A 243793-nucleotide genomic window follows, 5' to 3' on the forward strand; every position below is an offset into this window, starting at 1 on the left:
TCCTTCAGTTCTACTGAGGTCCTTTGTATCCCAGTTCCATTTAATCACTACAGATTAATTTTTACAAAGGAATATTTGCTCAAAGATATGTTAACAAATATACAAAAATCTCCCAACATGTGGAAAACATAACCCCCATTCCTCAAAGCACCTCAGTGTCTGAGGAGTGGAAGAGAATTAGGTTCATAACTCAGCCCAGCTCTTACATAACACAGTCCTCATTCCAAGTCCTTCTTGAGCGCAAGTCCCAGGCACTGGGACTTTCCTACCAGGCTGGTTGGCTACAATATTCTACCTGGAATCCTGGTTCCAAGGTCAACATGACTTGAAGTCTTGGGCCAGTAGGGATTCCACATGCATCTGATATTTAGGACAAACAAAATAGATTAGATGCCTTCCCATTTCAATTCATAATGATGCTCTGGGTAAGCTGTGTGTAATCCTCACCCTCTAGACACAGCAAGAGAGAATGTACAACAGAAAGTGTTTTCTCACTACGCAGCCAATTGCATAAGGCTACTCTCACCTATGAGTTAGAGGAACACTGAAAAGCAGGGTACACATTTAAGGTGATCTGGACATGTTCCAAGGCCCTGTCACACAGGAAATGGCTATGGCTTAATAATCATACATTGAATGGGATGTTACTTAGGTAGAAGCTCAAGAAACACTTCGCTCTTGAATTTGAAGTAAAAATAGGCAAAGCCAGTAGACACAACTCAGCTGAATGTTTGCTAATGTTCCACTGACTTGGCCCCCTAGAGCAAGGGTTCTTAGACTTTTTAAATGTAATGGACCCATTTGACAGTCTTGTAAAGTCTATGGACTTCCTCTTAAAATTACATTTTTAAGTACATAAAAATTTTAAAACATAGGATTATAAGGGAAATCAATTATATTGTAATAAAGACGCAATTTTTTTTTTTAAAAACCCTTCCAAGTTCATGGATCTACTGAAATCTATCCATGGGCCCCAGGTTAAGAATCCTTACCTTAGAACAAAGCTCTTGTGGCCTAAAATAATATAGCTTATCATAGACAAAACCCTGAAAAATTATGGATTTGCTTAAAGAAAGAAAAACAGTTAAGGGTTTTGTAGTGAGAGTAAGTTCTGTTACCATAATGAGTTAATTTGTCAGCTAAGTATAACTGTTTCCATTTTGTTTTAAGCCTCCATTTTGTGACTGAGATGTTTTGAGCAAATTGTTTTTCTCTAAGTTATTCTTCAAAAAGAAGATAAGCACCTGTGTGTATTACATAGTAAACTATATCTATATGGGTATATTATAAAATAACTGATAACAATATATGGACTCTCAGATAAGACAGGCTATTATTGAAAATGCATTATAACAAATGTATCAGTAATTTTGAAATAAACCAGCAATCAAATTATGTGCTAAACAACAACAAGGAATACTCATAGCTGAAAGTATTAAAAATGTACCTGAGGCCCTGCCACCATCCTGTCCTAGGTCAAGACTTGGGCTGATTCCTGCATTCCTCCACAAAGGAGACTCAAACAGCCCCTACTGATTTAAGGGCAGGGCTAACTGATGGACTAAATGCCTGGCTAGGAAGGAGATAGAAGGTCTCCGGCTGAGCAGAAAGGGAAGGTTTTTGAGGAGAGAAAGAAAAGAGCCAATCAGAATTGATAAAATGTCCCAGTGGTGATTTGTTTGTATACTTTGATTAATAAAGTTTGATTGTATACATTAAGAAGTGTTTGTTTCCATCTACGAGTTAGCATACATAATATTAAATAGACTATGCATATGAGAGCACCACAGGTTTTTCCTTAGTATGATTGATACTGGGTGTGAGGAATCTTTGCCTTAAGACATGGCAGAGCCCACTCTTCCTCTAACAGAAAAGAGGACGCACTCAGCTGAAGACTGTAGTTGAAGAGAAAAATTGGAGGCAAAGAAAGGCAAAAGGTGCCATAGCTTCAACCCAGTAAACCCACACCTGGCAGCAACGAAGAGACCAAGAGAATACTCTTCAGCAGGATCCTCACTAGACCACCACTGGAGGACACACCTGGCGGAGGTGACACACCATGTCAGACCATCATGGAGCAGGCAGGCTCTGTGGGAACAGTATGATATTACCAGACCACTTCAGTGCCTTGAAGGGTTGTAGGTGTGAGTTGGCCCTCCATACATGCTCTCTGAGCACTCATGAATGCCCATGTGTGTTTCCCTAGTCTATCCAGTAATAACATATGCAGGTATAGGAGAATGTTCCCCAGGTTTATGGGTGAAATATATTTTTTGCTATACTACTTCATTAAATGCCTTTGATTTGAACTAATTGTGTCCTCTGTTTGACTAGTAAAAATAAACACAGTGTCATTAGCAATGGTCTTGAATGAATACAGACTCACAGAGTGTATTAAACCTAGGGTAACCTATCTGAGAGAACCCATGTGCAACTTGGGTGGGGGGAGACCACAAGTGCTACATTTATGTAAAAATGATTGCCAAAATTCAAATGAAAACACCACCAAAGGACAATTGAACCCAAATTTAAAACAATGGCCAATACTGATCCCAGAAGATAGATTAGGAAGTACATCTCCCTTAGCAGGAAGTGAGTGCAGAACATTAGATATACAATCAGACATAATCTTGGGGTTGGTTGGTTTTGATTAACTTTTCTTTGTGATACAGGAAGATGTCATTGGGGAGAGTAAAATCAAGAAATGTCTGCTATGTAAAAAACAGAAAGAGTTAATGTGTGTGTATACATATATTGGCGTTTATATAGATAGATAGATAGATAGATAGATAGATAGATAGATAGATAGATAGATAGATATAGATATATATTAGGTTTTATATATTAGGTATATATTATATATTATACAATATATTATAAAATGCATATCATATATATATGTGTGTGTATGTGTGTGTGTATATATATATATGCACATATATATATATATATATATATATATATATATATATATATATATATATATATATATATATATATACACATTAGGTTGAGGGAGTCCTTGTCTTCATGAAACATGGATTTTAGAAAGGGAGAATGACACCTACACAGAAAACTTTAATATGCTTTAGTATGAAAGAAGCAACATGGCATAGTGAAGAGAGGACCCATCTCGGATTCAGGAAGACCTGACATAGCAGTGTATCATGAGTGAGTCCCTTTTAACTCTCTCGATGCCTGGAGGTAACTCTCTAAGACAATAAGTTATAGATGAGTTGCTGATCTGCTTTGGTCCATGGAGTTTCCACACCAGGAATACCCCATGTTGATGAAATCACACATCAAAACTAAAAAAGGGGTTTTTTTTCCCCAAAATAACTGTCATAAAAATGTGATATTTCAAAATGTCATGTAGTATCTAAGGAAGAAAAGCTCATTTCCATCAGGTGGGACAAGGAAAATGTTCGTGAATAATGTGACATTTGAGCTGGTTTTTAAAAGATTGGCAAGAATTTAAGAAGTGAAAAGGGAAAGCAGGATAATCCAAGCATGGGGAGCGATGTGAATAAAGAAGTGAGAGAGCACAGGGAGTATTGGGGAACAGAGAATAGTCGTTGGAAAGACATGGCATGATCAAGCTACAGCTGGAAGGGTCCAATCCCTTTTTTGTATAGATGAGAAAACTTAGACTAAGGAAGATTAAGAGACTAGCCCCAGTCACATGGGTAGTGATTCCCATGGGCAGTGTTTGAACTCCAATGGTGCTCTTTCAATGGTGTCACAATGAAATGTAAAGTATATTGAGCTGAGTAATGGGTGAAAACAATTAGAAAAGGAGTGTGGTGCCAGACTGTAGAGACCCTTGAATAACACGCAAAAGAAATTGAATTTTACTTAGTAATAGGAAACCACTGATAGATTTTTTTCAACAGAAGTGAGAAATGATAAAATCTATGAATATGAAAGATGATTTTCAGATGTGGAAAAGATAGCAGTAGAAAGATAGGTTAGGAATCTATTGTCATAGTCAACATGAGTAATAATGGGAAAAGGGTATATAGATATGAGACATATTATGGATAAGACATGCATACATATAACTTTAATATGCTTTAGAAAATAATAACATACATTGAAGAGGTTAAAAGGAAAAGCCAGATGGATACTAAAAAGGGAAGAATCACTTTCAGGCGATCGTATTAGGGAAGGTGTTGTGGAAGAAATAGAATTTGAATTGAACCTTAGAGGAGAGTCAAAATGGCACAATATGTCAGGAACTCAACTGAACTCTCCTAAATTCATCTACAAACAACTATGAAATAATGTTTCATAACAAATTCTGGAGTAGTAGAACCAAGAAAAAGATGGGGTGAAACAATTTTCCAGTCAAGATAACTTGTTAGGTCAGTGAAAAAGGGCTTTCTCCTTTTCTCACTTTGGTAAAGGGGGAACTCAATCCAATCTGTCTGTCATCTTCATTTCATTTTACTCCTCTTCACATACTCTACTTTCCAACCAAACTTAACTAGTAGTCCTTTAGTTGCTTGCCATCTGCTGACTCCATATATTCACCTAACCCATTCCTAATGTTGAGAAAGTCTTCCTTCCTCATCTCTATCTGGTAAAATCCTTCTTCTCCCTCAACATTCATTTCTGTTATCACCTCCACTAGGAGAGTTTTCTGGATCTCTCCTTCCCTTCCTCAAATTGTCCTAAAGTTCTCTTCTCTCCCCCTACCCCCATTTCTCCTTTGATCCCATTTCATGGCACTTTGTATTGTATGTACCAATCTGTGTATGTACTATCATCTTTCATTTTGGTACCCCCTACCTAGCACTTTTTAAATACCCATCGAATGTGAAGTAGGGGAAGAAGGGAGAGGAAAAAGCATTCCATATCAGGCAAGGGAATAGGTATTAGTAGAAAATAATATAAATGTGATTTTTTTTTTTTCCTTTTTGGTCCAAAACTAAAATTAATTCTTACCTTTATAAGTTTAGGAGATGATACTACTTTAACACTGTAATGAGGTTGAGTTTTGCTTTTTTGTTTATTTGGTTTTTTATAGTTAAAAAAGCAATTCTTCCAACCCAAGGGGATCTTTACAGATCTCTTTCAGTTCTAGAGTTGTTCCACCATATAATTTTATAAAGACAATTGCCATTTCATGTTACAGTTTTACTACACTATGGCAAATACAGGTGGAAAAAATTGTCACTCGGGTAAAAACAACTGAAAAAAATAGCTAGATAAGAGAGGTAGTTTAGGGACACAGAAAATTTTTCAAAAGGAGATTAGATAATGTGCAAAAAGATTAGATATAAAGTACAGGACTATGAAACAATAAAGCGTAACAGGGTATTTAATGTTAGGTTTGGTTAACAAGAGTTTCTGTCTTATATGGTTTACATCATCATACTCAGAGTTCTTTGACTGATTATTTCTGAATTTTTTAACAAATTCAAAAAATAAAACTCTTTTAGGATAATTGCTCTACATTTTAACAGATGTATTTTTCACATATCTTGTCAAATATTATATATCTGATCTTTAAGCTTATTGTGATTTTTTTCCTTTTCCTACTCCCCTTAATTTTTTCCTTTCTTCCCACTTCTAGCTTTCTCTTTAGCCCTTCCTTCTCTTAACTTTCTATTTCCTAATGTTTTCAAATTAAATGCCCTGAAGAAGAAGACAGAGTAGAAAGATACACATATGCTAGCTCCTAACCCACCACCCATAAAATACCTGTAAAGAAGAACTCCCAACAAATTCTGGAGCAGCAGAAGCCACAGAACAATGGAGTGGAAGAGATTTCTGTCCCAGAGAGACCTGAAAAACTGACGCAAAACGTCTGGCACACATCAGACCCAGAGCAGAGCCCAGCCCTGCCTTGGCTGAGGGGCACCAAGAGAAGCAGATCTGAGCAGGCTTCAGGGATGGAATCTCCAGTGGCAGTGCAGGTCTCTCCACCCACAGGTGGCAAAAGTCAGTGAGAGAGTCTCTTTGACTGGCCAAGAGGGGAGCGGGGTGTCCCCATGACTCAGGCCCCCTAGGGAGGCAGCAGCAGACAGGGGCTCCCAAAGAAGGCAGGAGCTCAGATCCATTGTTGGAGGTCTCCACATAAACCCCCTGAGGGAACTGAGCCCCATGTGGCGGCCCTGCCCCCACCTGAACACCTGAATTTAATCTCACACTGAATAGCAGCCCCGCCTCCACCCAAAGCCCTGAGGCTGGCAAGCAGCATTTGAATCTCAGACCCCAAGCCTGGCTGGGTGGATCTGGAGGTGTGGTGGGTGTGGAGAGGAAACTCATAAGTCAGGTAACTGGCTGGGAAAATGCCCAGAAAAAGGAAAAAAAATAAGACCATAGAAGGTTACTTTCTTGTTGAACAGATATCCCCTCCCATCCTTTCAGATGAGGAAGAACAATGCTTACCATCAGGGAGAGACATAGAAGTCAAGGCTTCTGTATCCCAAACATGCAAAATAAATATTCAATGGGCTCAGGCCATGGAAAAGCTCAAAAAAGGATTTTGAAAATCGAGTTAGAGAGATGGAGGAAAAACTGGGAAGAGAAATGAGAGAGATGCAAGAAAAGCATGAAAAGCAGGTAAACACCTTGCTAAAAGAAACCCAAAAAAATGCTGAAGAAAATAACACCTTGAAAAATAGGCTAACTCAACTGGCAAAAGAGGTTCAAAAAGCCAATGAGGAGAAGAATGCTATCAAAAGCAGAATTAGCCAAATGGAAAAGGAAGTTAAAAAGCTCACTGAAGAAAATAGTTCTTTCAAAATTAGATTGGAACAGATGGAGGGTAATGACTTGATGAGAAACCAAGAAATCACAAAACAAAACCAAAAGAATGAAAAAATGGAAGATAATGTGAAATATCTCATTGGAAAAACAACTGACCTAGAAAATAGATCCAGGAGAGACAATTTAAAAATTGTGGGACTACCTGAAAGCCATGATCAAAAAAAGAGCCTAGACATCATCTTTCATGAAATTATCAAGGAAAACTACCCTGAGATTCTAGAACCAGAGGGCAAAATAAGTATTCAAGGAATCCACCAATCACCACCTGAAAGAGATCCAAAAAGAGAAACTCCTAGAAAATGCCCTGAAAAAATGGGAAAATTAAACTACCTCCCTTCTTTGCAGAAGTAAAGAACAATGCATGTGGAGTGTTTGCAGATGTTATCAGACTCAGTAGATATGGGAGTTTTGCTAACCCACTTTATTCTCTATCTTTTCTATTCTTTGTTATAGGGGATGGTTCATTGCATAAGGGAAAAGGGAAACGTTTGGAAATAAATGTAATACAAAAACTGAAAGATCCCAATAACATTTTAAGAAAAAATGTTACAATTATGATCATAACTATTTGAAGGATGCTACCACTGACTTTACCAGAACCCAAACAGCTCCCTAACCAACCAGTCTTATAATCCAGCACCTTCCCCTCCTGTCTGGTCCAAAATTAGTACCAAACCATTAGTGTGATTGTTCAGAATGAAAAGAAGATAAAGGAGAAAATAGAGTCACATTGATTCTGAGGCAAGGCTAGTGATTATGAAAACCACAGGATAGCAGTGGGTGGAAAGGATGATCCTCTCTGGGTGACTGTGGAGGGGGAGTGGGGGGAGGAAGAGAGAGAGAGAGGATAAGAGAGAAAGAGAGAGAGAGAGGGGAATCAGTAATAAGGTGAAAGACCAGGCCAGAATGGTTATGGGAGCATCAGAGAGTAAAAGGGAGAGAAGCCTCCCCTTTATAGAACTACAGGCAGCCACACATAGGAATCTATGGCTCTCTGGAGAGGAGGAACCTTGCTCTCCCAGAATCAGCAGCAATATAGTGGCAAGAAGTCCTTGTGTCATGCTTAGAACTGCAAGAACCGGAACTGGCAGCCATGGATGGAGTGGTTAATTTACGATTTCAAAGACTCTAATATCCCAAGTTCCTAACATTAAAAAAAAAAATCATTATTTTCTGAATAGATTCTTTTTTAATTAATTAATTTTATTTATTTTCAGTGTTCTACAATAACTACCATGTAACTTTGATTATTATTTTCCCCTTCCTCCCCCCTCCCTCCCTGAGACAGCATACAATTTTGTATAGATTCTACACATACATTCCTATTAAATATATTTTCACTATAGTCATGCTGTGTTGAAGAATTAAAATGAGTGGGAGAAATCATCTAACAAACCAAAACTCAATACACACACACACACACACACACACACACACACACACGATCTGCTACAATCTGTGATTGAATTCTATAGTTCTTCCTCTGAATGTGGAAGGCATTTTGCCTTAGAAGACCATTGAGGATTTTTTCTTAAGTCCTTGCATTGAAATGAAGTTTCAAGTCTACCAGAAAAAACTCTCACACACGGTGGTCATTGCTGTGCACAAAGTTCTCCTGGTTCTGTTCCTTTCACTCAGCATCAGATCATATAAGTCTTTCCAGGCCTCTCTGAAGTCTTCCTGTTCATCATTTCTTATAGCTCAATAGTACTCCATTACATTCATATACCATAATTTATTCAGCCATTCTCCAATTGATGGGCATCTCATTGATTTCCAGTTCTTGACCACCACAAAGAGAGCTGCTATAAATATTTTTGTACATGTGGGACCCTTTCTCATTTTTATGATTTCTTAGGGATACAGTCCTAGAAGTGATATTGCTGGGTCAAAGGGTATGCACGTTTTTGTAGCCTTTTGGGCATAGTTCCGAATTGCTCTCCAGAATAGTTGGATCAGCTCACAGCTCCACCAACCATGTATTAGTGTTCCAACTCTTCCATATCCTCCCCAATATTTATCATCTTCCTGTTCTGTCACATCTGCCAATCTGATAGGTGTGATGTGGTACCTCAGAGTTGTTTTGATTTGCATCTCTCTAATCAATAGTGATTTAGAGAATTTTTTCATATGACTATAGATATCTTTAATTTCTTCCTCTGAAAATTGCCTGTTCATATCCTTTGACCATTTATCACTTGGGGAACAAATAGATGATTTCTCATAGACTGTTTCCAGAGTCAAAAAGATTTATCTCAACATGGTCTATAAAAGGTATTCTGGTAATAATCAAACCCCTGGATCTGTTTCATGAAACAAACCAAATCCACATCTCTCTGTAGCCTCTCACTTCTCTACAATTCTCTTCAGTTCTCCCCAGTCACCTTCTCCAACTGCAGTATTTTTATTGAGGGCTAAACCCAAGGGTGTAGCCTATGAATCAACAAAGGGTCCCAGAGCAGGAAAACCTCATACCTTGTCAAAAGTCATTAACTTTGTCAATGGGATTTCATGCCTCATCAAGGGGAGCCTAGATTCCACTGGAGAGTGCAAGGTGTCTTCAGTGGTATACTCTTTACAATTCATAGGCATCCTCAAAATGAACATTATTTGTTCTTGATTTGGGATTTTATGCTTAGACCAGTCCCTTGTGCCACTCCTTGCACCACAGTCCTGTGGTTAGATTGGCTTTGTGATTGTTCAGTTGTTTCAGTCATGTCTGACTCTTTGTGACCCCATTTGGAGTTTTCTTGGCAAAGATACTAGAATGGTCTGCCATTTTCTTCCCCAGAATCTCATTTTACAAATGAGAAAATTGAGGCAAACAGGATTAAGTGACTTGTCCAGCATCATACAGCTAGTAAGTGTTTGAAATCAGATTTGAACTCACAAAGGGGAGTGTTCATGACTCCAGGCTGGGAACTCTACCCACTGTGCCACCTAGCTGCCCTAGATTGGTTTGGGTTGTATCTTCCTACTGTATGGGTGTTCCTGCCACTGTGGATTCTTCAAAATCCCACTGTCTTCAAAGGACAAAAAGGGAATTAAATAAGACAAACACAGGGCTCTGGGTGTAGTTTTTCAGTTTTGTTGGGCTTAAGAGTGAAGAAAAGGAAGAAAAAGAAATATAATAGTGAAAAACAAGAAGGAGGAGAAACTTCTTTACAGAAATGGGGTAGATAAGAACAATATAAAAACTTGGAGGAAGGAGTTGGCAGAATGAACACTCATGATCTCCTTCTTAGGAAAATGAAATAAAGGCTTAAACACATGAGGAAACACAAATAGAAACTTTTTTTTCAAAGAATTTGACATCAAAATATATTAACTCAGGAGAGGAAAAGGGAAAGATAAAAAGGGAATATAAGAAGGAAAGTAGGTCCAGAGAAGGAAGAGTTACAACCAAAACAAAATTCAGTCCTAGAGGGCTGATCATAAAGAGAGTATTAACAAGAAAGAAATCATAAGAACCGAAGTTCTTGATCAGGGGTTGGTTAAGTGAAGTGGGGCAGAGAATTCAGAATACAACCCTTAGGGACATTGATCAATTTCCTTTTCTTTCTATATCCCCTTCTTCTTTGTGGCCAACTAGGGACAACCATACAAACCACATATAATTAGTCTCAGATACAAATATCCAAGTTATACAATATATCTGCCATGGATGCATTCAGTAGTTTCTGTGATGCTCAGCTGAAGAATGGTAGTTATTTCTGCTCAGGGGTTGCTGGAGATTTGTCTTGCATGGCCTGAGCCCACTGAATATTTATTTTGGATGTTTGGGATACAGAAGCCTTGACTTCTGTGTCTTTCCCTGATGGTAAGCATTGTTCTTCCTCATCAGAAAGGAAGGGAGGAGATATCTGTTCACCAAGAAAGTAACCTTCTATGGTCTTATTTTTTTTCCCTTTTCTGGGCATTTTCCCAGCCAGTTACTTGACTTCTGAGTTTCCTCTCCACACCCACCACACCTCCAGATCCACCCAGCCAGGCTTGGGGTTTGAGATTCAAATATAGCTTCCCAGCCTCGGGGCTTTGGGTGGAGGCGGGGCTACTATTCAGTGTGAGATTAAGTTCAGTTGCTCAGATGGGGACAGGGCTGCCACAAGGGGCTCAGTTCCCTCAGGGGGTTTATGTGGAGACCTCTAACAATGGATCTGAGCTCCTGCCTTCTTTGGGAGCCCCTGTCTGCTGCTGCCTCCCTAGGGGGCCTGAGTTATGGGGACACCCCACTCCCCTCTTGGCCAGCCAAAGAGACTCTCTCACTGACCTTTGCCACCTGTGGGTGGAAGGACCTGCGTGGCCACTGGAGATTCCATCCCTGAAGCCTGCTCAGATCTGTTCCTCTTGGTGCCCCTCAGCCAACACAGGGTTGGGCTGTGCTCTGGGTCCAGGTCACAAAGGACCTTTTGTGTCAGTTTTTCAGGTCTCTCTGGGACAGAAATCTCTTCCACTCCATTGTTCTGTGGCTTCTGCTGCTCCAGAATTTGTTGGGAGTTCTTCTTTATAGGTATTTTATGGGTGGTGGGTTAGGAGTTAGCATGTGTGTATCTTTCTACTCTGCCATCTTGTCTCCTCCCCGAAAAATTTCCTCTCACCTCTACAATATTCCAGCCAAGTTTAGTGACCTTTATATTTCCACAAATCCAATCAAAGTTATTCATACACAAATTTTGCTGTAAGGTATCTAAGATACAAGGTTATTATAATTATATTATAGATACTTCCTCCAAGCTTGGAATAGGTCTTAATTTAATAGGCTTCCTCTAGTCAACTAAATGATTCTAGTACTGATCATCAAAACCTTTCTGGTCATAGTCTCAATCAGACAATGCAGTATCTCACTTTTCAGCATTTGTCCTTTTCTAAGAGGAGAAAAAGTGCTTCTAGGTTTCACAACAAACTGAATGCTAAGCATGGAGTCAGAAGGATCTGAGTTCAAATGTGACCTCAGACACTTACTAGCTGTGTGACCCTGGGTAAGTCACTTAACCAGGTTTGCCTCCATTCCTCATCTGCAAAATGAGCTAGAGAAGAAAATGGCAAACCACTCCAACATCTTTGCCAAGAATACCTCAAATAGGGGCGGAGCCAAGATGGTGAATAGAAAGACACACATATGCTAACTCTCTCCCCACAGCCCATAAAATACCTGTAAAGAAAGACTCTCAACAAATTCTAGAGCAGCAGAAGTCACAGAACAACAGAGTGGAGGTGATATCAAGTCCAGGGTGACCTGAAAGGCTGACAGAAAACATCTGTCAAACTGGACATGGAGTGGAGCCCAGCCCAGCCTTGGCCACTTGGTGGCTTTCGGAGGATGGGAGCAGACCCCAGCGGTGGAATCTCCAGTTGAAGTTGCAGTAGTTCACAGATCCCTCAACCCACAGGTGCCAAAGGTCAGTGACAGGGTTTTTTCAACTGACCAGGAAGGGAGAAGGGCCTTCCCTTATCTCTGGCCTTAGGCAGCAACTGCAGAGGCCACATTGGGCAGGTGGCAGCAGTTCCCACAGCAGCCCCTGCAGTAGCCCACATCCATTGTTGGATCGTAAAACCCCTGAGGACTCTGAGCAGCTCATTCTTACTTCAGCCCTGTGTAGAGGCCCTGGGCCAGCTGATCTTTATCTCACACTGAATGGCAACCCTGCCCATGCAGCTTGTCTGAATCTCAGTCCCCAGTGCTAGTTCAGCAGAACTGGAGCCCAGGTGGTTATGAAGAGGAAACTGCTAAGATTCTGGGCAAAAAAATCTCTTTTTGCTCCCAGACCACCGTACATGCTTGATTGTGCCACCTTGGAGGAACTGAGATCTTACAGATCTCTAGAGTATACTCTTCTCTTGACAAAGGACCCAAAAGTCAAGTAATTGGCTGGGGAAATGCCCAGAAAAGGGAAAAAAATAAGACCACAGAAGGTTACTTTCCTGGTGAACAGATATATTCTCCCAACCTTTCAGATGAGAAAGCACAATGCTTACCATCAAGGAAAGACATAAAAGTCAAGGCTTCTGTATCCCAAACATCCAGAATAAATATTCAATGGGCTCAGGCCATGGAAGAGCTCAAAAAGGATTTTGAAAATCAAGTTAGAGAGGTGGAGGAAAAACTGAGAAGAGAAATGAGAGAAATGCAAGAAAAGCATGAAAAGCAAGTCAACACATTGCTAAAGGAGACCCCAAAAAATGCTGAAGAAAATAACACCTTGAAAAATAGGCTAACTCAATTGGCAAAAGAGGTTCAAAAAGCCGATGAGGAGAAGAATGCTTTCAAAAGCAGAATTAGACAAATGGAAAAGGAGGTTCAAAAGCTCACTGAAGAAAATAGCTCTTTAAAAATTAGAATGAAACAGATGAAGGCTAATGACTTTATGAAAAATGAAGAAATCATAAAACAAAACCAAAGGAGTGAAAAAATGGAAGATAATGTGAAATATTTCATTGGAAAAACAACTGACCTGGAAAATAGATCCAAGAGAGACAATTTAAAAATTATGGGACTACCTGAAAGCCATGATTAAAAAAAGAGCCTACACATCATCTTTCATGAAATTATCAAAGAAAACTGCCCTGATATTCTAGAAACAGGGGGCAAAAAAATTTTTGAAAGAATCCACTGATCACCTCCTGAAAGAGATCCAAAAAAGAAACTCCTAGGAACATTGTGGCCAAATTCCAGAGTTCCCAGGTCAAGGAGAAAATATTGCAAGCAGCTAGAAGAAACAATTTAAGTATTGTGGAAATACAATCAGGATAACACAATATCTAGCAGCTTCTACATTAAGGGATAGAAGGTCATGGAATAGGATATTCCAGAAGTCAAAGGAACTAGGACTAAAACCAAGAATCACCTACCCAGCAAAACTGAGTATAATACTTCAGGGGGGAAAATGATCTTTGAATGAAATAGAGGACTTTCAAGCATTCTTGATGAAAAGACCAGAGCTGAAAAGAAAATTTGACTTTCAAACACAAGAATCAAGAGAAGCATGAAAAGGTAAACAGCAAAGAGAAATCATAAGGGACTTACTAAAGTTGAACTGTTTACATTCCTACATGGAAAGACAATTTTTGTAACTCTTGAAACTTTTTTCAGTATCTGATAGTTGGTGGGATTACACACATAGACATACACACACACACATACACACACACATACACAGAGCACAGGGTGAGTCGAATAGGATGGGATCATATCTTTAAAAAATGAATTAAGGGGTGAGAGAGAAATGTATTGGGAGGAGAAAGGGAGAAATGGAATGGGGCAAATTATCTCTCATAAAAGAGGCAAGTAAAAGATTTTTCAGTGGAGGGATAAAAGGGGGAGGTGAGAGAAAAAACATGAAGCTTACTCTCATCACATTCTACTAAAGGAAGGAATAAAATGCACACTCATTTTGGTATGAAAATCCATTTTATAATACAGGAAAGTGGGGGAGAAGGGGATAATCAGGGTGGGGTGGATGATGGAAGGGAGGGCAATGGGAAGAGGGAGCAATTAGAAGTCAGCACTCTTGGGGAAGGATAGTGTCAAGAGAGAGAGTAGAAGAGGTGGGGGGGGGATAGGATGGAGGGAAATATAGTTGGTCTTGCAAAGCACGACTGTTATGGAAGTCATTTGCAAAACTACATAGATATGGCCTATATTGAATTTCTAGCCTTCCCAGTGGGGATGGGTGGGCAGGGAGGGAGGAAGAGAAGTTGGAACTCAAAGTTTTAGGAACAACTGTTGAGTACTGTTCTTGCATACAACTAGGAAATAAGAAATACAGGTAATGGGGTATAGAAATTTATCTTGACCTATAGGACAAAAGAGAAGATAGGGATAAGGGAAGGGAGGGATGTTAGAAGGAAGGGCAGATTGGTGATAGGGGTAATTAGAATGCTTGGTGTTTGGGGGTGGGAGGAGGGGAGAGATGGGGAGAAAATTTGGAACTCAAAATTTTGTGGAAATGAATGTTGAAAACTTAAATAAATAAATAAATAAATAAGAAAGCAGGGATAATAAAAAGGATGGTAGATGGGGGAAGAGGTAATCAGAAGCAAACACTTTGGTAGAGGGACAAGTCCAAGGAGAGACTAGAATAAATGGAGGATAGGACAGGATAGAGGGAAATATATTTAGTCTTTCACAGTATCACTGTTATGGAGATGTTTTGCATGACCACACATTTCTTGCCTTCTCAATGAGGGTGGTTGGGGAGGGAGGAAGGGAGGGAATGTGGAGCTTAAAGCTTTAAAAATGAATATTAGAGACTGTTTTTACATGAAACTAGGAAATAAGATGTATAAGCAATGGGGTATAGAAATCTACTTTACCCTACAGGAAAATAGAAGGGAAGGGGATGGGGGATGGAGGTGGTAAAAGGGAAGGCAGATTGGAGGGAAGGGTAATCAGAATTCACACTGTCCTGAGGTGGGAGTAGGGGGGGAAATGGAGAGAAAATTTGAAATTCAAAATTTTGTGGAAGTGAATGTTGAAAACTGAAAATAAATTTATATTAACCCCCCCCAAAAAAATAAAAAGAAATTTATGAGTTAGAAAAAAAAACCCAAATGGAATCAGGGAGCATCAGACACAACCAAAACAACTCAACAACAACATTAGGGGGGGAGTCTCCCCATCACAAAAATTCAGTCTTTCTCTGATATTAAGAATTTAAACTGAAATCTCTTCATATAATATGAAGGAAGCATAAATTTCTAGACTGGAATACCCAGGGGAAAAAGCAGAGATTGCTGTTATCTTCAAATATACCCAAAAAAAATTTCTATTAATTAAACCAATTTTTTTAATATTCATATTCAGGGCTCAGTTTCTACAAAAAAAAAAAAACACAATATATTCACATCATTCTTTAGTTGCTGAATGGTCAGAGATAATTTGCTCAATAATTCCCCAGACTGATAAATTAGTTCTGTTTCTAGAAGTTATACTACAAGAATGGAGTCCACCCAGGGCTCATTTTCCCTTGTATAATCCAACCTTTCTTTCAATACTGTATGACTATGGCCGAGTCTGACAAGACCAGTTGGTAACTCAGGCTCTGAATCTGGAATTAAATGAGATACTCATAGTCCTTCTAATAGTTAACAAAAGGATGTTAATTTAGTCATAACGGGGGAGGGGGGGACACTCAGAGGAAAGAAGAGATATTCGTTAAGAATACAGCCTTATTTCATCTGAGTACAGCTCTCCCATGTTGATATTAGTTTTACCATTATTGGTAGTATCTTTTTGATCTCAGAGAATCATTGATCTATATCAATGCCTTAATCAGAATCTCCTAAGTCACTTGAATCTTAAGTAGCCTCAAAACCTATAGAGGCTAGTCTAGCCTGTCAAGTTTAGGAAAAGCTAGCCCAACCTACATGGCAGAACCCTAGAAAATATTGTTACTATCTCTATTAGGGACTTTAAGGTGCCCCTCTCAGACATAGAAAAAATCTAACAAAAATATGAATAAGAAGTTATGAACTGGAATAGAATTTTTTAAGTTAGATATGAAAAACATCTGGTAATTACTGAACTGGAATAGAAAGGAAAATGTGTATGTGTATTTAATATATACAAATACATATGCATGCATGTATATATATATATATATATATATACACAAACATATTTATGCATTTCAACTGCTCGACACCCTCATAAAAACTATGCAATGGACAATTAAAACCACAAAAGGAAATGCAGAAAATTAGAAATATTAAAGTGACCAAAACACAATAAATATTGTAATGAATAAATTAGAGCCTTTTAAAAAAAGGTTTACACTTAAATAGAGATTAAATAAACTAATCCCCTCCAAAAATGGAGGATCAAGTATTGATTCATATAAACTTAGGTAAGTTCAATAAAGAACAATGTTATATCATATGAAAACCTTAGACACACAACCAAAGCATTTCTTAGGAGAAAATAAACAGTTTCAAAAGGAAAAGAGAGCAAAAAGAAACCAATGAACTGGACATCCAACAAAAACAACAACAATAAAAAAAAGAAATTTTAAAATGCAACCAAAGACAAGAATAGAAATAATGAAAAGTCAAAGAAGAAATCAACAAAATTGAAAACAAAAAAAAATTTAATTGATAAGTAAAACTAGGGATGAGTTTTTAAAACTGTTTTTTACAGTTTTTTTTTACTGTTTTTTACAGTTTAAAACTGTTCTGATTAACTGTTAGCTAATCTGATTTTTTAAAAGAAAGTAATTCAAATGATGAAGAAATAAAGGGAAGCATTAGAAACTATTTTGTTCAGTTGCATTTCAATAAAACAAAATGAGAAATTGAAAATTAGAAATATTAAATTAAATACAGAAATAGAAAAAGCTACAAATGAACTCCAAAAGAAAAGAAAATCTTAGAACCAGATAAATATAAAAATGAATTGTTACAAACATTAAAATTCAATTCAATTATGACATAAATTTTTTGCAAAAATAAACAAAGAAAGAATTCTACCAAACAGCTGATTTGCCCAGGGTCATATGTATCTTAAGTTGGATTCAAACTTAGATCTTCCTGACTCTAGGCTCTGTGCTATATCTATTGTGCCACCTAGCTGCTCACTTCTTTACCCCTTACAATTGACTTCCAACTTCAGCTTCCCACTGCAAGTGGTCTCTGTCTCTGTCTCTCTCATTTTTGGAAGACAATCAGGTTAGGTGACTTGCCCATGGTCACACAGCTAGTAAGTGTCTGAGGCCAAATTTAATCTCAGGTCCTGACTCCAGGGCCTGTGATCTGTCCACTGCACCACCTAGCTGCCCCACCAATGATCCAATTGTCAATTGCCAAATCCAATAGCCTTTTCTCAATCCTCATTCTTCTTGACTTCTCTGTAACCTTGTCTATGTCAGTGGTTGATCACCCTCTTCTCTCTAAGTTTTCAGGACACCACTCTCTCCTACCTATCTTACCATTCCTCATTCTCCTTTGATGGATTCTCATCTGGATCTTGCCCACTAAATATGAATGTCTTACAGTGTGAGACACTCCATTTCTTGGATCTGGGCATTTTCTCTGACTGTCCTTCTTGCCTAGAATGCCCATCCCTCCTCTTCTTTGCCTGTTGGCTCCCTCACTTCCTTCAAGTTCCAACTAAAATCTCATCTTTTACAAGAAACCTTTTTTGATTCTTCTTAATTCTAGTGCTTTCCTCTACCAATTCTTTCCTATTTTTCATATATATATATATATGTGTGTGTGTGTGTGTGTGTGTGTGTGTGTGTATCATATATATCATAAATACTTTTCCTGTATATAATTTGTATATATTCGTTTGCCTGTTGTCTCCCTCATTACGTTATGAGCTCTTTGAGGGCAGGGACTGCCTTTTGCCTCTTTATGTATCTCCAGCATTTAACACAGCATCTGGCACACAGTGGTCATCATTTCTCTGATGTCATGGTCTTCTTCAAAAACGAAGGATGAACACACACACATACACACACACACACACTTAATAAATATTATTGATGGGTTATATCAAAATATACAGAAAAGTCTCTTGAAGAAAACACTATGCCCTTTTATGTTCAAAAAAGAAATTAGACAGCATAGAAATAAATGAGCCACTCCTCATTAGAATAAATAGTACCCATTTAAAGCCAAGAACCAACATCTGTAATGAAGAAGACCTTTCCAGGGGTGAAGCAAAGATGTTCATTGTCACTACTATCATTTGATACATTGCTACAAATTGTCATCCACAATCAGAATATAACCTTCTTGAAGGAAAAAGTCATCTTGAAGACTTATATTTGTATTTCCAATGCTTAGCAAGGTGCTTAGCATGGAGTTGGTGCTTAATAAATACTATGTCAATCTATGATCTATCTATGACTTGTGATTTTCCACACAGCTACTATGTTGAAATATCTAAATTTTTTTGTGTGTCATTTACATTGTCAACAAATGACGTGCTCAGAAACGTTGAAATTTTTCGGTTCATGAGATTAGGAGGTTGGAGGTGGAGGGAGAAAAGAGAAAGATAAAGGAGAAAGACAAAGTTTATAGGAAAATATTGGATTCTCCATTTATTTATAAACTGTATGTTTTTTTTTTACCTTATAAATTATAAACTGCATGGAGGGCTTAAATGTAATTGATTATTAATTGATCAGAGAGATTATGCAATTCTACTAATATTTGAAGAAAATGTCAATTCATACCCCTTGATTGTTCTAGCACACAGAATAAGAAGACATGAATCCATAGCAGGTAGAGAAGAGTAAGGAAAGGCTACCCATTGGGTTATTATCCCTGAAACCCTGTTATACCTATCCCATTTCTGGTACTGTGCTTAAAATCTTTCCAGTGTAGAAACTGCCAGAGTTTAGACTCCACTGACATAGAATTAAAGAATTCAGGTTTAGCTGCACAACATGATGAGACATTAGAATTAGACAATAATACAAGTTAGAATATGCTTAATGCATAAGAAGGGTCAAGGAATGAAAAAATATATATATATTTCTATTAGCCAGCAAGATTGATAAGCAATAAGTAGTTATGGGTTACATAGTCATGTTCAATAGTCTAAAATATAAAAATTTCCAGTAGAAATGTCTTCCATATGAACTCTGTGAGTGTTCTTCCTTTCATGGGCACCATGAGCTTATAACTGTATGACTTCAGACTTAGATGAGCCCTTTCACAAAATAATCTAAAAAGCACTAGGAAAATTTATCTTGGGAAATATTCATTTCTTATGCCTAAAAGATCTATAGGAAGCCCATGTGAGGCAGCTAGGTGGCACAGTGGATAGAGCATTGGGCATGGAATCAGGAAGACCTGAGTTCAAATCTAGTCTCAAGCACTTGATAGCTGTGGGACCCTGAGCAAGCTACTTCATCCTGTTTGCCTTAGTTTCCTCATCTGTAAAATGAACTGGAGAAGGAAATGTCAAACTACTCCAGCATTTTTGTCAAGAAAACTCTAAATGAGGTCATGAAGAGTCAGACATGACTGAAATGACAAAACAACAAGTGAAAACAGGAACTACTTTAGGCAATTTAATGAAGTAGTGTACCTTTGATATACACATCTGGCAGAAATTTCTCATTTATCTCTTTTATCAAAACTTTTTAAAATAACTTCTTTTATTGATGTTTTATTTACTGGAAGCATAGTGACATTACGTAGAAACAGCCATACTTTAATATTTATATGGAAGCGTGGCTCAATGGATGTGGTTGTATTAGAAAGAGATGTGGCATACCATGATAGACCTCTACTTTCTCATTACATGTAACCATGTAATTCTCAGCTTCTTTGATATCTCTCAATACCTGCTGTGACTGAGGTTATTTCTGAATTATCCTGGCTGATTTCCCTTTCCTTGTGAACTCCAGGATACAGCCACCATCTTCCTTCTCTTCTGGCCATCATCTTTATGAAATTATCACCTTGACAAGGACACACAGTCTCATGGAAATGAAAGGCTTAGAAGTCCCATCAGGCCTGTTCTTAATGTCTAGAGCTTTCCAGGAGATGTAGTCTTTTATTCAGTGTCTCTATTACATGGCCTCCTATAGAAAAAAAAAGGATAATCCCTGAAAAGGGTACCAGGTAAACACATCCCCAGTTTTTATACTTGTCTTGGTTATATGTCTATCTTGTTGTCTGCTACTTGATTGCCCCAATTTGTGACTTTAGATGGTGGTCTAAGATGAATGGTGCTAACTTCTGGCCCTGTAAATAAAAGGATGGATAGCAAACATCTAGCCAAGGAAGTAGTGATTGCAAAGGACAAGCATGGCTCCACCAAGATCAGACTATTATAATATAATCTTATTTCCTTTTTTTAAAAAACATTTTTGTCTAATAATATGGCAAAAAAAAAAAGATGGACTGATTATATGTTGACACTATCTCTTTATTACAGGTGCCACCTACAAAGCTTGACTCATTAAGAGCAGAGGTATCACCATTCAACCTATGACATACACAGTCACAGAACTGAGAATGCAAACCAGTGAGCCCAAGGATAATGACCCAGTAAAAGTGAGTGTAAAAACTTGGGTTAACAAAGAAACAACGGGTCATGGCAGAAATGGTAGTGACAAAACTAACAGAAGTTCTATAGGTTTCTCTGCAGTGTCAAGAGAACACAAGGAAATGACTCCCCACCCCAGAATTTTAGGTAGACTCCCAAATCTTTAAAAGGACATGGACATGTATAGTTTAGCTTATAGATGTAACAACAAGATTTTTTTAAAAAAATTAACATATTTGAATTCTACTATTCTGAAGTGGGGGGTGAACCCCTATTGTTTACCTTCTTTTTTTTTACTTTCTTTACCTTTTGTTAAACTTTTTTTTCTTTAATTCCTTTTTCAGTTCTATTCCTTCAGTTTATGGTGGGATAATTAGTAAAATTTCTGAAAGGTAATGTGGCATAATGGCTAAAAAGCAGATCACAGAAACCCTTCTTCTAGTCCTATCTCCTACAAATACTGACTGTCACTCTGGTAAAGTCACAAAAGAGTTTGTTTGTTTTGTCTGAACTATAAACAACATTTAATGGGAAGCACAATGGTTGCTATATACAATAATAAAAATATAGAATGATATAAATGAACACTCATGGGATGTAAGTCCAATATTCTAATTTAGTTGACCTTAGTAGAACAACATGTTTGCACAGACCATGAGCACAAATATTCTCTGCCTACTTCCAGGACACGATAAGAGACTGAGAGAGGGTGGGGGAGGAAGTAGGGCACAGACTTCTGACCATGTATGACTCATAGATAAGAATCGCTTAATTGGCTTCCACGTCAGAAGAGCCGATCACTCAGGGGACCTTTTAAAAGGTGACAGCTCCCAGCTAGTGTTTCTTAGCTGCTTTAGCCATTCCCCAATAAATGGTGTGACAGTTCATTCAGTGCCCTGGGAAAGAGCTTTGATATGAATTCATTGATAGCAGCTAAAGACTGTAGTACTCTATACATTCTATCTGAATGAACTCCATTGGTAAAAGGAGATTCCTCACCAGGAGTTCTTTATACTTATCAAATCACAAGTCCAGTTTAAAAAATAAGGAAGCAGGAATGGGGATTCTCTTGCTATCTCCTCAATCAACAAACATTTCCTTTATGTCAGGTGCATTTTCTAAGAAAAAACCAAAATAGTCTCTGTTCTCTCTAGGAGTTTGTATTCTAATCAGCAAGGCATGAATATACAGATGTTAAACCTTTTCTGGGATACTTCCACCATTTATAATCATACTGGCTGGTTAGATGCTCAGGGTTCAAGTTACTCTATGGATCTGCATTACTAAAACTATGGCTTACAAACCACTATTTAATAGTCAGCCAGCCAACATAAGTAACTCAAAGCAAAGGCATTTATTGAGATGCTATAGTAAAAAGGGCAGCTACAAAACATTCCCCATAACCTGGGGCATACTCTCACATAAATACATATATTATAAATAGGAAGACTGGATACTTACAGAGAGTACACTCCGGGAGAGGTATACACATGGGGTGCACATGGATCGAGACACCAAACACTCCCACTACCCTATAGCCCCAATGTCCTTTCCTTGATCATGATGCTGTCATACTCTTATGCTGGGAAGGTCATCTAGCTTGGTTCTCTAGGCCTTTTCCTCTCTGCTGCTCAATTTCTTTTCTTACATAACTGGTTCTTTTTCTGCTGCCAGAGCTAATATCCTTCTCGGGGTTTTCTCCTACCTTGAATGCCCTCTTAGGAAATTATGTCTTAATTTTTAGAAGGCCATCAGGGTCATTGCTGATCACCCAGAGTTAGTGGTTAGCTGCCCTCTAATTCCACCAGGCTTGCCTGAGGAACTTCCTTGTAGGGTTATTTTATACTTCATTGAAAATCTCATCACCTTACTGTCTCTAATACCTACTCTTACTTCTGTGTTTCATCGTAAAGAATTCAATTGATTAGCAGTGCCCTGACTAACTTCCCCCACTAAGTACATATATACCAATCAAATGCAAGGCACTAGAGGTATAGGCATGAAGAAAGGAAGGAATCCTAGTGAGTCCTGAAGGAAACCAAAGATGCCAAGAGGCAGAGGCATAGAGAGAGATAGCAATCTAGGCATAAGGGGCAGCCAGAGCAAAGACACAGACACAGGAGACTTTCCATAGCCAATCAGTAAAACCAATTCCAAATGATTCCAGGTGTTCAATACTCACCTCCATCAACTCTACTCTGTCCCCACTGCCAAGACCCTGTTATTGACTCTCAATAATATTCTCCATTTGCCTCTTTACAGGTTTTTTCTTCTACTCTAATCTATTATTCATCCAGTAAAAGAATAATCTGTTCCAAAAAAATCTTTCTTTTTCCTTAGAAAATAAAATTCAAAATTCAAAAAATTCATCATTTCTTATAGCACAGTGAGGGGAAGAAGGAGGGTAGGAAAAAGGGGGGGGGGGGAAATTTCCATGAAAATTTTATTATATATTTAAAAGGAATAGAAAATTGCACATAATAGACTCACAATTTTTTTATTACATTATGGATTTTTTTATTTTATGAAGATTTTATTATATTACAAAAGTGCTTTTTTGTTCTGTAAATTTAAAAAAATTAAATAATTTATTGTATTTCAAAGGATAGTTTCATTAGTAGGAAGTAGGATGGAATTAGATTCTGCCATTTTTTAGCTTTTTTTTTTAAGGGGGGTTGAGACTGGGTCTCCCTATCTCCCCCAAGATGGAACTATGGTAGTCCAATCTCACTACTGATAGGCATGAGAATTTTGCTCTCTATTTGTGGGCCAGGTTGCCTCTTCTTAGGCAGTCTGGTGGGCCTCTCTCTGCTGGAGACAGACCATATTGGTGCTAGATTTTATGCAGACACTAAAACAATTTGGCCCACTCTACCTTAGAATCCAAAGCTCAAATGATCTTCCAGCCTAACGTGTACCACCAAACCTGGTTAAAGTTATTGTGTAAAGGATTCTTAATGCCAAACGTAGGAGTTTGTATCTGATCCTACTTACAACTGAAAATCACTGGAACTTCTTGATCAAGGAGGTTGATACAGTTGATAAGAGGGTGACATGGTTAAAATTTTTCTTTAGGAATAGCATTTTGCAGCTTCATAGAAAATGAGAGCAACAGGATAGTCTGGAGACAAGTCTATTGCAACAATCCAATAGAGAGATGAGAAGGTAGAATGAACAAAACTTGGTAATTAACTGGATATGAAGACTGAAAAGGATGAATCCAACTTTGCGAAACTGAGCATCTAAATGGAAAATGTTGTACCCTCAATAGAAATTAGGAAAAGAAAAGGGAAAATAATGAGTTCTATTTTGGTAATATTGCACTTAAGATACTTCCAGAAATAACTGGAAATATTCATTTGGCAGTCGCTGATTCAGGACTACAGCTCAGGAGAGAAAGTAGAGCTAGATACATAGAGTTGGTAGCCATGTGCATAGAAATGGTAGTTGAACCTATGGGTGAGTACACAAATAGAATGCAGGGTCATGGGTTCACTGGTATCTGGTAGACTAAAAGATTATTGAAGGCTCTTATCCCAGACAACATACGGCAAAATAGAAAATGATAAAATACCCCAAACCAGAAATTATGATAGATTTTGAATTTTGTATTCAGTAGACCTGTTATCTTAATGTGTGGAACTTGAATGGATGAGAGTTTATTGACTCCCTTGGGGATCCCATATGCCTGGTCCCATTGTTAAAGTGGAGGTCAAGAATACCCCAGGGGTTCATCAAGCCTCTTGTTCCTTCAGCCTAGGTCAGAGACCTAAGAAAAAATAGATTTTTAGAAGGAGGGGGAGGGACATGGATGTATTTTTTCCTTCTCCACCATGAACCTGTTAGAAGTAGTTTCCAGATTGGATGAACTTGGGCAATTTTCGTTAATTCGTTTACTTAATGAAATTCAAAGACTGAGCTAACACTTTATTGGCAAGATGCCTACGAAAGAGGAACCAGATTTTTTTGAGTTAAATGAGAGCGCTAGAGATAAACTTTGGCTATTTTCACACAAGTTCGGGATAAATCCTAACCTTATTTAATGTAGGACTCTATAACCACTACTGTTATGCCACAAAGAAATTATTTTGCAGGAACTTTTCCCATCTCTAATACACTTTTTTGCTCATTCCCTTTGTCCAGAAGGTCTTCCTTCCATTCATGATCTATGAAATTAGTTTGCATCCTTTAAAGCTCCATATGGCCACAAGTTGGCAGTCTTTGTGCTAGTTCCATGGCGATTAATAGTATGAAAGGTGAGCTGACCTTGGATATAAAAGTTTAAGAATGGGATAATTTAGAAAGACTTTTTTCAGATAGGTCTCTATTCCATTAACTGAAATCCAACAGTATTGTTTGTCCTTAACCTTTTTTGTCACCTTAACATTGGTCTGTTTTCTTTCTAAAGAGAAAGTCTATACTTTATTTGTCAAGTTTGAGTTACAAATCCACAATATAGTAGTATTTCATTCCATATTATATACAGTGACTGAAGTCAGAAACCAAATGTCAATCAGTGCCAATTAGGTGGCCACTTTGAGTTGCTTACTTGTTAGTTATGTAAAGTCAATAATAGGTCATTAGAAAAATAACTTATTTTTAATTTATCATGTATTTGTCTATGATCCTGACATCAAAAACACTGCAGTGATGTGAATCTTCTATTTTCTACCTACTGAAGGAAACCAAGTTATTAAGGCACCCATGCTTCTTTCAGTGCATGTGTTTGTCTCCTACTGACAGTAGCAGGAGTTACACATGCATATCTACCAGACAATAGAACACCATGAATCCAAGGTACTCAATAAAAGAGACAAGAAGGTAGATGGACGACAAATAGCCAAGGTTTGCAAGAATCTATCTTTGCATCTCTAGTAACAATAATTGTCATAATAGTCAAAAGAAAAACTTCAACAAATTGAAATGACTAAGGATGTTTATTTTGTTTTGGCTACTTTTGCTGTTTATATATTTTTATTTCATATTCCATATGACATTACTTATTAAAACTGAGTAGCAAGGCCAGTTACTAATAACACACATATCATTTAAGAAGGGACTTTTCTATGAGGGGCAAGATCTATATACTATTCTTAAGTTTTATTAAAATAAAGAAAAATAAGTTTGTAACTCTTTTTAAAAGTCCTTAAATAACAAAAATACCAGTTAATCAGAGGGATTTGAAATTCCTAGATACAATTACCATTGTAGAAATTCTTTACTATTTAGAAATAAAGGAGTTTTCTTTTTTAATTTTATAATTATAAGAGGCAAAAAGTGTTCGCTATTCACTGAGTGTGTATGTTTTCCCAAATGGTAGTCAACATAAATCTCTTTTTCTTTTTATAATTCCCCAAACAGGGTTGGAAAGGAAACTGTACATTTGCCTGAGTTTTCTGGATAATAGTGAGGTAATGAATGGAGGCTACTTTCACTCAATATATATTAAATCATGTCTCCCAAATGTATTCAACCATGTTATATTTTGTAGTGCTTCATTCACATCTGGTGAAGTGTGACTGAAAATAAAGCTGAGTTCCCTCCCCCCTTCTACCCATATTTTTATATAAAGGATCTTAGTTTTTCGTTCCATTTGGGTTTATAAACTCAGATAATCCAATTCATAATAAATACTCAGTCTCTACGGACATTTCCTTACTGCAATTCGTCCGTTAATGTGTCTCATAAAGACAATTGCTAAGGAAAATCAGCTCCTAGCCCCTATACTCACTGGCTGCAGACTCACATCCACTCACAGGAGAAATACATGACAGATCTATTGTTCTGTATTAGCAGGACATTGTCCCAGTATATGAACACATGCAAACTACTCAGGAAGGCTTTGAATATTTAAGGCAAGATACTAGTGGCTCATCCCAGTGGGAACCGCAGAAAAGGGGAACCGGATTAAATTTAATGTCATTGTCACTTTTTTTTCCATTGCTGAGAATGATATAGGTAGCCATAGCTACGGCACTGTTCAGACAGCATGACCATAATATTCTCCCTCAGAGGTTGGCGTCAAGGACTGAATTATTGACTCAAAGAATGTGATTCATTCCTGGATGTGATTCTTAAAGGATTTAAAGAGTCATCAGTGTATGAAACACATATACAAACTATAGGGGGGAAAGCAAAAAAGAAAAAGAAATTACTATAGTCTTTTGTAATTGTTCAATATATTTCCAAAAAGGTAAAACAGAAATTCAAGCATTCCATTGAATATAAATTGAGCTGTGTATCAGACTCTCTTTTTCTTAAAGTTCAAATTCAGTTTGAAGAACTAAAGCATCATTTATCATACTACTGAATGGGGTTATATAAGAAACTTTCAATATTCAAAATCTTAGGAGGGAAGGTTTGAAAAATGAATCATCCATTGAATCATCCTTCATATAAGAAGGAAAACAGCTTTGGCTGAAAGTTACTACATCATAAAGGCTCACTTGGCCGGCAATAACAAGTAAATAATTCATCTTTTTCAATAGTTATAAAGATATTTTCATTAATGAAATTAAAGTTTCAGATATCTTCCATGATTTGGTTGAATGTCAATCATTGAAATTTGTAAGCAAATTTCTTTGCAGTGCTATTCTAATTGCACAACAAAATATTAATTAATCTTGGTGTTTAACAATGACTTTGCAGATGCCCCTATCATCGGATTAAAGAACATTCATTTTTTTCATAAAAGAAAATATTCTGTTACTTGGTTGTATCATCTTAAATTTCCCAAGTGACATGTTCTATTTGTGAATTTCATAGCTGCTATCATGCAAGATTAAATTTATTTAAAAGATAGAAGACAAAGCAATATAAAATCAAATATTGGATGCCTGGCAAATAGTCTAAAGGGATACAAGGGGATACAATTAGATAAACTGAGTGGCTCGAACCAAGCTTTGACCTTCAGATTATCAGTTTAAAGTCAGTCCATATGACTAGTGACTGAAAGCCATCACTTAAATGTCCCTCATTGGTGTTTGTAAAATGAATTGATGGTACTCTCAGTGCGATTAGTTGGAAACACAAGTCTACATCCCAACATCCACCAACATAATTGGTTCCTTCATTTGAGGTCTCAGGAGGTTGAATGGGCAATGGAATTTGAACTATCATCTCATTCTGATCTCACCAAGGCGAGATGAAAGCCCCCTGATGAGGTTTCTTAGGGGAAACTAATAATGCTGCTATTGTGCCTTGGACCTGTCCTAAGGTTAAAGAGAGACCTTATCTCTACCCTTAAACACCTTTAAAGCATCAAATTCTGTTTACATAGATAGGAAAAACAAAGTAATCTCAAAATAGATATTTACAAAAAAATAAATTATGAGTTTGGTCACTGGTTTTAAGTCTTATCTGCATGAATAGTAGTATTCTTAATTTTAGAATAAAAAGATCATTTTACCTTCTAGTTAAAACTTGGCTTAATTATTTTAATAGTCATTTTGTTGAAACTGACTAAAATCAACAGCTTTCTAAATGTACCACCTTCAGTAATATTATATGCTGAGACTGTTAGCATCCTTTTCAAAATAAACCCAATACTACATGTTAATGATTTAAACTAAATGCTTATCTTATAGGCTTATGGGCTGCTTACCATGCTTGGGAGATGCAACTTTGCCCCCTGGAATACCAAGGGACATTTTCTTCAGTGAAATGCTACACAATGTGCCTCCAACAATAAACTGACAATGCCTTTCCTGAGGCTTGTGGTGTGGTCACGGTGTTGATCTTGTCTTTTCTTTTTAATGTGCTCCCATACCAGAGACATCACAATGGTCATTCACAAAAACTACAGTACGGAGGAGTTTCAAGATGCTTCTTCTGCTATGTTCTTTCTTCCATCTGCAGCTGGGTTTACAGCTGGTGCCTTTTTGGTTACCTGAATGGGCTTTGGATACTGCACTCCAGCATCCCGCTTGCCTGGTTCCATTAGAATATTTTAACATCATTTGACTTCTGAGCTAGCTTTAATTGGATAAATATTTTTTAAAGCAAAGTTTTTGTTACTGTCTAAATCTGGCTAGATCTAATGGGCCCATTTCTGTTTCTTTATCAGTCTCTGCCATTCATTGAGTACTGAAATTTCTATTTAAGTTCAACATAACTGCTATCATCTGATTGAGCCAAATAAAAATTTTTATGCTTTGTATATCAATATGCAGTTACACTAATTCATTTTGCAGATGATTTCTCCTATAAGACTTTTTTATTTAAAATTGTCTTACAAGTGTAAAAGTTGGCCAAAATTGGACAAATTAGCTATGCAAAATTTCTTATACTTATATCTATAACTATACAAAAAAATTGAGTCATGAAAAAATTAGGCAATTTAAGATTCCACATTAAAAATTACTTAGAACTAGGACCATATGAAAGTTATCCCCACTCCCACTACTCTACTCCACCTTCTCCCAGAAGTGGAAAAGATCTAGTTCATTTAAGGTCAGATTCCAAGTCACTAAACGTATATTCAGCACCACATTAGACAAAAATAAAATGCCTCTGCCCACAAAGACCTTACATTCTAACCTAGAAAACATGAAATTTATGAAACCTAAAAGTGACCTTGGGAAGGAAGATCCAAGAAGCTACAAGGACCAGGAAATATTTAATGTAGAAAGTGGTATGGAAGTCTTCACGGAAACCTAGGCATTCCGAGAAGTAGAGGGGAAGAGTGAGAGTATTCCAGGCACGGGGATCAACCAGGGCTAACAGATGGTAGGAGATGGGAGTACTAAGGGTAAACAATGGCATTAAGAAGACCAGCATGGTAATATTACAGACATCAGCAAGAAGAAAATTCTGCAACAAGGCTGGAAAAGTAGGATCAAGTCAGTTTGTAAAGAGCTTTAAAGACCAAATGGAGCAGTGCATATTTGATCCTAATGTCAACAAGAGTTTGCTGAAGCAAACAGGTGAATCAGTCACACCTTTACTTTTGCGATAGTCACTTTGGTGACTATGGTGGATGACTTAGGCTCCTACTATCTGCAGTATAGGTGATGCATGGGTGGTGGAGAGGGTTTGAACTAGGCTAGAAAAATGTAGGTAGAAGTAGAAACAACAAGATTTTCCAAACCACACATACACACACTCACACACACACACACACACACACACACATTGACAGTAAGTGAGGGATGACAATGAAGTTGACAACCTGAGCCAGTGAAAGGATGTCGATGACAATAGAAAAACTTAGAAAAGGGATGAGTTTGGGGGAAAGACAATTAGCTCTGTTTGAATGTGTTGAGTTTGAAATGTCCATGAGACATCTAGTTCAAAATATACCTTCATATAATTAAAGTAAGAGAGACCATCATGTATTTCAATTATTGGTTGGTTATTTATCTGTTCTATAATAGCTAATATTTATCTATCACTTTAAGGTTTAAAAAACATTTCCCCTATATTATCTATCTTCCTTGATCTTCACAATAGTCCTAGGTGCTATGATTATCCCCATTTTATATGTGAAGAAATTGGGTCTGAGAGACCTTAAGTGATTTCCCTTTTTGTCATAAACCTAGTAAGTGTTGAAAGCAGGATTTAAGGCCAGTTTTCTGACTCTAAGACCAATATTCTACTCACTACATGACCTAACTGCTTCCATTATGTATTTAATACACATAATCTGAACTTTCATAGACTATTCCCAGGCAACTTTCAAAATAATAGCAAGGAAAAGGATTTATTAAATGCTTTTTATATGTAGAAGGTGAGCCAGATGTGCCAAGAAAGAGAAAATCTGTTCTTGCCCTCAATCGAACAATTCGCCAAATATTTACGTGCTTGCCAAGTACCATGCTAAGAACTGGAGCAATGAAGCAGTGTAATGTAGTATAGTGGTTGAGGAGTTGACTTCAGGGCCAGAAAAACCTGGGTTCGACATCTATACCTGTTGCTTAGAAACCCTTAACTAAGATCTAGGTTATGCTGACCAGAAACCCAACCAGATCCAAAGTTTTCTCACAATCATACATCTCAAATAATCCATATGTCTTATCTGAAAACTGGCCCCATATTGGTCAATCCACTTGCTGCTTCCATTTTCCTTTGATTTAACATAGACACTTGGGAAAAGTGGGACATCTCTTTTTCTGATTGCACTTGTTCACTCTCTCTCCTCCCAACTCTCAAAACGCAATCATCTTTCCCCTAACTCAGAAAGCCCCTAATCTTTCCTCTAATTAGAAAACAGACTTAATTAATCTTGTATACTAGCTTATATCTTGTTTAATGGATAAAAATCTGTCTCCCCCTGTATTCAGAATGCATTGCAAAACTAAGGATGCTGGGTTCTGATTTGTTATGCAATTGGCATGCATTGCTTAATAAAACAACATGCTCAGAAGCTCAAAAAAAAAAGCATGGGTTCAAGTCCTGTGTCTGAGCTATGTGACTCATTGTATGTGATGCTGAGTATGTCATTCAGCTTCTCAGTGCTCCAGAAAATTCTCTTAAACTAAAAATGGCAGAGGAAAAATGCCAATTTGTGCTGGCAGGAGGAGCTTCTTCACTGGGGCATTCTCCATAGTAGTGAAATTATTTATATGTAGAAGGAGTTCCCTCTAAGAGTTAAATTGCAGGTTTTGCCCCAATCTTACCCTTATCCCTATCTAAATTAAATAGAAGGTAAACTTGAAGGGGAAAGCATGGGGTAGGTAAGGCAGGAACAAGAACAGGCTTCCCACCCCAACTGGTGCTTGATCTAAGGATTCTAGGAGACAGAGGTGAGGAGGAAGAGCATTCTAGGTATGGGGGACAGCTAGTACAAAAATATGGAATTGAGAGATGGGGCAGCATTTGTAAGTGATAAGCAAGTAGATTGGTATTTCTGGACAAGAGAGAACACAGAGGAGAGTAATATGTAAATAGCTTGGAAAGAGAGGAAGGGTTCAGGTTGTGAACCATTCTAAATACCAAGCAGAGGCATTTATATTTGAGCCTCGAGTGATAAAGAATCACTGGAGTTTATTGAGTAGAGAGATGACATAATAAGACTTGAACTTTACAGAAATGACTTTGGTAGCTGGGTGAAGGGTGATGTGAAATGGGAAGAGACTTGATGCAAGAAGACCAGTTAGGAGTTTACTGTAAGAATCCAGGACAGAAGTGATGAAGACCTGAACGAGGATAGTGGTTATGGGGGAAAAGGGAGATGTATACAACAGTCAGCAATTGATTGGATATATGGCATGAGTGGGGAGTTGAAAGTGACCCCAAGTTGCTAACCTGGGTGACTGAAAGGATGGCAGTGCCCTCAACAATAGCAGGAAAATTCAGAAGAAAAGTGGATTTGGTGGGAGGTACAGTGACTTCTGTTTTGACCAAAGTCTACTATTATATCAGCTATTTTTCCCTGACCTGTTCCCTACTGTGACACCACAATGTTCAGCAAGCAAACATTTCCCCCCACATTTTTTAAGTTTTTTTAAATACAAGTTTTAAAATGCAATAAAGATTGGAATGCCAAAGATCATCTATTTAAAAACTTAATATTCCTGAATTCATATAGGGAGCAAAGAGTTGAAGCTTGTATGTATAGTTCAGTAATTCTTTCCCTTTATGGTAGGGGCAATAAAAATGACCTCAAAGTCAGGAAGATCTGAGTTCGAGTTCTACCTCTGACATAAACTGGCTGTGTAACCCAGGTCAAGTCATTTAACCTCACAATTCTCCAGGCAACTTTCTAAGACTTAGATTGTTCTGAATAAGATATGGCTATACAAAGTTATATACCAGTGATGGATTTTATCCCACCAAGTTTCAATGATATCAAATTTACCTCCTTGACTTAGAACCTCTACTTTAACTTTCTTGTTTTCTAAATTAGGGACAACAAAAGGTCATAGGTTTTATTACTAACTCATTTCTTAGATTTTTGTCTCCTTCTGGGTGTCTGAATGGCTTCTTTTCCTCCATTAGAACTGTTCTCTATGCATCTAACAGCATATGTAAGCAGTTTTCTACCTCATTCATCCTTTTGATTTTAAAATCCTTTTGATTAGATTACAAGACACCCCCAAACTAAATTCTTAATAGGCTCTATTAGGTTCACTCTATCCCTGGCCTATCACTCCTGTATTTTAAGCCATAGTTCAGAAATGAAAATCCCTCTGTTAGACACATCATTCTTGCCAATTGTTCACTTCCTAAACAACAAATGAGTTTTTCTCTTCTATTTCCCTTACATCAAATGGGCAGCAATGAGGAAAATACAATACATGCCCCTCTAGCTTTCACTTTTTAGCTCAAGATTTTGAATTCTAGGTTCTTTCTGCCAGGATAATATATGCCCACTTGAATCACTAGAATTAGGTAGTAATCATCTGTTATGCAAAATATTGGGAAATACTTTGTAATTTACTCAATAAACATGTATTAGGCATGTACTACATGCCAGATGCTATGCTGGGGATACAAGTGATAAAAAAAAAATAGAGGCAGTCTCTCTCCCTAAGGAGCTTATAATCTAATCAAGGGAGCTGAAAAATGAGGGTTGGAGGAAGAAGGTATGTCAGGAACATGGTGTAATCTAATCCAAAGAGTGCAGTTGGTTGAAAATGAAGAGTTGGCTAGGTTACGAGATGTTTTTAAATGGAGGCTTTGAGAGGAGTTCTTTGCTCTACCCTCCAAAAGAAAAAAAAATCTTCTCTTGTTCTTACCAAACTGACAAAAAGCTACCTCAGTATCCCTAAGTAGGGAATCACCACTGTTCTCTTCTTTTTTCTTCTCCAACTCTTACTGTACAATCCTCCTTCAGCTGGTTCTCAATTTTATCCAAATTTCTTCTTTCCTCAAAGTTAGTCTCAAAAAATAACCCCTCAAAAATCACTTTCACAGTGTCTTTCTCCTCATTTAACCCAAGTGCCTGTCTCCTCTCCTGTTTCTTCTATAACTTCTCGCACACAACCTAAAAATAGAATCTGGACCAGATTATTTTCCTCAAACTTTCCATTAATTTCTCCAAAAATGTGTCCTCCCCAAATGCCATCTCTACTTTTCTCAGGTCTAAACCCCTGCAATTCACCTCCACAATGTTTTTCTTTCCTTATTGTTTAGCTCAGATCCTCTCATTTCCTCTCACTTTTCCCAAAAAGAAGCCATAAATAGCAGTTCACAGAATTAGCTTGACATTGAAAACCTTTCACAGTCTGTCTGGCTCCAAGGTACCTTTGAAACCTACTTGGCAATACCTCCCTGCCCACTACCTACATCTCTACTAAATTGAACTATTATCTGACCCCTGGTTGTTCTGTGTAAATTTTTGGCTTCATATGCCTAGAATGTTTTGCCAATTTCAACCTGTTGAATTCTTCTCTTCCTTTGAGATCCTGATCTGAAGTTTTCCTTGATATTCCTAGTTTAAAGTAATTTGTCTGTCATTAAATTTTCTTATAGCTTTTTGCCTAAACTTCTCTTATGTCTTTATCAATCAATCAATCAACATTTATTAAGTGCCAGGCAGTGTGCTAAGTGCTGGAAATACAAAAAGAGTCAAAAAATAGTCCCTACTTTCAAGAAGCTTACAATCTAATGGGGAAGACAATATGCAAATAAATATATATCCTATATATATGATAAATAGTAAAAAATTAAATGAAGGAAAGTATTGGACTTAAGAGGAGCTCCTGAAGGCTTCTTGTAGAAGGTAAGATTTTAGGTGGGACTTAAAGGAAGCTAGGGAGGTCAATAGATAGAAGAGAGGAGGGAGGGTATTCCAGGCTTGGGGGAGGGGGGGAAGCAACCAGAGAAAATGCCCAGAGTCTAGAGATGGAGTCTTGTTCATGGAACAACCAGAAGGCCAGTATTACTGTAGTGAAGAAGATGAAAGAAGATTGGAAAGGTAGGAGGAGGTATGTTGTGAAGGACTTTGAAAACCAAACAGCATTTTGTATTCGCTTTTGGGGGCAACAGGACAACCTAAAGAGAGAGTATCAAGGAAGAAAGACTGATCGACAGTGTCAAAGATGACAGAAAAATCAAGGAGCATGAGGACTGAGAAAAGACCACTGGATTTGGCAACTAAGAGATCACTGGTAACTTTGGAGAGAGCAGTTTTGAGGGAATAATAAGGTCAGAAGCTAGATTATAAAGCGTTAAAAAGAGATTGAGAGGACATTAAGTGGGGGCACCTATTCTAAATGACCTTTGTTGAGGAGTTGAGATGCAAAGAGCAGAAGAGATATATGACAATAAATATAAGGGATGGAAGTATCAAGTAAGGGTTCTTTTCAGGACAGAGGAGACATGGACACATTTGTAGGCAGTAGGATATGAGCCAGTTGAGAAGAAGAAATTGCAAATAAGTAAAAGAATGGGGATGATAGAGAGAGCAATCTATTGGAGGAGAGAGGATGGAATGAGATCACTTAAACAAGTAGAGGTCCTGTTAACCTGAGTAAGAAATAAGGTTACTGCATCATGTGAGACAAGATGAAGTAGGAGATAAATGGCAGAAGGCACCAGAATGATGAGATGACGAAGAAGGGAGAAAGGGGAGTTCAGTAAATGGCCTCAATTTTGTGTGCGTGTGTGTGTGTGTGTGTGTGTGTGTGTGTGTATGTATAAAATGTGAGCTAAGCTTCACAGCTGAGGGAGGGAGAGAGGGAGCACCAGAAAGTTTGAGGAGGGATGAAAACATTTGGAGTAGCTCCTCTAAAGAGTGGAATAGTAAGTTGATATAGTAGGATTGCCTAGGAGCAATGAAGGCTTAGTTGAGGTTATGTAACGTAAATTTGTACTGGACCCTGTCAGTATGATTTTCATTCATTCAGCAGCCCATGTATAGGCATATAGGTAACAAATGGTGGGAGTGATCCAAGGCTAAGACTTGGCTGGGTATAGTCAGTGACATGATAAGGAAGACAGTGTAGAATTGAATTGGTTCACCAAGGAGTCAAGATAGAGAGAACAGGAGAGAGTGGCGAGTGCCAGAGAAATGGTCTGGGTGAGAATTGAGGGGTGAAGAGGTCATGGTGCATATAAAGAATAGGGTTTATGAGAGAGGTGAAAACCAACATACTGTGGTTGGATAAGGGGGTTTCAGAACATGGAGATGGTACATTTGTGGGCAAGGTCAAGAGTATGACATCTTTGTGTGTGGCTGAGGTGGAGTTGGAGGAGGGGATCATGTGAGGTGAATAGACTGAAGAACTGCAGGGTGAGAGTATCTGAAGGAGAATCAATAGGTCTGTTGAAGCCTCTTAGCATGAGGTCTGGAGTTGGGGAGGATGGGAAAATTATAAGCCAGGTATCATTGGGGAGTAATGGCCTAGGGATCTGTAGACAACAATTGCTGTAGGATTTTGGTTAGGTGGTAGGTTGTTGCTCATTCATCATTCTGGAAGAGGATCAATGACATCGTGATGGTGATATCTTGACTTGGGAGTGAATTGGATTTAAGTGAGGCACAGTTTTGCAAAGTCATCAGCCTCCCTCTCTCCTCCAGCATCATCAGAGTCTAGTGGCAAGACAAAAGTCAAGATGACAGGTGATGGCCCCCAAGACAGATCAGTATGATAGATGTGAAGAAGAGTGTTGCCATTACAACCCAGGCTTACTCATAAAACATATAAGACCAGGGAACTGTAAGCATCCTTCTCTTCCAAATTCAAGGATAACCCTAACACTAACAAAGGAGGGGCAGCCTGGAGAGATATACACAAATGTAAAATCTGTGTGACCTGAGAGGAAAATGGTGAATTATGTTAAGTGAAAGAGTTTCAGACAAGCAGTCTAATTTGATTGTATTTCACCTGCTGAAGGCAATTTTTCACACCTTTTATATCACAATCAGGAGGTCTTAAAGAATTCCTTCTCTTTGCTTTATGATTGAGCTAGACTCCCACCTGTTGCCAGTATTTGTGAGATTTATCAGTCAGTTTTCCTTCCTCGATATGGGCAATGTGATTCCTAGTGAGTACAGGTTTCACTGTAACGAGGACATCTGGCACCTCACTTGTATTTACTACATAGATATTGAGAGAACAGGTGAGTGAGAAGAGCCCATGGAGAGAACTTGATGACACAGTTCCAACACATTTCCAGAAGGCCCTTTCCAAACAGCAGCATTTCATAAATCACTCTTACTTACCTAAACATGTTTCCAAATGGGCAGTAGATATGAATAGAATAGCATGAACCTGACACTGTGCTCTGCCTTGTAGTCATCTATGTATATATCTGGACTCCAATAGTAGATTGCAAGCTATTCATCATTTTCTTCTTGTATCTTTAATGCACATTACATAGAAAGGAATTGTCAATGTCTGTTGAATTGAACTGAGTCACTACTCCCACCTACCTAACAGGGCTGGTAGAACAAAAATGTGTTCTGGTGTCTCAGTTAGAGTGAAATGTACCAAAAAGCTTTCACAACAAGCTTGTTCACTCATTTTTATTTCCCTAAGTGAGCTAATTAATATTACTTTGAAAATCACTTTCATTGAATGACTCAACTTTTAGTTGTTTCCCCATGTTTGGGATAGCCTATGCTTTTCATCTCTTAATGAAAGACTGTAAGTTTTATTTAGATATTAATATTCTAACCCAGTAAGACTCTTAAGTTGATTGTCACTCAGATTTGCATTGTCTAGTAATGGATCATCTTGAATTTCATGATGACTGACATGAGTTCCTGGTAGAAAACCACTTTGCAAAATAACTTTGCTGAAGAAGCTCAAGTAGGGTCAAAAATGTCCTAAGCTAAGTTGTTCCAAGCAAAATTTTGAAATAAATTAAATTCGTCAATAGCCTCCAGTACTAGTTCAGTCATTTCGTCTTTTCAGTGTCATCCACTCAGTCCCGTGACTTCAACACCCTTATGCTATTCAGTCCGAGAGCATCTATCCATCCCAGCAGTGCTCTTTCTTTTTATTCTCTACCCTCAAACCAAACTGATCTATCCTGGCTTTCTGGGGGCCTTAATTTCTATCGGTGAAATTATGAGTACTCATAAGTTAATGGATTACCCCCATTCTAGATCACATTGTTTCCTGTCTAAAAGATAGTTTCTGGACACAGTACCAAAACTCAAAGCAGTGATCCGAAGGGTGGAAATTTCAGCTATTTTGGCAAATCAGAAATATTTTTAGTCAGCACAATTCAGATTACCAAGCATTTATGAAAACACTATGCGCAAAACACTGTGCTACATTCTGGTGATATAAATATAGAAATGGCATGGCCCTGCCTTTGAAGAGCTGGCAATCTGATCAAAAGTATTTGTTACAGGCATGATCCTAAAGCCAGCACTCCCTCTCAGTTCAGATTTGATGCTGGGATGAAAAGAAGCACTTGAAAGTTACCAATGTTGTTGTTGCTATTTGTTTGTTTGTTTGTTGTCAAAGAAGACCTTGACATCAAGGAGGTGATGCATGACATGCAAGTGCATTGGATAAACACTTAATAAAGAAGGTTTACTGTGTTCTAACATGGCAAGAATACACAACAAAGATACATTGACACTTAACTTCTCTAAATGTGCCCCTCCTCATGAAAATATGTCTGATCAAGGGAATCATCAGGGGATAGTGATTCACAGTGTCTCAGGCACCCACCCAATCTGAAAAGCACAAGTACCCTCAGCTGGAATCTTGTATCCCCTCCCAGAACAAGAAGCTACATAAGGGAAGCTGGAGCCAATCAGGTTGCATGAGGGGAGGGAGTTATATCATGAAAGCCAGAGAAGTTCAGTCAGGAAACCACCTCTAGAGTCATCATTCAAGTACAAAAATTGATATGACATACACAGGTAATGCTGACTATGCCAAGTATAAGCCAGGTGGAGACACGGGAGGGCTGCTAAAAGGAACTTTTCTAGCAGGAGGTCTAATATAGGTTCACTTGATCCATAATAAGGAGTTAAATACACTTACTTTATTCTATTCCATTCTTCTCAAAGGAGTTGCTGATAACGGGAGCACCAACTCTTCTAGCATCCCCTAATTACTCTTCTTGCAGGGTTGGGCGAGAATAGGAATTACAACTCCTAAAGGTCCCTAAGTCTCATGGGGGTTGATGAAGACATGCACAGAATTCCAGCTTGTGCATTCCCTAAGCCTCAAGGAGGGCCAGTGAAGGCAAACACACATGCACATTCTCCTTGTGCATGCCTAATCTCCCCTAAGCCTTGATGGGGGTGGATCAAGGCATACACAGCATTACACACTGTCATATTCCCCACTTACTAACCAGTGTCCATTTGATTATAGGGTAACAGACAAAAAAGGAATTTTGCCAACATTAAGCTCACAGGTTAACTCAATATCATCATGACATAATATACAGCAAACATAGTATTTACTACTATAATATACTACATTACACCATCCCTATAGGTCACTGCACAGTCACAGTATAACCATGATCCTAGGAAATTATATCTAAGATCCTGGGTACTGTAATCTAAAAAGGAACAAAAATTTCTGTTTACTTACAATGACACTTGGTGGAATGTGATCAAGTGACAGTCAAGGACAAATTAAAACATTTTATAAGAAAATTTGAAGAAGAGGAGATTGCTTTCAACTGAAGAAATAGGAAAGATGTCCTAAAGGAAATGGTGGTACCTGATGTAAACCTTGATAAGGAAAAAATGGAAATAAAGAAAGAGTATCTCCAAGCATAGAGAAAAGCTCCTGAAATCATGCCACACTGGCTGCTGCCTATCCCTTCTATACAGTGGATCAACCTAGAATTTAACTTCCAAGAGATTAACTATGGCTAACTCATGACAAAAGGCAAAAAAAAATCAAATTGGTGAAAAGAAAAATCATTCAACATGTGTTAGCATGCCCTGAGCATGAGTATCTAAACAAAATGTGTTTCATCATGTTTATATTTGCTATTTGTTTGTAGGAATAAATATTTAATTTAGGAAAATATTGTAGCTTTGAAGACAAAATCATGAAAAGCAATAAATAATCTTTTAGGAAGACAAAAGTAAGAGTCCCTTTCTGATAAAAAAAAAAAAATCTCCAAAAAACCTATTTTTAGAAATAGTCCTGAAATATTGTGAGCTTATTCAGATGTTGACAATAATATTAATATGTGCACTTGTTACTTCTTTTCCTTAAGCAATAAACTCTCCCTTTGCCCACTTCCTCTCCCCTTATTTCACTTGTTCTCAATCTGGCTTTTCATCTCATCATTCACCTGAAACTGCTTTCCCCAAAGTTACCAATGATCTTTTTAACAGAACCCATTTTCCAAACTCTCTGATTTTTGTCAGAGGAACCACCATTCTTCCTGTCTACTATGTTTTCAACCTTAGTGTTACTCCTCATTTTCCCTCACCTCTCACATCTAATCATTCTTCAAATCTTTCTGTTTCACCAGCTCCACAGTATCTCTGGAATCAGACCCTTTACCTCCACTCACACAAATACTACTTTATTTCAGTACCTTGATCAGCTCTTGCTTAGATGTTTACATCAGCTACCTAGCTAATGTCCCTCCTTGAAGTTGCTTTAAGATGGGACACGATTCTATCCTACAACTATTGTCATACACACACACACACACACACACACACACACACACACACACACAATCACTAAGAAATAAATGTTTCTCTAGTCTCTAAGAGGAAATTCCTGCCTTTATGTTTATGCAATAAACACAGCAAACAGTACAGATTTTGTTGGCCAACAAGTTTTATCACATTTTAAACAGCTTAAAATTTTAAATAAATGCTTAGAAAAGAAAACTTATAACTAGGTTCCCACTCAAAAAGCCTAGATGGACGAAGAAAGCAGAAAGCAAATTGTCAAGCAGTAAGTGGTAAATCCCCCTCCTCAGCTCCCATAGGAAAAGGAAGGAAGGAAGTAGGGTTAAGTTTTGTTTTTATTATCAGACCCAAGACTTGCCCCTTTTGCCAGCTTAGAAAGGTGGTGTCTTTTGCTCATGTCTGTTTCCATTGATCAACTTCAGCTCCTCAGGTTTGATCTTTGACAAACAATCCTCAAGAAAGATTTACCTCAATCCCACTTTTAGTCAAGTATGGCCTGTCCCACAGCCATCGCAGATAGCTCCTTATAATCCTCTCTTCCCACAAGTTTCTCTTTCAAACTCAAATTCAGGGGCAAGATCTGAGGCATTTAGAGAATACTGGGTAAACCCTTCCTGTCAGCAGAGAGGTTCTTTGCCCACTTCCATAGGTTTTCAAGTCACTGCACTGTTGCAAGGGGCCCAAATGCAGTTTATACTGAATTGATTGATTTAAAGGATCTTAAATGGACAGTTGTTCAAAGTTGCTTTAAATATTAATCTACAAGCATTGTTTTAACATTAACAATACCTAGGACATATGAATGATTCTGACTGTTGTTCATGCTCCCCCCTCACAAATGTTGTCTCATCTTAATCTAAATTCATTTAATTCTGAACATTTATACCACTATAGTCAGATAATCACCAAATTCTATTCCATGTCTGAAGCCCTATAAAACTATATTTTAGAATAGTGTAGAATTTTTAAAATGAAACAGACCTTATATATGAACTAAGCAAGCATCCTCATATTCTCAAATCTAACAAGTAGGAATATATACTAACTTACTTTCATAATAAGTAAAGGTGGAAAATGATGAATGATTTACAGGATTCCATGTAGCTTTCCCTTATCAGGATCACACTAAAATATTTTAGCCCAATATGAAACTACCTTTTCTGCTTATTTGTTTTATAATTAAAGAGACAGAAAGACAGAAGCAGAGACAGGAATACTTAAATAATTTTTATTTATTATATCTTTGTTAGCTACTGAAAGATCATTTCTAAAATATATAAAAAGGTAGTTTAAACAAAGTGCAATGGGGGGTGGCAATCAAGCTAATTGACTTGTCCAGGGTCACACACCTAATAAATATCTGAGGCCAGACTTGACCACAGTTCCTCCTGACTACAGGGTTAGGGCTCTATTCACTGTGCCACCTAGCTGCCCTGTCAAAGTGACAGTTGTCCATTCTATCGAAGGATGAGAAGTTCTCAAGAAATACCTACCAAATACACTATACTCATTTTGCTTATTTGGTTTCTCACTTAATAATAGAAAATCTTTGAGGGAAGGGCCTATATGTACTACTTTCTTTGTAACTCCCCACAATACCTAATATAGCACTCAATAAATTCTGTTGACAAGAAGATTATGGTAAGAAAACAATGTGACTAATGCTACTTCAGCATCATCTGATATAGATGAAAAACCTAAATGGAAAGTTTGCTTTTTGAGTGGAGTCTACTTACCTTTGGCTCAACAAGGAAAGAAATAATAACATAAACGATAGCATTTTAGCAAAGTAAAACTAAATACATACCATATAATACTAAATGAAAAATACTAAACAAAATACTAAATAAAAATACCAAAAAATACATACCAAATAATATAAAAATGCCTATGAAAATGAAACAAAATATGGTATCCTATTAGAATATTTTTGGGGTTTGTGTGTGTGTGTGTGTGTGTGTGTGTGTGTTCTTAAAACTGAGATTGTCCCATTGCACTACTTTGTTCTCAGTTCAGAAAGAATGGACCCAATTTAAAGAGGCAAGAGAAATTATTAACTAAGTTTCCGAAAACCCTTTTTTATTATGCTACACTCTTAGAGAATAGATTTCTATTAAATTTCATTTGTTTAATTTTTTTGTAAGTTTTCCATTTGTTAGATGTACAAACATAAACATAAAATCAGCTAAAAAGCAGTGTGAACATTGGTCCTTAATAATATTAAACACAAAATTAGTCTATTATTCAATGCTATTTAATTGAATCAGCTAAAACGGTCATCCATTTTAGAATGATGCAGTAAGACATTCCCTCAGAATCCTTTGCAATTCATAAACTCCTTTGCGTCTTAATGTCTAACTCAGGAATCCCTCATTTGTGAGACCCCTGAAAGCTATCACAAGGTTCAAAGTATGCTTGTGGTTAGTATCCACTCAAAACCACAGTCATTAGCTTCCATCCATTTTTCTTTTACCAGAATAAGCTGAAGTCATTGTCATTCAAAGCAGAAGATATTTAAATAGCATAGGAAAATAAATAACAAAGAAATTTTCCTTCCTATGCATAGGAGCAGACTTTGTTATAGATTATCACTCTAGCAGTAATAGAATACATAAAGAATGTATGTGACATGGGAACGTATATGTCCACAGAAATTCACTGAACTATCCCTCTGCATCCGCTGTTTTTATTTACTTTCCTGTCATGTCATCTCTTTGATTAGTGATGTCATCATACTACAAACCATTTTCTCTGCTGCTGCACATTTCTGGGGCCCACTGCTGGCCTACTTTCTCTACTGAGCTACTATTGTCTGAGTCTGAGCCTCCACTGCTATCTTCTGATTCCTCCCTGAATTTCACCCATTATGGAGCAACTAGGGTCTCTCAACTATTTTAGCTTCTAGCCTCAAGGGCTATTTCAACTCCAGCATTTCAGATCCACAAAGCTATCTAGAAAAACCTTCATGCTTTAAGTCTTTTCCATCATAACTGATTGCTACTCAGTTTCATACAAAACACTTCTAGCTTTACCTAGCAAGAGAGGGAAGGGCTAGAGCTGCCAATTTTTTGTTCTGCGTTCTTGGCATTGACAAAAGTTACCAAACTCTCAATATAAGTATTCTGTTGTATATCTGAGGCACTAGCCCTAATATATGAGACCCTGTTTAAAATTTAATTTCAAAGGTACATTTTGGTCCTTAAGAGGTGTCAACTCCATTTCTCCATTAATCATTAATCATTAATCATTACTCCATTAACTTAGAAATGAAGTTGCACAGAACAAGTAGTCAAATCTTCAGCTACACTGGTTCAATGCCAGGTCAAGTGAGGGAGGAAACCCACTACATATACCTTTTATTGAGATTGTAACCAATTCCTCTCCAGGTTTTGCAAAAGAGCGAGGTACATGATAATGAGGCTTTATTTTTTACAAATATTCTTCAGGTGAAAATTAATATGTATAGAGAAAAGCAAATGGCACCATGCTATCAGATAATTAATATATATTACTCCTATACACTTTTTCTATCCTACAACACTGATCTTCAATTCTCCCTGTGTGCATTGTGGATCAATAATTCATTGGTTCATTGAATACTTTGAGTGCAACTAAATATTCACAGTCCCCATAGCTCATCTGGGCATGTCTTCAAGCAGAGTGCAAGACTCTTATTTTAATGACTTTTCACCCTTTGCTCACTGTGCCATGATCATTTCTATGTTTAGAATCCCTACGTAAGAAAATGGAATGAAGGATAATTAAAAGACTCTCATTATATATTAAAAATCTATAAATGAAAATAAAATATAAGGAAATAACTTAATGGTAACTAAATGAAAACCACACCAAAGACATTTATGGGATCTTTTTAAAAGAAAAGGGACATGCCATTAGGAAATTTTGCTCTTTAATATGCTTGTTTGAGACAATATCATCCGTAAGGCACAATGGCATAGCAAAGAAATACTGTACTAGCGCCAGAGGGCCTGGCATTGAGACCTAGCTCCACCACATAGTAACTGGTGATCTTAGACAGTCATTTAACCTAAGACTCTGTTTCCTCACCTGTAATATGTAGTGTACATTTGCACTGCCTATCTCCCTAGGGTCACTTTGAGGATTAAATGAGCCAAGTCAACAAGCATTTATTAAGAACATATCTCCTGGCTCCTCTACACGACAGTACAAGCACTGTGCTGGGAATACAAATACAAGCAGATATAGTTTGTCGAAGTATTTTGCAATGGGAAAGTGTGACACAAGCATCAGCTATTAAGATTCACTGCCTTTTAAAGGCAGTGAACAAAAAGCATGATTTTCCTTTTGGTTCTTCATTGAGAACTTGGGGAAAACATTCTATTAGAGAAGCATGGTATTGGTGCATAAACCATAAGTAGTTCTGACAAATAATAAATAAAACATAAATTCATCAAAAATCAATAGTATTTGCACATAACAATAATGAAATCCAGGAAAAAATAGTAAGAAGGGAAATCCCATTCAAAATGATTACAAAATGCATAACATGTCTGAAAGTTGTTCTGTCACGGCACACTTAATTGTAGAGCTACAGTTACAAAATGTTCCTTAGTGAAATAAAGAATGGCTAATTAACTGAAGCAATATTCAGTGTTCATGACTAGGTCAAGCCAATATAATAAAAATGATATTACCAAGATCAATTTGAGGGTTTAGCCAAATGCTAGTTCAACTACCAAAAGAATACTTTACAGAACTAGACAAAATAAAAACAAAATTCATTGGTCTAAAATTGCAAAAGTATTAAAAAGCAATATATAGGCATAAGAAGGAGTAGTTCTTCCGGGTCTTTTTGTTACTGTTCAGTTGCATATAACTGTTTGTGATCCTATTTGAGGTTTTCTTGGTAAAGATGCTGGAGTGGTTTGCCAATTCCTTCTCCAGCTCATTTTACAGATGAGGAAAATGAGGCAAACTGACTTACCCCAGGCCACACAGCTAATAACTTTCTGAGGCCAGATTTAAACTCAGAAAAATGTCTTCCTCACTATGGGCCTGGCACTCTATTCACCATACCACCTAGCTGCCCTCTTCTAGGCCTCATATTATACTATAAAGCAATGGTTCTCAAAACTATTTCTTACTAGTTAAAAATAGAAAAGCTAAGAAGACAGATCATATAGAAAAGGAAAAATAAGAAACAAAACAAATCAATAAACTTAGCATAGTACCTGGCACATAGTGGGCATTTCAAAAATATTTGTTGACTTGAGTTAGACTTTTGAAGAAAGAAGCGGGTATCCTTAGTTACTGAAGACAAAAGCAGTATATGTCCCAAGAGGTATTTTCATAGCCTTAATTTCTTTTTAAAATAGTTGCTTCTAATGCAAAAGCAAAGAAAGGTTTTCAATGGGGGTTTTAGAAAAACTTCTTGAAGCTATTAATTAATATAACAGAACCTAGATAGAATATGAGGTTTGGGACTGAACTATTTTGTTTGAAATTCGAGGTGGTAAAATGGATAAAGGCAAAGAAGCAGCCAGGAGGGCTCTTGACAGTTTGTGGATGCCATATTCTTGGCTGCCTCTCAACGTACAGACTGCTCTACTCTGCAAAGGAAGTGTGGCATCTAGTGGACATTTAGCTCCAGCATTACCTTACCTGTACATAGTAGCAGAAGATAGATTCACAAACAATACCCTGTGGTTTCCATTTATTAAGCAGAGAAATTTTCAAGTGTATATGAATCTGTGATTTTTATCCTCATGCGATAAGATTAAAATTGGAGCTGCTGGTACGAAAATAAGATTTGCTCAGAATCAGAAAAGAAAAGCCAAATGATGGTGTGTTTAAAATCCTCTCTTATTACTAGAAACTCTTGATATACGATTAAGAAAAATAAAATTGAAATGCAAAATATTCTGCCTTTATTCATGTTAAATCAAGCTCTCTTTTAGTCATTCCTTCAATTCTAATTAAAAAATCATAAAATAGAAGAGGGCTTTAAGAAAATGCAGAAAACTGTTTGAAGAAAATAATAAAAATTATTTAATAATATGAAGAAAACTTCCAGCAAAGCAAGGTCTTCTATTAATTATGGAGAAAAACTTAACAGTTGACTGTTGCAGGGTCACTTCAGGAAAAACACTTTGTAATCCTGCAGGTTGTTTTTGTAGTTATGGTTCTGACTTGGTTGGTTGTTGTCCTTGGTCTTCAAAGAGGACCAAAATGACATCACCATTGTAAACTGAAATTTCAGTGTGTCCAACTGTGGCTGATCAGACCAATATGAGCTCAGAATGCTCTACCACAGGTTGGGCACAGATAGTCCATGTGAATTTTGGGGGTGGATACTCCAGATGTGCTCATCCTGTGCTTACTTTGCTGTCTTACTTTGCTGTGCTGTCTCAATTCTGTTTTGCTCAAAGAGCATAGCACCCTTTCTGATGTGGGCACACCATGCTGAGCAGTCCTGTGCCAATGTCTCCATGTTGCACAATCAAATCCAAAGTTCTTGAGAGAGACCTTGAGAGTGCCCTTGTATTGTTTCTTCTGGCCACCATGTGATCACCTGCCCCATGTGAGTTCTCCATAAAATAGTCTTCTTGGCAAGCATATATTTTGCATCCAAACAACATGGCCAGTCTGTCGGAGTTGTGCTCTCTGAAGCATAGTTTGAATGCCTGGCAGTTCAGCTTGAGCAAGGACTTCAGTATCTGGCACCTTATCCTTCCAGGTGATATTCAGAATCTTCCTAAGACAGTTCAAATGGAAGCGATTCAGTTTTCTGACATGGCACTGGTGGACTGTCCATGATTCACAGGCATACAACAGTGAGGTCAACACAATGGCTCAGTAGACCTTCAGTTTGGTAGTCAGTCTAATATCTCTTCTCCGCCAAACTTTATTTGGAGCCTCCCAAACACTGAGCTAGCTCTGGCAATGGGTGCATCAACCTCATTGTCAATGTGTACATCCCTGGAAAGAACACTGCCAAAGTAGGTGAACTTGTCCACAACATTCAAAACTTCTCCATTTGCTGTAATCGATGGCTCCACATATGGATGGTGTGTTGGTGACTGATGGAGCACCTGTGTTTTCTTGGTGTTAATTATTAGACCCAAATTAGCACAGACAGCAGAGAATTGATCCATACTTTGTTGCATCTCAACTCCAGAGGCTGCATTGAGTGCACAATCATCTGCAAACAGAAAATCATGCAACAACACTCCCTCTACTTTAGTCTTGGGTTGTAGCCTTTTCAAATGGAAGAACTTGCCATCAGTAAGGTGTTCATCCTCATTGAAAGCATTTGTCAACATGGCTGAAAACATCATGCTAAAAAGCATGGGAGCAAGCACACAGCACTGTTTCACTCCATTGGTGACTGGGAAGGCATAAAAGCATTGTCCACTATCCAGAACCTGGGCAAACATGCCATCATGAAATTGACTATGGTTCTGACTTGTATGTATAATGAAAACTCAGGACCTAATATCAGATATAAGTCCACAAGGAGGTGATAAACTAATTGTAAAAGATGGAGCCATGGCCAAGGGATCTCTTTAGAGGTGCAAATCAGTTTCATAAATGAATCAGAAAAAGGAAAAAATAGCCTAGGATAGATCAGACTCAGGGTGACCTTTAAAAGTCAGTTTCATTAAATACAAGAGAGAAATTCAAAGAGAAACCTACCTCCAAGATGAGGTAAGAGAAGAAGCTGGAACATGGAAGGAGAGAGGAGACCATAAGAATCCACTCAGAGCAAAGATAAGCAAGGCAGATAGAGGAAGCTGCTGCTGAATAAAAGGGCCAGGCCTAAGTGTGACTAGACAGAAACTTGTGTTGCTGAACCCTGCCTCCCTCAAACTCCCCACATATAGACACCTACTCCTCCACCCTTCCTAGTAACTCCCACCTGTCAGCAGCCCTTGAGATCCTTCATGGAAGCCTTTTCCTATCAGCTTGGGGGGACAAGGGGACCAGAAGACTGGGGGCACCTGTTTACCTTTCTTATGTACAACATAGTGCTTTAAGTAAAAGATGATGCAATTTTTACTTTTGAACTTAGATTTTACACATGTATTTGAAAATATGATTAAAGAGTGGGGATCAAAGAGAACAAAGGTAAATTATTCCCAGCAATAATTTCTGCAAACTTAAATCTAGAAGACATATGAATGATCTACTATAGAAGTACATTTGAAAATGCACAGTTGGATCATGGGATCACAGGCTTTCAAGTTGTTCACAATAAGATTAAATATGTATTTACTCCTACTGAAATAAGAAGTTGGAGGTTTCCGAAAAGATTTTAACATTTTTGGTTGGATCAACAGACTATTCAAGGAATCTAATGTAATTTTGACTGATAGGCCTACAGGGTTTTCTAGATTCACTTTTATATCCTGGCTATTCTAAAAAGAGTTTTAGAGATAGAAAATGGAAGGAAATGAAGGTATTGGGATGGTAATATTGAAATGACTTTTGACTTCTACAGCCTGTAGACAAATAGAATGAATGAGATAATAGCTTGGGCCCCCTAGTGGAAATCAAATAACATTGAAATCAAAAATTAATTCATCACACATGAAAAACAGTCCAGGGGTCAGTATCACTGGGACATGCTTATGGGGGGTTGGTTAGGAAGTTTGTCCTGAAAATTATTAACTTGTTTATAAAGCTGAGAGTTTGAAGTTTTAGTTTTCTAACTTTTAATTGTACTAAGAAGACATTTCAATATTCTGTGAATCGATGGTAACCTGTACATTGGATGCCCAAATTCTGAGCTTACATAGTCCAGGCTCACTTTTGGAGGTAGCCTCAAGAAATATCATGACTTCTTTGGCTTATATTACCTCCCCCATCCAGAGTTCATTCTAGGAAATCTCCAAAAAGAGTTTATGTTAATCTAATACCTAGTTCTCTACCAATATGAATAACAGGGTTTCTGTCTCATACAAGCACTTGAGATAACTGAACTTGCAAGACAGAGGACAGCCTTTATTTCACCCCATAGGAAATATAGAAAAACCCCTAAAGGGCTTGATAGCCTATGCTTATATCAGCATAATTCTTCCTACAGAGTTCTATGTGAGCTCCCACACACTCAGTGCTATGCTTTGATTTTTACTTCTGAAAAGGAAATACGCTTCAAGGTGCAACACCTTTACATTCTAGTGAGTTCCTCTCCCACACCACAAATACTATTGGAAAACTGGGATAATGACAAAAGTGATAGCAGCAGGGTATGGAGTTGACTGTGAAAGTGTCTGTTTCTTCAATATTTGCACTGCTTGTTTTTCCATTATGTTGTGAAAAAAGCACTTAGTAGACTTTAAATCTATATAAGCTACTATCCAATTTTGATGATTTAAGGAAATAATGGGGGGGGGGGGGCGGGAAATTAGTTAGACATTTGCCAGCCCGTTATATTTTGAGGCAGATAATTGCATGGAGTTTAATTTATTTCCATTTTGTCATCTTTAAGCATCCTCTCTCCCCCACCCTCCACTTTGAAGGACTTTGTCCTACCTGACACAGAATTGGGTGGTTTGCTATTTTACAATAGTATTATTCTATTTCTTTACAAAGGAAAATAGTATTTTTTTTTCCATCTCAGATAATATTTTTTTTTAACCAAGGACAAATTTATTTTCCTCCACACATTGTTTTGGACTTATGAACTAGGCTAGGGCAATTTTGCTCTTTAATGAAAGCAAGTGATTTGGCTTTCTTTCTAATTAAAGGATATTTTCATTTTTATTACGTCATTTTTCAGTCATACGGGGTCTTTGCAACCTCATTTGGGATTTTGTTGGCAGAGATTCTGGAGTGGTTTGCCTTTTGCTTCTCCAGTTCATTTGACAGATGAGAAAATCGAGGCAAGCAGGGTTAAGTGACGACTTGCCCAGGGTCACATAGGAAGTGTCTGAGGCCAGCTTTGAACTCAGAAAGATGTTTCTTCCTGACTCCAGGTCCAGCACTCTATGCACCGAGCTGCCCCAATTAAAGGACGCAGTAAGCCACAATAACTATGGACTGCTAAAATTCATAATGGCCTCTGAGAAAATGAACCCTTCTCTCCCAATTCTCAAATGCCAGAGGAGAACTGAGCTTTAGCTACTTCCATGAAGTAACTAGGGTTTTAGAGCTTTCTCCTGGTCTCCATTAGAATCCTCCTTTCAAATAGGGATTGTTTCAAATATCTCATTTGTATCTTCAATACAATACAACAACCATTTAAGTGCTTACTAATGTGTGTGATGGGCAGTCTTCTAAAACAGAAAAAATGACACAAAAAAGAAGGGGAAGTTGAGGAGAAGGGGGAAGGCTGGGGACACCATGATAGTAGAGTTCAATCTCAACAGTACAACTGGTGGGAAATGAGTTGCCTAAGCTTCTGAGTGCTCTTTTAAACAGGGGCTTTGGGAGGAGTCTATTTGTTTTGCTCTACCCTCCCACCCTCCAGTCAGAGGAGTAAGAAATATAGATAGATAATAAAGTCACTGTAAAGTATATCTATAGTCCACCTATTGTAGGGCTATAATAACAATTTGATGAGAAATACACAATCCCCCAAGTTATGGGGGGAAAAAATCAAAATACAGGGTAGTTAGAGAGGGTGGTTTTGTATGTTAGGTTGGATATGGATTTGGGTTTGTTTATATTTTTGTGTTTTCTTGCTGCTTTTTTGCTTTTCTTTTTTTAAAGAAAAAGTTTTTACAAAGGTAAATTTTACTTCAAAGATACAGCAAGTACAGAAGTTACAAATATTTCTCTCAATGCTTGGGGGCATATTCTCTCCTAAACAACTCAATCCTTGGAAACAGTAGGCTCAGACTGAAAAAGTTTCTACATAGCAGTGGTCCCAACAAGTTTAAGTCTGAATTCAGCATAGCTGCTGGATGAGTACATAGCTCAGCTATACCTTGGCTAGGTCCCAAAGGTCAGAGGTCATCCTTCAGGGCTTTAATGCTAGCCTGGCAGGCTACAAAACTTGGTGGCATGGATTCCACTCCCAGTCCTCTTGGTAGCTTACTCTCATGGCCTTGGAAATTCATAAGGTTATGGTCAATGCCCATCCCCTTTACTTAAAAGCAGGAAAAGTAGATTAAACAGTATCTGAAGCTTGCAAAGAAATAACCAGAGACCAAAAGGAAATAGATAGTTTTGCACTGAACCAACAAAACTTTCCAGCTTGCTTATCGTGGCTGATTCTAGCACCAGTCTACTGAAACTCCAAAAAAGGGCAAGAACACAGTTCTGCTATTCAGACTCGAACCCAGGTCAGGAACTTGCAGAAGTTAGACTAGGAAAGCAACAAGCAGACTTGGCCCTAGAGCAGCCCACTTTGGAACCACTGAAAGTTTGAAGATCCTCAGCCTGAGCTAATAATATAATACAATATGCAAATTATATAATATTCAAAACCTCAAAAAAACAAGAGGAAGATTAACCCAGACCTTCCCTCCAGTAGTACGTCAGGGCCTGGCCCTAACATTATGTCAAAGGTTAGGAAGCTAACTAGAAGAATGAGAAAAAGAAAGAATCCCACCATAAATAGCTATTATGATGATAGAGATACTGGAGTCAAAATCAGAAGAAAAGGATGACACTAAAATATTGACAAAGTCTCAAAAGAAAAGCACAACATGGGAACAAATTCAGTTAAATCAATTAGAATCCCTACAATAGGCGAAGCAATAGTTACAATAGAGAGCACAAAAAGGTTAAATAAATGAAATTAGTACAATAAAGGGGGAAAATGGAAAAGAAATGACAGTTCCGGAAGACAGAATTGGAAAAAGAATTAGCAGCTTGGCACAAAAAGTGAAAAACCTTAACCAAGCAACAAACTCTCCAAAAATTAGAATGGTTCGAGCAGAAGCTAAAGTATCTGCAAGAAATATTAAAATAGAGTCAAAAGATTTTTTTAAAAAGATGTAAGAAATATCAAGAAAAACAGATCAAAAAGAGAAAATTTAAGAATTGTTGGAATACCTTAAAGCAGAGAGAAAGAGAGAGAAAGACAAAGTATTGTATTTTTAAAATTCATAAAACTTCCCAAATCTCTTAGAAGGCAAAGTGGAAATAAAAAGAATACATTGGGCACCTCCTGAAAGAAACTCCACATGAAAATTCCCAGAAATATTATAGCAAATCTACAGCTCCCACGTCTAAGGCAAAATACTGCAAGTAGTCAAAAGGAAAGAATTCAGGTACTGAAGAGCCATATTCAGAGTCACACAAGATTTAGCAACAAATATAAAGGAATGGGATATTGGAATACAGTATTCTAGAAGGCAAAAGATATAAGTTTATAACCAAAAATAACTTACCTAGCAAAACTGAGTACAGTCCAGCACGGGGAAAATGGATCTGTAATGAAATAGAGAACATGAAAAGACCAAAGCTACATAGAAACTTTGAAGTTCAAACATAGGAATTAAAGGAAACATAAAAAGGCAACCACGAGTAACAATCATGAGGGATTAAATAAGAATGAACTGGGAAGATGATATATGCACGACTTTGAACCCTATCATCATTAAGATCCACAGAGGGAGTCTAATTAGAAGGCCTTTGAATGGTCTTTTATGATAATCATTAAAAAAAAAAAAAAAGGAAGGGGAATAGTAATCTATTAATTGGGGGAGAAATAGGATTAGGAAAAACTACTTCACATAGTTGGGATACAAGAGTAGAAGTCTATCCAAACAAAGAGGAAGGGGTGGGGGAAGGAGCTGACATTCATTTTACTCTCATTTGAAATGGTAAAAGTCAGAAGATACACAGATGTGTACACATACTCAGACACACATACAGTTGGGTATAGAAATGCATTTCACTCAATTAGGAAATGAGAGAAAAGGTAGAAGGAAAAATAAGAAGCAAGGTAGATTAAGGGAGGGATTAGTTCCAAACGAAAAATATTATAACTAAGGGTGTGAAAAAATATTTATAGTTGGTTTTTTTTAATATTGGCAAAGAACCAAAACAATGGCTCAACTGAAGAATGACTAAACAATTTATAGCCTATAAATGTTATAGAATACTATTGTGCTGTAAGAAACGATGATGGGGATAGCTTCAGAATCAAGAAGATTGGTGTGAAGTGATACAAAGGGAAGCAGGTAGACCAAGAGAATAATTTATACGATAACAACAATAATAAAGACAGACAACTCTGAAAGACTTAGGAACTCTGATCAGCAAAATGTCCAACCACAATTCCAAAGGACTCTTGGTGAAATACTTTATCTACTATCCCGAAAGGTTGTTAAAAAACTCAATGTGGAATGAGCCATATTATTTTTTGGACATGTCTAACGCAAAAATTTGTTTCTTTAATTATTCATGTTTTCAACACTGGTTTTGGTTTTCTTTTTCACTGGGGATAAGGGGAAGGGAAGGGAGGATTAGGAAGGGAAAAAAGGTGGATTTTTGCAGATCTTAAAAAATAATTTTTTAAAGAGTGAATCCAAAAGACAGACTTGAAAAGGAACTCAGATTGGATGCAACTTGTAGAAGACACATGGAACTAAAGAAAAGGAAGCTAGAAGGTGCTACATGGACTTGAGTAGCATGGAAAGACACAGTTGTCACAAAGATCAGGCTAGGGTCCAGGAAGAAAATCTCTGAGGAGCATTAAGGAATGAGAACGGAAAAAGATGAAGTACTTAAGTAATGAGGTAATTGAGGCAGCACATCCACAGAGGAGAAAAGTAGATACACCACTGTGGTTTTCCCTTGGATGTCTGTAACTGAAGATTCAGAATTTTTTAAAGTGGAGATAATTTGAAGAGGGTAGTTTTACATATCCTTTGATCCTTTTCCCACAATTAGGAAAAGTGTTGTTACTAGGAAACACTCTTAGACAATGAGTCTAGGAAAAAGAGTGGCTAAACAACCCTGCTCACCACCTCTATTCAATGACTACCATTTGTATCTTAGACTATTTCTTTAGTAATAAGTGTTAGGTTCATAATATTTAAAAGGGGGAGGGGACATTTAAAGGTTAAAAAAAAAAAGAAAAGAAAAATCCTGGACTTTCTAATTGCCCAAAAAAGATGACTGAGGGTACAGGGACGAGTATTGATCCATAAGCCAATGTTTCTGGCTCTATAAAATCTTTAAGACTAATCTATATACACAATGAAAGCACCTTTAATAAAGGAATGAGAAGGAAACAGGCAGAGGTTTATACTAATATTCTATAGAAGATCACATTATAATAGTCACACAATTGATGGAAATGAGGTGATAATAAGAAGTTGTGAATCAAGTATCTATTGTTTGTGAGAGATAACAGAGTAAATGACTGGCTCTCCTCCAACCAGATATGTTCAGAATATGTTCTGAATATGTTCAAGTCAAGCAAGATGGAAACTAAAAGGCCTAATAACAACCTCCCTTCATTGCGATGTTGCAAGCTCCCTTCTACATACGGTATTTACCACTCAAGGCATACATATCCTAATCACAACCTGAGTACCCATAATAGCAGTTATGAAGGGATCATTGAGAAAATTCTCCTTGACCCCCCCATATGAATCCCTTACCCCCAGATCACCAAATGGCTGTGATCCTCAGAGGGGGGCTCTGTGTTCTAGAACAGTGACCAATGAGTAAAGACTATCCACACTCATCAGTTCCACTTCTCAGCTCACTTGCTCCTCAATTCTTTTTTCTGGTTTCTGATTTCATTACTCAGCTGAAACTGCTCCCTCCAAAGTTATCAATGATCTGTAAGACTCTAATGAGGGCAACACCAATGGCAGTATCACAGTAACAAGGATGGATGTGACAAATGTTACAAAGGAAGACAGAAGAGTCCTGGTGATTCACCAGATTGGGGGAAAGAAACAGGGGAGTCAAGTATAGCTCCAAACCTAGGAGAATAGCAGAAGGACAGAATTACTGAAGGAATGAAGCAGTCCAGGAGGTGGTTTGGAGTAAAAATATTGATTATCACAACTTACTACTATGGAATATAAAAATCAGTGTTGACTCCAGAAAACAAATAAGAAACTACATCTTCTTGGTAGAGAGGAGGTGGATACGCATGTGAAATGGTATATACAGTTGTCACTGTGTTGATTATTTCTGCTAAGCCACCTTCTTTTTTTATTTTGTTTTCTTTTTCTTTTTTAGGACTTATGGAAATAAGGAGGAAGAGTTACTTCCAAAAATAACTATGATGTTAATGCAAAAAGCATAAATAAAGCTTAATTCTTTTTCAAATTTATTAATTTGTTTTCAGTTTTGAACATTCACTTCTGTAAGTTTTAAATTTTCTCTCCCTTCCTCCCTAAATTTTCTTTTTAAAACAAAGTTACAGTGATAGCTAATTTATTGGACTCCTATTTTGCTCCAATCAGTATTAATCAGTTTGATATGATTCCATAGGGACAGTGATTATACCCTGAGCTACACAGATTGTAAATTCACTTGCTTAATCATGTAAGCTAACTAGAGGACCTCCACCCTTGATTTAACTTGTTATGATGACCAAGCCCAGCATTATAAGGTGACTCAATTACATGGAAAGCCACTCACATACACAGCTATTTTCATTCCCCCTCTGTCCTTGTGATCATTGTTCAACATGGGGAGACAACATGGGGGGATGACTCAACATGGGGAGAGCATTTGGCCAATGAATGGCCCTGGTTACTAGACTGTGACCTGCCCTTTTATCAGCTTATTGGCCCATGTAGCTGTTTTGATATCTGCCCAACCCCATGAGCCTGCTAATTGGCAGTGGTAGAACTTCCTGGAAGGTCAAGATAAGATCTGTTAAGGTCTGCTCGCTCCTGTTTGTCAACCAATAGGATTTTGTATTTTGTGAAGACCCTCCTGGGAGTCAAGGATGTCAGACTCTGTCTTTCTAGTCTGTTCATCTGTATTGTCTAGGTATCAAGCACAATAAAGGTAAGGCCCTAGAGGAAGTGGACATTTCAGATCGTGAGCAAAATCTGAGGTCCACTTCATTAGAGGGGAACTTTGGAGTCTTCAATAAAGTACCATTGACTCAGAACTCTGCCGCAGTGGGTGTTTTCCTTGCAGATTGCACAATTTTTAAAATTCCCACATTACCAATGACATCCTAATTGCCAAATCTGATGGTCTTTTTTTTAGTCTTTATCTTTCTTGATCTATGTGTTACATGTTTCATTGCCAAACACCCTTTCTTCCTGGAAACTATCTTCTCTCTGCATTTCTGTTTTGGACATTACTCTCTACTGATTTCCCCCCTTCTGGTCCAAAGAGTTCTTTCTTCATCTCCTTTGTTGACTGACAGCCTATCATATCTCCTAAGTATGTGCATCCCCCAAGGCTCTTTCTTACAACCTCACCATTCCATAATTCTCTCGGTAGCCTCATCTGCTTTGATAGGTTTAATTATCATCTCTTTGCAGATACTTCACATCTATATACCTAGCCTCAGTCTCTCCCCTAAGCATCAAGCTTGTCACCAATTATCTGATCATTTTGAACAGAATGTCCCACAGACATCATAAATGCAAGATTTCAAAAACAGAACTCATGAGAAGACAGAAAACTGGACCTAAATTCAAACCAGCTTCAGACACTTACTAGCTGGGTGATCCTGGGCAAGTTACTTAACCTCTGACTGCCTCAGTTTCCTCAACTGTAAAATGAGGATAATAGTAGTACCTATCTCACCAACTTATCGTGAAGATTTGTAAAGCATTTAGCACCTGGCACATAGTTGGTGATTAATAAATGCTTACTCTGTTTCCCTTTCCCTTCCCTTCTGCCCCCTTACTATATTTGTGCGTAACATTGTGCTGACTGTATTTTAGCCTGAATATTGAAGAGCAATGAAATTAAATACATAACCTCTCAAAACAAAATGTTTAAGGAATGTCTAAATTCTAAACTGTGAAAAGCACTTGGATAGACAACCTCACCAAATGAGTCCATTATATTCTCTTTCCCCACCCCCTTCTCCTTTTTGTTGTTGTTCAGTCATGTTTTAGTCATGCCCAACTCTTCATGACCCTATTTGGAGTTTTCTTGGCAAAGATACTAAAGTGATTTGCCATTTCCTTCTCCAGCTCATTTGACAGATGAGGAAATTGAGATAAGTAGGATTTAGTGATTTGTCCAGGGTCACACAGCTATTAAATGCCTTAGGTAAGATCTGAACTCAGGACAATGAGTCTTCCTGACTCCAGGCCAAACACCTAGCTTCCTGTTACATACATACATATATGTATGTGTGTGTATGTATATACACATATGTGTGTATATATGTATATATTATATATATACAAACATGAATCTATACACATACTTTATATAATGTAGCTGCTGCCTGTTACATACATAAATACATATATGCACACACACATTTTTATATAATGCGTGAATGGATTATATGCATGTGTGTGTTTAAGGTCATCCCTAAATTATACTTAAATACTTAAGGTCATACTTAAATCATACTTCATTGTCTCAGAGGCAAACCACTTACGCCTGACTCTCAGTCTCCCTAAACAATGACTTTTTAACATCAACAACCTTCATATAATTTGCTTTAATTCAATCTGTTCTGTACAAATGCGACCTTAACTTGGCAGGGATTTGTTTTTTCTGTATATTTTCCTTCCACTCAAAGTAAAAAGTCTGGAGAAGAATTGCTGAGGGCATTTAATGTAAATAAAGTACCTAAGGTCATTTTAAGGCTGCAGAATAAGAGGGACATGTGGACAGAGAGAAAACATACTTTAAAGGAGAAGATTTCCAGAGAAGATATATGAGAAACACTCCAGTGACCTTCAGTAGGAGACACAAGCATAAGGCTTGAGGCCCCTCCCATGACCAGATCCAGCAAAGCTTTGTCTGTCTACTGCAAGGACATTGAGAAGTCGCTTGTATACATTGAGTGGTGGTATGGATAAGAAATAGGAAACAAATGTGGTGAGAAAAGAAATCCCTCAATCTTAACTTTTGGACCTGCAGTTGGGCATTCCAGAGAATCACCTTTTGTATAAGAATGGGTAAGGGTAGTTGAGATTCCCAGCCCCTCCTAAGACTGATAAGAAACATGCTGCTTATGATTTTAAAAGTAATATGGTAAAGATTCTGGAAGAGCTGAGATTTCAGAATCTAATCAGGAGTTGCCTCACTGCTCTAGAAAGACAGCCTTGAATTCTGTTGATTTGGATTCTGCTTTAACGAACGTTCTTTAATCTACATGTCAATGTATAATCTTTTCAGGTCATGTGAAGTTGGTTGAGATTATAGTCTTGCGGTACTGGGAGAAACATGCCAAACTAGTTACAAATTATGACAGGAATTTTCATCCTCCTTAGACTAAGGCAGGACAAGGCAAAAAAAGATGGGAATGGCCTAAGCATGCTCAGTTGGTAATAAGCACGTGGCTCACTGAACTATTATGCAAACCTGCACAGTATAAGTGAAAAGGGTCTGGGTAAAAAAAAGTGGAAAGAGTCCTGGGTTGGAGCCAGAGGAACCAGAATAAAATCCTGATTCTGCTTCTTAGTAATGTGATCTTGGGCAAGTTTCCTCATTTATTAAATGAGCAGCCGGGATTATCTGACTGCTGAGATCCCTTCCAGCTCTAAATTTATGATCATATATAAACCTATGGAGTCAGGAAGACCTAAGTTCAAATCTTGCCTCAGACCTTTACTAAGTTGTGTGAACCTGGGCAAGTCACTTAACCTCTGCCTGCCCTAATCCACTGGGGAAGGAAGTGGCAAACCACTCTAGTATCTTTACCAAGAAAACTCTATGGACAGCATAGGCATACTGCAGTCCACACACAGAGTCAGGAAGATTTGGACAGCACTAAACTGGAGTTTATCATCTAAAGCAGTTTAAACCTAGAGCACCACCTGGTGGCTCAAGCAAGGAATCACTTTTAATACTTAGGTCAGTCACCTAGGGCAACTCAAGAATGCTACTCCTATCTGTGTCAAAGATTGTCATTTTTGAAGGTCATCCTTGGAATTTTTAAGTTTCGTGAGTCCTTTTAAGTTTGAGGATATTTCCTTTTACTGGTTTTTTTCTTGGTTTAAGGGATATTTTTAAAATAATCTTCATTTTAAGGGTTTTTTCTATTCATTCTTCCATATAAATATTTGCTTCCAAGTCTTAGATTTGCTATTCTCATTGAAATTCCCTCTTTTAATCAATCAAGAATCTCCCATAATGTTCTAAAAACATTGCACATTATGACTGTGAACATAGTATTGCTTCAGTCTCATTAACTGTTGTTACTTCAATTCAAGTATGCCATCAACTTGGTAGGGATTTTTTTCTTCTACAGTTTCCTGTCATCCAGTTGTATGTAGCTATCTGTTACTGATTAAAATTCCTTTTTAAAAAAATACATTTTATTGACATCTTCTGTTTTTTACATCATCATAGTTATCCCATAGCTTCTCCCCATCTTAGAGAGCCATCTCTTAAAACAAATTGTATTTTTTTAAAAGAGGGGAAAAAATAAATACCAATATATTGAAAAAATCAATAAATATTTGCAGTGTGTAACACAATGTATATACACCATGTGGATTTCCTACCTCCACAAAGGGACAGGGTAGAAGGTGTCCTCTCACATCTCTTCATTCAAGTCATACTGGATCTTTATAATTTTGTTATATTTCTTTTTTATTTTGTGTGTATGTGTGTGTGTGTGTGTGTGTGTGTGTAGTGGTGGTTCTTTCCATTTATACTGTGTTAGTTGCATATATTGTTTTCTTGGTTTTGCTTATGATATTCTGCGTTACTTCATGCCGATATTTCCATACTACTCTGATTTCATCATAGACATCATTTCTTACAGAAGAGTAATATTCCATTTACATTTATATAACACAATCTGTTTAGACGTTCCCAAATCTATGAGCATCATTTCATTTACAGTTCTTTGATATCACAAAAAATAGTGCTATAAATATTTTGGCAAACATGGACTTTCTTTTGACCTTTGAGAGGTATAAGCTCAGTAATGGAATCTGGTTCAAAAGATATAGATGGTATAGATATTGATCAAATGATATATAATTCACTTTATTCATATAATTCCAAATTTCTTGTCAAAGTTGTTATACCACTTCACAGTTGCACCAACAATAAATTAGCATGCCTATCATTCCACAATCCCTCCGATACTGAATGTTGCTATTTTTATCAACTTTGGCAATTTTCAAGGTATGAAGTAAAACCGCAAAGTTGTTTTAATTTGCATTCTTCTTATTATTAGTAATTTGGAGCATGCTTTCATGTGGCTGTGAATATTTTACAATTCTTCTTTTGAAAACTATCAGTTCATATCCTTTGACCACTTGTAAATCGAGGAGTGGTTATTTGTTATATATGTGTGTGGGTATTTTTGTACATATATGCATACACGCACATACACATATACATATATATATAGTTGACATACCTTGGATGTTGTTGTTCAGCCATTTTTCAGTTGTATAATTGTGTTCAACTTTTTGTGACCCCATTTGGGATTTTCTAGACAAAGACACTGGAGTTGTTCCTCATTTCCTTTTCCAGCTAATTTTATAGAGGAAGACCTGGGGCAGACAGAGCTTAAGTGACTTGCTCAGGATCACACAACTAGTAAGTATCTAAGATCAAATTTGAGCTCCAAAGGTAAATCTTCCTGATTCTAGGCACCACCTAGCTGCCTCACGCTTTGGGTACCAAACCCTTATCAGAGAAATTTGATACAAAGATTTTTTTCCTATTTGACTACTTCCTTATTTATCTGAGGTGCATTAATTTTGTTCATGCAGATCTTTTCAGTTTCATGTAATCAATGTTATTTATTGTTTCTTTTGTAGTTGCCTCTATCTCTCATTTGGTTAAGAATACATGTCCTGGCTCATAGGCTGAGAAATATCTAAACAAATTGTGGTTCTTGAAAGTAATCAAATATTACTATGCTATAGAAAACCATGGATGTGATGAATACAAAGAAACATGGAAAGATTTACATGACTGATGCAGCATGAAGTAAGCAGAGCCAAAAAAAATACACCATAATTACAACAATGGAAATGGAAAGCACAACCACACACACACCCAAAAATCAAGAGTGAATATAACAGCTTGATAAACAAGATTAAGGACTAGACATTTTCTCTGATTCCTCTTGACCTCTGAGACCTCTCAAAATAGAAATTATGTACCAACGATAAAGAAACTTCATCTGACTTCATGATTTAGGACACCCAGAATCCAAAAGAAGGTAAAACAAAAACAAATCCAGGAACTGACTTTACACTGGGATCACTCAGAACCCCTGCCTCACATTATTAGCAATGAAACTGTACTAGCCAACTGTACAAAATCCAACTTTACACACAAGTCTCCCTTCCCTCTTCTCAGTACTATGGAGATCCCAGCTCCATCCTATGGAAGTCTGGTCAGACCTGGACAGATGACTAATGAGCTTTAGCAGCATTAGAAACTACAATACTCACTGGGTTTAAACAGCCAACACCACTGCAGCTTTCTGTGCTGCAAAACACCTCTGCAAGAGAGCCAGAACAGAGAGAAAGAGGTAGAAAACATGTCTGGCTTGGTAATAGAGTTTAATGCCATATTCCTTCTCTCCTCTCCTCTCAGAGCCTCAGAAACCCAAACTATAAAATTTAACTCCACAGCACCAGCATGGCAGCTGTCCCAGAACAAACAACTGAGGAAAAAGGACAGCCATCAAGACACCAGGACAAGATTCAGGGTGTGTGTGTGTGTGTGTGTGTGTGTGTGTGTGTGTGTGTGTGTGTGTGTGTGTGTAGGATGAGAGAGGGAAACAGTACTCCACTAAACCTAAGAGAAGGTACTCAGCATCCAGCTAAAGCCAGTTCTGTTCACTCAAAAGTCACTCAGGGCAGATAGCTAGGCTGGTATTCTGTGAATTGCGTAGCATAGAAACAGGCTGAAATGCTTTGAGATTCAACCCCCAAGGAAATCATCATCAAAGAGGAGGGAGTCAGAAAGTGATCAATAGGGGTAAATAAGGAGGGGGGAGGGAAAGAGAGAGAAATGAAATTACCAAAGATTTCAGGAAGAAGAAAATCCAAAGATTTTGAACATAAGAAGATAATTGCACAGAAAAAATATTAAAAGCAGAAAGAAAAGTGGTATCCAGATCTAGCAAATGAGATCAGGTAACTATGAATACTGTAAAACAAAGAAAAATGATCCAATACTTGATGAGACAGAAAACTCTAAGGAATTTGAGAACATGGAGCCATACAATATACTGTTTCAGAATGGTTTAAAAGAGAAATGAAAATTATGAGAGCAAAATTTATTGCTTATACAGCAAAAATAATGGGCAGAAAAGGAAACTGGATTCTGCCATGGCAAGTCTCACCAAAGAAACAAAAGATTAAATAATAGATTAAGAATGTAAATACACAGAAGTGAAGGACAATCTAAAAGAAGAGGAGCAAAAATAAATCCAATAACATTAAAAGAAAATATGCTCATTATAGAAGTAAAATATCCTGATCTCAGAAACAGGATGCATAGAGACAGCATAAGTATCATAGGTCTCTCAGAAGAGCATGACACAACAAAAAACCTTAAATCATAATACAAGAAGTAATAAAATAAAACTGCCTAGAACTTCTGAACAAGAAAATGAAATTTCAATTGAAAGAATTCACAGATTCCCTCCAGAAACCAACCCAAAGCTGCACAATCTAAAACACATAGTAGTTAAATATAGCAAGTCATTTCAGAAACAAGTTCTGCAAGCAATCAGGGCAAAGACCTTCAAACACAAAGGAAAGAAAATTTGAATAATGCAAGACATTTGCACCTACCAGAAAATGCAGGAGGAAATAGAATAATATATTTTGAAGAGCAATAGAGCCCAAGACACAGCCTAGGGTGACCTACCTTGCAGTAAATATGAGTTTAATTACAAATGAAAAAAGATGGACATTCAATAATAAGGAAGTATTTGAAACATTCTTAGAAAATGAGGGCCAAAGAGATCTTCTGCTTCTCAAATGCCAGACAACAGAAATATAGGAGCACTGAGTCAATGTAGCAGTCAAGAAGAGCAATAGCCACAAACTGAGACCAACAAGAAAGACCAGTAAAAGATTATTTTTTCAAAGTAGACAAAGAAAAGGGGCAAAGGCATAGTAACCCCATGACCCTTTACCTACAGGTCAGTTGGTGTTGGTGGTGGTGGTAGCGATGGTTTTTGTGGGACTACATGACAAAATGGCAAAGTGAATGAAAGAGGAGGAGAAGAGCAGGAAGACAGAGGGGAAATGTGATATATGTGGGTCCAACTAAGGGTTAACAGTGAGAGGAATATGACCACAGTCACATTCTCAAGAGAAGAAGAAACTCCAGGGGGTGGCAAAGAGTTAGGGAGAAATATTGGAAAGGAGAAGGGAAAGAAGAGTGTAGAAGGAATGGGAGGGAGTTCCAATGATGCAGAGAGATTATGTGTGGAAGGAGATGCAACCTTGTGCTTGGTGTGACATGGGGAATTTGATGCTTGAAAAGTCTACTCATCCCACCTCAGAAGAGGGCTGATGGGAGGATTTGGAATACTAGAGGCAACTGGCACTTGGGAGAATGGAAGAGCATGGACCCAAGGAGGGGGAAAAAAGTAAAAAGGATAAGGTATGGATCAGTGGTGAACTGCATAATCAGGGATGTGATGGGGGAAGGGCTCTACCATGGGGCACCCACAATAATTTGCCTTTTTCTGGGAATGAAGTACAATCGAAAAGGGGAATCCATGAGGGAAGCTCTACAAGGCAACTGCAGAAACCACCTAGAAAGGAGAGTCTAGACAGATACCTTGGAAGCTTTGATTGAATGAGAAATATAGAAAAAAGAGGAAAACCAGAAAATTATAGGAGTCATGCCTCAGAAACATGACTCAGAAAATGAGGGTCTAGACTAGACAGAAAGAAAGGATGGATAATGAAGAGAATGAAAGAAATCCTTTTAGGAAAGGGGTACAAAAAATGAAATTTTAAAAACTAATTATAAGGATTTATTGAAGTGGAGGAGAAAAGGGAATCTCTTACGAGAGGGAAAAAATAGAGAACAGAGAATTATATAATCAGATAAAAGCAGGAAAAGAAAAGGAACTAATAACCAAACCCCAAAGGGAAAGGGATAAATAATGGAAGGAAGGAATCAGTGTAAGACAAAGAGAGCCATTGAAAATAGGGTTACCTTAAAAAAATAAGCTAAAGGATCCAAAGGAATATAATATTACATAATATTCCCAGAAAGAGAGAAAAAATTACTTTAAAAAGACAATACTAGAGATAGATGAAAAAAATATAAATCTAACTCATAACTTTGAATGTGCATGGATTAAACTGAATAAAAGAAAATCCTGGTCAAGATTGTTCTTCCTCTCTCCACAATAGTATTGATTTGTCATAGAAATGGCTTCTGAGAGGTTGGAAATCTGACATGGGTAGTCAGATGCATAATAATGCAACTGTTGATCAGCACAGGCAACCCTCTAGTCACAGGATAGGAGACTGCCATTTTGCTTGGGTTAGGAATAGCTCAGGTCCCTCTCAATTGGCAGACTCCTTTTCTTCTGGAATGGCTCAGAGAACTCCTTCCCATATATATATATATATATATATATATATATATATATATATATATATATGTGGTTTCAGGCATCCACCGTGTCTGAGAGGCATAGAGTCTGCTTGCCTTGGGTTTTTTTTTACTGACTCTATGCCAAGAAGCTGTATGACAGAAGCTGAGAATAACCAGTTTAATAGGGAAAGGAAGCTTCACCATGGAAGCCACTAGGGAATCTGAGGTCAAAAGAAGTTGTGGGGAGAAGGGGAGAAAGCTGTGTCAGGGTAAAAAAGCTGCATCAGAAAACTGCTGTCCTATGGGAAGAAGAAAACCTTGGCTCTCCTAGAGGTGTATCATTATCTGAGTTCTGAAGTTCTTGGTGTTCCTCTAGGTCACTGTCACTAACTTGAACTAGTAGACCCATCATGAACTGCAAAGATTTGGCATCACCAGTGATGTAGACCAGTAAAAACTTGAGACTTGATCCTTCCAAATTGGCTTGGAATTTTTGTTTTGCATTCTCTACATTTTTGTTCTGTCTTGGTTTTGCTTTGTTTTTTGCTTTTTATCCCACTTAGTACTATCCATGATAGGAAAAGAATCCAGGAAAAATCTTATTAGCATCTAAATGTTAGAAGGTCTTCTAGAAGAGCCTTCAGACCTTGCCATAAAGAGGTGGCATATGATAGGACCAGGATTTCCCACATGCAACATCCTTCCTCTCACTCACAACATGGGGAAGCATTCCTGAAAGAAGACAGCTTTGATTGACCTTTAGGACATTTTTTATTGACCTTTTTGATTGATCTCATCTTCCATGACATAGCTTCCTAGTCATCTAAGGGGATAAAACATCCCAGCTACATGTAGTAATCTATTCTTTTCAAATTTGGTGGGTGCCTAAGACAATTCAAACTGCCATACCCTGATGACTTAATGACAAGACATGTTTCTTCCACTTTTTTCTTGGTATAGTAGAAGAAAGACTGGATTTGAGATCAGAAGACACAGGCATGATAGAGCTTTGAGGCCTGGGGCTATGAGAACTGCCATTAAAAAGAAGGGCTCAGGTCCTTAGCATGTTTGAGAGTGTGCAATTAAAATTGCCTGGGCCCCAGATTTCCTTGAAAGTAGTAAGATGTGGTGCTAGACTTGATTTCTGCCTACGTTAGCCTTTCTGTTAGCAGACTGCTATCAAAACCTTGTCTTTTGTCAAAACTGATCCTTGAAGGGAAGTCAGCGTTTAATGGTTAGAGCACATTTCATGTGACACATATAGGCATACCTTGCTGGAAAATAAGGAGTGTCTACAGTTGCCAAAGTATTATGAGAGAAGTATCCTTGGTTACAGGAGCATTTTAAGCTGTAAATATACTGTCATGATAAAGACTATGGAGCATTCTTTCCCAACAGGTAAAAAAAACCAAATTCCTGAGTACTGGAATGAATCCTATATTCTAGAGTTTGTAGATAACTTTGGGAAAAGAAAGGGAAAAAAGAGAACTGCAGAGTAAATAAGGATCAAGAAAGGGGCCTGGGATGAATGATGACCATCTGACAAACCCTGAATAAAACTGAATCAAGTGAAGCTACAGAGAAATGCAGGGCAGCCAAAGGAACTGCACAAGGGAGCACCAACATGGAGGAGCAGCTCCATTTGTGAATCTCTCCCCAGACCTTGAGACTGCATGGACCTTTATGAGGAAGGTTAATTGGTGGGCATCTCTATTTTTATGTACTCTGATGGAGTCCAGCTGGCTTCCATTTATCCTTAAATAAATATATTTATATTTTAAGTTTTGTGAATATTGTACTTGTAAGAGTTGATAAATTATACCCCGAGGGAGGTCAAGGATAGGAGAGAGTAGTATCCTATATTGACATTCCCAGCTCCTCCAGGTGGGGGCAGCAAACCGAAGATGAGATAAGTTGCTCAAAGTGTACCCAAATCCATGTCAGGGGACAGTCACTGCCCCAAGGGTCACACATAGAAGTCAGTCTAGTGGATTAGTACTTTGTAGATGATGTGAATTTTTAAACAAATGAACTGCTGTTTTCTCTTACATAAGGAAACAAAGTCCTGAGCAACCATTGTTCTTTCTTTACCCTCTTAAAATTCTCACAAGGCCAGAACTTCCCAGTCAATGAACTGAGGGGATTGAAAAAAAGTCTTGTGAGTCACTTGGTCCAACACCTGCACTAAAAAGGTTCAGCCCAATACTTATTCCACTAAGATTTTTATCTGGCTCATTTTTCTTCACTTCTAATGATGCTGGCTCACCAGCTTCATGGGGCCACTTAGCTGAAAGACACTATTCATTTAATCCCTTACAGGTATTTTCCTTTAGGTAATGTTCAGTTTCACAACTCAAAGCTGTCATGGCTAAGGTGAAAATGTTTGCTTCTTGACATGCTTAAGTACCTTGGGTTCTTTTATTGGGTAATATAATATTATAACCATGGATTAAACAATAAATATATACCAATATTAATTAATTTTCAACAATATTCATTAGTCTTTAACGGAAATAAATGCTTTAAAAACAATTTTGCTTAAAAAAAAAAAATTGTATAGAACCCATGACACATAGATTGTGGAATAGTCTTCTTTTAAACTTAGATACTTTTCACCTACACACCATTGGAGGAAAGTTATAAATTGTAACCTATTAAAAACAGGTGAAGGATATTTTTTTATTATCCAACATACTGAAAGTGGTGCTCTTAATTCTACTAAGAACAAAGAAGTCTAAGGATATATCCATATATCTCCAAGCTTGAAAATTTGAGGATGTCTAAATGATTGACTAAATTTACAATTTTAAACTAAATATTTAATGATGATTTTGCCCTGAAGAAGGTATGTGTATGTGCATTTCTTTCCCTTTTTTGTAGAGGTGGAGGACTATAGTTGTGAAGCATCACTGTGAGGGCAAGCAAAATAGAATCTTTTGCTGTTTTTGTTTCAGTATGTTCAAGTGCCTCTGATTGAATCTTGCCTTTATCAGTCAAGAGTGTTTACTAGGAGTAAAGTACAGAAATAACAGTTTCTTTAACTAGAAACTGTATATGTATTTATATTGTTAATGGGATTAAAGATCTTCCCCACCCATTAATGGGCCTGCCCATTAAAGGGAGTTTGATTAGGGAAGATTTGTAGGAAGGTCCTTACTTTTTGTTAATGAGGCACTGGTTCTCAAAGTTGGGATGCCCTCTGGCACTGAAAAAAAGGTATAAATACTCTGAGGGTGAGGTCTTACTTTGGGAGCTTAGTGGAAGTGGACCCTGAGAAAGTGCTAAGGAGCCCACTTCTCCCTTCCTCCCCACCTTTGGAAAACCCAGATGTTGGTGCTTCCCTCTCCGGTAACTATGGTCAGATAATTGGACCTGTCTGTTGATGGTCAGGCAGAGGAAGTCATATCTGTTGATCTTTGATTTCTCTGTATTTTCTTTGAAGTTCAGGGTGCTAACTTCCCTGAACTAGGTGAATGATACATGTGCTTGATTAAAGTGATTGTTAACCCCTTAAAAGTTGCCTTTCCTTTTATGAATGCAGATTTAAGAGACTGCGATGGCAGCCTCCCCCCTGCCCTTCCCCAGGGTACGTTGAGGTGCTTACTGTTACAATCACATATACTGCCAGATTTGGTTAAAATGTTGGTTAGTTTTACTGAAGTCCATTTTTCTCTTTCCTTTTAAATTCTTTTTATACAAGGGATGGTTTACTCTTTAGCACATGGAGGAGAGGCATTCAGAAATGAAGTTGTAATTATAAAAAAATAATTAAATTTATTACTGAAATAATTTGCACAAAGCATTATCAAAATTAGCAAAGAACTATTTTGAATCTTCAGATGGCCCTTGGAAGAAATAACTAAATGATAATAATGCACAAACTTTACAAAGAGTTTTACATACATTGTTTCATTTGATCTTCATAAAACCTCCATCAGACAGGTAGTACAACTGTTATGATTGCCAGCACAGACGAGGAGATTAACATTCAAACACCTTAAATGACTTGCTTAAAGTCACATAGCTAATAAATGACTGTCAGGTCTTGCACAATCAATTGATTGATGTACAAGCATTTATTAAGTGACTATTGTGTGGGAGGCACTGTGCTAAGTGCTGAGGATATAGATAAAAAGAATGAAAAAACCCGAACTCTTAAGCTTATGTTCTGACAAATACATATGAAAGTATATAGAGAATCAACATAAAGAGGTAAATAAAAGGATCATTAAATAGAAGATAGTTGGGGAAGTTGGGGAAGATGGGCACTACCTGCTATAGGCATTTGGAAGGTTTTTGGGTTGAAGATGGTATGTGAGTTGAGAACACCACAAGGTCTCAATGATCCTTCCACAGAGTAAGCTGGTTCACTGATGACTGAGCTCCTAGAGTGCAGGGATGAACTTTCGCCTCTTTTTGTACCCTTCACACTTGGTACAATGGTTGGCACACAGTAGATGCTTAATAAATGGTTATTGATTGATTGATGACAGTTACTTCCTTATCCACTTATACAACCAACAGTTGGTCATTTAGCAGGTGAAAGCTAGAGAACAGCTCTTTCTAGATATACACAAATATGGTTTAATTATGTCATACAGAATCACAGAATTTCAGAGATAGACGAATTTTAATGGCCATGTAGTCCAACCTATACCTCAAAAGGAATCTCTGCTACAATATATTGGACAAATGTTTACCCAACCATTATCTGAAGACCTGAAATGGGGATAATCCTCCACCTCCTGAGGCAGCCCATTCCTCTTCTAGAAGGCTGTAATTAATAGAAAGTTTTTTTCCTTACATCACACCTAAATATGACTTTTTGGAATTCCCACCCATTGTTCCTTGCTATGACCTCTGGGAGCAAGCAGAACACTCCAATCACTCTTACAGTTATGTCACCCATTCCACCCACACCTGGCTCCCAAGGCTTTTTTCTCCTTCAAACAATCCTTATACATATGTAAGCTAAGTTAACTCCCATTACCAGTCACCACTAGAAAGGGGGCTCCCCAATACATATAGTTTTAATTAAAACTTCACTAAGACTTTTAAGTCACCCAGTATGAGCCTAGTGTTATGGAAAGTATAGTGAATTCAGGGTCCGAGATCCTGGGTTTGAATCCAAGCTCTATCTGTATGACATTAGACAAATTACCGCTAATCTCTGGGCCTCTGTTCCCTCATCTATAGAAAGAGGAGTTTGTTTGTTGTTCTACCTATATTTTTTAGGAATCTTTACTAAAACATCCCCAATAAATTTCTATCTAGTTTAAAAAAAAGAAGAGTTTGGTCTAAATCAGAGATGCTTACCCTTTTTTGTGTGTTATGGACTACTTCGGCAGTCTGGTGAAGTCCATGGATCCATTCTCAGAGTAAAGCTTTTAAGTGAATAAAATATGTAGGATTACCAAAAAAAAAAAACAGTTATATTGAAATAGTTATCAAAATATTTTTAAAACCAGGCCTGGATGATCTTAAGTGCCCTTCCATCTATGATCCCTCTTATTCTTACATAAAAGCTAAGGATGCTGTCAGTTATTTCATTTAGTTCTTTCCTATGATAGCCCTGAAGGCCTCACTAAAGTCAGTTCTGGTAATTTTATTTCCAGGAAAGCAAAAACAAAAGAACCACTTACAGGCCATTGAAATAAATCACTGTCAATTTTGTAGAAAATTTCAGCAGCTATGTTTAAGCAAGTTATTAAATTAATTATCTTGAAAATCTTAAATAATCACTGGCACATCCAAGCCTCTTCACTGGACTTCCCAACCTTTGCCTCTCTCCTCCTTTTACTGAACAGTAATCTCTTTGTTAAAATGATACCTGTTGAAAACTCTGGAGTGCTAATAAGTGACACAAGCCTTTTCAACCACTTCCAGGATGACCCCACCCCTCCCTCAAGAATCTGCTCAAGTAGAAAGGGTTCAAACAGGCATGTGCTTGTGAGCTCCTTTTGGCCTACTACTTGCCATCTCCACCCTACATCCTCTGTGCTTTTCTTTTTTTCCTCAAGGCATTTAATTTAAGAAGAGTCAAAGAAGACGAGATGACTCCTTCTCATTCAGAGGAGCAAAATACTTAAACTGGTTTGAAAAGAGATTACATTTTAGGGGTGTAGGAGAAAAGATTCTTTCCAGCAAAGGATCAAAGAATTATTGCTAATATATGCTTGGTGTTCATTAGGCAGATCTTCTAAAAAAAATAGGAAAATTATACAAACTTGGTTATCACATTCCCATCAACTTCAGGGTATAGGATCTTTGTTACCCAACAAATGAGTTTACTTAGAAAAATTAAATGGGTCTAGTTAGTCTCCCAATGATTTTTCAAGACTAATCTCAACAGTTTTTCAAGCCATCTCTACCCCTAAATTTACCCTACATAATAGCTGTTCCATGGGGATTAGGCACAATGAAGGTTTAAAATAAAGCTTTGTTACTGTAAGTCTGTGACTCCCTGGCAAAAAACACAAAATCCTTAGAGTAAATGTCATCTGGAGGAACATATTTAGGAAATATAGAAGCTCTATGACCAAGTTAACAAATATTCATTAAATGTCTACTGTGTGCCAGGAACTGTGCTCAGCACAAGGGATACAAAGAAAGGGGTAAAATGAGTCCCTACCCTGAAAGAACTCACAATCTAATGAGGGTGGACAACATGCAAAGCAACTATGTACAAACAGGATAAATTGGAGATTAGAGGGAAGACTGGCATTAAGGGCAACTACAAGAGGACATCATTAGACTCAATGTGGTCATGAAAGAGATTGAGCTAGTTGGTGCGTCTTCCTCCTAGAACAACAGAACCAGACGATCCTAGACTATGAGAGCCAAAAGAGTCCTCAAACTTCATCTACTCCAACTTCCTCATTTTACTGATAAAGAAACTGAGGCCTGAAAAAATGAAGTGACTTGTACAGCTAATAAATGACAAAATGAAGACTAGAACTGAATGACCAGAGCATCCCCTATTCTTCATTTTAATCCTCAATGTCTATGAGACAATTAAGGAAACTGAACAGATAAAAGAAAGCAACCTTTCCTTCTGTCTACTGTGAACGTGCCTTGTATTAAGCTCACAAAATTGTCCTCTATAACACTTCCCTAGAATAGGTAAAAGCCTAGAAAACAGCTGTGTTCCTTGTTTCTGTGTTTTCATCTCCCTTGCAATTTGTCACCTCCTACCCAACTGACCTCTTCTATGCCTCCTTTCTTGACCTCTCTGTAGCAAGTAACACTTAACCACTCCTACCCCGCTAGATACACTTTCACCCCCTCATTTATGAAGATGCTTTCTCTTGATGCCCCTTTACTTTTCTGGCTGCTTCTCATTCTTTACTGAATTATAATCTTCATCTTACTCCCTATGTATGGCAGTACTTCACCACTCTGTCCTAAGCCTATCTATTTTTGTCACTATACCCTCTTTTTCAGGACTATCATCATGTCCCGTGAGTTGAATATCAACTATCTATACAGAAAACTATATAGAAAACTCTTTACAGAAAACTCTCCAAGCTATAAATCCAGCCCTAGTATCTTTCCTGAACTACAGTTCCACATGACCAAATGCTTATTAGGTATCTCCAAGTGGATATCTTGATGACACTTCAAACTCAAAATCATTCTTTTTCTCTCCAAACCTTCTCCTAATCTTAACTTCAGACATTGTCTTTGTGTGTGTGTGTCTCTCTCTCTGTCTCTGTCTCTCTGTCTCTGTCTCTGTCTCTGTCTCTGTCTCTCTGTCTCTGTCTCTCTGTCTCTGTCTCTGTCTCTGTCTCTCTGTCTCTGTCTCTGTCTCTCTGTCTCTCTCTCTGTCTCTCTCTCTGTCTCTCTCTCTCTCTCTCTCTCTCTCTCTCTCTCTCTCTCTCTCTCTCTCTCTCTCTCTCTCTCTCCTCTCCTCTCCTCTCCCTGCCCCAATCAGTTTCCAAGTCTTGTTCATTTTACCTCTGCAATATCTCTCTTAATTGCTCCTTTCTCTAGCTGCATGTAAACAATACCCAGTCCAGGTCTGGCCCTCATCACCTCTTACCTAGACTATTACAATAGTTTATTAAGTTATTTTCCTAAATTAAAGCTGCCCCCCCCCCCAGTCTATACTCTATAAAGCACCCAGCTCCATATACAGGTCTGACCATGTCATTCCCCTGCTTAAGACACTGCAGAATTCCTCCTTGCTTCTAGGAGAAAATATACCTTCCTCTCTTACCACTTAATGCCCTTCACTGCCTGTTTCCAGCTTTTTACCTTTTCAGGCTTATTATTCTCCTTCACATACTATGCATTCCAGCCAAGCAAGCCTACATGCTAGTCCTCATATGTAACATCCCAATCTCATTTCTATGTCTTTGCAGAGGCTTTTGGGGTAGCTAGGTGGCACAATGGATAGAGAATCAGGCCTAAGTCAGAAAGATTCATCTTCCTAAATTCAAATCCGACCTCAGATATTTATAAGCTATATGATCCTGGGCAATTCACTTAATCCTACTTGACTCAGTTTTCTCATTTGTCAAATGAGCTGGAGAAGGAAGTGGCAAATCACTCAAATATCTTTTCCAAGAAAACCTCAGATGGGGTCATGAAGAGTCAGACGCAACCGAAACAATGAACAACAAACACAGACTTTCCCCAGTGGTTGAAATGCAGAACCTCCTTCCCTCATCCTCACAGATTTCCCCTCCCTGCCCCGTCATTCTCCAAACCAAAACTCAAAAATCATCTCCTCCAAGAATCCTCCCAAATTGCAACGCCTTCCCCTGTCATCATAGACTAGCGTGCTCTGTCCTGCCCAGATATTACTCGCATCTCCTTTGCGTAACACCCCTTTTTTACGACTCGATCCATTGCACTGGTGTATATTTTGCATTTACTTTTCTCACAGGAACTGTTTCTTTTTTGCCTTTGTGTGTCTAGTAAATAGCATTACCTGACACGTAGTAGGCATTTAGTGTATGCTTATTGCTATTATTATTATTTTAAAAACAATCATATTAATAAAATGTGACAATTAGTACTTCAATGTGTATAAAGTACTTTATTTTGCGGCATAAGTGAAGGGAACATGATGGTGGGCACATAATTTGTTAAATGGATTGTGGGATTAGCATTTGGGTCAGCTTTTTCATATGTTGGAAGCTATAGAGATATTTTCTCAAATAAAATTGAATTATCCTAGAAAGATTAATCTGATACTAACATGTAACATAAGCTTATTTCATATGGAGTGCAGAATCTGAGGACAAAAATCATATTTTAAATCCTCATCGAGCCAAAATTTGATGTTGTTTCCATTTAAGAAACTTCTGAAGAAGTTCTCAAAGGACAAAATGGATCATTTTGATTACATTAAATTGAAAAGGTTTTGCATAAACAAAGCTAATGCAAACAAAATGCGGGGGGAGCGGAAAACTGGAAAAGAATCTTTGCAACTAGTATCTGTGATAAAGGCTTCATTTCCAAAATATAAAGAGAACTGAGTCAAGTTTACAAAAATACAAGTCATTCCCCAATTGATAAATGGTCAAAGCATACGAACATGCAGTTTTCGGAGAAAGAAATCGAAGATATCTAGAGTCATATGAAAAAACACTCTAAATCACTATTGATTAGGGAGAAGCCAATCAAAACAACTCTGAGGTACCACATCACAGCTATCAGATTGACTAACATGATAAAACAGGAAAATGATACATGTTGGAGAAGATATGGGAGAGCTAGAACACTAATTCATTGGTGGTGGAGCTGTGATGTGAGCTGATCCAACCATTCTGCTGAGCAATTTGGAACTATGCCCAAAGGGCTACAAAAATGTGCATACCCTTTGACCCAGCAATACCGCTTCTAGGGCTGTATCCCAAAGAGATCACAAAAATGGAGAAAAGACCCACATATACAAAAATATTGATAGCAACTCTTTCTGTGGTGGCCAAGAACTGGAAATTGAGGGATTGCCCATCAATTGGAGAATGGCTGGACAAGTTGTGGTATATGAATGTAATGGGATACTATTGTGCTATAAGAAATGATGAACAAGAGGACTTCAGAAAAAACCTGGAAAGATTTATATGAACTGATGCTGAGTGAAATGAGCAGAACCAGGAGAACATTTGACAGTAAGAGCCACAGTGTGTGAGGACTGTATCAGATAAACTCAGCCCTTCACAGCAATGCAAAGACCTAAAACATTTCAAAATGAATCATGATGTAAAATGCCATCCACATCCAGGGAAAGAACTATAGAATCAGAAGGCAGAATGAAGCAGACTATTTTCTCTTTCCTTATGTTTTGGTTTTTCTCATGGTTTCTCCCATTCATTTTAATTCTTCTATGCAATATGACTAATATGAAAATGTGTTTAATAAGAATGTATGTGTAGAACCCATATCAGATTGCATACCATCTTGGGGAGGAAGTGGGGAGAAAAGGGGGAAGAAGAGGAAGAAAATACAAAATTTATGGAAGTGATTGTTGAAAAGAAATTAATTATAAAAAAAGAAAATATCATAGGATATTAATTTTTAGTAGTTTGAGGGTTTATTTAACACAAATAAAAATGTGCAAAGCTTTTTGCTCATTTTCTTCACTCCTCAGTCTAGCATTTGGATGGGTGATCTTAACTGCTAGATGATCCACTTTCTCAACAATGACTTTCTGATTCTTAGAGGAAACATTGTGAGCAAGCTCAGCACAATAAGATTTGTTGTGCATCAGGAGCACTTCTAGGTCTTTGACATTTTGTGCCAAAACCTTCCCTGAATCTACTTTGTAACATGTTTTGTCTCCTTATTGCTTCCATAACCAATATCAGGCATCAAGATCTGCCCCTTGCATCATCTTCATACCCTGTTGTCATAGTCTCTTAGTTGACGTCATTTTCTCTTGACTTTAACATATCTATCTGACTGATGCTGGATGAACCTCTTGGTTCAAACCTTCTTGACAATTTTAGGCATCATGAGGGGATGGAGGGAAGGCATAGTGCGAACAAAGAGATAGTGGTCCCTCCATGGGAAGCACTCACAGAGAGAGAAAAGGAAAAAAGTTTTCAAAGAATCAAAAAGCAAAGCACCGTGCCAAGTATTAGAGATACAAACAGAAAAATAAAGGAATCCCAGTCTTCAAGGCATTCACCTAAGTGTTGTTCAGTGGGATTTTCTTGGCAGAGATCCTGGAGTGGTTTGCCGTTTTCCCAGGCTCATAGGACCAGTAAGTATCCCAGACCAGATTTGAATTCAGAAAGATGAGTCTTCCTGATCTCAGACCCAGCACTCTATCCATTGTGCCACCTAGCTGTTCCACCTTCTAATGGGGAAGACAACACATCCAAGAGATTTCTGCTGCAAGTCAAATGGAAAGACCTCATGGTTTTTAGGCTGGTGTTAAACTGTTTCTTCTTCTTTAAATCTTTTTCAGTGTTATTTCAATGGATAAAACCATAAATATTTCTGATGTTGACAGGGTCAAGGATTTTATTGGTGAGAATTTCCTTTTGTAAGTCTTCAGTAACTATGGCTGCTGAGTGGGTAGGGCCTACAGCACCTGCAGAAGCAGGTACCAGTCACAGGAAAGGTTGCTTCATTGGATGACAGCTACCAGGGGCCAGGCTGCTGCTATTCCTATTGTCTGGATTCTTGGCCTTACTTACCCACTGTACCAGTAACCCCCCCCCCCAATATACACATCCATAAAAGGAAAGACAGATTTTGAGGGGCTAACAATTACTTTAATCAAGCACTTGTATCAATCCTTAAATCAAGCACATATGTCATTCACCTAGTTCAGGGGAGTCAACACCCTGAACCCCAAAGTAATCAACAAACATGGCTTCCTCTGTCTGACAATAATTCAACAGACAGATCAGTTACCAAAGAGGGAAGTATGACATCTGGGTTCTCAAAGCGGGGGACTCTTTAGTGGCTTCCCAGAGTCTCATCTGGCACTCAAACCTTATTACAAAAACCAAGCCCCAAAGTAAAATCTCACCTTAGAGTATTTATAGCTTTTTTAGAGCCAGAAGGCATCCCAACCCTTGAAAAACAGTGCCTCATTAACAAAAGTTGTGAGTGTTCCACCAAATCTTCCCTAATCAAACTCTCCTTAAGGGGCAGGTTCATTAATGGGTGGGGAAGATCTTTAATCACATTAACAGTACAAATATGCATATTGTTTCTAGTTAAAGAAACTCTTGCTTTTGTACTTTACTCCTAGTAAAGACTTTTGATTGATAAAGGCAAGATTCAATCAGACACTTGACTATACTAAAACAAAAAACAGCAAAAGATCCTATTTTGATTGCCATCACAACCACTGGTGGCAGTTGGTTAGAACATGCTGTTGACAATGTCAGGAATGATTGCTCCTTTCCAAAAGGAATGCTGCCCTTAAGGATGGCTGTGGAGGCAGAGCTAGAAGCTAGGCTAGTAGTAGTAGGCTATTCCCAACCTTCTTGGGCTCCATGTCCTGAGTTGTCATCACTGCAATCTGAAGGGAGGCTATAATTAAGGTGGTGGTAATGATGGTGGTGGTTTGACCCAATTCAGCCTTCTGTCTCTTCTTCAAATTAACTTTTTCCTTCAGCTAGGCTAAGCCAGCCTTGTTTGTCTCATCTATAGCATTTACTATTCATGGCAGGCCCTTTCTGTCCAGTGGTTTCTCCTATGGGGACAGGACTATTGTTCTGAGTTGCACTAGAGTTTATTGAATTATATGGTCAGGAGGATGAATTGAAAAGGGAAAGACTAGAGGCAGGCATTCCAAATAGGAGGCTATTCTAGTAGTTCAGGTCAGAGATGTAATGTTTCTGAACTAGGGTAATGACTATGTGAATTAAGAGAGGGAACAAATATGAAGGAGATTAGGAGGCAAATAAACTGCGAGATTTGACAACTGATAAGATATGCTGAGTGAGGGAGAGAGAATGAGGAATCAAAGATCACAACTGGATTGTCAATTTAGATGGCTGAAAGGATGGCAGTGCCCTGGACAGGAAGATGGAGAATGAGAAGAGGGGTGTGTTAGGAGGAAAAGGTAATGAGATCTGCAATACATATTGTAATCCATCCATGCCTGCTCATCCTGTAAAGTTCCCTAACTCATCTAGAATGAAAAAAATGAAGGCACTCACAAATTCCTGACCTGAAGCAGAGACTTTGCCCCCAAAATCTGTTGAAGCCACCAAGGGACCCAACCCAAAGGGACAGGGGATGGCTATGTTATAGGATTTTAGCAGGTAGGTTTTAACTGCACCGAGAGACTGATACCCTGCTCCAAAGGAGGGAAGTTGGGAACTTGTACATTTGTGGGGATAGGGAGGCAGTCTTTAAAGATCAATGTAGCAATAGTTGTGTTGGAGATAAACTCCGTGGTTTGCTATGAGAATGAGGTACAAGTCATCTTGCCATCCTCTGGTTGTTTGATCACATATCCCATGGAGTCAAGTCATGGCCCCTTGAGAGTGAGACAATGACTTTAGAGACAACTGACTTAAAGGAGAAAATAAAGACACTGATAGACCAAGATAAGTGAAAATAAAATGGTACTTTGATTATCTCCCTTACTCAATAAACTCCTGTTACTCCCTATTGCTTCCAAGATCAAACAGAAAATCTTGTTTGGAGTTCAAAGCCCTTCCTACGTTTCCAGTCTTCTTACAACTTACCAAACATCAGTGTAGTGATACTAGACTCCTTGCTGTTCCATCAATAAGATGTCTTCAGCTTTTATATCTGTTATGTTGAAATTATGTTGCAAGTTAAATTTCTGAACTTGTCAATGTACGAATAGACAGCTATCAAAAGTACCAGTCCCAATTCCCAAGGACTCATGATGAAAAACCTGTCCACCTCCAGACAGAGAACTGATGGATGCTGAGTGAAGATGGAAGCATTTTTCTTGCTTTTTTCTTCAGAATATGACTATGTGGAAATGTTTTGCATAACTTCATATGTATAATAAATATCATATTTCTTGCCTTCTCAATGGGTGGGAAAGGGTGTGGAAGGAGGGTGAGAATATAGAACTGAAAATAATTTAAAAAAAAATAGGACAAAAAAAGAGTGCATGTCCCAAGGCCTTAACTCTCAGCATCTACCTCCACCACACTCATATCATCTAGTGACTAGAGTTGCCATCATTTTCTAGCTAATAGGCAGCATTTTCGAACAGAAAGCACTAAAGCTTTTCTGTTTCTCTAGGCAAGGCTTAGATATATCACAATCTGGCTCTCAAGCATATACAATCAGCCTAAGAAGAAATTAAGCTTCATCTCTCAACCAGAACAAGAATCCATGTAAATCTGAAAGACTGAAGAATAATGTCAATTACTCTTAGTTCAAAAATGTCAATCTCTCAATAGAAATAACGAATATAATAAGTAGAAAGCCAGAGGGTGCATATTCAAAGGTCTGCTCTTATTTCTACTTTGACGATGTTGAATTTTTAAAACTTCACCTTGTCTTTCATTCAAACATGTTCTGTTCCACTGAACTACCTTTCTATTTCTTAGTTAGTACTAGATAGTTTTGACAATTACTGCCTTCTAATATAGCTTAAGATCTGGAGTTGTTAACCTTCCTCACTTTACATTTTTTATTAGCTCCTTTGATAATCTTGACCTTTTGTTCTTCCCAATGAATTTTATTATTTTTTTCTAATTCAGTATTTTTTAAAATTTAATTGGAATGGCATTAAGTTGCCACTTAACAAGGGAAAAAATATTCAAAACACAAACCAAACAGATGGATTGGTTCTAGTTTTTCCTTTTCAAGCTAAAAGCCTGAGGAAAAATAGAATTTAATCAGTAGAGGGAGGGAAATGAGCTAAAAATAAAGAAAAAATTCAACTAGGTTATTAGCTGTTTTTTAAAGTTAATTTCTTTTGTTGTATTTTAATTTCTGAGCTGTCTCTCTCCTTCCCTCCCCACCCTGTACTAGAGAAGGCCACCATTTGATAAGGTGTGTGTATTTGTGGTGTGTGTGTGTGTGTGTGTGTGTGTGTGTGTGTGTGTGTGTGTGTGTAAAATCATGCTATGTATACTTGTGAACTTTTTGTCACAAAAACCTGAAAGTCTTTGAGTGTGTTAAATATGCACTTCTTTTTTTCATTCAGGATTATACTTAACTTTGGTGGTGAAGTTACTCTTGATCATAACGCCAGCTCTTCTACTCTATGGGATATAGCATTCTAATACCTATAGTCCTTCAGCTTAGTAGCTGCTAGGTCTTGTATAATCCTTATTGTAGTTCCATGATATTTAAATTATTTTTATCTTGTTGCTTTAAAATACCTAGGCACTATAAAACACCCGAGAGCATACCTGTCAAAATAGACACAGGAACTATATGAACATAAACATAAAACATTTTTTATACAAATACAATCAGTAATATTTATTATTCATAGGTAGGTAAATCCAATATAATTTTTAATGACAATTTTACCTAATCAATCTATTTATTCCATGTAATCCCAATTAAATTATTAAAAAATTATTTTACTGAGTTAGAGAAAATAACACCAAAGTTCATTTGGAAGAACGAAAGGTCAGGAACCTCAAAGAAATCAGGGGAAAAAGATGTAAAGGAAGTAGATTCAGCAGTATCAGATCTTAAACTATATCAGAAGGTGAGAGTACTGTTGAAAGATAAAAAGGATAATTTTGATTATTTTAAGTTAAAATTTTCTTTCATAAATAAAACCTATGTAGTCAAGAACAGAAGGAATGCAGAAAATTGGGGGGAACTTTCATAGCTGTGGTATAAGAAATGATGAACTTATTGATTTAGAAAAACATGGAAAGACTTGGACTTAAGAAGGAGGATGCTAACCATCTTCAGAGAAACAGATGATAGGAGGAAAGAAACATAGTGCGGTCTTACATACGTGTGTATGACGGTATATATTTAGATATGTGTATCTTTATAGATTTCTATGCATATATATTCACACTTAATTGTAGCCTTGGAGGGAGGCATAGAAATAAAGTAAGAAGAGCATAGCAGAGAAAAAAAGAAAACCAACAAGGAAGCAAAGAAAAGCTGGGCAACTTTGAAAACAGTGTGCAATATTTATTATACAGCTTTTCTTGAAATGGAAATTTATTGTTTTATATTGAATCCTCTCTTATGGTCTGCTGTGTAGATAGTAATTCTTTTTCTTTTCTATTTTGTATTTCAGTTCTAAATTTTTAAAACTGACAAAAAAAAATCTTTGTGCATAATTCCAGATTATTCTCCAAAATGGTCCGATTAATTCACAGTTCTAACAATAGTGAATTGGTATCCTGGTTTTTTTGCAACCCCTCCAACACCTGTTGCTTTCCCTGTCAATCATTTTAGCCAATCTAATAAGTGTAAAATGGTATCTCAGGGATATTTTAATTTGTATTTCTGTAATCAATAATGATTTAGAGCATTTTATATGACTATAAATTGTTTCGATATCTTAATCAAAAAAATTCCTGTTCATATCTTTTGACCATTTATCAATTGGGGAATGACTCACATTCTCTATAAATTTGACAAAATTCTCTGTATATTTGAGAAATGGGACTTTGAGAAAGTCTATAAAATTTTCCCCTTTTCCTTCTAACCTTAGTTACATTGGTTTTATTTATACAAAATCTTTATAATTTAATGTGATCAAAATTATCCATTTTACACCTCACAGTGCTCTCTGCCTCTTGCTTATTCATAGACTGTCCCCTTATTCATGTCTGACGGATTCTTTTATTTTTTTTTAAATCTCCCTTTATATCTAGGTCATGTATCCATTTTGACCTTATCTTGGTAAATGATGTAAGATTTTGGTCTACTCCCAATTTTTACTGAACAGTTTTCCCAAAAACTTTTTTTTAATCAGCTAATGAATTCTTATTCCAAAATTTAAGTCTTTGTAATTGTCAAACACAAAGTTATTATAGTTATTTGTTGCTGAAAATTGTGTGTCTGCTCTGTTCCACTGAACTACCTTTCTATTTCTTAGCTAGTACCAGATAGTTTTGATAATTACTGCCTTCTAATATAGTTTTAAGATCTGGCACTGCTAAACTTCTTTACTTTACATATTTTATTAGAGGAATGTTGATGATTTACGTGTGTTTGTTTTATATCATGCCACTTTGCTAAAATTATTGTTTCAACTAGCTTTTTAGTTGAGTCTTTAGGATTTTCCAAATATGTCATCATCTGTGAAAAGAAATAATTGTATTACCTCATTGCCTATTGTGATTCCTTCTATTTCTTCTTCTCCTCTTAATTGCTATTGCTAAGATTTCCAATACAATATTGAATAATATTGAAGACCAGAGGCGCATTCTTGTTTCACACCTGATCTAAGTGGGAAGGCTTCTAGTTTATCCTCATTATAAATAAAGTTTGCTGATGGTTTTAGGTAAATGTTCTCTATCAATTTAAGGAAAAATCCATTTATACCTTTACTTTCAAGTGTTTTTAATAGGAAAAAGTGTTGTACTTTATCAAAAGCTTTTTCTGCATCTATTGATATCATATTATTTTTGTTACTTTTATTATTGATATAATCAATTATGTTCATAGCTTCCCTTATGTTAAACCATCCTTGTAATCCTAGAATGGTCACAATGTACACTATCTTTGTAATATGTTGTTGCAATCTCCTAGCTAGTATTTTATTTAGGATTTTTGCATCCATATTAATTAATGATATTGGTTTATAATTTTCTTTCTGTTTTTATTCTTCCTGATTTAGATATTAATGTTTATTTCATAAAAGGAGTTTGGTAGAGCCTCTTCTTTGCCTATTATTCCAAATAATTTATTATTAGAATTAGTCTTGGAAGTTTATATTTTTGTCAATTTTCTTCCATTTCACTTTATATAGTGAAATTTATTAGCATATAATTGGGCAAAATAACTCCTTGTAATTGCATTGATTTCATATTTGTTAGTGGTATATTCACTCATCATTTTTCATACTACTGAATTAGTTTTTTTTTCTCTTTTTTAATCATATTAACCAATGGTTTATCTATTTTATTGAGTTTTTTTTTCATAAAACCAACTCCTAGCTTTATTTACTAATTTCAAGGTTTTCTGAATTTTATTAATCTCAGTTTTCATTTTGGGGGATTTACAATTTCGTATTTAATTATGGATTTTTAGTTTGTTCTTTTTCTAGTTTTTTTAATGACGTACCAGTTCATTGGTCTGTTCCTTCTCTAATTTATCGATACAAGCATTTAAAGATATAAAATTTCCTCTAAATACTTCTTCTGCTGCATCCCATAGGGTTTTTTTGATATATTGTCTCAATATTGTCATTCTCTTTAGTGAAATCATTTTATCTATGATTTGCTCTTTAACCCAATTATTCTTTAAAATTAGGTCGTTTATTCTTCAGTTAGATTTAGTCTGTCTTTCCATGGTCCTTTATTAAATATAATTTCATTGCACTGTGATCTGAAAAGCATACATTTAATATTTCTGCTTTTCTACTTTTAATTTTAAAATTTTTATGCCCTACTACAAAGTCAATCATTGTAAAGGTATTATGTACTGCTGAGAAAAATGTGCATTCCTTTCTATTCCCATTCACTTCTCTCCTGATATCTATCATATCTAGCTTATCTAAAATTCTGCTCATCTCCTTGACTTCTTATTTATTTTTTGGTTAGATTTATCTAATTCTGAGAGGGAAAGATTAAAGTCTCCACTATTATAATACAATCTATTTCTACCTGTAATTCATTTAACTTTTCCTTTCAAAATTTACATGCTATGGTATTTGGTGCATATAGGTTTAGTATTGATATTGCTTCATTGTTTATGGTACTTTTATAGTTTCCTTATCTATATTTTTTAAATAAATCTATCTTGGCTTGAACTTTGTCTGAGATCATGATTGCCAACTTTTTTTTCTTGCATCAGCTGAAGCATAATAAATTCTATTCCAGTCCTTTATTTTAACACTGTGTGTATCTCTCATTTTTTAATGTAAACAATATATTGCCACAATCTGATGTTTATCAGAGTATGACAACATATTGTCTCGTTCTGCTTCTCCCAATCCATTTCATGGGTGAATTCATCAGTTAGAAGTGAGCCCATCTAACAAGCCCCCAATAGTGACCGTAAATAAAGTACAATACCCGTTGTGAAATCAGGAAAGCCTTTATTAATCTTTAGGTCCATTCCCCATGAATGGATGAGTAGCCTCCCCTGTAAGGTTACAGGACGACTACAACACATGCAGAAAGATGGGGTTTCTTATACTGTTTTCCAACTTTGAATCTCCAGTGATACCATCCCCTGGCCATGTGACTCCATGTTCTCCTCTCTAATAAGCCTTTCCTCACACAGCTCCTTGGATCTGCCCATTAGTTTCTGACCTTTAACCTGTCCATGCTACTCCATAACCCTTATCACCTAGGAATGTGGACTGCAGAACTTTCTTAATTCCCACGCATCCCATTCGCATTCAAATTTATAATCGCTATTTGTGTATTTCCCCCCCACCCTATTTATCCTCACTACTATCCTTCTCAACCTCTCTTTTAACCCTATCCCTCCCTATGTGTCTAATTTACCTCTAACCATCACCCCCTAATCCTCACCCTTTTAAAAAATCTTTCCCTTATGCCCTCCCCCTATCCACCTATTCCTTAATCCACTAACCCCTTAGAGTCCTCCCTTATCTTCTTAATCTATACACCATTCTAAAATTTCCCTCCCTTCTCCTGTTCCCACTCCCTATATCTTTACAAATTTACAAGACTTTTCTACCCTTCTAGATGCATATATTGTTCCTTCTTTTACCCAGTTTCAATGAGAGTAAGGTTCCAGCACTATAGTCCCCACCCTCACCTGTGACCTCTATATCAGTTCTTCCTTTTATACTGAAGTGGATGTTATTCTCCTCCCCCCCCCCCCCCCAGCCCCTGGGTTGAGAAATGTCTGTTGAGTTTCTAGGCAGGGTTGGGCCGCCCCCCTTTGCCTAGTAGCCACTTTCTGTTGTGCCCCTGTTGCCTAGCAGCCCCTAGTAGCCCCCCTCTCTGTTGTAGCAGCCACTCTCCGTTGTGCCCCTTTGCCTAGGCAGCCACTCTCTGTTGTGCCCCTTTGCCTAGCAGCCCCTAGTAACCCCCCTCTCTGTTGTAGCAGCCACCCTCTGTTGGGCCCCTTTGCCTAGCAGCCCCTAGTAAGCCCCCTCTCTGTTGTAGCAGCCACTCTCTGTTGGGCCCCTTTGCCTAGGAGCCCACTCTCTGTTGTGCCCCTTTGCCTAGCAGCAACTTGGGCCCCTGTCAAAACTGTTTTGTGAAATATGTTTGCTATTAAAACCGCAAGGCTGTACCGGGAAGTGCCGAAATGCTTAAAAGGCACACACACACCTTGTTCGGCGCTGCCTTCTCTGTGTTTGCCATGAGACAGCTGCCGGCCTGCCTAATAAAGACACTCACAAAATTCTCAATTGACTCTTGCCTGTGCTTTTTCTTGGTCTGTCCATTTCAATACTTTATTTGTATGAGAATTTATTGGTTTGTGGGGTGACTTTAAAGGAACCTAAAAGTTTTCTGGGATCCCCCAATATCTGATTTGTCTCCTTTGTTATAAAATTTACCTTCTACTTTGTGGGAATGGAACCTCACAGACATAGGGTTCATGAAATCAGCTGAACCTGTGTGAATCCAGACTAAGGACTAAGTGTTCCTTTGTGCACAACAATATAATATCAACTTGGAGACTGAACTCATTAAAAAACTCATCAATGCTTACATCCACCTAGAGGTAATAGTGCCATGCCAATTACTTTGCAATACCCCTGTGCTGCAAGTGAAGAAAAACAAGGTGGATGATGAAGGTCTGCCTGCATACCATTTTGTTCTGGATCTGAGGGCTACTAAAAATTTTATCATTCTGAGAGCCACAGTGGTCCCAAACTCTGTTTCTATTATCACCAGTATTCCTCACCATACAAAAATATATAGCTACTGACTTGTGTGCTGCTTTTTTTTAAGTGTCTTGGTTGACCCTGACACACAATACCTCTTTGTCTTTCTTTGGAAAGGATACCAGTACATTTGAACTAGGCTACCCCAGGACTATCGAGAATCTCCCACTCTATTCACTCTAGTGCTAGTCAAGTATCTAAGAGATGTGCATCTGCCCCAGGGGGTTGCCTTAATTTAATATGTAGATGATTTTCTACTTACCACCACTTCCCAGAGAGCCTACAAGGAAAATTGATTTTCCCCCTACACAGCCTTTATGAAAAGGGTCTTTGAGTCTTCCCCTTAAAGTTACAATTTGTCCTTTCCACTGTATAGTACCTGGGATTTGAACTAGGCTCTGGGGCCTTGACAAATGATAGTGTTGAAGAGAGAGATGGGAGAGCAGTTTCAAAATGTGAATGAATTCTCTTAGACCTTCTCTGTAGCCACTGGGAGTTTTACTGATGCAAAAGCAGTGGGCCTGAGATTTAGCAAGGAGCTAAACAAAGGCAATGATATAGGAAAAGGGTCAAATTTATGTAGGATGATTTTAGGGTTTCCTTATGGGTATTGGAGATCTAGGGTGAGTCTTGCAAAATAAAGACACAGGATGAGGATGATAAGGGAAACTTTATGGCCCAGGATGGGGGGAGACAAGGAATCTTATGGTCCAGGATAAGGGGGAACTTTTATGGTGTTTCAAGATAAGGGGGAGAGACTTTAGGGTACCTCCAGGTTAGAAAATAAACTAGGGGCTTCACAAAGTCAACCCTTAATATTAGTTTTAACTCTTAGGGCACTGTTTGCATCCACATCAATAGGATCCAGGGTATACTTTGTTGACCTGAAAATTTTGGTTAAAGAAAAGGCAACAGGCTAAATGTATACATTTTATGAGTTAATTAATTAATTAATCAATTCCCTATTAAAGAAAATGGTAACATAATGCATTATGGAGCCAGAAAATTATCTGACTGACTCAGTACAGAAATCTTCTGGCTTATATACATTTTACTGTGAGAAAGGAACACTCTTAGTTGAACAAATCATAACTTTAGTAAGACAAGACAATTAGCAAAGTAATGTCAGTTGGGCCTTGCAATTCCAGGCTGTGTAAACATATGTCTCTGTGACATACTACACGAAAGGAAATCCCACATTAGTGGCAGTCTTCCTGTCCTAAACAGGTACTTGAAATAGCTGACACAGGAAAGGGTAAACAAAGTTTCAACTGAAATTACAACTCAGGACATCTGTGTTTTTCCTTATCACTAAAATGCCAGGAGAAGGGTCTCCTAAGAAAGTTACTAAGTCAACCCTATCCACTTTTCTGACAAAAGGCATTTTTGGAATTTACTTAACAAGGGAGACTATTAGGTCCATACTCCTCTTAATTCAAGCTTTGGCCCTTATTAAAGTCTAGAATTTATATTAAATATTATCAACTTCAAATACCAATAACAAAAACAAAATGCTATGTTTGTACCTTTTTAGGGACTATTGAGGGCTCTTTCGCCCTTGTAGCCTGAGCCTGACCACAGGGAATGAAAGCCTGATAAAATGTGTGATCTCTCTATCTAGTTCTCTTTCACCCATCTGAAAAGAGTTAGTCTGGCCACAAAGTCTGCCTTTGAAAGAGACGGTGTATCTATTTCAGCTAGGAGACTACCAATTGGTTCTGCAACTTCCACAAGACCTCCGTCCTCCAGCCCTCCTGGTAATGGACCTTTCCAGATTCTGCTGACTAAACATACTAGTCTTAAAGTTGCCAAACACATGACCAGGCTACATCACTCACATGTGAAGCCTGCCATGATTGATCTCAGTGCAGCAGACGAGGCAACCCCTGATCAGCCCCTCTACCCAGTTAAGCTGAAAAGGGACCCCAAAACCAATCAATCATCTTTGGCTACTTATTTGTTTGAACCTGATAATTAGGACCTAATTCTTCATCTGTTACCTACTATGCATTTGTTGTTTGCACTTCATGCCTTGCATTGTACCCTTGGGGCTGAGAGAACAGGAAAGCCCAATACTTATGTGCAGCTGATCCAACCTACAAGCTGTGCCTTTAATTGGACTGACTGCTGGATACCCTTTTGTCTTTGGGGGAAGGGATGCCCTTGGTGAGCATGGGGGAAGAGAGCCAGGACTTGTGTGATCATTATTTTGCAATCAATAAGGCAAATTTAGACACCACACAAAACCGTACTGCCCTGGGCTGGAAGAATGAATCCTCCCACTCATTCACTTTTAATTGGGAAAAGATCACTAACCTTTCTCAATTCTCACCACCCCCCCCATCCCCCTGACATATCGTCAGGCCACCCATTCTGTGATATGAACAGAATGGGACACAAAGTCAGCAAATGGGATGCAATTATACCTTAATCCTGAAATGAAATGTGACCATTTATGAGGGAAAAGGGCCTTCTGAGAATTTTTCTTAAGCCAGGAGGGCTGGCACACAGGAGCAGATTTTTTAAGATAGTCCCATAGGGATTTTATTTCCTGTGTAACAAAGTTTATTATTGGCTCTCTCAAACTGGACCTGAAGATGTGGATTGGGGCAGGTGCTTTTGGACCTCTGGCACACACCTACCCTACCTCCCAGCACATATTTGTGAAGTAAATCTGCAGTCATCCAAGTTTCTGTTACATTTCCCCTTTAGTGAGACTCAATGTTGCCTTTTCTGTCATATCGCCCATGTATGAGACAAGTCCATCTTGCGCACTTAAATAAAATGAACAAAATTTTACAAGTATTTGTTCATGAAACCATAGGCACAGTGGAGGACCTTAATCCTGAGGTGAACACACTTAGGGTGGCCTTACAAAATAGGCTGGCTCAAGATTTTCTCTTGGAAGAAAGGGCATGAACATTCACCTCCAATTCATCAGGAGTGCTGCACCTGACTTCCTGACAACTTTGATGACATTCATACATATAAGAAATTGGCCAGAACGCATGTCTGGAACAAGTTCAAGCAAGATGCTAAGGACCCCTAGACCCCATGGGAATGGCTAACCTCTTGGCTCCTAAATCTCTCATAGCTAAAATATCTGTAGGTTTTCTCTTGAGTGTCCTCATAAGGATCATGCATTGCAACCTCCCTTTGTGCAAAGAACTGATCCTCAAGCCAAATTACAAGCAGCAGAGTTTAGGATAATACAGCTGAGGACAGAGGAACAATATAGCTCCAATTATGGTTCTGCACCATGAGTATGGTTAACACCAAAGTAGGGATTGCACAAAGGTCAGCCGGAATGATTCAATGTTTAAATATCATTTAAACTTCAGGCACATGCACACCAGCCTGCAGGGGATGATGGCCCAGAATTACTTTGTGCTTCTGTACTAAACCAATTTCCCTCCTCCCTGGGGAGGAGCTAATTGAGCTAGCTGAGGCAGCACTAATTTCCTTTCCTCATTGGAACCTCTATATGGAAGTTGTTTACTCTTTTCTACAGCAGTTTGAATTTTGTGCCACTACACCCAAGGCTTGCTGCCTTGATATGCTAAATAAAATACCTTTGTCTTCCTCAATTTAGCTCATTGACCAGGGCAAGGCCCTGAATCAAGATTTCTTTTACAATTCAGTCAAATTAGCCTTCTTACTTTTCCTCACATATGGTATTTTATTTCCCATCTCCATGCCTTTGCAATGGCTACTTTAAATCTACTCCCCTTTTACCTCTTCTTTAAATTCTTGCCACTTTTAAGACTCAGGTTCACTATCACCTTCTAAAGGAGCAATTCTCTGACCTTCCAGCTGCTAGTGCCTTGCCTACCAAAAAAATCTGTCATCTATTTTGCATGTAATTTTTAGATGTCTGTATATGTTACCTCCCTTGATAGGAATATAAGCTTCTTCAAGGTAAGGACTGCTTCACCTATATCTTTGTATCCCCAGCACCTCAAATGACACATGATACAAAGCAGGCATTTAATTAATGTTTGATTGATTATTTGATTTGTTTTAGTGTTTGACTTAGTAGACCAAAATGAGGTCTCAATGATTCTCTTCCAATAACTTATTTGCCATAAATATTTTTATTCAAGATTGTTTGGTTGATGCAAACACAAAGATTTCATTCAGTAATCCTCTAATTGCCAATATCAAATAAGCCATGAAGGAAGAGAGCATTTCAAAGTGTTCAGCAGTCTCAGAGATTGTGTCCCTTGTAAACTTCCAAATTAAAGAAGCATTCCCTATATTCTCAAGATGCTGCTGTTTGCAGCTAACATTGTTCTGATTGCATTGATTCCTAGCAAACTGTTGTGTCCTCTCAAGGAGATCCATGACTGCTCAGAAAAGAATGGTTTGCTAATCTATGAAGGTAAATTCAAAAGGATAAAGAATGTATATTGTCCAGATTATAAAATGGAATTGGATGCCCAGTCTACTGACTTAATAAATTGCAAATGGGTTATAAATTAGGTCTTTCATAGAGTGAGGAGAATTGGATCATGTTTTTTAAATTTCAGTAATACTTCAAATTTTACCAAATTAATTCCTGCAATAAAAATGCATGTTTTATACAAAAATATTACTCTAGTGATGCTAAACAGATTATTTTACAAGAGAAGTAGCACAAACATGTCATGAGAAGGTAGATGACTAGAAAAGAAGAGGCATACTATAGGAGATTTAAAACTTCACAAAAATAACAACTAACTGTTGTTGTTGTTCAGTCATTCAGTCATGTCCAACTCTCTGTGTCCTTAGCACACCAGGCCCTTTTATCCTCCACTGTCTCTTGAGTTCAGATTCATGTTTGTTGTTTCCATGACACTACGTGTCCATCTCATCCTCTGTTCTTTCCTTTTCCTTTTGCCTTCAATCTTTTCCAAAATCAGAATCTATTTCAATGAGAACTGTCTTACTACGTGTTAATATTGTTATTCTCATTATTGGGCTAAAGTATGTAAGCTTCAGCTTCAGTATTTGACTTTCCAGTAAATAGTCTGAATTAACTTCTTTAAGTATTCACTGACTTGACTTCCTTGCAGTCCAAGGGACTTTCAAAAGTCTTCTCTAACACAATTCAAAAACATCACTCCTTTTTAGTATGCTTTCCAGCTTTGCCATAGCTTTCCTTCCAAGGAGCAAGCATCTTTTAATTTCATGGCTGCAGTCACCATCTGTGGTGATCTTGGAGCTCAAGAACATGAAATCTGACACTGCTTCCATGTCTTGTCCTTCTGTTTATCAGAAAGTAGAGATGAACCAAAGAGAAATACATGACTCCTTGAGAAAACAAAAAAATATTAAAATTAAAAGACTAGAAAAGGAATGAAAATATATTTCATATTTTAAAAATTACTTATAAAAAAGGTCAATGCAAAATAATGTAGGAATCTCTATACTTCCAAAGGACCATGAAAAACTAGGGGGTAGGAACAGAAAGAATGGACAAGAGTCACAGTCATGATCACCCAAGATTTGGCTGCTACCATTATAAAGGAGAGGAGAACCTTGACAATTACATTCTAAAAGATAAGTAAAGGTTTACACCTTTAAATAATTTATCTAGATAAACTGAGTATAATCTTATAAAAGAAAAACAGACTTTCCATGAAATAGAAAACTTCTAAGCATTAACAGTGAATAGGTGAGATTTGAATAGTCTTTGAAATGCAAATACAGGAGTCAAGAAAAACCTAGAAAGGTAAATTCATTCTAGCAGTTGGAAGGTGATTAATTATATTAATAATAATAATGTAATTATATATTTATTACATATAACAAGTAATTTATATTAATATGTTATAATACATATTATAATATATTATTATTATTAATTATATTATGAGAAAGTATTTGCATTCTAAGGAAGAAAAAAACAAATTGATGCCTTAAAATCCTAATTTTGTTGAGGATTTAAATGACAGAGTGATCTTAAATGAACAAAAATAAAGGAAAGAAAAAGAAATACTTTAAGGAAAAATGGGTCAAACTTACTATTTCACTTAATAAGAGTGAATAAGAAAAAGACTATACAAATATGGAAGAAAGGGTGTGAGGAAGCAATCATCACATGAACCTCACTTCCATCTTAACCAAAGAGGATTGTATGTGCAGGCACACACACACACACACACACACACACACACACACACACACACACACACTATTTGGTGTAGAAAAAAAGTATCAAGCTCAACAGGGAATCTGGAAAGAATGGCAGGGAAGAGGAGGTGTTAAGAAAGAGTGCAGAATGGGAAACAGATTAATCATAAGTGAAACAAACTCCAGCTTTGGAGAAACTAACAAGAAGGAAAGAAAGGGTAAAAAAAAGTATAATTGAGATTTGGGCAAGGGGAAGAACAGCATACAGTAGAGTAGAAGCAAATCACTTACTAGTTCTGAGCACTGTTTTTTACCCCTTACTTTCTTCTTCTTTGTTTTGCTGGAATAAGCATATTTATTATGAGGATTTTCTTTTTTTTTTTTTATTGTTCACTGAGGGGTATTTGGAGGGAGAAATAATAAATGCCAGTAAAAATAAACAAAATTTGGAAAATTAATAAAAGTCTTTTAAGTTTAAAAAATAGTGGGGTAGAAAATAAGAAGATAAAAAATAAGGCATAGGATGGAGGGAAAGATTCAATTGATAATGATTACCATAAACATGAATTAGATGAACTAACTTATGATTAGGAAAGAAAAATGAATTAGAAAGCAAAGTCTAACAATATGTTGTTTATAATACTCATGTAAAACAGAGATTCATCTAAAATCTAACAAAGGAAAAATGGGAAAAGGCACTCAAAATAAATGACCCTAATTTTTTTTCAGTTCAAGTTCTCCACAGAGAGAGAAAGAGGTAAGCAAAGTTATAGAACAGGAAAACTCTCAAATATATGACTGCCATTCATGGATATCAGGGGAGTGTATATCAGAGGAGACAAGGCATATCACCATTTTTCTCAGATCTCTGGAAGAGAAAAGTGGCACAAGTGTCCACTTGGAAGTCCCACCATTCCTCAGGATCTGAGTAGGTGCTTGTGGTAGCAAAAGCATCTATTATAATGCCAAATAACATTAACCTCTCTCTAGCACCCTGATTCATCCTTCTCTCTCCTCATTCTTGAGCACAGTCTTGTTTGACTCATCCCCAAGCACAAGGGAAATTGAAAACAAAAATGCACCCTTGCTGATTTGCAGTTCAAACTCCCAGGTTCAGCATCTTCAGGTCTCAGTCCATACTTTCTCGCCTTGACTCTCCTTTCCTCACAAAAGTATCACATCACTACAGCAACAACATACAGAATCCACATCCCTCCTCTTATTCTCTATCACAGATAAGGGTGGGGAGAGGGGGTGGTGGCAAGTTTAGACATTTCATAGATTTCTTTCTCTTAGTTATCAAGTACAAACTCATCTTATACCTGACAGTTCATCTGGTTGCTCACAATTTATAACAAGCCAGAAACACTTTGCTCTAGTGCTAAGCAGGCCCTGACATATGTGTGTCATGCATACAAGATCTGGTAGATTTCATACTTTCATTGTAGCTAGGTTTATTCCTAACAAGAACCAACTCGAATTTTCTCACATGCTACAGAACGTGATAAATGTCAGTACTCAACCCAGAGAGCCAGTCACCAGGAGAGTATGGCCTACCCTGTATGGGCATCTTGCCATCTACTCTCTTATGTGGGTACTCCCCATACAGACACATAATTTCCACCTCTTGCTTTTGCAACAATCAAAAAATCAAATAAATACAACTACTGCTGCTACTACTGAAAAAGGATGTGACAATCTAGTGTCCGATTGTATCAGCAAGCACCCTGAAACATCCAAGATGAACTGCTAGCACAAGTTCTTAGGTCTGCTTTTCTAAAAGGAAAGCAACTTTTGAGGGTCAACAATCTTCTTTAATCACATATACCAACAGAGAAAATACAAGCAGAGAAATAAAGCCCAATATAGAGAGAGCTTCTAACAGTCTGACCATAAGCAATACATATATCACAGATCAATAGACAGATCCAGCTGGATGACCATTACATACGTACATAGGTACTAGAGAGAGAAGCACCAACATCTGAGTTTTCAAAACTGGAAGGGCTTCTTAATGGTTACCCAGAGTCTCATCTTGCACCTGAACCTTCCTCCAAAGAGCAAGCCCCAAAGCAAAACCTCACCTCAGAGAATATATACACTTTTCAGAGCCAGAGGGCATCACGACCCTTGTGACCCAGTGTTTCATTAGAAATTACAAAAGGTGTGGGTCTTCCTACAAAACAAGCCTCCCCTAATCAAGCTCCCCTTAATGGGTTCCACCTGAGGTCAACTAATGGATGGGGAAGATCTTTTAACTTCCATTAACATTACACCAATCTAATATCACAATTCTTGTGACTGCCTAGATGAAAACTCTTCCTTGGTTATCCTGTAGTATATGTGTGGTATTCCCATCTTAGAATGTAGGTTGGTTGTTGTCCTTCATTCTTGAAGAAGACAAAAATGATATCACCATGATAAAGTGAAGTTTCAACATGTCTGACTGTGGTTGATCAGACCAATACAAGCTTGGAATGCTCTACCACAGATTGGGCACAGAGAGTCCATGTGAATATTTGGAGCGGTTACTCCAAACTTGTGCATCCTACATGTACTTTGTGCTGTCTCAATTTTGCTTTGCTCATAGAGCACAGCACCTTTTCTCACATGGGCATGCCATGCTGAGCAGTCCTGTACCAGTGTCTCTCATGTCACACAGTCAAATCCAAAGTTCTTGAGAGAGACCTTGACAGCATCTTTGTATTGCTTCTTCTGACCACGATGTGATCACCTGCCCCATGAGAGTTCTCCATAAAGTAGTCTTTTTGGCAAGTGGACAATCGGAGTTGTGCTCTCAGAAACATAGTTTGAATGCTTGGCAGTTTAGCTCAAGCAAAGACTTCAGTGTCTGGTACCTTATCCTGCCAGGTATCCTCAGAATCTTCCTAAGACAGTTCAAATGGAAGTGATTCAGTTTCCTGGTATGGTGTTGGTAGACTGTCCATGTTTCACAGGCATACAACAATGAGGTCAGCACAATGGCTCTGTAGACCTTCACCTTGGTAGTCTAATACCTCTTCTCTCCCATATTGTCATCTGGAGCCTCCCAAACACTGAGCTAGCTTTGGCAATGTGTGTGTCAACCTCATTGTCAAAGAGTATATCCCTTGGAAGTACACTACCAAGGTAAGTGAACTTATCCACAGCATTCAAAACTTCTCTGTTTGTTGTAACTGATGGTTCCACATATGGATGGTATTGTGGTGGCTGATGGAGCATCTGTGTTTTATTGGTATTAATTATTAGGTCAAAATTAGCACAGGCAGTAGAGAAGTGCTCCATACTTTGCTGCATCTCAGCTCCAGAGGTTGCATTGAGTGCACAATCATCTGCAAACAGAAAATCATGCAGCCACATTCCCTCCACTTTGGTCTTGGTTTGAGATCTTTTTAAATTGAAGAACTTAACATTAGTTACAGTAGTTGATCTTGATGCCATATTCATCCTCACTGAAAGCATTTGACAACATGACTGAAAACATCATGCTAAAAAGCATGGGAGCAAGCACTCAGCCCTGTTTCGCTCCACTGGTGACTGGGAAGGCACGAGAGCTTTGTCCATTATCCAGAACCAGGGCAAACATGCCATCATGAAATTGACATACAATATTGATGAACTCTAGGCAATCAAATTTTGACATAATTTTCCATAAACCCTCATGACTAACAGTGTCAAAGGCCTTGGTCAGATCTACAAATGTAGTGTACAGACCTCTGTTCTGCTCCTGGCATTTCTCCTGGAGTTGTCAGGCAGCAAATACCATATTGCCGGTTCTTGACCCTTTCTGAAACCACACTGGCTCTCAGGTATATGATCATCTTCCAGGTGAAGGATCAGCCTATTAAGAAGGTCTCTTGCAAGAATCTTGCCAGCAGTGACTAAGAGAGAGACTCACCCATGATTGTCACAGAAAAATCTATTCCCTTTACCTTTATAGAGATGGGCAATGGAGGCATCCTTGAACTCCTGGGGGGATAACCTCCTCTTGACATATAACATGGAAAATTTCAGTCAACTTTTTTATGAGCAATGGTTCCCCCTACCTTGTAAATTTCAACTGGAATAGAATCAGCACCAGGTGCTTTGCCACATGAAAGAAGCCTACTGGCCCTCCAACTCTTCTTCAGTTGAAAGTTCAGCTAAGGAGGGATTGACTTCAACATGAGATAAACGGTCAGTGGCCTCAGCATTGATTGATGATGGTCTGTTGAGAACATTATGGAAGTGTTCAATCCATGTCTCTAGGATCATGTCCTTATCACTAATCAATGTGACTCCATCAGCACTGAGTAGTTGTGATGCACATAGGTTTTTGGTACATAAATAGCTTTCAGTAAATCATAAAAGCACTTTGTATTGTTACTATCAGCATAAAACTGAATATTATCTGCCTTCTTACTGAGCCAGGAGTCCTTCATCTCACTAAGCTTTGCTTGTAATTTGCTTTTGATGGAATTAAATGCTGCCTTCTTAGAGGTGGATGAACTATCCTGCTGGTAAATCCTGTGGAGTTCTTGCTTTTTGTTTAGCAGCTTCTGAATTTCCCCATCATTTCCATCAAACCAGTCTTGGTGTTTGCAAGTATTCTGACCCAGATGAACAAATGCAGTGCTGTACACCAAAGCTCTGAAAGCTGCCCATTTCTTTTCTGCTCCACTGTTGCCAAATGTGTGTTAGCTCAACTTTCCCTCCCAGATAGCAACAAACTGTTCATGCCCAGAGAAGAGCTCTAATTTGTCAACATTAGTTCTTTGGGTAGTCATTTTGCCTTGGGAGTGGCACTTTTGATGAATGTAAATATTTATCTTGGAAAGGATAAGTCTATGATCAGTCCAGCATTCTGCACCTCACATTGCCTTTGTCACTCTCACATCTTGTCTGTCTCTTCTCCTTACAATCACATAGTCTATTAGATGCCATTGTTTGCTGCGACAATGTTGGTGATGAGAAGGTCATGAGATGCACAAGTCTTCAGCAGTAAATGACCATTGTTCTTACTGTTTCCAACTTCATTCTTCCCTTGGACTCCCTGCCAAGTCTGGTAGTCTGAGCCTACTCTAGCATTAAAGTCACCCAGAATTATAAGCTTGTCCCCCTTTGGCACATTGATGATAAAGGTCTCCAGGTCTTCATAAAACTCTTCTTTGACCTCATCAGGGTTCAGCTTAGTGGCAATGATGATGGTGGCATGGCATTTTCCTACAAGTAGCAATCACATTGTCTTAGAATGTAAGCTCCTTACAGACAAGGTTTATCTCACCATTGTATGTGTATCCCCAGCAGCCTACACAAAATAGGTGTTTAACAAATGTTTCTTGATTTATCTGGAAAAACAAAAGGTCAAAAATATCAAGGGAATTAATGAAAAATGCAAAAGAAGGTGGCCAAGCTATACCAGATCTAAAACTATATAAGCAGAAATTATAAAAAGTATTTGGTACTGGATAAGAAGTAGACAAATAGATTAGGTATACAAGACACAGTAGTCAATGCCTATAGTAATCTACTGTTTGATAAACCAAAGACTCAAGCTTCTGGGATAAGAACTCACTATGTGACAAAAATTTCTGGGAAAACTGAAAAATAGTATGGCAGAAATCAGGCTCAGACCAACATCTTACACTGTATACCAAGAAAAGGTCAAAATGGGTATAAGATTTAGACATAAAGGGTGATACCATAAGGAAATTAGGAGAGCAAGGAATAGTTTGCCTGCTAGATCTATAGAGAAGGGAAAAATTTATGTGTAAACAAGTGATAGAGAACATTATAAAATGCAAAATGGAAAAGTTTTATTATATTAGATTAAAAGAGTTTTGCATGAACAAAGCCAATGCAATCAAGGTGAGAAGGAAAGCAGAAAGCTGGGAAATAATTTTTACTACCAGTGTTTCTGATAAAGGACTAATTTCCAAAATATATAGAAAACTGAGTCAAATTTGCATGAATACAAGTCATTCCACAACTGATAAACTGTCAAAGGATATGAACAAGAAGTTTTCAGATGAAGAGATTAAAGCTATCTACAGTCATATGAAAAAATGCTCTAAATCACTACTGGTTAGAGAAATGCAAATTAAAACCACTCTGAGGTACCGCTTCACACCTATCAGTATGTCTATTAGAACAGAAAAAGAAAATGATGGGTGTTGGAGAAGGAATGGGAAAATTGGAACACTAGTGCATTGTTGGTGGAATTGTGAACTGATCCAACCACTCTGGAGCAGAATTTGGAACTGTGCCCAAAGGAGCTACAAAATTGTACATGCCCCTTGATCTAGTAATACCAGTTCTTTTTGTGTTAGCAAAGAATTGGAAATTGAAGGGATGCCTGTCAATTGGGGAATGGCTGAACAAGTTGTAGTATATACATGTAATGGAATATTATTGTGCTATAAGAAATGATAAGCAGGCAGGTTGCAGAAAAATCTTGAAAGACTTATATGAACTGATGCTGAGTGAAGTAAGAGAACATCATATACAGTAATAGCAATATTGTGTAATGATCAACTTTGATAGACTTAGCTCTTCTCAGCAAAACGGTGATCTAAGACAATTTGAAAAGATTCATGATGGAAAATACTATCCACATCCAGAGAAAGAATTATGGAGAGTGAATGCAGATTGAAGCATACTATTTTCATCTTTTTTTCATTCTCTTGGATTTTCCCTTTTGTTCTGATTCTTCTTTCACAACATGACTAATGCAGAAATATGTTTAATATGATTGTACATGTATAACTTGTATATTATTGCTTGCCATCTTGAGGAGAACGGAGAGTAGTGAGAAGGAAGAAGGAAGGGGTGGGGTTTGGAATTCAAAATCTTAAAAAAGTGAATGTTAAAAAAAATTAAGATTGGGAAAAAAAGAAAAAAACAAAAAGAAAAATAAATTAAATTTTTTTAAAAAAATAAAGATAAAGAAATGTTTGCTGATTGATAGGTTGGTCAATTAAACAACTTAGAATAGTCATAGCCAAATGACCAAAGAAATGATCATTTGAAAGAAATAGTACTGATTGTAAGCTCGAGAAGAATACAATGGCTTTCTTTTTTCTTAGTTATTCAGGAATACTGAATCATACTGAACTGTATTTTGAAATATTAAAGTATCTTCATTTTGAAAAGTTCAAAGTGTTTTTTCTGAAATTACCTTGATTTCCATAACATTCCTTTGAGGGAAGAGGCAAGCATATGAATATGAGAGGGAAAAGAATCTTTTTTGTGATAAGGTAAATAGAGGCACAAATAGGAGTTAAAATTTTAATAAGGAAATGAAGTTAGTAACATCTATACATTGTCTACTACAGTCATAGAGTAGGAAAAAAATTTGGGAAGATAAATAGGATCTCAGAGCTCATCTAGTTAAAATTTCTAAATTACAAATGATTAAACTAAAATTCAGCAATGAAGAGGCTAGATTAACATTCCAGCGAAAAATTATGCAATCACACTCCTAGAACTAAAATGGATCTCAGAGGTCATGTAGTCCAATATTCTTTTCATCTTTTAAGATGAAGAAATAGGGACCTAGGGAAGTTAAGTGATTTGCCCAAGGTCACCAAACTGGGCTTTAAAAGAGATTCTAGTGATCCCTATTTCCACTATAGCATCCATTTAACCAATGGGCAGATTATACAGGAATGTGCAAACATTGAGAGTCATTGTTTTAATCAGTGTTGGACACTCCCCATGATAGAAACACTTTCCATCAACACAGAATGTTACCAATCTATGATTTTGTAGATTACAGAGTCATTGCTTTAGAGTTGGAAGGGATCTTACTGGTCACCTAGTTCAGTCCCCTCATTTTACAAGTAAGGAAACTGAGAAGCAGAGAGGCTGAGTTGCTACACTGATGTTTGAGTTGTATTGGTCAAGTGATTTGTTCAGGATCACATAATTAAAGTGTGTAAGAAAGGATCTGAATCAGTCTTCCCAACTCCAAGCTCACCCAATACTTTTATAGATGTATCACATCTCGTGGAAAGAAGTAAATGGGAACATGAAACAGTTTAGCTTATGTAAAGAAAAATCATTCTGGGTAGCACTCCTTTCCTTGAAGATGCAGGTCTCTCAACTTACAATTTTCACATCTAATTCCATAGTTAGAAACTGGAATTGTAGCATCATTAAAGCCAGGGACAGTAAAGACCTGTCCTACTTTGCTTCTCATAATGCATTCTGAGCTCTGGGTGGTTTGTTGCCTTTGGCTGTTCAAACCTGTAACAACAAAGTCAATGCTGAAATAATGATTTTTCCACTGTTGGAAACTTTCATCAAAAGGATAAAAACATTTAAATAGCTTAACTTCATTAGGTTGATCAGTGCATGAATTGCTTGTAGGATTAAGCTAGTCCATACATTGCCCATATTTTTAACTATGATATTAAGAATTTGGCCATTTATTTTATGATGATTTTTAATTTATATTTTAATCCCTTAATATTTTTTCTTCTAAACAGTTCAGTGATGAGGCAGAGCCCATTGTTAAGAGAGCAGTTCTCCTAATGTAGTAAAAGGAGTCCTGGATTTGAAGTCAGAAGACTTTGGTCAAAATCCCCTAAATTTCCGCAACACAATTATCTGTTTGACCTCAACCACTCTAGACATTAGTTTCAATAAAATGGAGTAGATGGTCTCTAGAATTTCTTCCATCTCTAAATCCTATGAACAAAGACAGAAGAAAATATTAGATGTAGAGTGAAAAGAAGAAAAATGACAGAAGGAACAGTATAGAAGGTAGCACTGGGTTGAACTTCTGACTTTGCCACTTATTTAAGTCACAGTTTCCTTAGCTGTAAACTGAAGGGTTTAGGGCTTTGGATCACTCAGATACCAGCCCTAAACCTATGATTCTGTGATCCTTCTTTTTTCTGTACTGCATTTTGAAGAGGTGAGTGTCCTTTTAGAATCTCTTTGTACTTAACTGAAACCTGCAGCTTTTCCACCTCTATTGGTTCCTTTCCCATGCCTGCAAACAAGTTGTGTGTGTTTATCCTTCATTGCCAAAGAAGACCATGCCATCAGAGAAATGATGACATGACTTGTACTTGACTTTGTTTTGAGTGAGTGAGGGCTATGCAGGTCACCAGCCTCACTTTCTCCTCCAGAGCCACCTGAATCCAGTGACCAGATATCCATCAGGATGATTGAGGATGACCCAGGATGAGGCAATTAGGGCTAAGTGACTTGCCCAAGGTCACACAGCTAGTGAGTGTCAAGTGTTTGAGGTGAGATTTGAACTCAGTTCCTCCTGACTCCTGCCCTGGTGCTCTATCCACTGTACCACCTAGCTGCACTTGCAAACAAGTTACGATCTCAGTGAAAGTAAATAAAAAAGGAAGATGTCTACCAAGGCAGTAAAAGACTCAAAATTATGCCATGACAAGATATATTGAAGAAACCAAGGATAATCTGAAGAAGAGATAACTGGCGAGGTAGCATAAAGGAAGATGGGGATGCATGATAGCTATCAAGGATTTGAAGGTCTCTTTGGTGGAGAGGAATTAGACATGTACTGCTTGGTCTGAGAGAACAGAATTAAGATCCAAGTATCAAAGATTTAGATCCAGAGGGCTTTTGGAAGGCATAAGTTCCAATTCCATTTTTCAGATAAGAAAACTCAGGAAAGTTCATACAGATAATGAGGTCTCCCTCATTGGAAATCTTCAAACAAAGGTTAGATGAAAACTTTCTTCCCTTAAAAAAAGAAAAAAGGTCTTCCCTTGACACCACTAATCTCTTTTTCCAACAATGTCCTCTCTTTTACTGTCTATTGTTTCCACTTTTTACCAATTTTTCCTCTGGCCCATACAATGTTCTTCCTATATTTACCATTCTATTCTCCAAGGTCATCTTTTAAATGCCAAATTCATAGGCCTTTTTTCAGGCTTCACCCTCTTTTACTTTTTTAGCAACTTTAATGCTGTTTAACACATTCTTCTCCATACTCTTGCCTTCCTTGATTCCAGGTTCTTACCTATTTTCAATCTTCTTAATTGATCCCCTTATCCAATTCAACTTGTTTCTCCTTCCCTCTAGGTGTGGGTGTCCCCAAGTCCCTAGTCTTTGCTCCCCTCTCCTCTCTCTGTATACCTTGTTTTCTTGATGATCTCATCTGCTCTCATGGATTCAACTATTATTACTTCTATACAGATGACTCCCAGATATATATTCAATCCATATATCAACTCCTCTAAGCTTCCAATTTTCTAACTTCCTTCTTGGTTGTCCCACAGGTACCTTAAATTCAACATGGCTAAAATTCCTAATCTCTATAGCACTTGACCTGCTTGATCATCCTCTCTCCATCTATCCACAACACTTATTTCTCTTTGCCCTCTTACTTGTCTCACCACTCCTGTCAATCTCCTTTACTAGACCATCATCTGTATTCTGCTCACTAATTGTGGCTGAACTAGAAGGCTCTCTCGAGTACTCTTTTGTATATATCCTTTCTCCCAGTGATTTTATTAGCTATCAGCTTATATGGTTTTAATTATCATCTCTCTCTCTCTCTCTCTCTCTCTCTCTCTCTCTCTCTCTCTCTCTCTCTCTCTCTCTCCCCCCCTATCTCTCTCCTTCCCTACCCCCTCATTTTGGTGCCCATCTTGAGTCTCTCTCCTGAGGTCCAATTCCATATCACCAGTTGCCTAATGGACATTTCAAAGTAGATGTCCCATATTCAAATTCAACACGTCTAATGTAGGACTCATCTTCCCTCCAATACCCATTAGCTTTCCAAACTTCCCTATTTCTTTTAATAACATCATGGTGCAAAATCTCAAAGTCATCCCAGACTACATACTTCCCCTTATCCTATATATCCAACTAGTTACCAAGTCTTGTTGATTCTACCTTCACAACATCTCTTACATCCATCTTCTCTCTATTCATACAGTCACCAGTCTAGTTTGGGTTCTACTCACCTCTCGCCAGGAATGTTACAATAGCCTCCTTTTGGAATTTTATATTCCACAATTTCTATTCCTTCATATTGGTAGGGGCCAAGTCTTTGTAATTCTGACTCTGGTTCCTTGGTAATTTAATTCATTCTTTGTGGCTGCTCATATTATGTTTTTATTTAACCAGGAAGCTCTGGATTTGGGTTATGACATTCCTGGAATTTTCATTTTGAGGATTCTTTCAGAAGGTGAAAATGTAGCTGTAAAATGAAGGGCTTAGACTTTGGATCACTTCAGCCCAAAAGTATGTAATTCTGTGATTTTTCCTTTTCTGGACTTTGTTTTGAAGAAGTGAGTGCCTTTTAAACCTATGCTTAATCAAAGCCTTGTTATGTAAGTTGTTGTTTTGATTTTCTTCTCTCTGTATCAGTTTATACAAGTCTTCTCAAGTTTCTCTAAATCCATACTTTTTGTCATTTCTTATGGTGCAATAGCATTCCATAACCTTAACTTGTTCAAGCATCCCTCAACTGATCACAATCTGCTTTGTTTCCAATTTTTGTATCACAAAAAACACAGCTCTCATTTCATTTAAATTACATCTGGTAGGTCTTCCACCATTTTTACACTTGTCTCATCCCATGACTATGTGCTTCTTTACTCTGAGGCACTACTTGAACTTATGAAATTATTCTCTTCTTACAAGCTGGCTTTTTGGGCTTCTCTGAATCCACAATATTTCTTCATTATGTTCTACATTTTCTTCTGTTTACTGAAATCTCCAGCCTCTACTTTTCCAAATCTGTTGTGTCCCATTTTTGTGAATAGCATTGGCAGGCTCCTGTTGGTTCTGGAGGTGGTGGGTAAGACTAGGCCCTGCCTTATCAGGAATCCCTGGACTTTAACTCAGTCTTTTGGTGTCATACTTAGGTTTGGTTTGGGCCCTTTCTCCATCTCCTTCCCCTTCCCCAAACCAGAACTGGATGGTTCCATCTATTCTTTGATCCTGGCAGACCCCAACCAGATTCTCTCAGATGTTTTAGTTGCACTAGCTTCCTGCAACACCCCAGATATTGTTGTGGCCTTCTACTGCAGCTTTGCTATATTTGCCTGGGTACCATACTGGCCCTCACTCTTCCTATGACTGCACCAGTCACTTCCTGGTTGCTGGTCTGACCCAGTCACCTGACCTATGGCTCAGGTATAAACCGTACTGTCTGGGCACTGGTTTGGCTCCATATCCCACTACAGATCTTTGTAGGTTGTATCTGATGCCTCTACTGTATTATAATTTCTCAGAACCTAGCAGTCTCTGTGTACATTCCTGTGGAATAAGAAAGCCAACCTAAGGCACCCTGATGGGGAGAACCCTGAGAAGGCATGTTCCAGATAATTCCAATTACTGTCCCCACTACCTCCTCAGAACCTGAGATAGTCCATGACCCTCAGCCCAAGAGCCCTTCACATCACCAGCCCTGCCTCTAGCAGAGTCATTATCCAAAGAAGCAATCTCTGAAATGCCATGTGCTTGTAATGACACTGTAGCCCCTGCCTCCTCAGCATCCACAGTGACTGAAGTCTGGAAGGGAGGGGTGTGGAAATTATCACCCCCCAAAGTCCTTGGTGCTGTCAAATTAGGCACCCTCAGAAAGAGATTTGACTTTAGGAGTGGCAATGACACTGTTGTATTTCTATGCATATAGAACTATGTAACTATTTTGTATCTATTATTTTACATTTGTTCTATATACATGTACATACATATTTAATTTGTTTTCTCCTCTGTTAAAAATGCAAATTTCTTGACAGTAAAGATTGTTTCAGTCTTTGAAACTGTGTCCTCAGCATTTAAGATATAGGAGACATTTAAGAGATGCTTGATTGCTGACACACATCCCCTAACACCTACACTCAATATTTCAAGAAATCATAGATGAAACTGCCAAGAACCATTAGAACTAGAACTAGAAGGCAAGGTGGAAATAGAAGGAATTCACCAGTTATATCTTGAAAGAAACCCCAGGAATGTCATGGCCAAAATCCAGAGCTCCCCACGTCAAAGAAAAAATACCAAAAGCAGCCAAAAAGAAATAATTCAAGTTTGAAGGAGCTATAGTCATAATCTCACAAGACTAAATTGCAACTTTTATAAAAGAAAGTCTTGGAAATCCATATTACAAAAAGGCAAAGAGAAATGCTTAGAATAAAAAATTTACTTTTAAAACAGTGTAATCTTATAAGAAGGAAATGGGCATACAATGACAGAAGACTGAAACATTTCTGATGAAAGGATTAGAGTCGAGTAGAAACTGAATTGCAAACACAGGAGTCAAGAGAAACCTAGAAAGACAAACATATTTGAGCAATTAGAAAGGGCTAAACATTTAAGTCATGAAGAAATTCCATTCTAAGAGAGAAAAGACAAGGGTCCCTTCAAAATCTTAATGTCTTCAAGGGTCATAGAAAAAATTAAATGAGAAAAGCAGAAGGAATAGGGGTAGTTTTGAACTTGTAATACTGACTACCATGGCCTCATCAATGCAGTTTCCTCAATTTGTGGACTACAGATCTCCTGCACCCAAGCTCTACTAAGCCACAAAAAGTTGGATTTGCTTACAAAGAAATACTTACTTTACAAGATATGATCACAACTCTAAAAATTTAGTGCTCAAAGCACAGATTTTAATCTCCTTTGCCACTTGTACCAACTGAGCGGTGGGTGGGAATTAGATTCATAGTTTAGCTCAGTTCTTATAAGGCACACTTCCAGTTTCAAGTCCAAACTTCTTGGGCTTAAGTATCAGCCATCTTGGCTTCCTATTGGGTGGTTGGCTGTACCATCTTGCCTGCAGTCCTATCTTCAAGGTTGTCAAGGATCCAACTCCTTGGTTCAGTGGGCTTTGCTACCAGCACTTGAAACTGAGGACAAACAACACAGAATAGAGACAAAAATCTCAACCACAGTAAAAGAAGGAGCACAGGAAGGTCTTTTCCTTCTCATTGGTTCAGTTCACAGAGCCCAAAATGTGGATGAACTGTGATCTTCACTGTCTGAGTGCAGCAGGAAAAAAAGTACATAAGGCATAAAAAATGGCAGAAAGACAGAAATCATCTCAGTCTCACCAGTTTTGAAGATGATACTTAGTGGTGTTAAACAACCAATCAAAGGAAGCTATACCCAGCCACATGTCACGGGATGCCAAAGCCTCCATATGAGGTGATCTGTACATGTTCTGAAAGCTCCCTAGAGTACCTCTATGTTAGGTGATTAGAGCATGTGCAGACAAGCCCTAATTATATTCTGTTTTGATGGGCTTAAGAGAGGAAAGAAAAGTGAAGGAAAAAAAGAATATACTAAGGAAGAAATGAGTAAGAAAATAAGTAGGACTTAATATGTCTCATAATTGTAGTATGCGAGAAGATTAGAACACAGACAGAAGAAAGAGTAGGGGATTGGGAATCACATGAACCTTTCTATTGTCTAAAATAGACAGAGGAGGGCTTCAGTCAGTTAACTAGTTAACTAATTAAGCACCTACTACATTCCAGGCACTGTGCTAAGTACTGGAGATACAAAGAAAGGCTGGGTTTGAACACACACACAGACACACACACACACACACACACACACACACACACACAGAACATGTTATACTCATATGTTAAATTCAATGAGGAAAAAGTCAAGGATAGGGAAAGGTAAAAGAAGGATTTAAAAGGGAGAGTAAAGTGAGGGAAAGAATAGTCACATGCAAAACAAGCTTCAACCCTGGGGAGTGAATCTTAAACCAGAGATTAAAAAGAACTGATTAGGTGAGGGTAAAGGGGAGAGAGAAAGAACAATGGAACAGAAGCAGAACACTTCAATTGTGGATCATTAATGTTCATCACAGTCTTTCCCTTTCATCATCCTCTTCTTTCTAATTTGGGGGAAAGGGGAGAAAGAAAGGACAAAGGATAAGAGAAGTTGATGTGGGGAAATAAAAAATGAACAATTGTAACCAAAAGTATAAATAGGATAAACTAACTCTTATAAAGAAAAAGAACAAAATAGACTACAAAGTAGAACACAAAAATATGTTGTTTATAAGAAACACACTTGAAACATAAAGATTGACACAGAGTTAAAATAAGGTACTGGAGCAAAATTTATTATACTTCAGATGAACTAAAAAAAAGCAGAAGTAATTATGATCTCAAAGCAACAGTAAAAATAGACAATTAATTAAAAAATTAAATTTTAATGCTAAGAGATAAGCTACATCTTGCTTAAAGACACCATAGACAATGAAATAACATCAATTCTTAAAACATAAACACTCAGTGGCATGGCATCTAAGTACTTAAAGGAAAAATTCAACTAATTAATGGAAGAAATGGACAGAAAAATTGTTCCCCTCTCAGACTTAGACAAATCTAAAACTCAAACAGAAAAGACGTTAAAGACCTGAATAGAATTTCAGAAAACAGATACAATAGATCTCTAGCAAACAGGAATCAAAGAGAATATTAACATTTCCTAGCTATATATGGCATCACTACAAAAACTGACAATCTGCAGAAGTCTAAAAACCTTACAAACAAATGCAGAAAAATATAAATATTAAACATAGACCACATTTCAAAAAATGTTACAGTCAATAAAGGGTCTTAGAAGAAAGGACTCAAACTTAATTGGAAACTAAATAATTTAATCCTAAAGAATTCAAGGGTCAAAGAACAAATTATAAAAATAATAGATAATTTCATCAAAGAAAATTATAATGAGGCAACATACAAAACTCTTGAACTGAGGTGAACAGGGATGAGAGAATGAGAAATGGTGGCAGAGAAATGAAGTTTTCATTCTTGAAGCCTCCAAATCAGAATAACAAATACGCAGAGATGAGATAAAGAGTATGGGCTAGCCATAAGATGAAGGGACTTTCTTATCCTTCTCAATAAGTAATCCCATTCCTGTCCCCCAAATTCCAGCTGTAATGTAACGGATAACTATAAGGTTGTTGATTTTTTTCACCCTTCTTGGTGATTGAGGCTTTGATCCTAGGTTGGAACCACAGTTTGAGACCTGGTATCTAAGGTGCTTAAGGAGGTCTGAGGTATTGTAAACCTCTCTCTTTTCTCTCTCTCCCCCTCCTTTCCTTTCTTTCTCTCTTTTAAATCATATTATCAGGTAAATTGTGTTATTACAGTTATCTGTATTTGTGTCTTATCTCCCCATGCAACTATAAGCTCCATGAAGGCAGGTACTGCTTTGCCTAAACTTTGTCCATCCCCCAGTACCTAGGGAAGTGCTCTGCATACAGAAGATGTGCAATAAATGTTTGTGTAGCATGGGTATGATAACAATTCCCCTTCTAAGTTTTCTATATTAGCTCACTCACCCCAGCCTGCACTTGCACTCTAGTAGAAGGAGGTTGCCAGAGAGGTCAACCATGGCTACAACTCATTCTTTCAGGGGTAACCTGGGTAGAAAGAATGGTTCTGAACCTCCATCAGTATGGTTTCCCACTTAACAAGTCAGACAAGATGAACTCCATTAATTCCTAATCAGAAATATTTACCAAACAGAAGACAAAGCAGAAAAAGAATAACATACCACTTCACCAATAACTTTGGACACATTCACTCACTGATGCACACATTGTTCGTGGGAAGATAGTAGAAATAACAAACTTATAGAATCATAACAGAGAGGAATATATGTAGGGAAAACATTTTCAAGCAACTTACAGCTCCCCTGCCAGTTTGGGCATCTTTTGTCCTTCGGCACAGTTTGCTCTGTTTGTTTGCTTTTCTGATGATTGCCCTGTTCAGAACTCTCATTTTCTGGGTCTCTTTGGTCTCCTATTGAATAAGGCCATTCCTCTTCAGGACTGCTGAGGTAGTATTAAACTTTTTCAGCAAAAGCAGAAATCTTCGCTCTGAGATCTGAAAAGCATCACCAGTTTTTGGCTGGGCTCTGAGGGGTTTCTACATAAAGATAAGGAAGGATACATTACTCTTCTCCTGTGAAGCTTAGATTCAGTCAAAGGGCCGCACTTGAGGACTAGAGGGTCACATGTGGCCTCACAGCCTCACCCCTGGCTTAGACATGTAGAAGAAAGTAGAGAGAACAGAAACTTTTGCTTTTTTTCTTCTACAATTCTTTACCCTGATCTTTAGGCAGTGAAGGCAAGGTGGGTTACATTCTCCTCCAGGGTTCTCCAATACACTTAAAGAGGGTGGAAGGAGGGTGTCTAGGATCTCTGCAAATGACTCTAGTCCATACTAATGGCGTTGCTCCAGTTATAGGGTTGTGAGTCTCCTGTACCCATTTAGATATTAACAGATTAACTTTTACAAAAGATTACTTGCTTCAAAGTCATATTAACAAATAGACAAACATACTCTACAACATATGGTAGGCACAATTCCCAACCCCCATTCCTCCTTGGTCTGTGAGGACAGAGAGAAGATTAGGTTCACAGTTTAATTCAGTTCCCATAGAGCACAGTCCCAAGTTCTAAGTTCAAAGTCCCATTTGCACTTGAGCCTGGTTTCTCCAGGTGACTGACTGCAACATCTCACCTGAAATCCTGACTCCAAGGACTCCATGGCTCAAACTCCTGGGTCTGGTAGGGATTGCTACCTGCACCTAGAAACTAAGAACAAATGAAACAGAGCAGAAATCAAAATACCTCAAGCCAGGTAGCCTAGAAAGAGAATGGGGAAAGGTATCTCCCCTTCTCATTTCAGTTCACAAAGCCTATGCTGTATACAATCTTCATCCTCTGGATGCATCAGGAAAGAACCCTCAAGAAAAAGAGGATGAGACTGTCCCAGTTTGTCAGTTTTAAAGATGTAGCCTGTTCTAGCTATGCTGACAAAAGATGAAGACTACTCCCTTCCACATGGTAGAGAAATGAATAGAAGCTAGGAATCTCTGTATTATTGATCTGGCCCCATTCTAATTCTGTGTAATTTTTAGGAAAAAAATAGGGAACATACGTTAAGCAATATTGCTTCAAGGCAGGGAAAAAATAATCCTGAATACATTTTTTTCCTGGTAATGATAGTTAATGAATTTGACAGTTTTGAAGGAAAAAATATATATGAATAGAACAAGTATGTATTCCTTCAGAGTTATGAGGGTACAATCCCCTTTATGGAAACTGGAATTTACTTGCAAATGAATAATATGTGATTTGTCTGATGTTTAGCAACCAGGGAAGAAAATAGTATTTACTTTGGTTTTATGGTATCTAGGTCTTTTCCATTCTGTGACTCATCACAGGAGCTGAATTACATTATATTTTTGAGATATCAAGCAGTTGTGGGATCTATTTTGAAAACACATTTTTTAATTTCCATTTTGCTATTTTCCACCCACAATCATAACACATCAAATATGGGCTATGAGAGGAACTGTCCACCCCCAGTGAATTGACTCATGGTTTTTAAAATTAATTACAATATTCTTCTTTTGAAATCACAAGGTACATACACAAAAAATTCCTTCCCCTAACCAAATCTATTACTATACTCGAGCATTCTAGCAGCTATTTTTTCACTAATATCATTCCCTGAAATGCTAAGAACCATAAAGTAGGCACCTCAACCAAAGAGCCCTTTCAAAAAATTGACTCCTTTTGTTTTTATGTCACATTTTTATTTCTTTTTTATAATCCTAATATGCAGAAACCATTATCATAACCTACTTAAGAAAGTAAATTCAGGAAAAAAATTGGTTTCAATTACAATTTAGGTGTGGGGAAAGGAGCATGGGGAGCCCATTTTTAAATAAGAACAATGCTAGAGTTCTAGGAAACTATTCTCAAGTAGCACAGGAGTTTGAAAAAGGGAAATTATAGTGCTTTTTGTTAAAAGTAGTCTACTATGTAGAATCTATACAGAACTGTATGCAGTCGTGGGGAGGGAGGGGGGTAGTGGGGGGTAGGTGTGGGGGGGATAAAATCTCAATTGTATGGCAGTGATCATTAAACATTAAAAAATAATTTTAAAAAAAAAGTAGTCAACTAAATTACTTTCATCTTATTAGAGACAAGACTGATGTGTGCACATGCAGCAACAGCACATATTTCATTGACTTTTCTGAAAATGAAGTTCATTTTGTTTCAGTGCTCCAGTGTGTCTATATATGGCTACTTGAAGCCCTGTCCTGCTTAGGAGAGTCTTAAGTCATCTGACTACCCCACTATTTTATAACTATCAAACAACTTGAAAAACTGTAACTATCAAGATAGGCTTAGTTTTTTTTCTCATGTACCTGAGCAGCAGGCATAGCAACTCTTGTAATAAGAGATCCTTGAGAGCAGGGACTGTCTTTTTCCCTTTCTTTGTAACCCCAATGCTTAGCACAGTGCCTGACGCATTGTAAGCACTTCCTTATTAATAACAACATGATTTGACTTGATTTCAAAAAAAAAATGTACAACTTTTTAATTTCAATGCAAATTAAATCTAGATTAAATTAAATTAAATCTAAAATATACTTTGGTTTTGGTTCATTAATAAAAATATGCTCTCTGGAAAAGATTAGAAACACAGCATATAGGAGCAAATAAGCACAATAACCTACTGCTTGATAAATTCAAAGATCCCAGCTATTGAGGCAAGAACTTACTATTTGACAGAAGCAGTTAGGAAAACTGGAATGGAGTCTGGCAGAAACTGTGTATGGACCATCATCTCACACCGTATACTAAGTTCAAAATAGGTGCATATTAGACATAAAGAGTGACATCAGAAACAAAATAATAGAGCATGGATGAAATTATTTATTGGAGTTATGGATAGGAGAAGACCAGACAAGATATAAAGAGATTCATAGCAGATAATAAGGACAATTTTGATTGATTACATAAAATTAAAAAGATTTTACAAAACAAAACCAACACAGCTAAAAAGAAGAGAAGCAGGGAAAGGGACATGGAGATGAGAAATCTTTGCAGCAACCTTTTCTGATAAAGGTCTCATTTCTAAGATGTAGAGAGAACTCATTCAAGTTTATAAGAATAAGCACCATTCCTCAATTGATGTCAAAAGATATGAATAGGCAGTTTTCAGAAGAAGGCATCCAAGCAATCAATAACCATCTGAAAAAAAAGTGCTGTACAACAGAGTTGCCAAACACATAGCCTACAGCACTACTGAGTGTGGTTTGAATCAGATCATGAAGTTATTTTTGAAAGAATAACAACTCAGGAGGACCAACCACAATTCTGAAGGACTCATGATGAAACATAGTATCCACCTCCAGAGAGATAACTGATAGATTTGAAATACAGATTAAAGCATATTTTCTTCTGTTTCTTCTTTGGTGGGGCAGGGGTAGGGGAGACGTGGCTAATTCAGGAATTTGCTTTATGTGACTATGTATTTGTTTTGCTTTTCTTGGCTTCTCAATGAATGGGGAAGGGGTAGACGGAGAGGACTCTAAAGTGAAAATAAAATTGTATTTTAAAAAAATAAAGATATGATCTTGAGTTTCTTCCTTCTTTTCTCTTGTTCCTTTTGATCTATAGTTACTGATGCCAGGGATAATGCTGCAGGTAAATCAGTTTCTGCAATGAAACTTTTCTTAGCAGAGGGGATAGTCTGTCTAGGTGTTTTATCACTCAGTGATGAACTCCCAGTATAATAGGTGGCCACAGACTACGATTACAAATACACACAGAATTCCTAAAAACAGATTTCTATTCCATGTGACTCTTCTGGTTGGAGAGGTTGTGGCACACTTTGCATTCCTTCCATGCCTTACTGCCTTACATTAAAGACATAGATTTGCACCCCAACTTAAGGCATCAGATGCAATAGAATACCATCCCCAGGAGCCAATAACTTGAAAAATGATCATTTCCAGGAAAACCATGCACATGGAGACAAATAATTTTCATGAAGTTTTACCAAGGTGATAAATGGTAGCATCAATGTAGACTGTGGCAATGTACAGCTAATGTTCACTTTCTAAGGAATACACCAGGCAAAGGAACACTCATTTAGGTGTCTGACCCCATCTGTTAATGAGCATTGACCTACGTTAGAAGTATTTTGGATTTCTACCTGCAATTCCTTTTTTTTTTTAATAATATTTTATTGTTCCCTCAGTAACATGTAAAAACAAATTTTAACATTTGTTGTTGTTTCTTTCTTAAGTATTGAGTTCCAAATTCTATCCTTCCCTTCCCTCTCACTGAGAAGGCAAGCAATCTAACATAGCTTATACATGTGCAACCATGTAAAATATTTTCATATTAGTCACTTTGTGTAAGAAAATTTGAGAAAAAAAAGAAAGAAAAAGTATGTTTTAGTCGTCATTCAGATAATATCAATTCCTTTTTGGGGGCAGGTAGCACTTTCATCATGAGTCCTTTATGATTGTCTTAGACCATTGCATTGCTGAGAAAATCTAAGTCATTCACAGTTGATCATCATACAACATTGCTATTACTATGTACAGTGTTTTCCTGATTCTACTCATTTTACTTTGTGTTGGTTCATCTAAGTCTTTTCAGGTTTTTCTGAAATTGTCCTGCTTGTCATGTCTTTTCCATTATAATCATAAATCACAATTTGTTCAGACATTCTCCAATTGATGGGCATTCCCTCAATTTCCAATTCTTAATCACCACAAAAAGAGCTGTCATAAATATTTTTGTACAAATAGGTTCTTCCTCTACCCTTCCTAAAAGATCTCTTTGGGATACAAAGCTAGTAGTGCTATTGTTGGATCAAAGGGTATGCACAGTTTGATAGCTCTTTGGGCATGGTCCAAACTGCTCTCTAAAATGACTGGATTAGTTCACAACTCCACTAACAGCTATGAATGTAATTCTTACTCTAAATAAACGTACTTGGGCCTTATCAAACACATAAGGCACAGTGGAGTGAAATGAAATCAACACTACCGAGAGAAACCAGAAAGATTTTAGTCTTGGATGGGTAACCCTAGATGATATCCACATATTTGTCACCAAGAGGTTGGTACCTTGAAAACGTAGTAAGGGTAAAGAATATTATGTCCCACAGTATCTTGATTTCTTTCTTGCATTCCATGCTGTGCAGCATACTCTGATCATCTCATTCTTCTGCAGTGGATAGTACAATTTACATAAGTTGGCTTACAGGCATAAGGGCCATAGCCATTAGCTATGCACAGACATGAACACTACCTAGTACCTGCCTTAGCAACTTGTCCATGAGGCAAGGTCTGTTTCATCACATTACTTCCAAATATATGCCTTGATATGCTCTTTACGCAGCAAGCAAATCTTATAACAAACATTTTTTAAAAGAAAAAAGTTTAACAAACAGTTAACAAATCAACCATATCTGACAGCATATATTCACCCATTAACTTTTTTAGATATCATCCCTTCATATTCAACTCATCCTGTGCCCTCTATCTCTCTGTCTGTCTGTCTGTCTATCTATCTATCTCCTCCAACTACCCTAATACTGAGAAAGGTATCGTGAGTTACAAATATCATCTTTCCATGTAGAAATGTAAACAGTTCAATTTTAATAAGTCTCTTATGATTTCTCTTTCCTGTTTACCTTTTCAAGCTTTTCTTGATTCTTGTATTTGTAAGTCAAATTTTCTATTCAGTTCCTTTCATCAAGAATGCTTGAAAGTCCTCTATTTCATTGAATGTTTATTTTTTTCCCTAGAAGGATTATACTCAGTTTTGCTGGGTAGTTGGTTCTTTATTTTAATCCTAGCTCCTCTGATCTCTACAATATCATATTACAAGCCCTTCAATCCTTAACGTAGATGCTGCTAGATCTTGTGTTATACTAGTTGTATTGCCACAATACTTGAATTGTTTTTGGGGTTTTTTTGGCTGCTTGTAATATTTTCTCCTTGATATGGGAACTTTGGAATTTGGTTACAATATTCCTAGGAGTTTTCTTTTAAGTGTCTCTTTCCAGAAGTGATCGGTGGATTCTTTCTATTTACCCATCTGGTTCTAGAATATCAGAGCAATTTTCCTTGATAATTTCTTGAATGATGATGTCTAGGATCTTTTTTTTGACCCTGGCTTTCAGGTAGTCCAATAATTTTTAAATTATCTCTCCCAGATCTATTTTCCAGGTCAGTGGTTTTTCCAATGAGATATTTCACATTGTCTTCTATTTTTTCCTTCTATTGGTTCTGTTTTATAACTTCTTGATTTCTCATAAAGTCATTAGCTTCTATTTACTCCATTCTAATTTTGAAGGAATTATTTTCTTCAATGAGCTTTTGGACCTCCTTTTCCATTTGGCCAATTCTGCTTTTTAAAGCATTCTTCTCATTGGCTTTTTGAACTTTTTTTGCCATTTGGGTTAGTCTATTTTTTAAGGTGTTATTTTTTTTAGTATTTTTTGGGGTCTCTTTTAGCAAGCTGCTGACTCAACTTTCATGAGTTTCTTATAACACTCTCATTTTTCTTCCCAATTCTTCCTCTACTTCTCTTACTTTTCAAAATTATTTCTGAGCTCCTCCATGGCCTGTGACCAATTCATATGCCTTTTGGAGGCTTTTGATGTGGGGAGCTTTGACTCTGCTGTCCTCCTCTGGTTGTATGCCCTGATCTTCCTTGTCACCAAAGTAAGATTCTGAGTCTTTTTACAATGTTTACTTCTCTTCCCACCCAAACACTTGACTTTCTAACTCTTTGTCAAGGTAGAATTCTGCTTCCAGTGGGGGTGGAGGTAGGGGTGGGTGTACATCCCAGGCTTCAGGGTTTTTGTATCAACCACTTGATCCCCCACCATCCATGGGCCCACAGCTCTGGAAGCAGCCTCTGCTGCCACCACTGCCATTGCCACTGCCACAACTCCTACCACCCTAGGGTAGGGACTGGGCCTGGCCAGACCAAGCTCTTCTCTTTCACCCAGGTCCCACAGTTTTCCCACTGACCTTTTTGGTGTTTATGGTTTGAGAAGTCTAGAAACTGCCACAGTTGCCAATGATTCAGTCCCCTGAGACCTGTTCTGGCCAGTCTGTGCCACATCAGACTGTGCTGTGCTCTCTGTCTGATGTGAAAGACCCTTCCCATCAACTTCCCAGGTGGTCTGGGCTGGAGATTTGTTTCACTCTGTCATTTTGTGGGTTCTGTAGCTCTAGAATTTGTTGAATCATTTTTTACAGGTATTTGGAGGGCTTTGGGGGAGAACTCAGAGAAGACCCTGCTTTTACTTTGCCATCTTGGCTCCGCCCTCCAGGGAGGTGCATTTTCTTAACTCTTCTAGACTACACTCATTAATTACACAAAATTCAGTTATGTTTTATGTTTTTTCCATGCATAGTGCTGTTATCATTTTGTATATTATTTTCTAGGTTCTGTTTATTTCAGTCTATGCTAGTTCATATAGGCTTTCTCATGTTTCTTTAAATTCTACATGATCTCTTAATTACCACATCAAATGGCTTCTTCCTAACCCTCATCAATCTTGACTTCCCTACTGGTGATCACCCTCTCAATACTGAATATTTTCTCTTCTCTGGATTTTTATGACACTATTGCCTTTTAGTTCTCTTTCTATCTGTCTGAACAGTCCTTCTCAATCTCCTCTGCTGAATTATCATCCATGGAGTGTTCCACTATGGATGAACATGACAGTCCTGGGCTATCTTCTCATTTCTAGCTATACTTTCTCACTTGGTTACCTCATCATCTTCTAAGGGTTTGATTATTATCTCAGTACTGATGACTTCTAGATCTATATATCTAGCGTCAGTCTCTCCCTAGAGGTCTAGCCTCACTTTATTTACTACCATTGTACATCCTAAACTGCATGTCCTATAGGTGTCTAAAACTCAAAATGTCCAAAACAAAACTAATGCATACCACATTTTGTTGTACAATACTTTTTAAACTTCACAAAAATTGCTTTTTTTCTTTTAACAGATTGAAGATTTGCAGCAAACCTTTATCAGCTAAGTCTATCAGCACCATTTTTCCAACAGCATATGCTCACATCATGTCTCCATGTCACATTTTGGTAATTCTTGTAACATTTCAAACATTATTATTATTAAATCTGTTATGATGATCTGTGATCAGTGATCTTTGATGTTACTATTGTAATTGTTTTGCAGCACCACAAACCATGCCCATATAAGACAATAAATTTAATTTACAAGTGTTATGTGTGTTTTGACTACTCTTGTGCTGGGTCATTGTCCTTCATTCTGGAAGAGAGCTAAAATGACATCACCATGATAAAGTCAAGTTTCAGTGTGTCCAACCATGTCCGATCAGACCAACATGAGCTCGGAATGATCTGCCACAGATTGGGCACAGATAGTCTGTGTAAACATTTTAGGTGGCTACTCCAAATTTGCGTATCCTACATTTCCTCTGAGCTGTTTCAATTCTGCTTTACGCATAGAGCACAGCACCCTTTCTGATGTGGGCACCCCATGCAGAGCAGTCCTGTGCCAATGTCTTCCATGTTGCATAATCAAATCCAAAGTTCTTCAGAAAGACCTTGAGAGTGTCCTTGTATCACTTCTTCTGGCCACCATGTGTTCACCTGCCCCATGCAAGTTCTCCATAAAAGTCTTTTTTGGCAAGCGTACATTTTGCATTTGAACAATGTGACCAACCCATCTGAGTTGCGCTCTCTGAAGCACAGTCTGAATGCTTGGCAGTTTTCATTCCCATATTTTTCTCTTCATCAAGATTTCCTATTCCTTGAAACACAACAATACTGAAGAATATTATATAGCCATGGTTAATAATGCAGCACCAGAGTTTGAGAGGACTGACTGCAATTTTGAAAGAAGTTCTATTGTGGGTAAAATGCTATCAAACAGCATCTTATGCTACAGAGAACTTTTTCAGAAAAGGAAGAACTGATATGGTAAACTTGATTGTTGTCCTATCTGTAGCCACTCCAACCTTCCACAAGCACCACTCTGATCAGTCAGCAGCCATCAACATAGAGGCAAGACCTTCCATTAGCAAAAAGATTACACCTTGCTGAAGGCTCAGAGGATGGTTAGCATTTTTTTTAAGCAATGAAGTATTTCTTAATTAAGGCATGTACATTTTTGAGATACAATACTATTGCATACTTAATAGAATATGGTTTAATGTAAACATAACTTTTATATGCACCAGGAAACAAAAAAAAATAGTGTGATTCCCTTTATTGCAATATTAGTTTTATTGCAGTGATTTGGAACTGTACCCACAATATTTCTGAAGAATACCTTCCTAAATCCATCCCTTTCCCATACTTCTCCATATCAATCCAGGGTACCACTATTCTTCCAGTTATCCAGTTTTGCAACCTCAGTATCATCCTCAACTCCTCATTTTTACTCACATATCTAATAGTTGTCAAATAGTCTTGTTTCTATCTCTACAACATCTCTCATACAATGTTCTTTCCTTTCTACTCACAAAAGTCAGCACCCCAAATTCAAGCCTTCATCACACCTCACCTAGATTCTTATAGAAGCCAACTAATTGCTACCTCATGTCTTTCCCCTCTCTAAATGAGCCTCTGCATAGCTGGAAAAGTGATTTTTCAAAAGTACACATCTGCTCATGTGGTCTTCCATACTCTGTAAACTCCAATGGCTCCATATTACCTTCTGAATCAATGCTAAATTTCTGGCACTAAAAATTCTTCACAATCTGACCTCATCCAGAAGAAAAAGGAGAAGAAGAAGAAGAAGGAGAAGGAAGAGGAGGAGAAGGAGGAGAAGGAGGAGGAGGAGAAGGAGAAGGAAAGGAAAAAGAAGAAGAAGCCATTAAAATATTTTTTTAATGCACAGAAAAGAACAGAAGCTAGGACAGAAATCAACAGACACAATTAGAGCAGTATTAAAAGTTACATATATTACATATTTAAACGAGAAAAGCAAGTTATACATAATAGAGATTCACAGTTTTATGCACAAACTTTCTTTTATTTGGAAAAACTCATTTCATTTATTGTTTATTAAGTTCCAAATAAAAATAATTGCTTTTACAAAAGAAAATAATAGGTTATATTAGCATGCAAGCAGAAGTTGTGCAAAGGGTAAAGACAGAAGTTTGTTATTTCAAATCAAATATATTCTGTAAAATATGAATTTACATCTCAGTCCTTTGACTTCCTAAACAATAACTAGAAAGTTGTTAAGATTAGTGACACTTTTCAGCATCAGGGTGGTCTATTAGGGGTCAGAAATGTTTGGCCTCATGGCCACATGTGCCGCTCTAGGTTCTTAAGTGTGGCGCTTTGACTGAATCCAGACTTGGCAGAACAAATCTCTTTAATAAAAGGACTTGATCTGTAAAACTTGCACTCCGTCAAAAGGCTGCACCCAAGGACCAAGAAGGCCTCATTTGACCTCCAAGACACAGGTTCCCCACCACTGGCTAGTTTGAAATTTTTGGAACTTAAGGTAACTTTATTCCTCTGGTCAGTTGCCCAGGTGATAATCTGATTCCCCTTAACCATGGCTACCTAGGGATACCAAACTTAGGTTCAGGATACTGAACTTGGGAGCTCCACCCAATGATTGAAGTACACTCTAGCCTTTGATGAAATTGACCTGGTCCCCTTCAGAGAGAAACTTCACCATTCAGTTCAGAGAATTAAGGCCCAGACCACTCATCAGCCATAATAGTCATGCCTATCTACTGACAAAAGCTTCAAGATTTCACCAGGACATAGAAATTAGGAGAGATAAGCCAAGATGAGAAAAGCCCCAAATCTGGCAGCAATGTGCAATTTACTGGACATACAAATATTCAGTATGAAAGAATGAAATAATCTTGAATGATTCTAGAAATATTTCACTTTTCTCCAGCACCATTTTATTTTAGTTCTCTGGATGATCTAATTCTATTTTTTTCCCCAAAGAGATTCTTCTAATTCTTAGTCTTTGTTTTCTTAATGTCATTTATAATAGGTGTGACTCAAAATCTATAAAAGAGATTGAAGCTGAGTCAGTCATCTATCAGGAAAAAGCACTTATAATACATGGGATGGGGGGCAAAGTCACGGAGTGAGTCAGAATACAGAATATTCTGTACAGGGAAGAACTAATAGGCCATTAAGGCTAGAATGTAGATTTCTTGAAAGTGACTAGTAATATGTAATGTCAGAAAAAAAGTAAGTTTGAGCTTAAATGCCAAAGAGAGGCTTGTATTTCATTATAGAGGCACCTTAGTTCTCAAAAAATGATTAAGACATAGTCAGACCTGCTCTTTGGCAACAGTACTTGAAGACAGAGGCTAAAGACAGGGAAGTCAATTAGGGAAGCTACTGCAATAAATTAGGTTCGAGATGATGAGGGCCTAAATTGGTGGTGGCCATGTGAACAGAAAGAAGGGGTCTGGTACAAGAGCTGTGGAAGTAGAAATAGGAAGTATTGTCACGGCAGAAGTGACAAGACTTAAAAATTGTTTGAAATGAAGGACGAAGGGCACTGAAGAGTGGAGAATGACTCAAAGTTGTGAATCCAGAGCCTGGAAAGATCACAGTGCCCTTGATAAAAATAAGTCCAGAGAGGAGACTCACTTTCATTTCCAATTTTCTGATTTCTGTTAGTTTGCCTACCCTAGAATTCCTAAATTTTTTTCTAGGCTTTGTTCCAAGAACAATTTGCTGCTGCTTGTCCTTCATTCCCAAAGAGGATGCCACGACATGCAAGTGAATTGGATTTAAGTGAGGAAGGACTGAGCAAAGTCACCAGCCTCATTCTCTCCCCCTGAGTCACCTAGGTCCAGTGGCCAGATACAGATCAGGACAACTGGAGATTGCCTTGGATGCAGTGGGAGACCCTGGCATTTTCAAGTTAATGTCTTTCACAGGTCTCAGTTTGACTAAGGCAAAGTCCATTCGGTGATTAAGGTTTAATAAGAAATGAGACAAAGGCCTCTTAAATGAGGTCTCTTAAAAAAAAAAAAGATCTGGGAAGAGAAGATCTTGGAGGGGTAGGGGGGTTTCTGGCCAAAACAGAAACAATGGCTTTTTGCATTCATTTTGAGCCAATTGGGACCCAAACAATCTACTATCCACAAGAAGCCTTTCTGGATCCCTGATGCAACTAGTATTCTACCACTTCCAATGACCTTTTATAGAAAAACACAAAGACCGTAGGCGGCCCAGTGGCAGGCTGGGTGGAACGGGTATATTTAGTAAAGACCCCTCAGGGCGTAATATAGTATATTTAGTGAAAACCTTTCTGGGGCTTCTTGTATCAGCCGCGTTTGTCTCACCTGGTCCTGAGAAACCAACAGAAATTGTTTTTTTTTCCCTAAAATTCTATTTGTGCTACGATATAGTCCTTGGCAAAGACTGCTTTTGCTTACACCCAGACTGCCTTTACTCACTCCCTTATCTCCTTTCTAGGCATTAATGTTACCTGACAGTCCTTGAGCAGAATTTGCTCACTCCCTTATCCCGCGTTTTTCTAAAAGTTGCTCTTGTAGGCTTATTCCTTGTTGCTGAGGTAGATATTCCCTGGATAGATTGTACCCTCAAGGCTCAGCCAATGGGCTAAGAGGAAGGGGGTTAGGGTAAGGGTATCGTGGTCAGGGTGTATAAAAACTGCTGTGCGGGGCACATCCTCACCCTCCTCAGCCATCGCCATCTTGAGCCCAGGCGGGCATGCCCTTTCTCCAGAAAGCTTAATAAATATCTTTCCTTTTTACTCTTTTGGTCAAGACTCTAATTTTATTAAGGGGGTAGTCCCACACATAGCTCATTTTCCTGAGTCCGGATCTGACTTCAGATATTACCTGTGTGACCCTAGGCAAATCACATATCCCCATCTACTTCAACTTCCTCATCTATGAAATGTGCTGCAGAAAAAATCGACAAACCACCCCAATATCTTTGCCAAGCAAACCACAAATCAGGGCACTAAGAGTGGGACTCACGGAAAATGACCAAACAACAACAAAAACAACAGAAAAACATTCGTAGCTAGCTAGGTGTTGCAGCCCAGAGAAAGCTGTGCTTCCCATAGGGAAGACCTCAGTTCAAATTCAATCTAAGACACCAACTGTGTGATCCTGCGAATGTCATTTAACCTTGTCAGCCTCAGTTTCCTCATCTGTAAAATGAACCATTCCTATATCTTTGCCAAGAAAATCCCAAACTTAAAAACTACATCGTGAAAAATAGATAAACACTTCCCCCCCCCCCCCCCCAGCTTCTTGGGAGGGAAGGGAGGAGAAACATTGTTTCACTTTTGTCTTTGTGGCCCCCAGAGTCAGGCTGGGTGCTTACTGATTACAAACCCCACATTGGCCTTTCCTCAGGGAATGCCTCCAACAGATACCTGAGTATCTTATCTTTTTTGGTGCACAGTTTGTAGACTTTCCCATTTGAGAGTCAGTTCCCCCAGGGCACGGATTGTCTTTGGCTTGCTACGAGTTCCTAGCACTTAGCCCTTCGCCCTGCGGGTCCTAGGCGTTTAATAGATAGCGAAGACTTGGCTACATTCTTTCTATTTGTATCCCCAGCACCTGGAACAGCGCCAGATCCCAGGATCACAGATAGAGATAGAGCTGGAAGGGATCTATCTTGGAGGTTGCGAGTTCCCACTCATTGTAGGGACCGAGCCCACGGGCGTTAAGTGATTTGTTCCAGCTCCAACAGTAGGTGCCCAAGGTGCGTTGGATCCGCTTTTTTGAGGTGTAACTGAAAAGCTGACTTCGGGGCCACAGTCAGCAGGTGTAAAAGAAACAGGATTTTAAACCCAGTTTGCGGGGACGTGGAGACAGGTGCAAGTGGTGTTACTATTATTTCTATAGATGAGGTTCCGAGAAGCTCGGGGCCAGGAGGAGGTACCGCGCATCCTGCCCTAACAAAGAGCATTCACCGAAGGGCTCCCAGCAGAGACTCTGTGCGGGAAGAGTCCCGCACAGCCACCCCAAGCCCCCGCCCCCCAAAGGAGGGATAGTCTAGGAGGGAGCAGCGCCTGCGCAGACCGTCGCGAGGGGAGAGGGATTCGGGGAGGGGGGAGGGGGGCGCGGAACCGGGGAAGGGGAGGGAGTGTCATGGCAACAGCGCGCGCTCCGGCCTCTTTCCGCTCGCGGTCGCGGGTGAAGGGGGACGCCGGGCGGCGCGTTGCGTCATCAGGACGCGCACGCGGAGCGCCTCAACGCCTTCGCCGTTTCCTTAGGTCCCCTCCCGGCTGCCGTTGCCCATCGCCTTCGGTGTTTTAATCTCCCCATTCAGCTTTCCTTCCTCCCTCTGTCTCGAGGCTCCGAGACCCCACGTAGTGCGGTCCGGGAAGGAGGCCACGGGCGCTCCGTGCCTTCCTCGCCCGGCCCCCGACCTCCCCGGGCCAGCCTCATGTAGGTCTTCTCGTTCCTGCCCGCTTCCTCTCGGCCGGGTTTGCGTTGCGTCAACTTCCGGGCGGGTCCCCGCCAGCCGCCGCCGGGCCTGTGCCTCCGCCGGGCCCCAGTCCCTTTGTGTCCCCGCGGCCTCTGGCGGCGCGGGCCCGGCACGTCCCGCGCGGGGCAGACGGGAGAGGCCGCGCGCTCGGCGGGCCCGCCGCGGCTGGGGGGGACGGGCCGGGGGCGCCGGAGCGGGGCGCGCGGCGGGCGGGGGGCGGCCGGAGCGCGTGTCCCCGGCGAGGCCCGGGCGCGAGGCGGCGGGGGCGACGTCCCCTCCCCCCAGGCCCGGCGCCCATTGTCCCGCGGCCCGGGGGTGGAAGGCTGGGCCGCCCCGCGCGCTCGGGCTCTCACGGCCTCTCTTTGTGTGTGTCTGTCCGTGTGTCCGTCTATCTGTACATGCTGTGTGTCTGTGTGTGTCTGGGGGCTGGTTTTGTTCCCCGTAGATTATCCGGGCCAGCTCCCACCGGGTGCTCGGTAGCGCCCCGTCACCATGAGCCTCTTCAACCTGGACCGGTTCCGCTTTGAGAAGAGGACTAAGGTTCAGGAGCAGCCCGAGCCAGCCCCCCAGCCTCCTCCCCCACCCCCTCCCCCTCCCCCTCCCCCTCCTCAAGTTGAGCTGCCTTCACCCGTGTCTACTATTATCGAAGATGACGATCTCGAAGGGGGAAAAGGTAGCAGGCCAGGAACACCCGATTCCGATGTAACCGAAAAAACAGGTGAGTCCCACCGTGGCCGAGTTGTGTAACGTGCTGGAAACAAGGACGTGTTAAGCACAAAAAAGCCTGTCTTTTCTTTAAAACAACTTTCCCCCATCACTCCATTGACCGTAGCTCGATACATCGTAGGCCAGGCTTTGGTGCTGCTGCCCTAGAAGCTGGGGGCCAGTCACGCTTGTCCGTCTTCGCACTGACCTCTAGACTCCATCCACAGACCCTACTCAGGGTAACTGCTAGATCAGAATAGTGGTAAGGGACCGAACCTTGGGTAAAACAAGGATAGCCACTCTTTAGGTCTAGTGTTTGGCTCGCTTCAGTACGGTCATCTGGACAGAGCCCTGAAAACCTGGTTTCCAGTCTTCTTCCACCAGACTGCTTTGAATTTCTAAGACTTAACTCACCTGTAAAATGGGAAGGGAGGAGGATACTGCAGGGAAAGGTCCACAGAGAAGATGACGTTGGAGCTGTCACAAACTGCAAGTCAGCTTCAGCTGTGGACTAGAGCGGATACCGAATCAGGTCCTAGAAATGACCCTTCCTGCTAGACACCCTCTAGAATGCAGAAGAAGTGTAAGATCCCTTGTTGGATTTTCTAAGGGAGGTAAAACATTTAGGTGTAAGAGAAAAAAAGTGAGGACATTGCTTAATTATTTGGTATAGATGCTTGTGAAAGAATGAGAAGATCAAAGCTGATGTTCTTCTTTATTTTCTTCATTGTCTTGAGAATCCTCTTATACCACGTCAAAGGGCTCTTCTGTATAGGTCTAGATGGCAGGACTGGGACCAGTGAAAGTTACAGGAAACTTTTTTCCCCCATTACCTTAAAGAAGTAACAATTTAGAGTTGCCTGAAAAATGAGTAGGTAGTTTCTGGACATATCTGAGCAGAGATTAGATGTATCACATTCTATTAAGATATTGTAGAGGGGTTTCTTGGGTGGAAGTGGAACAAGATCACTTCTGAGACCCCTTCTAATTCTTGATTCTATGATTCTCTGCTTTTGGAGCGAGAGAGTTCAGAAAGGAAGAAGCTAGAGGTGGAGATTAGTTTTTAGATGAGCTGTAGATTGGATGGAAAGAAAAGAAAGATGAAATCTTTGCATCATATTGCACTGATCATGAAAAGTGCTGTATACTTCTTCAGGACTTGTATTATTTTTTCCTTTATGTATTTGTAGCCAATGGCTCTTTGAGTAGTCTTTAGGCAGCATTTAAAATTGAAGATTTTGGTTTGTTTAAATTATCTTCCTAGCCTCACTTTTCAGTAGACAGGAATAGATGATAACAGACAGAAATAGATGATAAGACAGATGAAATTCAGCAATAAACACTTGGTGTAGTTATAGGGCAAATTATTTTAGACTTGAGATAATAATTTTAGAACTGTAAGAGCTCTCATGATTCATTTAACCTAACCCCCTCATTTTAGAGATTAGCTAATGGAAGCCCAGAAGGCTAAAGGATGTATTAAAGTCAAATATTGGCTCATGTGGAGAACCTGCAATAACTTATTAAGTTTTTCCCTCTATTTAAACACTGGGAGAGTGATGCTAACAATAATTATGACACTGCTTTGTGGAGCTTACAATTGAGTAAATTTATCTACATTGCTTTTTCCATTTATCCGTTGTTACTCCACTCACTGATAGAAGTAACCAGCGTACGTCCCGTCCTAGCTCCTAATTGATACAGTTTTTTCTACTGTCAAATGTTTGTTAGAAATGTGTCAGCAATTTCAACTTTGCATCTCTGTGAAGGTGGATATCAGGGTAGCTGGTTAACTTTATTTCTTTATTTCCCTTGCTAAAGATTGTTGCTTAGTTCTTCAGTTTTCAGTTCAGCATTTGTTTTTGTTGTGTGTAACGTACTGTGCTAGATTCTACAGATAGGAATAAACAGAAGTTTCTACCCAAGACACTTACTATCAAGAGATGTGGAGGGTTATATCTATTTTTTTATACCATGTCTCTGTTTGCATTATTAATGGTAACCTCAGATTCCGAAAATTTTCGAGAACTGTTCTAGCTGCTTCAGTAGAGACTTGTTACTACGGTATAGGAGGAAACCCTGGATTTGGAGTCAGAAGATCTAGGTCCAGTCCTAGCACCTGTATGACCTTGGTCAAGTCATTTCCCCTCTTTGGCCTTAAGTTTGCTGGTATGTAAAACGGACTAGAGAATTGCTCTTCCAGTACTGAAATATGTCAGAAAGTATGACCTTTACGTTGTTGACAGCTAATATATGAAAAAACAAAATTTGAGTTAGAGTGCTCTGTGTTCCCCTCTCACTCATATCTTGGAAGTCATCTGTAAATGGAATGTTCTGCATCTAGAGGACTTTGGGCATATATTGTGGGACAGCTGATAAAATTACTGGTGTGATGTCTGTAGTAAATGGGATAGAGACAAGGACTGGGCCTTTGATGTCATTGCTGTGGGAAACTTCCCTGATGAGCAAAAGGTAAAGATGCAGGACAATAGTTAGTGGGGATGGAAGGATCAAGTGAGTTTTTAGGATGGGGGGCTGTAGACAATAGGCAGTGAGCTTAGTAGAGAAGGAGAGATTGAAAGTAAGTGAAAGACTTGCGTTGGGGAAGACAGGGCATTCTGTTGGAGGAGACAGGATAGAATAAGATCACTTGAACAGAGTAAGCCTTGGTAAAGTAAGGACACTTTATCACATTAGACAGAGGTGGAGGAAGAGAGTGGCAGAAGGCATCTGAATGATAGGAGGTGAGGAAGAGGGAGCCCACAGTGATTGGCCTCATTTTTCCTGTGAAATAAGCCACAAGGCTCTCAGAGAGGGTTGGGATTGGAGCAGTCATGTGAGGTTTGAGGAGGGATGAAAGTAGAATTGTCTAGCAATAGTGAGGGCCCAGTTGAGGTTGTGTGACCTAAAATATTTCACTTGATTCAATACCAAGCTCATTTGTTTTATAAATCTTATCTTTCTAGCTGAAATGAATTTTTCTCCTAAAAGTTTTCTTATAATACTTTATCTGGTTCTTTCCTTTACCTTTATTAGATTTAGACTGTAAGGTCTTAAAATTTTCACCTTCATGGTCTTGCCCATCATAGATATTTAAAACATTTAATTTAACACATAGTTATTATAAAGCTATGTGTTTTATTTATTTAGCCAAGAAGAGTGTTTTGAATTGTGTCCAAACATGATGATAATTTTTTTAAATTTAATTTTATTATTTTTAACGTTTTACAATCACTTCCATAAAATTAAGATTTTATTCCCCCACACACATACCCCCCCACTACCCCCCTCCCTCCCCATGACAGCATACAATTCTGTATAGGTTCTACATATACTTTCCTATTGAGTATGTTTTCACTATAGTCATGCTGTGTAGTCGAACTAAAATAAATGGAAGAAATCATATAACAAATCAAAACGTAGTACACAAAAACACACACACACAAACATGATCTGCTACATTCTGCGAATGACTTCCATATTTCTTTCTCTGAGTGTGGAAGGCATTTTGCCTTAGAAAACCACCATTGGGATTTTTTTTTTTAACAAGTTCTTGCGTTATTACAAAATTCCAAGTCTACCAGAAAAAGCTCTTGCACAGTGTGGTCGTTGCTGTGCACAAAGTTCTCCTGGTTCTGCTCCTTTCACTCAAGCATCAGATCATATAAGTCCTTCTAGGCCTTTCTGAAGTCTTCTTGTTCATCATTTCTTATGGCACAATAGTACTCCATTACATTCATATACCATAATTTATTCAGCCATTCCCCAGTTGATGGGCATCCCCTTGACTTCCAGTTTTTGGCAGCTACAAAGAGTGCTGCTATAAATATTTTTGTACACGTGGGACCCTTTCTCTAGTAGCGATATTGCTGGGTCAAAGGGTATGCACATTTTTGTAGCCCTTTGGACGTAGTTCCAAATTGCTCTCCAGAATGGTTGGATGAGCTCACAGCTCCACCAGCAATGAATTAGTGTTCCAACTCTCCCACATCCTCTCCAGCATTTATCATTTTCTTGTTCTGTCATGTTTGCCTATCTTATAGGTATGATGTGGTACCTCAGAGTTGTTTTGATTTGCATCTCTCTAATCAATAGTGATTTAGAGCATTTCTTCATATGATTATAGATATCTTTAGTTTCTTCATCTGAAAATTGCCTGTTCATGTCATTTGACCATTTATCAATTGGGGAATGACTTCTTTAGTTATACATTTGAGTCAGTTCTCTATATATTCTAGAAATGAGGCCTTTATCCCTGAGCTTCGCCATAAAAATTCTTTCCCAGTTTACTACATCCCTCCGAATTTTGGTTGCATTGGGTTTGGTTGTGCAAAAACTTTTCAGTTTAATGTAATCAAAATTAGATGATAATTTTTTTTGAAATAAGTTTTTATTGATGTCTTTTACATCGCTATCATTTTCCCCAGTATCTCCCCCCTCCAGATTTTAGCAGATGGAGGGTAGCTGTTCTAATTCATCAAAAACATACTTTTTGCCTGTAATTATTTAACATTATTGAGGTAGAAATGCTTCTGAAAAGTATTTTTTGCATTTGAAGTTAGTATGGACATTTAGATCTGTAAGATTATTTCTCATGGGTATTGTCTTTGCCTACAATTAGATCCATACTTTTGTCAGGTAAATAGTAGTTCTGTGGTTCATGGTCAGAGCAACCTGACCTCATGGACACACTTAACATGTCTTACTATTCAGAAATTTTTTTTTTCTCCCAAAAGGATATTTTTATTAAAATATGTATATCAATAACCTGGAAAATAAATGGCATTGTAGAGCATGTTTTTTTTTCTGACCTTGTTTTTTAAACTTTGAAAATTAGAAATTTCAAGTTGCCCTGAATCCCCTTGTTCCTTAGGTGGTTGTTAACAGTGTTAAAGCAAATGAGCAGATGGTGTCTTCAGTTCAGGCCCTCATGAGTTCCCGTGGGTTTAATTATCATCTTTTTGTATGACTACCATAACTATATATACAATCTTAATCTCTCTCTTCAGCTCCATTCTCACATCATCAACTGCCTACTGGACATTTCAAACTAGGTGTTCCACCCATCTCCAATTCAATACGTTCAAAGTAATTATTAGTATCTCTGCCAAAATCCACTCCTCTTGCAAACATTCCCATTACTACTGAGGTCACCATGATCCTTCTCACCTTGCCTCATTTAACTCCTCACTCTACGCATCTAATCAGTTGCTAAGTTCTATGGTTTTCCCTTCTATAACATCTCTGTCTCCAAATTGGAACATTTCCCTGCCTCATCTTTTCCCTCTCTAATCCATTTTCCAAAGTTGGCCAAGCAATGTCACTAAAGCACAGGTATGACAATTATCAACCATGTTCTAAAACTCCAAAAGCTGTCTATTACTTCTAGTAGCAAAAATAAATTGTGTGGTATTTAAAGTCCTTCACAGCCTGGCCCCAATCTACCTTTCCCACTTTGATCCTGTATATATCTTATATGTAGATATATGTTTGTATGTTTCTCCCCATTAGATTATAAAGTCCTTGATGACAAGAACTGTTTTTATCTTTCAGTGCTACCTCCTTAATAAATACTTGCTGACATGTGTTATGTCACTTCTGGTACTCTTATTATTCAGTTAATTTATTGTTCTATACAGTACTCCATTTCCCATCTCTGTCTTTGGATTGACTCTCCTCTATGTCTGGAAAGAATTCCCTTCTCAAATAAGATTCTTTAATTTCCTTCATGACTTAGTTCGTAGTATGACCATAAAACTTTTCTTAGCACCCTGCCCAAAGCTAGTGCTCTCCCCCTCAAACCATCTTGTATCTATTCTGTATGTGTACATATGTGCACATATTCCCTAGTAGAACAACCTTGAAAGCAGAGATTGTTGCCCTTATGTCTCTGTATCCCCACAGTCTAGCACAATGCCTGACAACAGTAGGTACTTAATGCTTGTTGACTGATATAGGACACAAGTAATGGTATATTTTCAAGGAGGACTACTGGACTACTTGATTTTGAGAGGTTGTAGAAAAAGTTGGGCAAGGACAAAAAGTTTTCAGGTATGGAGAAGAAATTAGAAGGATTGTTTCACTCTCACCTGCTCAAAGATAGGTGAATGAGGGTGGAGTTGTTGACTCCAGGGGAACTTGGAATGGCCAAATAAGAAGATCAAACAAGAATAAATGAAAAAACAGATAAAGATGTAATGAACCCACTCAGCAGTTTCTGTATCTTTCTCCAGTAGCACTTGGGAGCTTGCAAATAGGGGAGAAAGTATATGTAGAAGTGGTCCAAGGTGGAAACACAAGAAAGCAAGGGTTTCCAAAGAGGAAAGATGACAAGTGTCTTTGAAATGGGTGACTGTGGGCAAGACTGTCAAAAGAGTGAAGTGAGAACAGAGGTGAAAGCTAGGTGGAAGAGAGACTGGTGATCACGATGAAGTGAGGGGGTGGGGCAGAGGGAGGGGTGTAGCTGAAGATGAGAAAACGTCAGGGGCTCACTTGCACTCCAGATTCTTCACTTTTCTGCTAAGTAACAAGAATTATGTCCCAAGCATTGTGCTAAGCATGGGGGTTACCCAAGGAGCTCACTATCCAAGGGGGGAAAGCAACATGCAAATAACCAGCAAAAAGGTAAATGGAAGGTAATCTCAGAAGGAAGGAACTTGAAGTGGGAGGAGAAAGGGAAAACGCCTCCTGCAGAAGGTGGGAACTGTGCTGAGTCCTGAAGAAAGCTAAGAGGTGGAGGTGAGGAAGAAGAGCATTGTTTTCTATCAGTTCTAGCTGCTGAAGAAGGGGCAGAATGGCATGTGGGCCAGTGTCTGGGTCAGAGTGTATGTGTAAGAACGCCAGGAAGGGACGAAGGGGCAAAGTGGTGAAAGGCTTTAAATGCCAAACAGACCATTTTATATTGTTGCTGGGTGTAAAACTGAACCACTTCAGTTTACCAAATAGTAGAGTAACATCCCTGCTACATAATAATAACAGCTTTTAATAAATGCTTGTCAACTGACCTTATTTTGACAACAAAAAGTAGAGGAAAGACTTGAGACAAGACCAAGTAGAAGGGCACAAAAATGTCTAGATTTGAGGTACTAAAGGATGCATGAAGGTGAGGGCTAAGTGAGGAGAAAGAAGAGAATGTATGTAAGATGTTGGAAAAGTAGAAATGACAGGAATTCATGACAGATTTATAAGTGCAGGGAGTGACAGTAAAGAGCTGAAGAGCAGGTTGAGAGGATGGTAGTACCCTTTTGAACAGTAGGAAAATTGGGGAAAGGAGGAGCAATTGAGAAGAAAGTGATTCTGTTTTAGATGTCTAAATTAGTTGAATTTGAATTTGAGATGCTTATGAGATATTCAAAAGGTAGTTGGAGGTGTAAGACTAGAGCTCAGGAGAGATTAGAGCTAGATAAATAGACAAATAAATAAAGAAATCTTCATAGAGATGATGAACTGCCATGGGAGCTGATAAGATCACCCAGTGAGACAGTATAGAAGAAGAAGAGGAACAGGGGCACATGAGGAAACAGACCCAGAGAAGCTAATTGATTTGCCTGAGGTCAGACACATCAATCAATAAGCATTTATTAAGTTGCCCCTGTGCCAGATGGTGGGGGATACAAAAAACAACCTGCCTGCAAGCAAGTTACATTCTAGTGGGAGAGAAAACATACAAATAAATGTGTGCATGTGTGTACATATGAACTCATTCATATATATTATGTATATATACAATGTATTGTACATATATATAGAGAAGAGGATACAAGATAAACTGTGGGGATAAGGCTTTATCAGAAAATTGAAACATCAGAAGCAGATAGTACAGAAAGCACTATTAGAAATAAAAAAGGTGGCAATGAAGCTCAGTTTACAGGAAATCAGCAATTCTAAGTTGTGGAAGGAGCAAGAACATGGGAACTTGATAAGATTTTAAGTGGCAGTGTCAGGATTTGAGCCCAGGTCTTGCCTCCAATTCCAGATCCAGTGCCCTTTCCATTGTACCATATTCTGGACGTGGATGGTGATATCAGATATGACCATCCCTGTGTATTAACTGAATCAATTAGGAGCTAGGATGGCAAGCAAGCAGAGAAGAAATGGATGGCAGGATTTAAGGAACTGAGACCTCAAGGTGTTAGAAAGGAATGAGAATATTGGAGTCAAGGAGAGGTAACTTTGTGAAGAGAGAAAGATTAGGGAAAACACCTGGGATGTCAGTAGATGAAAGCCAGCAAGAATCCAGGATTATTACTATATCCTCAAGGATGATGTCATTTTATCCCACCATCGTATTTAGACAGTGTGGTCTAATGGATAGAGCAAGCTTCAAAGCCCAGAAGCCCTAGTCCAGTCTCTAACATCCTGGGTGTGTGACCATGGGCAATCCACTTCACATCTCAGTACAAAGAAGGTACTAACCAGCACTGGTGGAGGGAGTTTTGCACACCAGTGTTAAAGGCCAGCTTTGTACAGAAAGCCCTTTTCGGTGATTTTTAGCACTATAACATTTTTGTCTCACCTTTAATCCTCCTATTTACTGTCCTTGGGACAGCTAGGTGACTTAGTAGAGAAGTCAGGAAGAACTAAGCTCAAATGTGGCCTCAGCCACTTAGTAACTGTGACTCTGGGCAAGTCACTTCACTCTGTTTGCCTCAGTTGTAAAATGAGCTGACCAAGAAAATGGCTAACCACTCCAGTATCTGCCAAGAAAACTTGAAACAGGGTCATGAGGAGTTGAAGAGTTGGACATGACTAAGATCAACTAAAGAACAAAATGACTGTGTGATTCTTAGGGCTAAGCAAGCTGTTAGGGGTTTTTTATTTACTCTTTTTCTTGCCTCATAAACAGGAGGTGCTAAAGAACGATTACCTTTTTATTAAGGTTTGGAAGAAATAGAGTAAGCATTTATGGCTTGGAGTTAGTGTGTTTTCTAGCTTTTCATACAACTTCCTTTTTGGACTTGGGAGTTCGATCTGCTCAGACTTTGGTACTGACTAGGTATGATGTTAAGCAAGTTACTTAGCCAGTGGGCATCCCTGTTCTCATACTAAATGTTATTTTAGTTTCTTGCTATAAAATTATCGTTTTGCAACATAGGATTGGATATATAATATGAAGTTTCTCTACTACTAATTCAATAGACAGTGGAACTTGTAGTGTTTGTGTGACCCACTTTTGGATATAAATGTATATTACATATATGGGATCTGTACATCATCTTAAATATTGAATGATCATTTTTACGGGGGGGTGCTATGATTTTATCTGTCTAGGGATCTCTCAGTGAGAAAAATTAACTATACATAATACCCATTTATAGTCTTAGAAAGTTACTTGGGAAATCTAGAGATTACGTGTGCTGTGTGTGTCACAGGTGAGAACTCCAGGTATCATGATTCAAAGATAAGCCTTGTCCATTATTCCATTTTGCCTTTCATTAATGATTTTTAAAATTTCCTTGAAAATACCGTTGCTGCCATTGTGGTTTTTATATGTACTTTAATCTTGTTTACAAAACAATACTTAGTGGAACCCTTAGCACAGTATGTTTTATGTTGACTCACCTATGAAAGTATTTAAATATACTTTTTGTCTCTGTATTTTTATTTTCATTTGCAGTTCTTCCTATGCTAAGATCTAGTAATTTAACTGAAAATGAATTAATCTTACAAAGTAGATAAAATGATTTCATATCTTCACAGTGATGTGGCGCATCTTTGCTTTTTTGTGCTGGTCAGGTCACTTGATGTTAGTGAATGATTAATTTTTGTTAATTATCTCCCATAAGCCATTAGTCTGCATAACAGTTCTAATTTCCAGAATATGATTATAACTCTAACTTTTTCAGAGTGTTAAAGACTAAGCAACGTCTTAGGTTTAGGATCTTTTACAACAGAGAAGCTTTTATCTATTTCACTTCTGTGGTTACATTCAAATATAAGCTAGCCTACAGTTCAGATACAGTAGTCTTCTTTTGATGAGTGTCATCCGAATTCCCTTTGCTAAAAGGGGAAATTAATGTCCTCTCCCATTTGGTACTGCCAAACTGCCTGTGAAGAGGCCATATTAGAGAACCAGATCATAGAACCCTGAAACCTTAAAGTTGGGAGTGACTTTAGCAGTCATCTATTCTAGCCCTTCCTATTAGCACGTTAAGAATTTACAGTTTAGGGAACAGGCCCACTGAGTAAGGTTAAGTGGCTTGCTAAAAGTCACACAATTTTAACTGGATACATTATTCTAGAATCCATATTTCCCAGTCCCAAACCTGTATCCTTTTCACTCCCATAACTGCCTCATTTAAACCACAGTAGTGCATCTGTAGTCTTCTAGGTAGTCCTGGAGACCCTCCACATTCACATAATTTGCCTTTTGTGTTGTCACAACCACCTCCTCTCTAAGTAATGACTTAATAGCTCTTTGTTTTTGACTAAGCTCTTAGGGTTACAGAGCTCTTGGAAAAGCTTGGAATAATGGGTGTGGCCACCTGCAGCTAAAATTTGCTTAGTTCAGGTATTTTGTTTTCTGGCAGTTTGGGGGCATCTGGGAGGGCTATAGCTGGGAGCCAGTTTGACAAAGCTCCCCCTCTTAGCATGGCCTTACTTAGTGTTCATCATTCAGGACATTGTTTCTCCCTTTTGCATAGATAAGATACCCTCCATTTTTGGTTTGTGCTGCTTCACTTGGGTGTAGCTGCTTGAAATTCATCGCTCTGCTCAGATGCTGTCCCCAAAATGACGGTTTTCTTGATCTTGTCCCATCCAGGTTGTCAGTATAGTATGCTCTCCCTCCTAAAATCACTTTGTATTTATTTTATCTGTATGCCTACTGGATTGGGCTCCGTTCTCTGCACCCTCTGTACAATACTTCCCCTCACCCACCTCCACCCCAGCCCCTTTAGAATCAGGTCCTTAAGGGTAAAGAAGGCTTCTTTTTTTGTCTTTATTACTTGTTGTGTGCATAGGTGGGAGGGGGGTGATGGCTTTAAGTGTTTGTTGAATTGAATTTCGAATTTATATAAATTGTCCATGAAGGGTTAAATTTACTATTATTCACATTTTAAGTTGGTTAAAGTTGGTTAAGTTGGTTCTAGCTCTATACCTAGAAATCTGCTCTGTTTTGTTTGTTTTTTGTTTTTTTTTTAAGGGGAGGAAGGTGTACAGTATGGAGAAAGGTAGCAGATACTTTCCAAATAGAGTACGAAATCTACTTTAACCAGTTACAAAAACATGGGTTGTGTAGAGCTTCCGCTATTTTGAATAGCCCAAGCTAAAAAAGTATTTTTATAATCTCATCTGGCCTCTCAGCAGCTGTTTTGAACATTAGCAAAAAGCAAAACCACAACTTAATTTTGGCCTTTTTTTCATTAGCAAGTACTGATAATACTTGGGCTCTGCTGTGAATATACAGTTCTTAATGTCTCTCAACTTGGATACTTAAATGGATCTGTGATCTCATTGATTCTAGATTTCACTTCATAATGTCTATAGTAAAGGTTTTGTAGAAATCTTAGCAAACTCTAGAAACTGATATTTTGAGGTGGTTTCTTGAATTTATATTGGTTGGTCAGATTGGGATTTAGGTGAGAAGCAGGAAGAAATGTTTCATTGTGAAAAGCACATTGGACTTAGAGTTAGAACTGAGTATGAGTATCTAGTAGCTGATGGGCCTTTTGGGATTTGTATTTGGTTTGGGCTAGATGATCCTTCCAGCCTTTGACATTCTATGATGCTATGAAAATGAAGATTTTATGTTGTAAATTGACTGGTGTTAAAAAATGCTTGGGTGTAGTGCCTTTTGTGACTTGTGTTGGGTTTATGGGACAAAAAGAAAGGATGAATTTATATACTAAAATAGACAAATCAAAAGAAAGAGATGAAGGGAAAAATAGGACATAAAATAAAGGATTTCCTGAATTAATCAGCCCTCTCCAGTTTAAAAGTTTTTGTTAAAATACAGTATCTTGCTTATTATCAAATTATAAAAAATAAAGATGCTTGTCTGCAACCATTGTCGGGAAATTAAAAAACCTGAATTAACTGAGCTTTAAGTTTTGACAGAGGAAGTGAGGCAGGGAGCATATATCCTCCTGATCAAAGAGACATTGGTCCCATGTTGGTCAGCTTGAAACAAATTGATGCTACCTGGTTGGATGGAAGACTTATTAGCCTCTTCTGAGGTAGGGAAGCCTGTACAACTGGCCTTCTCTATAGTGTTCATAAACAGGATGGTGCCTATACTCTGTTTTTGTACTTTCTTACCCTAGAATTTTTAGTATTTTAGCAAGCATTTCCCTCAAAAAGATGTTAAAATGTATTTTGATGTTCAAAGGGCCATGCTTCAGATAAATAGAAAATTCAATGATGCAGATCCCAAAGAGCATCCTGGCTCTTGCTATGTAATCTTAGCCTTTTCTTTTTACACACATGGAGCTTCCACTGCCCAGTTACAGTAGTTAGTGGGGTCCAAAGTTTTCTAGGCCTCCCCTTTTTTTTTAAATCCAGGAGACCATGAAAGGTTTTGCCTTTGGTTATACAAAAACCAACTACCATCAGATGACTGCAGAAGACCACGGTTCGCAAAGGAAAGCCCCCTTCTTTACCTGCTCTATTGGTGTTCCCCATTGGAACACCTGCTCTTTATGCTCTTTATTCTATTCCAGAATTCAGCACCTTAGACACGTATGACTCTGGCCCAGTCCTGGAGACTGATAATACTTCAGTGTCTTCGTAGGGCCCTTGCAGCTTTAAATTTGTAACCCAGTGGTCATGCTATATTAGTTAAGAGAAATCTCTGTCTTATGTTTGTAAATCAAAAAAGACCTTTATCATGACTTATAAGCTAAAATGGTTGTCACTTCAGTTTTCTTGTGAAATCAGGCTTAAAGACAATCTCCACTGTGATGTTTAAATACTTGACCTTTTGCAGAAGTCTCTTGAAGCTTCATAAGTCACTCATGAGCCTCTTTGTCCTTCTCTAATTAAATTTTCTTTTCCTCAAGCACCAATATTCAAGTTGAATTTTAAAAATAGCCATAGTTTTTATTGCGAGTTTTTTGTGATTTAATGAATGGTTACAGCAGTGTTTGTATTTTTTTCATTTCTTATATATAGTAAATATCTTAGCTAGATTATGGATTAAATAGGACTTTTTGGAAACCTAACCACCATAACATTGTTTCTTTGGGAAAATGTGTTGGTTATTCAAAATAGCTGATTTAGAGGTGAACTTTGGAATATATAACCCATTTACAATTTCCTGGGTACTGCATTACATGATGTGGAGCTTCCTAAATCCTGAACATAATAATTTATCCTTTTATTATTAATTCATGGTCACCATTTTGAAAATGGTGTACTTGTGCTTGCTTGCTGCAGGTATTATTTGTAACTGGGTAGTGGTGGGACATAGTTGGCCATCATTCCTCTATGGGCTTTGCACACCACATTATTAGAGAATCTCTTGGGCTTAGCACAGTTTCTAACAAATGTCTTTTCATCTAGGAATAGACTGATTTTGTTTCTTTGGTAAAACCGTTTAGGGGATGGAGTGTGTTCAGAAATTTACTGGGAAAAGGACCCATATGTACAAAAGTATTTATACCTGCTCTTTTGTAGTGGCACAGAATTGGAAACTGAAGAGGATACCCATCCATTGGGGAATGTCTGAACATGTTATATTGTATGATTGTGATGAAATACATACTACTGTACTATAAGAAATGATGAAAGGGACAGTTTCATAAGAATCTGGATTTATATGAACTGATACAAAGTTCACTTATATAAACTGAACAAGAAGCAGAACAGTCTACACAGTAACAGATCATCAGCTGTGAAAGATGTAACTGCTCTGATCAATACAATAATCCACATCAGTTCTAAAGGACTCACGTTGAAAAGTGCTAGACACTTCAGATAGGAAAAGAGATGAACTGAGTGTATGTTGAAGCATGCTTTTTTCCTCTTTATTTTTCTTGCTTTTTTTTTCCTGCAACTTGGCTCAGGTGGAAATGTGTTTTGTATAACTATATGTTTAATGGAGATCATATTTTTGCCTTCTCACTTGAGTGAGGGGGGCTTAGGACTGAGATCTTGTGATCTTGTGGTTCTCTTCTTATGTGAATCTGGTAAAATAAATATAGTTTAGAAACCTTAGTTTTGAGGTGGAACTTTGACATAGATGAAGAGGTCACAGGGAAGGGGGTTGGCAGTTTTCATTGTAAGGAAGGAAGAATAAATAAGAACTGAGAATTTGGGAGACATAAGATGTTGGTGAGGTGCCATAGTAGAAGGTTTGGGGGCATTGGAGAGCACCATAGGTGCCAAGAGGTAGAAGAGCAGTATGGAAATGAAGGGGTTTCAAGGACAAAATTTGCAGTTTTGCTTATAGCAGAAAACTATTGTTTACTCTCTTTTGTGATATGCTTAAGTCCTGTAATTTCTGTTTTAGTAGAGAAGCAACCAAGTGCAGTTTGGGAACTAATTTAATCCTTATTGGAAATCAACTGGCCTCTACTCATTCTGTAAATGAGGAAATGGTCTCAGATATGAAGTAACTTGCCATATGTCATGCAGATAGTGACTTCGGATTTGAATGACTCCATTGTCCTGTCTCATTTTGTTATAAATAGAAATGCAAGTTTTGCTATCTAAATGTCCTTTAATTCTTCCTCATACAGAAGACTCCAGTGTACCAGAAACTCCAGAGCCTGAAAGAAAGTCAGAGGTGTCATATTTCAGGAATCAAAAAGGAATACAGTTTATTGATTTATCTTCTGATAGCGAAGATTTTGGCTCCCCAAATTGTTCCAATAGAAATGAAGATGAAAAGTCTTCAGGAGAACCAGTGATTATAGTGTAAGTAGAGTGTTTTATTTTCAGTCCCCTTTTTGAATGACATTTATGAATGATCCATGTGTCATACTTGTCCATCTTTCTTTTAGTTTGGCCATTCCTTGGTTTAAGATAAATCTTAGACCAAATTTCACTTTTTTTTTTTTTTAAATTATAGACTGCATTTTCTTACCTCACCCAGGCTGCAAATACAGAGGCCACTCATGGGTCCACTAGTAATCCACGTTGGAGCTTTGACTTCCTCTTTTTCTGACATGGGCCCTCTCTCGTTTCCTAAGGCAACCTAATGGCCCTCTATTCCTAGGGACTTTCTCATATTGATGCCACATATAGTGAGGACACTCCATCAGCCTAATCTACTGCAGCTCATAACTCCTGATTTTGAGAGATACATACCATCCTCAGCCATTCTGATAGCTGGAATTGCAGGTGCAATTCCAGCTACAAGTTTGACTTTTTAGGGTAGTTTCGCGCGTATAGTCTCTGAAGAAATTTAACTTATAAGTAAATTTCATATTTAGTTAGCTTGAACATTATAGATACTTATTTTACTCTGTGTGTGTAAAATAAGCATTGTAATAGGCATTCTCTAGCAAAGTGTCAAAGTGATAAAGCATTTGTACTCATTTGAATTAATTGGGCGGGGGTGTATACACAGACACACATTTTGTTGATATTTTTGTGTGCTTTATATGTAGACTAGGATATCCCTTCAGCTGAAAAGCTAGGTTTGTCAATAGAACTTTTCATGTCCATTGAATAATTTTTATTAGACTATTAAATATAATCTCAATGATTATTTGTAAAAAAAAAATACTATAGTAAGAATACTTAGATAAGGAAGTATTTCTATATGGAGAAAAGTTTTCAATTGTGAAATCTGATATTTGGGGATAATTTGTTACTTAAGTTTTTTAAAAAATTAATTAGTCTGCTTTGTATATTCAAATGAAAATTACAAAATACAAAAAAAAAAAGACTTGTTATTTTTTACTTTTTCTGTAATAGATATTAGTTTGTTGGCCTGAGGATATCATATAAGAATAACAGACCCCAAGAATTGGACTTAGCTTTGACGGGGCAGAATAGCTGTCACAGGAAAAGAAATGATGGCAATCTTTTGGCCAAAAGGTTTTTTATTGCCTTATTTTTGTAGGATGGTTGTCTTGTTTTGCATTTGACATGATATAAGCAAATCTGATTTCCATAAAGAAACCTAATATATTGGGAAATGTTCCTGACCCAGTATTTGATGCTTTCTCTTTAGAAACTACTTCAGATATCACATTTAATCCATCACGCATTTTATATCTATATAACCAGTTGATTTGGCAAAAAGAAATAAGATGACCTATGGTTGTTTTAAGAATGAAGATGCATGTGGCAAATAACAGGTGAAAAGTCAGCGGACCTTGGTGGCCTCTTGTTAAACAATGAGTTTAGACCACATGAGCTCCGGGATTCTTCCAAAGTGCTAATGTTCTAATGTTCTTTGGTTCTTTTGTGGTTGTGCTATCACACCCCTCGTTCCCCCTTCCCCTCCATGCAGGCATAATGTCTTTCCTTTTGTCAGTGATTCCCAATGAAATGGCCATTCAGAGTGAGCATTTGAACCAATCTGGAAATCTTCAGTCACTTAGACTTTACTCATCTGGTGCCATCATAGTCTCTCTGAAGCACTAGGACAGGAAGCATTTTATATGGAGAACTTGAGGGGAAGGTTCCTGCATGCAGGTCAAATTGCATAGTCCTCATCTTCTTCCTCTCCTACACTTCTAAAGTTCTAAGGTTTTCAGAGGGAAAGAAGATGGAGAGAGAAGACAAGGCAGACTTCTGTAGGCCTCATTCACTAGTCCTCCTAGATGGGCAAATTGAGTCAATTTCAGTAGTATGTATGTGGGAAATGCTGATTTATACACTTAACTGTTCATTTATGAAAACATTCTTACTACATTTCTGGTAAGTAAAGACTGATTTTAATAGTGGCAAAAAAAAAAAGAACTTTTTTATATTTTATGGAATGCATTATAGGGAAAATTCTCATTTCTTCAACTCCTATTGCCTTCCCTTTCAAACCCTTAACTATTTTACAGATATTTGTATTTATTCTCAGTGTGCCTATAATTATCCTTGTTGTCTCCCCCATTCGCTTGTTTCATTGTACCTCCAGCACCTGGCACAGTGCCTGGCACGTAGTAGTCCATTAATAAATACTTGTTGATTATTCAAAGTAGCACTTTTAATGAATAGAAATGTCTTTTCTCCTGAAAATGATGCCAGTTCGGAGCAATCTGAAGATGAACAGACTGAAGAATATCCTGATATGACACAAAGAAATGATGATATCTCAGAATTGGAAGACCTTAAAGATGCAAAGCTTCAGACTCTGAAGGAACTATTTCCACAAGGAAGTGACAGTGATTTAATTAAGGTAACAATTAGTTTACTTGGGGAAAAAAGGTTTTCTCCCATGATTCTGTTAGAGATTGTTGCTAACCATTTTAAAATATCTTATATTTGGGGAAGCACACAATAAAATTTATTAACTTTCATATTTTGAACAAATATTGCATACCATCACGTAATTATATAATGTATTATTGTAACACATAATACAATATGCTGAAATAATAAATGCCAATAATTTACTTGTCTAGAGGTAAAAATCTCATGTTATATAGACCTGGGTGGGTGATATAATCCCAAGTATTTTTGGCTTTTGAATATTGTTGTTCTTTGGTGCAGTTCTGTGATTTCACTGATGTAAGAAAAACCTAGTGAAAAAACACCAGCCATGGACTTAGATCAGTGACATATATCTCGGAGCACTGAGGGGCTTAGTGACAGTTGCACTGTCTCTCACGTATTGGCATGGTGATTTCATTACATAGGTGCCCCTCATTAGACAAGTCATTTCACTTCTCTGGGCTTCAGTTTCCTTATCTGTACGCTGATGACATCAGACTAGATTCCATCTTCCATTTCAAATGTTGTGATAACTAGAAATCAGGGGCAGCTAGGTGGTGCAGTGCATAGAGCACCAGTGCAGGAGTCAGGAGGACCTGAGTTCAAATCTCACCTCAGACACTTGACACTCACAAGCTGTGTGACCTTGGGCAAGTCACTTAACCCCAATTGCCTCATCCTGGGTCATCTTCAGTCATCCTGAAGAATATCTGGTCACTGGATTCAGATGGCTCTGGAGGAGAAGTGAGGCTGGAGACCTGCACAGCCCTCCCTCACTCAAAACAAAGTCAAGTGCAAGTCATGTCATTATTTCTCTGATGGCGTAGTCTTCGACAACGAAGGACGAACACACACACTAGGAATCAATATATTTTAATAAGCAAGAGTTAATACAAGTGTATCTCACATTTTAAGAAAAAGTGAAAATCATAATGAAGTCTGTGAAGCAGGGAATATGTATTGCAATGTAGTTGGGGAAAGCCCTGACTCTGGACTCCGAGAACTTAGACTTGACTGCCTCTTTTTTTCTGTGTGACCCTGGAGAAGATTCTTTACTTCTTTCCTCTTTATTCTTCATATCTAGGACAATGGTGGAGCTGATGTGGAAGGTGTCAAAGCTTGCCAAGATGACATTTAAGTCTCCTTGAAGCCCAAAAGTCTTTTGATTCTCTGTTGTATATTATTTGGATCCCTGTTACTGTAACTGTTCACCAGTGTTATCTTACCGCTGGCCCTGAGAATAATGGCACAGTGATTAGTAATAGGAGTGTTGTTGTTTAGGTAGCCTCCTTCTTGTCTTTGGTCTTTTCTACGGCAAGTTAGGGGTGCTGTAGCTATTTGATGGTGCAGTAGTGACTCAGAGGCAGCCAGCTGAAGACTCCAAAGTCAATTTCTGCATGAGCTCCAGCTTCCTTTATGATGAATGTGTTGGAAAACAACAGTACAAAGCATAATAAAGGTCCAGGTCTCCTCTTGTGCTGCCTTGCTAAGGTTTTATATTGGTTCATTAGGGGAATTTGTTTTCCATTTCTGGTTTTATACTTTGTTGATAGAAAAATAGACTTTAGTGGATGAAATTTTAGTTCACATAGGCTTTTTCAGGCATGTTTTATTCTTACAGTGGTAATTCTGGTTTTTGGGTGATTGATGCATATCTATAATCTGGATTGTTTTATCACTCATTAAGACAGTTTCCTTAAAGTACTCTTTATTTTAAAGAGGAGATAATGTACATGATGAAGGTGGCCAGTCATTTATGGAGGCAGCAAGATGGTGTAGTGGATAAAGAGCTGGACCTGGAGTTAGGAAGATCAGAGTTCAGATCCTGTCTCGGACACCAGCCATGTGACTCTAGGCAAGTCCCTCAATCTCTGACGGCCTGAGCTACTTCATCTGGAAAACTATACTTCCTGCTTCTTTCTCCCTTGATTTTAGGATCAAGTGAGATAATTGTGAAGGACTTTGCAAACTTCTGAGTGCTAAGCAATTCCAGCTGTTATGTTAATGTTTTAGATGGGTGCATTTACTAAGTAACCTGTTTATCATAAGTGGCATTGGTAGATAAAGATCCACCTGGCCAAGTATCTTAGGAACTCTAGCTGCAGAATATTTAGAGAATATCATGGATTTATAGATTAATGGTTTATATACAATGATTAGTCATTCAACAAGAAAGCTTTTTATTTTTAACATTTTTAAACAAAATGCCATATACAGTAAAATAATTTGAGATACTTCTGAAGGACTTATGAAAAATGCTATCATCTCCAGAGAAAGAACAGGTGGACTCTGAATGCATTTTGAAGCATACTTTTTCTTTATTTTCTTATTTTTCTTGTTGGTTTTTTTTTTTTGGTTTTGGGTTTTTTTAGTCTGTGTTTTCTTTCACACCTTGACTAATGTGGAAATATGTTTGCATGACTGCACATGTATAACATATATCAAATTGCTTGCCTTCTTAATATGGGAGAAAGGGAAGGAGGAAGAGAATTTGGAACGCAAATTTTAAAAAAAATGTTAAAAATTGTTTTTACATATAATTGGGGAAAAATATTAAATCACGAAAAATACTATACATAAGTAGAAAATTACTCAATCTGAGACAACAGGAAATTTGACTTTTTAACTTTTGAAGTTGATAGATAAGGTGGGTAGGTTTCAATAGCTTTTAAAGGTATTTTAAAAGCTTGGGCTATGAGTTTGAAACAGAATTGATTATGCTTATAATAAAGAAAAACTGCCATGGGTTTTTTTTTTAATTTCTTATCTTTTTATTTCACCTTCATTTCCAAATATATCCTTTTCATCTCTCCTCCTGCATTCCCTAGAACAAAGAACAAAAAAGAAGGAAATGAAGCAGTTCTACAAGACTAGCATATTACTGGAATCTCATAGTCTAGTTAGTATTGCCTGGCTCTGCAAAGAAGAGTTGGGGCTTGTGCCATTAACATTTAGGACATGGGGAAGTACTTAAAACAAATCCTAGAGTTTGAACTAGTTGGGAAGAGATCAGAGCTTAAATTGGAATCTTGATTATCTCATTGTGTACAAAATAAACTGTAAGAATAAATAATCTTAATTTTAAAAAACTGCATGCCATTAATATTACTGAGGGAATAAAGAGAAAATCTAACATGTTGAATCTTTTAAAAGTCTAAATTTTAACTGTGATTTTAGAATCAGTTTAGTGTAGTGGAAAAACGCTTATTATCAAAGCAATCTTATGTGAAAAATTGGTATATTGAGATATTTAAATGATTAGGAAAATATATTACTGACTTTTTTCAGTGTGTGCTTGCGTGTGTGTGTGTGTGTGTGTAGATCCACACAATGCTTAAGCATGAAGCAGAAGCGTTTTGTTTGGGGGGTTTTGTTTTTAATACAGTAGAAAATTTCTCATGCTACCATAGTAGACAATTTGGCTTTTTAAGTTTTATGAAGGTAGTAGATAGTAAAGTGGGTAGTTTTTGAGGTTTTAGTGTTTTTGCCTCTCATTGTATGGCCCATCACTTGGCATAGTAGCACAATGTCTGGCATATAATCTGGTGCTTCCTAAATGCTTTAAGGACTGAATGACTTATTTTTGAACTTTTCTTCCCTCGCATTTTTGAAAAAGTGTCAGGAATGAGTAAACTCGAAGCTCTGGCTTATACTATATATCTTTATGCTTTTATCTCTCTGTGGTGCTTATTCTTTAAATATATCAAACTCTGTTACTTAATAAACTTGGCTTACAGTTTCTGCTTAATTGTCACAATTAACTTTTTCTCTTTTTTTATCAGTTGATTGAATCAACAAGCACAATGGATGGAGCAATAGCTGCTGCATTGCTGATGTTTGGTGAAGGTATGTCTTTTCTTGCTATTCAGTTGGGTCAGTTGATAAATTGTATAGGAATCAAGAGCCCTTCTCTGAAAGGATCTATCATGGCCAGCAGCTGCCATGTTTAGAATCCTGTTCAACTCCACTTCCTTCTACTTGTGGTTTCAGCTTTTGCTCTAAAACAAAACCTGTATATTTCTAGTTTTCCAAGAAGTCGTACTTATCCCATATCTCTAAAACTTTAGGGTGTTCTCAGAACAGTAATTTTGCATTTATTTATAATCAGTTTTCTGCTTTAAAAACAATTTGTCATTCTGTTATAAGAATTACTTTATTCTTGTAGTGTCATCTTTGGCTGTTAGTGATATAAGGGCTTTGGCACGTGAAAGCCTCAGTTCACACACACACACACACACACACACACACACACACACACGTTTCACTTTTTTATGCAGAAAGATGTAGATCAAAAGAAAATAATCTCATTGGATCATAGATTTAGAGGTAAGGATGCTAGGAGTCATCTAAATTAAACATATTTTACAGATGAGGAAATATGGGCTGAGGCCTAAAGAGGTTAAGTGACTTTCCAAGGTTGCATAGGTAAAATTCTTTCAGATGCTTGCCTTTTTTTGAGGTAGGGAGCGGGAAGGGAATTGGGTTTAAGTAACTTGCCCAGGGTCACACAACTAATAAGGGTCTGGCTGGCTTTGAGCTCAATTCCTCCTGACCCCAGTGCTGTATCCACTGTGCCACGTAGCCACCTCCAGATACTTATCTTTTAAAGCAAGCAAGGTGACCAAGGAACATCCAGGGTTATGTTTTATACTTTCATTGTATATATCTGCATTTCACATTGATGCTTCCCATAATGACCTTGAGACTCTGAAAAATCATCAGTCCCAGATTGTGTACTATTCTTGTTAAGTAAGGATAATGCACTTGACATTTTAAAAAGGTTTTAATGAATTGAAGTGAATCAAGCTTTTAAGCCTCAATGGGGCATTGTGGGCTGTATGATAAATTCCTTTAGATGTTGGGTCATCATAAACAAATTACATATATTATACCATTGATCTCAGGCAGTAATCATTGAGGATGCAAAGAAAGGGAAAAGATTGTTCCCCTGCTTTCAAGGAGCTCACTCACAGTATAACAGATGACAAGCAAACAATTGTGTCCAAACTGGATATACACAGTACATTGGAGATAATTACCAGAGAGAACACACTAGAGTTAAGGGGGGTTAGGAAAGGCTTCATGTAGACAGTAAGTTTTTAACTGTTTCCGAAAGGAAGCCAAGAGGTGGAAAGAAGGAGACAGCGAATTCCAGGTATAGAGGACAACTTGTGAAAATTCCAGGAGCTGTGTCTTATTCAAGGAGTAGTAAAGAGGCCAGTGTCACTGGTTCACAGATTATATGGGGGGAGAGAAAGTCCGAAAAGTCTAAGGGTGGGAAGATTGTAAGAAACTTTGAATGCCAAAGGATATTATATTTAATTTTGGAGTTTATAAGGAGTCGATGAGTTTATTGAGTAGGGGCTGACATGGTCAGTCCTGCGCTGGTGGAAAAACAAATTGGTGATGAGTAGAGGATGGACTAGAGTGGGGAGAGACTTGTGCCAAAGGAGTGCAGGCCCCAGACTATTGCAGTATCCAGGCGTGAGATGAAGGCCTGTACTGGGGTAGTGGTAGTGTGGGAGTAGAGAAGGGAGGCAGATATGAGATATATGATAAAGATAAAATCTGCAGCCCTTGACAGTGCATGTGACAGAGTGATGAATCAAGGATGACAACCTATGTAAGTGTAGGTAACTGAGAGAATGATGTCAACAATAATAGGAAAGTTAGTAAGAGAAGATTTTAGGGGAAAAAAAATAATGAGTTTAGTTTTGGGCAAGTTGAGACTACAGGACTCTTTGAACTTCAGGAAAGAGGCAGTTGGCAATGTGAGCCTGGAGGTCAGCAGAGAGGTTTGAGCTGTCTAAGAATTTGAGAATCATCAGTATAATTGAATTCATAGTTGCTGATGCAATGAAGTGAAAAAGTTGAGAAAAGGGCTCAGGATAGAGCTATGGGGGACCCTACGGTTATCATGCATGGCCTGGATGAAGATCCAGTGCAGGAGACAGAAGGGGTGGTCAGATAGATATGAGGAGAACCTGGGAAAAGGAGTGTCACAAAATCCTAGAGAGAAGAAAGTATAAAGGAGAAGAGAGAAGTCTCTTTGATAGCGTCAGGCAGTAGCAGAGGCTGCAGCAAGGTCAGGAAGGAAGAGGATTGAGAAAAGGCCATTAGATTGGCAATTGAAAGATTGTTAGTCATTTTCAGAGAGCAGTTTCATTTGAATGGTGAGGTCAGAAGCCAGAGAGTACAGAGTTAGAAGAAACTGAGAGGAAAGGGAGGAGAGCTGGAGGATGCATCAGGTGAAGGGTTTTTGAGCACAAGGGAGACACGGGCATGTTTTTAGGCAATAAGGAAGCAGCCAATCTACGCTGGTCGAAATGGAGCATAGCTTGAAAAGTGCTATTGTACCTTAGGTAGAGTGTCAGCATGAACCTCCTTGGGAGAAGAATACAGTTGACCATTATAGTGTAGTCATAAGTCTTCCACTTTAAGACCCAAAATTCATTAAATTTATAGGCTTATTCATACAATGAGATTAATTATGCCTTTTCTTTTTTAAGTAACACTATGATTTAGTTGCAGCAACTAGTTTTTTTTTAGTTTAGACAGAAGCACCAGAACTCAAATACAGAATAGAAAAAAGAAACATCATAAACTTACATACACAGTGAGAAAAGAAACACATGTCACATGCACAGCAGAACATAAGAGGATTCAAAATCTAAATAGCAGTAAGTGTTCTTTTTAAGAAAGCCTGTATGATAAATACTGTATGTTACGCTGAGAATTGTCCCATCTTTTCTTTGCTTCCTTGTAAGTTTTCTGTTGTTCTCTGCTGTGCACTTGTTACTTTGTAACCTCCCCTGCAGGCCACAATTACAGACATGTATACATATACATGCATATGTACGTAGTAAATACATCCATATGTACATATACAGACATGTACGTTCCATAGCAAATTCTGCACCTCATCTTTGTTTTTGTCTTTGTGTCTCTTATTTCCTCTCCCTCCTGACTCGTTTGCTTCTAATTGCTACTTCACCCTCCTGTTACTCACCTACCCCTCACAGCTAGTGTTTTAAAAATTCTGTACATGCTCATCTTTGACATTTTTATACTAAAATAATAACTTTGAATTTGTATATAGTACAGATTTTGCCTTTTAGCCATTTCTGTGTACTTGAGGAATTGGGCATCATAACATGAGCTAAACTACTCTGCGAGCAGATGTTTAAGGCGGTAAAATTCTTTATTAACAAAAATTACAGCTCTTGCTCTTTTTAGGCAAGAGTAAGCATGTCTAGGTGAATTGGCGTAAATCATCCGACTGGAGGCATGTTTTTTAGACATGGAAATGACACTGAACACCTGCCTTCTTGCCTCAACAAATATATTTCTTTTTATAAGAGGAATTCAGTAGATTAGGTGATGAAGAGGTGAATTGTCCTTTAGTAAATTTTCTTTGTATCACACAAAGATCAAGACTATAACTCAGGACATCAGTTAGGTTATTGTAGGAGCCTGTGATAGCCTTCAAAATTGTCATGGTATATTGAAATGAACACTGGATAATTCTATCAAGAGGCATTTGTTAAGTGCCTGCTATATACCAGGCACTGTGCTAAGTGCTAGGAATCGACAGAAATGCAAAAAAACATAACAAAACAAAAAAACCCGGTTTCTGATCTCAAGGAGCTCACAGTCTTATGGAAAAGACAACATACATTCAGGTTTTAGAGGTTAAAAGACCCAGGTTCTAGTGTTGATTGTGCTATGAGCTGTTATGACCTTGGCAAGTAAAAACAGGGGCCTTTGAGCCTGAGTTGAATAAGATCCCCTATAAATCAGAAGTTCTCTAGTCTGGTAAGAAATGTTATTGAATCAATAGTAGGGAATATACTTTTCCTTCTTTTAAGATTGCATTACAGGGCAGGGAAGGGTGGACCAGTTCTGTGACTATATTAGCAGTTCCTAGTGATTACATATGATTCTGAAAGTTGTTATATTAAAAAAAAATGCTTTAAAAATTTTACAGTTCATTTTCTTTAGATAATAATGCTGCAATATTTTTTAAATGTCATTTTTTTAAAAAGTCATCTATATCGCATTCTGCAAATTGTTCATTCAGCGTATTTCTTTCAGTTGTGAATTTTAATAGGAGATGACAGTTGGGCTATTAATAACCTTCCCTTTTTATTTTAACACGGCTCTTCTTTTTTAGCACAGCTGGGACTTGTGGCAGTCTTTGCCTTTATCAGGTGAAAGTGAAAACTTAGTTACACTATATGCAAAACAAGCATGACTCATAGAATTGTAGATAGCACTTATTAGCAAATTAAGATCTTTTTTTTCTGTCTTCAGCGATTCCTTATTGGTTGCATTACTCTGACCTTCGCTTTTGGAGTGAGCCTTTAGTATTTCTCTTAGTAATGACACCTCCCACCCCTGCTGAATGCAGCAACGTTCAGATGTCTTCTGTCCTAAAAGTCAAGTAAACCTTCCCTCTGCTGTATGATGCCTCTGATCTTGTTCGTGCTTCTAAGTTTTGAGGAGTTGATGCTTACTTCATTCTGCCCACTTCTGTTTTTTAAAATTTTCAATGTTGTTTATTTTTAGCATTTTTATCTTTAAATTTTAAGTTCCTAGTTCTTTCCCTCTCTCCCACTCCTTAACCCACCCGCTGAGAAGGCAAGCAATGTATCAGTAATCCATGTGAAATCATGCACAACATTTCGTATTAGCTATGTATTTTTTAAAGGACAAGAAAAATAGAGGAAATGACACATTATTTTGCACTCAGTTCATTAATTCTCTCTCTGGAAGTAGATGGCATGTTTTCTTGACTCCTTTGAAATTGTCTTGGATCATCATATTGAGTAGTACTAGTAGCCAAGTCTTTCACATTGATCATCATTACAGTGTCGCTGTTACTGCACACAGTGTTATCCTTGTCTTCTCACTTCACCTTGGCACCACTTCGCCTAGGTCTTGCCGTGTTCTTCTGTAATCTTTCCTCTCATCATTTCCCACAATACAGCAGTATGCCATCATAATCATATACCACAATTTGTTTAGCCATTTTCCAATTAATAAACATCCCCTCGGTTTGCAATTCTTTGCCACCACAAAAGTTGCTGCTATAAATATGTTTGTCCATATAGGTCCTTTTCCTTTTTCTTTGGTCGCTTAGGGGTACAGACCTAGTAGCGGTATTTCTGGGTCAAAGGGTATTGCACATTTTTATAGCCCTTTTGTACTTAGTTCCAAATTGTTCTCTAGGATGGTTGGACCACTCCAGTACTTCAGCAGTAGTTCATTAGTGTACATATTTTCCCCTCGTTCTCTCTAGCATTTGTCATTTCTGGTAGGTGTGAGGTAGTACCTTAGAGTTGTTTTAATTTGCCTTTCTTTAGTCAGTGTTGATTTTTTGAGCATTTTTTCATATGACTATAGCTTGATTTCTTCTGAAAACTGCCTCCTGATATCCTTTGATCATTTATTAATTGGGTAATAACTTATTTTTATACATTGGATCCATTTTTATACCTAGTACATATCTGAGAAATGAGGCTTTTATCAAAGAAACTTGTAAAATATTTTAGTATTACTTCATTTTCTAATGTAGTTTCTCAGATTCTCCCTTTTAAGTGGATTTATTTTTACTTTTGCTTTGTCTAAAATCATGATTGTTATGCCTGCCTTTTTTTTTTGTTCAGCTGAAGCATATTAGATTCTGCTCCAGCCTTTTATTTTAACTCTGTGTGTCTTTCTGTTTCAAGTGTGTCTTTTGTAAACAACATGTTGTTGTATTCTAGTTTGTAATCCATTCTGCTGTCTACTTGTTTGATGGATCAGAGCATCCCATTACCATTCACAGTTGCAGATTACTTTTTCCCTTTATCTCTTTTTCTTCCATTTCTTTTCTCACTCATCAGAAGTCTATTTTTCCTCTAACCATTGCCTCCCTTAACCTTTCATCCCTTTTTTATTTCCCCTTTTCTGTTCCCTTCCTCTCTCATCTCCCTTTTGGATAAATTACATTTCTGTTTCCACCTGGGTGTATATGTATAGTCTTTTCTCTTTGAGCCAATTCCATTGAGAATGAGGTTCAGATGTTACCCACTCCTCCCAACATTTTCTCCTCATTTTTGTGAGAAAATTTTCCCTATTTCACCTCACTTTATTCCTTTCTCCCAGTGCATCCCTCTTTCTCATCCCTTCATTATTTTGGAGATCATTCCAACATAATCGATTCGTATCCATGACCTCTATGTAAATTTCTCTTAACTACTCAATAATGATAAAATTCTTAGGAGTTACATTTATCATCTTTCCCATACAGGAATGCAAACAATTTAACTTTATTGTGATCCTTATGATTACACTTTCATGTTTGCCTTTTTATGCTTTACATGACTCTTGTGTTTGAATGTCAGATTTTCTATTTAACTTTGGTCTTTTCATCAGGAGTTCTTGAAAATCTTCTTTTTTATTTAGTGTCAATTTTTCTCCTGAGAAGGATTATACCCAGTTTTGCTGGGTGGGTTATACTTCATTGTAAATTATGCTCCTTAGCCTTCTGAAATATTATATTCCAAGTCATCCCCTTTCATTCCCCTTCTTTTACATGGAAGCCACTGAATTGTGTGTTTTCTGACTATAACTCCACAATATTTGAATTATTTCCTTCTGGCTGCTTGAAATATTTTCTCTTTGACCTGGGAACTCTGGAATTTGACTGTAATGTTCTGGGAATTTTCATTTTGCAGATACTTGATGGACTCTTTCAGTTTCTATTTTACCAACTGGTACTAGAATATTAGGGCAGTTTTCCTTGATAATTTTTGGATGTCTAGGCTCTTTCTGTGATCATGGCTTTCGTGTAGTCTAATAATTCTCAAATTCTCAGCCTATTTTCTACATCAGTTGTTTTTCTGGTAATATTTCACATTTTTTTCTTCTCATGCTTTTGGCTTTGTTTTAGTTCTTGATATGTCTTGTAGTCATTAGCTTATACTTGCCCAATTTGAATTGTTAAGGAATTATTTTCTTCAGTGAGTTTTGGACCTCTTTTTCCATTTGGTCAATCCTTTTTTTTAAGGAATTCTTTTCTTCAATGAATTTTTGTGTGTGTTTTACCATTAGACCAATTCTCTTTTTTAAGGTCTTATTTTCTTCATTTTTTTGTACCTCTTTGGTTACCAATCTTTTGACTATCTTTTCGTAATTTTCTTGCATCACTTGCATCTCTTCTCAATTTTTCCTCTGACACTTTTCTTTTAACTCTTCCAGGAATTCTTGTTAACTTGAGTCTAATTACATTTTTCTTTTTGGATTTGTTTGTAGCTTTTTTCAAAGCTACAATTTGTAGCTTTATTGTATTATTGTATTCTTCTAAGTTTGTGTCTTGGTTTTCCCTTCTGGCTTAGTAGCTTTTTATGGTCAGATTCTTTGTTGTTTTTTGCTAATTTTTCCATCTTATTTCTTGACTTTGAACTTTATTTTAAAATTTTGCTCTCCTTACCTGGAGGTGGGGAGGCACTGTCCCAGGCTTCAAAAATGTACTGCTGTTTTCAGAGCTAATTATGAAAGGTGGTGTCATCCTGGAAAAAGAGATATGGTCACTGCTTTCCTGATTTGCATTCTGGTCTTTAATTAGAAAATACCCCTGATCCCCTGCAGCTGCAAGTGCTTCGGAACTTTGAATAGAGTCCCTGCTCACTGGTGACCAACCACCAGCCCCTCTCTTCACCCTGGGACTGTGACCCAGAGCTGTGTAAGGGCAGTAGAGTTACCAGTCAGTTCCAGCAAAGAGTCCCCTATAATGTCTTTCTAACCAGTTGTCCTACCCCGCTATCATCTCTGGCCTGAGAACTTCGACCCTGGTGTCTCCTAATATTTCTTAGGCTAAAAAGTCTCCCACTTTGACCTTTTATTGGCTCTGGCACTCCAAAATTTGATGTGAGGTATTATTTCAGAATTGTTTGGTAGTTGTTGAGAGAGTTCAGCTGTGTTACCTCTTATCCTCCATCTTGGCCCCAAAAACTGACCATTTACTTCTTAGTCCTTGCAGTCTATCTTTTAACCTTAGCATCCTATTGAAACCATTCTAAAAACTACAGAAATGTTTTCTCCCTTCATACCTTCTGAAGCTTTACATCTTTTACTATGTAGCTAAGCTTCCTTTTGCACCTTTGTTCAATGCTGCTTAATACCTGTCAGTAGTGCTGCCATTCTCCACTTATCTGCTCCAACAACAGGAGACATCCTTGACTCTTTCCTACTTTCTTTCATATGTCCAAGTCCTGATTTCATCTCCACAGTCTCCTGCCTTTCTTCTCCTTACCATCATTCTCTGAAGTAGCTTCTGAGCATATCTCTTTCTCCATCCAATTTATCTTACGTATTGTTGCAAAATTAACTGCCCTCATTCACAGGCCTAATGATGTCAGTTTGCTCTTCAAAAATCTTCAGTTCACTAAATTTGTTGTTATTCCTTATGGTCTACTAAATAAAGCCTGGATTTCTGGCATTCATGATTTGGTTCCAGCTTATCTTTCCATCCTTTTTTCTGTCACACATCCTGTGCTTTCCCACTTCTGTGATTTTGCTCATAGTGTTCCTTATACTTAGAATGGCCTATCCTTCAGCTCAAATGCCTGTGTGTAGCCTTCCATAGTTCTCCCCGTCTAAAGAATATTTCTCGCTTATCTGATCTGACCTCTTTTTGTCTTGACATTATATAGCAATTGGGGGCAACTAGGTAGTGCAGTGGATAGAGCACCAGTGCAGGAGTCAGGAGGACCTGAGTTCAAATCTCACCTCAGACACTTGACACTCACAAGCTGTGTGACCTTGGATAAGTCACTTAACCCCAATTGCCTCATCCTGGGGCATCTCCAGTCATCCTGATGAATATTGGTCACTGGATTCAGATGGCTCTGGAGGAGAAGTGAGGCTGGTGACCTGCACAGCCGTCCCTCACTCAAAACAAAGTCAAGTGCAAGTCACGTCATCATTTCTCTGATGGCATGGTCTTCTTCGGCAACGAAGGACGAACGCACTTCAATATAGCAATTAGTTTTCAGTGTTTCATCTCTCCACACTTCCATCCTTGGACTCTGGCCAAGAAAACACAAAACTCTGAAATAAGCCACAAAATGGCCTCAAAAAGTAGGAGGGTGGCAGAGTGGAATGTGTTGCTGACACCTCTGTTTAGATACATCTTTTCACTTTATTAATTCACCATTGAGGTAAAGAACTGCAGACAGGATGTTTTTATAGATCTTTCCAGATGAAAGGATATAAGCTGAAATTTATCAGTCTCATAGGTAGAATGCTGTATTCTTAGTTTTAAATGTTATGAAATACATTACTAATTGGTTAGTGACTTGACTTGTCTGTTATAATAGCAATTTAAAATATGAACACAACATACACACATACATATAATTCATAATGGCATTTTTTAACTTTTTTTTCTTTTTTTTTACTTTAACTTATTTCAGGGACTTTAAATGAGCCACTGTTACCCAAGGGCTGCTAATTGGCCAGTCATGTTAAGAGTAGACAGGAGTTAGAAAAAAACATTGTATGTGTCAGTAGAGGAAAATGGCTTTCATATGGAAGACCTTACTTGTAATGGGACTTTACTCATGTTTGACAGTGTTAATTGTATAATTTTGTTGCAGCATTCCAAGGTTTTAGTGTGGTTTTTCTGTTTCTTAAAGGTATACCTCGGAAAAGAAAATTAGATTCATCTTCCTCATACTCCTCTGAAGATGATGAAGATGATGATGATCAAACTGTAAAAAGGAAACGGTTCAATCCTGTAAGTTACACTTTACTTGTATTTTTTGGCTTAGATACCACAGTAGCTGTTGCTGTTTTTGAAAACATGCCAACTCTGAAACAAGCAGTTCCTTAGTAAACCTTTTCTTGGTTTCCCTTCCTCCCTCCCCCCAATCACTTGAAACTTTTCCTCCATGTATGTTTTTGTTCGTTTGTCTGTTTAGAATTCCACCAGTATTCTGAGTTACAAAATGTTTTGAAGACCTGTAACAGAAACTTGGCAACAGTTCATTTTCAGTAAATATTCTTGGGAAACTAACCCCAGTTTTGACAGATCATTCTTTTAAATAGGAATGAAGACATTAAAAGGCATCTTAGAATAATCCCAAGTGGTCTGTGTCTTGAAAAATTTAACCGGGTTAACAGGCCATTCCTGCTGTTCCTTATTAACCAGTCATCATATTGTGAATGGCTCTCACTTTTCTAGGTTTGTAATGTAGTGCCTGATAACTAGTATTTGGCTTAACAGACTTTTGTGAAGTAAATTTTGTTCTGAACTTAACAAACATCAGATGAAATGGGCATTTTCATATATAGAGAGAGGAATAGAAAAGGATTATATGTTTGTAAATGAAACTTGAGATCTCTATTATGTATAATTTTTTTAATTTAAGTTTATAATCAGTGTCCTGTACTTCCTTCTTTACAGTACATTAAAAAAAATGCCTCAATAACTGTCATTTTCCCCCCAACTTTGTCCATTTGTCTCCACTAGTCCCTGCCCCCATTGAATAAAAAAGATAAAACTTGTGTAACATATATGCATAATCAAACAAAAACAGTTTCCCACATTTTCTGTGTTGGAAAATGTGTGCCTCTTAAATCTGTGTCTTAAATCCTTTACCTTTCTTTTGTTGGGTACCATGCTTTATCATAAATACTCTGAAAATAAAATTTTTATGTTCCTTGGGAAATCAACTCTTACTTGGTATCTTGTGAGATAGCAGAATAACAATTGGATCCTGTGATTCTAATCATAGGACATGCTGGGTTAATAAAAATAAAGATTAAAATATCTGGAAATCAAAATGTCCAGCAAAGTCTAACATGCATCCACTTATTTTCATCTTTGTGAAATTTGTTGTAGAACAGAAAAACCCTCCTCACTTCTCACTCACTGTGTGCAGAGGCTGGTGATGAAGGGAAGTTGTCATCTAAAGTCTGCTTTCTCTTTTTGAAACCTTCAGTGAGTTAAGAGATGAAAACAGGCGCCCTGATTAGGGAATTTTTAGACACTGTTAGAAAGGCCCATCGGTTTGTTTTATAAGAAATGAATTTTGAATTTGACGTCTGTAGATGTTTTCATTCCTTTCTAGAGGACATCTAGTAAACGATTAATAAAATTTTGTGACTCTTGATCAGAAAAGTAGCAGTTCTACTCTCCAGTTTTTTGACCTGTATTGAAGGAAAATGATTTGCAGAGTTGTACAAATTCCACCTAGTGGAAACCCCCCCCTCCCTTCAGTAATAATAATGCTAATAAAATGGTGACTGCCAAGGCTGCGTAAAGTCTGTTTTTGAAGAATGGTTAATCAGCGTAGATTTGTGTGGCCAGACTTTTGTTGCCCACAATGTTTATAGCTGCTTTGGGGTCATTTGTTGTGGAATTAGTTGGATCCAAGAATAGAATAAGTAGGTAAACTTAATTTTTTCTCTCTTTGTGAATATAATTAAATTTTGAGCTAACACTTAATGAAAATCTGTCTCAGTTTAGGAATTCCCTCTTCCCTCCCATCCCCCACCCCCCAGCTGAATTAAACTAAAGCTGAATATTCTGAACCACAGTGTTAAATTTAACAACCTCTTATAATACTCCTAACTTCCTTCATGCTCCATGTGTGTGAATGATATAAGGAGAGAGAGAAATATACGTACACATTTATATGTACATTTTAAATCAAGTAGTAATTTATACTGTTTGAAACCAACACTGTTCTAGATGCTTTGGAAGGCAAGAGAAATATAGTATAAAGTAGATGGCTAGTTCTAGGACCACTGGTTCTTGTAAATCAGAGTACAAGTCACAGAATCCCAAAGTCTGGGAGTTGGCAGGGACTTCAGTGGCCTTCTAGCACAGTCTGCACCTACCATAACATAGCTGACAAGTGGGCATGAAGTTTATTCTTAAAGATCTCAGCTTAAGTGAAAACTACCATCCTTGAGGCCTGTTTAACCTAGGCACCATTCTCAGTGTTAGGAGGTTTTTCCATATGTCTAACCTTAATTTGTCTCTTTGCAACTTCAAAATATTGCTCCTGGTTCTGCCCTTTGAGCTAAAAAGAACAAATCTCATCCCTCTCCCACGTGACACCCCTCCAAGTACTGGAAGACACTTATATCATCCCATCCTCAGTCTGAATATTTCCAGTTGCTTCAATCAGTTGCATATGAAATAAATACAGAATAAAATCAACCTCTTATACTGGTCAAAAATGGTTGTACCTTTCTCCAAATAATTTATCATGTAAAATTAAAATGCAGCATTTAATTGATAGGGTATGTCTATACACACAAACGCACACACACACATTTTACCTTTGAAGGAAATCTCATTTTAATGAAATAGCTAATCTAAACATAAGTAATGTGTATGCACGTATATGCCTGTTATTAATGTATCTGTGCTGTGGAGTTTGAGAGGAAATGAAATGAACATTTTCATAAGATCACAAATTTAGACCTGGACAGGTACATTAGAGATCACTTTGTCCAATTCCTTTGTTTTCCAAAAGAGGAAATTCAGATCACAAGAGATTAAGTGACTTGCTTTTTCCCATACTTAGAATACTTTCTTGTTTCACTTCTGCTTTTTAGAACCCTCTCTTCCCTCAGGTTGTAACTTAAAGACTACTGCCTCCATGGAAGTCTTTCTCAATTCCTCCAATTGCTCTCCCTCCCAAAATGCCTTGTTTTTGATTACTTTGTATTTAGTCTGTATAGACATATGTATTTTTTAAAATAATATTTTTCCAATTACATGTGACATTTTTTTAAAAATTTGATTTCCAAATTTTCTCCCTCCCTCACCTTCCCCTTCCCTAAGACAGTAACCAATTTGACAATAGGTTATACATGTGCAATCATGTAAAACGTATTTCCATATTAGTCATGCTATTAAAGAAGAGATGGACAAAAGAAAAAAGCAAAAAAATAAAGACAGTGAAAAATTGTCTGTTTTCCTCTGCATTCAGACTCCATTAGTTCTTTCTCTGGATGTGGATAACATTTTTCCTTGTGAGTCCTTTGGAATTGTCTTGGATCTTTGTGTTCCTGAGAAGAGCTAAGTCATTCACACTTGATGATTGTGTAGTATTTCTGTTACTGTGTAAAATGTTCTCCCAGTTCTGCTCATTTCACTTTGCATCAGTTGATGTCTTTCCAAATTTCTTGAAATCAGCCTGCTTGTATTTCTTAAAACTCAACAATATTCCATTACGACTCATCAACCACAACTTGTTCAGCCGTTCCCCAATTGATGGGCATTCCCTCAATTTCTAATTTTTTTTCACCACAAAAAATGTTATCAATATGTGTGTGTGTACACATATATGTTTATGTATGTATGTACACACATATATGTCTGTGTGTGTCTCTGTGTGTGTGTATGTATAGGTCCTTCTCTCTCTTTTTCTAAATCTCTTTAGGAAACAGACCTAGTAGTGGTGTTGCTAGGTCAAAGGGTATGCGCAGTATTATAGACCTTTGATCGTAGTTACAAATTGCTCTCCAGAATGGTTGGATTAGTTCACAACTCCAACAACAGTGTATTAGTGTCCTAGTTTTCCCACATCATCTCCAACATTTATCATTTTCTTTTTTTGTCATCTTAGCCAATCTGATAGGTGTGAGGTGGTACCTCAGAGTTGTTTTAATTTGCATTTCTTTAATCAGTATTGATTTAGAGCATTTTTTCATATGATTATAGATAGCTTTAATTTCTTCATCTGAAAATTTCCTGTTCATAGTGTTTGACCATTTATCCATTGGGAAATGACTTGTATTCTTAGGAATTTGATTCAGTTTTCTATATATTTTAGGAATGAGGCCTTTATGAGAAACACTGCAGTAAAATTGTTTCCCAGCTTTCTGCTTTCCTTCTAACCTTGGTGGCATTGTTTTTGTTTGTGCAAAACCTTTTTAATTTTTTAATATAATCAAAATTATCTATTTTGCAACTTGTAATAATCTGTCTCTAGTTTGGTCATAAATTCTTCCCTTCTCATAAATCTGACAGGTAAATTATTCCTTGTTATCCTAATTTGCTTATGGTATCACCTTTTATGTTTAAAGCATGTACACATTTTGATCAGGTCCCACCTTGCTGGCACCCACTAGCTGTGTGAGTCAGAGAAGGGTAGAAAGAAAGAAGGAAAGAAAGAAGTATTTATTAAGTATCTGCTCTGTGACATCCTGTGCTAGGTGCTTTACAAATACTATCTTAGCTGATCTTCACAACAACCCTGTAGGTAGGTGCTATTACTGTCCCCATTTTACAGCTGAGAAAGTTGAGGCAGACAGGTTACTTGACTTGTCCACGTCATACAGTGAATAAGTGAGTGAGGTCATATTTGCACTCGGGTTTTTCTGACCCCAGGCTCAGTGCTCTGTCTACCATGCTACCTAGTAGCTCAGTACCAATTTCTTAACCATATGTACAAATCTGTTTAAGATTATAAATTGCAGAGAAAGTGCTTACTTCTATTGGTAGAGGGAGTTTCCTCATCTGGGACATCCTATTCCAATTTAATCGCAGGTTCACTCCCTATTCAAGTTTTATACACACACACACGCACACACTTCTTCCTCATCACAATGTAAGCCCCTTGTGACTAGACATTGGTCTATTCTTTGTACTTACATCCCAATGTCTAATACAGTGCTTAGCACATGGTAGGGGCTTAATAAATATTTGTTGATTGAGTGCTAATTGAATGGAAGCACCCATTTCTCTCCATTGACACTAGCTACTTTAGTCTGTCATTGAAGTATAAAAATTATAGCCATTTTGCTTCTCTCTCAGTGTAGTATTCTTTCAATCATTTATATGTGTGATTAAGTCCAATCAAAAAACGGACAAAAGAGGTGAAACTAAATGTGGTTTCATGACTGAGTGAGTCTGAATGGAGGAGGATTCAATTATGAGTAAAACAGTATTTGTAAATGTACATGCCATTTATCCTCCATGGTAATTTTTTCTTTTATAATCATGGATCTCCAAGAATTTGTTGTGGAGTGGTTCATTGGGTTTTGGATTTTTTTTTTGAAAAACATCTGAAGACTTATCATCATGTAAAATATATCAAATTAACTTCATGTAAAATAATTGAATTGGAATTATTATAAATAAAGAACTATTGATAAATGGATATTTTTATAAATAAATTGATATTTTTAGCACCTGATCAAGATATTCTAATAATTTTTAATTGCCAACTTTGTTTTTATTCTTTTTACGTAAAAGCAAAAATAAATATAACATTATCTTTGCCATTTCTGAGATCTCTAAATGTTATGGTTTCCTAAGCAAGTTAGAACATCAGTATCCTCAATTAAAGGCCATTGCACTCTTGCTTTCTCAAAAAACTCCTAATGCTTGATCCCAAACAGCTTGAAGAGACCAAGGATTTTGAAGAATCGGAAGATAAATGGGACAAGCAGGAAGCAATTGTAGCGAAGCTGCAGACTGAGTTTCCCAGTTTGGCTAAAGAGGTGAGTAAGGCCTTGAAGGAAATTGAGCACGTTCATGTACCACATGTTCACATTTAGATTTTAGAGGGTTTTAAAACACACTTTTAATTTACCTGCTATAGATTACATCAGCTTTGTTCCTCAGTACCCCCTCCCCAACTAAAAGGGGGGAAACCTGGTTTAGAAAAGTTTACCAGAACATCGGGCAAGTCTGGCATTATATACGGTGAGAAACTGGGAGTTTGAGATAACACATACAGGCTTTAAAGAATGAAATCAGCGTGTGAAATGTGTATTAGCTCGGCTTTGGGCATTATTGTACTAGTCAGTTTTCAGTATGGTTGAATACAGCATTTATCTGTATTTATTATCTAAACAACAGAGTTAACTAAAGTTAATAGAAATGACTGTGAATTACTACAGGTAAGAAACTATCAGTGTCTTCAAAAGGCTTATTTTCCATTTACAATCTCAGTGTGTAGAGTAAGAATAATTTTGTTAAATCAAGAAACAGTGGTATGTTTTATGAATGCATACTAGTAATGTCTCAGGCAGCTAGGTGGCACAGTGGATGATGGAACACTGAATCCTGGAAGATCTAAGTTCAAATCTCACTTAGACACTTACTAGCTGTTTGACTCATGGCAAGTCACATAAATTTTGTCTGTTAGTTTCCTCAGCTGTAATATTGGGTATAGGAATAGCACCTACCTTACAGAGCTATTTGAAGGATCAAGTGAGATAATATTTAAAAAGTGCTTAGCACAGTCCTGGCACATAGTAGGCACTGAAAAAATGTTTGTCCTTCCCATTTGTCTTTTCCCTTCGATGAGAAATAGGGACTTTGATCATCTCAGTTTTAGTCGTCCTCAGTGGCTAGCAGAGTGTATATCCCTGAGGGGTTAAATTAAGAGTATAGCCTTTGAAGCTGTAAGAAAATGTTTTCATTTATATTTGGGTAAAGATACCAAGTAATTTTAATAAATGTGCTAGTTATTGCTTTAAGTGGATTTTATCATCCAATATGGAAATTAACTACTTAGCATTCATTTTATAGATTATGATCAGCAAATTTATCATAAGTCAGCTTAACTGTACTACTTCTATGGCAGTGTTTGTAACAACTGTCTGGGTGGCATTTTAGAAATAAATTTAATATAAGGGGAGAAGGTAAATATTTGTGAAAATTACGTAACTCAGTAATGGCATTATAAGTTTGTAATGGGTTTTTTGCTTGTTTGGGGTTTTTGGCATTGTGAACAAAGAAAATGAAGTGTAGAGGTAAAGTGATTGTGTCACTGCTATACAGCTAGGCTTTGATTGGTGCCAATAATGAATCCCAGATGTTATGCTATTTAGAATTATAATTATGTAAACTATGGTAATTGTTTCCACCCCACTGGAAATAGAAGTGTGAATTCATATTTTAGGGGATTCATTATTCTCATTAGCTGTAAATGACCCACAGAACTAAAGCTGTTTTCTGTCAAGTTACTGATGATACTCGTTGCTATCAGAGAAATCATTTCAGTGACAATTAAGTGCATAAAACAGATGGTGGGATATTTCTTTTAGATGTGTCTGTATATATTCATACACATTAACCACACGCCCCGCTCCTGGACTTTACTCTGACACATTCTTCAGGGTATTATTGCCAATTATGTTACTCCTAAAAAGTATTACAAGACTTACATGTAGCATCATGACTTTGGACCATCTGTCTCCCTTATGTGTTGAAATATGCAGCAGAAGCACTACTGAAGACCATTCACACGGAAGTTTCATGCGTGGGGATTTGGCTGTGCCTAAGTTCTCTGTCTTTCAATATTTAGGCTAGAATGAACCTTAGAGTTTTTGGTTTACTTTCCGTGCACAGAATATAGACTGACCTTTAATTCATGCCTTCAGCAGACTTTTTTTTTGTAAGTGTGCTTTTTTTGCAGCATGATATCAAGTGTTCTGTGGGAATTTTAAAGATTAAAAAAGTAATACTTATTCCTGAGGAATCCTTTGTCTTCTCCTTAAAAAGAATTTAGATGTGAAATCCTACTATACTTTTTCTTTAAGCTTTAAAAGTTTACCCTTTTATCTATTGTCAGTTTTCAAATGTCTGGCCAACTGCTGAACTTAACTGAGTGCCTTCTTTTATTATATATGAGGTATACAAAGATTATGTATAAGATATACAAAAGTTAAAAGCATATTTGTTACTCTTAGGAGCTGACCCTTTCTCTGATTCAAAATTAGCATGGGAAACAACCTTTATAAACATCAAAAACGTAAAGTAGAAAAAGTCAGAGATATAAGCTGATGTTTGTGAATTTTATAATTAGGATTTTTGAAAATGCACATGCATTTATTCTAGGAACTAAGAGAAGTACTTAAGGAGCATGAATGGATGTACAATGAAGCTTTGGAATCTTTAAGAGTGTTTGCTGAAGATCAACAAGGTAAAAAATCTCTGCCGTATACCGTCATGAAGCATACAGATTTCACAACTACAAATAAGGTTGCAATGGGTAAGAATATGAGAAGATGTTTGTTTTTAATAGGGTTCATTCGTCTGTGTAAAATTTTTTTTACATTTATCATTTTTTAAAAGATTTCTACTATAGAGATAACTGATAGTAAAACAAATTAAGCAAACACAACATTCCCCTTTTCCAACCTAAGTTGTTAGCCTGCTGTAGCAGAGCAGTGAAGTACTGCTTCCAACAGAAGCTAAGGTCATAAAATATCCAATGCCTTCTCCTCTGTGCTGTTAAGTCTCATAGAACTCCTTTATAAGGGAGGAGAGATGAGGTGACAGTGGGAAGTGTACTCCTTTTGTTCAGACAGCTGCTGCTTTTCCTTCAGAAAGAGAAGAAAGCTCTCTTGTTCCCATCAGCAACAGTAATAATGAGTGATAGCCAGCGTTTCCATAGCACCTACTGTGTGCCAAGCATGGTGCCAAGTACTTGATTATCTGACTTCACCCACACAGCAGCCCTGAGAGTTGCCTTTTATCATCTCCATTTTGCTATTGAGGACACAGCAAACAATAAGTGACTTGCCTGGGGTCACACGAGCCAGTGAGTGTCTTGAGGCAGGATTTGACCTCCAGACTTTCTGACTCCAAGCTTAGTGGTCTACTTACTGTGTCAGGACCTGCCTCAAGAGAGTATTATTACTTGAGATCAGAGGTAGTTAGGGAGGGAAATAGCATGTGGGAATCCTGGCAAATAGATACCATTATTCTACTGCTGGATCCATCCCGCTGCCAGTTGAAAGCAAATGGAAAGTAAATAGTGATTAAAAGTGGCAAAGTGTGTCATCTTGTTTTACAGAGAATTTCATCAGTTTTAGTTTTGAGCTTCATTACTCAATATCATTTACACTCATGAGCCAGTTCAACCCAATAAAATTGTGCCTACTGTGTGCAGGGCCCTTTGTTTATAGTATACATGTCATTACATTATATAGTTATTACCTAAAATAGTTACCACCACTTAATATTACTGAATTATTCATTTTTAGCACAACTTATCTCATCCTTCACCATTAAAAATATAACTTGTCAGAACTGAATAATTTGAAGTAGAATGCTTGTATTCAAATGGAATAAGTTTGTAGCTGTTTCCACTCTTAACTTGTGAAAAATCAAAGTTCAGTGATATTGTATTCTTTGCTTCTAGTGTTTCCAATAGTTGTTTGTCTTTATTACATTCACAGATGTTCAGTTTCCTTCAAAAAGTGAAATTTCAAATGGAAAAGCTGTCTCAAGAAAGAGTCAAAATCACCTTAAAAATAAGACAAAGACGAAACAGAAGTGTGCTATGAAAGCACAGAATGGGTTTAACAAGAAAGGCAAAAAACCTTTTTTCCATCCCAAAAAGGAAATGCAGGACTCAGAATATGACTCAGGCTCTGATGTCGGGAGCTCCTTGGATGAGGACTACAGCAGTGGGGAGGAGGTGATGGAGGATGGCTACAAAGGGAAAATACTTCACTTCCTGCAAGGGGCTTCCATTGGGGAGCTCACGCTGATTCCCCAGTGCTCTCAGAAAAAGGCTCAGAAGATAACAGAGCTCCGGCCCTTTAACAGTTGGGAAGCTCTGGTAAGTCTACATTCTTTTTTTCCTGCCTTTTTTTTTTATTCACAGTATCTTCAGCCCAGAAAAGCATAGATGGGTGGCCTTACCCTGAGTAGATTCACACACTACATTTGTTTTAAGCCAATAGCATTTCAAATAGTGTCATATGACCTAATTTTGAATGAATTAAGGGGTGATTTTCCTGAAAAACCCAAGCTGATTGGCCAGCAATACTGTCACTCATTCTTTTGCATAGAAACTTGGTTCATTTCACTGCAGAAGAAGAAATTAGAGCTTCCATTTAGGAAGGAGTTGTTTGCTCGCCTGTTCTGATCTGCTTCTACTAAAGAACCATGCAGAAGGCAAGAATGTGACTGAATCTTTGCAGCAGTGTCTTCAGCAGCAGCAGCACCCAGGGGATCTCCATGACTTAGAATGCCAGCCCAAGGGTTTCAAGCTTCACCATAAAAGAAGCAGTTGTTTATTTTTTTCTTTTTTTATAAAGCAACTCAGTCTTTAATATGTTTTTCCTGGTTAAACAATGAAGCCATTTAATGGAGCCTAACAAGCTTCATTGTTTTTTAACTCAAAAGATAGGAAAAAGTGTGTGGAAGTCTAGATTTGAAACTTTAGGTAAGGAGAAGACATAGCCACTGGTAAGTACACTTTACATGTTCGTTTTCTGAAATCTTGTTTCTTTTTCATGTGTCTTATTCATTATATCTGTGCTTTTGAGTTTCATGTGTTTCAGCAAAATGCCTTCAAATCTTATTCATGCAGAATGCATAAAAGAAAATCTTAAGGCATCTATTATATTTTACTTACTTTTGTGAGAACTTGGAGTCCTATAACCTTTTTTTAGGCCTGTACAGCAGTAGTACATATGATTCAATAAAAACTTTTTGTCTTGTAAAAATTTTAAAAAATTTTTTAAAGAAATAAAACTTTATTTTCTAAGATGGAAAGCAAATGTTATAACTATAATTATGGCTAATCTACATGAACACAAGTATTCTGAGGGTCTTTAAGGGGAAAAGTGATTTTTTATGTTGGAAAAAAATGAAAAATAGTAAAAAAAAAATGTATTTGAAAAATACAGAAATGCATCATTATAAGTATTTCATAACAAAATTCGTTTTGCCTGAAGCCTTAGCTTTTGAACAGAACATCTGTCAAAGCAGATCCTTTCAAAACTTGTTTGGTTTTGCCTGAGTGATTTCTTTACAAAAGTATTTGCTAAAGGGCTCTCTTTGCTCTCCTTTGCTGTTTTCTTTTTCTTGGGAGTAATAGGTTATTATAGACCCAAGTTGCTTGGGCTTGTCAGGCCATTATTCATTATTTAATAAAGAATGCAATTGTCGGCACCCATATGTTTAGTTGTTGTAGCCACATGCCCACATATACCAAACAGAAAAATAAATTGTACTATTGTGACAGATGTGAACATGCCAGATACTGTTGTGTATTTAAAAGATACACAGCATCCCACAAAGTAGAAAGCATCTCTTCCTTACCTATTCAATGGCAGTATTGTTGCTACAAGAGAATTAAATGGTGCTTTAAATTTCTCCATAATATTTTCCCCGTTTACAATATTAAATACAAAGGGCATTATATTACATTAGATTACGTTAGCTATCTGTTTAGGTTGTGATTTTCTTTCCTAGTAATTTTAATTACCTTAATCATAAAATTAACGTTATGCTTCAAGGCAGTAATTCTCTTATCTGACCAAAGTCAGGACAAAAGTGCTAATGATGATTTGTGCATGTATAATTATTAAAATGAAATGTTACAGTTTCCAGATTTAAATTTGCAATTTAAATGCAAATTAAACATCTACATATTGTAGAAAGCAATGGCTGAAAATTTAAAGGGTTCTAGTTTGTACAGAATTTTTAAAACCACTTTAGGAACATTTGAAACAATTAGCTCATTATTAAACTTTCATAGAACAAATTTAATAAAATCAGCAAGAGATTTTTTTTGTTTTAGGTTAGACTGATTCCATCAGTACCAAGACTATTTCCAGTGCAGATAAAAAATTCATTTGTAATTCAGGCATAAGGAAAGCATAGAGAGCCTATATAATATGGCTTGAAAGTTCTGAGCATAGGGCTTCCTGACTCATGTCTTGCCTCTCTGTTCAGTGTACCACATGCTTTCTCTAAGAAAAATGTAAACTAATGTAAGACTTTTCTAATGAGAGCCAGATTGGCATGATAGATAGAGAGCTGTTTGTGTAACCCTGAATAAGTGACTTGAGTTTTTTGGAGTTCCCATGGAAGTTGGGAGAAGGATGACTATCTTCCAAGGCAGATCCCTATACCAATGAAACCAGAAGTCTGACTTTCCTTTTTTCTCTTTATCGCCTTCCTTACTGCACCCTTCAATTCCTGCCAAAAAAATTTTTTTTAAGTTCTGCATAAAGTCCCCTTCCAACTTTAAGTCTTCTATTTTATTACTTAGGAAAAGGAGGGTGAAAAAGCAACTTGGTTACTCCTATTCCAGAGTTGCCATGAACACAGATAAAGTAGAGGACAAAACTTTATTAGGAATATTGATTAAAATAGTACCTATGGTTTGATTTCATGCTTGAAGCATTTTTATTTCAATAAATAGTAGAAAGCAGTTCATTTCAATTCAACAATTTTTATTATTGATATTAAAAGGTATCACTGAAACTGAGGTCATTTCGAAATCTGCCAGACCCTTAAAATTGTAACACTGCTAGGTTGTAACTAGAAAAATTATTTTAATTGTTCCGTTTCATATTTGCATGTGTATACTTAGTTCCCCTTTTACCACTTCTTAGCAGATATTTTCAAAGTAGAAAATTTAAATTAATGTATTGTGTTAATTCTTTTGTATAGATTTTGCAAAACTTATTGACCATTTTTGACCTCATTTTAAAAAAAATTATTGCATTATATGCTCTCTTGATCCCCTTCGTTGATTAGAGCTCAAAGTATTTCTCAGAATTATGAAATTTTAAGCTAGAAGAGATATTAGATCATCTGGTACAACTCTTTTTTAAATGACAAACTGTAGGTTCTTTATTTCTGGAGAAAATATAACACAATTAATCATTTTAAAAATTGCATTGGTCTGCTCTCTTCCCCAAAACCAATAATTCATTTTAGTGTCTACATAATAGGTTACTTTTTTATGATGTTGCACCACCAAAAATAAATTTTTCGTAGTTTTGAAAGCTGAATTTCTATTGTCTCAATACTCATTTAAATGAAAACAAAACAATCTGTGTGTTAAAGAATTTTTAACCATTTTTCCACAAAGCAAAATTTAAATGGAAATTTTTTTTGTAAATTTAGACATTTTAAATCATTATTATAAATTTATTTAGTAAAATCCCTAATGAATACATCATTGTAGTAGGGCTTAGATAATTTCATTGGAAATGAGCAGTCTTTTGTATTTTTAAAACTCTGCTACCTTTGTACATTGTTCTTGACTTTAATGAGTTTCGAGCTTTCTCTTCAGAATAGTAACAAACTCTGTGTTCTTGGTTCTTGCTCTTTTCTGAGGATTCATCAACTAATAAGGATGTTTTGAAAGGTACTAAGTTAATATGAAACATTTTCAGTATATTTAATGTATTTGTTAATGTTTGAAAATGAGTTTGCTTTGGAAATAAACTGTATCCAGAATGTTGGTTTACATTTTTATAAATTAAAATGTTCTGTTAACTTAGAATCGTAATTTTAATATTGATTTCCTCTAAACCACTGTCAAAAGATAATTTCAGTAGGAATATAGTCAGGTTAAATGTCTTTTGTTAAGAGATAATTAGTGATGAGCTCAGTTTTGCCCCTTCTCGTGTGTTTATTTAGTGGCCTACTCTTAGATGGAGCGTTTGGTAAACAGCAGGGCCAGCTTTGGGGACTCATGTTTGACTCATTTCGTACTGTGTACTTCATGTGTACCAAGTTGAAGTGAAATTCAGCACAAATTTGCTATTTACAACAACATATCTGAGTTTTTTGTGGACTGACAGAAAACCAAAAGTACCTTTCCTCGATGAGACTGTGTAGTTATTTTGTTCTAGAGTCTTAAGTACCATTTTTATACTTGTTTAGGTCTGGATTGAAAGGTTTAAGAAAGACCGTAGACTGTATTTTTAAAGAACGTTTCTTTCTTAGAGATACTTGATATTTTATGTAGAAATAGTGACACTTTGTGGCAAGAAATGGGTATTTCAGTTACTTGGTGATACATCTTTTCATCCTTAAAAGTTAAATGAAGTTTTGTTGCAGTTGTGGGGTTTTTTTTCTTCACATCTTTACTTTGAATTCTGGTGCTTGGAAGAGTTTCATGGGTTAACATATTTAAACACAAAACCATAGAATTTTAGAACTGATAGAGATCTGATCCAACAACAGTGCTCAGAGGAAAATCAAAGGTTAAGTGTTCAGACAAGTAGAGAGTTTTGGACTAGGGCTGGAGTGTTGGGACTTTGCTTCCAGTCCAGCATTTTTACAGCTATGCCACTGGTGCTAATGGTCAGCTCTCAGTTCTTTATAGCAGATTTTCATGTTTAAAATGAGCACCAAGTATATTTTCATAAGGGTAACATGTTTAACAAGCATGTTACTAGACATTCAAATTCTGTCATTTGAAGTTTGGCATGAAGTTGTCTGTTTCATGGTCACATGTTCCTCTGACCCGCTAGTGTGTCTTTGCTGCTGCTTGGAGGAGATATGTGTTAAATGGGCTGACATGAGTCACGGTGCTGTTATCACAACAAATGTTTCATTTTACTTTCATTTGTGCAGTTATGTAGATTATAGGATTTTCATTTTTGCCAACCAAGATTCTTGGCGATCAAGCCACTTTTGGGTCTCCTTTTAATCTTGTATCATAATAATGTTCTTTGTATCTTTTTTTTTTTCAGCTAAGTTGCTCAGAAATTTTTTTTGCAAGTATCTACATGCGGGCTCTAATAAATCTCACTTAGCTTTTATAAGGTTTTCATCATCTATTCTTAAAAATGAAGTATGTATTGTTCTTATAAAAGGAATTTTTTAAATTTATGTTCATTTTTTTCATTTAAACATACAAATTCAAATTTTATTTTAAAGTTGGTAAAACAACTTATCTCTTATTATTGAATAGTTCTTCATTTTTACTATTAAATTGATCCATGTTGCAGCACATATGAAAACTATTTTATCAACATCAAAGCAAAATATAATACACTAAAATGAAGAATAATTTGAATTTGAAATTCATGAAGAATCATGATCTTTTCACAGCATAGATATTAGTGTTCCATGCAGCAGTGGGAGAGAAGTGAGCATAATGAATTAAAGTTCAACTTAAACTGATTTTGAGTGAAAATTGTCAATCTAAAAGACTGTGTTTTATTAGATGGATCAGCATACAAACATATTAACTTTTTATGCTAAACAATGTGTAAAGTTGTGATATATCAGATTTATTAGCATGATCTCACTTGGTATTTTTGTCCTCCTTTCACCAATTTATGTAGTTAATTTGAGCCTTTTGTTTTTGCTTTTAATCATGTAATTTTTCCTTAGAAAAAGGGACGTAGGAAGAAGGCCAGAGGAACTGTTCCGACTTATTGAATCATTCTGAATCCCTCAAGGCTTATGTTAGTTGAAAAAGTGTGAATTCTTTTAAAATTAAAGTATTTTTGCTCTTTGATATGTTTCTAGTTAGTAGAATTTGATGTGAGCATATTAATCTAAGTTAGTACTTTTGTGGGCTTACTGTTGTGCTCAGTAGTTTCTGTGTTCAATTCAGCACCAACTTACTCTTGGGAGATGTGAAACATAATAAATAGTTTTTGGTCTTGAAAAGCTTATTTATTTCCAGAGGGAATAGCTCATTTATTTTTACCTGCCCAGGAATTGATAACCTGATTTCAAATTCTGTTCCTTTACTTTATGCATTTTTCTCCTTGGACAAATTAGGCTGGATGTTAGACATAAATGTGTTTTGCTGGTTCTTGTGAAGAAATTTTAATTTAGAGAAATAAATCTTAACAACGTGAAGTTAGGTGTCTTAGTGTATACAATAAAGACTTTAAGAATTCGTAATAGACAAATCATTGTAGGCTGGAATGCTTTATGGAGGCAGTGGGACTTGAATTGGGCCTTGAAAGATGAATGTTTGTAAGCAGAGAAGGGGAAAGGTCATTCAGTAGGGAACAGCAGGAGCATGGGAATGTGTTGTACAGGGTACACACAGTAAGCAGAGCTGTTGGACAAGAGCATTTGTGTTGAGTAAAAGGAAATTAGGTTGTATGAGTACGCTGATACCAGATCACAGAGCCCTTGAAAACCAAAGAATGACTTGGAGAGAAGTCAATGGTGAAGCCAGTTTCGAGGGGAAGAGTTCCATTTTGGACATGCTGAAGTTGATATGACAGTTGTATGTCTAAGTAAATGTGTCTTGAACAAAATGGAGATAGGCGAACTGAAGTTCAGGTGAAAGTTTAGGATAGGAGTTTTATAAGTGTTCAGAAAATGTATGTCATTTCACTTTAGGACATAATGAAAACTGAACCTAATAGAAGTGCAAGAAGTACTTTGTTATTCCTGATAAGGGAGACAAAATCTAATTTGTATTTCTTGTAGTGTTTGAACTGTGTTGTTGAATTATTTTCTGTTGTTTCCCCCCACAGTTCACAAAAATGTGCAAGACAAATGGGCTGTCAGAAGATTTGATATGGCACTGTAAAACACTGATCCAAGAAAGGGATGTTGTTATAAGACTTATGAACAAATGTGAAGACATTTCAAATAAGTTGACAAAGCAGGTGACCAGACTTACTGAAGGTGGAGGTGGATGGAACATAGATCAACCTTCCATTCTAAACCAAAGGTAATACTTGTTATATATTGCAGCCTGATTGACAATTTTAGAGACACAATCTCAACTTTCTGTGGCTGGCTCATAGAATTAGAGAAATAGTGCTTGAAAATAAACCTAATACTGAAAACTTTATAGTAATTACCCCATAATAGTATTTGCAGAATAATAATACTAGCTCACAAATTATAGTGCTTTAGGATTAACAGAATTCTGTATTTTGTCTTACCTAATTTTACCTTTTTAAATTGAAAATGTTTGATATAGCCTGGATAGAAGACCTGAAGAAAACGTGTTTTCTGGTTCTTCTAATCTACATATGATTTATATTAAGAAAAAAATAAATAACCCCATCAATTTGATAGCTTCTCATACTGAACCTACATTTTAAAAATTCTGTTACATACAAGTAAAAACTGAGGTGCTAAAATAGTATTTATCTGTTACTTTAAACCATTTAGAAATAAATTAAACACATGAGGAAAGATAGGGGGAAATAGGACAAGAAATAAGTAGTGAGGAAAAATAGGATGGAGTAAAATACGTAATGTGTAACTATAACTTTAAATGTGAATGGGATGAACACTCACAAAATGGGTAAATTTGACTTTTATTTTAATATGAGGAATAAGATCTTTATCTGAGATACTGTTAATAAATATTTTCCTCAAGATTTCTGCTTTCCTCTAATATTGGCTACATTGGTTTTATTTGTACAAAACCTTTTTAATCTAATGTAATCAAAATTATCCGTTTTATACTTTACAGTGCTCTTGATCTCTTATTTATTCCTAAATTGTTCTCCTGTCTATAAGTCTGATAGGTAACATTCTGTATTCTTTTAGATATCTCCCTTTATATATGGTTATGTCTCCATTTTGGCCTTGTCTTAGTAAATGGTCTAAGATACTGGTCTGTGCCCAGTTTCTGCCAAACTGCTTTACATGTTTCCCAACAGTTTTTACCAAATAATGAATCTTTATCCCCCCAAGTGAAATCTTTTCATTTATCTAACACAGGTTATTACCATAATCACTGTCTATTGGACATCTGTTCTTTTCTCCTGATGTACCTTTCTGTTTCTGAGCCAGTACCAGAGAGTTTGGATAATTACTGCTTTATATAGTGTGAGATCTGGGACTGGGGAATTGCCTTCTTTTACCTTTTTTTAAATTCGTTTCTTTGAAATTCTTGACCTTTTGTTCTTCCAGTTAGTTGTTTTAGTTTCACTTTCTTCTTCTGAGGATGAACCTAAATCTTCTTTGTCTCCAGAATACCTGCCTATGCTTGGGTTCCCATTGTTATTGTTATTATCATTATTATTTTAACAGCTTACCGTTATAATCAGGTTCTAGTGCCAAGATATAGGGGATGATGCCTCCAGCTTCAGGTTTTATGGACTATTATTTCTAATGTCTGTCTGTGAGCTCAACCTCAGGCCCTTCTTGCTGCCCTTGAGCCATGGCTCAGGCCGCTGGCTGCCCAGATGCTACAAGCGCTCTTGCTCCTTTTGGTCCCTTACATCACAAGATGTGCTTTTAATAGTAAAATTGTCTCTGTTTCTTTCTTTCTCTCTCTCACTCTCTCTCTTTTTAAGCCACTATAGGGTAGTGTGGGATAATGTAGGAAAATGTGATTCAGTTTCCAGAAGGAGTTACTGTCTCCGTTGCCTAGAAAGAGCTGTGGCTGTATGTAGTTGGCACTTCTGTGTTTCCTTTTACTACAGCAATGTGATAATGGAGTCCTTCATTTTTGCCAAGCCTCCCCACTTGAGCCTGCACTGTGACGATTTCAGTTACCAAAAAACCCTCATGACATTTAAAAAGGTTTTACTTGAAAAATACTTCTTAACTAAAATCCACCAGTTCTCTTTAGATGTAAATACCAGAGTAATGAAAATGTCCTTTCGGTTGCAGGGAGGGTCTCTTTTTACACCTATCTCCTAGGCCTATTATCTCCTCTTAGTCTTTCATACATCAAAAATTTTTCACCCCATATTTCTGTTCAGTAAGACCACCTTTACTTAAGTGTAGCTGATTTCAAGAGTTATTGGAATCTTAGAGCTACAAGGGACCTTAGAGATGATCTAGCTTTTACTAGTTGTGTTCTTGCCCAAATTTAAAACTCCAGATCCAGTGCTCTGAGAGAAGTAATCTTAGTGAACTGTACTGTATGAACGACTTAAACCTTTTACCTTTACAAAAAATTCCATATTTATTCCAGACATATGTCTATTTGCTAGAATTTCAGGTGGCATAAAAAAGGAAGTTTAAAAAATTAGATATTGTGGAATCACAACAGGTTAGCACTAAGGCAGGCCAAACTTACCTGGGTGTTTACTCAGTTGTCTATGCTAAGCAGTTCTTGATTTTCAGATGTTATTCCTGAAACCACACATTGTCTCAAAGTACCAAGTGATTACAAAATAGATCTCATGTCAGAGGTGAATGAACACCAACATTTGATAACACAGACAGTGGTGGTAGTCTCTGGGGCGTGTGTGTGTGTGTGTGTGTGTGTGTGTGTGTGTGTGTGTATGTGAGAGAGAGAGTGGGAGAGAGAGGGAGGAGAGAGAGAGAGAGATGTTTACAAATTAGATGTTAGGGCCTGCTTGTTGAGGGTCCCCCAAGTCTCTGGGATAATGAGTTGGAATTATTTTACTTTTGGGGTATAAAATGTAATATACAGTTTTATTTTACTAGTCTTGGACCTAAAAGCAGATCAGTGACTCTTGACTTAATTTTATCCTGCCATTTTTTTTTTTTTTTATCTTGGAGAAAATTCATTCATTCAGGTTTCTAAGCTGCTTGTGTTTTTTTGAGTGGGTATTTTATATTGACTCCTATGAAGTATAAGGTCCTCCAGGACCCTCTGAATCTTTTTTATGTAAACTCTGCAGTCATCTTGTTTTTGTGTTCTTTTGAAACATGTAAAAATTTACATTTATCCCTACTAAACAGATCTGTGAGTTTTAGTACAACTCTACAGTCTATTCAAGATCTTTTTGAATTATGATTCTATAATCTGATATATTAACTCTCCTCAGCTTTATGTTACCTGCATATGTGTTATATAGGAAGATAATTAGGCAAAGGGTAGATCCCTGTGGCCTTCTCTTTTCTCCAGGTTAACTAGCAGGGCCAGTTGGCTAGAGCTGTCTAGCGAGAAACAGATTTCCTCATCAGTTTCCTACCAGGAGGAAGAATGAAAATTAGTTAAGACCTTGGCAGTGTAGCACAGTTCTGGAGAGTTGTATTACTTAAGTAAGTTTCCGTGAGTGTTACTTATAGGTGGGTATGCATTGGCTTATTCTGTAAGCTTCTCTGAGGCATCCTTGGTGAAAGGTTAGAAGCTCAGTGTCAGCTGCATCTGTATTTGAGAGACAAGCCATTCCCCTTTGTCCTGAGTGTACCATTTTCACAGCTTATACACCCTCTGTGATCTTATGAAGGGTGTGAGATTTGTGCAGATAACACCAGCAAATGAATTTTTAAACTCTCGTCTACTTTTACTCTGTCTTCCTACCCTCAAATCCTCTATCTGATATTCTAATAGAGATAATAAGCAGGCTCTTGGCAGGCTGTCCTGTTAATGGGGCATTGAATTAATTTGTGAAGAATCATATCTCATATGTTTCTGAAACTTAGTTTGCCTGATATGCCATAACCATTCATCTCCCCTCTTGAATTTGCTGTGTTGTGTCTTCCAAGGAGTACACAATTTGATTATGGACCGCAATCCTGTAATTCCTAAGAAAAACACAGATGTGCCAGTCAGACTCTCATGGCTCTTCCAGAGGCCTCATATACACCAGGGAAGACGGGAAGGGAAAACTCAAGACTACACTGGGTGGATTTCTCACCAGTTCCTCCCCAGTCTTATATGTTGTGTACTTTGTTCCTCGTTCTTGCATCACACTGAAACTCACAGAGGTTGGTCTGGTCTAGTTAGGGTACACTTCAGTGCTGTTGAAGACCATGTAAGTTGGCATTAATATTTCCTGGAATCTCAGTGGAGTCCCTTATGCTCAGAGTAACTGCACAGCTCTGGCTATGCATCTTCATCCCATGCTTGTTGATAGCACTCTAGAGCAAGAACTCAATACCAGTAATGAATGAGCTTTGGGCGGGAGGGGGGGTTTGGATGGGGTTGGTGTAGGAGGAGCTTCCCAGACAATGAAATGAGTTGCATCCTTCCACTGGTAACCACCAATCATGATAGCATCCCTTTTACCTGGACTTGTTATTTTTCTGCCCTTCAGGGTCCCAGGGCTAGGGAGCAGTATTGTTTCTAGACCACTGTGAGCTAGCGTTTCTAGCCTATTTAAGCACTTTTCCAAAAGACATGGAAAGGATGGTCTGTTCTGGGAGCACCACATGTCAGAAACGCATTGGTGAGACAAGTGCGTCCTTTGTTCAAGAGTTTACAGCCCCAGCAGAGGAACAGAAAGAGACTTTGAAGGAGCAGAACCATTCATCTGAGACTTTTAAAATGTCTTTTCCAGCACATTGCCACTGTTTTCTTTACTATAGGGATACATTAAATTCAGTTTGAGAAAACTCATTTAATGTGCTTTCAAAATGCCTGTCTGATAAATTAATCGGATAAAGGCCTCATTTCTCCAATATATAGAGAGAACTGAGCTAAATTTAAGAATAACCAGTTACCCAATTGATAAATGGTAAGAGAATATGAACAGGCAGTTTTTAGAAGAAGAAATCAAAGCTATCTATAGTGTGAAAAAACGTTCTTAATCACTATTGTTAAGAGAAATGTAAATTAAAACAACCCTGAGGTATTACCTCACACTGATCAATTTAGCTAATATTACAAAAAATGAAAATGATAAATATTTGAGGGGATGTGGGAAAACTAGGACACCAGTACACTGTTGGTGGAGTTGTGAACTGATCCAACCATTCTTGAGAGTAATTTGGAACTGTACCCAAAAGGCTACCAGACTGTACATATTGATCCAGTAATGCCACTGCTAGGTCTGTATCCCAAAGAGATAAAAAACAAAACAGAAAAGGACCCATATGTACACAGTGATTTATAGCAGTTCTTTTTGTGGTATCTAAGAATTGAAAAGTGAGGGGATGTCCATCAATTGGGGAATGACTGAGCAAGTTGTGGTATGTGAGGTAATGGAACAGTGTTGTGCTCTAAGAAATGACAAGCAGGATGATTTCTGAAAAACCTGGAAAGACTTACATGGACTAATACAAAGTGAAGTGAGCAGAACCAGGAGAGCATTGCACACAGTAAAAGCAATACTGTCCCATGATTAACTGTGAAGTACTTAGCTCTTCTCTGCCTTACAGTGATCCAAGACAATCCCAAAGGACTCATGAGGAAAAATGTCAGCCTCCAGAGAAAGAACTGGAGTTTTCTGGTTGCAGACTGAATCATACTGTTCTCTCTCTCTCTCTCTGTCTCTGTCTCTGTCTCTCTCTCTCTCTCTCTCTCTCTCTCTGTCTCTGTCTCTGTCTCTGTCTCTGTCTCTCCATATACAAATATATACATGTGTATGTGTATACAGACATATACTCTGTCTGCCTTTTCAAATCTTCTTGCACAAAATAACTAATGTGGAAATGTTTTACATGATTGTTTACTATCTCAGAGAGTTGGGAGAAAAGGGAAGGAAGGATAGAAGTTGCTATTCAAAACTTAAAAAAATATATTAAAATTGTTTTTATATGTAAGTGGGGGAAAGCACAGTATTTTCAACTGCCTATTCTAATAGTCTGTATTACCAGCGATGCTTGCTTTTGATGTATGTGATTTTATAGTAATGAGTGTATTAGGTATTTTTCAGGCTTTGTGGATTAGTAGATAAGTGTCTGTGTGTGTATGTGTTTTGGTGGGAGGCCACAAGTACATAAACGTACCTAAGTATGGTTATTTATAAACTATTTTTGTTTATAGATTATTGTCTTAGAGAGTTTCCTCAGTGCTCAAAATTACTTGACCAGAGCAGTATGTAGTGGAAGTGGAACTTCAGCCCATTGATTGGCAAAACTGATTCTTCGTCCGCTAGACCATTGCTGCCGTTCTTATTTAGAAGTATGGGAAGCTCAGTCCTGGGCAGAAGGACTATGAAGCTCCACTTCTCTTTTTTTAATTTCTTATATGTATTTAACTATTGGATTTGAATTAGCAAGTAAAACCTGCTTTCTGACCTGCAGCCCAAAACATAAATGCCTTATCCCAGAATGTTTGAAAGTGGCTAAGAGGGTTCAGATCGTAATGTGGGTGTAGACAAAGTAGACTTTTTTTTTGTATCAGTTTTATAACTTTATTTTGAGCTTCCAAAGTTTAATGTACTTAATTTCAAGTTCATTCATTACCATTCCAGAATGTATTTCTTCATAATCTTCAGACAGTTAAAAGAAAATGTATTCTGTGTAAATGTGCATGTGAGTGAACCATCAAAATGTCTATTGTTAACTACTTTTAACTATCTTACTGATTAAGAAAATCAGTGGCAACTCCCGTCATGGCCCTAATGAATTAATCTGGATATGTGATATTTTTTCTTTAAACATTCCATATATTGTTTCAAAGTAACTTTTTTAAAGAGCCATCTTAGATATAATGACTGAACTTGTTACTGCGAGTACTGAAAACGAATTGTTAAATAAGCAGTAAAGCTTGTAAAAGATCCTAATGAAGACAGTGTTCTTTTTTACTTCATTTTCTTTATAGCAGCTGAAGTATTTAGAGAGGGAATTACCCATTATTCAAGCAACCCAAGTATTTGGGTAACAAATTAAAAGTTGTAGAAGGATATACTTAGAGGAATAGATGTGTCTAAATCTAAAGTAGATGTAAAGGAGACAAAGTAGAGAGTTCCATTATTAATCACTCTTTTTCCTTTTCAGTTTGTCTCTCAAGCCATATCAGAAAATTGGTTTGAATTGGCTAGCACTGCTACATAAACATGGACTAAATGGTATTTTGGCTGATGAAATGGTAAGTAGCACAGTGGTTTTTCCTTCTAAATTATATTACATGTAGAAATAGTAATTTGAAGCCTGTCTTTCCTGTAATATTAAGTATTTATCTTCACCTTAGAGAAATTTATTTTGTCATTTTGCAGTTTTCCTCCTATTCTGTCACTAGATTGACATTTGTTTTCTTTGTCCTTTGATATTCCTGGATTTGCAGGTGGCCCTGGAGGGTGGGGGGAGGGTTAGACCTCTTTTTTGTTTGACCTTTATTCAAGGATCTGTTCTGGGTACCTACTCTAATCCTCTCCCTTTCTGTTTTGAGACTACTGACATCTTGAAAATCAGACTAAGATTAGTGCTGAGCATCAGTAATAATCCACACACTAATGGTCAGAGAATCCTCCATGACATTTTCTTAAGGTTCAGAGAGAAGATTACAGGATTTTATAGCTTAAAGGAGCTTTCGTGATAGTGTAGTCCAAACCCCTTCATTTTACGAAGGAGAGACTGAGATTCCAAGGTTATTGAAGCTAGTTAGTGACTAATTTACAACAAGAGTTGAGGTTTCCAGATAAGCCAGTAAGATGAATTTTTCAGTTATTTCTCTCATCCTGTGAAACTTACTGCATTTATGAATATCTTCTCATAACAACCTATGTATTTATACATTATCACTGTAGAGCGCATTCAGTCCTGACAGCAACACTTCTAAAGAATAGGTATTTTTGATACAAAATTAAATGAAAACATTTAAATGTACTTGTTTGTAGACTAAATAATGAGTACTAACAGCAGGTAGACATGGAGACTTCAAAATACAGCATTTGCTGCTCCTCCTGCATTTGTTATTTGAAAATATAACGTTAATGATGTTTGGCTGCAATACAGCAATTTCTGTATCCTATTAAGCTTAATAAAACAGAATCTCTACCTTGATGATTGTTGAAAAAACTATGTTACCAATGAGCTTTATCTCACTTGAGGAAAATGTAGTTATTTTGTTTCTGATGACTTGATGTACTATAAAGAAGGTGAAGTTAATAACACTTATACTAGAAAGCTTTGTTGATAATTTTTCCTTTTTAACTATTACCTTATAGGGATTAGGGAAAACAATTCAAGCCATTTCCTTTCTGGCATACCTCTACCAAGAAGGTAATAGAGGTCCTCATTTAATTGTTGTGCCAGCTTCAACTTTAGGTAGGTATTACTGGGGGAAGGGAAATCCACCATTTTTGTTTATTAGCCATCTTGGGTTTCCTTTTTTATTATTTTAAGTGTTTAATATAAAGTCATTGGAGGTGCTGCTCTCTTGTTGTAAAATGAATCTTAATACCTGATTTTATGATTCTACCTTTATTGTTTTCTAGCTTCCTTTTTCCTTTATTATGTTGTACCTAGTATCTTTAAAACAAAATAATTACCATTTTTAAGGTAGTAGCACTTCGAATTTCCATATTTTGATATCGTTAAATTAAAAATCAGTTTTAAGTACATAGTTCTTTTGATTTAATTACTTCAGTCTTAATTCACAGGTTGGCTAAACATTTTCTTTGACAAATATTTATAACTTCTAGTTTTGGTTTATGATTTAGTAACTAATCATACCCATCTTTTTTGATGTTGTCTAAAAATAAAAAAAAACTATCTGAATTAGTAATACCTAAATTATAGACTATAATGTTATGTATGGATATGATATATAGAAATATAGGATAAAGAAAAAAATAAAGATTTATAGAATAAATGGAAAGTAAGCTCAGAGGAGAAGACAGGACCCCTGGGAGGATTCAGGAAAGCCCACTGCAGAAGGCCACTGATGTTTGTTGAATAGGGGTGTAGCATGGTTAGAACTGTACTTAAGGAAGACCACTTTGGTTGTAGCTTTGTGGAAGACAGCTTAGATTGGTTTGAAACTCAAGGCAGGCGGAGAGAGAAAAGGTGGTGAGGACCCAAGGGAAGGTGGGGGCTGTGTGAGCAGAGAACGGGCGCCAGATGGCAAGGATGGTGTTGTGTGAGTCTGAGGCTTTATTGGCTCTGCAGAGGGAAGATACGTGAGCAGTTAAGGATAACACTGAAGTGACTAACTTAATGTAATGAGTTCTTTGGATTTGATGAGTTTGATATGTCTGAGGCATCTAGTGTGAAATGTCCAGTAGTCAGTTGGTGATCCCAGTGGGACTGGAGGTTGAGGATGGTGCTATATATACACATATAGACAGATCTACATAATATATACATACATACATATCTGTGAATCATCTGCATAGAGCTGTTTACTAGGCTGGGGAATCTGTGGCCTTCTGTGTCCTCAAGTGTGGGCCTTTGACCGAAAACAAACTTCACAGAACAAATCCCCTTAATAAAAGAATTTGTTCCATAAAACTTGGATTCAGTCAAGACTGCACCCGAGGACCTAGAAGCCCACATGTGACCTCGAGGCTGCAAGTGCCCATGGAGGGTGAGAGGGAGTAGAGATAAAATAGGGCTCAGGGCATAGCCTTGAGTTATACCCACATTTAGGGAGTGCAGTATGGATGATAAATCCTACCAAAGGAGATGCTTTCAGCAGGTAGAAGGGCAGCCATTTCACCTGCTACTTTGTCAGCTCCAGTGGTTCCATGTTGCCTCTAGGATTGAATATAAAATCAGATCCCTTCATAACCTGGCCCCTTCCTACTAATACTTTATATTCCCCGAAATCCTCTGCCGTGCAGTAATACTGACTTCTTTGCTGTTCTTTGAATAAGACACTACATCTCCCAACTCCAGACTTAGTCACTGACTGTCCCTCATGCATGGAATTTTTTTCCACTTATCTCTGCCTCAGGGCTTCCTTGACTTTCTTCAAGTATCAGCTAAAGTCCCACCTTCTACAAGAAAACTTTATTCACTTTCCCTTCTCCACCCTTTCTCCTAGGGCCTTCCCTTTGTTGATTATCTCTATCTATACATGCTCCTTCAGAGCAGGGACTATTTTTTACTTTTTTTTGTATCCCCAGCGTTTAGCACAGTTTCTGTACAGTGTTTAATAAATGCTAGACTAGGAGACATTGGGGTTATAAAAACCCAAAGTGGAGAGAGGGTCTAGGAAGAGAGGATGATCAACAGTAGACAATTCAGCAGAAAGGTTAAAGATGATAAGTACTTAGAATAAGTAGTTAAGAGATCATTGGCACCTTTGAGAGAATCACTTCATTTGAGTGATGAGGTTGGAGACCAGGCTGCAAAGGAGGTAAAGTGAGATAGTGGAGAGGAACTGGAGTCATCTGAATTATAGTTTTTTTTTCTAGAAGTTCAGCTAAGAAAAGGAACAGAGATAAAGAGTGATAGATTGAGGGAGTGGTCGAGCCTAGTTTAACTTTTTATTTTTTAAAGAGTCAGGCTTGGTTTTGTTTGAAGTTAGTAGAGAAGAAACCAAGAAAACATGAGGTGCTAAAAATTAGAGAGGAGGAGATGATTGAAGGGAGGCAACCTTCTGGAGGACTGGAAGGGATGGGATCAGAGGTGTGCATGGAAAGGGCTTGGTTTACCTTGGCATGAAGAAGGGCTACATCCTCAGAGACTGGGGAATGATGTCAGCAGGTTTGGGGATAAAAGTGGCAAATGGCCGGTGTTTTTAGTGGAGAGTTGAGGTCCTTGACTAAGAGGGTGAGGACGGGGTCTCACCTAGACTATTGCACTGCTCTCCTAATCAGTCTGCCTGCCTCCAGTTTCAAACCAACCTAATAAATACTCCGCATGGCTGCCAAAGTGGTCTTCCTTAAGTACTGTTCTAACCATGTGACATCCCTATTCAATATATGTCAGTGGCCTTCTGCAGTGGACTTTCCTGGACCTTCCAGGGGTCCTATCTCCTCTCTGAGCCTACTTTACATTTATTTGTTTGGAGGTTTAAAGAAAGAAGAGTTGGAACAATTTCTTGGGGAAGCTAAGGAATCAGTTAAGGAAGAACGAAAGGATTGCCTTGCTGCATGAAGGGCCCAGTTGAGATTTGCTAGCACATTTGCAGTATACCTAGGCAGTGCCATTGTAAGATATATGACTAAGATCATGGGAAGCAGATAGTAGGAGTAATCCAGAGTCAGAATCTGGTAAGAGATGAGCTGCGTAGGACAAGGGGCATGGATTCAAGAGTAGAGAACAGTGGAGCTGACCTGGGTAGAGGTCAGGAAGGAGAGAAATAAAGTCAGCTCCTTAGTAGAATGGCAGAAAAGCTAGTTGTCTTAAGGACTAGGTTTGAGAGGGGGGATGCACAGGGAAAGACGGAGTAGTCAGACAGAGAAATAGATCTGAGTGTGTGATCGTGGAAATAGAACATTTGGGGAGTGCCTGAGATACAGTGACAGAGAGTTCATGAGGTTTGAGGACCTTGAAGAGCTGGGAGCTTGGGGTGTCTGAGTGAACGTTGGATTCCCTCAGGGCTGAGGGGAGAAGGGAGTCAGGCATTGAACCCATTTTGAAGGCCAGTAGATGGCGTCTTTCATGATCTCTGTTGGGCTGAAAATTAACAAGAGGAGAGGCTGCCGAATACTGGCAGCAAAGGGAAAGGTCTGGGTGTTTCACTAGGGTCCGATAGCACAGAGGGGATGTTTGATGGTATAGCCAGTGCTGAAAGTCCAGGCATAAAATATCTTGTGGAAGCCTGATCCCCAAATTCAGTTAGGACAAAAGAAGAAATAGAGTTGGGGAAAATGGAGATGAGAGAACAAACTCCTAGACAATGAAGTAACACAGGAATAAGGAGAGTAACTCGTGTGGGGGTTGTATTGGATGGTAGATGAATCAGAACACTCATTCGGTGACTGCAGCTTAATGAAATTCATCTTAAGATGAGTTATGAAGAACTGAACATTGTAATCCAGATGGAACCTGTTCAGAACAGAGTTTAATGGGTCTTTAACTGCCCTAATGCTGTGCCTCTTATTAAAGCCACCTAAGTTTGCATTATCTTTCTAAGTTGCCATACTCTTGACTCATATTAAGTTTGTAATTCATCAAAATCCCCTCATCTCTCTAGGTGTCCATTAACGAACTTTGATAATAATTACAGAATTTTGCCACAAAAACTCAAGCTCAAAGATCTATAGTTTGCAAAATCCCTCTCTCCTCTCACGGAAGTTAGTATTCCTTCTCTCAAGTCACCCACTTACCTGTGCCTTTCCATAAGTCTTCCGTACAGGATCTTCCCAATACACTGGAAATTGAATTGTGTTGGTTTTAATGTTTGTGACTACAGGAAATCATCTATTATTCTTGACCCTTGCTGAATGATAGCTTACATATTTTTTGTCGTCATATATTTCCTTTATGGTGTATATATTATATAACTGTCTGTTATGTAATGTCTCTCAATAATGTATTATAACTCACCATCCTTTGGGTCACCAGTAATATTGAATCTCTTAGAGTGTATGGTTTCATTATTTGCAGCCATATATCATCTCCAGGAATGCAATGATGGTGAGCTTTTACAATAGAAGCAGTTTGAAATTATTTAAAATACTGCAGCTTTCCAACTGTAACAGAGTCCACTCTCTTTTCCAAAATTCAGGTCATTGTTCAGTGAACAACTCATGACTGCTTGTCATATTATCAGTAATATATATTCTTTACTCACATAGTATTTTTTCTGTGTGCGTTGTTAGGCAGGTCTTTGAGTGATCACGGATCTCATCAAGAAGCCCCCATTGTGTTGTAGCACTTGCTGCAGTTCAGACAAAGCCATCTGCAGCCAAGAGCATGTAAAGATTTGCTCCCTGGTTTGACATTTCTCAGAACTTTGAACAAAGTTCACTTGGGGTGTGTTTTTTAAGGAATCTTCTGTGTTCTGAACATCTGCCCAGAAGAACAAATTGGTGGGAAGAGAAGACTTTAAAGACCTATGTTTTACTTTACTCAAATGTCCCTCCTTTCCCTTTTTAAAAATCATTAAACACATACATTGTAGGTTCTTTATTCTTTACCACTCAATCAATTATGTGCTGACGACTGTGAAAGTGACGATAGCTTACATACTACATTGAAGTGGATACTGAGGACAAATTGGTAGAGAAATCATATTAAATTTATAAGGCCCTTCAGAATTTTTTTAAATTGCAAAGGCTAGAATGATGAAAAGTAAAGTGGGAAAACATAGTTAAGGAAGAAGAAATGTGAGGCAAAGACCTATGGGTAACATAGAAACCTCATGCCTTTATATCATGATTTTTAAAAAACTGACATGGTGAGTACCTGCTAATATCGTAACAAATGAAGTAGGTTATATTTTGACTGACTAGAGAAGACTCTTTGATGGTGTGGTATTATTACTGAGTCAGCTGTACTATTCAAAGCTAAGATCAGAATTAGTTAAAAAAAATACCCACAAGAAATAGCAATGAGAAAAAACATGGCATAAATTGAAATAACTTAACCCTGAGTTAAACAAGTAATTAAGAATGAGAAATGGACAACAGAATCATGGACACTGACTCATTTTATTGTGACGTTTGACCGGTAACAAATAAAGAACCTAGAGAGGACTTTATTCAGCAAACATCTGACTTCTTTGTCACACTGAGATGTTTGCCAAAGACAACAGCAGGTCAGAACATCAATTTATTCATAAAATCTTATGATGAGTAATGATGCATCATTATGAGTAGCATTGTTTCAAAGCAGAGAAAAACAAGGATAAAACCAGTTTAAAGAAAGTTTGGCAGGTATCCAACTAAGCAAAGTCACTCCAAGGGCATTTAAGGATCAAAATGGAAGCAGGACAACAACCGGAAGAAAAATGAGGAAAAAATTATAACCAACTTTTCTCCTTTAAGGACAGTGGAACTCTAATGTCACACTGGTTGAAATGGCACTAAAGAGAACAAAGACAAGAAGAACAGCTATATTAGACTGCGTATGTATAGAGAAGATCTGTGTTGGAGGTGACACAATGGTGAACATGTTGAGGGACTGGTATATACAAGGTTTCTCAGAAAGGTATATTGGACCTTATTAATACTGAAAAAGGCTACTGAGAGAGTATCGACAACTACTAACCTTTATAGCTTCTCATCTAAACAGAGTCCTTGAGAGTCATGTACATGAATTGAGGGAATCCTTGATGAGAGTATTAATAAGAAATAAGCAGATTTTTGCAAGTAATATTCAGCAGTGTAGCACATCTTTACCATTTTATAACTAACTAAAAGATGTAGAGATTATAAGATCTTATTGTTTGTTGGTTTTGAATTCTTTTTTCTTTTAGTAGAAGTAAATACTGCTTTCTAAGACCTTACAGGGTCTTCTGTTCAGCAGTCATTTATAATTCCTTGAAAGGTGCCTTAGAACCTGGGTGCACCTGTGATTCCTGCTGCTGGGAACGTTGAGACTGGTGGCTGTCTGTAGTTCTGAGCCTATTAGATGCCTGTGCTTAGGTGACAAATAGTGAGCGCCCAGGAGCAGAGGGCTACCAGGCTTCCTAAAGGAGAACAAACCAGCCCAGGTTAGAAACAGATGTCATAGGGCCCATGAGTGGACTACACTTCTAGCCAAGATAAACTACACACTACCCAAGATAAAAGAAGGAAGGAAGAAGGGAGAATGGCTGATTATGAGCATCAGGCAAGGCATAAAACAGGGAGATAAATATTTGTCAAAGATGTTGGCCATTGTGGTGGAGATCACAGCACATTTTAAAACAGATATCCATGCATAGTGCGGTCCTCCAGATGCTCCTTTTCTTGCAAATGACATCATGTTGATTGCATCAAGCCCTGAAATATTGCAATCTCCTGTAAGATCTGAAATCACTCAAGAATTTAGCCTGACCTTTCACATAAAAGTAACCAAGGTGATTAAGACTGTCTATTGCCTGCATTACAACCTTGATATGAATCGACATCCTACAGAACTTGTCTGACATTAAATCTTGAGTAAGAAAGCACAAATGGACAAGTTGGGCCCAGAGTTGAACAGGAAGAGAATAAGCTGAGATGCAAAACTGCCCATAAGAGCAAAGGAACAATTTTCAATAACATTCTATTATTGTTGCTATGTAATATTCTCCAAAGAATTAAAAGGATATATCACTCAGGGGACAATAGAGAGGCTCAGGGTGAATATGCTCAGACGGCTACACATAAGTAAATGAGGAGTTCTAAAGAAGAACATCAAGGAAGTGTGTAATTAAAAGAAAAGATGGGCTGCTCAGAGATTGAGAGTGAAGGATGGTAGGTAGATGACCAGTCTCACTAGCACCCTTGCAGTATCAGAAGAACATGAAGATTGGCAGCACATTGGATGGATGTGGACAGACATTGAGTAGGAAATGGCAGGCACAAAAGGTTTGCATATGCCTCACTGAGGGAGAAATCCTGATGCATTGAGATCGTAGACTCATGTGGATTGAGTGCAGAGAAAAGTTTGAGGGCCGATATGGAGTAATAAGAGTAAAAACTGAAGAATCAAGAGATCATATGCTAATTTCTACTGTTTAAAAATCCAGCAAGAAAATCTGAAAAATACATGGCAGTAAAAAAAAAAAAAATGACAAAGCAAACAGCATCTTTGTTTAAATTAATATACATTTTTTAAAGATGAATTTTAAATAATGGAGTTTGTGGTTTTATTTTGTTTGTACATTTGAATATTTGGATTTTTTATATAGAATTTAGAATTATTTTTTACAATATTAGTGATCTAATGGCATAAAGCATCTTAGCAGTATACAGACCTCTTTCATATTTTATTCCTGTACCATATGCCAACCTTTGCATTTAAGTCACTGACTAACAAGATATGCTTTCAGTTAATTTGCAAGAACTTGCCCCTTTATTTCACTTTCTACTGTATGCATTGCAAAGGGTGTTCCTGATAAGTTGAAATTACTTTCATTTCTTAACGGTTTTATTTTTTTTTGGTTTGTTTTATGGCTCATCAGTTAGCTTTTTAAGGCATAATTCCACATGTCCTGTGAAGTTATTATTCTTATATTTGAAAATCAACTGCTTTATTTGTCACTAAAATGTAATTAGGTGATTTTAAGTAAAACTCATTTACAATAAGCTTGTGTATCACAATATTATGTGAGTCCATTATAAAACCTATTACTGAAAGTAAACGAGTCCAAATTTACAGACTAGCGTGTTAGTTTTTAGTTTTTCTATATTTTCTATTCCTTTTGTGGTCAACTTACTGTTGTGATTAGTCTGCTGGTGAAGAAAGAACACAAAATTCTAGGAGTCCTACTTTACTCCCTATTAATCTTGCCAAGATTCCTAGAACTTTAGTTGAAAGAAAAGTCTTGAAGTTTTGTTATCTTGAAGCAGTAATGATTTCACTTGCAAGGCAAGTCTTTATGTTGTGTATCTGATATATTAAATTTTATGACCTATTTCTTGGTAAATATTTAAAACATGACAGAATTCAGACATGTAAACTACTTTTGTAGAATAAGGTTAATAGTTTTCATCTGTGCATAATAAAAATTCCTATTTGATTTCAGTTTATGGTAGAGTAGTTTGATGACTTCTTAAATTAAGTGATAGTTAGGCTGGAATTTGTTCCGTGCATCCTCTGTGGCAGGAACAACTAACAGCTCCTTTTTTGTTTTGTAGACAACTGGATAAGAGAAGTTAATTTATGGTGCTCTAACCTAGATGTCCTCTTTTATTATGGTAAGTATACTTTTGTATTGCTTCTGACACCCAGAATGAAAACCTCCAAGTCATCTTTCCCTCCCATTTCTTCTGCTAGCCTTCTCTCTCCCGATTGTCCAGATGATGCTCCTAATGCTCACACATGACACTACAGCCCAACTCAAAGCTCTTCCGCGTTTCTCTTTTGCCTGTGTGACAATACAAATGCTGCTCAGCCCATCTCATTTGGCGCTCACTGCAGTCTGGCTCAGACTGGATCGTGTTTTCATTCCTCCTCCTTTTCATGCTTCGTTATGTTCCAGCCAATCTGGACTGATAACTGCTCCCTGCACTTGCCTGCTTTGAAGCATGTGCTCCTTCCACATCCCTGTAAAAATCCTTGTCGTTTTTCAAGGCAATATTCCAAAGTAATCTGTGAAGTTTTCACCAATATCCCATCTCAAAAGATTTCTCTCAGCTCAGACTTCGTTGTGACATTTTTGTCTAGAATTCTTGTGGTAGATTCTACCTTAACGCACACTTGCTGGTGTACATGTCTTATCTCTCTGATCCAGTGATAAGATTCTAAATGTCTTGAAGATAAGAACTGCCTCCGCATTTTATTCTTTGCATGGTTGCTTTTGTACTTTTGAGTGTGTGAAGTGGGAGGGGATCCAGACCTATAATTTAATTAATCTAGGGAATGTCCCCAGGAAGGAATCTCATTCCATCACGATTTAAGTTCCTTTGCATCCATTCCCACAGGCAGTATTTGTACATGGCCTGAATGGAACCCAGGCCTTCCTGATTCAAGGTCAGCCCTTAATTATGTACTGCTGTCTCTCACTAAGCGTCATTCAAAGTATTTAATTCACACAGCTCTAAGTATCTAAGGCCACATTTGAACTCAGGTGTTCCTAACTCTAATCTGGCACTGTCTTTCAGAAACCTTCAGCCTGTGGTCAGCCTCTTTCCATGATCTCCCTCCTCAAATTCCTTCCTCTGTATTTCTCTATTTTCCTCTCTGTCTCATTTGTTTGTGTTATGTCCCCCAGGAGAATTCCCTAATGATACTCAAGGGCAAGGACTCTTTGGTTCTTGTCCGTATTATATCTCCAGACCCTACCAGAAGACCTTGTGTAGCCTGGTTATTTAATTGAAGTATAGGGAATTAATACTATTCATAATTTATATCTACTGCATACAATTTGAAAAGATAATTTTTCCAAACACATTTTTATTTCTAGGTTCTCAAGAAGATCGCAAGCAGCTTAGATGTGATATTCACAATAAAGTTGTAGACTTCAATGTGATTGTGACGACGTAAGTACCAAAATTATTAGGAAAATTGACAAAAGAAATCTAATCTAATAGGTGCAGCAGCATGATTGTGATTTTGGTTTATTTGAGGTCACTCTCAGGTTGGGTTTTATCTGTTCCGGTAGGACTTTTCACCTCATCTTTCCAGTCAGCAGCTCCTGGCGTGACAATGTTAATTATCTGGTTACATGGACATTTAGTCAGCAGAAGACAGGCTCTTTGACTTAACTCATTGCACTACAATTGTCTTTGTCTGTCTGCCCTCATCACTCATATGCTCACTTACGGGCACATCTTTGAGTAGGTACTTATGCATGGTAGTCAGGTTTTTAAAAAAAAAATGTGAATAAAACTTTGAAGGCAATAGGAATTACTAAGCAGTGATGTGGCCGTTAAACATAGAACTTAATTTCGTTCATTGATTTCATTAGTGAGTATATTTACTCCACCAGATTCAAGTCCTGTCTCTGGTTTTTCATGACAACTTTTTCAAGAGTCTTGTCTAACATGCTAGCAGTGTTTCTCTTAATAATTTTAATAAATAATACCTGGCACACTAGTGTAAAACTAGATTTAGAGTAAATTTTTGGTTGAATGTTGATCTTGGGGTGCCAGTGTAGCATTTGAGTCATCCATCTTCTGTTAACTAAATCTTGAATATTCATTTATTTAATTTAACCATTTGGTACAATTTTGTTGTGTTACATTTACTCCGTCACTTGATGCCTGGCTATATACTTCCTTATAATTGGTTAGAATTCACTTAATTCTTCAAACAGTTGTTGGTTTTATTATAAAAAATTTTTGTCGTTTCTGACAGAAGGATATTCTCTTCTTGCTAAATTTTGTTAAAATTTTGAACATAATTCCTGTCAGTTTGTCCTTAGGATCGCACAAGAATTTATCTTCTATATTATCCTGTAGCAGCGCGCTCCTATTCTCTATTTTATGAGTACTATATAATTGAAAAAATTGTATATAAACACTATTAAAATATATATACTTCAAAGAAACAAAATCTGATTTTGTCACAGAAAGACAGAACTGTCTTTACCCTGTTAGATAAAGCCTTTAAATTGTCTAATTTTTTTTAAGTTTTCCTTATTTTTTCTTTCCATTTTAGACTGACTACTCTTAGCTACATAGTTTATAATTTGAAACATTATTTAATAAATTAAGTGCCTAGAATTTTCTTTTTCCTTTTTGTTCCTTTATTAGTAGTTTTTGTCTTTATCATATTTACTTCTGAGGGGAATACTCCCCACTCCTTTCCTAATTAATGTAAATGAGTCAGTGCTTCCTTTTGGGTGAAATGTTTTATAGGATTTACGGATCTCTGGATCGTCTAAACTCTTAGAATGCTGTCCTATGATTTCTATTCGCAATAGGTACAATTGTGCAATTAGCAGTTCAGATGACCGCAGTCTATTTCGACGGCTGAAACTTAACTATGCAATCTTCGATGAGGGCCACATGTTGAAGAATATGGGCTCTGTGCGTTACCAGCACCTCATGACCATTAACGTATGCAATTCCTTTTCTGTTCTCAACAAATTACAAAATTTTAAAACTTGCAAAACAAATGTATAAACTTATATGTAAAATGTAACATGAGTACAAAACCTCTTACCCCAGTACAGGACAGGAGTGCCATACCTCCTTGGAAGAAAAGGGCATAAGTAGAAATGTTGATACGTTTTTCACAGTCACCTTAAACACTGAACAAGTTTAGACATGAAATGTTGATCTGAGTGATTTAAATTAAATTAAAGTGATTTAAATACTCAGACTCCTTTTGATAGAAAGGGAAATATGCATGTTATGGTAGAAAAACTACTGGCCAGAGAGTCTGGAGTTTTCAAATTGGCTGTATTACCAATTAGTTGTGTGACTGTGGCTAAGTTATACAAGATCTTTTGGAAGTTGAAACTAGGTGATTGATCTGTGATGTCCCTCCTGGAAAAAATCACTAGCACATTTACTCATGAGGTTTTTTGGGGTTGGAGGTGGGGTTGTACATGTGTTTATTGGGGGGTGGGGGAGTGCGTGTGTGTGTTTTTAAAATACCTAATTTCCATTTCTCTTTTTGTCACAGGCAAAGAACCGCCTGCTGCTTACAGGCACTCCTGTTCAGAATAATCTGTTGGAACTCATGTCTCTGCTGAATTTTGTCATGCCGCATATGTTCAGTAGTAGCACTAGTGAAATCAGAAGAATGTTCTCTTCCAAAGCGGTAAGCGGAGAGCACATAACACATGTATACATGTATATCCAGGGCCAGTTTTCATTCCTTATCTCTTTTAGTTTTAATTTGTTGAGGGGAAAGCTTAAACCATTTAGAAGTAGTTCTTGGTGAAACAGATCTAACAAATTGGACTGTTAACTATGGCTCTTTGCCCTCGTATGAACTGTGACTGGAAAAGTGTTGGAAAATGAAAAGTCTCTAGACAGGAGCAGCACATCTTTACCAGTAATACGCCCAACAACATCATCTTCATTATTTGTCCTTATTGCAGAAGGAAAGTGCTGAGTTGGCGCATAGGTTTTAAATATAGTTTGTATAATGGAAGTATCAATTTCCTGTGGTTCCTGAAATGTAGAAGCTATAAACGATCTAAACTATAAAACTATAAAAATTCAAACTAAAATACTTAACCAGGGCCTCTTTAAGAAGCAAATTACAATCTAGACATTAGCTCTTGTCTGTAGTCAGTTGGGGGTATTTGGAGAAAGAGGGAAGGCCCTCTTAGAGAGTAGGTGTGGGAGAAGCCAAGAGGCTTGTATCCATGAGTGTATTTGAATGCTTATTGATAAGCCACCCGTATGGTCAGGATTTTCTAAAGTGATTACGTTTTCTTCCATTAGAAGTCAGCTGAAGAACAAAGTATATACGAAAAGGAGAGAATAGCACACGCTAAGCAAATTATAAAGCCATTTATTCTGAGAAGAGTAAAAGAAGAGGTAATCTCTTCCTGTGTGTTGGTTAACAGTGTTACATGTTGTTTTATTGAAAGTAAGAAAACTTCTCCTTAAACAAAAATGCTATTTTATTTTCTTAGGTCCTGAAGCAGCTACCTCCCAAAAAAGATTGTGTTGAGCTGTGTGCGATGTCGGAAAAGCAGGAGCAGCTGTACTTGAACCTCTTTAACAAAATGAAGAAGTCCATCCACGGCATGGGTATAACCTGGCTGTGACAATGGGCTTTATATCCTGGTTTATGGACGTTTGTAGCTTTTGTGATTGCATGGTAGCTTTTGTTGGTCTTTATCTCACTGAACTAAAAGGCTTTTTAAGAAATGGAATGTTTGCTATCATTAAAAATAATCGTTCGATTTGAATTTCAGCATGTACTTTTTAACTTGCAGAGAAAAGCTCAGAAATGGGCAACGTGATGATGCAACTAAGAAAAATGGCCAATCACCCTTTATTACATCGACAATATTACACAGCTGAAAAACTCAAAATAATGTCACAGCTGATGTTAAAGGTAAGAATGAATGATCCTCTTCACTCTCCAGCCCACAGCACTTAGCTTAAACTATAAATTCCAAATTTCTTTACTATATGACCTTAGATAAAAAATAAACCACTAAAGCTTTATTCTGCTGCCCTCCCCTCTGTATTCTGGCCCTGGGTTCTTGAAGCTTGTGCCACGTCAGCCCAAGCTCTGGTCTTCTTTCTGCTTCACTCAACCAGTTATAAAAATTCTAATAGATTTTTATTAATATCTTTAGATTTTGATAATCACTTAGATTTCTCCTTGTCTCCTACTTTTTCCCCTTCCCCACAGTTGTCCCTTATAATAGAAATTAAAAAGAAAAGACCAAGAAGAGAAAAAAATTCAGCAAAACTGATCATTATGTTGAAAAATCTGATATGCTCAGTGTTGTAGGCTTGTGGACCTTCCATTTCTGCAAAGGATTATGGAAGGCATCTTTTAGCCTCTTCTGTGGAGCTGCCCCTGTCCTGGTAATTTTGTAATTATCATTTCTGATTGGTTTGTAGAGGTTCTGTTGTCCTTGTTTGCCATGGACAGCTCTGCTTACTTCATTTAAGTCTTTTCGTGCTTCTCGCTATTCAGTATGTTTCTAGGCAGCTGAGTGGGGCACAGGATGGAGTCAGAAAGACCTGTGAACCCAGCCTCAGGATCCTCCGTTGTAAAGTGAGGTTACAGCGCCTGCCTCCCAGGATTGCTGTGAGAAGCAAAGGAAATAATGCTTAGAAAATATGTAACACAGTTACTGAAACATTGGAGGTCTTGGTTTCATGAAGGGAGTTCTTGACTGAGTGGCCTCGTTGAGTTCATCGTCTTTGTTTGTTTCTGCCTACCTGTAGGCAGTGTTACTTCTTTTTACACCTCTGCCAGAGAAGGAGCAGTGGAAATGAAGGATTTATTTTATCTTCTCTTAGCTTTTATAAATGTTAGTGAAAACGATTGATGACTTCAAGGTTATTACTCTTATTGAATTTTGCTGTTTTTTTCCCTTCTGCCAAAGGAAATTGAACATTGAGAAAAACTAGCAAAGTGTTTTTGAGGAGTTTTCACCAAGTTAAAACACTTTTTTCATTTTACTTAGTTTTTGTGACTTATAAAACCAATTTAGGGATATCCAGGTTCCAAGGTGTAAACATAATGGTTATTTGATTGTAATCTTCTTAACTTTTACTGTCATTAGGTCACTAATGTAAAGTGTAATCTAAAAGGTCACTGCTTAGTGCGCTTATATCAGTGTGCAGAATTGCATCTGAGAGAGTTGTGCTTTGAAGAACATTGTCTAAATAGAGTAATAGGTTACGACTGAAGTTTCTGCTTATCTGTTGAGTCACTAAACCAGTTTTCTTTATCTGATCCTGAATGAGTTGCATTAAAATGATGTATAATTTATCTGCAGTGTACTTGCCTTGTACCCTGGTATTAGTCTTAGTTATTTGATTAGTGTAATGTAGTTTAGATCTGGCACACCCCTTAGAAGTCATTGAGTCCAGCCTCCTCAGTTTACTGATGACAAGGCTGAGGCTCAAGATTGTGTCTTGCCCAAGGTCACACAGCTAGTTAACATCAGAGGCAGGATTTGAATCCACATCTGCTTGACTCTGTAGGCTACAGCATGCTACCTTTCAAGGCACTGAGGAAATAGTTAAGATTAGTTTCATATGATCATATTGTAAAGAATACTTTGAAATAAAATTTTCTTTTCTTTTGAGGAACCTACTCATTGTGAAGCTAATCCTGACCTGATTTTTGAAGATATGGAAGTCATGACAGATTTTGAACTACATTTACTTTGTAAACAGTATGCACATATCAATGACTTTATGTTAGACATGGATCTCATTTTGGACTCCGGAAAATTCAAGAAACTAGAATGCATTTTGTCTGAATTAAAAGAAAAGGTATTATGGAAAAATTAGTTGTTGTACACTTCCTTATTTTCCAGCTCTCAGTATTAATATTATTGGTTTGATTTTTAAAAATAAAATCTGCCACTACTAGTACCACCGCTTTTTATAAGATAATGGGACATTACAGATTACTACAGACTGTTTTACTACAGTCTTAGAATTTTGTTAAAATGGTAAAATCACTATTATTGAGGGCACAGGCCTTGTCTAGTATGTGTCCTTACATGTAATGTACTCTACATCTTCTGCGTCAGTAGGATTGCATTTACAGCTCATTATATTATGGTAGCAAAAATCAGATCACTAGTAATATTGCAGCATATGGTGTGTAAGTTAAAAATTAGAAGAAAAAGTAGTTATACAGTTTTCACAGTTTCTCAGTAACTGAAAATAGGTATAATTTAAGTAATATTTTAAAAGATAAGGTTTAAGAAGCAGAACTAGGTGTGACAGTGACCCGGTTTTGCTTTTGGAAAATTCTATTTATGCATTTGACTTTTTGCCCAAAATTCTCTGTCTTGTCCCTCTCCATTTCCTCCAAGTGCTTTTCCTTCCTCTCATTTTCAGTCTCTCCCTGTCTGTTATTGCCTTCCTATTGCATAGGAAAAAGTGCTCTGAACTCTCCTGTGCTGAAAATTGTTGAAAAAAATAACATTTTAAAAAACCTTTATTTGATCTTGCCATCCCCTCAAGCTGTTGTTCTGTTTCTCTTCTCTCTTTTGCTTCGAAATCCCTAGAAGCATCTCCATTTGCTACCTCTTTCATTCTCACCTTCTGCTCACCTTCTCACCCTTACAAACTAGGTTTCTATTCCTCCAGTCAACTAAAATTATTCTTTCAAAATTTGCCCGTTTTAGGTGCTAAATCCAGTTTTCTTGTTCTCCAGATGAATTTTGTTGTTATTTAAGCTCTAGGAAGTATATTTTGTAGTTTGGTATGGTATTTAATAAATCAAATTAGATATTATTGTCATTTTTATTATATTGGCTTGCCTTACCTATGAGTAATTACTATTTCTCCATATCCAATACAGATCCATCCAATATAAATCTGTCTGTACTGTGTCCAGTAGAGTCATATAGAAAGACTACCAAGTATTTCATATTTTCCTTTGTTATTTTTCATGGAATTTCTCTGTCTTCTTTGTTTTGTTGTTAATATACAAAAATGCTAATGATTTTGTGGGTTCGTTTTGTATCTTGCAGCTTTGCCCAATGGTGGCCTTTTCTCAACATTTCAGTTGCTCTTTGTTGGTTTTAACTTTCAGCTATGCTCTTCAGGAAACTGTTTCCTTCTTTGACTTTCCTGACACTCCTTTCTTGGTTCTCCTACGTGTCAGATCCTTTGTCAGATCATCAGTCTGGACCCCCAAGTATGGGCACCCCCCCAGAGCTCTGCCTTGGGGCTTTCTGTCTGTGTCTCATCTTGGTGATTTATTTAGTCAGCTTCTTTGGATGCAGTTATCATCCCTGACACATGACTCCCAAATGTCTTAATTTTCCTTTGGAGTCCTTGCAGAGTGTCCCCACCCGAATCTCCTGTAACCATCTCAGATTCAGCTTGTCCAAACTTGAGTTCATGGTGCTCTCTGTGCCAACTTGACTGTTTGTTCTGATGGTACGTCTGGTTTATAACGTCTGAGTCGTCTTTGACTCTTACCCCTCTTTCAGGTCCCTGTGTTTGATTGAACGCCAAGTGTTATGGATTCTATTCCAGGATTCTGCCTTGGATTTAACCCCTTCTTTCCTCACTCGTATGGCTGCCATCCTGGTTCTTTCCTCTTGTCTTCAGGAGCCTAGACTAACAACTCTGTAACTGGCCTTCCTGCCTTTACTCCTTCCCATCTTCGGTCAAGATAGCTTTCCCACAGTGCAGATGAGTATTTCACTTCAGCAGTTGCCTGCTGTTGCCTCTCACTGCTGACTGTGCCCAGACTTTGGTCATGCCATCTCCTGCATCTCTTTATTTGCATAACCCTAAATGCATTCTCCTCTCTGCTTTTCAGTCCTTTGTTGTTCTTCAGACTCACTTGTCACTTTCTTTGTGAAAACTTCCCTGATTCTTTCCTTCCTCCTCTCTCCTTTTAGTATCCTATTCCTCTTCAAATTACTTTGTTTGCTATTTATTTGTATACATGCCCCATCTACCCACACATCCTCACCTTGTGCCAGGAAAATAGAAGTTCCTTGATGGCAAACTTTTTTTTTTAATCCCTGTCACCTAGCATTTGCATTATCAAGGAATGTTTGTTGAATTGAGATAGGTTCTTATGTATTTGCCCTTTTTTTTTTTTTTTTTACCATGAAGGAGAGGGTAAAGCTCCAGTAGGGTTAGTGTTGCATTGGTATGTGCTGTAAGACTGCCTACTGATTGTAGTAAAGATCCAGATGTTGCAAATCTTTACATGCTAATGAAAATTATAATTCATTAATTTGTGTCTGCTTTCTCTTCAAAGGGTGACAGGGTTGTATTGTTCAGTCAATTTACAATGATGCTGGATATCTTAGAGGTTCTTCTAAAACACCATCAGCATAGATATCTTAGATTGGATGGGAAGACGCAAATTTCTGAAAGGTTGGCATTTTTACTTCTAGAATTAGAAATTTATTTCTTTAGCAACATATTGTCTAGTGTGTTTAGAACATTTGCTATGGATTTTGTTATTTTTAGTCTTTTAAAAACTGCAGTTATAAGCATAAAAGTTTCAGATTTCTTGTATTTGTGCTATTGTTAATTTTAAAACTTTGGTCATGTTGTTTAAATGCTTTTTGGGAAAAGATTATAGGAAGTATTCCAAACATTTCTAAACCTTAGCATATTTTCACCTAAGTTGAGGAGTCAGTTTTCTAATAGTAATTATTAACTCTTTTCCGAGTATTTTGTCCTTGACAGCCTGTTAGTACCATATTTATGTACACTGGCTGTATTGAGGATACTACTATTTCTTATAAGTCCTGTGGAATAATATTATTACAAAACTAAAATCTGAACTGGAGCTTAGTGAAATTTTGTACCAGTGCAACCCTTGGAATAACAACCAAGAAACAGTTATTAGTTGTGGACAGGGAGAGCCAGGACCCACCCAAAAAATATTGACAGACGGCCTTTAATTCAGCTTTGTGTTCGAGCGCCTGTGATTATGGTCATATTACCATGGCAGTATTTTGGCTGGCTCGTAAAGGAGAATGTCATCACTGAGAACAAAGCATCTGTCCAGGTCTTTGTGAAACGTCATGGCGCTACTTCTGGATGGTTCAGCTGGCCAGACGCGTTAACCTTGCTAAGATGGACTTTGTAAAGGTCTCGGTGGAGGAGATAGGAAATGGAACTCAGGGAGATGGCAGCATTCAAAGTTTTGACAGCTACAGTACATACTTTGTTATGTAGTTAGTATCAGAACTTTATCCAAATATTATGTAATATCCACAAAGCTTAAAATATTAAAAGATATTACTATATGAAGGTGACACTAATTAATGTGTGTGCTTTCAGTACTGTTTTTTTGGTAGAGCTAGATTGAGTTTATTCTTACATACCCAGCTATTTGTCCCTGCGTTGCTTCAAGTGATACAAAACCTTTTGAAGTAGTCAGTTTACTCTTCGTGGCTTATGTCAGTAATTAAAGCCTTATATTTGGCTTCATTAGTACTATATAATAATCTATTTTAGGCAAAAATATTTTTTCATTTGTACTAAGCATTTCAGAATTTTTCAGAATTTCACATAAAATTTTCCAGTTCATCGGTGTCCTTTTATCTTTGATGTCTTAACTTCATGATTTAATTTTTAGAATTCACCTAATTGACCAGTTCAATACAGACATGGACATCTTTATATTTCTGCTATCAACAAAAGCTGGCGGACTTGGGATAAATCTGACCTCTGCAAATGTTGTTATACTTCATGATATTGACTGTAATCCATACAATGACAAACAAGCTGAAGATCGATGCCATAGAGTAGGTCAGACTAAGTAAGTAAATGGAATATTTCCTTCTCTGCCCTGCTCTGCCCTCCCCTTCTTCAGCAACTTACCACCTCCAAGGGGAAAAAAAGAAAAAAATTATTTTAACAATATGCATGCTCATGCCAAACAAATCCCTGCGCTAGTGGGGTCAGAGAACGTATGTTCTCCCTCTGTTCGGAGGTGGGTAGCATGCTGTTGCACAGGCCATTTGGAATCAGAGTTAATGATTACACTGACCGGAGTTCTTGAGTCTTTGTTTACAATGTTATTTCATTCTCTTCATTTCACTCTTCATCATTGTATGCAAATCTTCGTAGTTTTCCCTCAAACCATTTTGTTTTGTCTTTTTTTACAACATGATAATCTATTATATTAAAAAAAAAACATGATTTGTTCAGCCATTTCCCAATTGATAGGGACCTCCTTAAGTTTCCAGTACTTTGCTGTAACAAAGATATGCTATAAATCTTTTTTTTACTTGCACAAAATGTGTCGTCCCTTTTCTTTAATTTCTTTGGATTTTAGATTTGATAGTGGTATTGCTTGGTCAGAGGGTAGACATAGTTTAGTAACACTTGGAGCATAATTCCAAATTACTTTCCATGACTTATAGACCCGTTCACAGCTCCATCAACAATGCATGAAAATGCCTTTTTTCTCCTGCTCCTACACTGGTTGGTGTTTTCCCTTTTTGTCATCTTTGATAATCTGATGGATGTGAGGTGGAACCTTTCAGTTGCTTGAATTAAAGTTCTTTAATAGTGATTCGGAACGTTTTATTCACGAGGTTGTTAATAGCCTTGAATTTCCTTTGAAAATTGCCTGCTCATATATCTTGACTATTGGGGAATGGGTCTTTTTCTTGAAAATTTGAATCAGTTTCCTAATTGTCTTTAAAATCACTCTTGTCAGAAACATACTGCCAAAAAGGGGGGAAAAAACCTATTGCTAAGTTTTTTCCCTCAAGTTAATTGTTTCCTATGAAGACACTGAAAGCCCCCCTGAGCTTGAAAGCATCCTAAATTCTCTCCCCCTTATCTTGGAATACCATAAAACTTCCCCCTTATCCTGGACCACAAAATTCCTTGTCTCCCTCATCCTGGGTCACAAATTTTCCACTGTCTCCCTTATCCTGTTCTTATGAAAACAAGCCCCTGTTCCTCTGTAAATGGCTAGTCCTTCTTCTAGGGCTAGCCTGCTGCTTTTGCATCAATAAAGCTCCCCTTGGTTAGGAAAAAAAAAAAAGTTAATTGTTTCCCTTTTAATTTTAACTGCATTTTGTTTGTACGCAACCTTTTTAATTCTATGTAATCAAAATTGTACGTTTTACCTGAAGTGTTTTTCTCTTGTTCCTTTTGTAGATGTGAAATTTTCCCCTATCTATAATTGGGAAAGAGATTTTCTAATTTGTTTATGATGATTTTTTTTAATGGTGCAAGATGGTTGGAGTGCCAGCTTTTGCCAGACTGCTTTCTACTTTTCCCACTAATTTTTGTCAAATATTTTTTACCCCAATAGTCAGGATTTTCAGTGTATTAGACACTGTGCTAACATGCTTGTTTGCTTTTGTGGCTCTACCAATTAATACTTTGGTAGTTTGGTATGGCGCTGAGTAAGTAAATTAGGTATGATTGTCATGTAATTGGCTGAAACTATCAACTATTCATCTTATGTAAGAAAAGGTCTGTGCACTTTTTATCAGATTTGATTTGATTTTTTCAAAAAAGACATGGCTTTATTGTATACTCAGCACCACACCTAAGCTTGTTAGTTGTTTCTGTGAAAATGCAAAAGTATCACATCAGCATTTAGTTCTATGGAAATAAAACGTATTTAACACAGATAAGAGTGCTAATTTGTCATGTTGCAGACTAGTTTGTGTCAGATGAAAACGGTAGCTTTTGGTTGGGTTTTTTTAAGTACAGCATGGATACCAATAACCTTCCTATCAAACAACATTGATCAGAGCAGTATTGTCTTGTGATTCGAGTAGATACGTAGTCTTGATATAATAAAAATTCTCCAAGATAATATTTGTTTTGATTTAATTGGTTAAAAATACATCGCTATAGATTGCATTTATAACCTGCAGACATTGAAGATGAAATACAACATCTAGCCTGAATGGAATATTGGCTGAAAAATGCTGTTTGGGGCCCAGCAAAGTTTAGGAAATTTGTTGTAAACTAATCCATTTTGTCAACTCTTCTCTCTTCTGAAATGTGCTTCAATTTATTAAAGTAGGTTTTGACTTGAGTGGTACTAAGAAAGTTAAATTGTTTCTTTGAATGACAGGGCAAAAGGAGCATGACCACCTTCCAAAAGTTCATTCATTAGAATGTTCTAACCGTAGAAGTTGCTGTCTGTAACTTCTGCCCACTCTTCATGCTCCTGATTGATTAACAGTTAAGAAGAATGAATATTATAATGAGAGGTGGACCTGTTCTGATGTGTGGCTGGGGAGTTTAACCAATGATGCTCCTCTCACTCGAGAGCATGCCCAGACCCTGGCAGTGTAGACAAAGGATTCATACTCCACCCCAGGCCTTCCTATTTGGGTGGGCTCTGCCTTAAGTTTGAGGAGAAGATTAATCAAATCCCATTATCAGCCATATTCTTCAGATGCTGATTTGACTTAGTAGAAAATTGAGGGAATAGGAAAGGGAAAGCATCCTGGATCTCCCCAGTGGGAAGTGGGAAGAGGTAAATAGTCATTTCTGTCACACGTGAAACTTCTGACACAGACATCTTCTGTTAAAAGCCTTCATTAAATTTAGCATAGTAATAACAGAAGTGCCTGGTTCAGGTGCCCTTTGGAACTTTGTGTTTGTACAAGTTCAGGCGATGACTTGTCTTCCTGCTTTTTTCCCCATCTATCACTTCTCACTAATTCGTTACTCTTCCTGCCCTCCCTCACCTCATGACAAATAAGCAGAGCCAAGTAAACAATCTGCTGGCCGCATCGGGAAACCTTTGCTCATCTTACACTTAAGTACAACGTATCTCTCCCAAGAAGTGAGCCCTGGCAGCCTTCGCCCCTGTTGTCCTTCCAGGCACTGCCTTCGTCGCGTGACTTGTCCTGCTGCTCTACGCCTGTCACTCGGCGTCAGTTCATCTAATTTTTCCCCTGAACTTTTTCTTTCATTTTAAATAGAATCTGCCAAGTGTTTGAAAACATTTTATTGAATTGTCTTTAGAAATAAAAAGAGCTAATTTTTCATGAGTTCATATTAACTCAGAGATTCGGAAGAGACTTTAGATATCATTTAGTCCTTTCCCCTTCATTTTAGAGTTAAAGAAACTAAGGACAGTGAACAGGATGCTGGCCACGGTGGAACTAGAACCGAGGTCTCCTAGGAATATCTGAATTCTCCATTACAAGTGCTCTCAGAGACTTTTGTAATAACATACACTGTGTGTCAGTAACTATAAATTTAGATAATAAAAATACTGTCCTTCCCCCCCTTCTGATTTTAGAGAAGTACAAGTCATAAAGTTAATAAGTCAAGGAACAATAGAAGAGTCCATGCTCAAAATCAACCAACAGAAATTGAAACTAGAGCAAGACATGACCACAGTGGATGAAGGTAAGTTACTGGTGTGCTCCACATGGCTGGGATTAGATGAATAAACTAGTAATAGTAATAGTCATCGTTACACAAAGGAGCTGTTTTCTACTTTAGTAACTTGTTCTTTAGACGTTTGAGTTATAAATTGGAAACTTAAGTGAGCATTGTGTAAAAAGTTGGAAACATAGTTTAGTAATAAGAATTTTAAAAAATTTTAGTGACTTAATCCTGCTTATTGTATATCTTAATATAGGTATTGATATTGTTATATGGTGTGTTATGTATAATATATTATAAATATTATGTACAATAAAAGATGTCTGTTATTTATTTAGCACTTTAAGGTTTTCAAAAACATCTTATTTGGTCCTCACAACAATATTGTGAGGTACGTGCCATTATTATCTTTATGCACGTAAGGAAAGAGAGGCTGAGATAAGGGAAATGACTTGCTCCAAGTCACATAGCACGCATGTGTGCTTCAAGTGAAAGGGAGAAAAAATAAGAGGAACATAGCCTTCAGCTCCTGGGACATTTGCTTTGAGAGTTTTATTCTCTTTCTTCTGTCTTTCTGTGTCTAAGTCAATCACAAACAGCTATAACCTGACTGACCCCACTGTTCGAGGGCCAATATGGTGCTATAGAGAGGCCTTTGCCTACTTAGGTTATTTTTCTTTGTACAGTGACAAAATGTTTCGCCTCTGAACATTCACATTTCTTTTCCTTTGCAGGTGATGAAGGAAATGTACCTGCAGATATAGCTACTTTACTAAAGACTTCATTAGGGCTCTAAAAGGATTTATAATTGAGGAGAAAATACCAACTTGGTGCACCCAAGGACATTTACATTACTGAAGACCATGGGATTTATGAACATTTATAACTTTTTATAATATCCATATTGTATTTCTCATGGTATGAAAGATTTTTGCCACTAAATCAATTCTCCAAATGCTCAAACCTGAAATATATAATTGCCACAGAAACATAGTCCTTAAGATGTTGAATAATCATATTTTACAAAGCAGTTTTCCAAATGGGGATTAGTTGGTGATTGTTTGTAACAGATCTGCTAATGCTTTAGATATGTCAGTATTTTTGTAATTATTTCTACCTCCAAATATATATAATACTGTCTTTCACTGGATAATGTGTGTAGATTTTTACATGTGCCTTATTTGACAATGCTTATGTTTTGTTTTGCCTGTCTTAACTCATTTGAAGTACTGTTTTTATATTAACGTAGTCAAATAAAACTATAGATTATGTAGCTTTAGTTTTATTACCGTTTGAAGCAGATGCTCACCATTGTCACCGAGAACTCTGACCAGAATTTCAAGGTGGTGATCTTTTACCAACATCCCCCTCCGCCTCCCCATGTTTGCCTAGGGACTGTTTTGTTTTTCTATGAATAGTAATGAAAATGATCCTCATCTTGGATTTTTCCTAGGTGGATGGATTATCACTCTGAATTACTTACTTTTGTTCCTCTCTGTAGCCTTGCACTAGTTCTGCAGATCCCTCTGGCTAGCCATGGGCATGCCTCCTTTGATTTGCTTCTCTTGGCACTTGCTGTCCTGATAATGTTGTGGCAGGTATCTGCTGCTGTCCAGGTCATTATTTATTCCTGCCACATCTCCATGCATCAGCAGAGCATTGATGGAATTCTTCTAGGCTGGCAGAACAAATTCACTTTTGCGTCATAGCAAATTGAATTTGAATGTAGATTGAGGCAGCATTAGGTACTCCACAGGAATTAAGTCTAAGTCCTGGGTGGAGGCAGTGTGATGAATAATACATCGTTAACTCCACGACTCTAGCAAGATGTAAGCCACCAGTTTCCAGGGTAGTAACTCCTGAAGAGTTAGAACCATTAGTTAGTTCAGTGTGGGTGACACACAGCAAAGAATTGGAAGAACTAAAGTTGGCTTTTGGACACCATCTCTCTATGAAGTCTTGATAAAATTTTACCTATTGTCAGTCAAAATTGCTGTTTTTATTGTACATCTATTTCTTTGTGTAACTTGTGAGCTTCATGTGTTTTTGTTTCTATTCTGTAAATATTATTATAAATAAACTCTTATTTATAAATGGAAAGTGTTAAAACCTATAGGATGTTAATATTTTGCAAGGGATTGTACATTTACAAACGAAAACAAAGATATGAAGTAATAACATGCTGTATATGCTAAAATGATTTTGAAGTCAACCGAAGCCCCTCAAAATTTTTGACATAGGTTTGTAAAAGGCTCACAGTAGTGAGTTACATTATAGGAATTTTGATCATATTTTTTGTTTTGGTGTTTGTTTAGACTGTTTGGTAATGTAAAGCATTGATTCTCAACTTTTTCAACTATGAGAGCTTCTTTTTAACATTTAAAATGTTGGCCCCCACATGATAGTGGTTCTTCATATTGCATGTTTTGTTGGAGCTAAATAGGTCTAGCCAGCCATCCTTGATGTACATATGGATTTAAGGAGGAACAGAAGGAGAGACCGCCAATTTAAAATATCCTAGTGTGATGTCAATTCTGAATGCAGTAAAGTTATTTAGGATCATAGCTTTTGATCTGGAAGGTACCTTAGAAGTCATTGAGTTCAGTTCTTTTATTTTACAGATGAGAAAACTGAGGCACAGAGAGGTGAAATTTTTTGCCCAGGGATACATATCTAGCATCACATATCTAGTGTCAGATATAGGTGTTGAGCCCAAGTGGCCATGACTCTTTACATCCAGTGCTCTGTCCACTACACCATGGAAAAGTAGTGGAAGCCAAATATTTTTTATTTTATTTTATACAGTATATGGCATTAATGTAAAAAGGTTCCACTAATAGTGGCAAAAATGTAATGGGAAAAATGTTACATTTACAGTTATTTTTCTAGAAAGCTTAATATAGCATAAGCAAGAATGACTTTACATGATTCAGGCCAGGGGAAAAAGAATAACCCCAGACCAATCACTGGTCTTACATTCTAGTTTCTGGCCTCTGTTTTATCCAGTCAGCAATCACAGGAATGCTTTGAACTTTTTTTCGTAAGGCTACCAGTTTAGGATGCTTGTCCAACAAGTCATGTTTAAGGACCAAAAGTGTGGTACTGCAAATGTCCCAGTAGAAATCAGCCCAGGTTACCTAATTAAAGAAGAAAAATATTGCTTAAGGTTTTCATTAGTGCATAAACTATAAATTTAACTGAATTGTATTCAGCCCTTAAATTGTATTCTAAGGGCTAAACTTTAAATGTGGAACCATTCATCTTCACCTTTCCTCTTAGTGAAAACCAAAAATTCCTCCCCAAAGTTCAGGCAGAAAATTACAAGGAAAGCCAATAGTTTGAGAAGAGGAGTAGGAACTTCAGAGTGGGAGTGACCATTACTTACTCTATCTATCAAGTATACTCTGAAATAAATGGATATACAGAAATGAAATCCTTACCTTTCATTGCTTATAGGTTCTACGTAATCTCTAGAAGAACCCGTAGATTATAGAATCCACATGTGTAATGGGAACCTTGGGATCCTAAGGTCTACTCCCCCTGTTGTACTGATGAGGGAACCAAGGTTCAAAGGCAGTCACTTACCCAAGACTCTAAGCCTACGTTAACCCAAACCAGAAAATCCAATGTCCTTTCTACCAACTACCCACCTTCTCTGCCTCTCGCCAATTGCTCATGTCTCTTTAACTTACTCCCTTGTTGATCTGTTAGCTATTTTTCTATAGGTTTTATAAATTCCTCAGTAAAGCTATTCTTGTCCCAAGGGTGGTGAGAGGAGCAAAATGCAGAGGAATCAACGCATAGAGCTAAGTGGCCTCACCTTTCGGGGTGTTCATCTGTAAGATAAGAGTTGACCCTATCAGGTCCTTTCCAGTTCTAAAATCCTATGAATTCCTATGACTGAACAGGGAACAGGAACTACTAGGGGTAAGGGAGAAGTGTGATGGAAGTAGAGGGAATGGTGTGAGCAGACAGGGCTTTGCTGAAGAGGGCGATGGGTTTAAAAAGAAGGCAGGGTGGACATTAGGGTCATCTGGCCAAGAGTGACTCGTGATGTCTGAACCTGGACGGGCTTCATGGTGGCTCTAGGCCTGGCTGCCTTGGGATTCCGTGGTCCCTGCTGCTGACATCTGCAGCCCTCACACTATGGCCCTGTTGTGATGTTAGATCCTTTTCTGTAGCCTGACTGAAAGGATTTTCAGGACACTAGTAACAGATGAATGAAGGGGGTGTAAACCCATGTGGTTTGGATTAAGTGTAAGTTAAGTATATTCTGAAATATTCTTACACGTTGAAAATGTGCTTAAATTGTCATTAATGTTCAGGCAGTTGTGGGCAACAATTGTGAGTGTTCCATTACAATAGTTTTATTTGTTGAGTTCTCGGTATTGTCGGGCATATTATTCTGTGTGAGGATTTCACTTCTGTGTATGAAAGTTTCTGATGTTTTTATTTGGCCACTTGGTTGTGTCTCTCTAGGTATTTGGTAGATGTCAAATAATGGTTTCTACTGCTTCCTTACATAATCTGCATTGATCAATAAATCTTATCTCCTCAAAGATAACCTTTCTGTAACTGGTGGGAATGATTTGGTCTTGTACTCTCATAAACCCCCAATTTCAGTACACAGATGTGGACTGTTGTTGGTTGAATCCACGTTAGTTTCACTCATGAAAAGGGCTGTTTCATAGGCTCCACCCAACACATTTGGTTGTATTCGATAAGTCCAGTGGCATATACATCTAATCAGCCTTTACTGTTGGTCTGTAAAGTGATTTCTGTTCATTATCCCAGAAATATTTCTGTATGTTTTTAATCTGTTTATCTTGTGTTCTGAAAACATAAGTCCAGAGCCTGTATTTCATTAATATTGTATGTATTTTTATTTGGGTACTTCCTAAATCTGTTGTCATCTGTCTTATTGTTCCAAAAGTGTACATTAAGTAAAGTTTTGTGTAGGTTTTAATATTTCTAGATGTGTTCTTCCCATGGAGCTTTTTAGGCAGCTAGGTGGTGCAGTGGATAGAGTGCTGGGCCTGGAGTCAGGAAAATCTGAGTTCAAATCTGGCCTCAGACACTGATTAGCTGTGTGACCCTAGGCAAGTCACTTAACCTCTGATTGCCTCAGTTTCCTCAACTGTAAAATGGGGATAACAGCACCTACCTCCCAGGGTTATTGTGAGGATCAAATATTTGTGAAGTCATATACGTTCCTGGCACATAGTAGGCGCTATATACTTATTTCCTTCCCTTTGACTTTATAATGCCAGTAAGTCTCTTGACATACAGCTTTGTGCTTGTGTATCTTTCTTATCACCTTTGTCCATTGGTTCAGTTTGACTTCAGGATTCCAGCTCAAAGCCATTAGTCTTTTTCCTTGGCCATACTGTTTTTGGGGGGTGGGGTGGGGGAAGGATTACACCTGTTACTTAATCAGTGAGGGAACTGAAGAAACTCATGTTGAGGAACTTTCTCTAGCAGTGAAATTGGCACCTCCCCAGAGAGTTGCCACGGAGAGGTGACTTGCCCAGGCCTTCATAGCTATTACATGTCAGCGGCAGTTCTCTCTCCACTAGGCCATGTTGCTGCTCTGACAGCCATCAAGACTGTTAATATCATTTCTGTCTTTTTCAATGAAGATTTAGTCCTGGGCCAAGTCTCTACCCTGCTGTTAGTCTTTTAATATTTAACATTCTGCAGACTTGCATGGGTAGCTAAAATATCTTTATTGTAACTGAATACAAGTATTACGGTGTAAACACATCATATGGAGGCTCACTGAAAACATCTTTGGGAAAATTCCTAAGTAATATATTGAACTTACATACTTTGAAAGAAAAGTAAGCTGTACATTAGAAATGCAGTTTTCGTGTGTAAAACCCCCCCTTTGTATTCTGTATATATGGAAGTTGCCTTTTTATGTTTGTTAAGTTCAGAATAAAAAAATACTCCAGTAGAGGACAGGAAATTGGGGATATGTACCTCATCCTTTTCTTATGTGACTATGATTTCTTCCACTGGGTCTCTTTTTAAAAGTTTTTCATTCCATGTAACTTGGAGGTTATGGGCATTTTGTATGGTGACATCTATTAAAAATGTTCTTAAATTTTTATGGATCAATGTCATGTTAAAGCAATTGTGGGCAAAAGTTCTGTCTGTCCAAGTGATCTGGGTCCAGTAGTTTATTTTTTGAATTCTCAGATACTTTAAGGCCAATATTTGTAATATGAGGGTTTGTCTTCCATTAGTTTATGAAAATTAACGAGCTGATGTATAATTCTAGCTTCCAGGTCTTGTCTTCCTATGTAATTCAGTAGGAGCTAAATTGTTGCAAACTAGAGTGATGGGTTTCACTTTCTACTATTTCTTGGCGTCATGTAAAGTGACTAACAAGTCCATCTGTAATTTCTAGTGGCGATGAACTGGTTTGGAATTGCTAGCATAAACACCTATGTTTTTATGAACAAATCTGCATGCCTTGGCCATTGGTTTGATGCTGCTTTTACTGACATTTTGCGTTGGGTTTATGAGGATGGTGATCATGGAAGGCCTTCTGATCTCACTTAGCCATTTTACATTGGCATAGGAATTACTAGCAAAGCACTTGACTAGCTTCCCTTCAGGTGTAAGCCTGATCCTACCTTTTTGAACAGCAAGCATTACATATCTGCTTCCAAAAGATGATAACACCAGAGACCTGTATATATCTTGTTTGTACATATATTTTTTTTTTTTTTTGTATTTTGTCTCTTCCCCCACGTTCCCCTTCCCACTCACCCCCATTAGACTGTGAGCTCTTCGGGAGCAAGGGATTAGGTTGTTTTTGGCTTTCTTTGTATTCTCATTGCTTAGCCCAGTGCCTGGCAATTACTAGGCATTTAATAAATACTTGTTGACTTGACTTCTCAAAATATAGGCCAGTTATGTGTTTATGCACTTCATACAAAACATTCTCGGCTTTGTTGTTTTTTGTTTGTTCTAAAGATTGGAATATGTTGACTGAGAAAAACAATATACCAAAAAGTTCCCAGGTCAGTTCAGCAATTACTGGAAAAGCCTTCTTAGCGTAGCATAACATTTATCCTTTCTGTGTTGATTATTGTGAAGACAGACTCTCTTCTGCATTCATGGCTTGTGCACTACCGACATAAAATAGACCCAAATGCAAAGGGGACTTGAGTATTTGGTGTCCACATAGAAAATCATTGTCTTTTCAAAACATGGCACCAACAAAATACTTTTTAAAGAATAATTTAGACAGTTTAAAGTCCGGTATTGTTCTTCTGAGCCTTAAACTCTCTCTTAAATAGAATTAAGTATGGCTTCCAAATTAAAAATGGAATTTTAACAAAATATTGCTTGATGTGGATGACATCACGTTATAATGGCTCCAACAAAAAACACAAAAAGCATCTTGTGGAATCTCTCCAAAAGTAATAATTATTGTATTTACAAATCACTTTAAGATTTTCAAAGCACATGAAATGTTACTTCATTTGATCCTAGCAGAACCTTGTGTGGTTTCCCCATTTTACAGATGAGCAAACAAGCTGACAGGTTAAGAGACTTGCCCAGCATTAAGTTATGTAGTTAATGAATGAAGCAAGGTTTGAATTCAGGCCTTCCTGACCCCAGTTCCAGTCTTCTGTGCATTATGCCACCTCTCCGCCTCTCTATCAAACTACCAATTATATGAAAATGTCATTTGGCCTTAATAAGCATACAGTTATGCCAAGGAAAGATAAGCAACTGTTCAAGCTGGAATCCAGAAGTTAATTGGACTATTGATTAAAGAAGATAATTACAAGTATCTTTTTATCCTTACAGGAAAGATAAAGGGTGTAAAAATACCAAGAAAGCTGAAACTACATATGCCAAGAGGTTTTCTGGCCTCTAGAAATGAAAGCCCTATTGGAAAGACCGGGTTAGAGCTATTGATACACACACGTATGTGTGTATCAGTAGCTCTAACCCTGTCTTTACCATTGTACATTTTAAGTCCTATAAAATGGACCATGACCAATTCATAATCTTTTTTGAGGTGCCAAGTTTGAATATTATAATTTTACAGCATTAACTTTGGATGGATTTGTTGATGTCCTTTCTGGTTTCATCATTACAATTCTTGTGAATATAATTTTCCTGGTTTTTTTGCATCAGTTCATATAAATTTTCTCCTGACTCACTGTAGTCATTGCTTCTTTCAGCATGGTAATGTTCCATTATGTTTGTGGACCACAATTTAACTGTTATCCAGTTAATATCTACTTTGATTCCAATCCTTGGTCATCATATATCATTGTTTTGCGTGCATGTGATACCCTTGGTTTTTTTCACCCGCCCTTCTCTTTTTTTGGTGGAGCTTAAAGGGGAACAATCCAAGGACAAGTCAGTCATCTGTTGTTCTTATATATTTAACGTTTTATAGACATCCAACAGGGTAAAATGACATCTGTATCTCTGATAAAACTATACTGAATTTTAAGCTCATCTTCTGAAGACTTACTAAAAGTTTCAGGATAGTTTTAGTAAAAAAAGGAAATACATAATTATATAGATAATTCAGCTCATTATTATTAGTAGCAGACAATACTAAGCCAACTAATTTTAGAAGCCTTGCTACACAGGAACATTCTCATGACCCACTTCTAGGTTATATCTAATATGAGGCCTCTGATTATTAGAAGGTAGGAATATTTTGACGCTACCCACATGACTAAACAAATTAACTTCTTTCATTCTCAGTCTCATTTGTGAAATGGGGATTTTAAGATCACAGGGTTGTGGTGAAGATGAAATGAGGTAATATGTAATAATAAAGTGCTTTGTAAATCTTAGAACATTATCTAAATATTACTTAATCTTGTTGTTTTTTTCCATTAGGCCACAGTTGATAGGTGCATCCAGTAAGAGATAAGAGTTGCACAGAAGTTCAGTAGAGGGACCCCTTATTCCAGAGTCAGAAGACCAAAGTTCAAATCATGACTTGACTACTTGTGTGTCACCTTGGCCAACCTTTTTTTGCCTCTGTTTCCTCATCTTTAAAACTGGCATTATGATGCTTAGCCAGTATATCTTTCAGGAGTTGCCAAAGGTTAAAGAAGCATGTATGCTGTTTTTCTTATACATCTGAAGGGAGGATGTGTGATTTCTTACCATAGAGAATTCCCTAAGTATTCCCCAATTTTTTCGTAGATTAAGTCCTGGGGAATTGCCCAGTGGACATAGAGGTTGAATGACTTGTCCAAGACGCCACAGCTATTAAATGTAAAGTGGGATTTGTACCCAAACTTTGCTTGCTTACTCCACATCTAGCAATCTAGCCAAAGCCAGGCTGCATATTATAAACATTATTACTATTATTATAGTTAATAAATTTTATTTTAAAAACATTACTACATTGATATTTTAAATTAAACTACTTACAGAGTTGCCAACAAACCAGTCTTTCTTCCCTAAATAAAGGTCTAAATCTTGTAGTAAACCAGGAGCATCGTTTGTGAGCAGCTCATTAAACACCTGATCCTAGGAGAAGGAAGAAAAAAAGGGTTTAATCCAATATATAACTGAAAAAATTTTTTATCTACCTCAACTCCTGCAACTGGTCATTCAGACTTTAGAAATTTCGAAGTACCCTTATCTCCCAAGGTGTAGTTCACTCTACTTTTGATGGCACTATTAGTTCTAAGCTAAATCTAGCTAGTTGCAACCTCTGCCTACTCCCACTGCTCTCTGGGTTCAGTCAGAGAACCCTTCCATATTCCAGCCCTACTTGTAGACATCTCATCCTCTAATCCTTCTTCATCTTCAGAGCAAACATTGCCAACTTCTGTAGTATGGCTTGCTTTTCAGTCTCCTCACCATCAGGTTTAGCCTTTGGGCATCTTCCAGTGTAGAGTTCCAAACTGAAGTTGAGAGGTAGTCTCACTAGGGTGGAATATGATGAACTGATACCTCCTTTTGAGACACAATATTTCCATGGCTACACTTCTTTTTCCTTTTTCCAATTTATTTTTAGTTTTCAACATTCATTTCCACAAGAGTCTTGAGTTTCAAATTTTCTCCCCATCTCTTCCATCCCCCCACCCCAAAACACCATGCATTCTGATCACCCCTTCCCCCAATCTACCCTCCCTTCTATCACATCCCTACCTTCCCTTATCCCTATCTTCTCTCTTTTCTTGTGGGGCAAGATAGATTTCTATACTCCATTACCTGTATTTCTTATTTCCCAGTTACATGCAAAATCAATTCTCAACATTCGTTCCTAAAACTGAGTTCCAACTTCTCTTCCTTACTCCCTCCCCACCCATCCCCACTGAGAAGGAAAGCAATTCAATATAGGTTATGTATGTGCAGTTTTGCTAAGAACTTCCGATAGTCATGTTGTGAAAGACTATATTTCCCTCCATCCTATTCTGTCCCCCCCCCCATTTATTCTGTTCTCACTTTTGACCTTATCCCTCCCTAAAAGTGTTTACTTCTAATTACTCCTCCTCTTATTTGCCCACCCTTCTATCATCCCCCCACACCACACTTCTCCCCTTCTCCCCTACTTTCCTGTAGTGTCCTGTAGATTTTCGTACCAAATTGAATGTGCATGTTATTCCCTCCTTAAGCCAAATGTGATGAGAATAAGCTTCATTTTTTTCCTCTCACCTCCGCTTTTTCCCCTCCTTTGAAAAAGCTTTTCCTTGCCTTTTTTATGAGAGATAATTTGCCCCGTTTCGTTTCTCCTCCCATTATATTCCTCTCACCTCTTAATTTTATTTTTTCAGATATCATCGCTTCCTATTCCACTCACTCTGTGCCCTCTGTTTATATGTGTGTGTGTGTGTGTGTGTGTGAGTAATCCCTCCAACTACCCAAATACTGAGAAAAGTTTAAAGAATTACAAATATTATCTTTTCATATAGGAATGTAAATAGTTCAACTTTAGTAAGTCCCTTATGATTTCTCTTTCCTGTTTACTTTTTCATGCTTCTCTTGATTCTTGTATTTGAAAGTCAATTTTCTGTTCAGCTCTGATCTTTTCATCAAGAATGCTTGAAAGTCCTCTATTTCATTGAATGACCATTTTCCCCTCTGAAGTATTATGCTCAGTTTTGCTGAGTAGGTGATTCTTGGTTTTAATCCTAGTTCCTTTGACTTCTGGAATACCATATTTCAAGCCCTTTGATCCCTTAATGTAGTGTAGTAGCTGCCAGATCCTGTATTATCCTGATTGTATTTCCACAATACTCAAAATGTGTCGTTCTGGCTGCTTGCAATATTTTCTCTTTGACCTGGGAACTCTGGAATTTGGCTACAATATTCCTAGGAGTTTTTCTTTTTGGATCTCTTTCAGGAGGTGATCGGTGGATTCTTTCAATATTTATTTTACCCTCTGGTTCCAGAATATCAGGGCAGTTTTCCTTGATAATTTCATGAAAGATGATGTCTAGGCTTTTTTTTTTTTTTTTTTTTGATCATGGCTTTCAGGTAGTCCCATAATTTTTAAATGGTCTCTCCTGAATCTATTTTCCAGATTAGTTGTTTTTGCAATGAGATATTTCATATTGTCTTCTATTTTTTCTTTCCTTTGGTTTTGTTTTTTAATTTCTTGGTTTCTCATAAAGTCATTATCTTCCATCTCCATTTAATTTTTAAAGAGCTATTTTCTTCAGTGAACTTTTGAACCTCCTTTTCCATTTGACTAATTCTGCTTTTTAAAGCATTCTTTTCCTCATTGGCTTTTTGGGCCTCTTTTGCCATTTGAGTTAGTCTATTTTAAAGGTGTTAATTTCTTCAGCATTTTTTTGGGTCTCCTTTAGCAAACTATTGACACACTTTTCATGATTTTCTTACATTGTTCTCATTTCTCTTCTCAATTTTTCCTCTACCTCTCTTACTTGATTTTCAAAATCTTTTTTTGAGCTCTTCCATGGCCTGAGACCATTGCATATTTAATTTTGGAGTTTTGGAATGCAGAAGCCTTTATGTCTTCCTCTGATGGTATATGTTGTTCTTCCTCATCTGAAAGAATGGAAGAAAATACCTGATCACCAAGAAAGTAACCTATGTCCTTATTCTTTTTCCCTTTTTGAGTCAATGTCCCAGCCAGTTACTTCACTTTTGAGTTCTTTGTCAAGAGGAGGGTATACACTGGGAACCTGTGTAAGTTCTCAATTCCTCCAAGGTGGCACAATCAAGGGAGAGGAGTTACTCCTCTCCTGACAAGCACTCTTTTCTGCCCAGGATCTGTCAGTAGAATTCCCTCTCCAGAACCTCCACTATCTCCACCATGGCAGCCAGCACTCCTCCTCAGCTGCCACTCAGGGCTGAGATTCAGATCAGCAGTGCAATTCCCCCAGAGTCTTTGGGCCAGGGTTTCAACAGTGGAAGCTGCTGTCTCCTGGGGCCATCTGGGGCTGTGGCTACTGCAGGAGGACCTTGCTCCCTTCTCACCCAGGTAAAGGAGCTTTCTCACTGACCTTTGAAGCTGCCTTTGGTGTTTGTGGTTTGAGGAATCTAGGAACTGCAGCTGCTACCAGTGGTGCCTTAAAGCCCACTCCAGTCCTGTCCCTGCCTTGGTGCAGCCAAGGCTGGGCTATGCTCTGCTCTCGGCCTGGTGCAATAGACTTTTCCCGTCATCCGTCCAGGCTGTCTTGGGCTGGAAATCTCTTTCACTCTGTCGTTTTGTGGCTTCTGCTGCTCTAGAATTTGTTTAGAGTCATTTTGTACAGGTATTTTATGGGCTGTGGTGGGAGAGCTTCTAGAGGTGAGTCCTTCTACTCTGCCATCTTCCTGATTGTATCTACACTTGAAGATCTTAATAAGACCAGGAAATTTGAGGAGGTTACCTTGTCAGTCTGTTAACGCATTTAACTTGCAGGTTATCAGAACCCAAAGTTTTTTCCATGCTAACTTAGGTTACATAACTTTTTTTACCTCAAACAACACCAGCCTCAAGAACTGCTATGATTTTCCCTTACTTGCTTTCTGGGCTTGGGCGACTGAGCCTCATGGTCTCATGGCCACAAAGGCTCTCCTAGGTCTTCTTCCCTCCAGAGAAGGATGTAGTACCCTGGAATCACAGCTTGGTACCCACTCCATTTTGGAAGTGAAGGGGGTCTAGTGGCAAAGAAAGCAGTGGGGCTCCATTCCCTCCTGCAACTCCTATGGTAAACTCAGTGACCTCTAAAGAGGTACTAAAGGTGCTGTATCCCTTAGATCTCTCTTTCATTATGGAGTCTGCTGGATCTGGAGTTCAAAAACAGTTCAAGTTCTGCCTCTACCAGTTGTTAGGTGTGTGATCATAGACACATTACTTTACCTCTGTGGGCTCCTCATCAGAGAAATGACAAGATGAAACTAGATGAACCCTAAGTTCTCTCCAGCTCCTAATCTATGATTTGATATTCCCATCTTTTTGGTGCTCGCTCACTAAAAGCTGGCTTTCTTTAGAAAACACTGACACACCCCTTGACAGCTGCTCCAAGAGCAACAGCTCCTTTTATGTCCCTGACACAGTGTCCAAAAGAGGAGCTGTCACCTGCTGCCTTTTCCTCTGTGAGTCTGTCAGACCCTCTGACACCATCACCCAGCAGTCACCTTAAACTTTCTTTAACAAATTCTTGTTGCTGTCATCTATGTACCACTCTCACCTACTCAGTAAATTTGATCTTTTTTCTCTACCTCAACCCTAGCCTCCTTCAAACAGTCCCAATTCCCAGTTCCTTCCTATTCCTTCTCAGGACCCTAGCACCATTGTTTTCAGAGTTTCTGAATCATGAACTGATGTGAACCAAAACTTTTAAGCACTGCGCATGTGCATTTGCACCATGTGTACAGCTGTGCATGTGCTCATATGCACACGCATGCACACACACACACTTTATCTCCATCCTACCCCTACCTGGATTTGCTCCAGGTGTTGGAATACCTAGTTATAGTTCTGAGATCTAGAAATAAAAAGGACCTAGGATGCCTTCTTGTGCTGGGAATCAGTCTGCGAAGTGACTCAGCCATTACTGGCCTGAAACTGGGAACAAGAATCTTTCCATATTCTTTTGTGTTTATTTTTCACACTGTTACTTTTGTGTGGGATATGCGTGAGGTAGTAGATGAGGTTCCATGGCATAGTGAATAGGGGGATGCCTGAAGAGTCAGAAAGACCCAGGTTAAGTCTCACTTCTTAAGTGTAAGTCACCCTCTCCCTCTCAATGAGCCAGGTCATGCTAACACAAAAAATTACTGGGAGGAGCTCCTTCCATCCTCAGAACCCCAAGTTCAAGGATAAAAAAGACATAGATAATAAAAATAATATAATAAAATTCAATACAATAGAAATCCATTAGAAATCTAAAATAGATTAGATTTTTATGTCATGTGTGACAAACTTCTCATTGTAACAGATCTAGGAAATCCCGATGCACATGTTAAGAATAGACTCAATCTGATGATATTTAGCAAGCATCCAGGTGACTAGGCTGTCTCTGAGGGCACGTCCTCTGGAATTCTGGGCAGGGAATTAAATCTGAATGAATTTTAAGCCTCACTATGCATAAGTGTATCATAAAGGCCATTATCTTTGCTTATCCATTCACTTTTTCACCATTAAATTGACTGCATTTTAGTAAAGCAGTAAAGTGAATACTCTGACAAACTTTCCATAGGACCTTCAGATATTACTCTGGTGTGTTATAAGGTTTCTTAAGGTACAGACTTTTCAAGTTAATGAAATAAGGACTCTTTCACCTAGTGAAATAATTTCCAATAGTACTCTCTTTAGTTGCTTTGAGGGATGACACAAGAGGGAGAAATTTCATGTATTTGTCTAAAAGCATCACAATGCTAGAATTATGTTCCACTGTCCAGCCCCGCTGGCCTTGTCATTGCTTACATGCAAAATTGCATCTCCTATCTCCATATATTTTGCACTGGTTGTCGCTTATGCCTGTGGCTTCAAGACTGCATGTGGCCCTCTAGGTCCTCAAGTGCCACTCTTTACGGAATCCAAACTTCACAGAATAAATCCCCTTAATAAAAGAATTTGTTCTGTAAAACTTGAACTCAGTCAAAAGACCACACCCAAGAACCTAGAAGGCCACATGTGACCTCAAGACCACAGGTTCCCTACACCAAGGAGATACTCTTGCCTCACCTCTGCTGCTTAGGATCCCCAGGTCTCCTGAAAGCTCAGCTCCAGCACCATCACTTCCTACATGAAGTCTTTTCTGATTCCTCTCAGCTGCTAGGATATATATGTGTGTTTATGTATACATATAATTATATTCACACTTATGTAGTATATACACATATGTGCACACACATATATATGGATATGTACATCTGTACTCCATGTATGCCTGTTATGTATATATACATATGCATTATATATGTGTGTACATATTATAATATCCTTATATATTATATACATTATATTCTTATATGTATTGTGGTATTCCCTTACATAGAATGTGTACATTCTTTGAAAAAAGGGAAATAATTCATTTTGGTCTTCGTATCCTCAATGCTTGGCATGTAGCAGGTGCCTGATAAATGCCTGTTGATTGACTGACTGATTGGATGGATGGATGGATGGATGGATGGATGGATGGATGGATGGATGATGGATGTTAGAGCTGGAAGCTACATAGTCAGTCATATAGTACATATAATCCTCTCAGCTCAGTCCCAAAGAAGGGAAGTAAAGTTACAAAGGAAGTTTAATAATCTGACAAATTGTTATAAGGGCTTTTGGATGTTAAGAAGGTATTTTGGTTTTTGCTTTTTGTCTTTAAAAATTAGGACTGAAATTTTGTGGCCACTTTTTTAGCTTATGAAATCTTATTAGAAAAGATATTGGCCCAACTGGAATCAAATATCTGAAATTCATCTGTATTTGGTAGTTTCAGGAAGCTACTATAAGAGAGATATTTTCATAATCTATTCAAATATAGCACTTTTTGTGTCAGCCCTTGTGAAAAGATGAAGGCAATAAGTGTGAGTTGATTGACTAGTAATTTCTTTCACTCTGATGAAATTCATTAGGAAAGTTTGTTTGAACCATAAGGTGGCAGCAGTGTAATCCACAACAGAAAAAAAAAGAAATGGTAGAGATTAAAAGATTTTTCTTTTTTTTACATATGAGCAAGAATTACACACTATTAATACTTGAAATAGAATATATACAGGGAATATAACCATCAATAGACTAGGCTAAAGTGAGTCCGGGTCCCCAGAAACTTGAGGATAAAGAAAGAGCTTGAGAAAAATTCAAACTGATAGTCTAGAAAGTTAGTGAATGAAGTCCTTTCCTTTTCTTCCCCAAACTCTCAGCTCAATAATCATAACTAATGGGTTCTGAGCACTTCTATTAATTCATTCTACTCCTAGAATATTAGAGCCAGAAGAGAAGTATCCAGATCATGCAAAAATATCAATAGAAAACTAGGTGAGGACAGGAATTATTTCTTCTGTGTCTATGAGCACAGTCCCTGGTACACAGTAGGTGCTTAATCATTGCTTGTTGATTGATATTTAGCAAATTGGTAGAAAGCTTTATCAGCAACATTTCCCAACATTTTTCTATCTGCATTTTTAACGTGATTAATACAATAAGCTTGGTTTGTGTTATTTATTGGCAACTCATGCTTTGGTGGTAGGTATTACAGTGAGAACATTACCCTCAGCTGCAGTTCATCTCTTTCATACACTAATATTTCTTTGGATGTGCATTTTATTTCCTTACTTGTACTTTTGTTGATAGTAGTGTTTATTTATCTTCTTTGTGTTTTTGTTTGGTGCTTGTAGAACAGATAATCTTCTGGCATTTCAGTGGTTCCCACTGCCCCCTCATCCCCTAAAGAAATATTTCAAATGCCTCTCTTTTATCAAAAATCCATCTTTTCACAGATGTCTCACCTTGGGTTACATCTTGAGGTCCATTTTTTGTTGGAATATATTATTCCCTTTTCTGAGGTTTCCAGTGAACGCAGAATAGTCTTGTTTTACTTGAATTTCCTTTCCTTTATGGTTGAAGGTCTTTTTCTTGTTCATTTGTAGAATTTGTTGTCATTTGAATTATTAAATTTAACCAATATGTCTTGACATTGTGGGATAGGAACTTTCTTTTTTCTGGAAGTTACCTGTGAATTTTTTTGACTGGCACCTTGTTTTCTGTATTCAGAAGTTCTGGGCAATTTTTTTATATTATTAATTGCATTATGGTTTGTTTTTTTTTACTTGTCATATTGTTCGGGGAGGCCTAGCATTCTTAAATTCTCTTTACTCATCTTTGTCTTCAAGATCATGTGTTTTTGCTTATTTTGTGACCTTGTGTTCTGCCTTCTTCCAGATTGCCAGTAACTTCTATGTTTTTGCATTGCCAGCCAATTAGTTCTCTGTATTCGTTTCTTTGGTAGGGGTTGCCAGTATGGATTCAAGTATTTCTGTTCTGCCCATTATTTCTTCTCTGCAGGCCATAAATTCTGCTTTCATGATTCTGATTTCTCTCTTGAACCACTTGGAAACATCCTAGGGTGATTCCATATTGGGGATCCGTACATAATGCCCTTTCTTCATGAAGTATCAATTTATTTTCCTTTGTCTTGAAATATTTATTCAGAAAAGTTTGAACTTTTTAAAATGCTCTAGAAGACATCTTCCTTTCTATTTTATATCTTCCTGATGATTTAACTGCTTGTGTTCAAGGTTTTTGTAGTATCTCTCAAAGTTGTCCCAGTGCTGGAGACTCCACTTTTCATCAGCCTTAGTTTCCACCTCAGGGGATTTCTGAGGTGCCAGAACTAGTCCCAGCTGTATGCCAGTCCCTCTCCTTCCTTCCTGATGCAGCCCCACACACATCTGATTCCCTCCTCTGAAAATGGGAAGGAAGGGGAAAGTTCCATTTTCCTACTTGTTGCAACAGAATGATGAGCTAAGATTAGGAACAGGGTGTGCTGACAGAGACAAACAGTGGCAGGCAAGGAAATTGCTGAGTGCATCCCAGAGTTGCTTTTGGGTCACATGTCTGCCATTCCAGAGTCTGGGGGTTGGTAGAAGAGGATGTATCGAGTGAATGTCTTAGAATTAATATTTTCTGGTATTAATTTATCAGGTTGTTAATGCACTGAATTTCTTGTTGGCATGGCCCATGAAGACAGTTGCAATTACTTTGCTTCTTATACATATTTCTTATTTTGAGTAGTTTTGAAAGTTCAGGAGAGTAAGAGAAAAATACATAGTCCTCCATTTATTAATCACATTGCCCTGCTTCCCTGCTGTACATTTAAGAAAAAAATTCTCTTTAATATTGGATCTTTTCTTCAATTGCATGTAAAGTTTTGAGTTCCAAATTCTATCGTTCCCCCCACCCCCATATTCCCTGAGATGAGTCTGTCTTCTGTAAAAACAACTTCAGAAACTGTGATTTCCACAAGTACATGTAGGAAGTATGACAGGAATGACTGGCCAGTGAGAGCGATCAGCAGGGCAATCTGAAAGGGAAATGTTTTAATGGTATTTTTTGAATTCTTTTATGGAATCTCACAATGAATGTATTCTCATAATACCTGTTATGTAGGGAAAGAGATCCACTGAAAGGGAGGAAAAGAAGGAAAGGTGCAGATCAATGCACACCCCATTGTTGCTTCAAACCTAACCCCATGCAGATGGCCTAAGAGTAGCTTCACTTTTTTTGTTGGAGAGGAGAAGGCAAGGCAGTTGGAGTTAAGTGACTTATTCAAGGTGACACAGCTAGTAAGTGTCAAGTGCCTGAGGCCAGATTTGAACTCAGGTCCTCACTTCATTACCCAGCTGCCCCTAGCTTCACTCTGTTCCTCAAATTCTCTTCACCCACCAATATTCTCCTCTGTACTGCCTGAAATCTTTTTTAACAGGAGACAAAAACTGTCATTCTACGTTTATAAAGAAGAGGCTTAAAACACAGATGTTCTCCTGAGAATTGATCATCACTTTGAACTTCCTTCAGACAAAGAGCTCCAAATAGCAGAAGCTTTCTTATTCTGGTGGGGGGAATCTGTCAGCAAATAGAAGGAAGGATACTACTGCCCCTAAAGGGTACCCAGGGAAGAAACCAGAAGGAGGAGATGCCAAAGAGGCTCCCTAAGGCCAACCTTGGTCCACTTTTGTCTGGATAAAAAATTGTTGGCCTTGCATGTTCACTCCCTCACACATTTTGTGGGAATTGTCTACCTGGACAAAATTGAAAACTTGTTGAAAAGAAATAGAAAGCTTAGGTCTCCACTGATGCAGCAGAGTTTTCCTACCCCAACCCCCTAATCAAGAGAAAGTGATGCCCTGGCTTCTACAATGGGAAAACGGGAAATACACTGGATGCAATAGGTTAGGGCCATAACTCCAAACCAGCAGGACAGGTAAATGACTCTCAGTGCTTGTGAAGAAATCCAAACTATGGGGAATATTTACAACAACTGGGAATTGATGGCCTTTGAATAAATCTCATTGCATCATTTGTTATGTAACTGAGGATAGGAACAGCATGGTGTCTGTGTGAGTGTGTGAGTGGGGTGAGTAGTGGGTCAGAGGGGAAGCAACATGATGGAATGACATGAGCCTGGAGAACTATAGATGATCGTTGTGACCAGCAAGTCACTTCACCTCTTTGTGGGGCCCATTTTCTTCATCGATAAAATGAAGGAGTTAGGTAGTCTAGATGATTCCCCAGGTGCCTTCCTGCTCAAATTGCTTATCTTTCATAACTTTCACGTGTGACTTAGATTATCATATGAACGTAATACCTTAAAATTTTCATTTATGTATGTCATAAAACATACCTGTATACATACCTATATACATGTTTACATATATACTTCTCTGTATATATTTGATGTGTCTCGGGTAGGTATATACTCAGATCTGTGATTTCATTAAGGTAGAGAATTCCCAGTGACTTGCCCAGGGCTACTCAGCCAATATATGTTAAAGGTGACATCTGAACGCAGGTCCTCCTGAATCAGAGGTTAGCTTTCTATCTACTATACCATGCTCCCTCCATTATTTTTATGTGTAATTCATGACATTACCTTGATTTCTTGTTTTTTCTCCGCCCAAGGAAACCTTGACATGAAGTCATCCAGCGTATCTATGATGGCGTCAACTTGACATTGTTCCAATTCTGTCTTCCCCGCCAGACCTATAAAATAGAGAAAGTCTGCTACAGCTCCAGAAAAGCAATAGCTCTAATGTATTCTTTTGGGGAAAGGGATACATTGAATACAAAATTTTTCAATGGTACCTCTGCCTAGATTCCAGGGGTTTAAAATATCCACATGTACATGGGAGAGGGAGAGGGCAAGAAGTGAGCATTAAAAGAAAATTTTCTGTACTCTTCATTTGGGGGGAAAGAAAGCAAACTATCAAACTATCAAAGTCCAGCTTTTTCCACTGAGGCTAACTTAGCATAAATCAGTAGTTAGAATATCTGTACAGACTGTGCCTATTTCTTTAGAATAGGGATTCTTTACCTGGGCATCCTTCCAGAGATTTCAGGGAGTCTGTGAATTTGGATGGGGAAAAAATGCACATCTTTTTTTTTTACTAACCTTTGGTTTCGTTGCAAGCCTATATATGTTACTTTCTGCACTCCAATACATTATTCTGAGAAGGGCTCCACTGGTTTCACCAGCCTGCCAAAGGGTCACATTATGCAACACAAAACAATTAAGTACCCTTGACTTAGACCATACATAGCAACTCTTTGGCCATGGGCTGAAATACAAATATTCCATGCTCGGTGCTGGTCCCAGCAACTGCTCTCTGGAGGTAAGATCTTCAGTCTTCATCATGCTTTTACGTTCCCCGCAGAAGTGCTTTGGCACATTGCTCAGGAGTCATTCCCCTTCTCACTTCTTTTACATGAATCCATACATTGCCAGGCTCTTCAGCTTTGCTTAACACTTTGACCCAGGGATGAAGTTTGGATTCAGTCAAAGGGCCGCACTTGAGGACCTAGAGGGCCATATGTGGCCTTGAGGCTGCAGGTTCCCCACTGCTGCTTTGACCACTACTACCCAGAATTTGCATTCCCATCTCCTGCTGACTAGCCTCTTGCTCAGTCTTAGAAAAAGTACTTTAAACTACTTATCCTTGAATCATTCTCCTCTTTTGGTATCCCATTTTCTGTTCCTTCTTCAGATCATTCTATTTCCTTCTTCCCCAGTCACTAAATAATTCTCCCCTCTTTTCTTCAATTCCTCAAATCTTTCTAAATATCTCCTCCCTAAATTCAAGCTCTAGTCTTTGCAAATCCCAAACCCTCTGCACCACATTCACAGAGTCTTCTCTTGTTCATTTCAAATATATTTCTTTTTCCCGTCTCCTTTCTATTGGAGGCTGGGAACAGAATGATCATTTCTGTTCCCATTCTGGTGACTCCTACAGGCTTGAATGATACTGCCAGAAAAGACTTAGAAAGCATTACTGGCATAAAATCATGAACAAGAAACTGAGGACTTTAGGGGAACTGAGAGTAGTTTCTTTAATGTTCCCGTTAAACGCACAGGATTCAGGAAATAAAGGCAAATTTTTTTTAAAGCAAACTAAGAAGCTGGTGTATGAAAATGGGATTTTGATTTCTACGCCAATGCTTAAAATATAGGCCCAGGAACCGTAACAAGGACTAGGGAGAATCTATTGGCTTACAATATTGCACTTTTTTTTTTTTTAAAGAAAAGGCTTTGAATTAAGTAAAGGAATGGGGACAAACTGTTGAAATTTATCACTAATCTACATGTGATAGAGAAAAGCTACCATAATGGGTGATGAATGGTAGTCAGGGCTTCCACATGTTCAGAGGAGATAGAATCCAAAAAAAGGACTAAAAGCCATTAAAACCATTGGACTTAAATGACCATACACAATGCACAAAGTATGGCTGCCAGTACATAAAAGACATTCTCTGTTCTTGGGGATTTTTTTTGGCAGGGAGAGGCCATTGGGATTAAGTGACTTGCCTAGGGTCACACAGCTAATACATATCCAAAACCAAATTTGAACTCAGGCCCTCTAGACTCCAGAGCTGATGCTCTATCCACTGCACCATCTAGTTGCCCCTCCTTGGACAATTTTTAATGAGCAAGTATCAGACAGAACATAATTAATCTTTGGATCAAGAGACTACACAATCTTTAAAAGCAGGGACTTTATTTACCTTTGTAATCTCCCCTGACCCTAGCACAGTATTACATGTGTAGGTGCTCAATAAATATTCTTCCAATAAACAGGCTTTGGTATTCTTATTCAATACAGGACCTAAATGCTAATGCTTTTTATTGCCCAGATGCAGCCAACTCATAATGCCTATAATAGCAAAAATCTTAAACGATTACCTGCTTCTCTAGCCAAAAACCTTCCTATGGCAAGACTCTGGTGAAGGGGAACTCCATCAACTTCTAAGATTGGAATTTTACCAAATGGAACAGCTGTAAATAAAACAAAATAAATCCATAGTTAATACACAAAGTGAAAGTACAATGCAATTTTTTTTCAAATGAGTCATGGAGGTTTTTTTCAATATGTCAGTAGCGAAGAATTTTTTAGCAAATGGTATGAGAGAAAGCTCAGAGGTTTTTAGACCTGATCCTAAAGTAGCATTTTCATGATGGGACCACATGGACCAGGAAAATGAGTAGGTACCATTCTTGCAGCTCTTAATACCTCATAAGCTAGCTTGGTATCAACTAAATGAATGAACATTTATTAAATACCTACTTTTTGCCAGGCAGTATGCCACAGGATTGGGTTTACTAAGACAAAAATGAAATAGTTCCATGCCTTCAATGAGAATGGGAGCCAGGAAAGGCAATTCACAGGAATTATGATGAGTACCAAAGAACAATAGGTTGTTGTGCCCTTTTCAGTAACAATGACAACATTGCTTTGATTATCTTTGAACCATCAAGTGTAGTTATCCGTTTGTGATAGTTGTAAATTTCATTGTCCTTTCACTTAGGAATATCAGATCAGGTAATTTCAATTTTTTAAAATTCCCAGAAGGCAAGCTGTTTTATTTTATTGTTTTACTTACTTATTAATATAAAGTAAAAGGTTTTTATTTATTTGCAAGATTGTTCCAGTAAATAAATCTTTTAGGTAATATACAAGAGTTCCCTACTTGAAAATAGGTTGGAACAAACTACATCTCACATCCTGGGGCAGCCATGGTGTAGTAGAGGGAGTATTCTTAGAGTGAGGAACAAATGAGTTTGAAGCTTACTTCAGGTTTGGCCAGTTGACCTAATCAAGGTCTCATCAACTCTAAATTTATGAGCCTGTAATCCTCACAAGGCCCCTGGATTAGGACAAATCACCTCATTCCTCCTCCTAGTTTATTGGGACTTCCCAACTGAAACACACATCTTTGCTAGACTTCCAGACCAGCCCAAGGGCACAGGATGACAAGCCCTGCTTTTTTACTGGAAAGTGTCCTTTCGCTGCCTAGGGTCACAAAGCTAATAAGTGTCTGAGGTTGGATTTGAACTTGGGTCTTTCTGACTCCAGGCCCTGAGCTCTATCCACTGTGCCATTAACTAATTACCCCAGGGATCTGGCCTTGGATATTTACTGTTTACTTTTTTTAAATTAATCATTAGGATGTAGGTATGATCATCAAATTGATAAAAATAACACATAGCTGAGAGGAATAGGTAATGCACTGAATCAGTCACAGAGGCAAAATCCAAAAGGATCTTGACAGGCTAGTACATTGGGGGGAATTTCATATAATGAAATTCAATAGGGATAAATGTAATATCTTATACTTCCAGCTACAAAAAGAAAAATCAGCTTTACAAGTACAAGATGGAGGAGATGTCATTAGTCAGCAGTTTGTCCAAAATAGCTTTAGGAATCTAGTCGATTGCAAGCTCAGTATGAGTTGGCAGGGCAGTGTGGCAGCCCAAAAGGCTATTGCTATCTTGGTTTGCTTCCAGTACTGAGAAACTGAGAGTCCACGGTATTTTGCAACTGTCAGGTCCTATCTGGAATAGTGTGTTCATTTCTGGGCTCCAGAGTTTATGAAGCAAGACTATCCAGAAAAAAAGCAACCAGAATGGTAGAGTTCATGCCATATGAGGAGCAGGAGGGTGAGAAGGAAGAAGAAGAGGAGGAAAAGGAGGAGGAGGAGGGGAAAGAGAAGAAGGAGGAGGAGGAGGAGAAAGGGAAGAAGAAGGAGAAAGGGAAGGAGAAAGAGAAGAAGGAAAAGGAGAAGAGGAAGGAGAAGAAGGGGAAGGAGAAGAAGGAGGAAAAGAAGCAAAGAAGGAGGAGGAAGAGACAAGAAGAAGAAGGAGGAGGAGAAGAAAAAGAAGGAGATGAGAAAGAAGTAGGAGAAAAAGAAAAGGAGGAGGAGGAGACTCAGGGGGAGCAGGATATCTGGGTGTAAGTATTTGAAAGGCTGTTGCGTGTCAGAGGAATTAGACTTATTCTATTTGGTCCCAACGGTCAGAACTGGAAGTGATGGAGAGTGGGGGTTGGAGAGGAAGTTCCAAAGAGATGATTTAGACTTGGCATCCAGAAAAACTTAGAGTGGAGTAAATGGGGAGGAGGTGCCTAAAGAGATAGCTCCTCCTTTTGGTCTTCAAGTAGAGTCTGAATGGACACTTATTTGGTGTGTTATTTGTGGGGGTTCCTTTCAGGTAGAGTTTGAACTAGTTGGTCCTTGAGGTTGGCTCCATCTCTCAAAATAGTGATTTCCATATTTGTAAAGATTTTGCTGAAATAATATCCTTGTAGAAATTAAAATGAAATAATGGCCTTGGAGGTAGAATGTGAATTATGGCATTCTGAGAAATTAAAACGAACTCTTTGTTCTTTGATTTATATTAACTGAAAAAAATTCTAATGACTAAATGACAATACCAACACTTAGTTCACCAACTTGCTACCTAAAAAAAGGAGGCAGGGTATAAGAAGGAAGGGGACCTGGAGCTAAATCCTCTCCTCTCTGCTTACTCTCCTCTCTGTCTCTAACTTCTCGGGTCTTATATTCTCATCTGAAAACAGGAAAGAGTTGAGTTAAATGATCACTAAATTCCAAGTACTCAGTGGGAAGTTTTGCTGAATTTCAGCCTTTAAACATGGATTACTCAGTTTTTCATTTCTTCTTCTGTAAAATAAGGATTTTATAACCATGAAGAGACAAGTGAAGCAGAGAGCAAGGCATGATGGATAGAGAGCTGGTCTCAGAGTCAGAGACCTTGATTCACGTTCTGCTTCTGACATATACTGACTTACCCTGGGCTCACTTAACCTCTCAGTACTCTAGACAACTTTCAAAGACTATAAATTGCCACATGGGTACCAATCTGCCTTGCTAGAAGTAGGTCCATATAGCTGCTAAAATATTATGTATGGCCCTAAAAACAAAAAGACAAAGTCTAGATAAGATTAAGTATCCATTTAAGTAGAAAAACAAAATGTCAGAATAAGGAGAAACTTCTTTACAAATATTTTTTCAAATGAAGTATGTGCAAACTATCTGGCCTTTACAATATTTATTTAAGCATTCTTTAGGACTGAAGGGATACTCTCTGTTGTACTTAAAGGCATTCTTTCTTGCCACAACATTAAACAAATGCATGCTAATCCAATCCAGTGGTCAAAAATAGCCTCAAAAGGTAAGATTATGGGTGCTGATAAACTGAATAGCTCTTGCTATTACCCAAAAGTTAGAAATCATCTTTTGACATGCTTACGGTATTGCCATGTTACCACTTTAGATATAGGAAGAAACCACCATGGTTCTAATCCTCATCAATGGAGGAGCATCAATGTCTTACTTACTCCACTTACTTTGTTTGACTGCAGGCCAGTCATCTTGACTTATCCGATGGTCCTCATATTTTATGTCTAAGTAGGCCAAAAGGTAGCGAATAATTTCTGCTCTCCCTCTCATGTTAAAATAAATGAGTTTGTAGTGTGGCATGGTATAGTTCTGAGAAAGAAGAGTAGGAAAGTTTATTTAAGTAGCACTCTAGAGAAAAAGCAACCCTCATGATTTCAACAGTACATTCAATTAATCACCTCATTGGTTCTCTTTAACATCCAAGATCAAATATAAACTCTGGCATTTAAAGTTCTTCATAACCTGGTGCCTTTCTATCTTTCTAGACTTCTCACACATCATTCCCCTCAACATACTCTATGATCCAGCCAAATTGGCCCAGTTGGTTCCTCTCACAGTTCAGGCCATTTCATGGCTTTGCCCTGGTTGATCTTCATGCATGGAATGCTTTGCTCCTTCACCTCTACTTTTTGGTTCCCTGGCTTCCATCAGTATTCAGCCTAAGTATCAACTTCTGAAGGAGGCCTTTCCCAGTCCTTCCAGATGCTAATACCTTCTCTTTTTAGATACCTTTTATTCACTCTCTATATATCTTCTTCTTGTTTGTCCTTTGTTCTCAAAGAGGAACATGACATCAGTGAGGTGATGCCATGACATGAAAGAGAATTGGATCTAAGTGAGGCAGGGCTGTGCAAAGTCACCAGCCTCACTTTCTCCTCCAGAGCTATATGGGTCCAGTGGCAAGATATAGATCAGGACAACTGGAGATGACCCCATATATCTTATATGTACACATTTATTTATATGTTGTCTACTCAAATGAATGTGAGCTCCTCAAGGGAAGGGATGGTGTTTTATCTTTCTTTGTATGCTCAAGAGGTCCCTGGAAATATCTCTGAAAACAGTTGCACAAAATCCCTGAAGGTTAGGACAATGTACCCTCCATCCCAAGCAGAGCCACCCTACTTTAAATAGGCTGTAAAAATGAGCAAACAATGGGGAAAATTTCTGACTATAGAAAGTTATTATGGTGACAAAGAATATCAAAACACTCAGAAGAACATAGCACAGTCAAAGCTCCTCCATCCAAAGCCTCCAAGAAAAATATGAATTGGTCTCAGGCCATGGAAGAGCTCAAAAAGGATTTTGAAAATCAAGTGAGAGAAGTAGAGCAAAACTTGAGAAATGAGAGTAATGCAAGAAAATCATAAGAAAAGAGTCAATAGCTTGGTGAAGGAGACACAAAAAATGACTGAAGAAAATAACACCTTACAAAACAGACTAGGCCAAATGACAAAACAGATCCAAAAAGTCAACTAGGAGAAGAATGCCTTAAAAACCAGAATTGGCCAAATGGAAAAGGAGATCCAAAAGCTCACTGAAGAAAATAATTGCTTAAAAATTAGAGTGGAACAAATGGAATCTAATGACTTCATGAGAAACCAATAAACAATAAAACAAAACCAAAAGAATGAGAAAATAGAAGACAACATGAAACATCTCCTTGGAAAAACAACTACCTGGGAAATAGATCCAGGAGAGATAATTTAAAAATTATTGCACTACCTGAAAGCCATTGTCAAAAAAGAACCTAGACATCATCTTTCAAAAAATTATCAAGGAAACCTGTCCTGGTATTTTAGAACCAGAGGATAAATAGAAGTCAAAAGAACACATTGATCACCTCCTGAAAGAGATTCCCAAATGAAAACTGCCAGGAATATTATAGTGAAATTCCAGAGTTCCCAGGTCAAGGAGAAAATATTGCAAGCAGCCAGAAAGAAACAATTCAAGTACTGCGGAGTCACAGTCAGGATACACAAGAATTAGCAGTTTCTACATTAAGGGACTGGAAGGTTTGGAATATGATATTCCAAAGAGCAAAGGAACTAGGATTACAACCAAGAATCACCTATCCAGCAAAACTGAGTATAATCTTTCAGAGGAAAAAATAATCAATGAAATAGAAGACTTTCAAGCATTGTTGACGAAAAGACCTAGGCTGAATAGAAAATTTGACTTTCAAATGCAAAACTTAAGAGAAGAATAAAAAGGTAAACAGGAAAAGGAAATCATAAGGGACTTAAAGTTAAACTGTTTACATTCCAACATGGGAAGATGAGATTTGTAACTCATAAGACATTTCCAATTATTAGAGTAGTTAGAAGAAGTAAATATAGATAGAGGACACAGGTGTGAGTTGAATATGAAGGGATGATATCCAAAAAAATAAAATTAAGGGGTGAGAGAAGAATATACTGAGAGAAAGAGAAAGGGTTACATAGAATGGGATGAATTATCTCACATAAAAGAGGTAAGGAAAAGCTTTTACAGTGAAGGAAGAGGAGGGAGGTGAGAGTGAGTGAGTGAACCTTACTCTCATCAGAATTGGCTGAAAGAGGGAATAACATACACAGGCATAGAAATACAGAAATCTATCTTATCCTGTAGGAAAGTAGGAGGGGAAAGGGATAAGAGAAAGCAGGGGGTGATAGAACAAAGGGCAGATTGGGGGAGGGGTAGTCAGAAGCAAAACACTTTTGAGAAGGGACAGGGTGAAAGGGGAGAGAGATTACAATAAATGGGCATAAGGGGAATAGGATAGAGGGAAATACAGCTAGCAATAGTAGCTGTGAAAAAAATTTGAAGCAAGTGTTTTCTGATAAAAGCCTCATTTCTCAAACATATAGAGAATTGTGTCAGTTTTATAAAAATAAGAGCCATTTTCCAATTGATAAGTGATCAAATAATATAATTGGTTTTCAGATGAAGTAATCAAAGCTATCTATAGCCATATGAAAAAATATTCTAACTCACTCTTGATTGGAGAAATGCAAATTAAAACATTCTGAGCTACTACCTCGTATTAGATCGGCTAATAGGACAGAAAAAGTAAATGATAAATGTTGGAGGGGATGTGAGAAAATGAGACATTAATGCACTGTTGGCCAAGTTGCAAAATGATTCACTCTTTCTGTAGGGCAATTTGGAACTATACCCAAAGGGCTATAAAACCAGGCATACCCTTTGTTCTAGCAATACCACTCCTAGGTCTTTATCCTAAAAGAAATAAAAAAAAGCAAAACATAAAGGAAAAGGATCTATGTGTACATTCTCTGCCATAGTAGCTCTAGAAATTGAAGGGATGCCCATCAATTGAGGAATGGATGAATAAGCTATGGTATGTGATTATGATGGAATACTATTGTACTATAAGAAATGTTCATCAAGAGCACTGGCCCTAGAGCCAGGAGGACCTGAGGTCAAATCTGGCTTTAGTGGCTTGACACTTACCAATTGTGTGATCTTCCGCAAGTCACTTAACCCCAACTGCCTTGCCTTACCCCCTCAAAAAAAAAAAAAAAAAAGATTGCTGAACAGAATGCTCTCAGAAAAACATGGAAAGATTTGCATGGGTTGAGGCAAAGTGAAATGTGCTGGGTACAAAGTAACAGCAATATTATAACACAATCAGCTGTGAAAGGCTTAGCTATTCTCACAATACAGTGATCCAAGACAACTCAGAAGGACTTATGATGAAAATGGCTATCCATCCCCAGAGAAAGAACTGATGATGTCTGAATGCAGATGGATGCATAACTTTTTGTTACTTTACTTTTCTTGAGTTTTTTGTCTATGTTTTCTTTCACAACATGACTATCATGGATATGTTTTGCATGACTACACATGCTTTCCTATATCAAATTGCTTGCCTTCTCAATGAGGGGGAGGTAAGGAGGAAAGAAGGGAGGGAATTTGAAACTCAAAGTTTTAAAAAGAAATGTTAAAATTATTTTTAAATGTAACTGGGGGAAATTAAATACCAAATAAACACAAAAAATAAACAAATAAAATAAAATATTTCTTAAAAAGAAAATGCTTTCTGAGAAAAGCCCTTGTATGACATGTGTGACATATCAACACCCACCTCAGAGGGTGATGCCAGCACTCGTGGAAAGGTTGGGAAGCATTTCAAGTCACTTCCAAATATAGTTATCCCTTTCATATCTGACTTTCCTCATTGCAGTTTTGATATATGTTGGGTCAGCATAAGAAATTAAATGGGAATTTGAGGGGAGTTTTGTGGAAGCTGCAGACAACACTCAAAGGTCAGCAGACCACACAGAAAAAGTTTAGAAACTCAAAAACGTATGTAAAGTATTGTTTAATAGCAACATATTTTGTTTTTAATGCCATAAATATGCACAATTTCTTCTTCTCTGATATGAAGGGAGAGCCAAAAAACTTTATGTGGATTTTCCTGATCATGAGGTCACCATGTTCCTAACCCCTAACTTCCCCTAACTGGGAAAGGGAAAACTGTACTGACTATAGATAGACACAGCTGATGAGAAGGATAACCATGAGAAAGCAAATAAGGATTCTATAGCAAAATAGAAAGTGATTAATGGAAAATGAACACTTTGGTCCGTAGAAGGGGAAACATGATGGAGCCCAGCTATTAGTGGGGGAATTAGTGCCTGGAGAACAGGGTCTGGGCTGCATCTTTGCATCCCCAGCACCTAGCTCAAGAAACGTATGTTTCCCTGTCTGTAAAGCAGAGAAGGGCAGGAAGGATGGACACTGTGGGAAGGGGATACTGAAGGGAGGAGAGAGGAATTTACGCAGATAGGAAAATATAAAATAATTTCTGTAGGGAATGGCCACTAATAATTAACAAGAATTTATTGAGTACCTACTATGTGCCAGGATTAAAAAGACATGCCCCCACCACCACCAATGTCCTTGCTTGTCTAGGAATTTCCCCTCCCTGGTCAGAGTGGAGGGATGAATATTAACAGTTCCCTTGAGGAGTCAGTTTCTGATCTGAGTCAGAAAGCCTAATGGATATGGAACTGCCACACAGTTACTACAAAATTTGTGTTTCATTTGAAAGGTATTTAGTAGACTGGTCAAGTGGGTGTTGTGGTTTTTTTTTTTATAAGTAAAAATATGTATCACAGAATTTCAGAATCAGAACAAATTCCAGAAATATTCTAGTCCAAGCTCACCAAGAATCCCGTCTATAATAGACCAGACAAATGGTCAGCCAGTGTTCACTTGAAGGCGTTTAGTGGGAGTTGGGAGGAGGGACGTTGACTTCGCCCTGAGGTGAACCTTTCCACTTTGGAATGGCTCTAATTATTCTTCAGTTCTTCCTTACATTTAGCCTAAATCTGTTGCAACTTTTATCCATTTCTCCTTCTTCTGTCCTCTGGGCCCAAGCCAACCAAGTTCAGTCTATCTTTCATATGGCAACCCTTCACACATTTTTATGCCTTCACTCCTGCCCCCTCATCCAAACTTTGTCATCCTATATATGGCTATTTTCATTCATTCATTTTGCTACAGTTATTTTTTAAATAGTGATATATATATATATACATATGTATATGTATATGTATATACATATATATATATATATATATATATATATATATATATATATATATATATATATATATATATATACTTTTAAATTCTTTTAAATGGGTGGGTTGAACTAAACCCATATTTAAAGTTTTTCCATTCTATATTCCTATCTATGTTCCTGTATATACTCACATAGTATAAAAATACATAGAATGACACATTTTAAAAACAGTTGGTCATAGACCAGATGATAGTGGTTAGGACCTAATGAACTCTGAATGAAAATGAGAAGTCTTCAAGTTGGAAAAAAAAAGCCTAATTTACTCTGGTATTTCCCATATTTCCACACTAGAATGGCTCTTTTTTGGGCACTCCCTTCCCTTACGTAGATCACGGCCCATCCATCCACTGCTGTCATTCCATAGTAGTCCAGCCCACATCTTCCTGTAAATCGTTTCTAGAGGATCCCCTCCAACCAGCTGGGAGTCTTTCTCTGCTTCGTTTAATATTTCATAAGAATTACTTCACAGAAGTCAAATGGTCAGTTTTGAAATTCTTCACATTGCTAGGCAACTATCTTTCTCTAACATAGGAACGATCTTTATATCTAATCTTGGTAACGGTCCCAAGTCCACAAACACAGGACAAATACTTCTCTTGTCTTTAGAACATCTTTTAAACAGTCACAGCTCGTTAAAGAGGCAGCACCTTCATACTGCATTCTTGTCATTACTTGTATAATTATCCTTCCTGGGAAACAGATCTTCATTCTTGGTTCCCATAGATACCAAAAATCCCCAACTGGAAGCATTTTTGTTCCTCAGGTGTTGGTGTGAGCATGTCCACACGAGTTTTCAAACCCCAAACCAAATAGGCTAAGGCAGGGGTGGGAAACCTCCAGCCTTGAGGCCACATGTGGACCCCTAGGTCCTCAAGTGTGGTCTTTGGACTGAATCCAAACTTCACAGAACAAATCTCCTTGATAAAAGGATTTGTGCTCTAAAATTTGGACTCAGTTAAAGGGTCACATCTGAAGACCTCAAGGCCACAGGTTCCCCATCCCTGGGATAAGGTATATATTGCTAAAAACAATCACTAATACAAAAAAAAATCCAAAACCTACTTTATGTGTCATAATGTTCTTTGTTAAAAGTTAACAGAAAAAATAATTTCAACTGAGGATTTCTGTGATCAGTTTCATGTAGCATAAAGCTGATGCTATCAACACCAGAAAGCATAGAATACAAAGAGTTTTCCATACATTCTCCTTTGTGCCTCACAACTGCACTGTAAAGCAGCCACTACAAGCACTATCATTCCTCTTTCTGAGAAAGGAAACTGAGGCTGAGAGGTTAAGTAACTTATTTAGGATGACACAGTGATCAGAACAGCAGTTTGACCCCAGATCTATCTGACACCAGGTCCAGGAGTCTCTCCACTATTCCATACTGCCTAACGGTAATAAAATATCACTACCGAAGTACATCACATCTTAAAAATATAGCCTGCTCCTTAGGTTGAACCAGATCTTGTTTCAGATTCTCTTGGTATTACATTTCAAATGAAAGAGAAGCCTTGTGTTGCCCTAACACTGTAGCAGAAGTTTTTCTCCACATTTTCTGGTTATTAGTTAAAATTGACTGGTAATATAAGGAGGCAGCTAGGTGGCACAGTGGCTAGAGTGCTGGGCTTGGAGTCAGAAAGATCTGAGCTCAAATTTGCTTAAAGACACGTACTAGCTGTGTGACCCTGGGCAAGTCGCTTAACCTGTTCTTTAACCCATTGAAGATGGAAATGGCAAACCACTCTTCATGGAGAAACCCCCAATGAGAGTGTGGTCCATGGGGTGATGAAGAGTCAGAAATGACTAAGTATGTCTTTGGTTAGAGTTTATGGTAACAGGAAAATATGGCAGGAGGAATCTTTGGATTGACTGATCATTTCCAACAAATAATTACATGATTTAAACATCTTAAAACAAAGTTGTAGAAATGTTACTAAGTTGTCCTTAAAGCTTTACATTGGTTAAGGGTACTGTAGTTCATAAGGCCCTTATGACTTCTTTAGATGAATATATATTCATATAAATACTAAGTCTTCAATTTCATTAATAGTAGTTTGTGGGGGGGGTTTTGGGTGTGAGTTTTGTATCTATCCCCTGAACTCATGCTGAGTAACACCAGACTTTGAGCACAGTAAATACTTAGTAAATGCTTGTGGAACTAAATTGTTTTGGGGACCATAAAACTGCCTTTGGTCAGACAAACTTAGAATACTCATTTAGCACACACTGGTCTGGTAGCTAATCTGGTGTGATTCTGATTAATCTATCACTCTAGTTACCTCCAGGATATTCTCCTCCTCTCCTCAATGAATTCAGTGCCTGGTTCATGGTTTTTCTTTCCCACTCCTGCAGTCATACCAGGAGACTTCAACATGCATACAACTCCTTTTCCATACACCCTAACTTCCAGGTTCCTCAATCTACTCATTTTCCAATCTACTCCTTCTCACCTCCACCTCAGCTATACTCAGTTGATCACATCTTTGATCTTGCCATTCATCAGCCAAAAGTATTATACTTCCACATTCATGAACTCTAAAATTCTTTTATCTGAGCATTATATTCTGTCATTTTCATCTTATTTTTTTACCATCCAACTCCTAATCCCTTTCATCCTCACAGTGACTTCCAATCCCCAGGTTTGGAACTGCCCTGGCTATATTCTCTTTATGTCAACTCCTTGGTAAACCAGATCAACTCTACCCTCTCCTCTTCTCTCTGGTCCCTTAACTCCATCTTCTCTGGGTGATCTTGCCCTGCCAAGTCTTAGCCTTGGATCACTCCCTCTATGCAGTGCCCTCATATTCATTAGCTATTGAATGAAGCTGGAAAAAAATCACAAAACTGTGCTGACTGGATCCACTCTATTTGTTAAATAATCTCAACTGGGCTAGCTAGCACTGTAGCAAGGCAATCCTTTATACTTTCTAATCAGTTCACAATCTCATTCACCACAGTAGCTACTCCAAAACTTTTCATCTCTCTTCAAGCCTCCCAAGGCATCTTTCACCAATATTCTATCAGCTGAGGACTTTGCTTCATTCTTCACTGAAAAAACTGGGTTCATCCATTTAAAGGTTTTAATACTCCCCTTTGCCTCATCTCATGTCTTTCAGATATCTTCCTCCACTAAGACAAATCCCTCTACATGTACATTTGATTGCATTCCCTTCCGTCTTCTCCAGGAGATTTCTCCATCTATTTTTCCCACTCTCTCAGTAATCTTCAATCTTTTCTTATCTATGGGCTGCTTCTTGCTGCCTACAAGCATTCTTTTTAAAAATCCTCACTTGATCATCTCCACTAGTTACTATCCTATATCTATCTGTCTTCTCCTCCACGGGAGAGTTTAAGAGACTGAGAAAAGAAGTAGAGGCACCAATTGTAGATGTCTTTGGTGGAGGCCATTGTTTTTCTCTTGCCTGATGAACTCATTGACTCTCATGAGTCATATATCATTTCAATGCAGATTGTTTTCCGATTTATTTATCTAGCCCTAAACTTTCTATTGACCCCCAGTCCTGATTAACCCACTGTCTATTGGACATTTTTTGTACCTGATGGCCTGTAGACATCTAAAACTCAACATGTCAAAAACTGAACTTATTATCTTTCCCTTTAAGTCTTCCTTGCTTCCTAATTTTCCTGTTACTGTCAAAGGTATCATCATCCTGCATACCATTACCCTAGACTTGTAATCTAGCTGTCATTCTTGCCTCCTCACTCTCTCTCATCCCTCTATTGCAAGATCTGTCGATTTTACCTTTATAATACCTCTTGAATATGTCCCCTTCTCTCCTCTGACACACTTCAGCCTGAACCCCAGCTTTAGTCTGTTGATGGGTCTGCCTGGCTCAAGTCTCTTCCCACTCCACGCTGTACTCCATTCAACTTCTAAGTGATCAAAGATCCTAAAGTGGTTCCCTAGTGCCTCAAGGATCATGCTTGCTTTTTAAGCCCTTCCTGACCTGGCCCCTTCCTTACCTTTCTAGTTGTTTTACATATTATCCCTTTCACATTGTCTTACTCCCCTTCATCTATTCCAAAATTCAACAACATTGGCCTCTTGCCATCTTTCTGCCCCGGGGCATTTTCTTTCACTCTTGGAATGGTATCCCTCTTAACTCCCAACTTCTGTCCTCTGGCTTTCTCCAAGTCTAACATCAGATTCCACTTCATGAAAAAGGCTTTTCTTGGGTGTCTCTTCTCCTTATTTTCCACTGCTGGTGTCTTCCTTCTGAGATTATCTCCCATTTACACTGCATTCATCTTGAATATACAGAATTATTTGCATGCTGTCTCCTCCCCACTAGAATGGGGACTTCTTGAAGGCAGGGACTGTGATTTTACCTTTCTCTGTATCCCCGGTATCTACCATAGTGCCTGGTACATAGTAAGGGCTTAATATCAACTTATTGATACACTAATTAAAAGCACTCCCACCTCTAATTCCCCTGCCTTTACTGAGGTATCCTGCTAGTCACTCAGTGCCCCAGGCTGGAAGTTTTGGAGTCATTTGCCTGGAGACAAATGTCTGCCTCTCTGTCTGTGTTCATCCTTCATTTTCAAAGAAGACCATGACATCAGAGAAATTATGACATGACTTGCAACCCAGTGGATACTTAGAGTCAGGAAGATTTTCATTCAAATACAGTCTCAGACACTTACTAACTGTGTGATCCTGGGTAGGTCACTTAATTCCTGTCTGCCTCAGTTTCCCCAACTGTAAAAAAGGGGACTAACAGTAGCATCTACCTCACTAGGTTGTTGTAATGATCAAATGAAATAATATTTGTAAAATGCTTAGCCTCATACATAATAGACATTTAATAAATGTTTATTGATTGATGAAGGAATGCTTGTTTCCTTTCTTCCTCCATGACCTCTCATACTTCTTCATCTTCCATATCCAATCATTGCCAAGTACTGATTTTACCTCCACAACCTTTCATGTATTAATGTCCCCTTATTTATTATTTCCATCACTCTTTACCTCTCTCCTTGACTATTATAATAGCTTCCTAATTTAGGTCTGTCTGCTCACTGCCATCTCTTTCCTTTCCAATGCATCCTCCATGTTGTTGCCAAAGTATCTTTCTAAGTCTTATGTCCATGTCATACCCCTGCTTAAACCTTCAGTGTCTTTCTTTACCTTGGCATCAAAAGCCTACCACAATCTGACTCCAGCTTACTTTTCTAGCCTTATTTCACATCACTTCCCAATGTGGCATCTATATTCCAGTCATACTAGATTATTAGCTGTTTTCCAAACCTCAACACACTGCCTCTTACCTGGAGAGAACAACACAGGGCATTTCTCATGCCTAGAATGTAATCCCCCTTCATTTCTTTCTTTCACAATTCTTCTCAACCCAGGGCTCCATCCTACATGAAGCCTTCACAGATTCCCCCTGGTAACAGCATATTCTGTCTGTCTGTCTGTCTGTCTGTCCTCAAAAATACCCTAGAGCCCTTTATCTGGACATCTCCTTGCCCTCTAATAAACCCTACTTCCTATTATACTTACCCATGTACTTATCCTCCTGTTTTCCATCACTACCATACCATTCTCCAATAGAAGGTAAGTTCCATAAGGACAGGAACTGTATCATTTTAAAAAATTATACCCCAGGCACCTAGGATATAGGAGGCATTTACAAAATATTTGTTGATTTGCCACGTGGCAACATGGGTAGGGCCAGAGAGCCAGTGCTGAGGCCAGAGAAATCTGGGGACAAAACATGTCTCTGACACATATTGTAATAAAAAGCCTTGATTTAGGCTTTGGGGATGCAAGTGTTTGGTGATTGTATATACTCCGTATTTACTTATATATGGATCTATTGCTCCTTTGAAGAATGTAATCTTCTTGAGTGTCTTCTAGATGACTAGATAAAAAGCAAACACATCAATGGGAGCTCATGAACTTGTGTGGATTGTGCACTCAGAGAGTACAATGAATCTGAAAGAGGAATTCTGGGGAGAGTTGGGGTGGATGGGGAGATGTTACATTTGTAAACAACAACTTCTATGTTTTCATTAACTGTTGATGATAAGATCATTAAAAGGCTTGAAGAATATTAAATACACTTCAAGGAACGTACCATCACTCAAATAAAAAATTCCTCATTTGGGAGCTGTGAATTTGAATTCCATTGCTGGAATTTCAATGGAATTTCATTCCATTTAGGGGCAGCTAGCTGGCACAGTGAATAGGGTGCTGGGTCTCAGTCAGGAAGACCTGAGTCGAAATACTAGCTGTGTGACCTTGGGCAAATTATTGAACTTCTACTGACTTCAGTTTTCTCAACTGTAACGTGGGGATAATAACAGCACCTACTTTCCACGGTTGTTGGAAGGATCGAATGGGATAAAAATTATAAAGCTCTTAGCATGATGCCTAATATATAGTAAGCATATATAAGTGCTAGTATAAGTATAATTATCATTTTTATTATTTCTGACATTCAATTGCATTTGACCCTAAATTGTGACCTAGAAACAAATCTGGTTGCATTGCAGTAGTTTTCCTCAAAACTTGAGAACAGTAAGATATAAAATTCTTGGCAAATTGCTTAAACATGTTCTTAAAATATGCCTCATAATATACAGATTGTTATAAAGTGAAGTGCTTAAAAGAGAAATAAAACAGAAGCCAGTGGATTGTACTAGTTTTCAGTTATGTGTACCAAAATATCAAAGAGAAAATATAGAGAAATATATTTATATTTATTTATATAATATATTTATATGTTCCATACATTTATATGAAAAAGAAATATGTAGAAAATACATTTCTATAAGATGCTCCAAAATGACCAGAGTAGGATTTCTTCTTCAATACTGTTTCTAAAAATAAAAACCTACTACTGTCAATTGTTTAAAAATTGAATAGTATTTTCCAATTTTTCCAATTACATGTAAAGACAATTTTCAACATTCATTTTTTGAAAGATTTTCAGTTCCAAATTTTCCTCCCTCCTCCCCTACCTCTTCCACAAGACAGCAAACAATCTATAGGTTATAAAAGTTATATATGTGCAATCACGTAAAACATATTTTCATGTTAGTCATGTTGTGAAAGAAGAAACAGACCAAAAGGGGAAAAATATGGAAAAAAGCAAAAGCAAATGAAAATAGTATGCTTCTATCTGTATTCATATTCCATCAGATCTCTCTCTGGATTACTGTCATTTTGAATATCGGATAGAGCACCAAGCCTGGATTCAGGAAGACCTGAGCTCAAATTCAACCTCAGACACTAGCTATATGACTCTGGGCAAGTCACTTACTCCTCTTTGCCTCAATTTCCTTGTCTGTAAAATGAGCTTGAGAAGGAAATGGCAAACCAGGAAAGGATCTTCACTAAGAAAACCCCAAATCAAGTCACAAAAAAGTCAGACATGACTGAAACGACTAAGTGAAAAAAATTTTAAATCAAAGTCCACTTGAGGAAAAGTATCAAAATTTAGTTTTGATAAATACCTTTCTCCCTGAAATGATCAAGGAATTCTATTTATGTAACAATACAGAAAAGCTCAGGACAAACCTAGACATACTGAAAATCATAACATAAGGAGAGAAAAGTTCAACAAGATATTTCAAGAATGTTACAAAGTGATTGAATAATCATAGATAGGAGAAGATATGAATGGGAAAAAACAGAGAAGATGCAAAATGAAGGATGAGAAGCAAATTTCATTCCTTTTTTACCAATAATCTAGGAATATCACTTACTTTTGGTGTGTCTTCTTTCTAGACTGCTTTCTCTTGCACTTTAGACACTACAGATAAGTGACGGTCAAACCCACTCTGACAGCGGGCCACTTCCACCTACGTCTTTTCATTTCCTTAAAAATAGTGTGGCCAGACAACAACTATGTGGAGACTTCCTGTTACTCGGGGCACTCTCTAGGACCTTTGCATAGATAACAATGAAACTTATTGATGTTAATTTGATAATCAAAGTTCATGGGAGCTTATGAGTATGCATTATTGTGTCATTGCTACTTTAATGTTTAAGCTGTTAAGTTCGGATAGAAAAGAGATATATGGCAAAATTCCTTGTTTCTACTATTGAAGTATATATTTTAGAACTATATACTAATACATATATACATATGTATGTATACACATCTATGTAGTAACATAAATGTATTAATATGTTTTCTCAGATTTTTTATGTCTTTAATAGTTAGGCAATTTAGCATAGGAATGGTGAACTAGACTGGAGGGGTCAAGAAACCACTATTTAAATCTGACCTCAGACACTTAACAATCCACACGATCAAGTTCCTTAAACTTTTATTTATTTATTTATTTGCTACAGTTTATGGAAAAGTATAAGCCTAGACCTGCTTTCACCTTCACGGATTGTAAATCCTAGCAATAGCAATAAGAAAAGAAAAAGAAATAGAAGGAATGATAATGGGCGATGAAGTAATAAAAACTATGATTTTTTTGCAGATGATATGATGATATGTTTGGAAAATCCTAAAGACTCAACTAAAAATTGAAATAATTAATAAATTTAGCAAAGTAACAGGATATAAAGCAAACCCACATAAATCATCAGCATTCCTATATATCACCAATAGGACCTTGCAGGAAGAGATAGCTAGAGACACTTCATTTAAAATAACTCTAGACAATATAGAATACCTGGGAATATACCTGCCAAAACAAACTCAGAAACTATATGAAAAAATCATAAAAAAAATTTTATACAAATAAAATCATATTTAAATAAATGGAGAAATATTCATTGTTCATGGGTAGGTAGGGCCTACCCTAAATAAAAATGACAATTTAATCTAAATTAATCTATATATTCAATGTCCTCCCAATTAAAGTACCAAAAATCTTTTAGTGAGCAAGAAAAAAAATAATAAAATTCTTTCGGAAGAGCAAAAGGTGAAGAATATCAAAGGAACTAATGAAAAAAAATGTAAAGGAAGGAGATTTAGCAATGCCATATCTTAAACTATATTATAAGGTAATTACCAAAACTATCTAGTACTGGCTAAAAAATAGACAGGTAGATCAGTGGAACAGAGCAGACATATAATTTACAGTAGCAAATGAATATAGTTACCTAATGTCTGACAAGTGTAAAGACTTAAGTTTTCAGGGCAAGAATTTTTTATTTGGTAAAAAAAAAATTATTGGGAAAACTAGAAAGCAGTCTGGCAGAAAATAGGTTTAGAACTGTATCTTACACAATTTATCAAGATAGGTCAAAATGAATACATAACCTGGTTATAAAGGGAGATATTACAAGAAAATTTGAAAAAAAAATTGAAAAACATGGAAGACATTATCTTTCAGATTTACGGATAGGTGAACAATTTATGAAAAAACAAGAGACAGAGTATTGTGAGGCATAAAATGGATAATTTGATTACATTAAATTAATTATTTATACAAATAAAAGCAATATAGCCAAGATCAAAAGGAAAACAAAAAACTGTGCATGGGGGGGTATTTTATAGACAATTCCTCAAATAAAGGTCTCATATCTCAAATATATAAAGAACTTTGTCAAATTTATAAGAATAAAAGTCATTCCTCAATTGATAAATGGTCAAAGGATATAAACAGGCAGTTTCCAAACGAAGAAATCAAAACTATTTATAGACATGAAAAATGCTCTAAATCATTATTGATTAGAGAAATGCAAGCTAAAACGACCTTGAGATATCATTTTATACCTATCAGATTGGCTAAAAGGATAGAAAGGGCAAATGTCGAAGAGGACATGGAAAAAGTGGGACACTAATTTGCTGTTGGTGGGCTGATCCAACCATTTTGGAAAGTGACCTGGACTTATGCCCAAAGAGTTATTAAACTGCCTCTAACTTTTGACCCAGTATAACCACTACTAGGTCTATTTCCAAAGATGATTAGGCAAAAAGGAAAAGAATCCATATCTTCTAAAAGGTTTATAGCAGCTGTCTTTGTGGTAGCAAAGAACTGGAAATTGAAGGTATGTCCATCAATTGGAAAATGGTGAAACAAGTTGTGGTATATGTTTGTTCTGGAATATTACTATGCTATAAGAAACTGATG

At 37.6% G+C, this 243793-nt stretch overlaps 2 protein-coding genes and 1 pseudogene across 8 annotated transcripts; 1 reads left to right on the top strand and 2 right to left on the bottom strand.

The window, feature by feature from the left end:
- Positions 1-75453: 75453 nt before the first annotated feature.
- LOC140514758 (large ribosomal subunit protein eL32 pseudogene) lies at positions 75454-75896 on the bottom strand (annotated as a pseudogene).
- A 47140-nt stretch (positions 75897-123036) lies between these two features.
- On the top strand, positions 123037-204581 carry SMARCAD1 (SNF2 related chromatin remodeling ATPase with DExD box 1). Of its 4 annotated transcripts, XM_072622914.1 has the most exons (24): positions 123037-123166; positions 123652-123924; positions 138590-138767; positions 141045-141195; positions 145013-145076; positions 154913-155013; positions 160641-160742; positions 163090-163243; positions 164436-164821; positions 171465-171664; positions 178540-178630; positions 179709-179808; positions 188205-188264; positions 189473-189548; positions 190934-191069; positions 191641-191778; positions 192411-192506; positions 192605-192722; positions 192911-193032; positions 194751-194939; positions 197404-197522; positions 198739-198921; positions 202393-202502; positions 203216-204581. In XM_072622914.1, exons 2-24 carry the CDS (start codon positions 123699-123701, stop codon positions 203275-203277), a joined length of 3162 nt encoding a protein of 1053 aa, XP_072479015.1. In that variant the 5' UTR covers positions 123037-123166; positions 123652-123698; the 3' UTR covers positions 203278-204581. The 4 variants fall into 4 exon arrangements, with proteins under 4 accessions (XP_072479015.1, XP_072479014.1, XP_072479016.1 ...); XM_072622913.1 differs by lacking the exon at positions 123037-123166 and having other exon boundaries at positions 123572-123924; XM_072622915.1 differs by lacking the exon at positions 123037-123166 and having other exon boundaries at positions 123573-123924; positions 163090-163174.
- HPGDS (hematopoietic prostaglandin D synthase) lies at positions 193599-241556 on the bottom strand. 4 transcript variants are annotated; one of them, XM_072622920.1, is made up of 6 exons: positions 241463-241552; positions 228297-228438; positions 224837-224929; positions 222533-222642; positions 211908-212006; positions 193599-193738 (listed from the first exon to the last, which is right to left on the bottom strand). In XM_072622920.1, exons 2-6 carry the CDS (start codon positions 228427-228429, stop codon positions 193688-193690), a joined length of 486 nt encoding a protein of 161 aa, XP_072479021.1. In that variant the 5' UTR covers positions 228430-228438; positions 241463-241552; the 3' UTR covers positions 193599-193687. The 4 variants fall into 4 exon arrangements, with proteins under 4 accessions (XP_072479021.1, XP_072479018.1, XP_072479019.1 ...); XM_072622917.1 differs by lacking the exon at positions 193599-193738 and adding an exon at positions 205077-205618 and having other exon boundaries at positions 241463-241556; XM_072622918.1 differs by lacking the exons at positions 193599-193738; positions 241463-241552 and adding exons at positions 205077-205618; positions 231583-231601.
- Positions 241557-243793: the final 2237 nt, after the last annotated feature.

The sequence above is a fragment of the Notamacropus eugenii genome, chromosome 7 (genome assembly GCF_028372415.1).
Source record: "Notamacropus eugenii isolate mMacEug1 chromosome 7, mMacEug1.pri_v2, whole genome shotgun sequence".
NCBI classification, from domain to species: domain Eukaryota; kingdom Metazoa; phylum Chordata; class Mammalia; order Diprotodontia; family Macropodidae; genus Notamacropus; species Notamacropus eugenii.

Coding starts and splice junctions, on each gene's coding strand:
- SMARCAD1 (XM_072622914.1), top strand. CDS start 123,699: ATGAGCCTCTTCAACCTGGACCGGTTCCGCTTTGAGAAGAGGACTAAG. Junction 141,196..145,012: donor GTGACAGTGATTTAATTAAG/GTAACAATTAGT, acceptor TTTTTTTATCAG/TTGATTGAATCAACAAGCAC. Junction 189,549..190,933: donor TTCAATGTGATTGTGACGAC/GTAAGTACCAAA, acceptor TATTCGCAATAG/GTACAATTGTGCAATTAGCA.
- HPGDS (XM_072622917.1), bottom strand. CDS start 228,429: ATGCCACACTACAAACTCATTTATTTTAACATGAGAGGGAGAGCAGAA. Junction 222,643..224,836: donor GTTTTTGGCTAGAGAAGCAG/GTAATCGTTTAA, acceptor TCTATTTTATAG/GTCTGGCGGGGAAGACAGAA. Junction 205,619..211,907: donor ACTGGTTTGTTGGCAACTCT/GTAAGTAGTTTA, acceptor TTCTTTAATTAG/GTAACCTGGGCTGATTTCTA.